This window comes from Salvelinus fontinalis, chromosome 10 (assembly GCF_029448725.1).
Source record: "Salvelinus fontinalis isolate EN_2023a chromosome 10, ASM2944872v1, whole genome shotgun sequence".
In the NCBI taxonomy this organism is placed as follows: Eukaryota; Metazoa; Chordata; class Actinopteri; order Salmoniformes; family Salmonidae; genus Salvelinus; species Salvelinus fontinalis.
This window is the reverse complement of record NC_074674.1, coordinates 36,474,377-36,762,734: the sequence shown is the minus strand read 5'-3', so window position 1 is coordinate 36,762,734 and position 288,358 is coordinate 36,474,377. Positions and strand designations below refer to the sequence as shown.

The 288,358-nt window shown below is 42.1% G+C and overlaps 1 protein-coding gene across 1 annotated transcript; it reads right to left on the bottom strand.

The window, feature by feature from the left end:
- Positions 1–125,178: 125,178 nt before the first annotated feature.
- On the bottom strand, positions 125,179–264,992 carry brinp1 (bone morphogenetic protein/retinoic acid inducible neural-specific 1). Its single transcript, XM_055936740.1, has 8 exons — positions 264,544–264,992; positions 222,329–222,596; positions 195,724–195,914; positions 192,664–192,833; positions 183,309–183,414; positions 139,694–139,930; positions 137,298–137,520; positions 125,179–129,686 (listed from the first exon to the last, which is right to left on the bottom strand). The coding sequence occupies exons 2-8, from the start codon at positions 222,544–222,546 to the stop codon at positions 128,546–128,548; spliced, it is 2,286 nt and encodes a 761-aa protein (XP_055792715.1). The 5' UTR covers positions 222,547–222,596; positions 264,544–264,992; the 3' UTR covers positions 125,179–128,545.
- Positions 264,993–288,358: the final 23,366 nt, after the last annotated feature.

Below are 288,358 nucleotides of genomic sequence, written 5' to 3'. Positions count from 1 at the left end.
ATATATGTCTGCTACTGAGCCCTGAATGGTAAGAACAGTTTCAGAATATGTTGTCCTTTGTATGATACCATGTGTATGTCTTTGCTATGCTGATGGCATGAGTATTATATTCCTGTTTGTGGATGTGTGAAACAATATAACATCCCTTTGTTAGAATAGAAAGCAGGTTTTTATCCTGACCTCTGGGGAAATGGTTGTTATTCATCCTGAAATACAAAAAATATATAGTTTCATTGCTAAAACCCTTTATTTCTTTATCTGATACACCACTAAATGCTTATCTCTGATTAAATCTCACCAGAACCTCAGTGGAATGTTGTTTCATCACGTCATGTCAAATAGTATTTTGTGGCTTTTCTATGAAGGTGTCTTTTATTTGGATTAGTAGTGAGTAAAACGACAGGTTGTGACACAGGAAGAAACGAACGTTATTCCCTGTGAGGTTTAAGAGATATTGTTCTATCTCTGCTATAAGACTCAGAGAGTGGATTATTAGTAGTGTTGCTAAGTAACAGAATGGAACTTTGTGGGAAGATACATTGTCTCATTTATTAAAAAGGAGTTAATTGAACACTTTCTTGTCTTTAAGGAAGTTATGGGGAGTCCCATTTCTCAAGCGGATGGTATCCACCTTGCTGTTCCATGTAATTCCCGTCGCCACAAAAGTTGAATTGATACACATTGGCATCTTGTAATGTCATACTATACACTTTAGTGTGTTAGTTTACTTTATCTACCATTACCTGACATTTCCTGGAAGTCATGTCAATGGCAGAGTTGAGAACAAGCTTTGACACTGTTACCCAGAGTGACACAACCGATGTTCTACACAACTACAGCATGGGGACAATCAGAGGACAGCAAGACAGGGAGTAGGGAACAGCAACACAGAACAATATAAGACCTAAAATAGCAACTACCAGGACTCATTATAAGATGCCGTATCAAATCGTTTACCCAGGAAACAAAGCTGAACGGCCTGCATCTGTTGTGACTGGCACTTGACAAGCTCTCAAAGAAAAAGTCTACTTGCTTGTCACAAATACCCACGCTCTACTGTGACAGAAAATGGTGGAGGTGGATAGAACATTGGGTCCACAGCTAACTGACAGCATCAAGGTCTTAGTGTGTAAGTAAGATGTGGAGCGAAGGAAAGCTGTCAAATGTAAGGATACAAACAACAAGGAGGAGTTTGAGCAACTTGTTGATGACATAACGGCTGTTTTGGAGAAGAGAAAACAAAAACTGGGACTTACTATCAAAAGTCACAAGAAAGACTACAAGCTGTCCCAATCTCTGACAAGGCTTTGATTCAAAATCAGGCTCCTCAGAAATAGCATCCTTACAGTATGTTTATTGCTACACTCCATTTGAAATGTTGTCACTCCTCAAATTACATTTTTTACGGTGTCAGAATACAGCATGCAGTTTTCATTTGTTTTTCAATGCAATCTTAATATGTACCAGCTTATACTTTTATTTTGCACATACATTAATAAGTAGTTAATGCCTTGTTCCCCTAAGCAAATGGCTGTTGATCCACAATAATGATTAAAAGACCTGGACTATACATTACAGTATTATAACTCCCAATAATTCGCTCCCATTGTATTAAGTGATGGTTAAAATGAGAACTAACATACTTTGCCTGCCAAAGTACATGTCAAAAACCATTGAAATGGAAAACAGTTTAGGGTAATACTTGATTTGCATTTGAAGTAACTGAGCGGTGCCAGTGAATGCAAGATTATACATTTTCAAAGGAAGGAATTATATAGCAGATTTAGTGCATTGTTCTGTGAAAAGCTACTCTGCACTGCAACCTAACATTTATTGGCAAAGAATGGTAAAGAATTTGAAGAGAGCAAGTCATATGGCGTGACGGTGCACTGATAAAAAGATCTGGGCGCCTTTCCACATGGGATTCAATAAACGAGTAGGGCTTCATTTAATATTTAGAGCATACTTTAATATATTGGCATCCGTATAACAACCCTAAAGAGCACTTGAATTGTGGTTTAGCCACAAAGTAATCGAGTTTGTCTACTAATTGAATGCATTTAAAGAAAAAATTGTGCCTCAGATAAGTCAATCTGTCACTCACACTTAAAACCAAATGATAGGCAAAAATTATTCTAGCTAAGAGAAAGATCCTAATATATGAACACCATAATTTATAATGATTGTTGAATAGCAATACACATTAATCATAATTGTAAGCAATACGAATAAGTTCAGGAAAGTACAGTAGCCTGCTAATGTTTTGGATCTTTAGTAGGAGGTGCAGAAACAATTAATCGACAATCAATGTGAGTGGCCAACAATATACTTGTTAGAAGTAATTGACTTCAGCTCAGAGACAACTTTTTTTATGTTCAGGAAATCAAGGAGCCTCTCCCCAATACAGGACACACGCCATATCCCAGTAGCACAGATGAACCGTCTTTCCCAAAGATGAATAGGCTTGTGATGTAGGGCAAGAGTTAACGCTCTTCTTTATACCTGGATTCCTGTCCTCATGATACAGGTGTAAGTCCCATACAATTTAACATTCATATAAATTTTCATTTTTGAGTTCATCCTTTGCATCTTCTCTGTATGTTCTCCAGCATCACAACTGAGATCAGACAATTGTTTTACTATTGTGCCAATGCAATCACTACTCTCCCTTAGTCATTGCCCAGTGACACATAATGATTCAAGTTATATTACTTTGTGTACACTTGGGAATTAGCTATCTTCACAAAAAAGCAGAGCTTCAAAATGTTCATTTATATCAACTTCTTCTTTTAAGTTTAGTTTGTTTCTTACGCTTCTCAAAACACTGTCAAGACAAGTGACATAACTTTTTATTGAGAGCTTAGTGTACACAGCTGTGGCCGACAAACAAATGTGTGCCCTGCTTGATGTAAAGAAAAAGAAAAAAGACGGTCTGAAATTTCCTCAATCCCCCAAATCTGTTTTTATTAAATCCCCATAGAATTTGTGACGTGTTGAATGCTCCCCTGGGGGAACGTCTGCTACTACCAGGGGAATGTGTTATTCCATCTCACTGTCTCACCGTGCAACCTTTCCAATATGAACCCTCTTGTTAGGATTAGGCCAAAAATACACTTCATGTGGGAAAATAGCAGCTTTCCTCTCTTGGTTTAACTGCATATGTGAAAGCCGTAATTGTGTCAACACTAAAGTGGGCAGACAGTTGGTGTGACATGTTTTTCTTCTTTCAGTGCTAGAACTTTCTCAGAAAGCTTCAGTAACTTTCATTTATGTCCCACAGTGGATGTAGGGTAAGGCAGTGTTTCTGTAACTCTGAAAAGAGACTGCAGCTTTTCTGCTACAGCTGACAACCAGGAACATACACTTCAAAGAGAGGCAATGTAACTGGAAAACAAAATGTCCACACACAGCATGGCTCTTTGGGAAAGATGCAATTATGTGTTACATTAGAAGCAGTGTATGCAGTGAACGAATATTGTAAAATCATGGTATTATTGTTCCTGTCATTGTGATAATACAAGAGTGTCTATAGTATTGTGCATATTGACATGGTGGACAACACTATTACTAGTATCTAAATCATCCATGACAGAAGTAATGAAAATCAATCCAGATTGATGAGAAGGCGAGAGGCTGCTGTGCTCACACACTGTCAGATATACAGAGCTCTTAACTCCCACTCATCCCTGGAGTCTCATAGATTCAAGAGCAATTAATGCCCTTAGGTTGCCATGGAGGATATGGAAGGGGGTGGGGAATTGGTGCAGTGTTCAGTGTCTGAAGTAAACACAAACGCTGGGCGATTATGACGAAAGGGATGGGGAAAGGACTGTTCATGGTGAACATGTGCCACAGATGTGTCCCAACGTGCAGGTGGCAAAAACATCTTAAGGTAATATAGAGTTGAGCTGTACACAAAATATGTTGCAGAACCAGGTAAAAAACAACTTGCCCACACCTTTTTGTGTGAGTTCCAAATATCTCTAACAATGCCCCAGCGTGAGTTTTCTAATGCGCGTGATGTCAGAATCCGCTCACAGTTGGCCTCAAGCAAAGGCACGCTGCCTGCTAATTATCTATAGACTACCAATTTATACGTTTTACATAATTTATTTTGCAACAGTTTTATATGAGGTTGCGTTCTGCCTCCACATTCATTCACATAGAAGTAGCCCATTTCACTGTGGTGGACAATTTACAATTGAGGCATTATATGCTACTGTAAGAAGAGGATTAGCTAGACGAGTTGGACAAACTTCTCTCTTCGATGAAAGCCCATGCACAACCCCAGTGTTTCCTCAGGTCAAGTATGCAGGCATTTGCGCATCTCCAGTCAGAACAGAACCTGCCCAAACTTTTCCCCACTGGCTCCTTTTCTGGCTGGTGCCCGCATTGCCTTCATTGTTGTTTCCTTAATAATAATTACTCTGTAAATTCCTATCAAAGTAAGTGCCTTATTGACTATGAGTTTCTGTATATCGTGTCATTTCTACAGTAGCAGACCGTATTTATGTATGGGGCATAATGTATTCTGTGTGTGTTCCTTTAAGCGCGGACACGTGAGGTACTGATTTCATAACCTTTATGGTGTTATACTCAATTGTTCTTATGTAGCTACATTTTTCAATTAATTCTGTAAAACAATGTCAAAGAAGTATTAGCTTGTGTTGTATCCTTTGAAGCTGCCCTGGCCTTATCATTACCATTGCATTGGCCTGTGTATTTGGCCTATTTAGCATAGCGCTGCCTGTCCCTGATCCCTTGTGGTGCTCTAGTAGAGCTCTTCAGTTATTAAGCTACTTCATTATAATATTGTTTTCTTGCTATATCCTGATATTTTATTCCAATGACTAATAATTCCACCTTATTGTGTACTTTCAGAAACCACACACACATACAGTAAAGAACATAACCTGCCAACGTCATAACTGGAACTGAACATATTTCTTTGCCGAAGATTGAGGACAGCTTTTGTATGCTAGCAACATACCATTTGGAGAGGGAGTAGGAGGGAGTGGAGAGGATGATGATGGAGTGGGGCGGTGGGTGAGATATTGTCAGTTCAATTGCATAACGGAACTGTATTTGATTTGTATGTAAACTGTATGTCCAATAATATTGCACAGTGAATGCGTTATTATACCCATAAAACCTAACGGTAAAACCCGGTAATGGTTTCAATCGTTTTTTCACCATTCATTTTTGCATCTAGGTTTTTAGAACAACTTCATATAAGGTCTGTGTTTCATGTAGGCTTACCTTGGTGTGATGTTTTGATAACTGTGTAATTCTCTCTTGGACAAGGTGAGTTTTATCAGTATTTCGCCTCAATTTACTCTCAACATTTTTAAATGCAAATTAGCAACAGAGAAGACCTCAGCAAGACTACAAATTCCCGCAGGAAGCTCCTGCATGTCATCTCAAGCTGACACTTTCAGCTAACTTTTATTTAGACTTCCAGCTTCTATTCTAATTGCATGACCAGAGACTTCAAAGACACCAAATGTATTTATTTGGAGTGGTACATGCTTTCATACAGTCTTGATTTATAGGATCCTTCCCATTACAGTATATGATCGATATGTCAAGTGATAACATGCCAAGTTATCAAATAAAAGCTGATTGAAAAACTGCTCTTGTCCTCGTGAAAGTTAGTTAAATAAATATTCTACATCTTACTGTTCTCTATCTAATCAATCTTTATTTATATAGCACATTTCTTACAAAAAATGCATTTCAAGGTGTTCAAAGTTATGCATTGAAAGGCATATGGCACTCCGAGACCTGCCAAGAGGAAGGATGTTATAGGTGACCAGGGGATTGTCTTTACCAAATGTGAATGCCCTGTGGAGCTCATAAATTCAGCCATGTGGCTGCATTGGCTATTTTTGCGGTTCACAATATCGGCTGAATGGATGTGAAATGCGAGTGGAGGAAGCCAGACGTGCCCAACCAGGTGCAGTCAGTGGAGGAAGAATTTCTATATCCAGGAGGAGGAAGAGTATTACAACCTCCCTGAAGACCATCCTCACTAGCACCAGCTCCAAGGTCAGCTCCACATCATTGGAAGGGAGCCCTGCTTCTTCGTTGTGTGGACCTCCAAAGCCTCCATCACCATCCCATCCAGCGTGACGACCTCTGGCAGACTCATATTGCTGGACTAGAGGAGTTTTTCAAGGACCACATGCTTCCAAATTTGGCACTGCAACAGTAAACATCTGAAAATGTCTTGTAAATAATTTTTTCACTTAAATCAGTTTTTGTTCTTACCTTGATATTTTATTCCAATCAGGGGGGGGGGGGGGGGGGGGCACTGGATCAGTGTTCTTAACGCGCCTCCTGTCAGTACCTATTTCAGTGAAGCCAATGGTCCAAAAATATTCCACATAGTTCACACACTAGGCTCCCAGAATTCAATCACAAAGGCTGGTCTGATTGCATATCCTCACAGTTTCATTCAATAGTATAACACAATTCACATTGCATTTTGTCATGGTCACAGTGGGAGTTGATATCTATGATGTTTAAATTATTTCTTGCACCATTCGTTGTGTGGAGCTTCCTTTTCTGGTAAATGCAGGGCTATTTTTCTCTCCCAATGGAAAATGGCAGCTGCCTGTGCATTTGCAATGATTAAAGTAGTTAGCAGATGTTTCAGTTTAGCATATTTTTCTGTTATACCAGGTCATTTACGAATGTAACAACAACGAATCATGTCACTCCTCCTCAAACTATCAATTAGCCAGGTGAATATGTAGATATACAATATCTGCACAGTATGTTTGTTAGCCAACTAGCGAAAAGGAAAGGGGGATACCTAGTCAGTTGTACAACTGAATACATTCAACTGAAATGTGTCTTCTGCATTTAACCCCAACCCCTGTGTTAAGTCCACCTGTGTTAAGTTCAATTGATTGGACATGAATTGGATAGGCACACACACCTGTCTATATAAGGTCCCACAGTTGACAGTGCATGTCAGAGCAAAAGTCAAGCCATGATGTCAAAGAAATTGGCCGTAGAGCATCGAGACAGGATTGTGTCGAGGCACAGGTCTGGGGAAGGGTACAAACAATTTTCTGCAGCATTTGAACTCTTTAGCCTGAATGCCAAGCATCAAGTCTGGAGGAAACCTGGCACCATCCCTACGGTAAAGCATGGTAGTGGCAGCATCATGCTGTGGGGATGTTTTTCAGCGGCAGGGACTGGGATACTAGTCAGGATCGAGGGAAAGATGAACGGAGCAAAGTACAGAGAGATGAAAACCTGCTCCAGAGCGCTCAGGACCTCAGACTGGTGCGAAGGTTCACCTTCCAACTGGACAACAACACTAAGCACACACCCTAGAGAATGCAGGAGTGGCTTCGGGAGAAGTCTCTGAATGTCCTTGAGTGGCCCAGCCAGAGGCCAGATTGAACCCGATCAAACATCTCTGGAGAGACCTGGAAATAGCTGTGCAGTGATTCTCCCCATCCAACCTGACAGAGCTTGAGAGGATCTGCAGAGAAGAATGGGAGAAACTCCCCTAATACAGGTGTGCCAAGCTTGTCGTGTCATACTAAAAAAGACACAAGACTGTAATCACCGCCAAAGGTGCTTAAACAAAGTGCTGAGTATTTTTGTGACTACCTGGACCTACCAATTGGTTTAAAAGTACTGAAACCAAACCATATGGATTTGAATGAAAATGATTTGAATAAACATGAAAAGGTGAATGTAAGAAGTACACATCATTTCAGGCTACATGTGACATTAAACAGCATATAAACACTCTAAATAGGTCAGGAGCCAGACAGGGAGTTTAAGGAACGAAAATGGAAGGAACGAAAATTAATTATTTAGGCTATATTATCTCAATTATTTCAAGTCTATAGTCTACAAAGAAATTCATTGTGAATAATTTGCGAGTGTGACACAACTAGCTGGTAAAGACATAAAGCACTACGCATTTAAACAACATTTTGTTGAATTAAATTATTATTGTTCTATAAATTGCTACTATAGGCTGTGACTTATTTCGATTTAAATACAAATTAAATGATAGATTACTCATTAATGCCTTTGAATTCATTTTTATAATACATTTTTAGAAACAAGATCTAATCTAATATTCTCTCCACCAGGGGTTCTTAAACTTTTTCAGCCTGGGACGCAAATGACAAATTCTGTGTTTTCCTGGGACCCAAGCTTAGGAAAATATGCAACTATACGTAAATATCGGTACATTTCATTGCCCTTATGCCTATAAAAAATATAGACCAAAACAAATAATGAAATATATTTGGTTTATTTTCCCCCATTAAAAACACTCTTACATACCTATCTAGGTTGGAATTGTTGCGGTTAAAATAGAATAAATAATTTAATTCTGAACTGGAATTAACGCCTCACAAGTCCTCAACTGGCAGCTTCATTAAATAGTACCCGCAAAACACCAGTCTCAACGTCAACAGTGAAGAGGCGACACCGGGATGCTGGCCTTCTAGGCAGAGTTCCTCTGTCATGTGTCTGTGTTCTTTTATTTTTATTGGCCAGTCTGAGATCCCGGAGTCGCCTATTCACTGTTGACTATGAGACTGGTGTTTTGAGGGTACTATTTAATGAATCTGCCAGTTGAGGACTTGTGAGGAGTCTGTTTCTCAAACTAGACACTCTAATGTACTTGTCCTCTTGCTCAGTTGTGCACCGGGGCCTCCCACTCCTCTTTCTATTCTGGACAGGCCAGTTTGCTCCATTCTGTGAAGGGAGTAGTAAACAGCGTTGGACGAGATCTTCAATTTCTTGACAATTTCCCGCATGGAATAGCCTTCATTTCTCAGAAAAATAATAGACTGACAAGTTTCAGAAGAAAGTTCTTTGTGTTTCTAGCCATTTTGAGCCTGTAATTGAACCCACAAATGCTGATGCTCCAGATACTCAACTAGTCTAAAGAGGGCCCGTTTTATTGCTTCTTTAGTCAAAACAAAAGTTTTCAGCTGTGCTAACATAATTGCAACAGTGTTTTCTAATGATCAATTATCCTTTTAAAATTATAAACTTGGATTAGCTAACAGAACGTGCCATTGGAACACAGGAGTGATGGTTGCTGATAGTGGTCCTCTGTACGCCTATGTAGATATTCCATAAAAAATCAGCCGTTACCAACTACAAATCATTTACAACATTAACAAAGTATTTCGGATCAATTTGATGTTATTTTACATGGACAAAAAATGTGCTTTATTTTCAAAAACAAGGAAATTTCAAGTGACCCCAAATTTTTGAACGGTAGTGTAAGTATTCAGACCCTTAACTCAGTAATTTGTTGAAGCACCTTTGCCAGTCATTACTGCTTCGAGACTTCTTGGGTGTCACGCTAAAATCTTGGCACACTTGTATTTTGGGAGTGTCTCCCATTCTTCTCTTTAGATTCTCTCAAGATCTGTCAGTTTGGGTGAGGAGCGTTGCTGCACAGCTATTTCCAGGTCTCTCCAGAGATGTTTGATCGGGTTCAAGACCGGGCTCTGGCTTGGCCACTCAAGGACATTCAGAGACTTGTCCCGAAGCCACTCCTGTGTTGTCTTGGCTGTGTGCTTAGGTTCATTGTCCAGTTGGAAGGTAAACCTTCACCCCAGTCTGAGGTCCTGAGCACTCTGGAGCAGATTTCCATCTCTCTGTACTTTGCTCTGTTCATCTTTGCCTCGATTCTGACTAGTCTTCTAGTCCCTGCCGCTGAAAAACATCCCCAGAGCATGATGCTGCCACCACTATGCTTCGACGTAGGGATGGTGCCAGGTTTCCTCCATACATGACGCTTGGCAATCAGGCCATAGAGTTCAATCTTGGTTTCATCAGACCAGAGAATCTTGTTTCTCATGGTCTGAGAGTCCTTTAGGTGCCTTTTGGCAAACTCCAAGTGGGCTGTCGTGACTTTTACTGAGGAGTGGCTTCCCTCTGGCCGCTCTACCATAAAGGTCTGATTGGTGGAGTGCTGCAGAGATAGTTGTACTTCTGGAAGGTTCTCCCATCTCCACAGAGGAACTCTGGAGCGCTGTCAGGTTGACCATCGGGTTCTTGGTCACCTCCCTGACCAAGGCCCTTCTCTCCCCAATTGCTCAGTTTAGCCGGGCGACCAGCTCTAGGAAGAGTCTTGGTGGTTCAAAACTTCTTCCATTTAATAATGATGGAAGCCACTGTGTTCTTGGGGACCTTCAATGTGGCAGACATTTTTTTTTGTACCCTTCCCCAGATCTCTACCTCGACACAATCCTGTCTTGGAGCTCTACGGACAATTCCTTCGACCTCATGACTTGGTTTTTACTCTGACATGCACTGTCAACTCTGGGAAGTTACATAGACAAGTGGGTTCCTTTCCAAATTATGTTCTATCTATTGAATTTACCACAGGTCGACTCCAATCAAGTTGTAGAAACATCAAGGATGATCAATGGAAACAGGATGCACCTGAGCTCAATTTCAAGTCACATAGCAAAGGTTCTGAATGCTTATGTAAATAAGATATTTCTGTTTATTTTTAATACATTTGATCAAATGTCTAAACCTGTTTTTGCTTTTTCATTATGGGGAATTTTGTGTATATTGTTAAGGACTTTCTTTTCATTTAATCAATTTTAGAATAAGGCTGCAATGTAACAAAATGTGGAAATAGTCAAGGCGTCTGAATACTTTTCGAAGGCACTGTATATACCCACCTCGTTCCTTTCTTTTAGCATGTGCACATATTAAGTACACCATCATGCTTTTGTGACACGTGTCTTTTTAGATTCCACAATGATTCTTTAGTTGTGGACACTACATCGCAACACTCCCTCTCTTACTATTCGTCCTCATCTTATTAAGTCACCTTGATTTAGCACCTTTGTGTTCTATCAGTATCTTTATGAAAATATTTAGTCAACTCCATCACAGTAGCTAAAGCAAGGGGCTAAGCAGCACACAAGTAGATTACCAATGGGCCGGGCATGCCCTGAGCTGGTGAAGTGAGCGCTACTGGAGCGAAATTGGAGAGGGAGGGAAACCTGACACTTCAGCCTTTGGTAATCTCGCTCCGCGCTCCAGTCAAATTGGGCACACTCTGCTCACATACTTTGTTTGAAATTAATTGGCTAGCTAGCTAACATTAGCTAGCAGGGATCTTCTTAGCTAGCCAGTTTGAGTTTAAACATGATCAATAGCAAGCTGGCTATTATTACATCCTATCAATTTTGAATTTTTATTTTGTATATATTTTTTTTAACCTTTATTTAGCTATGCAAGTCAGTTAAGAACAAATTCTTATTTACAATGACGGCCTACACCGGCCAAACCCGGACGACGCTGGGCCAATTGTGTGCCTCCCAATCACGGCCGGATGTGATGCAGACTGGATTCAAACCAGGGACTGCAGTGACTCCTCTTGCACTGAGATGCAGTGCATTAGACCGCTGCGCTACTCGGGAGCCGAATCCTCATTGTCAGGTGTAACGTTAGCTATGCAAATGACATTAAATAACATTACACATTCGGGAGAGGCTATGTATACTGAACCAAAATATAAACGCAAAATGCAATAATTTTAACGATTTTGCTGAGTTACAGTTCATATAAGGAAATCAGTCAATTGAAATAAATTCATTAGGCTCTAATCAATGGATTTCACATGACTGGGCTAGGGCCCAGCCATGGGTGGGCCTGGGAGGTAATAGGCCTACCCACTCGGGAGCCAGGACCAACCAATCAGAACTAGTTTTTCCCCACAAAATGTCTTTATTACAGACCGAAATACTTCTGTTTCATTAGCTGTCCGGGTGGATGTTCTCAGACGATCCCGCATGTGAAGAAGCTAGATGTGGAGGTCCTGGGGTGGCGTGGTTACACATGGTCTGCGGTTGAGGCCAGTTGGACGTTCTGCCAAATTCTCTAAAACATTGGAGGTGGCTTATGGTGGAGAAATGAAAATTCAATTCTCTGGCAACAGCTCTGGTGGACATTCCTGCAGTCAGCATGTCAATTGCACACTCCCTCAAAACTTGGCATTGTGTTGTGTGACAAAATTGCACATTTTAGAGTGGCCTCTTATTGTCCCCAGTACAAGGTGCACCTGTGTAATGATCATGCTGTTTAATCAGCTTCTCGATGTGACACATCCATCTATTCTGCCAACAATGCCTCATATGTCATGGACTATTGACTCAATTAGAACCAATTTTTGTACAACCTCTTATAAAGTTGGTTTTAAAGCATAAACTGGGAATTTATATTTTTGACATATATGATTGTCTGGTTCATATCGGCAAAGTATTTAAAATGCTGTCAGTTCCACTATGGATGGTGCATCAATACAGTTGCTGCAGAGGGAGGAAACGGCTCAGTGATTCCACCATGAGGCCAATGGTGACTTTGAAAAAGTTACAGAGTTTAATGGCTGTTATAGAAAACTAAGGATGGATCAACATTGTAGTTACTCCACAATACTAATCTAATTGACAGAGTGAAAAGGGAGACTGTACAGAATTAAAATATCCCAAAACATGCATCCTGTTAGCAACAAGGCACTAAAGTAATAGTGCAAAAAATGTGGAAAAGCAATTTGCTTTGTCCTGAATACAAAGTGTTAAGTTTTGGGCAGATCCAGTACTTACTACCACTCCATATTTTCAAGAATAGTGGTGGATGCATCATGTTATGGGTGTGCTTGTAATCATTAAGGACTGGGGAGTTGTTCAGGATAAACTAAACGGAATGTAGCTAAGCACAGGCAAAATTCTAGAGGAAAACCTGGTTCAGTCTGCCTTCCACCCTACACTGGAAGATTAGATCACTTTTCAGCAGGTCAATAATCAAAAACACAAGGCCAAATCTACACTGGAGTTGCTTACCAAGAAGACAATGAATGTTCCTGAGTGGCCAGTAACAGTTGACTTAAATCTGTTCGACAATCAGAACTGTGAGAAGAATACTGGGCAAATGTTGCACAATCCAGTTGTGGACAGCTCTAACAGACTTACCCAAAACGACTCAGGGTTGTAATTGCTGCCAATTCTAATATGTATTGACTCAGGAGGTTGAATATTTATCTCATCAGTGTTTTTTTTTTTCAATTTTATAGTATACATTTTTTAATTGAATATTTGCTGCAGATCATTGGCAGAAAATGAACATTAAATCCATTTGAATCCCACTTTGTATAAATGATTGGAGACAGGCACAGGAATACGTAATATGGGGCTTTAATACTCCACCCAAATTACACAATATGCCATGAAAGGCATGGAGACGAAGCCCAAAGCAAACATATATACGAAACACAGGGATGTGACCCAAATAAAAGAGTGAGGTTGAACCTCAAATACACCGGACGAGACCCGTTACAATGCACGGGACGAGACCAATAACAATTGCACGGGACGAGACCCGTAATAACAATTGCGCGGGACGAGACCCGTAATAACAATTGCGCGGGACGAGACCCGTAATAACAATTGCGCGGGACGAGACCCGTAATAACAATTGCGCGGGACGAGACCCGTAATAGCAATTCGCGGGACGAGACCCGTAATAACGATTGTGCGGGACGAGACCCGTAATAGCGATTGCGGGGGACGAGACCCGTAATAGCGATTGCGCGGGACGAGACCCGTAATAACAATTGCGCGGGACGAGACCATTGATAACAATTGCACGGGACGAGACCATTGATAACAATTGCACGGGAAGAGACCATTGAACGGGACGAGACCATTGATAACAATTACACGGGAAGAGACCATTGATAACAATTGCACGGGACGAGACCCGTAATAGCAATTGCGCGGGACGAGAGCCGTAATAACAATTGCACGGGACGAGACCATTGATAACAATTGCACGGAACAAGACCCGTAATAACAATTGCACGGGACGAGGCCCGTAATAACAATTGCACAAAACCACGCAAGCCGAAATAACAACACAGGTACTCACAGGACCAAATAGGAAACAGGTGTGCGTAATTAGACAAGATAGTCCGGGGTTGGTGGTAAGGAACCAGTTCAGTGACACCTAGAAGCCGGTGATGTAGAACTCCGAAACTAGTGAACGAAATGAGCAGCAGTACTGGAGGGATCCGTAACACAACAAAATGGGGAAAAAGTCAAGGGGTGTTAGTACTTTCTGAAGGCACTGCATGTCACCTAATCACTTATGGTAAGAATACTGTAAAGATTAAAATAAACAAGAAAACATAACATTCAATTCAAATAACATTTTATTTCTCACATTCGCCGAATACAACAGCCTTACCGTTAAATGCTTGCTTACAAGCCCTTAACCAACAATGCAGTTAAGAAAAATAAGAGTTAAGAAAATATTTATGAAATAAACTAACAATAATGAGGCTATATACAGGGGGTACCGGTACAGAGTCAATGTGCTGAGGTACAGGTTAGTCAAGGTAATTGAGGTAATATGTGCATGTAGGTAGGGGTGAAGTGACAATGCTTAGAAAATAAACAGTGAGTAGCAGAAGCATACAATAAGGGGTTTTCAATGTAAATAGTCTGAGTAGCCATTTGATTAACTGTTTAGCAATTGTATAGCTTGGGGGTAGAAGCTGTTAGAAGACTTTTGGACATAGACTTGGCACTCTGGTACCGCTTGCCATGTGGTAGCAGAGAGAACAGTCTATGACTAGGCTGGCTGGAGTCTTTGACAATTGTTAGGGCCTTCCTCTGACACCGCCTGCTATAGACGTCCTAGATGGCAGGAAGATTGTACTGGGCCATACTCATTATATACTGTAGTGCCTTGCGGTCGGATGCCGAGCAGTTGCCATACCAGGCGTTGATGCAACCAGTCAGTATGCCTTCGATGGTGCCGATGTAGAACCTTTTGAGGATCTGAGGACCCATGCCAAATAATTTCAGTCTCCTGGGGGGAATATTCGTTGTGTCCTCTTCACAACTGTCTTGGTGTGTTTGGACCATGATAGTTTGTTGGTGATGTGGACACCAAAGAAACTTGAAGCTCTCGACCTGCTCCACTACAGCATCTTCGATGTGGATGGGGGCGTGCTCGGCCTTCTTTTTCCTGTAGTCCACAAGCATCTCCTTTATCTCGATCACATTGAGGGAGAGGTTGTTATCCTGGCACCACACTGCCAGCTCTCTGACCTCCTCCCTATAGGCTGTCTCATCATTGTCGGTGATCAGGCCTACTACTGTTGTTTCATCTGCAAACTTAATGATGGTGTTGGAGTCATGCTTGGCCACGTCATGCTTGGCCACTATTTAACGGTCTTACTCACATCGGCTATGGAGAGCGTGATCACACAGTCGTCTGGAACAGCTGGTGCTCTCATGCATGCTTCAGTGTTGCTTGCCTCGAAGCGCGCATATAAGACTTTGAGCTCATCTGGTAGGCTAGTGTCACTGGGCAGCTCGCGGCTGGGGTTCCCTTTGTGGTCCGTAATAGTTTGCAAGCCCTGCCACATCAGGTCATCTACTGTATAGTTCAGCCACTGTTTCCCAATTGTTGACAAATGATGATTGTTAGAAAATGGCATTATTATGTTTTTAAGTCTGGGCTACTTAAAAGGCCTGTGAGAGTATTTGCCTATCTTGAAAAACAACAGCTTGGAAACAGCTTTCCTGTCTAGTGAGATTGGCTGGGTGGACTCTCCAGTCTAATCTTCAAACATCCATGCAGACATAGTTTTAATTAATGGCCTAAACACTTCAAAATCTATTGATGATTGTGCTTTATGATGGAAATGGCTCAGATATCCCACAAAATACAATGAATTTCCAACTGTGGTAGGAAAATAGCATTAAAAAGAAATGCTCGTACATAATATTGATAACTTATCTGGTCATCATATTCAATCATCTATGTAAGATAGGACACTGTGGGTTCAGACTAAGTTAAAGTTCAATGACATTCGGTCTTCATGTGTTACTTTGTACCTTGATGAGGTGAATCATTTGAATTTCTGACCCTAACAGTTAGACATTGTATTAATTGAAATTTTCATAGTTTAAATTCTATTACAGAGAATGGCATGTCCTTCTGGGAATGAAATAGGGCATCACAAAGCTCTGTTCTAAACTACTAAAGAAATCCATGGCTAATGCCAAGCTAGATGTCAAACAAATCATTGACTACTATTCCTTTCTATGTGGAAAAAAAGCACATTGAAATGCCTAAGTTTGTGTAAATCTGTACATGGCTAAAAAAACAGAAATACAGTGCCACCATGATAACTCCCGACTGACGTCTGAAGCCCTGTATGCAAGCACAAATTGTTACTGGGCAGAAAATAACCTAATTTGAAACCAATGATAACAGTTAGTCAAGTAGAATATGATCTTATTCAAACACATGACGTACAATAAAAATTTGTGAGTCATCTCCAATTATTCAGATCTGCGACCTATGGAGGCGCCAGTTACTTAGGTGGTGGTGGTAATTGTGAGACTCAGCACACATTTTACACTGACTCTAGACAAGGTAATTAAAAACAGAGGCAAGCAGTAGCTACACTCCTAGGGAGAGAACCAAGGAAGCAGTGGCAAAGAGATTGCTGCTGCAGCAACATGAACTTCACACTGACTACACAAGGCAAATACGTCTCTTTGGGATTAGCAGTGATTGGCTGGTCCTGATACTGTCTATCAGTCCTGCCTGTGTGTTGTGTCTTTAGTACTGGAGCTGCGGCCCTGCAACACACCGAGGCAGTTGACTTGCCTGTTCAGCACTGACCTCCTGTTTGTAGGCAAACAGCCCATAATAAATGCTCATTCCGTTTGAAATGTGAAAGATTGGCAGTTTTAAATCTGAGTACTTATTTTTTCCCTCTCGGCCCCTCCTCTCTATGCAATGCAATGCAATACAGTGACAGGTCTGAAAGACGGATTCTGTGGAGTGCTGTCCTTGCATTCTTATGCATTTGCCTTAGGGCAATAGTCTCTACGTTAGTGTACATCCCCTCTCTCTCTCTCTTCGCTGCCCATGAAAATGTTATTTTTGACAGATACTTAATAAGAATGCATATTAATGGGTGTTTCAGAGCTAGGCTTGTCCTGTTGTAGTTCTCTCCGTAAGGCCAACAAGTGATTCAGCTCTGGCTTCATCAAGTTAAAACTTCCATTTTGAACTGTACTATCTGTTCACTTAGAAATTATTAGGCTATATATTGCTCTCCTGCTCATTTTCTTGCATGCTATGCTCCATTTGTAATGCACACCATTCCATTTACTTTAAATCATGATCTTACAAACAGTAACTGTATTCAAGTGCGATGGATACATCCACATGTCTTACAGCATGATATTGAGTGGCAGTCCGTGTTTGCCTAGTTCTCTCAGGAAATTACAAAGCCAATCTAACAGCTTGGCACACAGCTCCCGTCTGTTCTATTCCATAATGAATACCACATAGAACTCTGCCGTAGTGTTTCTTTCTTCTGTTCATCTAATTGCTTTTTCCTAGCACAATCCCCTACTTAAAGATCACTACATTCTGTAACTTGTAACCCTCCCTTAATTAGAAATGTCATGACTCATGTAATACTGGCTGACAATCAAACATTGCAGTTTAATGACTGTATGCAAAATGTCATATTTTGCATACAGTATGTCGTCTGAATAATATGTAATATGATTTAACTCAAAAATCAGACTATAGGTGTGTGCTCAATGTGACAACTTGACAACTATGTGCGTCGGTGTGACTGGTTTGATGTAGAAAATTAAAGAAAATGGGATTGAATTTATAGATTTTAGAGCTGAACATAGTGCAATCGATGTCCAATATTTACTCAGTGCCTCAATGTTACTTACGTCACAGCCGTGTCAGAGGTGGGACTCTGGCTCCGGGGGTCAAATGTGAAAGGTCACGCAACAATTGATCAAGTCCTACTTTCACACACAATCACACTTGTGTACTCCGGAGACCCCATTGTGATCATTCCTCCTACTAGTTCTAATTCACCTTCCTGTCCAAGGCTAGTGGTCAGGGACCAAGACACTAGCAATGAAATACAACATCCTTTGAAGGAGCTGTAGGCTGTGGAGAGACACAGACATTAAATTATTTCGAAGAGAACAAAGTAGATGTCTGCTTGGGCAATGAATAGGCTCTGCTAGTTGCGCCTGAGAACCAAGTGACAGTTGTGACATTATTAAGTCTTCAATACGGGACCTTGCCATAATTATGGAGACAAGATGGCAGAGCTGTCAGTCACGAAGCAGAATTATGAAAGTGAATGTTGTGTGTGATGACAGGGGATGTCGTTGAGATTCTTGGATGGGGGGGGGGGGGGACAACTGCTAGACAGGTCTTATCAACAGAATTAAGAGAGAAACGCATAAACAAACAGCCTCAATTCCACTGCTTCCAGTACAAGCCAGTCGAGCTGGAAATACATCTATTTACATTATTTATATACTCAGTGTTATTCGGTCTCACAAATTCTGTTCTGATACAATATACAACAATTTGGTGCACTGTGTGGTGATCCACTACGGGTAATCCATGTGTTATTTCTCAGTCTGTTTGGTTGATTTCATTCCTCTTCAACTCAACAACATTTAGGATTACTGTTTGAACAGTGAGCTTCAATCATAATTGTGTCTATTTTTCTCAGGGAAACAACAACCAACAACCAAATAAAATACATTTGACAGTTAAAACAAACTATGGGTATTTCAAAAATTGAGAGAAGATGCCATAAATTGACCCAACCTCCACTCACTGACCTAAGAGTTTTTACCTTATAGCGCCTCTCAGCATGAAGCTTCTCTGAAACTTCACGATCCACATCTGGCCCTAAAGGAGAAAACAAAAAGTGCAACCTCATGCTTTCTCTCTGTGGGGAGAATTCTCCTGTGACTGCGTTGAGGGTTACAGTATGACCTAAACAGGCCAGTGCAGTAGACAAAAAGGGAGGGGGAAAATAATGCTTGTATGTAGATTAATGATGCTTTGCAGGCATGTTTTCCTTCCTATGCCTATAGGGAGAATAATGCATACTAAGTAAGTCATGTCTAATATGCTAAATCTGTTCAGGTGTACAGGGAGGGACTCTTTGCTTTGGCCGGGACACATGACAAATAGACTTACTAATGGGGCTAAAATGTGACTCTTGTTTACATAGGTGCAGAAATGTTTGTGTTGTCTTTCTATAGCCACTTTATTTTCTCTGCACATTAGACTGAAACCTTCATTCACATTCCTCCTTTTTTAGTAAGTAAATGATGCATTACAAAATGTGAGTCCTATCTAATGAAATGGTATGACCGTGCCCTGATTAGTAAAGTTGTCTGAAATTGTATGTGCAATCTTAAAATAGATTTGTTTCCCCGTGAGGAATTAGTTTTACAGAGAAACCAGGGTTAGGCACTGCATGGGAGTAAACACTTTGAAACTGAAGAGGTACTACCTCAACACCACTAAGAATGTTCATTTTCCTTTTAAAAACATGTTCTAATGAACATGACCCAGTTCTCTTATGAGAATCAACAAGTATTAAGTTGATGACACTAGCAATATTTGAAAATAGGCCAGAGTAGGGGAAAATTTAAATATGGTATGCCTATATTGGTAATTGTTGCATGAATTAAGCCATGATATTGTGGAATTTAAAAAATGTATTTACCAAACAAAGTGGTTCATGTCCAACATCTTAATTGCACCATGTGTGTCTTCTCCATTTTACTCACTGCAGGATATGTCCATGTGCGTGTGTGTTCGAGTTCATGATAATTAAATTATGTTACACATTACATCCTGAGGTCAGTAGATTGGGTACCGCTTTCCGTGTTATTGTAATGTTTTATCAGGGTCATCCCACTGTCCCAAGGGATGCAGAAAATGGTGGAGCAAAATTATTCCCGAAGGACAATATCCACACTATATTCAAATGTCACTTCAACTTCAGCACTCGATTAGAGCAGCTCATTTTATGCGATTTTAAAGGGCTTTTACAACGGGCTACCAATTATATTAGAAACATTATTTTGATAAATGTATTCATAGGCTACTATCCCTTACAAAAATGTACCATAGTACTATCATGGTTTTTTGGTCACTACCATGGCAGGAATATACCATTGGTACTGGAGCAAATAACATGGTATTTTCCTGCCATGGTAGTGACCAAATAAACATGATAGTACCATGGTAGTTTTTTCATTGTACTGTCATGGTTCTTTGGTCACTACCATGGCAGGAAAATACCTTGGTATTTGCACCAGTACTATGGTATTATCCTGCCATGGTAGTGACCCAAAAAATATAATATATTTTTTAATTGTACTAGCTTCCATGGTACACAAATATACCACGGTAAAATATCATGATTTTGTACTAGCAGCATGAAGTGAAACATGAAATCATGGTAGCTGTTTACAATGTGTTATTATGGTCTGTGTGAAGGGCTGTGGTGGTCATGAAATTTTGTCAGCTGGTGATTGTTGAGCAAATAACTGCAGGTCTCGCGGTAATTGACTGTTAATTAACATAAACACGTATATCATCTCCTGGCTTCTACACATAGCCTACAAGCCACTGATGCAGACCTTTTGGAACATCTACATTTTAAAAAGTCTAATAAATCCATATAATTTAGCCTACACTATCACAATAAATCCATGATTGATTTTTAGACAGGTCTAAAGAAACATGATATGAAGAAAATGTAGTCTATTTCAGAAGAACAGAATAGCATACTCAGAGTTGTCCTTATGTTAAGCCTGGCTATGCCATATGGCTGTGGGCTACTCATTTAGCAGAGAAGATTTGATTAGAATTCCGTGGCATTATTTTATATTATTTTATAGTATGAAGAATACATTTGAACAGCTGAATAAAATAGAAAGTATATTAGTTCCCACATGCAACTATTCTGTGTTGAGCATTTTTCAAAGAAATATGCTTAATTTAGAGTTATTTATGCAAATTCAGTTGTGATACAAATATTGGGCTATACAGAATGTTTTGATTTTTAATACATTCTAAGGCTGTGTGATGCAACTCTAAAGTTGCATGAAAGGCATGAGCTCTGATTCGTTTTTTGCACAGGCTGCACACACTTCATCAGCCTCTCATTCACAATTTGACAAGCACTTGAAAATGCCTCGAATTTCTTGGTGACATCCCTTTTGTGTGGCCGTAATTCCACCTAAAACAAATCCATGCCTTTTGCGACCAGTGACCATTGTGCACTTGGGCTGAACATAATAATTATAATTCCCTTCTCCTGGCTGCATGGCTGAAGCACTTCTCACTCAAATTGTTTTATTATTTTTTATTTAACCTTTATTTAACCTTTACTGCTCAGGCGTTCCGCCAGCGGAACTCCTCCCACATTCCACTGAAAAGGCAGAGCGCGAAATTCAAAAAATATTTTTGAGAAATATTTAACTTTCACACATTAACAAGTCCAATACAGCAAATGAAAGATACACATCTTGTGAATCCAGTCAACATGTCCGATTTTTTAAATGTTTTACAGCGAAAACAGCACGTATATTTATGTTAGCTCACCACCAAATACAAAGAAGGACAGACATTTTTCACAGCACAGGTAGCATGCACAAAGCCAACCTAACTAACCAAGAACCAACCAAACTAACCAAGAAACAACTTCATCAGATGACAGTCTTATAACATTTTATACAATAAATCTATGTTTTGTTCGAAAAATGTGCATATTTGAGGTATAAATCAGTTTTACATTGCAGCTACCATCACAGCTACCATCAGAAATAGCACTGAAGCAGCCAGAGTAATTATAGAGACCAACGTGGAATACCTAAATACTCATCATAAAACATTTCTGAAAAATGCATCGTGTACAGCAAATGAAAGACAAGCATCTTGTGAATCCAGCCAATATTTAAGATTTTTTAAGTGTTTTACAGCAAAAACACAATATAGAATTATATTAGCTTACTACAATAGCCTACCACACTACCGCATTCATTCATCAAGGCACGTTAGCGATAGCAATAGGCACGTTAGCGTTAGCGAATAAACCAGCTAAAGATATTAATTTTCACTAACCTTCATAAACCTTCCTCAGATGACAGTCCTATAACATCAGGTTATACATACACTTATGTTTTGTTCGAAAATGTGCATATTTAGAGCTGAAATCAGTGGTTATCCATTATGCTAACGTAGCTTATTTTTCCCAGAATGTGCGGATATTTCTATTAGACTCTCACCTATTCTGACCAAATAGCTATTCATAAACATTACAAAAAAATACATGTTGTATAGGAAATGATAGATAGACTAGTTCTTAATGCAATCGCAGTGTTGGAATTCTAAAAAATAACTTCATTACGACATAAGGCTTATGTTATAGCGAGAGAGTGGCCAAAACCTGGGCGCAAAACTACTAGTATACAGTTCGACAGATATATGAAATAGCATCACAAAATGGGTCCTACTTTTGGTGATCTTCCATCAGAATGTTGGACAAGGGGTCCTTTGTCCAGAACAGTCGTTGTTTGGATTTAGAACATCGTTTTTCCCTCTTGAATTAGGAAGCACACTGGCCAAGTGGCGCGAAGCTCTCCTTTCTGAACAAAGGCACACAACGTCCCAAATAAATTTAAAAAATATAATAAAACTATATTGAAAAAACATACTTTACGATAATATTGTGACATGTATCAAATAAAATCAAAGCCGGAGATAGTAGTCGCCTATAACGACGGCTTTTCAGAAGGCAATTCCAGGTCCATCTGCGCGCTTTGAAGAAAACAGGAAATGGATGACTCGTCGTGCCAAGAGGATATATTCCACCTCAGACCAAGATAAACACTTAATTTCTTCTATTAGACTCTCACCTATTCTGACCAAATAGCTATTCATAAACATTACAAAAAAATACATGTTGTATAGGAAATGATAGATAGACTAGTTCTTAATGCAATCGCAAAAATTGTCAATTGCAATCGCAAAAATTGCATTGACATCTAGGACGTATGACGTGCATGTATACTCATACGTATCATGCCCATTTATAGGCAGGCCCTTGAACAGAGCATAATTTTCAGACTTTCCACTTCCTGGTCAGAAAGTGTGCTGCCAAATGAGTTCTGTTTTACTCACAGACAAAATTCAAACGGTTTTAGAAACTAGAGAGTGTTTTCTATCCAATAGTAATAATAATATGCATATTGTACGAGCAAGAATAGAGTACGAGGCCGTTTAAATTGGGCACGATTATCCCCCAAAGTGTAAATAGCGCCCTCTATCCTCAACAGGTTCATTTGGGCATGCATTTCATCCAAAATCCCGAATGCTGCCCCCTACCCTAGAGAAGTTAAAATGTGCAATTTCTGAGACGAGTCAATAGCTCCATTCAGAAATTGCATGTTTGTCATTACTGCACAATATATGGCATAGTTCATGGATGTATCATTCTTAAATGAGTGCAGGCTATACACAGTGAAATTGGACCTATGTCACAATGAATTCAGTTGTGGACTGTAATGGGGATAGGGTTAGGGAGAGGATTGCATTTTAGAGCTAATCCGATGGTTATGAATAATATTCAACATGCACATAACAAAACATGCAGCCACATTATACACCTCTCAATATCAGTGACCATGAATGATAGATGGAAAATTGCAGAGTTTGCCCTAATTGCCTGTTCGTTACCCAAAAGGCATAGCTGCAGGTTATGGCTGAAGGCTGAAACTCAGAACATAAATATTTATTCATTTATTGACACTTAAAATTCTAACTAAATCATAAGTTTGGCAGACTGACTTCACAACATTTCCTCTGACAACTTATATCTATAAAGTATCCTGGCAAGTGAAATTTTCACAGAGGTTGTCCAATAAAGTTCAGTCCATAGAGAAGAGAAACCCATCTTAACAATGACCATATGTGAATACTTTAGGAGTCTAGCACAACTATTGGAAAGGTCAAGTAATGATGTCTGCTACTCCTCACCTTCTGAAAAGACTCTCTGAAAAATTTTCAAACTTGGTGAAAAGTTGGTGAAGAGTGTGTAATCCGTTACATGTAAGGGATTACAACAAACCGGTAACTGTAATCCGTTACGTTACTAGCAAGAATATTGTAATCAGATTACCAATACTTTTGAAAAACTTGATTACTTCGAAGATGACTTTTAAATTCAGAAAAGACGTTTGCTAAAAAAATGACACTTCTCTGTTTTCTCAATGACATTCAAATCAGCATTGAAAAAATGATAGTAGTGGTGTAGTCTACGGCGATATGGATATCACTTATTGTTGATATCTACATAGCGTATTGATGTGAATCACATTGCTGCTCTCTCATTTAGCTATTTGCGCATTACGGATTGTGGTTGTTGTGGATGGCGGTTCACAAATTTAAATGTGTATTTCAACCCAATAATCGTTGCATTGAAGAAGTTTAAACTGCCTATCAATCATTTTTTTTTAAACCAGTGGACAGCTGCATAGTGCAGATTCCAGCCTATGGAATAAAAGTGTGGCTTTTATTGCTCAATCTACTTCAAACTTTTGATAGACTTAAAAGGTGCAATCTTTAGTTGCTACATCCATTTTTGGATGTATAGATTATACACTGCTCAAAAAAATAAAGGGAACACTTAAACAACACAATGTAACTCCAAGTCAATCACACTTCTGTGAAATCAAACTGTCCACTTAGGAAGCAACACTGATTGACAATAAATTGCACATGCTGTTGTGCAAATGGAATAGACAAAAGGTGGAAATTATAGGCAATTAGCAAGACACCCCCAATAAAGGAGTGGTTCTGCAGGTGGTGACCATAGACCACTTCTCAGTTCCTATGCTTCCTGGCTGATGTTTTGGTCACTTTTGAATGCTGGCGGTGCTTTCACTCTAGTGGTAGCATGAGACAGAGTCTACAACCCACACAAGTGGCTCAGGTAGTGCAGCTCATCCAGGATGGCACATCAATGCGAGCTGTGGCAAGAAGGTTTGCTGTGCCTGTCAGCGTAGTGTCCAGAGCATGGAGGCGCTACCAGGAGACAGGCCAGTACTTCAGGAGACGTGGAGGAGACCGTAGGAGGGCAACAACCCAGCAGCAGGACCGCTACCTCCGCCTTTGTGCAAGGAGGAGCACTGCCAGAGCCCTGCAAAATGACCTCCAGCAGGCCACAAATGTGCATGTGTCTGCTCAAACGGTCAGAAACAGACTCCATGAGGGTGGTATGAGGGCCCGATGTCCACAGGTGGGGGTTGTGCTTACAGCCCAACACCGTGCAGAACGTTTTTGCATTTGCCAGAGAACACCAAGATTGGCAAATTCACCACTGGCGCCCTGTGCTCTTCACAGATGAAAGCAGGTTCACACTGAGCACATGTGACAGACGTGACAGAGTCTGGAGACGCCGTGGAGAACGTTCTGCTGCCTGCAACATCCTCCAGCTTGACCGGTTTAGCGGTGGGTCAGTCATGGTGTGGGGTGGCATTTCTTTGTGGGGCTGCACAGCCCTCCATGTGCTCGCCAGAGGTAGCCTGACTGCCATTAGGTACCGAGATGAGATCCTCAGACCCCTTGTGAGACCATATGCTGACACATGCACATTTGTGGCCTGCTGGAGGTCATTTTGCAGGTCTCTGGCAGTGCTCCTCCTTGCACAAAGGCGGATGTAGCGGTCCTGGTGCTGGGTTGTACTTGCCACAGCTCGCATTGATGTGCCATCCTGGATGAGCTGCACTACCTAAGCCACTTGTGTGGGTTGTAGACTAAGTCTCATGCTACCACTAGAGTGAAAGCACCGCCAGCATTCAAAAGTGACCAAAACATCAGCCAGGAAGCATAGGAACTGAGAAGTGGTCTGTGGTCACCACCTGCAGAACCACTCCTTTATTGGGGGTGTCTTGCTAATTGCCTATAATTTCCACCTTTTGTCCATTCCATTTGCACAACAGCATGTGAAATTTATTGTCAATCAGTGTTGCTTCCTAAGTGGACAGTTTGATTTCACAGAAGTGTGATTGACTTGGAGTTACATTGTGTTGTTTAAGTGTTTCCTTTATTTTTTTGAGCAGTGTATATACTGTACCAGTTAAGTTTGGACACACCTACTTATTCAGGAGTTTTTCTTTATTTTGACTTTTTTCTACATTGTAGAACAATAGTGAAGACATCAAAACTATGAACTAACACATAAAGAATAATGTAGTAACCAAAAAAGTGTTAAACAAATGTTAGATTCTTCAAAGTAGCCACTCTTTGCCTTGATGACAACTTTGCACACTCTTGGCAAAGCATGCCATTCCATGAGCGCAGCATTTATTTTTCAACTCGAATCAATGAGCCCAATCAGTCCTCCATGACAACAAAATCATAAACAACAGAGTGGGGATGGTTAATAAGTCCTTAGTTTTGGGGTCATGCTCAGGTAAAACTATTTGGCTAATCTATACTTCCATATTTCCAAGTTCTATTCTTGAAGATCAAGGGGTATAACATTTATTGGAATGACTGAAATTCTGATAGACTTTGGTTTTTAATGTTAACATATAATTTAATCATATTATTATATGTAGTAGAAAAGCGATGGGTTAGAAGAAGCCTACGTTGGCTATGGAGATTTATACTGGTTAGGTGATGTTTTCCCTTAAATTGCACGAACTGAGTTATTGAATGTTTTTGTTTTTTAATTGAAACAAGTTTATAGATTGTCTCCTAGAGAGATCAAGCACATATTGTTAATGTTACATTTAAACCTCAGAGCTAGGCCTTGCAGCAAGATTGTTGCCTGGTAACTGGTTGAAACACTGAAAAACACATCAATTTCCTAATTTCACATTTTTATATTCTAATTCCATCAATGCATCGATAAACCTTTTGAATTAGGGTATAACATGCCCCTTTGTTCATAATGAATCAGTTATTTCTCCATAACCACAGAAAGACTACACTGTCAAAGATTATATTTTTGAGCTCGTCGGGACAAATTAATGTGTTACAAGTGAATCTTCCGTGAAAAGAAAACAACCTACAATGAAAAATGTGACTAGACACAAACAGACGTTGACCTTTGTTGTAAACCCATCTGTCTCTCGTTCTGCCACATTGTCAACAGGCCAGGGAATGGATTGCCAGTCCCAGTGAAAATTCATTAGGAAGAGTCTATTACACAATGGCAAAGTTAATTGGAAAGGTAGCGCTGTTGACTTCCCTTCACCATGCTGTACCCATAACAGAGCCTGCCAAGAAACTGAGACTGAATTGACTGACACAACTTAATAAACTGAGGAATTGTTCACCTTTAATATTATAGAGCAGCTCCCTCCGTTATAAATAACTACACTGGGAGGGAAAAACAAGAACATATTGTCAGTACTGCCATAGTAAGTCAGAGAGGATAGAGTGGAGGAGAGTGGTACAGAACTGTTTACTTTGGCCTTACTGTCAATTCTGCCCTTTTGGTGTTTTGTGGTGTACTGGCAATATTGAGCAGAATCTGTGGTGATAGAACTGGTCACAAACAGGACAAACATGAAGCTCCACAATTAGAAAGGAACGAACACTGGGACACCCAGTTCAGTAACACTTTAGAAAATCAACCATGATTAAGGTTGTGTGGTGTAGTCTTTATGCAGCAGGCTAGATGATATTAGACTATTCTCAAAGCAAAGTTAAGATTTAAAACCAGTTTGGCACTACAGAATTTTAATCAACCAGCCCCTGAAGTCATCATCATCTTGTTTTGTACACAACGATGACAATCAAAATACAGATACAGTATGTTTTCATTGGACTCTGGAACCATAAGGTCAAATAAGGAGCATGAGGAACACAAAATGAATGCTGTATATCAAATATTATATACAGTATATATACAATAATGACGGAACATTGAATACATCTCCTTGTCACATTTCTTTTAGTCCACCTTTTTCAGAGATCGTTACTTTAGCGTTACTCAATTTCAAAAAACATACCTCTCAACACAAAAATGCGTGAAGATAGAAACCTCATACCCAGGACAGTGTGCAGACTGTGCATGGGGAGACTGCAACCTCTTTCCTCCTTGTTTGGAGAAATGGTTCAATAGTCAGTTCAATACTGTTTGGATTAGAGTGGATGTCAGCCATGGGTATTCTCAAAAACCGGTCACGCTTTGCTGAATCACTGGATTCGACAAACCTTACTGGAAGCATGCATCTCTGATACTGAATCCAGGGTACATCTCACGTTCCTGAATTCATTATGAGGAGAGAGGAAGAAAGACCAGCTTTCTGTCATTGTAGTTGTCAGAAATACAACTTGTTTTACTGTTGTGATGTGGAATGCTTTAAAATACATTACGCAAAACTTTATTTAGCATTCAATTACATTTACATTTGAGTCATTTAGCAGATCCTCTTATCCAGAGCAACTTACAGTTCGTGCATTCATCTTAAGATAGCTAGGTGGGACAACCACATATCACAGTCAGAGTAAGTACATTTTCCCTCAATAAAGTAGTTATCAGCAAAGCCTGCTCTAGTAAGAAAGAACACAAAAAGTGTGAGTGTATTTTTGTTCCAGGTGGAAAATGGATTTGAATGTTATAATGTTTGCTAGCTATTACTATGTACATACTTCTGTAAAATGTTTTGTATATTTTATGATTTTTTTGTAGATTTGTGTACAGATTGTAGCTTCACTTCACTATTTACGTTTTTGAACTGTGAACCCAAATGACCTTTGCTTGATTTAGTATGCAGTTGAATAATCCAGTGGAGTTGGAATAGGAGACAAACCCAATGAATGCCTTCACGTTGAACTTTAAATTTGACTCTCCAACAACCACTTTATAGGTAACCTATAACATCACAATCTAAACTAAAGCTGAACAACATTTAAATATTACATCAATTGATCATTGACAGGAGCATTTCAGGGAACCGGAAGGCAAACGTTGCCTTCCTCAACAAAGCAGGGCATCATGGGACAAAGAGAGAGAGAGAGAGAATATTAATGGACATGAGAGCAGGCTTTACAGCTTTTTAAATCCCTCAGCCTAATGGACTGTATTGACCACATGAATAAAACAGGATGTGTTTCTAATGTCCCTCTTTGCAGTGCATTAGGCCTCACAGGCCGAACCCACTGGGCACAGCATGTCATTTCAACGTGGAAATGTGAAGATTTTTGGTTGAGGCGTTGATCAATGAGATTTCAACCTTTATTCACCCACTCAAAAAGACAGCCATAAGTCTGTTGAATTCCCAATCTGTTATCACTATGCTTTTAACCATTTAAAAGCACACCAAGTTCAAATGGGAATACAATGTCAGATATTTCATATTTATGCAACAACTTAATACAGTATGTTATCACTGTGCTTCATCTAATATCGCAACCAAATGACCAGGGCCCAGTTTCCCAAAAGCATCTTAAGGCTATGTTCATTGTTAGAACCATCGTAGGAGCATTGTTATCTCTCCAAGCTGTTTCCCAAAACCATCGTTACTAAAGTTGCTCTTGAAAACACTCGTTATTTAACAACTGCCTCATACCACTCCTAGAACAGTGAAGTACGTTTTTTGCCCTTCCACGTCACTTTATACAGAAAAGATCTCTGCTAAACACAAAATCAAGATGTTTATCTGTCTTTCTGTGACCACCAATAACTTCCGAATGAATGTCACAAGTGACTAAAACTACAAAGTTGCCCATTTCATTGCTTAACAAGCGAAGGATATAAAGACACCTCAAATCAAAACCGGAAGGACTGTATTTAAAGATAAATACAGTAAAGACTACATAAAACTATATATTTGAATGATATTGAAATCAATTTCATGTTAATTAATTTGAGTTTTACTAATCTATTTGTACGATACTCTCTGTAATTTCTGGCTCAATATACACTGCTCAAAAAAATAAAGGGAACACTTAAACAACACAATGTAACTCCAAGTCAATCACACTTCTGTGAAATCAAACTGTCCACTTAGGAAGCAACACTGATTGACAATACATTTCACATGCTGTTGTGCAAATGGAATAGACAAAAGGTGGGAATTATAGGCAATTAGCAAGACACCCCCAATAAAGGAGTGGTTCTGCAGGTGGTGACCACAGACTACTTCTCAGTTCCTATGCTACCTGGCTGATGTTTTGGTCACTTTTGAATGCTGGCGGTGCTCTCACTCTAGTGGTAGCATGAGACGGAGTCTACAACCCACACAAGTGGCTCAGGTAGTGCAGTTCATCCAGGATGGCACATCAATGCGAGCTGTGGCAAAAAGGTTTGCTGTGTCTGTCAGCCTAGTGTCCAGAGCATGGAGGCGCTACCAGGAGACAGGCCAGTACATCAGGAGACGTGGAGGAGGCCGTAGGAGGGCAACAACCCAGCAGCAGGACCGCTACCTCCGCCTTTGTGCAAGGAAGAGCACTGCCAGAGCCCTGCAAAATGACCTCCAGCAGGACACTTTTGGGCCTGCTCATATTTTTTGGGGGTGTGTTAGAATAGCATTTATGTATTTGTATATAGTTATTTCCTTCAAAATGTATCACTGTACCAATTCGGCCACTTGGGTACATTTGGGTACATTTGTGTGGGACACCTGGGTGACTTCATGCTCAATAACATGTAGCTCGCTCATTTTTGAAGTTATCTGTCTAAAACTTTGCTCAGCTATTGTTGCCATCTTATGTTCTTTATTCAAATCATCCTATCTGTATGTTTGGCTGTTCTTGGTCATTTGAAAGATGATGCAGCAACAATAAAAATCAGAAAACGTATGTTTATTTCCTTGTATTTTCTTCTACCAGATCTATTGTATTTAATTCTCCTACTATCAATTGACATTTCCACAAAATTCAGAGTGTTTCCTTTCAAATTATACCAAGAATATGCATATCCTTGCTTCTGTGCCTGAGCTACAGGCAGTTAGATTAGGGTATGTCTTTAGGCGGGAGAATTGAGAAGAAGGAGGAGTACCCCAAAGATATTAAAAATAACCTGAGGATTAATTATAAAAAACATTTGACATGTTCCTAGACAATTACGGATACTTTTTGGAATTTGTGTCGAACGGAACAAGGCTTTGGATTTCTGAACATAACGCGCAACCCAAATTGTCACGGCAGCCTTCCCTCTCTTCACTAAAAGAGGGGGTGAAACAGGGATAGGACCAACACGCAGCGTAGCCAGTGCTCAACATGTTTAATTAAACAAAAAACTAGGAACACTTACAACGAAAAAAAAATAACAAAGTGTGGCAAACCGAAACAGTCCTATCTGGTGCAGAACATAAACACAGAGACAGGAAACAACCACCCACAATCCCCAACACAAAACAAGCCACCTATATATGATTCTCAATCAGGGACAACAATTGACAGCTGTCTCTGATTGAGAACCATATTAGGCTGGACACAGAAACAGACAAACTAGACACACAACATAGAATTCCCACCCAGCTCACGTCCTGACCAACACTAAACAAGCAAAACACATAAGAACTATGGTCAGGACGTGACACAAATTGTGTTTTTTTGTTATAAAAGTAATATTTATCGAACAAAAAGAACATTTGTGTAACTGGGAGTCTCGTGAGTGCAAACATCCGAAGGTTATCAAAGGTAAGTGATTAATTTTATTGCTTTTCTAACTTTCGTGACCAAGCTAATATAAGGCTAACTGTTCTAGCATTGATTGATACACTCACAAAAGTTTAGATTGCTTTCGTTGCAAAGCAAATTTTCTAAATCTGACACAATAGGTGGATTAACAACAAGCTAAGCTGTGTTTTGGTATATTTCACTTGTGAATGCATGATTATAAATATTTTTAGTAATATTTTGCGCCCTGCAATTCAGCGGTTGTTTAGGAACATTATCCCGTAAAAGGGATCCGAAACGCAGAGAAGTTAACAAACTATAGTTTGGCAAGTCGGTTAGGACATCTACTTTGTGCATGACAAGTAATTTTTCCAACAATTGTTTACAGACAGATTCTTTCACTTATAAAACACTGCATCACAATTACAGTGGGTCAGAAGTTTACATACACTAAGTTGACTGTGCCTTTAAACAGCTTGGAAAATTCCAGAAAATTATGTCATGGCTTTAGAAGCTTCTGATAGGCTAATTGACATCATTTCAGTCAATTGGAGGTGTACCTGTGGATGTATTGCAAGGCCTACCTTCAAACTCAGTTCCTCTTTGCTTGACATCATTGGAAAATCAAAATATATCAGCCAAGACCTCAGAAAAAAAAATGTGTAGACCTCCACATGTCTGGATCATCCTTGGGAGCAATTTCCATATGACTGAAGGTACCACGTTCATCTGTACAAACAATAGTATGCAAGTATAAACACCATGGGACCACGCAGCCGTCATACCGCTCAGGAAGGAGACGCATTCTGTCTCCTAGAGATGAACATACTTTGGTGCGAAAGCGCAAATCAATCACAGAACAACAGCAAAGGACCTTGTGTAGATGCTGGAGGAAACAGGTACACAAATATCTATATCCATAGTAAAACAAGTCCTATTTCGACATAGCCTGAAAGGCCGCTCAGCAAGGAAGAAGCCACTGCTCCAAAACCGCCATAAAAAAGACAGACTACGTTTTGCAACTGCACATGGGGACAAAGATCGTACTTTTTGGAGAAATGTCATATGGTCTGATGAAACAAAAATAGAACTGTTTGGCCATATTGACCATCATTATGTTTGGAGGAAAAAGGGGGACGCTTGCAAGCCGAAGAAAACCATCACAACCGTGAAGCACAGGGGTGGCAACATCATGTTGTGGGGGGTGCTTTGCTGCAGGAGGGACTGGTGCACTTCGCAAAATAGGTGGCATCATGAGCGAGGAAAATTAGGTGGATATATTGAAGCAACATCTCAAGACATCAGTCAGGAAGTTAAAGCTCGGTCGCAAATGGGTCTTCCAAATGGACAATGACCCCAAGCATAGTTCCAAAGTTGTGGCAAAATGGCTGTAGGACAACAAAGTAAGTCAAGGTATTGGAGTGGCCATCACAAAGCCCTGACCTCAATCCTATAGAAAATGTGTGGGCAGAACTGAAAAAGTGTGTGCGAGCAAGGAGGCCTACAAACCTGGATCAGTTACACCAGCTTTGTCAGGAGGAATGGGCCAAAATTCACCCAACTTATTGTGGGAAGTTTGTGGAAGGCTACCCGACACGTTTGGCTCAAGTTAAACAATTTAAAGGCAATGCTACCAAATACTAATTGAGTATATGTAAACTTCTGACCCACTGGGAATGTGATGAAAGAAATAAAAGCTGAAATAAATAATTCTTACTACTATTATTCTGACATTTCACATTTTTAAAATAAACTGGTGATCCTAACTGTTTTAAGACAGGGAATTTTTACTAGGATTAAATGCCAGGAATTGTGAAAAACTGAGTTTAAACGTATTTGGCTAAGGTGTATGTAAACTTCCGACTTCAACTGTATGTGTATGTGACCAATAACATTTGATTTGATTTCTGGAATTATCCTATCCTTGAGCATTGAATATCTACTGTGTGAACTCTGTCAGTGAGTTGCTGAGGTTTGAGGGGGAAACTGAAATGAAGAGCATTTGAACATTTCACAAAGGGAAGCATCTGGATGACATCAAAGACTTGTGTGAAGGTTTCACTGATGGAATCTGATCCCAAGTTTTTTCATTGCAATCCACACAACTATTCTTCATCAGTGTAACCAATAGTCCTAGACAGTTGAAGATAGACAACATTTTAAAGAGTTGAACACAATCCAAATCTGTTCACATCTGTTCTCATATCTGTCACATCAACATTTTGAAGGTATTGAATGGATGTGGAAAAAGCAACAGCAAAACGCAAAGCTGGTGAATCCTCATCATGTAGGGCAACATCCATGCACTTGTGAATATAAACTGTGATTGGAAGCTCCTCTGTATCAGCTTATGCTGCGCTTCGGTTTCTATGGCACTAGCTATCTCTCATTATCATGTGTTATGTTTTTTGCTACTGGGTCAATGTCAATCCACTCATAAATACAGATGTGACATATCATTTCTGAGAAGGAGACATCCCTCTTCTTGAAAACCACTTCAATCTTGAGACCCAATTCCAAGATGATGCAGGTTGCATCAGTATGCCATTCATTTATCTTTTGGAACAGATAATTATTATTTGTCCCCCAATTTCATCACCAAGTTGATTGTGTGCTGATTTTTGTGTATGTGTTTTTGAAAGTGTTTTTGAATGCAATGGATTAATGGAACAAACGACCCAACATTGACTAGAATTCCTGGAGAAATGCAATTTCTTTTAGAAAAGGTAGCGTGTTTTCATGGCATAGAAAGTCCAGGGATGAGGTTATGGTGAAAATAAAATAGCACCTTATAATTGAAAACTGTGCTGACAAAAGATTCACCAGAAAATAATGTCATTACCAATGAAGCCACTTAAATGAAATAGACATTTGGGAAAAAAACACAATTTGAAACATCCTTAAATACTCTGTCATTTTGATTAGCCTACTCCAATTAAATATTTGGCCTTTGCAGCACATTCTATGGTTATGAGTATGTCTTTTTTCTTGCTGCACCTTCAGCGCGTCGACAACTCACCAGTTTTGGAGGCATTCACAGGTACTCTCCTTAGTAGCCTTTGATGTTTCTGAGGCAAAGATCCAAGGGAGACAAATACAAACAAGAGTATACACCTTGCGGTGGCGTTGTCGCTACACACCGCACCACCGACTGGCTTTGACATTGTGTCGACCAAACAGCTAGTAGTCATTAGCATGCCATAAGCACTTTGATTGGCTCGGCGTATTCTGGTCTCTTAAGTCTAAGACAAGGTACAGGATAGCACACCATTATCGCACACCTTTACTGCACAAACCAATCGGTGACGGGTTCTTTCTGAGTGCTGCATTCCATGCCTTTTCACCCTTGATCGAGCATCACAGACTAAAGATTTATGGGTTTGCTAATTACATTTTGTAAACCTGGCAGAGCCTCCAGCAGGATTTTGTTTAACTGGAGCTGAATTCATTATTGTCTAGAGGTGGCGTTCGGGGCCTATAAACATCACCCCCTAATTAAAAAGAATAATGGAGACAGCATTATATCTAAGGCCATCAGCATCCTGCTTACCTGTCAGGAAAAGAAAAGTTCATGTCAAACGCTATTCAGCCCTATGACTAAGACATGTACATGTTTTACATTACAGTCATGTTGGACAGGATAAGAGCCGAAATTATCTACACACAAAAAACTGATGAAAAACAATTACAATTTAAAATAGCTTTAATTCAGAGGGTAGTTTGATTAACCTAACCCCATGCTGTACGTTAGAACAAATTGCTTTGCTGCAGTAGGATTGTCAGTTGGTTTACATAGCCACTGTGCAGTGGTGTAAAGCACTTAAGTAAAAAATACTTTAAAGTACCACTTAAGTCGTTTTTTGGGGTATCAAATTAAAATCAAATCAAATTGTATTTGTCATATGCGCCGAATAAAACAGGTGTAGGTAGACCTTACAGTGAAATGCTTACTTACAAGCCCTTAACCAACAATGCAGTTTTAAGAAAATACAAAAAAAGCAATAGATAAGAATAACAAATAATTAAAGAGCAGCAGTAAATAACAATAGCGGGGCTATATACAGGGGGTACCGGTACAGAGTTAATGTGCGGGTGTACCGGTGTCGAGGTAATTGAGGTAATATGTACATGGAGGTAGAGTTATTAAAGTGACTATGCATAGATAATAACAGAGAGAAGCAGCAGTGTAGAAGAGGGGGGGGGACAATGCAAATAGTTTGGGTAGCCATTTGATTAGATGTTCAGGAGTCTTATGGCTTGGGGGGTAGAAGCTGTTTAGAAACCTCTTGGACATTGATATGGCGCTCCGGTACCACTTGCCGTGCGGTAGCAGAGAGAACAATCTATGACTAGGGTGACTGGAGTTTAGGGCCTTCCTCTGACACTGCCTGGTATAGAGGTCCTGGATGGCAGAAAGCTTGGCCCCGGTGATGTACTGGGCCGTACGCACTACCCTCTGTAGTGACTTGCGGTCGGATGCTCTGTACTTTACTTTACTATTTATATTTTTGACTACTTTTACTTCACTACATTCCTTAAAAATATATTGTACTTTTTACTCCATACATTTTCCCTGACACCCAAAGGTACTCGTTACATTTTGAATGCTTAGCAGGACAGGAAAACAGTTCAATTCACGCACGTATCAACCGAACATCCCTGGTCATCCCTACTGCCTCTGATCTGGCAGACTCACTAAACTGACATGCTTTGTTTGTAAATTATGTCTGAGTGTTGAACGCCCCTGGCTTTCTGTAAACTAGAAAAACAAGAAAATGATGCCATCTGGTTTGCTTAATATAAGGAATTTGAAATTATTTATACTTTTACTTTTGATACTTAAGTATATTTTAAACCAAATACTTTTAGACTTTTACTGAAGTAGAATTTTACTGGGTGACTTTTACTTTAACTTGAGTAATTTTCTATTAAGGTATCTTGTCACGTTCCTGACCTATTTCTGTTAGTTTGTTGTATGTGTTAGTTGGTCAGGATGTGAGTTTGGGTGGGCATTCTATGTTTTCTGTTTCTATGTTGGTTTAAGGGTTGCCTGGTATGACTCTTAATTAGAGGCAGGTGTTTGGCGTTTTTCCTCTAATTGAGAGTCATATTTAGGTAGGTTGTTTCACAGTGTTCGTTGTGGGTGGTTGTCTCCTGTGTCATTGTATGTTACGCCACACGGGACTGTTTCTCGGTTTGTTTGTACGGTCGGCATTTTGTGTAGTCTATTTTCCCTGTTCGTGCGTTCTTCGTGTTTTATGTAAGTTCGTAGTCCAGGTCTGTCTACTCCGTTTGTTGTTTTGTTAGTTATAGTGAAGTTCATGTTTTTTCGTCTTGTCTTTAAATAAATTATGTGTTCACAACCCGCTGCGCCTTGGTTCCATCACTACTCCTCCTTTTCGGTTGAAGAGGAGGAGGACTACCGTTACAGAACCACCCACCAACAATCCAGAACCAAGCAGCGCAAGTTTGAGCAGCGGCCAAGAAATCAGGACTCATGGACTTGGGAAGAAGTATTGGAGGGAAAAGGACACTGGGCGCACATTGGGGAATATCGCCGCACTCGTGAGGAGATGGAGGCAGCGAGAGCCCAACAGCGGTGGTATGAGGAGGCAGCTAGGACACGTGGCTGGAAACCGGAGAATGAAGCTCGAGACCGGATTTATGAAGGTATGCGGCTAGCAAGGAAGCCCGATAAGAAACCCCAAAAATTTCTTGGGGGGGGGGGGGGGGGCAAGAGGTAGTGGGCCAAGGGCAGGTAGGAGACCTGCGCCCACTTCCCAGGCTAACCGTGGAGAGCGGGAGTACGGGCAGACACAGTGTTACGCAGTAGAGCGCACGGTGTCTCCTGTACGTGTGCATAGCCCAGTGCGGGTTATTCCACCTCCCCGCACTGGTAGGGCTAGATTGAGCCAATTACCATGAAGCCGGCTCTACATATCTGGCCACCAGTACGTCTCCTTGGGCCGGCTTACATGGCACCAGCCTTACGCATGGTGTCCCCGGTTCGCCTACATAGCCCGGTGCGGGTTATTTCAAATCCCTGCACTGGTCAGGCGACGGGGAGCATTCAGCCAGGTAAGGTTGGGCAGGCTCAGTGTTCAAGGGAGCCAATACGCCTGCACGGTCCGGTATATCCGGCGCCACCTTCCCGCCCCAGCCCAGTTCCACCAGTGCCTACACCACGCACCAGGCTTCCAGTGCGTTTCCATAGCCCTGTTCCTCCTCCACGCACTATCTCTATGGTGCGTGTCTCCAGTCCGGTGCGTCCAGTTCCGGCACCACGCACTAAGCCACCTGTGCATCTCCAGAGCCCTGTACACACTGTTCCTTCTCCCCGTACTCGTCCTGATGTGCGTGCACTCAGCCCGGTGCCACCAGTGCCGGTACCACGCACCAGGCATATAGTATGCTTTGAGAGTCCAGTGTGCCCTGTCCCTGCTCCCCGCACTAGGCTTGAAGTGCGTGTCTCCAGTCCGGTGCCTCCAGTTCCGGCACCACGCACCAGGCCTACAGTGCGTCTCAGCCGGCCAGAGTCTGCCGTCTGCCCAACGGCGCCTGAACTGTCCGTCTGCCAAGCGCCGCATGAACTGCCCGTCTGCCATGAGCCTACAGAGCCTTCCGCCAGACAGGAGCAGCCAAAGCCTTCCGCCAGACAGGATCAGTCTGAGCCATCCGTCTCCGCAGCGCCATCTGAGCCATCCGTCTCCGCAGCGCCATCTGAGCCATCCGTCTCCGCAGCGCCATCTGAGCCATCCGTCTCCTCAGCGCCATCTGAGCCATCCGTCTCCTCAGCGCCATCTGAGCCATCCGTCTCCCCAGCGCCATCTGAGCCGTCCGTCTGTCCCGAGCCGTTAGAGCCGTTAGTCAGTCAGGAGCCGCTAGAGCCATTCGTCAGTCAGGATCCGCCAGAGCCGCCAACCAGACAGGATCCGCCAGAGCCGCCAACCAGACAGGATCCGCCAGGGCCGCCAACCAGACAGGATCCGCCAGGGCCGCCAACCAGACAGGATCCGCCAGGGCCGCCAACCAGACAGGATCCGCCAGAGCCGTCAGCCAGCCATGAGCGTCCAGAGCCGTCAGCCAGCCATGAGCGTCCAGAGCCGTCAGCCAGCCATGAGCGTCCAGAGCCGTCAGCCAGCCATGAGGGTCCAGAGCCGTCAGCCAGCCATGAGCGTCCAGAGCGGTCAGCCAGCCATGAGCGTCCAGAGCCGTCAGCCAGCCATGAGCGTCCAGAGCCGTCAGCCAGCCATGAGGGTCCAGAGCCGTCAGCCAGCCATGAGGGTCCAGAGCCGTCAGCCAGCCATGAGCGTCCAGCGCCGTCAGTCAGCCATGAGCGTCCAGAGCTGCCTTTCAGTCCGGAGTTGCCCCTCTATCCTGAGCTATCCCTCTGTCCTGAGCTATCCCTCTGTCCTGAGCTATCCCTCTGTCCTGAGCTATCCCTCTGTCCTGAGCTATCCCTCTGTCCTGAGCTATCCCTCTGTCCTGAGCTATCCCTCTGTCCTGAGCTATCCCTCTATCCCGGTGCTGCCCCTTGTCTCGATGTTACCCAAAAGATTAAGGGGGTGTAATATGAGGGTGGTCATTTGTAGGGGGAGATGTAAGCTGGGATTGACTATGGTGGGGTGGGGACCTCGTCCTGAGCCTGAGCCACCACCGTGGTCAGATGCCCACCCAGACCCTCCCCTAAACTTTGTGCTGGTGCGCCCGGAGTTCGCACCTTAAGGGGGGGGTTATGTCCCGTTCCTGACCTATTTCTGTTAGTTTGTTGTATGTGTTAGTTGGTCAGGACGTGAGTTTGGGTGGGCATTCTATGTTTTCTGTTTCTATGTTGGTTTAAGGGTTGCCTGGTATGACTCTTAATTAGAGGCAGGTGTTTGGCGTTTTTCCTCTAATTGAGAGTCATATTTAGGTAGGTTGTTTCACAGTGTTCGTTGTGGGTGGTTGTCTCCTGTGTCATTGTATGTTACGCCACACGGGACTGTTTCTCGGTTTGTTTGTACGGTCGACATTTTGTGTAGTCTATTTTCCCTGTTCGTGCGTTCTTCGTGTTTTATGTAAGTTCGTTGTCCAGGTCTGTCTACTCCGTTTGTTGTTTTGTTAGTTATAGTGAAGTTCTTGTTTTTTCGTCTTGTCTTTAAATAAATTATGTGTTCACAACCCGCTGCGCCTTGGTTCCATCCCTACTCCTCCTTTTCGGTTGAAGAGGAGGAGGACTACCGTTACATATCTTTACTTTTACTCAAGTATGACAGCTGGGTACTTTTTCCACCACTGCCACTGTGCAGGTCAGTCATAAGCAATTGAAGATTTAATTGCCCTCAAAATAACTGTACCCCAAACACAATGATGTACAGTGCTTTCAGAATGTATTCACATCCATTGACGCTTTCCACATTTTGTTGTGTAACAGCCTGAATGTAATATTTATTAAATGTATATTTTATATCACTGGCCTACACACACTACCTCATGTCAAAGTGGAATTAGGTTTTTAGAAATGCTTACAAATTAATTAAAAAGAAAAGCTGAACTATCTTCAGTCAATAATTATTCAACCCCTTTGTTATAGCAAGCCTAAATAAGTTCATGAGTAAAAATGTGCATGGACTCACTCTGTATGCAAAAATAGTGTTAAAAGATTTTTGAATGACTACCTCATCTCTGTACCCCACACATACAGATAATTGTAAGGTCCTTCAGTCGAGCCATACATTTCAAACACAGATTCAACCACAAATACCAGGAAGGTTTTCTAATGCCTCGCAAAGAATGGCACCTATTGTAAAACATTGTAGTTACTCCACAATACTAACATAAATGACAGCGTGAAAAGAAGGAAGCTTGTACAAAATACAAATATTCCAAAACATGCATCCTGTTTGCAATAAGGCACTAAATTAAAAGTGCAAAACAATGTGACAAAGAAATTTACTTTTCATCCTGAATGCAAAGCGTTATATTTGGGGCAAATACAGCACAACACACCACTGAGTATCACTCTTCATATTTTCAAGCATGGTGGTGGCTGCATAATGTTATGGGTATGCTTGTCATTGGCAAAGACTAGGGAGTTTTTTATGATAAAAAGAAACAGAATAGAGCTAAGCACAGGCAAAGTCCTAGAGGAAAACGTGGTTCAGTCTGCTTTCCAACAGACACTGGGAGACAAATTCACCTTTCAGCAGGACAATAACCTAAAACACAATGCCAAATATACGCTGGCGTTGCTTACCAAGATGACATTGAATGTTCCTGAGTTCCCTAGTTAAAGTTTTGACTTATTGGCTTTAAAATCAATGGCAAGACTTGAAAATGGCTGTGTGGCAATGATTAACAACCAACTTGACAGAGTATGAAGAATTAAACAAATAATAATGTGCAAATATTGTACAATCCAGGTGTACAAAGCTCTTAGAGACTTACCCAGCCAGCGCACACTGGCTGTAAACACCCCCTCACGTGGCATCTCCACCTCAATATTACACCTCTACAAGACTTCTTCGCCTTTGTTCCCTGACAGTCTCTGCGTAGTTGTGTTGAAAGCCTTTGTTTTTCTTTGACACAAAATTGTGTATTTTGGGGTTTATTTTTCCGTAATGGAATTTGAATTACTGTACTTTTAATGATGATTTTCATAATGTAATGTAGTATTGACATCCCGTAAGAATGAAACCTACTGTAACAATTCCATAGCAACCATGTCAACTGACTTAATGCAGTGAAATGAATAAGGAATAATCTTGAAACAATTGTTTGCTTTTCATTAAATTTGCTGAAATTGTAAAACACAATAAATGTTATTGCAGGACAGTGACAGTGGAAATCATATTATTCATAGCTCTCAAGGGCAAATAAGAGTAAAGTTATTTCACTGAAAAGCAAAACAAATATAGTATCATTCCTCCAGAGACGAGAGGGGGAATGCAAAGCTCTGGTGGAAGTAGATCAAAGAATGAGCGGATAAAAGAGTCCTGGCATTTTAAAATGTGACTGGAGACGCCACAATCAATGGAGGGTGAGAAAATCAGTCAGTCGGTCTGGGAAATGCTCTCTCATCTCGACTCTGTCAGAGCTGAGATGATGCATAAATAATATGTGACTCACCACCTGGATTCGGTCTTATGTAGCAAAATTTGAAATTGTGTTTTTTACATTGGATAAAAGGAGAGACTCATAGCTACAACATGGTTTATCATACACTGCATTTTTGAGGAACAGTGGGAAAGTAATTCTCCTTTGAAAGTTGATAAACTTTCTCACTTTTGAGAAAATGGCCTTTGAATGTTTTGGTATTGTCACGATCGTTAGAAAAACTGGACCAAAGCGCAGCGTGATCTGGGTTCCACATATTTTATTTCTAGGTAAATACAATAAATCTCAAAACAAAACGTGGAGCTAACAATAGTGCTAACTGGCATCTATCCATAGATCCCACAAAGATCAAGATCCCACAAAGTACAAAGGGGGAGTGGCTGCCTAAATATGATCCCCAATCAGAGACAACGATGAACAGCTGCCTCTGTTTGTGAACCATGCCAGGCCAACATAGATGTATAAATCACCTAGATAACCCACCCTAGTCGCACCGACTTAACCAACATAGAGAATAAAAATCTCTCTATGGTCAGGGCTTGACAGGTATCTAGTGAAGAGCTCTTCTTTGTCTACACCCATTCAGTTTCGTTCACACCCTCTTAAGCTTTAGCCCCACCCATCTAGTCTTCACTTGCGGAGCATTCAGAGCGCACACTTGACGCTCTGCCAATGATTTGTTTACGGAAAACATGAGAACAGCCTAACCAGCTCATCTGGCAACAATTTCACTACGCTTTTTTGCAGATGTTTACTGACACCGGCCATATTCAACGGGTCTTGTACACTTTAACTTAAGACATGTACCTAGCTAGCTGCAGTTGAAGTCGGAAGTTTACATACACTGAGGTTGGTGTCATTAAAACTTGTTTTTTAACCACTCCACAAATTTCTTAACAAACTATAGTTTTGGCAAGTCGGTTAGGACATCTACTTTGTGCATGACACAAGTAAATTTTCCAACAATTGTTTACAGACAGATCATTTCACTTATAAAACACTGTATCACAATTCCAGTGGGTCAGAAGTTTACACACACTAAGTTGCCTGTGCCTATAAACAGCTTGGAAAATTCCAGAAAATTATGTCATGGCTTTAGAAGCTTTTGATAGGTTAATTGACATAATTTGAGTCAATTGAAGGTGTACCTGTGGATGTATTTCAAGGCCTACCTTCAAACTCAGTGCCTCTTTGCTTGACATCATGGGAAAATCAAAATATATCAGCCAAGACCTCCACAAGTCTGGATCATCCTTTGGAGCAATTTCCAAATGCCTGAAGGTACCACGTTCATCTGTACAAACAATAGTACGCAAGTATAAACACAATGGGACCACGTAGCTGTCATACGGCTCAGGAAGGAGACGCATTCTGTCTCCTAGAGATGAACGTGCGAAAAGTGCAGATCATTCCCAGAACAACAGCAAAGGACCTTGTGAAGATGCTGGAAAAAACAGGTACAAAAGTATCTATATCCACAGTAAAACGAGTCCTATATCGACATTGCTCCAAAACCGCCATAAAAAAGCCAGACTATGGTTTGCAACTGCACATGGGGACAAAGATCATACTATTTGGAGATATGTCCTCTCGTCTGATGAAACAAAAATAGAACTGTTTGGCCATATTGACCATCATTATGTTTGGAGGAAAACGGTGGAGGCTTGCAAGCCGAAGAACACCATCACAACCGTGAAGCACGGGGGTGGCATCATCATGTTGTGGGGATGCGTTGCTGCAGGAGGGACTGGTGCACTTCACAAAATAGATGGCATAATGAGGAAGGAAAATTAGGTGGATATATTGAAGCAACATCTCAAGACATCAGTCAGGAAGTTAAATTTTGGTCGCAAATGGGTCATCCAAATGGACAATGACCCCAAGCATACTTCCAAAGTTGTGGCAAAATGGCTTAAGGATAACAAAGTCAAGGTATTGGAGTGGCCATCACAAAGCCCTGACCTCAATACTAAAGAAAATGTGTGGGCAGAACTGAAAAAGCGTGTGCGAGCAAGGAGGCCTACAAACCTGACCCAGTTACACCAGCACTGCCAGGAGGAATGGGCCAAAATCACCCAACTTATTGTGGGAAGGTTACCCGAAAAGTTTGACCCAAGTTAAACAATTTAAAGGCAATGCTAACAAATACTAATTGAGTGTATATTAACTTCTGATCGACTTGGAATGTGATTAATGAAATAAAAGATGAAATACATTATTCTCGCTACTATTATTCTGACATTTTACATTCTTAAAATAAAGTGGTGTTCCTAACTGACGTAAGACAGGGAATTTTTACTAGGATTAAAAGTCAGGAATTGTGAAAAATGTAGATGTATTTGGCTAACGTGTATGTAAACTTCCGACTTTAACTGTAGGTAAACGATAAACCTAGCTAGGTAAACAACGTGTAAGATCGCACACGTCACGTAACATTAGCTAACAAGCCAGTCAGCTAATGTTAGCTAGTTAAACAGCAATGAATACAGCGCCAAATGCCGTTACTACCCTGCATGAATATGCAGGTAGCTAACCAACCAGGTTTAATGTTAGCTTGCTAACATTAGGCTCTAACTAGAAAAGCAAACGGCTCTGGGATACGAATAATAACGTAAGCTTGGGAGCCAGCTAGCTAACGTTAGCTAGCTAGCTAACAGTACACTTTAACTTGAAATTAAACCACTTTCTGTCAATTTGAAAAGGTGTAATAACTGAAAATGTAGCTAGCTAACGCTAGACTATCTTACCTGTATATATCATCATGCATGATAGACGCGTCTCCCTGTCATGAATGCCATTCCACGTTTGCCCTTAGTTAACTATCATACTCTAATTCCACAGATTTCAAAACTTGATCCTCTAGAAAGTGGAGAGCAACACATACATGTATATGCAGCTCCACTACACAATACATTCATAAAAATATCGCATTCGACAGGATTACCAACACAGACTGACCAGCTCAAATAGACAGAGGCCTTCTATATGGAAGACCAATCTGAACTCCTCTCTTGGCATGTGCAGCCCACTCATTATCTCAGCAAATCATGTCTAGTGGGAAGGTTGCTGTCGGTTTCTGTGGCTTAACTTCTCTGCGCTACGGATCCCTTTTACGGGATCATTTTCCTAAACAACCGCTGAATTGCAGGGCGCAAAATATTACTATTAAATATTTATAATCATGCAATCACACGTGAAATATACCAAAACACAGCTTAGCTTGTTGTTAATCCACCTATCGTGTCAGATTTTGAAAATATGCTTTACAGAGAAAGAAATCCGAGCTTTTGTGAGTGTATCAATCAATGCTAGATCAGCTAGCCCCAAATTAGCATGGTCATGAAAGTCAGAAAAGCAATAAAATTAATCGCTTACCTTTGATAATCTTCGGATGTTTGCACTCACGAGACTCCCAGTTACACAACAAATGTTCTTTTTGTTCGATAAATATTACTTTTATAACAAAAAAACGCCATTTGGGTTGCGCGTTATGTTCAGAAAACCAAAGCCTCGTTCCATTCGACGAAAAATCCAAAAAGTATCCGTAATGGTCGTAGAAACATGTCAAATGTTTTTTATAATCAATCCTCAGGTTGTTTTTAACCTGTTGGGGATGGGGGCGCTGTTTAGACTATTTATGCTAATTTGGCTAATTTTTGAAACGGCTTCCCACAAAATCCTTGATCGTACAATATGCATATTATTATTATTATTGGATAGAAAACAGTCTATAGTTTCTATAGGAGTTGAAATTTTGTCTCTAAGTGGAACAGAGCCCATTCTACAGCAATTTCCCTGACATGGATTCAGATTTCAGAAATGTTGGCCACTGTTCTGAAGTCAGTTAAAACGGCACTGATTTTGCTATGACTATACGGACACTTCTTACGTCTTCCCCTGGATGCCTTTACGTGATGACGATTCCAATGGGGTCGATTGCGCGTTCACAGGCACTACAAATGAAAAAACCCTGTAGCTAGCAAGTCTTTTCTTGCTGCGTAACGCGCGTGGAGGACACCGACCCTCTCCTGTTCCAAGCGTTAGTTTAGCCTGTTATATTTCTCCGGTCATCTTTTCACTCGTTATAGGAGTTAAAAACATCATAAGGTAGTTAATTTAAAGCGTTTTATAGCAATTTATATCCGTTTAGTGCGATTTTGGGACATTTATTTCTTTAACGCTGTGAATAGGTGGGCACGCTTTCAGTTCATCCCGAACGCAGTTGGCATTTTCACATGGCAAGAGGACAGCTTTCCACCAAAAGACGATTCCTCCCAAGAAAGGATCCTTTGCCCAAGATACTGATGGAAGAACAGCTCAAGGTAGGACATTTTTATTATGATAAATCGTGTTTCTGTCTAAACATTTTAGTGGCTTAGGACGCCATGTTTTTTGACGTAGCTTCGCTTGGCGCAAACTGTATTGAAAAGTAAGGATAAATTAAAAAATGTAATAACGCAATTGTATTAAGAATTAAATTGTCTATCAATCCCTGTCCACCCTATATTTTTTAGTCACGTTTATGAGTATTTATGTATAAGAGTAGATCACTGTCTAAGTGGCGCAAGGACTTTTTCTTTACCAGCTTGTCTACATTTCACATTGTCTAACCATGATTTTGGTGGCTAAATATAAACATTTTCGATCAAACTGTATATGCATGTTGTAATGTGATGTTACAGGAGTGTCATCGGAAGAATTCTGAGAAGGTTAGTGAAAAAATTTATATCTTTTGGCGATGTTGACTTTTATCGCTCACTTTGGCTAGAATCAATGCTGGGCTGCTAATTGCTATGTGCTAAGCTAATATAACGATTTATTGTGTTTTCGCTATAAGACACTTAGAAAATCTGAAATATTGTCTGTATTCATAGGATCTGTGTCTTTCGATTCGTGTATGCTGTGTATTTTTACGAAATGTTTGATGATTAGTAAGTAGGTAAACACGTTGCTCTAAGTAGTTTTTCTATTCCATTTGTGACGGTGGGTGCAATTGTAACCTATGCCATCTACCTGAAATATGCACTTTTTTCTAACAAAACCTATCCCATACCATAAATATGTTATCAGACTGTCATCTGATGAGTTTTTTTGTTGGTTAGGGGCTATAAATATCTTAGTTTAGTCGAATTGGTTATGGCTACTGGTGTTGGTGGACAAATAAAAGATGGTGGATTATGCTAATGTGTTTTTAGGTAATAGATGTACATCTTTACATATTGTGTCTTCCCTGTAAAACATTTTAAAAATCGGACAAGTTGACTGGATTTACAAGATATGTGTCTTTCATTAGCTGTATTGGACTTTAATGTGTGAAAGTTAAATATTTTAAAAAAATATTTTTTTTGAATTTCGCGGCACTGGTTTTTCAGTGGGGGGGGGGGGGGGGTGTGCCGCTAGCGCCACGCTGATCCTAGACAGGTTTAATAAACATAATCGATAATATTTCAACCGGACAGTAACCTATTCAATAAGAGAGAAAAAGAAAATGGAGAGCTACCCTCTCGCGCGCAGGAACTAATCAGAGGACACCTGACTACTTTTGAAAAATCTCGCTCATTTTTCAAAATAAAAGCCTGAAACTATGTCTAAAGCCTGGTCGCAGCCTGAGGAAGCCATTGGAAAAGGAATCTGGTTGATACCCCTTTAACCTGTCTAGGATCAGCGTGCCGCTAGCGGCACGCCCCCCCCCCCCCCCACTGAAAAACCAGTGCCGCGAAATTCAAAAAAAATATTTTTTTAAAATATTTAACTTTCACACATTAAAGTCCAATACAGCTAATGAAAGACACAGATCTTATGAATCCAGTCAACATTTCCGATTTTTAAAATGTTTTACAGGGAAGACACAATATGTAAAGATGTACATCTATTACCTAAAAACACATTAGCATATTCCACCATCTTTTATTTGTCCACCAACACCAGTAGCCATCACCAATTCGGCTAAACTAAGATATTTATAGCCTCTAACCAACAAAAAAACTCATTAGATGACAGTCTGATAACATATTTATGGTATGGGATAGGTTTTGTTAGAAAAAAGTGCATATTTCAGGTAGATGGCATAGTTTACAATTGCACCCACCATCACAAATGGACTAGAATAATTACAATGAGCAACGTGTTTACCTAACTACTAATCATCAAACATTTCGTAAAAATACACAGCATACACGAATCGAAAGACACAGATCCTGTGAATACAGACAATATTTCAGATTTTCTAAGTGTCTTACAGCGAAAACACAATAAATCGTTATATTAGCTTAGCACATAGCAATTAGCAGCCCAGCATTGATTCTAGCCAAAGTGAGCGATAAAAGTCAACATCGCCAAAAGATATTAATTTTTTCACTAACCTTCTCAGAATTCTTCCGATGACACTCCTGTAACATCACATTACAACATGCATATACAGTTTGATCGAAAATGTTTATATTTAGCCACCAAAATCATGGTTAGACAATGTGAAATGTAGACAAGCTGGTAAAGAAAACGTCCTTGCGCCACTTAGACAGTGATCTACTCTTATACATAAATACTCATAAACGTGACTAAAAAATATAGGGTGGACAGGGATTGATAGACAATTTAATTCTTAATACAATTGCGTTATTACATTTTTTAATTTATCCTTACTTTTCAATACAGTTTGCGCCAAGCGAAGCTACGTCAAAAAACATGGCGTCCTAAGCCACTAAAATGTTTCGACAGAAACACGATTTATCATAATAAAAATGTCCTACCTTGAGCTGTTCTTCCATCAGTATCTTGGGCAAAGGATCCTTTCTTGGGAGAAATCGTCTTTTGGTGGAAAGCTGTCCTCTTGCCATGTGGAAATGTCAACTACGTTCGGGATGAACTGAAAAGCGTGACCAACTTTTCACATCGTTGCAAAAATAAATGTCCCAAAATCGCACTAAACGGATATAAATTGCTATAAAACGCTTTAAATTAACTACTTTGTGATGTTTGTAACTCCTATAACGAGTGAAAAGATGACCGGAGAAATATAACAGGCTAAACTAACGCTTGGAACAGGAGAGGGTCGGTGTCTTCCACGCGCGTTACGCAGCAAGAAAAGACTTGCTAGCTAAAGGTTTTTTTCATTTGTAGGGCCTGTGAACGAGCAATCGAGCCCGTTGGAATCGTCATCACGTAAAGGCATCCAGGGGAAGACGTAAGAAGTGTCCGTATAGTCATAGCAACGACAGTGCCCGTTTAAATGACTTCAGAAAAGTGGCCAACGTTTCTCAAATCTGACTCCATGTCAGGGAAATTGCTGTAGAATGGGCTCTGTTCCACTTAGAGACAAAATTTCAACTCCTATAGAAACTATAGACTGTTTTCTATCCAATAATAATAATAATATGCATATTGTACGATCAAGGATTTTGTGGGAAGCCGTTTAAAAAATTAGCCACATTAGCATAAATAGTCTAAACAGCGCCCCCATCCCCAACAGGTTAAATGGAAGAAAGACGGGCCTGGAAACACAGATAAAAAAAGGAAAATCACTTCCGGGTTAGATTTTCTCAGGTTTTCGTCTGCAGAATCAGTTTTGTTATACTCACAGACAATATTTTGACAGTTTTGGAAACTTTGGAGTGTTTTCTATCCTAATTTGTAAATGATATGCATATTCTACGATCTGGACCTGAGAAATAGTCAGTTTACCTTGGGAATGTTATTTAAAAAAATAAAAAATCTGACCCCTAGCGTCAAGAGTTAACCAACAAAGCTCGTAATATTTTTTTTTATTTTAAGTTATTATTATTGAAAGTTCACATGTTCGAGAAGACATTTCTGCCAAAAAAACGGCACTCCTTTGAAGTCGTGACTTGCGACATATGCCTTGTTCCCTGAATCGGGTCACATATTGCAGTGAATGCAGTGGGTTGACTGTCTACGTATTACTTAGAGTACGGTATGTCTACTGGAAGCCTCTGTTTCGTTCTAAAAGGAGCTGAGCTATATGTGTATTGTTTTGTTTTCCAAAATGAAAACGACCCCAAGCTGTCAGATAAAAAATATTCTGATCACATCTAGAGAAATGTAAATTATTTATGTTTTTAATTACTCTTTCAAATGAATTTACATCTTTCTGCAATTGATAATTGTACCAGGAATGTGCTGTGCCGATTTTGCTGACGTGGTGAAAGTACAGTATGAGAAAGAACTGTATTGCTGTGAATTGAATATATTTAATTGGAAATTAATAAAGCACCAGGGCTGATTTAAAAGTCATCCATCTAATGCATGATCCCTTTTCCCTGTTGAGATCCTCTCTCTTGCATCATTACAAGCCTTTTGAATAAAGACATTTACTTTCCCTTCACCAATAATATGTGTTGAATTAGCAGAAAATGAGAAAAGTCAGCAGTACGGCACATTCGTCACATGTAATGTATTATGTATGCTAAATAGAGTAGCATAAAATGCCAAGAACCAGTCGGAAGGGCTGGTAACAGATATGTAATTAAAGACTAAAACCAGATAAAACGATCACGCGAATGGTCTTCCTCAATCTCTCTTGGTTTGAAAAGAGATGGTAAATTACTGTGGCTGTCTTTGCTTTTAATGTTGGCTTTGAAGATTATATTTTGGCTTTGCATTCCATGACTGAATCAGTATGAACCTTTCACAAGATGCATTAGCTGCAGATGTGCGTTGCTCTCCTTCAAAGAGAATGAGATTAACAGATAAGTGTGAGTGATTTTTTTCTTGGAACATCTGCACAGGTAGCTAGAAAATGTGTGGGTTGAGGATTGCAGTACATGCAGTTGTTACATTGAAATGTAGTAGTAACATTTCTGATAGAAGATGTTTTGGCATTTCAAATCTGCACCGTGAATGTGTCTCTAGTAAATAAGTACTGTAGCCATGCTAGTGCGTATCACTTTAAAGGATGCAGTAATAGTACACAGAAAACATATTTGAAAATTAACTACTGAAGTTGCCTATTTTCTGAAGTTCTTGAATGAACACTTGAAATGTCTGAGTCATCTATCAGAATTCTGAAAGGGAATCACAGTAGAAGAAACTTTAGCATTCCAACCTGCACCGGCAATTTTGTTTTGGTCCACCAGGGTCCAAGAAATAATTTGACATTTCTGAGCTTCACCTTTCTCCGTGCCTGACACCCCTTGCTTACCTTTCATTTCAAAGCCTCCTGAATCCAGTCCATTGAAATAGCTTTGGTATTTAGGGATGGATTATCTTGAGTGCAAGGAACTCACCTTACTGTTGGCTTGGGAGCCATGTTTAAACCTGCTCCGGGGCTTAGCCGCAAAGCTCCTTTTCCTCAATTAGATTGATTCTGAGGCCTTGCCTCTGCTGGGACACCATTTGTTTCAGATAGATTTCGGATGTACGAGGCAGTGGAGCAAGGTGCGATGGATGTGTGGTCATGCAGACACTCATCTCCCCCATCCCCGGTGGTATAGGTAGACATGGGGAGATGCCCGACCAGGAATTTCTACCCAGTAGAAATAGTCAGCGGTAGACAGGCCATCTGGCATTTCGGTCAAATGCCAGCTGGGCTGGTCCATGTTTAGCCCAGTGAGCCTGTCTAGCTTTGTGTTTTTGGCAAAATTATATATTTTTTGGCTAATAATGGTGGCCTCAAGAAAAAAATGGGCCAGTGTGTTAGACAAATTCCAGGGCCGATTTCTGGTTTCTGTCCGTCCCTGGAAGTAGAAACCAGATATGACACAATGCATCCTGACTGAAGGTTTAATTTTCTGGCACTGTTAGGCTGATTTATTCTGTGAGACTCCACAGTGTCCTCTGTGCTCGTTTCTGTGTGTGGAAGTCAGAGGATTTGTCTGCTGGATGTCAGTCAGTGTGATTACCAAGCGGGGGATTCATGTCAGCCTCCACAAAACCCGTAATTATGACAGAAAAAAAACTGTTTTCTGGGGTTATGTTGAGATTGGACATTGAGAATTAATGGATCAAGGTTGCTGAATGAGTGCTGCAAGATTCCTGGATGGGTGCTGCTAGTCTGCTACTGGAATGCAGCCATTTCAATATCAAATCATTTCTGGGTACAATGAAGTACTATAATAGATTTCCAATAAAATTGTCAAAACTAGAATTTTGCAAGGACTGTCTGGTAGTGGTCTAAGTTGGGAGGGGAAAACTAAAAACTAGCAATAATTGGCAGAAAGGTTTGCAACTCTTTTTGTTATTAGACTATTAACCAATTTACCGCATGTTGACGTCACCATGGAAAACTTAAACTCCCACCCATGCAAACCTGCTGATTAGAAAGTCCTGTGTAGAGAGTATTTTCAACCAGCAACTATCAGGAAATAACACTACTAAAAAAAATCTGAATTTTATAGTGTAAGTTTCATCAGCTGTTATACAATATTCATTTTGACTGCACTGGGCCTTTAAGCACACTTACGTTGGTTTAATGTAGACTGTTGTGGCTGTCATGGATAGATATAACTTAATTAATAATGATATCTCAATCTAAAACAATTATTAGATTAATGTTGACAGACTCTAGATTGGTAATTGTTGTAGTCACATGATGAATATACATCATAACCATTTGGTGTTCTTTCGCTGTTTCAGATTTAGCTCTGTGTCATTTCACATGCCCCTTTCCTCAGAGTTCTTTCAAGCTGCCCCTGTTCAGTGCCGGAACAAATGGGTGGCTGGATGAGCTCACAAAGCCTTGTACAACTTTGAGTGGATTACATTCTCTATCCATGACCCCATGACCCCTCCATATTGGCCCTCCTACTTCCTGTTTGAGACAGGTCCATCCAGAGAGCTCTCTCTGCTGAGGTAGGTTGTTTCTACTGCTGCCAAGGTAACAGATTGGGTTGTTCTTGGCTCTGTCCAATTGGACGAGAGCCCCCGACTTCACACCATCGTTGGACTTCTGGCTTCCTATTGCCTCTTCCGTACGTTCCCGGAACAAAGCGTTTCAAACCAAAGCTGATCTACCCAACAAATGTTTCTGTCTGGGTGCTTTGTTCAAAATGTATTATTTCAGCAATCCATTTTCTGCAGGTCTGCTTTCATTTTTCAACATTTTTCAAGAGTACCACTTGTGTATCTCTCTTTGTCTCTGTTTCTGCTGCCAGTTATACAATTCCTACTGTGATGGTGTTTGTGTCATCTTTTCTAATCAAGCATTAAGTCGTTTTAAAAGAACACAAACACACACAAACACACAGTTCTGATACAGAGCACTGCAATTACACTTTAGATCCTTCCCTAGCAGACAACACACAAAACCACCCAGCCCTGAATGAATCATTTTCCCTTGTGGTAAACTCCCAGACTGAGAGAAATGCACTCAAAGCCCTAGTTTCTGTCTGATAAAGGCCAAGCTGTATCCTACAGTAAGTGTTTGAGTGATGTGTGTCAGTATAGTATTAGGCACCTTTAGATAACAACAATTCCATGTCTGGGCTAGGTGAGTAATTATATGCCCTAATGGGGGAGAAATGGGATTATAGACAGAATCCATTAAAGGGTCAGCTATTAAATCTGGAGTTGGACCGGTAAATACAGAATAAAAGATTCCTAAATGTACAACATTTAATAAACATTACGCTTTGTTGGGGAATTTGAAATAGTTATAGGCATACTTATTTTATTACGCTGTAGTTGTGCTGAAATCAATGTATACTACATTTCAGTGATATTGCGTCAAGTCGCATTTGGCTGTAAGATATGATGAGAAGAAAAATGGATTAGTAGTGACTCCATGTACATTATTCTGTAATGATAATTACCTACAGTACCAATTATGCACAATAAGGACAGGTGAATTAACAGGAACAAAGCTACAAATTGTTGAATTATAGCCCATTACTTTCACAGGAACCTTATTAAATAAAACAACTAACAAGATGTTAGGGTAGCTAAAATTACATTTTTGAGAATAGTTTGCACTGTACAAAGCAACTAGTAGGAAGTATTGAGGAAATGACCTGTACAGGTTTGTGTTAGAGCTGCAAACCTAACCAAGGTGTTTGACTTCCCAGCACTTAAGGAAAATGGAAGAATCTTCCTGCCATGTTAAGTAATGTAAGAAAGTGGATTATTGTCCCTGCACTAGAGGAGAAAATCACATTTACTCCCATATCTGTTTATAGATCATGGCAGCTGCAGAGATAGGGGGAGATTAACATTGACATCAAAGTCAAACTGAGTAAGGTCAATTTAAAAAGCGAATGATGATAAGTTTGATGCCAAATAGTCAAACTAGGAGGACTAGAAACAATTACCTTTACACAGGCTTACTTTTCCCTTTTAAATGGAGTTGCTGCTCATGTGCCCTATTCAATCAAATCAATATAGTGTAGCCATTTTTATCTCAATATTAAATAATTAAGTACCCTATGTGATTATTGCAATTAAAATGGTCAAAGGGGAGATGTCTCAATAACTTATTTAGCTAGGACTGTCTGGGTGTGGTTTCAGTGAGGTGGGGAAAACAGAAAATGTGCTGTTATTGGTAGAGAAGTTTGGAATTCTACTAAGCATATTTGTAGGAGTTATAGTTTTCAAATCGAAATGTATCTAAATAAGGTAGTTCACAATATGTGACCGACCGGCTCGATTCTGTCTTCTGTAGCAAAATTTGAAATGGTGTTTTTTACATTGGATAAATGTAGAGACTCAGAGCTAGACAATTGTATGTCATAGACAAAGTTACAATGTGAAAGTAATTCTGCTTTGAAACTTGTAACCTCACTTTCGTGAAAATGACCTTTGAATGACATTTAAGTGCTCTTCTTTGACAATACCCATTCAGCATCATTTACAGCCTCTTAAGCTATAGCCCCACCCGTAAACTCATTGTTGTCTGTCAGAGCGCACACTGGACATTGACAAAGGAGTAGGGTTTATCCGAGCGATCTGTCCTAACAACAGCAGTCAAGCACCCAAGCTAACTGGCTAACGTTGGCTAGCTACTTCCAGACACAAATGAGAGAACACCATTTTACTCGCCCTAGCAGAGCTGGTTTGGCTGTTTTTATGTTATCCAGAGCATTGGTGACTGCAACTGTGCTGCTAGCAACAATTGAATAATGTTTTTTGCCAACGTTTACTGACAACAGCCATATTCAACGTGTGTTGAGCATTCGTAAATTTGTCAGTTATTCTGCGCTTTGGCACACTCAGACGAGAGTTCTCTGAAATCAGAGTAGATAGCCAGAGCGAATTTATCAGCTAGGTCTATGAACAGTTGTCGCATTGACATCACGAACATTCTATTGAAATGGTTACTTGCATAGTGGAGTATTTTGTTAAGACATGTAGCTAGCTAGCTAGCTAAACAATGAACCATAATCTAAACTCATGATGTTACTAATCTGCATGAATCTGCAGGTAGCTAACCAACCAGGTTCAATGTTAGCTAGCTAACATTAGGCTATTGCTAGCCAAGCAAATGGCGCCGAGATATGAATAATATTGCTACACAAATCATACACACAATGATAGCTAGCAAGTCATCCAGCTAACGTTAGCTAGCTAGCTAACAGTACACTTTAACTTGAAATGAAAACAACTTTCTGACTAAATTAGAAACGTGTAATATCTGAAAATGTAGCAAGCTAGAATATCTTACCCGTATACATGGAAGGATGCTTCTCCCTCTCTGTCATGGTTGCCCTTAGATTGAAGACGTAATCCAGAAATCTAATTCCACTGATTTCAAAACTCGATCTCTCGGCATGTCCAGCCCACTCATTATCTCAGCCAATCATGGCTACCCAGCTACCAATGAGGAATCGGCCCAGAAGTGGCCCTCTTCCGGAAGGCCGGAACAGATTGAATTGGCCCAGAATCGAGTGTCGGACTCGGCCCGGAATCAAAATGAATTTCTGCCCAGAATCGGCCCAAGTTCATCGACTTTGCCGGCATCTTACCTGAATCCCTCCAGAAGTGGACCAATGCAGATTGAAATAAATGTATAAAAATTACACGATTTAGTCATTTTAATTTTACTATTATACATTTTATACATACAAATTATACCCATCCACAAAAAAACATTTTGTGTCGGAGGAAACACCATATACCTGGTGACCGTGTCAGAGTGCATGCGCCTGGCCCACCACAGGAGTCAGTACAGCGCGATGGGACAAGGACATCCCTGCCGGGCCAAACCCTCCCCTAACTCGGGCGAAGCTGGGCCAATTGTGCGTCAGCTCATGGCTCTCCTGGTTGTAGCCGGCACGGGTCCTTAACCAGCATCTGTAGCAACGCAGTTTGCACTGCAATGCAGTGTCTAAGACCACTGAACTACTCGGGAGGCTCCCTCCACAAAGTTTTTAATGCTCATCAATTGCCTTGCACAAAGTATCAAAATACTGCACAGGACTCAAAGAATTTCATTCAAATTAAAACTGTATATTTTGATCACAGAAACATTGAGAAAATATGGAAAAATAAATAATGAAATGTTAATTACATAAAGCAGTCCGTGTAATCATCTGCCAGAGAGTAGCCTCTATCGGCCCAAGCTCCAAGTGATACATTTGGGCCAGGTAACTCACACCGGAATCGGCATGAGCCCCAGGTAATATATGCATTTGGGCAAGATAACTCTCACTGGAATCGGCATGAGCACAATCCCCGTACCCTAGCCATAAGTAATACTGCCGACGGCGGCTCACAATGACATCACCGGAGTCTGACTCTCAGCCGAGTGCCCCGACTCTGGCCCAGATCCACTGTGCTAACTGGGTAGCAGGCAGGTTACTGTCTCTTCTGTGGCTAAACCAACTAGGCTTGTCATTTAACTATTTTATTTGTATTTACAGATGGCATTCAAGTTTGCTATTAAGGCACATGAAAGTTCCAGAAGGCATTTCTGCCAAAAATGTTTAGGTTCAAATGGCTCTCCTGTGAAGTAGTGACGCGACATACGCCTACTTTCCTGAAAAGAGGCACATATGTGTCGCTTAGAAAAGGTCAACAGAGGGCGACAGAGTTTAACAAGTTTACTCATTTACCACCTGGTGATGTCACCAGGCAGGCCAAATCTCAATCCCACAAAACAAGCTGAAATTTCAGGCAGTCTTTTCCAGCAGCTCTAACACTAAAAGGCCATCATAATTTTCACAATTTCATAGTTTTATTTCAACCTCATAGTGTGGAAATACACTGAGTGTACAAAACATTAGCAAAACCTTCCTATTATTGAGTTGCACCCTCTTTTGCCTTCAGAAAAGCCTAATTCCGCCACATTCGCATTAACATCTGCTAACCATGTGTATGTGACCAATAAAATTTGAATTGATTTGATACACTTGTCGAAAGCGTTCCACAGGTATGCTGGCCCATGTTGACTACAATGTTTCCCACAGTTGTGTCAAGTCGGCTCAATTTGTCTCAAGGCTTAAGAATCCTTCTTTAACATGTCTCCTCCCCTTCATCTACACTGATTGAAGTGGATTTAACAGGTAACATCAATAAGAGATCATAGCTTTTATGTCATAGAAAGAGCAGGTGTTCCTAATTTTTTGTACACTGTGTATATATAAAACACACAAAATCAAGTTGACACTACACTGGGCCTTTAAGTGAACAATTGTCAAGGGTGCCAAACTGCCAATTTGTCAAAACTAAGGTCGAGGGGAACAAAAGCAAGGTCCTCTAACTGAGTTCACAGTAGTCATGCATCTGACTGCTGCCTATGCTTTTTACAACCCAGTCACTATTCTGACGCTGTTTCTTCAGTATAATTACCATCTACTGACATAGCTCAGTCCTTGTACTTTACTGTTGCTGGCTGAAATCAATCAGAGAGTCACTCAATATTACTCAGCAGAAGTGCATTCGACGTGTAATACACATTGACCATCAACAAGGGTTAATTACCACAAGAAATTACCTCTCATTTCTTCTCTCTCTCGTTCTCTCTCTGGTCAAAATATTCACTTGTAAAGTGATGAGGTCAAAATATGGAATAGGTTTAAATCATGTTTAAATCAGCTCTGTATGAATATGCTTTACGTCTTACAAAGACATATTCTTTACATCCCCCATTTTCACCATACCTGACTCACTTAACGACTTGAATGGGATAATCATTTGATGACGTCGGCAAGTGATAATCACATTAATTATTTGATGATCACTAATAAGAGGTTGCTTACTTTCACGTGTACACTCTATGCCATGCCACATAATATTATTGCTCAGCTTGGGAGGGAATAGCCAACTCTGTGCACTCCATATTCATATTATTTCCCTACGTTGACCCCAGGAAGAGTAGATGCTGTGTTAGAAACATCTAATGGGGATCATAATAAAATACTAAACACACCAAAATACACTCTCTGTCTTACTTCCAAATGCTCTCTGCCAGGTGCAATAAATCGATGCTCAAGAGAGTGGAATACAATTAGGATGACAAATAGGGTTGCTGTGCTCGGTGAGTACCAGACAAACAACTACCCTGCGAGTTAGGTCTCGCTGGATACGGAATCTGTTACCCACAAACATGACGTCACCAGAATCAATGGCATCAACAGAATTCAGCTGCTCCAACAGGACATAAATAAATGCAAGAACTGCTGATCAGAGGGGTATACTACAAAGCAGCATCAGTGAGTTAGCCAGCTAACTTTGATAAACAACCAGAAATAACTATTGATTTTCTGATTAATTAAGAAAGCTAAACTTAGATATGTGTTTTTAGTTGTTGTGTCAATTAGGCCATGCCCATTTCAAGCTCCTTCTAAAAAATACAAAGTTATTTTAGAAAATTAAGACAAGTTAACTGGCTAACTCATTGATGCTTCTTTGTAGTATAACCCTCTGGTTGAGCCTCTACTAGTCTTACAATGTGAACATGTGAACAGCAAGTGGATACATATATACATGTGAATGGATACATAAATAAATAAATGGAAGTCAAATTACAGTATGGGAGAAAACAACGTGATCAAGATGGCGAAACACAAGTATATGGACAAAGGAGGAGCAATTCAGAGGGTCGGACAGAAGACGTATGTGGCAGGGGCTCCTAACGATCAAGGATCTCAAAAAGATAGCCAGCCACATCGCGTTCACTAACGCCACCCTACCGAAGGAGCTAAACATGTTTTTCTCACGATTCGAGCACAATGACCCCGAGCTGCGGAGGAGAGTCCCTGGTAACAACGTGGGCTACACACCTACTGCCCTGACAGATTCATGGACGACGCAATCACCATTGCACTGCACACTGCCCTTACCCATCTGGACAAAAGGAATGCATAAGTGATGATTCTGTTCATCGACTACAGCTCAGCCTTTAATACCATAGTGCCCTATAAGCTCATAATAAAGTTAGTGTCCCTGGGTTTGAACTCCTTCCTATGCAACTGGCTCCTGGACTTCCTGATGGGCCACCCCCAGGTTGAAGGTAGGCAACATTATCTCCTAGGCACTGATTCTCAACATCGTGACCCCACAAGGGACTCAGTCCCCTCCTGTATTCACTGTTTACCCACGATTGCGTGGCCTCACACAGTTCCAGCTCCATCATCAAGCACTGCCAGAGCCCTGCAAAATGACCTCCAAATGTGCATGTGTCTGCTCAAGCGGTCAGAAACAGACTCCATGAGGGTGGTATGAGGGCCCGACGTCCACATGTGGGGGTTGTGCTTACAGCCCAACACCATGCAGGACGTTTGGCATTTTCCAGAGAACACCAAGATTGGCAAATTCGCCACTGGCGCCCTGTGCTCTTCACAGATGAAAGCAGGTTCACACTGAGCACATGAGCACATGTGACAGATGTGACAGAGTCTGGAGATGCCGTGGAGAACGTTCTGCTGCCTGCAACATCCTCCAGCATGACCGGTTTGGCGATGGGTCAGTCATGGTGTGGGGTGGCATTTCTTTGTGGGGCCGCACAGCCCTCCATGTGCTCGCCAGAGGTAGCCTGACTGCAATTAGGCACCGAGATGAGATCCTCAGACCCCTTGTGAGACCATATGCTGACACATGCACATTTGTGGCCTGCTGGAGGTCATTTTGCAGGGTTCTGGCAGTGCTCCTCCTTGCACAAAGGCGGAGGTAGCGGTCCTGCTGCTGGGTTGTTGCCCTCCGACGGCCTCCTCCACGTCTCCTGATGTACTTGCCTGTCTCCTGGTAGCGCCTCCATGCTCTGGACACTACGCTGACAGACACAGCAAACCTTCTTGCCACAGCTCGCATTGATGTGCCATCCTGGATGAGCTGCACTACCTGAGCCACTTGTGTGGGTTGTAGACTCCGTCTCATGCTACCACTAGAGTGAAAGCACCGCCAGCATTCAAAAGTGACCAAAACATCAGCCAGGAAGCATAGGAACTGAGAAGTGGTCTGTGGTCACCACCTGCAGAACCACTCCTTTATTGGGGGTGTCTTGCTAATTGCCTATAATTTCCACCTTTTGTCTATTCCATTTGCACAACAGCATGTGAATATTTTTGTCAATCAGTGTTGCTTCCTAAGTGGACAGTTTGATTTCACAGAAGTGTGATTGACTTGGAGTTACATTGTGTTGTTTAAGTGTTCCCTTTATTTGTTTGAGCAGTGTATTTGCAACATTTCTAAAAACCTGCTTTCACTTTGTCATTATGGGTTATTGTGTGTAGATTTTTTATATAATACATTTAACAATAAGTCTGCAATGTAACAAAATGTGGAAAAGTCAAGGGGTCTGAATACTTTCCAAGTGGACTGTATAATGCTATTTCTATTGATATTATTGCTGTTCTTTATTACCATTTTCATTGTTTTCTTTCACTTAGTCCTGCATGTTGGAGCTCAGAGCCTAAGATTTTCATTGTACCCTGCAATCATACATACAACCCTGTGCATGTGACTATTAAAACTCTGAGTGTTGCTCATTGTGTGTAGCAATGGCAAAATGTTGTTTCTGTCACTTTCCATCCTCTTTCTACATTTCTGGCAATGTTTGTTTGAATCTGCATTTGCAATGTAATCCCATCTATAGAGTGAAGAGGTGACTTTTGTATTAATAACTTCTTATGGCTGGGGGCAGTATTGAGTAGCTTGGATGAATAAGGTGCCCAGAGTAAACTGCCTGCTACTCAGGCGCAGAAGCTAACATATGCATATTATTAGTAGATTTGGATAGAAAACACTCTGAAGTTTCTAAAACTATTTGAATGATGTCTGTGAGTATAACAGAACTCATATGGCAGGCATAAACCTGAGAAGAAATTCAACCAGGAAGTGGGAAATCTGAGGTTTGTAGTTTTTCAAGTCATTGTCTATCGAATATACAGTGTCTATGGGGTCATGCTGCACTTCCTAAGGCTTCCACTAGATGTCAACAGTCTTCAGAACCTTGTTTCAGGCTTCTACTGTGAAGGATGAGGGAATGAGAGCTGTTTTAACCAGGTGTCTGGCAGAGTGTCATGAGCTCATTCAAGCGCGCCCCCCATGAGAGGTAGCTGCGTTCCCTCTCCTTTCTAAAGACAAAGGAATTCTCCGGTTGAAACTTTATTGAAGATTTATGTTAAAAATATCCTAAAGATTGATTCTATACATCGTTTGACATGTTTCTACGAACTGTAATTGAATTTCTTGACTTTTCGTCTGGACTAAGTGTGCCTACGGATTTTTTTAACTAAACGCTCGAACAGAAAGGAGGTATTTGGACATAAATTATGGACTTTATCGAACAAAACAAACATTTATTATGGAACTGAGATTCCTGGGAGTGCATTCTGATGAAGATCATCAAAGGTAAGTGAATATTTCTAATGCTATTTCTGACTTCTGTTGACTCCACAACATGGCGGGTACCTGTATGGCTTGTTTTTGTGTCTGAGCGCAGTACTCAGAATATTGCATGGTGTGCTTTTTCTGTAAAGTTTTTTTGAAATCTGACACAGCGGTTGCATTAAGGAGAAGTTTATCCTTTTCTCAATAGGGGGGCGCTATTTTCACTTTGTAAAAAATCGTTCCCACATTAAACTGCCTCGTACTCAATTCTTGCTCGTACAATATGCATATTATTATTACTATTGGATAGAAAACACTCTCTAGTTTCTAAAACCGTTTGAATTATATCTGTGAGTAAAACAGAACTCACTTTGCAGCAAACTTCCTGTTAGGAAGTGAAAAATCTGAAATCGAGGCTCTGTTCCAAGGCCTTCCTATTAATTTGCCTGAAATCTATGGATCTACATGCACTGCATACGCCTTCCACTAGATGTCACCAGGCAGTGAGAGGTGGAATGGGGTGTCTAGCTTGATCTGAGGCCGAACAAGAGCTTTTGGAATGACGTGACCAGAATTTTCATTGTCTTGTAAGGCGCGAGAAGGGACCCCAGATTGCGTTCTGAAAAGCTTTTGGTATAGACGTTAGATACCTCCGGCTCTGATTTTATTTGATATATGTGTTAAAAACATCATAAAGTAGTTATTTTAAAGCGAGTTATATCAGTTTATATCAGTTTATTGCGATTTTCGGCATTTTCTTTTCTTTGCGTTATGTGAAGTTGGGCACGTTGGCGCCACATGGCTAGCTTTGGTTGCTAATTCGACAGGAGAAGAGGACATTCTACAACCAAACAACAATTATTCTGGACAAAGGACAACTTGTACAACATTCTGATAGAAGCTCATCAAAAGTAGAAACCATTTATGATGTTATTTCGTATTTCTGTTGAAAATGTTTAGTCATATTTTCCGCCCTGATTTTGGGCGCTGTCTCGCTATAACGTAAGCTGTATGTCGTACTAAAGTTATTTTTTTTAAATCTAACACAGCGGTTGCATTAAGAACTAGTGTATCTTTCATTTGCTGTACAACATGTATTTTTTAGTAAAGTTTATGATGAGTTATTTGATTAGATTAGGTGACGCTCCAAGATTTCTCCGGACAATTTGTGCATTTTGACTACGTATTCACATTGTAAAATCACGATATGTACCACTAAATATGCACATTTTCGAACAAAACATATATGTATTGTGTAATATGATGTTATAGGACTGTCATCTGATGAAGTTTGTCAAGGTTAGTGAATAAATGTATATCTTTTGCTGTTTTTTTCGCTATCACTACCTTTGCGGTGAATGAATGCGGCTGTGTGGTTGGCTATTGTAGTAAGCTAATATAATGCTATATTGTGTTTTTGCTGTTTAACCTGTTGGGGATGGGGGCGCTGTTTAGACTATTTATGCTAATTTGGCTAATTTTTTAAACGGCTTCCCACAAAATCCTTGATCGTACAATATGCATATTATTATTATTATTGGATAGAAAACAGTCTATAGTTTCTATAGGAGTTGAAATTTTGTCTCTAAGTGGAACAGAGCCCATTCTACAGCAATTTCCCTGACATGGAGTCAGATTTGAGAAATGTTGGCCACTCTTCTGAAGTCAGTTAAAAGGGCACTGTCGTTGCTATGACTATACGGACACTTCTTACGTCTTCCCCTGGATGCCTTTACGTGATGACGATTCCAACGGGGTCGATTGCGCGTTCACAGGCCCTACAAATGAAAAAACCCTGAAGCTAGTCATTCTTTGGGAGCTGCGTCATGAGCCTAGAGGACACCGGCGCGCACCTGTTCCAAGCGTTAGTTTAGCCTGTTATATTTCTCCGGTCATCTTTTCACTCGTTATAGGAGTTAAAAACATCATAAGGTAGTTAATTTAAAGCGTTTTATAGCAATTTATATCCGTTTAGTGCGATTTTGGGACATTTATTTTTGCAACGATGTGAAAAGTTGGGCACGCTTTTCAGTTCATCCCGAACGCAGTTGACATTTCCACATGGCAAGAGGACAGCTTTCCACCAAAAGACGATTTCTCCCAAGAAAGGATCCTTTGCCCAAGATACTGATGGAAGAACAGCTCAAGGTAGGACATTTTTATTATGATAAATCGTGTTTCTGTCGAAACATTTTAGTGGCTTAGGACGCCATGTTTTTTGACGTAGCTTCGCTTGGCGCAAACTGTATTGAAAAGTAAGGATAAATTAAAAAATGTAATAACGCAATTGTATTAAGAATTAAATTGTCTATCAATCCCTGTCCACCCTATATTTTTTAGTCACGTTTATGAGTATTTATGTATAAGAGTAGATCACTGTCTAAGTGGCGCAAGGACTTTTTCTTTACCAGCTTGTCTACATTTCACATTGTCTAACCATGATTTTGGTGGCTAAATATAAACATTTTCGATCAAACTGTATATGCATGTTGTAATGTGATGTTACAGGAGTGTCATCGGAAGAATTCTGAGAAGGTTAGTGAAAAAATTAATATCTTTTGGCGATGTTGACTTTTATCGCTCACTTTGGCTAGAATCAATGCTGGGCTGCTAATTGCTATGTGCTAAGCTAATATAACGATTTATTGTGTTTTCGCTGTAAGACACTTAGAAAATCTGAAATATTGTCTGTATTCACAGGATCTGTGTCTTTCGATTCGTGTATGCTGTGTATTTTTACGAAATGTTTGATGATTAGTAGTTAGGTAAACACGTTGCTCATTGTAATTATTCTAGTCCATTTGTGATGGTGGGTGCAATTGTAAACTATGCCATCTACCTGAAATATGCACTTTTTTCTAACAAAACCTATCCCATACCATAAATATGTTATCAGACTGTCATCTAATGAGTTTTTTTGTTGGTTAGGGGCTATAAATATCTTAGTTTAGCCGAATTGGTGATGGCTACTGGTGTTGGTGGACAAATAAAAGATGGTGGATTATGCTAATGTGTTTTTAGGTAATAGATGTACATCTTTACATATTGTGTCTTCCCTGTAAAACATTTTAAAAATCGGAAATGTTGACTGGATTCACAAGATCTGTGTCTTTCATTAGCTGTATTGGACTTTAATGTGTGAAAGTTAAATATTTTAAAAAAATATTTTTTTTGAATTTCGCGGCACTGGTTTTTCAGTGGGGGGGGGGGGGGGGTGTGCCGCTAGCGCCACGCTGATCCTAGACAGGTTAAACACTTAAAAAATCTGAAATATTGGCTGGATTCACAAGATGTTTGTCTTTCATTTGCTGTACACCATGTATTTTTCATAAATGTTTTATGATGAGTATTTAGGTATTTCACGTTGCTCTCTGTAGTTATTCTAGCTGCTTTGGTGATATTTGTGATTGTAGCTGCAATGTAAAACTATGATTTATACCTGAAATATGCACATTTTTCAAACAAAACATATGCTATACCATAAACCTGTTATAACACTGTCATCTGATGAAGTTGTTTCTTGGTTAGTGACTAATTATATCTTTATTTGGTCGAATTTGTGATAGCTACCTATGCGGTAAAAAAATTGAGAAAATATGCGGTTGAGTCTTTTGCTATCGTGGTTAGCGAATAGAAATACATATTGTGTTTTCGCTGTAAAACATTTTAAAAATCGGAAATGATGGCTGGATTCACAAGATGTGTATCATTCATTTGGTGTCTTGGACTTGTGATTTCATGATATTTATATGCTAGTATTTTATTTATTTATTTTTATTTTACCGTTATTTTACCAGGTAAGTTGACTGAGAACACGTTCTCATTTGCAGCAACGACCTGGGGAATAGTTACAGGGGAGAGAAGGGGATGAATGAGCCAATTGTAAACTGGGGATTATTAGGTGACCATGATGGTTTGAGGGCCAGATTGGGAATTTAGCCAGGACACCGGGGTTAACACCCCTACTCTTACGATAAGTGCCATGGGATCTTTAATGACCTCAGAGAGTCAGGACACCCGTTTAACGTCCCATCCGAAAGACGGCACCCTACACAGGGCAGTGTCCCCAATCACTGCCCTGGGGCATTGGGATATTTTTTAGACCAGAGGAAAGAGTGCCTCCTACTGGCCCTCCAACACCACTTCCAGCAGCATCTGGTCTCCCATCCAGGGCCTGACCAGGACCAACCCTGCTTAGCTTCAGAAGCAAGCCAGTAGTGGTATGCTGCTGGCATTTACTTGTGGCGCTATGCTAGGCTATGCTAGTCAGCTTTTTTACTGATGAGGATGCTCCCGGATCCGGGATTGTGACCAAGTAGAAGTTATCTAAAGTTCCATGCATAACACTTCTATTTTCATCAACATTTATGATGAGTATTTCTGTAAATTGACGTGGCTCTCTGCAAAATCACCAGATGTTTTGGAGGCAAAACATTACTGAACATAACGCGCCAATGTAAACTAAGATTTTTGGATATAAATATGAACTTTATCGAACAAAACATACATGTATTGTGTAACATGAAGTCCTATGAGTGTCATCTGATGAAGATCATCAAAGGTTAGTGATTAATTTTATCTCTATTTCTGCTTTTTCTGACTCCACTCTTTGGCTGGAAAAATGGCAGTTTTTTTCTGTGACTAGGTACTGACCTTACATACTCAGATGGTGTGCTTTCGTCGTAAAACCTTTTTGAAATCGGACACTGTGGTGGGATTAACAACAAGTTTATCTTTAAAATGGTGTAAAATACTTGTATGTTCGAGGAATTTTAATTATGAGATTTCTGTTGTTTGAATTTGGCGCCCTGCACTTTCACTGGCTGTTGTCAAGTCGATCCCGTTAACGGGATCTCAGCCGATCTCAGCCGTAAGAAGTTTTAACCTGTTAGGGGTGCAGCCCGACACCGGTACACTTATGACAACATCCAGCTCAAAGTGCAGGGCGCCAAATTCAAAATATATTTTTTTTAAATATTTAACTTTCACACATTAACAAGTCCAAGACACCAGATGAAAGGTGCACATCTTGTGAATCAAGCCAACATGTCCGATTTTTTTAATGTTTTACAGGGAAGACACAATATGTAAATCTATTAGCTAATCACGTTAGCAAAAGACACCAATATTCTTACTCCATCAGTTTATGACTCCATCAGTAGCTATCACAAATTCGGCCAAATAAAGATAAAAATAGCCACCAATCAAGAAACAACCTCATCAGATGACAATCTGATAACATATTTATTGTATAGCATATGTTTTTTTCAAAAAAATGTGCATATTTCAGGTATAATTCATAGTTTACATTTCAGCTACAATCAGAAATTGCACCAAAAGCAGCCATAATATTTACAGACACCAACGTCAAATACCTAATTACTCATCATAAAACATTTCTGAAAAATACAGTGTACAGCAATTGAAAGACAGGCATCTTGTGATTCTAGACAATATTTCCGATTTATTAAACGTTTTACAGCGCAAACAAAATGTAGCGTGATATTAGCATAGCAGCAATAGCAAGAAAAACTTGGGCGCCCACGACCAGTCAACATGCACAACAGATATATGAAATAACATCATAAATTGGCTCTTACTTTTGCTGATCTTTCATCAGAATGTTGAACAAGGTGTCCTCTGTCCAGATGAGTCGTTGTTTGGATTCAGAATGGCAAATTTCCCTCTTCACTTAGCATTGGCACTTGCCAAGTGACACGGATTACTCCAAAGTCAACAAAGTTAGAAAACAGAACACGGCAAAACTCCCCAAAAAGTTTCAATAATCTGATTAAACTATATTGAAAAAACATACGTTACGATGATATGGTGACATGTATCAAATCAAATCTAAGACGGAGATGTTCGTCTTTCATAACCACAGCTAAACATAAGCAATATCCGTGTCCTCTTTCGCGCGCTCCAGAAACCGGATATGGACGGTCACGTCAAACAAAGATCTTTTATTCCACCTCAGACCAAGGTAGACACGAAATTTCTTCTCTCACCGCATCTAGACAACCAGGGGAAGGCGTAGGAAGTGTTATACTGGAACACTGTTGAGGTAGCAGGGTTTAGAAGCCCATTTGCTGCCCAGTTTCTTGCTGAGATCAATGGCAACTATAAAAGTAACTACAGTAGAACACACTACATTAGCAGTGTAAGCACAGTAGAATAGCCTAGGTAATTACTCTGTAACATTACTTTTAAGTACTTACAATGCCACTGTGATATAAAGTGTTGACCTAACAACCTGAGCCAAAAAATATATTTTCTACTGCCCACAAAATATATTTTTACAAGGTAAACATGGAAAAACAGGATGGTTAATGAATGGTTAATGGTTAATAGCTATATAGTTTAAGACCAAAAATCAACAATTAAAACAGGTAATTAATTAAGTTAATTCATGCTAAATGGCTTTGAGATCCTCCTACTCCTTTTCAAGTCATACATTCTTGCATTTCTCCCTCAATAAATACCCATCTTCATTTCAAAACACCATAAATTCACATTGACATGGTAAAGTGGCCCTGTAAGCCCCTGAGTCTGATCTTCATGCACAGATACGTGGATACGCCTTCATAAGATCAATAAGATGCCAAGTCATCAGTTTTTACTCCCCCGCATTGAACCATATGGTCAAATGGATGAACCTTGGCCCGGAGATGCCAAAAGGAAGTGTCCTGTCAGTTGCTTCCTCCTCACCACTGTTGTACATTGTCACTTCACTGCCCCATGCATGGTGTGGTGTTTTAAATAGAAAATGAATTAATCCACTCTACCTGCTGCTCATTTACTGTGTTAAATTAGAGTCATGATACAATATGTAAACTCAGAGTAGAGGATTAAACAATGGGTTGTGATGCTGAATTGGCTGTGGTCCAGGGATTGACCAGAAGTGAGACACAGTAACCCACAGAGGAATGGTATCTGTCTCTGCATGTCTGTTCAGTTCATGATTAAGAAAAACAAGATGGAAATGGCTTTTACCACAAAGAAGAGCAGATCTGATTTGGTCCATTGAAAGGCTCAATGGTTCACTGTCTCTGTCCATGGTGATGACACATGTTGCTGAGGTACAGCGCCCCTTCAAAAGTATTTGTACATTAAAATGTCAAACTATTTACCACATATAAAACTGCTTTGTAACTGTCCTGAAGGACAATTCATTTGACCATTAGGATCGAACTTTGCAATACACTTATGGATATTATATAATGTATAATGCTTAAGTACTAAAATGTAGTCCTGTTGAAGTGCATGAAGACATAGTTTGTACACATACAGTACCAGTCAACAGTTTGGACACACCTACACATTCAAGGGTTTTTCTTTTTCTATTTTCTACATTGTAGAATAATAGTGAAGACATTAAAACTAGGGGTGAAACGGTTCACAAAACTCACGGTTCGGTACGATAAGGTACAGCGGTGTCACGGTTTGGTAGGGTTTCGAGACATTGACAAAATAAATGCCTGAGAAATGAGAAATATGTAATTTGTATTTAGATGTTCCATTTATTATAATAGTTAACATGGGTAGCTTGAATTCCCGGGAGCATATGGAAACAAAGGGACAACAAAAAACAGCAGTGCCTGCCTTATAACATGAAATAAAATAGTCATTTAAAACAGAACTTCAACAAGAGTGTATAGTCTAGCAGCATATATCAAATTAAGTCACATAGCAGTGCTTTAAACAAAATAGGACCACTTGAGACTGGTTGCTTGAAAAAAAACAAAAAAAAACATTTTTATCAGATTTTCAAGTTTTTCTTGAAGAAGATTAGTCTATCCACATTATATGCAGTGAGCACAGATCGTCTTGCTGTGACAATGTCAGCCGCTGTGGAGAATACCCTCTAGATAGGGTCAGAGGTCCCAGGCACAGCCAGGTAGCGCCTCGCTAACATGGCAATATGAGGGTATATTAACTCTTTGGTCTTCCACCATGTAAGTGGATCAACATCCAGCATCCTGCATCCTGTATGAGGTCACCTCCTCTATGACCTTGACCTTTGACTTGGTTCCCTGCTCCTGGGTTGTGAACAACTCCCCAAAAGCTCAGCCATGGCAGGCTTATTTTCTGGAGGAGAACCCCTGTTGTCTGCCGTCTCTGGAGAAGGGTTGGCTCCTGTGGTATCTGTGGCTTCACTCTGCAGAATTCAATTAGATTCAAATTACTATCTCTGAAGTGGCTTTAAAAATATGATTTGTTTTTAGAAATATATATCAGACACTATGACAATTACAATTATTACTTTATAATTAATTGTTAAATCACTAATTAATAAAATAATATGTTTCACATTAACAAAATAAATACAATACCTGTTGTATATTGGTCACAGTTTCTGCTGTGAGTTCATTGTAAACGCTCAGACGAGCAGCATCCAGGTGTATCAGGGACTTGAACCAGGGGTCCAAAGCGGTGCTCTTGTGTAAGAAGTCTTGGACACCAGGGTCAGCATATCTAGGCTCCAGGTTAACTCTGATAGCAGTCTTGACATCCCTTACTGCAGGTTCATCTTCATCAGATGCCACCATTGATTTCAGGATCATTGTTTTCATAGGCAGGACCATGAAAACTGATGGAAAGTGATGTGCAAATCAGTGTTGTGACTGTTTTGAGAGGTTTGCACACATTGATAACTTCCTCTGCTAGTCTTATGTCATTTTCAGACAAAGTCACAATATCTTTGACGTTCTTCCTCACAGCTTGATCAGTCAGTGTAGAATACACCGCCACTTTCTGCTCAAGGTATCTCTCAACCATGTCATGGCTTGAATTCCATCTAGTAGGGACATCTTTGATTAGTTTGTGGTTTGGCAGCGCCAGCATCTCCTGTTGTGTCTTGAAAACATGTTCAGCAGTTGTGCTTTTATAAAAGAAGGATACCACCTTCCTGATCATTGCTAGGAGGTGAGAGATTGGATTCACTGACATAGCTTTTTGAGGTGCTAGATTAATAATGTGAGAAAAGCTTCCCATCTGTGGCCCCAATCCAGCTAGTACAACTGCAGTTACAGTATTTCTAGCATTATCCCTCTCCAACTTCCACACTTCCCTTAGCTCTACCCCCAAGTTTACACTGGTGTGACTACTCTTAAGAGCCATGTTTGAAGATCATGGCTTTTTAGCTCCCACTCTGCCGTAATGAAATGAGCCGTTACAGTAAGGTAGCTCTCTGTAGCTGTAGACGTCCAACTGTCTGTTGTTTGAGCAACAGACCGCGTTTCTGACAACTCGCTCTCAAGTTGTTCTTTTGTTTTTTTTGTTATAAGGCCGGTATTAATGTCTGGGCAAAATGTGTACGGGAAGGAATAGTGACGCGCGGCTCGACCACTTGTTTCTGAACCCCGCATTTTCTACCACGTAGAACGGTCTCATATCTGCCACTATGAATTTTGCTATCGCTGCGTTGATTTCTTTAGTCCTACCGGAGTCAGCCACATATTGTTGCCTGAAGGCTGTGGGGAGAAGTGGTTGCCGATTGGTTGCCGTTATATTTTTTTGCTTAGTCCCACCGATTGGCACTTTGGGGTGATGTCGGTGCAAATGAGTAGTCATGTTACTCGTATTGCCACTCGAATAGTCTATCGGCAATGAACAGAGCCTACATGTTGTTGAAGTTTTATCCACCACTCGTTGGCAACCCCGTTATAGTTTACAGGGAAACCGAAATGTTCCCAGGCGGCAGACCTGAATGATACTGGGGCGTCTTCTAGTTCTGCTTGCCATGTTGCTCCTTTGCATTTAGCCAATTGCTGCTACAACGGTCTTTCAGCTCTGTTCTCGCTGGAGTGAAATAACTAATGAGCGGAGCTGCATACAACTACGAGACTAAACAACTTATTTTTTTTTATACAACTTTATTACTATGTGGATGTTTTTCCCACGTTAATTTATACGCCATTGGTTTATGCAATAAGATTTTTTTTACAATTAAATATATTTTTATTTTTCCTAGCTATAATATAAGATGAATGTATTGTTCGGTTCACAGAGCGGACCGAACCGTGCACGTGGACCCTGTAACAGTTCAATATGAATACATGTACCGTTTCACCCCTAATCAAAACCATGAAATAACTCATATGGGATGATATAGTAACCAAAAAATTGCCAAAACAAAATATATTTAAGATATTAGATTTGTATAAGTAGCCACCCTTTGCCTTGATGACAGCTTTTCACACTGTTGGCATTCTCTTAACCAGCTTCACCTTGAATGCTTTTCCAACAGTCTTGAAGGAGTTCCCATATATATGCTGAGCACTTGTTGGCTGATTTTCCTTCACTCTGCGGTCCAACTCATCCCAAACCATCTCAATTGGCTGAGGTCGGGTGATTGTGGAGGCCAGGTCATCTGATGCAGCACTCCTTCACTCTCCTTTTGGGTAAAATGGCCCTTACACAGCCTGGAGGTGTGTTTGGTCATTGTCCCGTTGAAAACAAATGATAGTCCCACTAAGCGCAAGCCAAATGGGATGGCGTATCACTGCAGAGGTAGCCATGCTGGTTAAATGTGCCTTGAATTCAAAATAAATCACTGACAGTGTCACCAGCAAAGCATCCCCATACCATCACACCTCCTCCTCCATGCTCCACGATGGGAATCACACATGCGGAGATCATCCGTTCACCTACTCGGTTGGAACAAAATACTAAACTCTGGATCTTCCCTTCCCGTGGCTGTACTCATGAGAGCCAGTTGTATCATAGCGCGTGATGGTTTTTGCGACTGCACTTGAAGAAACTTGAAAAGTTATTGAAATGTTCCAGATTAACTGACCTTCATGTTTTAAAGTAATGATGTGCTGTCATTTCTCTTTGCTTATTTGAGCTGTTCTTGCCATAATATGGACTTGGTCTTTTACCAAATAGGGCTATCTTCTGTATACCACCCCTACCTTGTCCCAACACAACTGATTGGCTCAAACACATTAAGAAGGGAAGACATTCCATAAATGTACTTTTAGCAATGCACACCTGTTAATATATTTTGATTTGTTTAACACTTTTTTGGTTACTACATGATTCCATATGTGTCATTGCATAGTTTTAAAGTCTTTATTATTATTCCACAATGTAGAACATGGTAAAAAATAAAGAAAAAACCTGGAATGAGTAGATGTGTACAAACTTTTGACTGGTACTGTACTTGTAATGCTTATTACAGTAGTTATCTGGTTGGCTACAGAGCCTTTTTTTCATCTCCATTACACTATCATTTTGCACACGTGTGTTTTGTATGCCCTGCATGATACAAATTGTTTGTTTGGGTGGAACATTTACGAAGGACTTTGTCCTGTAATTTGTCCCGATCTTCACCAGGACATTAATTGGTTTATTTTACAGAAACACAGGATCCAGCCAAAGCCTCAGGCCTGTGGGTCATGAGTTGCATCTATAATGATCATTTACTACTCATGTACTTACAAGCTCTGCCCGCACAGAGGGCCAGTATTGGGTGCGTCAAAACAATTAACTTGCTTCATGTAGAATATCCATTATCAATGTTATTGATGTTCTCTGATTTCAATACACATATTGAAATGGTGTTTGTTTTGGGTCCAATTCTGTTAAGAAGGATCGGACACTTTTTTTCATTTTTTGCCAAAAATGACATACCCGCATCTAACTGCCTGTAGCTTTGAAAGGAAACACTTCGAAGTTTGTGGAAATGTGAAATGAATGTAGGAGAATATAACACATTAGATCTGGTAAAAGAAAATACAAATAAAAAACATGCATTTTTTGTATTTGTTTTGTACCATCATCTTTGAAATGCAAGTGAAAGCCATAATGTATTATTCCAGCCAGGTGCAATTTCGGCCACTAGATTTCAGCAGTGTATGTGCAAAATGTTAGACTGCTCCAATGAACAATTGCATTTCTGTTCAAAATGTTGTATCAAGACTGCCCAAATGTGCCTAATTCGTTTTTTTATAACTTTTCAAATTCATAATTGTGCACTCTCCTCAACCAATATCATGGTATTCTTTCTGTTATGCTGATGAAGGAGGACCCAAAAGCGACGTAATAGAAACAGAGTCTTTATTCCAGTCTTAGACAAAAACGATACTCCTGATATATCTAAGGTAAAAACAAAACAGGAAAACTGAAATCCTCTCATCAGTAGAGATGAACGACTGGAGACGCGACCACTAGACACCTGCTCACACGCAGCATCTGATGAAGGCAAAAACACGACAGGGCGGAACAAGGACACAGAACAGCAAACATCAAACAAGAATCCGACAAGGACTGAAGCGGAAAACAGAGGAAGAAATAGGAACTCTAATGAGGGCAAAAATAGGGGACAGGTGTGAAAGAGTAAATGAGGTCGTTAGGAGAATGAGAAACAGCTGGGAGCAGGAACGATAGAGAGAGAGCGGGAGAGGGAGAAAGGGAGGAGGAGAGAGAAGGATAGAAAGAGGGAAAGAACCTAATAAGACCAGCAGAGGGAAGCACAGGGACAAGACATGATGATCAAAAACATGACAGTACCCCCCCACTCACCGAGCGCCTCCTGGCGCACTCGAGGAGGAACCCTGGCGGCAACGAAGGAAATCATCAATCAACGAACGGTCCAGCACATCCCGAGATGGAACCCAACTCCTCTCCTCAGGACCGTAACCCTCCCAATCCACTAAATACTGGTGACCACGTCCCCGAGAACGCATGTCCATGATCTTCCGTACCTTGTAAATAGGTGCGCCCTCGACAAGGACGGGAGGGGGGGAGGGAAGACGAACGGGAGCGCGAAGAAAAGGCTTGACACAAGAGACATGGAAGACAGGGTGGACGCGACGAAGATGTCGCGGAAGAAGCAGTCGCACAGCGACAGGATTGACGACCTGAGAGACACGGAACGGACCAATGAACCGCGGAGTCAACTTGCGAGAAGCTGTCGTAAGGGGAAGGTTACGAGTGGAAAGCCACACTCTCTGACCGCGACAATACCTAGGACTCTTAATCCTACGTTTATTGGCGGCTCTCACAGTCTGCGCCCTGTAACGGCAAAGTGCAGACCTGACCCTCCTCCAAGTGCGCTCACAACGTTGGACAAAAGCCTGAGCGGAGGGAACGCTGGACTCGGCGAGCTGGGACGAGAACAGAGGAGGCTGGTAACCAAGACTACTCTGAAACGGAGATAGCCCGGTAGCAGACGAAGGAAGCGAGTTGTGAGCGTACTCAGCCCAGGGGAGCTGTTCTGCCCAAGACGCAGGGTTTCGAAACGAAAGGCTGCGTAAAATGCGACCAATCGACTGATTGGCCCTTTCTGCTTGACCGTTAGACTGGGGATGAAACCCGGAAGAGAGACTGACGGAAGCACCAATCAAACGACAGAACTCCCTCCAAAACTGTGACGTGAATTGCGGACCTCTGTCTGAAACGGCGTCTAACGGAAGGCCATGAATTCTGAACACATTCTCAATGATGATTTGTGCCGTCTCCTTAGCGGAAGGAAGCTTAGCGAGGGGAATGAAATGTGCCGCCTTAGAGAACCTATCGATAACTGTAAGAATCACAGTCTTCCCCGCAGACGAAGGCAGACCGGTAATAAAGTCTAAGGCGATGTGAGACCATGGTCGAGAAGGAATGGGAAGCGGTCTGAGACGACCGGCAGGAGGAGAGTTACCTGACTTAGTCTGCGCGCAGTCCGAACAAGCAGCCACGAAACGGCGCGTGTCCCGCTCCTGAGTAGGCCACCAAAACCGCTGGCGAATAGAAGCAAGCGTACCCCGAACGCCGGGGTGGCCAGCTAACTTGGCAGAATGAGCCCACTGAAGAACAGCCAGACGAGTAGAGACAGGAACAAACAGAAGGTTACTAGGACAAGCGCGCGGCGACGCAGTGTGAGTGAGTGCTTGCTTTACCTGTCTCTCAATTCCCCAGACAGTCAACCCGACAACACGCCCTTCAGGGAGAATCCCCTCGGGGTCGGTAGAAACCACAGAAGTACTAAAAAGACGGGATAAAGCATCAGGCTTGGTGTTCTTATTTCCCGGGCGATAGGAAATCACGAACTCGAAACGAGCGAAAAACAACGCCCAACGAGCTTGACGTGCATTAAGTCGTTTGGCAGAACGGATGTACTCAAGGTTCTTATGGTCAGTCCAAACGACAAAAGGAACAGTCGCCCCCTCCAACCACTGTCGCCATTCGCCTATGGCTAAGCGGATAGCGAGCAGTTCGCGGTTACCCACATCATAGTTGCGTTCCGATGGCGACAGGCGATGAGAAAAGTAAGCGCAAGGATGAACCTTATCGTCAGACTGGAAGCGCTGGGACAGAATGGCTCCCACGCCCACCTCTGAAGCGTCAACCTCGACAATGAATTGTTTAGTGACGTCAGGAGTAACAAGGATAGGGGCGGATGTAAAACGCTTCTTGAGGAGATCAAAAGCTCCCTGGGCGGAACCGGACCACTTAAAGCAAGTCTTGACAGAAGTCAGAGCTGTGAGAGGGGCAGCCACTTGACCGAAATTACGAATGAAACGCCGATAGAAATTAGCGAAACCGAGAAAGCGCTGCAACTCGACACGTGACTTAGGAACGGGCCAATCGCTGACAGCCTGGACCTTAGCGGGATCCATCTGAATGCCTTCAGCGGAAATAACAGAACCGAGAAAAGTGACAGAGGAGACATGAAAGGCGCACTTCTCAGCCTTCACGTAGAGACAATTCTCTAAAAGGCGCTGGAGTACACGTCGAACGTGCTGAACATGAATCTCGAGTGACGGTGAAAAAAATCAGGATATCGTCAAGGTAAACGAAAACAAAGATGTTCAGCATGTCTCTCAGTACATCATTAACTAATGCCTGAAAGACAGCTGGAGCATTAGAGAGACCGAACGGCAGAACCCGGTATTCAAAATGCCCTAACGGAGTGTTAAACGCCGTTTTCCACTCGTCCCCCTCTCTGATGCGTACGAGATGGTAAGCGTTACGAAGGTCCAACTTAGTAAAGAACCTGGCTCCCTGCAGCATCTCGAAGGCTGACGACATAAGGGGAAGCGGATAACGATTCTTAACCGTTATGTCATTCAGCCCTCGATAATCCACGCAGGGGCGCAGAGTACCGTCCTTCTTCTTAACAAAGAAAAACCCCGCTCCGGCGGGAGAGGAAGAAGGCACCACAGTACCGGCGTCGAGAGAAACAGACAGATAATCCTCGAGAGCCTTACGTTCGGGAGCCGACAGAGAGAATAGTCTACCCCGAGGGGGAGTGGTCCCCGGAAGGAGATCAATACAACAATCATACGACCGGTGAGGAGGAAGAGAGCTGGCTCTGGACCGACTGAAGACCGTGCGTAGATCATGATATTCCTCCGGCACTCCTGTCAAATCACCAGGTTCCTCCTGAGTAGAGGGGACAGAAGAAACAGGAGGTATAGCAGACATTAAACACTTCACATGACAAGAAACATTCCAGGATAGGATAGAATTACTAGACCAATTAATAGAAGGATTATGACATACTAGCCAGGGATGACCCAAAACAACAGGTGTAAAAGGTGAACGAAAAATCAAAAAGGAAATGGTCTCACTGTGGTTACCAGATACTGTGAGGGTTAAAGGTAGTGTCTCACATCTGATACTGGGGAGAGAACTACCATCTAAGGCGAACATGGGCGTGGGCCTCCCTAACTGTCTGAGAGGAATGTCATGTTTCCGAGCCCATGCTTCGTCCATAAAACAACCCTCAGCCCCAGAGTCTATCAAGGCACTGCAGGAAGCAGCCGAACCGGTCCAGCGTAGATGGACCGACAAGGTAGTACAGGATCTTGATGGAGAGACCTGAGTAGTAGCGCTCACCAGTAGCCCTCCGCTTACTGATGAGCTCTGGCTTTTACTGGACATGACATGACAAAATGTCCAGCAGAACCGCAATAGAGACAAAGGCGGTTGGTGATTCTCCGTTCCCTCTCCTTAGTCGAGATGCGAATACCTCCCAGCTGCATGGGCTCAGTCTCTGAGCTGATGGGAGAAGATGGTTGAGATGCGGAGAGGGGGAACACCGTTAACGCGAGCTCTCTTCCACGAGCTCGGTGACGAAGATCTACCCGTCGTTCTATGCGGATGGCGAGTGCAATCAAAGAGTCCACGCTGGAAGGAACCTCCCGGGAGAGAATCTCATCCTTAACCTCAGCGTGAAGTCCCTCCAGAAACCGAGCGAGCAACGCCGGCTCGTTCCAGTCACTGGATGCAGCAAGAGTGCGAAACTCTATAGAGTAATCCGTTATGGATCGATCACCTTGACATAGGGAAGCCAGGACCCTGGAAGCCTCCTTCCCAAAAACAGAACGATCAAAAACGCGTATCATCTCCTCCTTAAAGTTCTGATAAACGTTAGAACACTCAGCCCTTGCCTCCCAGATAGCTGTGCCCCACTCCCGAGCCCGACCAGTCAGGAGCGATATGACGTAAGCGATCCGAGCTCTCTCTCCTGAGTATGTGTTGGGCTGGAGAGAGAACACAATATCACACTGGGTGAGAAAGGAGCGACACTCAGTGGGCTGCCCAGAGTAACAAGGTGGGTTATTAACCCTAGGTTCCGGAGACTTGGAAGACCAGGAAGTAGCTGGTGGCACGAGACGAAGACTCTGAAACTGTCCTGAGAGATCGGAGACATGAGCGGCCAGGGTCTCAACGGCATGACGAGCAGCAGACAATTCCTGCTCGTGTCTACCAAGCATTTCTCCCTGGATCTCGATGGCAGTCTTGCGAGAATCCGTAGTCGCTGGGTCCATTCTTGGTCGGATTCTTCTGTTATGCTGATGAAGGAGGACCCAAAAGCGACGTAATAGAAACAGAGTCTTTATTCCAGTCTTAGACAAAAACGATACTCCTGATATATCTAAGGTAAAAACAAAACAGGAAAACTGAAATCCTCTCATCAGTAGAGATGAACGACTGGAGACGCGACCACTAGACACCTGCTCACACGCAGCATCTGATGAAGGCAAAAACACGACAGGGCGGAACAAGGACACAGAACAGCAAACATCAAACAAGAATCCGACAAGGACTGAAGCGGAAAACAGAGGAAGAAATAGGAACTCTAATGAGGGCAAAAATAGGGGACAGGTGTGAAAGAGTAAATGAGGTCGTTAGGAGAATGAGAAACAGCTGGGAGCAGGAACGATAGAGAGAGAGCGGGAGAGGGAGAAAGGGAGGAGGAGAGAGAAGGATAGAAAGAGGGAAAGAACCTAATAAGACCAGCAGAGGGAAGCACAGGGACAAGACATGATGATCAAAAACATGACACTTTCACTGTAATAGCTACTGAAAATTGGACAGTGCAGTTAGATTAACAAGAATTTAAGCTTTCTGCCAATATCAGACATGTCTATGTCCTGGGAAATGTTCTTGTTACTTACAACCTCATGCTAATCGTATTAGCCTACGTTAGCTCAACCATCCCGAGGGGGACCCACTGATCCTGTAGAGGTTTTTAAGGTGAGTTCAAACTTATTTTTGCTTTGAGGTAGGTGGTGGTACGGGCAGTGTTGATAAAATTATTATTTATTAAGTATTCCTTTCTAAAAGTTTTGAAGCAACATATTTGGAAGAAAAGCTGATCGGGGGGGCGTTTGATGCCTGAGTACCTGCATTTCTAAACTCCAGCAGCTATTTACATAAATAATGTTTGCATAAATCATTTTATACTCGATAATACTGATTTGCTCATACCCTGCAGTTTTTTCCATGCCTTGATTTTCCATTTGTAGCTTTTGGGGATGGCAATCCATTGACTGAAGCTTACTATGTTATAAAATGGAGGAACCGTTGTATGGATTAATAATTATCACATATCCTTACAAACAATAGGGCTGATATTCGTTTGCACTGTTGTGCGTTTAGAAATGAGGTTGTCCATATAAGATATACTGAACAAAAATATAAACACAACATGTAAAGTGTCAATCTCATGTTTCATGAGCTGAAATAAAAGATACCAGACATTTTCCATACGCACAAAAATAATTTCTCTCAAACACTGTGCACAAATTTGTTTACATCCATGTTAGTCAACATTTCTCTTTTGCCAAGATGATCCATCCACCTAAAAGGTGTGGCATATCAAGAAGTTGATTAAACAGCATGATCATTACACAGGTGCACCTTGTGCTGGGGACACTAAATGGACACTCTAAAATGTGCAGTTTTGTCACAAAACACAATGCCACATGTCTCAAGTTTTGAGGTAGCGTGCAATTGGCATGCTGACTGCAGAAATGTCCACAAGAGCTGTTGCAGGATCATTTTATGTTAATTTCTCTACCATAAGTCACCATCATTTTAGAGAATTTCGAAGTATGTCCAACTGGCCTCACAGCCGCAGACCTTGTGTAACCACGCCAGCCTAGGACCTCCACATCCGGCTTCTTCACCTGTGGGATTGTCTGAGACCAGCCACCTGGACAGCTGATGAAACAGAAGAGTACTTCTGTCTGTAATAAAAACCTATGTTGGGAAAAACTCATTGTGATTGACTGGGCCTTGCTCCCCAGTAGATGGCCAGTCTCCCAAGTGGGTGGGCCTATGCCCTTCCAGGCCGAGCCATGGCTGCACCCCCTGCCCTGTTATCTTAAATCCATAGTTTAGGGCCTAGTGAATTTATTTAAATTTACTGATTTCCTTATATGAACTGTAAATCAGTAAAATCTTTGAAAATGTTGCATGTTGCATTCATATTTCGTTCAGTATAAATATTTGCCACAATGCCTTAAGCAATGGGAACTTCATTATCATCTCTGGCACTTCTGCCACACTTCTATTTCAGTTGCATTTGCCCCATGCTGCATATGTGTCACGTTCCTGACCTGTTTTCTGTTGTTTGGTATGTGTTTAATTGGTCAGGGCGTGAGTTTGGGTGGGTAGTCTATGTTATGTGTTTTCTATGTTGGGTTAATGGGTTGCCTGGTATGGCTCTCAATTAGAGGCAGGTGTTTGGCGTTTCCTCTGATTGAGAGCCATATTAAGGTAGGTTGTTTCACATTGTTTGTTGTGGGTGGTTGTCTCCTGTGTCTGTGTCTATGTTGCGCCACACGGGACTGTTTCGGTTTGTTTGTCCGTTCGTTCGTTTTGTGTAGTCAGTTTTCCTGTTTGTGCGTTCTTCGTGTATATGTAAGTTCGTTAGTTCAGGTCTGTCTACGTGCGTTTGTTATTTTGTAATTATCAAGTGTATTTCGTGTCAGTGTTCGTCTTGTCAAATAAATCATTATGTATTCATCACCCGCTGCGCCTTGGTCCACTCTCTCACCGAAAGACGACCATTACAATATGACTGAACTCTTCCTCACGGGTAGCATTAGAATGCATAGAGCAGTGTCTCAATAAACTGGGATATTGTCCTTGCTACACTCCAAGAAAAAAGTGTTCCAAAAGGGTTCTGCAGCTGTCCCCATAGGAGAACCCTTTTTGGTTCCAGGTAGAACTCTATTAGGTTCCATGTAGATTCCACCCTCTCTGGAGGGGTGGAATCTACAAAAGGGGTTCTTCAAAGGGTTATCCTACGAGGACAGCCAAATAACCCTTTTTGGTTCTAGATAGGACCTTTTTTTCTAAGGGTATCCCATGAGCTTTGTTCAAAGAGATGGTCTAGTTGGACTGCACTGGCCAGTAAGGTTACTGACCACGGGTGTTGAACAAATGTATACCTCACAGCGCACAGATCAGCTATTTAGCTCACCATAGAGGCTGGGCTTGATATACTGTATGTACCTCGCTGTGCATTGGGCAGCAGTCTGATAGGGTATGTGATTCAACTGTAGATGGTTATGTTACTTTCAGTTAAAAGTTATCTGGTGCAGAGTAAGATATATTATTTTATCCATTTATTATTTATCAAAACCTTTCATAGTTTTCTAGCTACAGTGGTCATTAAGACATGCATTTCCAAATATGTTCTCGCGTTCGCTGAGACGGCATTAACGTTCAATGCTGCATATATCGGACTCAAAAGGATATTAACTTTAAAAGACCCATTTGCTACTAGGTGCAATTGGAGTGAATCCGATCGCCCCTTTTTGGCTAGGCACCTTTTAAAGGCAATGTTCCCGCATTCGTGGAGACCACATTCACAGTAAATGCTGCATATGTCGGCTTAATCGGAGAATACCTTAAAATAAATACCAATCACGCTATAAGGCGGATCTAATGAAGATCGGAATGAATCACAACCTGTCTTTCATTACCTTGAAAAACAAAACAAATGTTTTAACCATTTAATAGAAAAGTACCACTGGAGAGCTATTTCTTTCATTTTCAGTTGCCGATGTCCATCTTTCCAATCTAAAACCAAAACGGTAAATAAAAGTAATTCCTAATGTGGTCAGGACGGTGAACTGTGGTTCTGATCCATTTTGTGAAGTCAGACAGAATATGTTCTTCTCAACAATTTATATTGTGCAGGACAGGTTGTATTCTATGTGCAGACAGCGTGGCAGTGGAGGAATATTTGGCAGCAGATATGATCACTTTGGAAAACCGGGTGTAGTTTTTTAGCAGAGGAACCGTTTAATCACATTTTTCATATGATGTGGCGACTATTGGAAAGCAGGGGGAAAAGTGCCTCAAAGAACAAAGGCATGATGCATGCTTGGCTGTGTGATGCCTGCAGATAGGAACTATCTTCCAGATATCTTTTATTGCTATTATTTTCCTTGTGTCCTTGGGTTATTCATGAATTGGTATTTGTTTTCTTTAAGGACATTTTTCCCTGTTGCTCTGGACACAAGAATAAGCAAATTATAGCAACAGCCAATAAGCTTACATTGCAAGGCTTTCCAGAATGACTACTAATGTGATGTTGCTAACACTTTACTTGAACCATCTGTTATAATGCTACATAACACTGTTACAATGTTATAACTGATGCCATGACAGCTAGTGTCAGCTTATGGCAACTGGCTTAACACTTTTAATGGTATGAACTGTCAGCTGTGCATACCACTAGACAAACTAGGCATGATTGTGTAATGTAAGGTGCTAGCTTAAAACATTGAAGACCACTACAACTGTGAAGTGCTTTTATAACCAAAATAAGTTGGTTCTTCAGACTATATTTGGAAATAATCAAGTAAATGGTGTTTTACTACTTGACATGACTGACATGACACCACTGTAGCAATACAGCATAGCCTTCTATAATATGTGCTAGTGTCAGGACTCCCCAGCTATTTCCCTCCAAAGCCCCATTCATAGCTGCTGTCCGAGCACTCTCCATGACACTGATGGTCCTTTAAAAGGCATGCAGAGGAGAATTCCCTTCGCTGTCTGACAATGTAGAACAGCAAAGGAAGGCAGCACAGGCACCCCACCCCCCTCCCGAAGCCTCACTATCCCTCCCTCTTTCTGGATCCACCAACACCACGCCAGCACTGTGTGGCCTGAGAGTGTATTCAGCTCCCCAAATTCAGAGGACTTGGACTGCCTGGTTGCAGTAAGATTCCCCCTCAGGATACGTAGTGGGAGGTTAGGCCGGTTTTGTTTTCTTCTTTGCTCTTTTGAGGCCTCTCTGCTTGCCAATTCTTTCGATGGAGAGAACTTGCCAAGGAGCATAAAACGACAGGCCACAAAACCCCCATTCACCACCAGGTGGCTGGTTTAAATCAGTGGAATTATTTCACCCCATCGTTTGGCTCTTTCAAGGACTGTAAGGCTTGTTATATATGCTTCATTGTTTTGCCCCAGGTGCAGACTAAAAAGGTTGTTTCAAAGACACATTTTTTGCGTACTTCATTTGAGCCATTTTATGTACAGTATAACAGTCATACATTGAATCAAAATTATTCACAATTGCTTAGATGAACAGTAAACAAGCCACGGACAATGCACCAAGTTGTGACTCGATTTCTCACAGTGCATTAATCATGAAGTCAAATGTTACATAGAGATTCCAATGCTTTCTAGAGGGCACTCTACTGTACAATTGTGTCACATCTTTCAACACATTCACGGCTTCTGTTTTATGAACATACTGAACTTGCCTTAATATTTAAACACCATAGTACTGAGCACAGGGCTTTTTGGAGGCACAAACAAGGCAACAAATTTGCCACCTTGCGGTTTGTCAGGCTGATATAGTGGCCTTAATTGGTGCTGGGCCTTCTGGGTCCAGGCTTAGTCAAACGTGGAGAGCTCGACCCTGAATGGCTTCCCGCAAGGTCGGGCTGCCCTCCCCGCCATGTTCACCCAAAAGACCCATACATCACCAGCGACAGACTGGAAATTAATGCGACCGAGATCCAGAGCGCACCAATGTCGTGATCACGTCTCGCTCCCTGGCCAGACTCTTCACAAATGTGCAGTTAAGAGTAAGGCCTCAACTGTGGCAGGGTCTGTCATGTAAATCATCTCAAAATATATTTATTTCGTTGAGTTTCCCCACGTCTTTTGCAGGAAATTGTTTTTTTTAATTTACATATTTTTTAAGGCAAGATTTTCTATAAAAGATGGTGATGAATTACTTATCTCTAATAGCAATCATGACAGTAACTATATCCCTCAAATCTGACTCCTGTCTCCTTCAATTACTAATAAGTTCATTTAACTTTTCCAAAAGAGCAGTGAGGGGTGCTTTGACACCGCTTTGAAGAAACAATTTTGCTGTTACATTATTATCCATCATATAGTAGCTAATTATGATGTTTGCCCTTGACTGTGACCTCCTACTGCGAGTGAGGGCTCACCAGCTTCTAATTCCTTGCTTGAATGAGAGGGATCATTGGATTTAAGCACGCCATCAAGTTCACAACTTTAGTTTTTGAAATATGGCAATAACTACTGTATACAGATATTCATTAATACATTACACCAAACATTCTGCTTTAATTGAGTGCTAAAGCAGTTTGACCTCACATTTTTTGGGACACTCCTCTGCTATTGGGCCTATTGGGAAGCACCATTCTGTATGCAAAGGTTACATCAGGAGCTCACTGAAGAATAGTGAATAAGTTCACAGGTAAGACTGTGTTTACCAAACAGAGCTGCACCATACAACAGGCATTATGTGTAATCCTATATTGTGTGCATAATCAATAATAAGTACTCCAGGGTCCCTAAATGAATTTAGGGGTGTGACTAGTCATTAAATGCTTGTATGCATTATACATTGATGATGTCGTACACATCCTTCATGAAAACAACCCGTCTTATCTCCAGCCTTGAGAGTAGAGCAACTCCACTGATCAGAGAGATACATAACAACAACAAGTGCATCATCAGATTAATGTAATTTAGGGTAGGGAGGAGTGCAAATGAGGAAATACAGTGGTAGAACGCAGTAGACCGAAAGCGATGGATATGTTAACGATACACAACTGAACCCTACTTCGCCACTGCCCATGATTCTCCATTTGTACATGTCTGGCGTTCAGCTCCGACACAGAGCGGGAATAGAGCAGGCTGCACTCCAACATGCAGTAACCTTGATGACACCCTTCATTACTTTGTACAGTCTGATGTCCTGACAGAGGCATTCGGCACCAGATGGAGGGGAGGGACACGGCACACCTCCCATCTCACTCCCACCTTTGTCCTTTAGAGCGGCCAGTAAAATTGGGCTGGGGGGCTGTATGGGGGAGAAATAGGAAGAGAAAGGGGGAGGAGTGGGGCAGTTTGGACCTGGAGTATATCCCAGCGGCTCTGCAGAGCTGTCCTTGTTGAAGGTGCTTTGACAGCAGGTGTCCTCGGCCCTGCACTGACCATGCAATGCCACCAACCTGCGCTTTACGGCATGAGTTAATGGGCCTTCAGCCCGGCCCCTGCCATGCCTCTGTAACCCCCCCAGGATGAGAACACCAGCAGCCATCATCATCGAGTGAGAATGCCAGAGCAGAGTGGAAAGGTTCCCTGACCTGGAAGAGATAGGCCAGGTGATGTGCGGGGACTCAGTACTCAACCCTACCTGATTTCAGGAGTGATATCTGGAGTTCAACACAAAAGGGATTCTGACTTCTGTATATACACTGAGTGTACAAAACATTAAGAACACCTGCTCTTGCAATGACATAGACTGACCAGGTGGATTCAGGTGAAAGCTATGATCCCTTATTGAAGTCACTTGTTAAATCCACTTCAATCAGTGTAGATTTAGGGGACACAGGTTAAAGAAGGATCCTTAAACCTTGACACAATTGAGACAAAATATTTAGTGCTATTGAACGGCTATGTCTAGAACTGCAGTGCTGCTGGCTTGTTTATGCTCAACAGTTTCCCGTGTGTATCAAGAATGGTCCACCACCCAAAGGACATCCAGCCAACTTGACACAACTGTGGGAAGGATTGGAGTCAACATAGGCCAGCATCCCTGTGGAATGCTTTCGACACCTTGTGGGGAGGGGGGGGGGGGGGGGTGCAACTCAGTATTATGAAGGCGTTCTTAATGTTTTGTACACTGTGTATTTTTCCTTCAAGCTGAGCAATCTCAGTTCTCATCCCTTGAATATATCTTTACTCACAGAACACATCCAAAATGACCTATTTTTATTATTATTATTACATTTTAGTCATTTAGCAGATGCTGTTATCCAGATTAATTTACAGTTAGTGCATTCATCTTAAGATAGCTAGGTGGGACAACCACAAAGCTGTCATCAAAGCAGTGGTGGCCACCTTGAGGAATCTCAAATATAAAATATATTTTTATTTGTTTAACACTTTTTTGGTTACTATATGATTCCATGTGTGTTATTTCATAGTTTTGATGTCTTCACTATTATTCTACAATGTGTTTGTCCAAAAGTTTTACTTGTACTGTATATATATATATATGTGGTAATTAATATGGAGTTGGTCCCCCATTTGCTGCTATAACAGCATCGACTCTTCTGGGAAGGCTTTCTACTAGATGTTGGAACATTGCTGTGGGGACATTCAGCCACGAGCATTAGTGAGTTCGGGCACTGATATTGGGCGATTAGGCCTGGCTTGCAGTCGGCGTTACAGTTCATCCAAAAGGTGTTCGATGGGGTTGAGGTGAGGGCTCTGTTCAGGCCAGTCAAGTTCTTCCCCACTGATCTCGACAAACCTTTTCTGTACGGACCTCGCTTTGCGCACGAGAAACAGAAAAAGGCCTTCCCCAAACTGTTGCCAATAGGGAGGAGGTCAGAGAACTGGCAGTGTGGTGCCAGGACAATAACCTCTCCCTCAATGTGAGCAAGACAAAGGAGCTGATCGTGGACTATAGGAAAAGGCAGGCCGAACAGGCCCTCATTAACATTGATGGGGCTGTAGTGGAGCGGGTCGAGAGTTTCAAGTTCCTTGGTGTCCACATCGCCAAAGAACTGTCATGGTCCAAACATACCAAGACAGTTGTGAAGAGGGCACGACAAAACCTTTCCCCCCTCAGGAGACTGAAAAGATTTGGCATGGGTCCTCAGATCCTCAAAAGGTTCTACAGCTCCACCATCGAGAGCATCCTGACTGGTTGCATCACCGCCTGGCATTACAACAGCTCGGCATCTGACCGTAAGGCGGTACAGAGGGTAGTACGAACGGCCCAGTACACCACTGGGGCCAAGCTTCCTACCATCCAGGACCTATACAATAGGCTTGGGGGTAGAAGCTGTTGAGTAGCCTTTTGGTCCTAGAGTTGGCACTCCGGTACCGCTTGCCATGCGGTAGCAGAAGAAACAGTCTATAACTTTTGTGACTGGAGTCTCTGACAATTTTATGGGATAAGACTGCTGAACAATTAATAACATCGCCACCGGACAATTTACCTTGGCACCCCCCCCCCTTTTGTACACTGCTGCTACTCGCTGTTTATTATCTATGCATAGTCACTTCACCCCCACCTACATGTACAAATTACCTCAACTAACCTGTACCCCTGCACACTGACTCGGTACCGGTGCCCCCTGTATATAGCCCCGTTAATGCTATTCTTATTGTGTTACTTTTTATTATTACTTTTTATGTTAGTCTACTTGGTAAATATTTTCTTAACTCTTCTTGAACTGCACTGTTGGTTAAGGGCTTGTAAGTAAGCATTTCACGGTAAAGTCTACACGTATTTGGCGCATTTGACAAATAAAGTTTGATTTGAATTGCAGCCTTGAGTCTTGTTGGGTATGACGCTACAAGCTTGGCACACCTGTATTTGGGGAGTTTCTACCATTCTTCTCTGCAGATCCTCTCAAGCTCTGTCAGGTAGGGTGGGGAGCATTGCTGCACAGCTATTTTCAGGTTTCTCCATAGATTTGATCGTGTTCAAGTCTGGGCTCTGGCTGGGCCACTAAAGGACAATCTGTCCCAATGCCACTCCTGTGTTGTCTTGGCTCTGTGCTTATGGTTGTTGACCTGTTAGAAGGTGAACCTTCCCCCCAGAACCTCTGGAGCAGGTTTCATCAAGGATCTCTCTGTAATAGGACAAACTGACTTGTTGGAAAGGTGACATCCTATAATGGTGCCACATTGAAAATCCCTGAGCTTTTCAGTAAGGCCATTCTGCTGCCAATGTTTGTCTATGGAGATTGCATGACTGTGTGCTTGATTTTATACACCTGTCAGCTACAAAGGTGGCTGAAGTAGCCACACCAAATAAGTCCCCAAACAATACTTTAAATTGCCCAAACAGCACCAGAACATAAAGATGAAATGTATATAGAACTTTGTTCTGGCAATACGATGCATTACAACTAAAAGCAGATTTACCCATCTCAGTGGAGACCGTTGGAACCTCAAGAGTTAACCAACCATGTGAACGTGTTAGGCAACTCAGGTGTCTATACTTCAACAGCAAAGTTAGATATAATGGAAGTTAATGAGATAGGGCCTTGTAAACAAAAAGGGAGTAATGTAAGACATCTATAGGTCTTAGGCGAAGTCCAGCCAACTTTGTGATACAGGATGCAGTGTTAAATATCACAACAGTCATCTGTAACAAAACGAAGGGCACTAAGGTAGACAGCATCCAAAGGTTTAAGAGCAGAACAGATAAGAACAGACTGAATAATCTGCTTCCTACTGTTATGAGAAGGGCACAATCTGTTTCTGTAAAAAAAACTTCAAATGTTAGCTTCTTAACTAGCTCATCTATGTTTTTTAAAATGTAAAATAGATATCAATCCAATGCCTAAGTATTTATATGCGGGAACACCGTTGATTGGAGAACCATCTATTGAGTGAACATTTAGTTAATACAAACATTCTTATGAGAGTTTAAAGACATGTATTTAATGTTGCCTGTATTATGCACAAGTTTTAAATCAGCAAGGGATTCCTGCATAGCTATCAAATCCGACTGTAGTTTTGACCAGTGGCGACCAGAAAATTCAAGCCCCTTGGGTGCTGCCATAGAGTTACATTAGAGGTACCCATCCAAGAAGGGATAAAAGTCAAATCACGTTATATCTACAGTAGCTTTGAATGGACTGATCATGTCAACATCATACTTTCAAAATCTTAGCTAGCGAGCTAGCTGTCACCATCATGAATCAAATCGACAATCTACTGGCAAATCCTTTTCAATCCTTGTCATATGAAGAGAAATTATGAAGAGAAGTTCTAGATTAAACCTTTCGGTGCTCATCGGCCATTGGACATAAACATTACACAAGTTGTAAATTGCAAATTCAACAATGAGTGGTTTGGAACGTAGAAGTGGCTAACTGCAATCACTAGTCTGCTTTTCAGTGGAGAGGATGTGTGGACCAAGTCTGGGTTTAAGGGTCTATTTTCCAAGCTTAAAATGATTAACATTCAATATTGGCCATGCTGTCAATCCAGGATGACTTCTGACACTTTCAAAACAACTGGAAACTCAGGAACTGGGAAATCTCCGATTTCAGTGAGTTCAATACAACTGGTAACTCGGAATAAATCGAGCTCCTACTGGGAAAATATGTTTTGAACAGTCATCCAACTCGGAATTCCAAGTCGGGAACTCGGACCTCTTTCTAGAGCTCCGACTTGAAGATCACTAAGGTCATGATTGAACCTTGTTTTTTCCAGTTCTCATGAAAACACCATAAATCCAGAGAATGACAGACTTTGATGACAAAGTTTGCTGACAGAATCTGCCCATAAAGGACCGCCGTGCCACCTTCCTGTTAAAGTGAGCACAGCATAACAAGGTGAGTTAAAAAATGTATTGTATGCTGCTGCATAAATGTTGTAATATGCCAGGGAGATATGTATATTGTAGCTAAGAAGGTAATATGTGTATGTTGTGTAGGAAGCTGTTAGTAGCCCGTCTGCCTCACCCTAATAATTTCATCCCTTTTCCCCTCATAATTTAGCCTACTGTTCTGACTTGGTGGTGCACATGTAGCCTATAGCCTGTTTTAGAAAAGAACCTCATCAAATTTGTAAGAGCTTTCATTGTCTGCTTATATGCCCCTTGTATTTATTCTTCAGTTCTGACTTGGTGTACAGGGAGAATACTGTAAGAACAGCCCATGTTCTGAATTCTGTCGTTGAAAATTATTTTGACTACATCCGTCCTAGCTCACTCATTAATGTCTTAAATCAAAATTACGGATTGCTTCTTATCCGCTCGACGTCCCCTTATGCTATAGTTCGTACATCTCAATTGTCAGTAGAAACCACATTTGTTTAAGCAAATCAGCCATATCAGCTATGTTTTTTAAAGGCAGTAAATGAGGCTGAATTAATGGTTTTGCTGCCACACAAGGCTCTGCTGATAGCCAGGTGCAACAGTAGTAAGGTGTTGGGACTGACGTTGAGACTTTGCTGTTGGGACAGCTTTATGTAGGCCCTAACAGTTTGTGGGCACTGTTTGTCACCATTAAAGTCCAATTAATGTATTGTTTAGTGTTGTGGCTTTGCTGGCATGCATCAAAAACATTTTGAGAATTTGCCCCACCAATATTTACATGCAGACTAGGATCCAATTGGTCGGCCCCTGTGGATTTCTTGTTGTCTATTGCTAGCAAAGCATCCAGGACTTACTTTTCTGTAAATAGCCTAAAATAAAAAATGTTAACTATTATTTCTCTGATCATTCAGCAAGTTTCCCCTATCAGCATCCAGCCCAATATCATTGTGAATAGGCTTAGAAGCTATTTCATAGAGATAGCCCGCTGAAATAAAATGGTGATTAAATGCATCAATGATGGATTCCTTTTTCATAATTAGTGGCGGTGCGTGGGTAAAGCCAAGCCAGGAAAAAACCCATACAACCAATGTTGTGATAATTGTGTTGTTTGAAACCAGTAGTTCAAACACTATTCGTTCAAACGCACTGCAGAGAAAACCGGAAGAAGAATTATCACTGAATTATCACAGTGAATTATTGTAATGTTTGTTTATGTGTCAAATAATCCCATAAGGGATGGAAATTTGACACAAACATTTAATTTAATTCATTGATTTCATTAATTGATTAATGTAGACTACAGGATAGCCAATGCCATCATACTCTCAAACATGTTGGCAACACAGTATATGACTCTCTCACACACTAGTACACACTTTTTGTTTTAGTTGTCCTAGACTAGGCTACCTGGCTAAAATTCTTGTTAGACTAACTCCCTCGCATGGGCAACAATGAACCAGCTAAGTTAGCTAGCTCGTTAACGTGAGCCCACACTACATCTAGGCTACATATTGAACTTTAATCAACTCAGGCCAGTCACAATGTATGAATTTGGTTAGATCAGAATCAGCGTTATAATCATTGGCCTGCACGGAGAATTAAGTAAAAACCACAAGTCCAAGTTCATTCATGGCTTACGGAAGGGCCGATTTTAGCTAGCTAGCAGGACAACAACACAAGAAGACAAGGTTTTTCAGACAATGACGTTTTGGTTTTGATGTGATTGGTGTGAAGCCATATCTAAACTGGCCTCCTCTGAGGGGTGGGTTTGCTACGCTAGGACCACCCACAGTTGAGCTCACCTCAATGCTGATCGGCTAATTCTTGTATAATTATTTTATAAAGGGAGCCCAAACGCTCGCTGGCATCAATCAATGAAAATGCTACGGCAGCAACATGTCCATCTCTTTTTGGCCAGACAGCATTAGATTCATGGCTACACATACTGAGACAGAGGGACGCTGTTTCCCTCGCTCTGATGATTTCTCTGGTGAGATAGATTCAGCCACTTGCAGTTTGAACAGGAATTATGAAAACACAGAGAGACGAAAGACAAATTGAGTCAATTTAGCATATTCACAGTTAATGATTGTGAGTGGATCAGCGTGGGTTCTAATTATTCATTAGCATATCATATATGAATCTGATTTAACTGAAAATAAGATGTCTTAGAGATGTGAGGATATGATGCCTACACAGTAACGGCGAGGTGATCAAACGTGGCGTTACTATCAGGGCCCTTTAAACACATTGGCAGTTAGTGCAGCTAAGGCTGCCGGCCTCTTTGTCTTCCTGGCAGGCTTTGATGAAAGCCTCTTGGGTGATTGACTCTTACTTATGGAAGTGAACACAGCTAGAGAAAGAGAGCTAGAGAGAGAGAGAGGAGAGAGAGAGAGAGAGAGAGAGGAGAGAGAGATAATTGAAGGGGGTATAGGGAATTATGACTTTCTCACCTTCAGGGGAAGTAGGAAAATCACCCATAGCTATTTAGAATCCCCACATTACTTACTTGCTAGGAATTGAGCTCTTGTGATACAAGTCGTTGTGAGAAATGCTACACATTGATTGCCTGATCCACAGTTAGAGGTGTGACTAAAATTAAATGGTCTGGGATTTCAAAAGATCTGTGGCTAGCAACCATTTCTTAGCAGGATTCATGGTTATGCTCCAGGCGCATGGACAGACAATTAATTGAACAATTTATTAATGTTTATGCTAAATGTTTATCTAATCTGAAGTCAAACGCATTTGTTTCTTATCAAAGAAGTCTCCACAAAGGCCAGCGATGGTAATCTTATACTGTTTATGAATTTTGACCCAAGTCCATTATGATTCAGGAAGACAGCATGACGCTAGTCTTAGGCACTCATAAACTACAGTCGCCATGTGTCACGATCGTTGTAATATGAATCGGAGCAAAATGCAGCGTGGTATGGTTCCATCCTCTTTATTTGGATGTGAAACACACAGAAAACAATAAAGCGCAAAATGAAACGTGAAGCAAATTTAGTGCTCGCAGGCAACTGGACATAGACAAGAACCCTCAAAGCACAATGGGGAAATGGCTGCCTAAATATGATCGCCAATCAGAGACAACGATAAACACCATACCAGGCCAACATAGATATATAATAACCTAGATAACCCACCCTCGTCACACCCCGACCTAACCAACATAGAGAATAAAAAGCTCTCTATGGTCAGGGCGTGACAGGGCGTGAAACACTCTTTAATGGCAAATTGCAACTCGCCAGTGACACACAATAATTCGCTTTACTTTGCTAGGTCAGTACATTGTAAGGTCATATAATATTGTTCATGATAAACTGTCATGACAGAGACTATATATTGAAAATGATTAATCATATATTTTTTTTTGATTTCATTGGGACCAAATAGTCTAAATGCAGTGTTTATTCAACTGGCAGCCGGTTTCCGACAAGAAAATTATATATTTTTCTCGCTGCAGTGCTGATTGGTCCAATCTCCAAACCTCCCAGCAGAAACAAAGAATGGCAGCTGACAGAAATGGAAATAAAAACACTGGTCCATCCAATGTGAAAAATATAACAGAAAACCAGCTGTTTTTGTATCATGGTCTAATTAGCTGCCCTACAATTAAACAATTAGTTTTGGCGGCATATCGCCTTCAGTCACATATTAAACAAGGCCAAAGGTAAACCCATTGATTAGTGTCACGTGAACTCTGCACTGCAACAATAAGGTGGGCCTAGTGTCCCATCATTTAATTAATTGCATGAGCCTTTTGGGAACCGTTTAATAATTTCTGAAAATGTTCCTGAGCCATGAGGGTTAATTGGACGTTCAGCTCTCGAGAAATACCCATGAACACCCAGGAGAAGCACGTCCCTAAAAACAGTTCTGGGTCTGTCTCAGTGAAAATAGCACAGTGACCCTCCCTTGGAGAGCACCTGGTATCCTGCTGTCCCTGTTCTCCTGACAGACCTTACCCACGCTACGTTGTGCAGACAGATGGAGAGGGTCTTGTTGGGTTGGGGGCAGCTCCCCCTGTGTCCACTCAGAGCCCTAATCCACAGATGACCTTTGACTGGCTGGCTCCCCTGGAGAACGTGTGTGTGGGGGGGTATGAATAATGCTCTTAGATGGAGAAGGTGTGGCACGCTCACTGTATTTTGGTAGCTGTGCTGGTATTGGTAGGTTCTATGTAGTGTATGTGTGTTTGTGTGTGTTTCTGCATCTCCCTGACAGAGACAGATGGAGTGGGAGCCACCATATTTACCAGAGGAAGCAGTTTATAGAATTCTGTCAAAGGGGAATAGGCAGAGTTACTGAAATTCAGGCCTCAAGTCACAGCCATCAATCTCTGCAGTGCCAGCCTGGATCAGACAACAGGGAGAGATAGTTTGTTAGTGTTCACAGAAAATCAGATATGAATGTTACGCCTCAATGGCAGACTATTTTTGGGGTCTCTTAGAATGGCAAGGACATGCTGTTTGCTCACTTTAATCCATGTATCTCTGCAAGCACGAAAGCTTAGTTTGTGGTCATCAATATGTAAACACTTTGTTCTGTTCGGTCAATCCTACCACAGGAATTGTAACAGCAAGTCTTTATTAATGGGCAGTCGCTATAAACTGTTGGCTTATAGTGGGGATTAGTAGTCTGTGGTTCATACATGGTCGTTCACTTTAATCTTATTTTCTAGCTGTACTGACAATTAAACTACTTTGTCAGTGTTAACTGTGCATACATACTGTACATTTTAGGAAAACGTTTAAATGGTAATTTTGTCATTTATAAAGGGATGCTTCGGGATTTTTGCAATGATGTCCTTTATCTAATTCCCCAGAGTCACATTAACTTTTGGATACCATTTTTATGTTTCAGTGTCCAGTATGAAGGATGTTAGAGGTAGTTGTGCGACCAATGCTAACTATCTTTAGTGCAATGACTGGAAGTCTATAGGTATCTACTACAATGCTAGTTAGCAACTTCCTTCAAACTGCATGCAGAGACAAGAAAATGGTATCCACGAGTTCATCCGACTCTTGGGAAGTAGATGGCCTCATTGCCCAAATCCCGAAGTATCCCTTTCAAATTGAACTCTGTGAAAATCATCAATCAATCAATCAAGTTTATTTTATATAGCCCTTCGTACATCAGCTAATATCTCGAAGTGCTGTACAGAAACCCAGCCTAAAACCCCAAACAGCTAGTAATGCAGGTGTAGAAGCACGGTGGCTAGGAAAAACTCCCTAGAAAGGCCAAAACCTAGGAAGAAACCTAGAGAGGAACCAGGCTATGAGGGGTGGCCGGGTGGAGATTATAACAGAACTATGCCAAGATGTTCAAAAATGTTCATAAGTGACAAGCATGGTCAAATAATAATCATGAATAATTTTCAGTTGGCTTTTCATAGCCGATCATTAAGAGTTGAAAAACAACAGGTCTGGGACAGGTGGCGGTTCCATAACCGCAGGCAGAACAGTTGAAACTGGAATAGCAGCAAGGCCAGGCGGACTGGGGACAGCAAGGAGTCACCACGCCCGGTAGTCCCGACGTATGGTCCTAGGGCTCAGGTCCTCCGAGAGAAAGAAAGAGAAAAGGAGAAAATTAGAGAGAGCCAAGATTTTCAAAATGTTCATAAATGACAAGCATGGTCAAATAATAATCAGGAATAAATCTCAGTTGGCTTTTCATAGCCGATCATTAAGAGTTGAAAACAGCAGGTCTGGGACAGGTAGGGGTTCCGTAACTGCAGGCAGAACAGTTGAAACTGGAATAGCAGCAAGGCCAGGCGGACTGGGGACAGCAAGGAGTCATCATGCCCGGTAGTCCTGACGTATGGTCCTAGGGCTCAGGTTCTCAGAGAGAGAGAAAGAAAGAGAGAACGAGAGAATTAGAGAGAGCATACTTAAATTCACACAGGACACTGGATAAGACAGGAGAAGTACTCCAGGTATAACCAACTGACCCTAGCCCCCCGACACAAACTACTGCAGCATAAATACTGGAGGCTGAGACAGGAGCGGTCAGGAGACACTGTGGCCTCATCCGAAGAAACCCCCGGACAGGGCCAAACAGGAAGGATATAACCCCACCCACTTTGCCAAAGCACAGCCCCCGCACCACTAGAGGGATATCTTCAACCACCAACTTAATAATGGCAATCAAAATCATGGCATTAGATGTAAAGAAAGTTATGCACACAACTCTGAAAAGGCAGAACCATCATCAACTAAGAATAGGGAGGTTATTTTAATTAATAGAGCTAACATTTAATGATCTAATTTGACATTTTTATTGATATGCAAGTGATTCACATACTTATTCTATGCTAGGTAATGAAGTTGGGACTTGTTCAGTCAAGCCCTGTATATTTATAAGTCAATAAACAAACTAAACAAAATCATAAGCATTTCGCTGCACACGCTATAACATCTGCTAAACTGTGTACGCGACCATAAACTTTTACTAGATTTTTTATTTGAAAACATTAACAGAATAGGGTTTTTTATTTTGTGTCCATTCTTATGTTCATGAGAAAAATATATGATCTTTTTATAGCATGTGTTTCATCTCATCAGAATAACAATGTGAACTGAGGATTCCCCCGTCTTGGAATGGGTTTTACAGAGAGTGTGTAGCCCTCTGGAAAACAGGATTTGTTCCATGTAATCCCCTTTATATTCTCAAGATTTGTTTGTCTTGTCACAAACCATCATCCTCAATGGAATGATTCCCTCAATCTACAGCTTAGAACAATACACAGATCTGCTCATAACTGACAATTTTGTTCCTCTCTATCAATAAGGCTTTCTATCCAGCCATGTCTTTGACACAAGGTTTGGTTAGAGCTCTCATTGTTGAGAGTTGTGTGTATTTGGCGCATTACTTCCATTCATCAGAATATTTTTCTTCAGCTAGGCTTTTTGAACTGTTATAAAACTGACAAGGAAGGCTAGGTTCTCTAACCTGCCTCTCCTCCTCTCCCTCTCTCGCTCTTTCTCTGTACTCTCTCAAGTATTACTTGATCACATTGGCCTCATCTCTACAGCAGAAGAATTGCATTTCACAGTGGACATTTGGTAACCCTCCTCCTCCAAATAAATATATAAATACATGAATGAAGACAGCTGCACATAGTGAAGTCGAACGAGCAGCAGCATAATTATTCCTGGCCGCTGTGATTTATGTAGCTTCCTTGCCGAGGTGAAGAGACATTTTTAAAGGGGACTTGCTGATGGTGAATTCACAGGTGTTGATGAATACATTTGGCTGATGGGAAGCCTGTTAATTCACCCCAGGGGATGTGTTAAAGCTACATTTGGGAAATGGGGAGTCGGTTATAGTTGGATGGCGAGGATAAAGTTCCCCTCACGCTCTTTGAAGGAGGTGTTCTGTACATCTAGTTCACATTGTGACTTCCTGCATGGCTTTCAACAACTTGGGTGGCTCAGGCTCCTATTAGAAAACTATTTGATCAAGGTAGAGGAATTGGTCACACCACTTGTTCTAGTGTTCTATAAAGCCTCTGGACAATGTAATGTCACCTGTAAATAGCCCTTATGTAAATGAATGTTACTTAATAATGAAACACTCATCCTCATCTGTTGCATCAATGCTGCCTAGTCAGTTTCTCAGTCAGCTGATGAGAGCAGACTGGACGGTAGACAGCTGTATGGGTCAATACATAATCAGTAACCATGAACCTCTGACACAGAAGAAAATTGAGAATTCCTTGCAGCTGCTCCTTCCCTCTATTTGTGATTGCATTTAGCTGTGTTCTGACTCCTGTGAAAATATCTCATCTTAACCTGTGACAGTGTTATCTGGTGACTGCAAGCACCTTCAATTTCTCAGTCAGACTCACACATAAACATGCATTGATTGTCAATGCAGTCACAGTCACAGTTATGATTGTGTTCAGTAAGTAATTTCTCAAATGTGTTCTTTCTGTTTAGTCACTATCATACAAGTGTGTCTTCTCGCACCAAAACACCTCTATTGCCACTTGATTATCACACTTAATTTCCCTCATACTATGTCTTAAAAGAGCTATTGTGGATACCGCAATGTGGGTTAGATTCAACTGAGCTAAAGAGAGAAATAGTAATGGTGTCTTTTTGTAGGCATTAACTCCACCATGGTTCTTTGGACAAAGCCTATGATGAAAATGGAAAAAGCCTTTTTGGATAAACGCTGAAAATAAGGCCTGTGGTAAACACAGGCTTAGGAGATCTTATACGTCTTGTTCTATGAGATAGTCTTCATCAGCTAACATCACCTTTTTTTGAAGAATTTATATAATAAAAAACATAAAGGCTTTATGATTCACAAAGGTCATGTTAACTGCCTGCTATTATCTCATAGAACAAAACGTATAACATCTCCTAAGCCTTTGTTACCCTCAGACCTTATGTTCAGTGTTCATTTCCGGGTTTTAGGACTACAAGCTGGCGAGCTCTATAGTCTCTCAGGAATAGGCCCGTGATGCAGTGGGAAGAGCCACTATGAGAAAGAGTGATTTGGGAGGGTGGTAGGTACCTTTCCAGAGTGATCTCTTTAGTGGTTTCAGAATAATCCTATTAGACTAGGTCAGTGCGATGCGCTCCAATTACCTGCTGTCACAGCAGCGCCTTCCAGCTTTTTAGATGTCATAGGTGATTTGGGATAGGACAAAGAGAGTGCATGAAGTACACAAAGAAGGAGATCGCAAGGATGTTTCTCGCTCAAAACTATCTCCAGATGACGCCGTTTGTTATAATATTATGATGAAATGTGCACAAACCTATCTTCAATTCATGTCACTGTATACTTAACATTTCTAAAGCATATCACAAATGCATAGATTAGAACTACAGTAATTACTGTAGTTAATCTCTGAGCCAACATTCAACTCATGGAACAGACCCTTTGACAAAGAACTTTGGCTCTGCATGTATTCAGGACACCGAATTTACATGACAACACTTGCACTTGTAACTTCTGATGCTATGGAACAGAATTAGTGGCATTAACCTGTCTAGGATCAGCGTGCCGCTAGCGGCACTCCCCCCCCCCCCCCCACTGAAAAACCAGTGCCGCGAAATTCAAAAAAAATATTTTTTTAAAATATTTAACTTTCACACATTAAAGTCCAATACAGCTAATGAAAGACACAGATCTTATGAATCCAGTCAACATTTCCGATTTTTAAAATGTTTTACAGGGAAGACACAATATGTAAAGATGTACATCTATTACCTAAAAACACATTAGCATATTCCACCATCTTTTATTTGTCCACCAACACCAGTAGCCATCACCAATTCGGCTAAACTAAGATATTTATAGCCTCTAACCAACAAAAAAACTCATTAGATGACAGTCTGATAACATATTTATGGTATGGGATAGGTTTTGTTAGAAAAAAGTGCATATTTCAGGTAGATGGCATAGTTTACAATTGCACCCACCATCACAAATGGACTAGAATAATTACAATGAGCAACGTGTTTACCTAACTACTAATCATCAAACATTTCGTAAAAATACACAGCATACACGAATCGAAAGACACAGATCCTGTGAATACAGACAATATTTCAGATTTTCTAAGTGTCTTACAGCGAAAACACAATAAATCGTTATATTAGCTTAGCACATAGCAATTAGCAGCCCAGCATTGATTCTAGCCAAAGTGAGCGATAAAAGTCAACATCGCCAAAAGATATTAATTTTTTCACTAACCTTCTCAGAATTCTTCCGATGACACTCCTGTAACATCACATTACAACATGCATATACAGTTTGATCGAAAATGTTTATATTTAGCCACCAAAATCATGGTTAGACAATGTGAAATGTAGACAAGCTGGTAAAGAAAACGTCCTTGCGCCACTTAGACAGTGATCTACTCTTATACATAAATACTCATAAACGTGACTAAAAAATATAGGGTGGACAGGGATTGATAGACAATTTAATTCTTAATACAATTGCGTTATTACATTTTTTAATTTATCCTTACTTTTCAATACAGTTTGCGCCAAGCGAAGCTACGTCAAAAAACATGGCGTCCTAAGCCACTAAAATGTTTCGACAGAAACACGATTTATCATAATAAAAATGTCCTACCTTGAGCTGTTCTTCCATCAGTATCTTGGGCAAAGGATCCTTTCTTGGGAGAAATCGTCTTTTGGTGGAAAGCTGTCCTCTTGCCATGTGGAAATGTCAACTACGTTCGGGATGAACTGAAAAGCGTGACCAACTTTTCACATCGTTGCAAAAATAAATGTCCCAAAATCGCACTAAACGGATATAAATTGCTATAAAACGCTTTAAATTAACTACTTTGTGATGTTTGTAACTCCTATAACGAGTGAAAAGATGACCGGAGAAATATAACAGGCTAAACTAACGCTTGGAACAGGAGAGGGTCGGTGTCTTCCACGCGCGTTACGCAGCAAGAAAAGACTTGCTAGCTAAAGGTTTTTTTCATTTGTAGGGCCTGTGAACGAGCAATCGAGCCCGTTGGAATCGTCATCACGTAAAGGCATCCAGGGGAAGACGTAAGAAGTGTCCGTATAGTCATAGCAACGACAGTGCCCGTTTAAATGACTTCAGAAAAGTGGCCAACGTTTCTCAAATCTGACTCCATGTCAGGGAAATTGCTGTAGAATGGGCTCTGTTCCACTTAGAGACAAAATTTCAACTCCTATAGAAACTATAGACTGTTTTCTATCCAATAATAATAATAATATGCATATTGTACGATCAAGGATTTTGTGGGAAGCCGTTTAAAAAATTAGCCACATTAGCATAAATAGTCTAAACAGCGCCCCCATCCCCAACAGGTTAAGCTAATTGAAGCTATTTCCCCAAAGCAGTCAGGAGTCAAAATGTCATTTAATCAGCCGTTCCTTGATCCTGTGAAATTGGCATCAAAACATTACCGCTACAGTGACCAATGAACCACAAATGCCTCCCATTGTGTTCCATGCTAGTACGATTGATGTATGGTTTACATATAGGCTAAACAAGAACAAAACAATGCATAGGGCAGGAATTATTGTGTCCTTTTTCAGTTAAAAAACATAATTTTGTCTATACATTTGAGCAGTGGTGTAAAGTACTTAACTTCTTGCGACTACAGGGGGTGCTGTTTTCTCATTAGCATAATTGCATTACAGATTAAATGGCTTCCTACTAAATTCTTGCTCGTACAATATGCATATTATTACTATTATTGGATAGAAAACACTCTAGTTTCTATAGGCGTTGGAATTTTGTCTCTGAGTGGAACAGAACTCATTCTACAGCAATTTCCCTGACATGGAGTCAGATTTCACACATTTTGGCCCCTGATCTGGAGTCAGTTTAAAGGCCACTGTGAACGCTATCAGGATACGGACACTGCTTACGTCTTCCCCTGGATGCCTTTACGTGATGACGATTTGAATGGTATCAATTGCGCAATCACAGCCCCTATAAAACAAAAACACTTGTAGGTAGGAACTCTTTTCCAGATGCGTCGGGCGCGCGGTGGACACGGACCTGCTCTTTTTCCTAGCATTAGTGTAGCCAGTTATATTTCTCCGGTCATGTTTCTACTCGCTATAGGAGTTAAAAACATCATAAGGTAGTTAATTTAAACCGTTTTATAGCAATTTATATCCGTTTAGTGCGATTTTGGGATATTTATTTCTGAGACACTGTGAATCTCTGGGCACGGTTCCAGTTCATGCCGAACGCAATGGGCATTTCTACATGGCAAGAGGACAGCTTTCGACCAAAAGACGATTAGACCCAAGAAAGGATTCTTTGCCCAAGATTCTGATGGAAGAACAGCTCAAAGTAGGAACAATTTATTATGATAAATCGTGTTTCTGTCGAGAAATGTTAATCGCTTATGACGCCATTTTGTTTGACGTAGCTTCGCTTGGCGCAAACTGTATTGAAAAGTAAGGATAATTTAAAAAATGTAAATCAGCGATTGTATTAAGAATTAAATTGTCTATCAATCGCTGTCCACCCTATATTTTTTAGTCACGTTTATGAGTATTTATGTATACGACTAGATCACTGTCTAATATGGCGCACGACATTGTCTGACCAGCTGGGCAACTTTTGTCATTGTCTAACCATGATTTTGGTGGCTAAATATGCACATTTTCGAACAAACTGTATATGTATGTTGTAATGTGATGTTACAGGAGTGTCATCTGAAGAATTCTGAGAAGGTTAGTGAAAAAATAATATATTTTGGCGATGTTTACGTTATCGCTCTCTTTGGCTAGAATCAATGCTCTGGTAACGTTTGCATATGTGGTATGCTAATATAACGATTTATTGTGTTTTCGCTGTAAGACACTTAGAAAATCTGAAATGTTGTCTGTATTCACAGGATCTGTGTCTTTCGATTAGTGTATGCTGTGTATTTTTACGAAATGTTTGATGATTAGTAATTAGGTAAACACGTTGCTCTATGTATTTATTCTAGTCCATTTGTGACGGTGGGTGCAATTGTAAACTATGATATCTACCTGAAATATGCACATTTTTCTAACAAAACCTATCCTATACCATAAATATGTTATCAGACTGTCATCTGATGAGTTTTTCCTTGGTTAGTGGCTATCAATATCTTAGTTTAGCCGAATTGGTGATAGCACCTGATGGAGTAAGAAACTGATGGAGTTAGAAAAGTGGTGTCTTTTGCTAACGTGATTAGCTAATAGATTTACATATTTTGTCTTCCCTGTAAAACATTTTAAAAATCTGAAATGGTGGCTTTATTCACAAGATCTGTATCTTTCATTAGGTGTCTTGGACTTGTGATTTAATGATATTTAGATGCTACTATTTAATTGTGACGCTATGCTAGGCTATGCTACTCAGTGTGGGGGGGGGGGAGTGGGGGGTGATCCCGGACCCGGGGTAGATACTCGTGAAAGGTTAAGTAAAAATACTTTAAAGTACTACTTAAAACCTCTTATGGCTGAGATAGGCTAAGATCCCGTTAACCTGTTTGGGCTGCAAGCTGAATATTGAAAAAACTGGAAAATGTGTGCACATTTTCAAACGGCCTCCTAAGAAACTTTTTATTTTCCAATATGCATATATTTACTACTGTTGGATAGATAACAGTCTATAGTTTCTAAAAAGGTTTGAATTGTTTCTCTAAGTCGAACAGAAATATTTTTACAGCCATTTTCCCAGCCGAATTGAGATTTCCAAAATGCGATGTGTCTCTTTAAGACCTTCTCTATAAAAGGCCCTTTGACTTGGGACCATAGGAACACGTCACACGCATTCGTCAGGCTGTAATGCGGAAGTGAGAATTGAAAGGAGTCGAATATCTCGTCCATGGACTGAATAACACACCTTCTTGTGAGACCTGCGCAGTTAAAAAAAAATTCCGGGCGCGAAGCATAATTTGGTCTCGGCTTCTGGAACAAGGTAGATAACGGTGAATATGATGTCTGACTACGATATTATTTGATACATGTCACAAAATCATCCTAAAGTATGTTTTTTCAATATACTTTAATTATATTATTGCAATTTATTCTGGACTTTAGATGTGATACGACGGAAGAATTTTTTTAAGAAACGCTGTGTAGCCCCGCAATGCTATTGTGCTTGCTAACCAAAGAGGGAAATAATTCGTTCTGGAACCCAACTAAAGACTCTACTGGACATTGGACCCCGTTACAACATTCTGATGGAATATCAACAAAGATAAGACCCAATTTGGGATGCTTTTTCATATATCTGTTGAGCTGTGCTGTGCTAAGTGGGCTAACTGTGCTAGGCTAGCGCTTGACCAATGCTAGTGCTGACTTATGCTAGCTTATGTTGTTAGCTAATATAACGATATATTGTGTTTTCGCTGTAAAACACTTCAAAAATCGGAAATGTTGGCTTTATTCACACGATATCTGTCTTTCATTAGCTATCCACCATATGTTTTTCTGAAATGTTTTATGAGGTGTAATTAGTAGCCGACGTTGGTGTATGTATTTTCTCTGGCTACTCCCGTCTGGATTCAGACTCTAGCTATGTGTTAGCATTTTTGGGTAGCATCAATGTAAAACTGATTTATAGCTAAAATATGCACTTTTTATGAACAAAACATAGATTTATTGTGTAACATGTTATATGACTGTCATCTGAGGTAGTTTTTTCTGGGCTCTTTAGGTTGGTTTTAGTTTATTTCGGTTGGCTTGTGCATGCTACTTGAATCATAATTCATACTTCATAATCATATCCATACGTGTCTGTCCACTTTTGTATTTGGTGGTGAGCTAACATAAATATATGTGGTGTTTTCTCTGTAAAACATTTAAAAAATCGGACATGTTGGCTGGATTGACAATATGTTTATCTTTCAAATGCTGTATTGGACTTGTTTACATTTACATTTAACATTTAAGTCATTTAGCAGACGCTCTTATCCAGAGCGACTTACAAATTGGTGCATTCACCTAATGACATCCAGTGGAACAGCCACTTTACAATAGTGCATCTACATCTTTTAAGGGGGGGGGGGGGGCAGAAGGATTGCTTTATCCTATCCTAGGTATTCCTTGAAGAGGTGGGGTTTCAGGTGTCTCCGGAAGGTGGTGATTGACTCCGCTGTCCTGGCGTCGTGAGGGAGTTTGTTCCACCATTGGGGTGCCAGAGCAGCGAACAGTTTTGATTGGGCTGAGCGGGAACTGTACTTCCTCAGTGGTAGGGAGGCGAGCAGGCCAGAGGTGGATGAACGCAGTGCCCTTGTTTGGGTGTAGGGCCTGATCAGAGCCTGAAGGTACTGAGGTGCCGTTCCCCTCACAGCTCCGTAGGCAAGCACCATGGTCTTGTAGCGGATGCGAGCTTCAACTGGAAGCCAGTGGAGAGAGCGGAGGAGCGGGGTGACGTGAGAGAACTTGGGAAGGTTGAACACCAGACGGGCTGCGGCGTTCTGGATGAGTTGTAGGGGTTTGATGGCACAGGCAGGGAGCCCAGCCAACAGCGAGTTGCAGTAATCCAGACGGGAGATGACAAGTGCCTGGATTAGGACCTGCGCCGCTTCCTGTGTGAGGCAGGGTCGTACTCTGCGGATGTTGTAGAGCATGAACCTACAGGAACGGGCCACCGCCTTGATGTTAGTTGAGAACGACAGGGTGTTGTCCAGGATCACGCCAAGGTTCTTAGCGCTCTGGGAGGAGGACACAATGGAGTTGTCAACCGTGATGGCGAGATCATGGAACGGGCAGTCCTTCCCCGGGAGGAAGAGCAGCTCCGTCTTGCCGAGGTTCAGCTTGAGGTGGTGATCCGTCATCCACACTGATATGTCTGCCAGACATGCAGAGATGCGATTCGCCACCTGGTCATCAGAAGGGGGAAAGGAGAAGATTAGTTGTGTGTCGTCTGCATAGCAATGATAGGAGAGACCATGTGAGGTTATGACAGAGCCAAGTGACTTGGTGTATAGCGAGAATAGGAGAGGGCCTAGAACAGAGCCCTGGGGGACACCAGTGGTGAGAGCGCGTGGTGAGGAGACAGATTCTCGCCACGCCACCTGGTAGGAGCGACCTGTCAGGTAGGACGCAATCCAAGCGTGGGCCGCGCCGGAGATGCCCAACTCGGAGAGGGTGGAGAGGAGGATCTGATGGTTCACAGTATCGAAGGCAGCCGATAGGTCTAGAAGGATGAGAGCAGAGGAAAGAGAGTTAGCTTTAGCAGTGCGGAGCGCCTCCGTGATACAGAGAAGAGCAGTCTCAGTTGAGTGACTAGTCTTGAAACCTGACTGATTTGGATCAAGAAGGTCATTCTGAGAGAGATAGCAGGAGAGCTGGCCAAGGACGGCACGTTCAAGAGTTTTGGAGAGAAAAGAAAGAAGGGATACTGGTCTGTAGTTGTTGACATCGGAGGGATCGAGTGTAGGTTTTTTCAGAAGGGGTGCAACTCTCGCTCTCTTGAAGACGGAAGGGACGTAGCCAGCGGTCAGGGATGAGTTGATGAGCGAGGTGAGGTAAGGGAGAAGGTCTCCGGAAATGGTCTGGAGAAGAGAGGAGGGGATAGGGTCAAGCGGGCAGGTTGTTGGGCGGCCGGCCGTCACAAGACGCGAGATTTCATCTGGAGAGAGGGGAGAGAAAGAGGTCAAAGCACAGGGTAGGGCAGTGTGAGCAGAACCAGCGGTGTCGTTTGACTTAGCAAACGAGGATCGGATGTCGTCGACCTTCTTTTCAAAATGGTTGACGAAGTCGTCTGCAGAGAGGGAGGAGGGGGGGGGGAGGGGGAGGAGGATTCAGGAGGGAGGAGAAGGTGGCAAAGAGCTTCCTAGGGTTAGAGGCAGATGCTTGGAATTTAGAGTGGTAGAAAGTGGCTTTAGCAGCAGAGACAGAAGAGGAAAATGTAGAGAGGAGGGAGTGAAAGGATGCCAGGTCCGCAGGGAGGCGAGTTTTCCTCCATTTCCGCTCGGCTGCCCGGAGCCCTGTTCTGTGAGCTCGCAATGAGTCGTCGAGCCACGGAGCGGGAGGGGAGGACCGAGCCGGCCTGGAGGATAGGGGACATAGAGAGTCAAAGGATGCAGAAAGGGAGGAGAGGAGGGTTGAGGAGGCAGAATCAGGAGATAGGTTGGAGAAGGTTTGGGCAGAGGGAAGAGATGATAGGATGGAAGAGGAGAGAGTAGCGGGGGAGAGAGAGCGAAGGTTGGGACGGCGCGATACCATCCGAGTAGGGGCAGTGTGGGAAGTGTTGGACGAGAGCGAGAGGGAAAAGGATACAAGGTAGTGGTCGGAGACTTGGAGGGGAGTTGCAATGAGGTTAGTGGAAGAACAGCATCTAGTAAAGATGAGGTCAAGCGTATTGCCTGCCTTGTGAGTAGGGGGGGAAGGTGAGAGGGTGAGGTCAAAAGAGGAGAGGAGTGGAAAGAAGGAGGCAGAGAGGAATGAGTCAAAGGTAGACATGGGGAGGTTAAAGTCACCCAGAACTGTGAGAGGTGAGCCGTCCTCAGGAAAGGAGCTTATCAAGGCATCAAGCTCATTGATGAACTCTCCAAGGGAACCTGGAGGGCGATAAATGATAAGGATGTTAAGCTTGAAAGGGCTGGTAACTGTGACAGCATGGAATTCAAAGGAGGCGATAGACAGATGGGTAAGGGGAGAAAGAGAGAATGACCACTTGGGAGAGATGAGGATCCCGGTGCCACCACCCCGCTGACCAGAAGCTCTCGGGGTGTGCGAGAACACGTGGGCAGACGAAGAGAGAGCAGTAGGAGTAGCAGTGTTATCTGTGGTGAGCCATGTTTCCGTCAGTGCCAAGAAGTCGAGGGACTGGAGGGAGGCATAGGCTGAGATGAGCTCTGCCTTGTTGGCCGCGGATCGGCAGTTCCAGAGGCTACCGGAGACCTGGAACTCCACGTGGGTCGTGCGGGCTGGGACCACCAGGTTAGGGTGGGCGCGGCCACGCGGTGTGAGGCGTTTGTATGGTCTGTGCAGAGAGGAGAGAACAGGGATAGACAGACACATATTTGGCAGGCTACAGAAGAGGCTACGCTAAAGCAAAGGAGATTAGAATGACAAGTGGGCTACACGTCTCGAATGTTCAGAAAGTTAAGCTTACGTAGCAAAAAATCAATAAAATTACAAATCTTATTGACTAAAATGATATAGTACTGCTGGCTGGTGAAGTAGCCTGGCTAGCAGTAGCTGCGTTGTTGAAAGTGAAGCTGGCTAGGTGACCTCGACAGTTTCTCTAAATTTCTCTAAACTACACAATTATCATGGATACAAGGACAGCAAAGACAACTAGCTAACACTACGCTAATCAAGTCGTTCCGTTGTAATGTAAGTTTCTACAGTGCTGCTATTCGGTAGAAGTTGGCTAGCTAGCAGTGTTAGCTAGCAGTGTTGGCTAGGTAGGAGGACAGCAGCGCGGCAGGCGAAACTAGCTGGCTAGCTAACCGATAATTACTCAAAGTTACACAATTATCTTAGATACAAAGCTAGCAAAGAAAACTATGTAGCTAGCTAACACTACACAAAACAAGTCGTTCCGTTGTATTGTAATCGTTTCTACAATGCTCTTCGGTGGCAAGCTGGCTAGCTAGCAGTGATGGCTACGTTGCGTTAATTTCGAACGAAAATAGCTCGCTAGCGAACCTCAATAACGACGCAATTATGTTTGATAAAAGACGGCTATGTAGCTAGCTAAGATCAAACAAATCAAACCGTTGTACTGTAATGAAAATGAAAATCAGACCGTTGTACTATAATGAAATGTAATGAAAAGTTATACTACTATTCGGTAGACGGTGGACGTTTGCTAGCTGCTGGGCAGATAGCAGTGGACAACGAGACGACGAAATACGATAATTACGCAGTTATCTTTGATACACAGACGGCTATGTAGCTAGTTAAGAAGAAATTGCTAAGGTTGGACAAATTAAATCGTTGTACTATAATGAAATGTAATGAAAAGTTATAAAAGTTATACTACCTGCAGAGCGAATGCAAATGCGACCGCTCGCCCCAAACCGGATGTCGGAGACACATTGTTAATGTGTAAAAGTTAAATATTTTTAAAAAATAGATTTTGAATTTCGCGCCCTGCAGCTGTTGTCATTTTCGTCCGATTTCGGGCTTGCAGCCCAAACAGGTTTTAACGGGATCGATTTGACAACAGCCAGTGAAAATGCAGGGCACCAATTTCAAACAACAGAAATCTCATAATTAAAATTCCTCGAACATACAAGTATTTCACACCATTTTAAAGATAAACTTGTTGTTAATCCCACCACAGGGTCCGATTTCAACAAGGCTTTACGATGAAAGCACACAAAACGATTATGTTTGGTCAGTACCTAGTCACAGAAAAACACAGCCATTTTTCCAGCCAAAGAGAGGAGTCAGAAAAAGCAGAAATAGAGATAAAATGAATCACTAACCTTTGATGATCTTCATCAGATGACACTCATAGGACTTCATGTTACACAATACATGTATGTTTTGTTCGATAAAGTTCATATTTATATCCAAAAATCTCAGTTTACATTGACGCGTTACGTTCAGTAGTTCCAAAACATCCGGTGATTTTGCAGAGCCATATCAATTTACAGAAATACTCACAATAAACATTGATAAAAGATACAACTGTTATGCATGGCATTTTAGATCCACTTCTTCTTAATGCAACCGCTGTGTCAGATTTTAAAAAAACTTTACGGGAAAAGCACACCATGCAATAATCTGAGTACAGCGCTCAGACAACAAACCAAGCCATACAGATATCCACAATGTGGTGGAGTCAACAAAGTCAGAAATAGCATTATAAATATTCACTTACCTTTGATGATCTTCATCGGAATGGAATCCCAGTTCCACAATAAATGTTTGATTTGTTAGATAAAGTCCATCATTTATGTCCAAATACCTCCTTTTTGTTAGCGCATTTAGTACACAATCCAAACTCACGACGCGCAGGCAAGTCCAGGCGAAAGTTCAGACGAAAAGTCATATTACAGTTCGTAGAAACATGTCAAATGAAGTATAGAATCAATCTTTAGGATGTTTTTATCATAAATAAATAACAATATCTTCAATAATGTTTCAACCGGAGAATTCATTTGTCTGTAGAAATGCAATGGAACAGAGCTAACTCTCGCGTGAACATGCGCGACCATTCAGCTCTCATTCCCCCCTCCTTCACAGTAGAAGCAAGGAAGGAGGTTCTAAAGACTGTTGACATCTAGTGGAAGCCTTAGGAAGTGCAATATGACCCCGTAGACACTGTATATTGGATAGGCAAACCTACAAACCTCAGATTTCCCACTTCCTGGTTGGATTTCTTCCCAGGTTTTTGCCTGCCATATGAGTTCTGTTATACTCAGACATCATTCAAACATTTTTAGAAACTTCAGAGTGTTATATATCCAAATCTACTAATAATATGTATACATTAGCAACTGGGCCTGAGTAGCAGGCAGTTTACTATGGGCACCTTATTCATCCAAGCTACTCAGTACTGCCGCGAGCCATAATACGTTTTTAAGTAGTTTTTTGGGGAATCTATACTTTACTATTTATATTTTTGACAACTTTTCCTAAAGAAAATGTGACATTTTCCTGACACACAAAAGCACTTGTTACATTTTGAAAGGAACATGGTCCAATTTACACACCTCTGGTCATCCCTACTGCCTCTGATTTGGCGGACTCACTAAACACAATTGCATCGTTTGTAAATTATGTCTGAGTGTTGGAGTGTGCCTTTGACAATCCATCAACAAAAAACTATTTTAAAATGGTGTCGTCTGGTTTGCTTAATATAAGGTATTTGAAATGGTTTATTAAGTACATGTTAGCAATCCCATTTACTTTTGATACTTAAGTACTGTATATTTAAAACCAAATACTTTATATTTTACTGGCGACTTTCACTTTTACTTGAGTCATTTTCTATTAAGGTATCTTTACTTTTACTAAAGTATGACAATTGAGTGCTTTTTCCACCACTGCATTTGAGACAAGATGAACATGACATTGTTAGGGTGTCACAGTGACCCTATAATTTGACGTAACCTCATTGCCCAAACATCTCTATGTCGATCACTTGTTTGAGTTGGCAAGGCGACTGGTAATATGGCAGAATATAGTGTAGTTATTCACTCCGCAAGGCAATCAAACAAGCTAATCGTCAATATAGAGAAAGTGGAGTCGCAATTCAACGGCTCAGACATGAGACGTATGTGGCAGGGACTACAGACAATCCCGGACTACAAAAGGAAAACCAGCCACGTTGCCGAGACCAACGTCTTGCTTCCGGACAGGCTAAACACATTCTTTGCACGTTTTGAGGATAACGCAGTGCCACTGACGCGGCCGGCTACCAAGGACTGTGGGCTCTCCTTCTCCATGAGCGAGAGTAAAACATTTAAATGTGTTAACCCTCACAAGGCTGCCGGTCCAGACGGCATCCCTATCTGCGTCCTCAGAGCATGCGCAGACCAGCTGGCTGGTGTGTTTACGGACATATTCAATCAATCCCTATCCCAGTCTGCTGTCCCCACATGCGTCGAGATGGCAACCATTGTTCCTGTACCCAAGAAGGCAAAGGTAACTGAACCTAATGACTATCACCCCGTAGCACTCACCTCTGTCATCATGAAGTGCTTTGAGAGACTAGTCAAGGATCATATCACCTCTACCTTACCAGCCACCCTAGACCCACTTCAATTTGCTTACCGCCCCTATAGATCCACAGACGATTCAATCGCCATCACTCTGCACACTGCCCTATCCCATCTGGACAAGAGGAATACCAACAGTGGCTTGCGAAAGTATTCACCCACCTTTGCATTTTTCCTATTTTGATGCCTTACAACCTGGAATTAAAATTGATTTTTGGGGGGTTTGTATCATTTCATTTACACAACATGCCTACCACTTTGAAGATGCAACATCTTTTTTTATTGTGAAAAAAACAAGAAATAAAATGTAAAAAACTGAAAACTTGAGCACGCATAACTATTCGCCCTCCCATAGTCAATACTTTGTAGAGCCACCTTTTGCAGCAATTACAGTTGAAAGTCTCTTGGGGTATGTCTCTATAAGCTTAGCACATATAGCCACTGGGATTATTGCCCATTCTTCAAGGCAAAACTGCTCCAGCTCCTTCAAGTTGGATGGGTTCCGCTGTTGTACAGCAATCTTTAAGTCATACCACAGATTCTCAATTGGATTGAGGTCTGGGCTTTGACTAGGCCATTCCAAGAGATGTAAATGTTTCCCCTTAAACCATTTGAATGTTGCTTTAGCAGTATGTTCAGGGTCATTGTCCTGCTGGAAGGTGAACCTCCGTCCCAGTCTCAAGTCTCTGGGAGACTGAAACAGGTTTCCATCAAGAATTTTCCTGTATTTAGCGCCATCCATCATTCCTTCAATTCTGACAAGTTTCCCAGTCCCTGCCAATGAAAAACATAATGGTGTTCTCGGGGTGATGAGAGGTGTTGGGTTTGCGCCAGACATAGTGCTTTCCTTGATGGCCAAAAAGCTCAATTTCAGTCTCATCTGACTGGAGTACATTCTTCCATATGTCTGGGAGTCTCACACATGCCTTTTGGTGAACACCATACGTGTTTGCTTCTTTTTTTCTTTAATTTTAAGCAATGGATTTTTTCTGGCTACTCTTCCATAAAACCCAGCTCTGTGGAGTGTACGGTTTAAAGTGGTCCTATGGACAGATACTACAATCTCCACTGTGGAGCTTTGCAGCTCCTTCAGGGTTGTCTTTGGTCTCTTTGTTGCCTCTGATTAAGTCCCTCCTTGCCTTGTCCATGAGTTTTGGTGGGCGGCCCTCTCTTGGCAGGTTTGTTGTGGTGCCATATTCTTTCCATTTTTTAATAATGAATGTAATGGTGCTCCGTGGGATGTTCAAAGTTTCAGGTATTTTTTTATAACCCAACCCTGATCTGTACTTCTCCACAACTTTTCCCTGACCTGTTTGGTGAGCTCCTTGGTCTTCATGGTGCAGCTTGCTTGGTGGTGCGCCTTGCTTAGTGGTGTTGCAGACTCTGGGGCCTTTCAGAACAGGTGAATATATACTGAGATCATGTGACACTTAAATAAAGTCAGTCTGGAGGCAATCTAACTAATTATGTGATTTCTGAAGGTAATTGGTTGCACCAGATCTTAATTATGGGGCTTCATAGCAAAGGGGTTTACATATGCGCGCACCACTTCTCTGATTTTATTTTTTATTTTTTATTTTAAAGTTATTTCTTTCATTTCACTTCACCAATTTGGACTATTTTGTGTATGTCCATAACGTGAAATCCAAATAAAAATGTATTTAAATTACAGGTTGTAATGCACTGTGTGTAAGTGTCAGACTTCCGCCGAAGTCGGCCCTTCTCCTTGTACGGGTGGTGTTCGGCGGTCGACGTCACCGGCTTTCTAGTCACCACCGATCCATTTTTCAGTTTCGTTTTGTTTTGTCTGTATTACACACACCTGGTTTCAAATCCCCTATCATGTTCCCTATTTAACCCTCTGGCATTCATTTCTGTTCTGTCCGTGATTGTTTGTTTCGTTAGTGGTTGTTGTTAGTGCTTGTGTGTTTATTATATTCCCTTTGAGGAATTTTTGTTTATATTTTGAGTAAACGCCGTTATTTTGCTCAACACCTGTGTCCTGCGCTTGACTCCGCTACATCTCTGCACACAACCCTGACAGAATCACGGACCTGTTCAAATGGAGTCAGCAGGTGCAGCCAGCCTTTCTCTCCCAGTAGAGGAGCAAGTCCAACAGCACGCGACCATGTTACACAGTCTAGGGACAGCCATGGATCGCGTGCTGCAAACAATGGACAGATGGGAGAGAGGAGGTCTCCCGGTTAATCATACCCCATCACCTCCGCCCGCACCTCAACCTACACCGATGTCCACCCCTCCATCGTCAGGACCCAGTGGGATTCGGCTCTCGCTCCCAGGAGCGTATGACGGAACAGCAGCCGGGTGCCAGGGGTTCCTACTACAGCTGTAGCTCTACCTGGCGGCTGTTCATCCATCCCCTTCGGGACGCGAGAGGGTGGGCGCCCTCATCTCCTGCCTGACTGGTAAAGCCCTGGAGTGGGCCAACGCCATCTGGGGAAGGGAAGGCCTAACTCTGGATGACTATGAGGATTTCTCTCGACGCTTCCGGGCTGTCTTTGATCATCCACCTGAAGGGAGAGCGGCGGGAGAGTGATTGTTCCATCTGAGACAGGGGATGAGGAGCGCTCAAGAATTCGCACTGGACTTCCGAACTCTGGCAGCTGGTGCGGGATGGAATGAGCGGGCCCTGATCGATCACTACAGGTGTAGTTTACGAGAGGACGTTCGTAGGGAGCTAGCCTGCAGGGACACCACTCTCAACCTGGACCAGCTGGTGGATTTATCTATCCGACTGGATAACCTGTTGGCCTCCCGCGGACGTCTAGATTACCCAGCACATTGGATCCTACACCTATGGAGTTAGGAGGGGCTGCTAGGAGGGAGACCGGAGGGGGGAGCATTCCCTGCACCAACTGTGGCCGCAGAGGGCACACTGTTGGTCGGTGCTGGGGTGTTTCTCCTGGAAGTCGAGGTACCAGGTGGAGCACTGGTGGGTCATCCCAGGTGAGTAGGCACACAACTCACCCAGAGTCCTCTGTTGCACACATGTGGTAACCATAGAATTTCCTGAGTTTTCCCCGCATCCCCAGCATAAGGTGCTAGTAGATTCAGGCGCAGCTGGGAACTTTATTGACCGCTCTTTGGCACATAGATTAGGGATCCCTATTGTTCCTGTTGATGTTCCCTTCCCTGTACATGCCTTAGATAGTCGTCCTTTGGGGTCGGGGCTGATTGGGGAGGTCACAGCGCCCATCGCTATGAGAATGCGGGGGGATCATGAGGAGAGAATTAGTCTCTTCTTGATCGACTCTCCTGCGTTTCCTGTTGTGTTGGGTCTTCCCTGGTTGGCCTCTCATGATCCGATTAATTTGTGGCAACAGAGGGCTCTCAAGGGATGGTCCTGTCAGTGTTCAGGGAGGTGTGTAGGTGTTTCCTTAGGTGCCACTACGGTGGAAAGTCCAAACCAGGTTTCCACCATGCACATTCCACCATGCACATTCCCCCAGAATATGCCGATTTGGCACTCGCCTTCTGTAAAAAGAAGGCGACTCAATTACCACCCCATCGACCGGGGGATTGTGCGATAGATCTCTTGGTAGACGCTGCACTTCCCAGGAGTCACGTGTATCCTCTGTCACAGGAGGAGACGGTGGCTATGGAGACATATGTCACCGAATCTCTGGGACAGGGATACATTCGGCCTTCCATCTCACCTGTCTCCTCGAGTTTCTTTTTTGTGATGAAGAAGGAGGGAGGGTTGCGCCCGTGTATTGATTATCGAGGTTTAAATAAGATCACAGTAAAATACAGTTACCCGCTACCACTCATAGCCAGTATGACCGAGTCATTACACGGGGCGCGCTTCTTCACAAAATTGGACCTCAGGAGCGCTTACAACCTGGTGCGTATCAAGGGGGGAGATGAGTGGAAGACAGCATTTAGCACCACTTCTGGGCATTATGAGTACCTCGTCATGCCGTACGGGTTAATGAATGCTCCATCAGTCTTCCAATCCTTTGTAGATGAGATTTTCAGGAACCTGCACGGGCAGGGTGTAGTGGTGTATATCCATGACATTCTAATATACTCCGCTACACGCTTGTGTCCCTAGTGCGCAGGGTGCTTGGTCGACTGTTGGAGCATGACCTGTACATCAAGGCTGAGAAATGTCTGTTCTTCCAACAGTCCATCTCCTTCCTAGGGTACAGCTTTTCAACGTCAGGGGTAGAGATGGGGAATGACCGCATTTCAGCCGTGCGTAATTGGCCGACTCCAACCACGGTAAAGGAGGTGCAGCGGTTTTTAGGGTTTGCCAACTACTACCGGAGATTTATCAGGAGTTTTGGTCAGGTAGCGGCTCCCATTACCTCACTGCTGAAGGGGGGACCTGTGCGACTGCAGTGGACAGCTGGGGCGGACAGGGCTTTTGGTCACCTGAAGGCTCTGTTTACCTCGGCTCCCGTGCTGGCTCATCCTGATCCTTCCTTAGCATTCATAGTTGAGGTGGACGCGTCCGAGGCAGGGATAGGGGCTGTGCTGTCTCAGCGCTCGGGTACGCAACTAAAGCTCCGCCCCTGAGCATTATTTTCGAAGAAGCTCAGCCCGGCGGAGCGAAACTATGATGTGGGGGACCGGGAGTTGCTGGCTGTTGTCATGGCTCTGAAAGCATGGAGACATTGGCTTGAGGGGGCTAGACACCCTTTTCTCATTTGGACTGACCACCGCAATCTGGAGTATATCCTGGCGGCGAGGAGACTGAACCCTCGCCAGGCAAGGTGGGCCATGTTTTTCACCCGTTTTGATTTCACCCTTTCCTACAAACCAGGTTCCCAGAACGTTAAGGCAGACGCACTGTCCCGGCTGTATGATACAGAGGAGCGGTCCACAGATCCCACTCCCATAATTCCAGCCTCTCGCCTGGTGGCACCGGTGGTGTGGGAGGTGGACGCGGACATCGAACGGGCGTCACGTGCAGAGCCCACTCCACTTGACTGTCCAGCTGGGCGTCTGTACGTTCCGTTCGATGTCCGCGATCGTTTGATCTGTTGGGCTCACACGTCACCCTCCTCTGGTCATCCTGGTATCGGTCAGACGGTGCGCTGCCTTACTGGGAAGTACTGGTGGCCCACTTTAGCTAAGGACGTGAGGGTTTATGTTTCCTCCTGTTTGGTATGCGCACAGTGCAAGGCACCTAGACATCTGCCCAGAGGGAAATTACAACCCCTTCCCGTTCCACAGCGACCGTGGTCACACCTATCGGTGGATTTCGTGACGGATCTTCCCCCGTTGCGGGGTAACACCACGATTCTGGTTGTGTGGATCGGTTTTCTAAGTCCTGCCGTCTCCTTCCTTTGCCCGGTCTCCCTACGGCTCTACAAACTGCGGAGGCCCTGTTCACCCACGTATTCCGGCACTACGGGGTGCTGAGGATATAGTTTCTGATCGGGGTCCCCAATTTATGTCTAGAGTCTGGAGGGCGTTTATGGAACGCCTGGGGATCTCGGTAAGCCTTACCTCAGGTTTCCACTCCGAGAGCAACGGGCAGGTGGAAAGAGTCAACCAGGATGTGGGTAGGTTTCTGAGGTCCTATTGCCAGGACCGGCCGGGGGAGTTGGCGGTTTACATCCCCTGGGCGGAGATGGCCCAAAACTCCCTCCGCCACTCCTCTACCAACCTATCCCCTTTTCAGTGTGTGCTGGGTTATCAGCCGGTCCTGGCACCATGGCATCAGAGCCAGATTGAGGCTCCTGCGGTGGATGAATGGTTTCGGCACTCAGAGGAGACATGGAACGCTGCCCATGTGCGGCTACAACGGGCCATCAGGAGGCAAAAGGCGAGTGCCGACCGCCACCGCAGTGAGGCCCCGGTGTATGCACCGGGGGATCGGGTCTGGCTCTCGACCCGAAACCTACCCCTTCACCTGCCCTGCCGGAAGCTGGGTCCACGGTTTGTGGGGCCATTTAAAGTCCTGAGGAGACTGAACGAGGTTTGTTATAGGTTACAACTCCCCCCTGATTATCGTATTAACCCCTCGTTCCATGTGTCTCTCCTCAGGCCGGTGGTGGCTGGTCCGCTCCAGCAGTCTGAGGTGCGGGAGGTTCCTCCGCCCCCTCTTGGCATCGAGGGGGTCCCGGCGTATATCGTAAGAGCCATCATGGACTCAAGGCGTCGGGCGAGGGGCCTTCAGTACCTCGTGGAGTGGGAGGGGTACGGCCCGGAGGAGAGATGCTGGGTACCGGTGGAGGACATTCTAGATCCGTCAATGTTACAAGAGTTTCACCGTCTCCACCCGGATCGCCCTGCACCTCGCCCTCAGGGTCGTCCCCGAGGCCGGTGTCGTCGCTCTGCTGGAGCCGCGCGTCAAGGGGGGGGGGTACTGTCACGACTTCCGCCGAAGTCGGCCCTTCTCCTTGTTCGGGTGGTGTTCGGCGGTCGACGTCACCGGCTTTCTAGTCACCACCGATCCATTTTTCAGTTTTGTTTTGTCTGTATTACACACACCTGGTTTCAAATTCCCTATCATGTTCCCTATTTAACCCTCTGGCATTCATTTCTGTTCTGTCCGTGATTGTTTGTTTCGTTAGTGGTTGTTGTTAGTGCTTGTGTGTTTATTTTATTCCCTTTGAGGAATTTTTGCTTATATTTTGAGTAAACGCCGTTATTTTGCTCAACACCTGTGTCCTGCGCTTGACTCCGCTACATCTCTGCACACAACCCTGACAGTAAGAATGCTTTTCAGCATTCAACACCATAGTACCCTCCAAGCTCGAGGCCCTGGGTCTGAACCCCGCCCTGTGCAAGTGGGTCCTGGACTTCCTGACGGGCCGCCCTCAGGTTGTGAAAGTAGGAAACATCACCTCCACTCCACTGATCCTCAACACTGGGGCCCCACAAGAGTGCGTGCTCAGCCCCCTCCTGTACTCCCTGTTCACCCATGACTGCATGGCCAAGCATGCCTCCAACTCAATCATCAAGTTTGCAGACGACACAACAGTAGTAGGCTTGATTACCAACGATGACGAGACAGCCTACAGGGAGGAGGTGAGGGCTCTGGGAGTGTGGTTCCTGAAAAACAACCTCTCACTCAATGGCAACAAAACAAAGGAGATGATTGCGGACTTAAGGAAACAGCAGAGGGTCCATCCCATCTACTTCAACGGGACTGCAGTGGACAAGGTGGAAATCTTCAAGTTCCTTGGCATATAAATCACTGACAAACTGAAATGGACCACCCATACAGACAGTGTGGTGAAGAAGGCGCAATAGAGCCTCTTCAATCTCAGGAGGCTAAAGTTATTTGGCTTGTCACCTAAAACCCTCACAAAATTTTACAGATGCACAATTGATAGCATCCTGTCGGGCTGTATCACCACCTAGTACGGCAACTGCAACGCCCGCAACCGCATGGCTCTCCAGAGGGTGGTGTGGTCTGCCCAACGCATTACCGGAGGCAAACTACCCGCCCTCCAGGACACCTACAGCGCCCGATGTCACAGAAAGGCCCAAATTATCATCAAGGACAGCAACCACCCGAGCCACTGCCTGTTCATCCCGCTTACATCCAGAAGGCGTGGTCAGTACAGGTGCATCAAAGCTGGGACCGAGAGACTGATAAACAGCTTTTATCTCAAGGCCATCAGATTGTTAAAAAGCCATTACTAGCACTGCTGCCTATAGGCATATACTAGGAATCACTGGCAACTTTAAGGAATGGAACACTAGTCACTATATTAATAATGTTTACATATCTGGCATTACTCATGTTATATGTATATACTGTAATCTATACTATTCTACGGTATCTCATTCACCTAATAATGCTTACATATCTTGCATTACTCATCTCATATGTATATACTATTTTCTATACTATTCTACGGTATCTTAGTCCGTTCCACTCTGACATCGCTCATCCATATGTATATAGTCTTAATTCATTCCGACTTATATTTGTGTGTATTGGGTATATGCTGTGTAATTTGTTAGATATTACTTGTTAGATATTACTACACTGTCAGAGCTAGAAGCACAAGCATTTCGCTACACCCGCAATAACATCTGCTAATCACGTGTATGTGACCAATAACATTTGATTTGATTTGAGTAATTCTTCCACAGGGTGCATTCAATTAACAAGGTGTACTTGCCAAGAACGGTTTGTTTTTTCGTCTTGCTTTACTAAGATAAACAGAAAGTTATGTTTCTCTTTTCTTTCCGAATGAACAAAAACTAACTAGTGCATGAAATATGAACCTTGCTTAATGGAAGCAGTTTAGGTGAGCAAATATAGGGCTTTATAGGAATCTGGTCCATTTTGCTCATCATGACATTAGGTTTTGGTCAAAATGACCCAACCACATCTGACATTAACAAAAAAAATAACAAGAAAATAATGGATGCCCCATTAGCGGGCCAATTATGTCTCAACAGATCGCACTATCTCCACTTAACTTTTTTAGTTATTTCCATTTTCCTCCTCAATTATTTTGAGAACCACATTTCAGCAACAACAAAAAACTTGGCAGATTTGTGTAAGAGTATAAGTGCAAGACATTTTTGTGGATTTTGGTGATGTGATTGAGTTTGTTAGCTAGAGAAGGCGAAACAATGAGATGGAGAAAAAGCATGTGTATCTCAGATGGAGTCCAACACATACAGCTCATTATGTGTCATGTACCCTACACAAAAATAACCTAAAAGGTTTATCCGGCTGTTCCCATAGCAAAACCCTTTTAAGAACCCTTTGTGGTTCCAGGTAGAAACATTTCCACTGAGGGTTCTATATGGAACCCAAAATGGTTCTACTTGGAACCAAAAAGGGTGCTTCCATGTGGACAGCTGATGAACCCTTTTGAAAACCCTTTTTCTGTTAGTATACTATGTATTACATCAGTGCAATCGCATGACTTTGACAGCAGAGCAATGTTTGAAATGCATTGGAGGAACATGGTAGAAATAAAACAATACTGCTGTTTCTGAAAAACTGTCACAGTGTAAAGTCAAATGAGTACACCGCTTGATGATCCTCTGCCAAGGAACACCTGTTTTATGTTGTAAATGTGTCTGAAACTTTTGGCCAGGTTTCTCTTGTAAAATAGATGTTTAATCTCAATGAATCTAGCCTGCTAAATTAAATAATAAAATAAAGATACATGTCTTTAATTTCCTACATAATATAATAACTGTTTAGCAAGCACTGAAACTTCACTTAATACCCCTGTATTGGCATAATAAAAAATGATATAATATGCAATATATATTGTACATGAAATGCATGTTGCAAAAGAGAACTGGATATAGGGTTTGATAATGAAGACACATAATAGGAGGTAGTCTCCACACACCTATCAGTGGCCAGCAGTGTTGGTGCTCTGATCCTGAGCATGTTCTAGTCGGGCTGGTTGATCACTCAAAAACAACACCACAATACTGTTTTTAAGAAATGGGTCTAACTGGAGAACATTTTATGTTGACATAGATGTACAATATGTCTTTGTTTTTCTTATGTTAATTGCTGTAGAGAAAACCTAATCGTTCTCTCCGGTTACAGTGATAACTCTATTTGTCATGATTGAGGATGCCTAATGGTGGCATAAATTCCAGTCTCTATTGTTTTCCGTAGCCTCTTGGATATTCTCACACAATTTCCTAGCAAAGACACGGTTATTTATGAAGAGGTATGTCCTTTAGTGATTGCTGTGTCTTGTGTCTTATTTTTATCAACTGCCTCAGCTCCTCATAAGTTGTATAAATCAATAACGAGAGGCACGTTGAATATGATTCGGTTTTTCTTCAGGAGCTATGAAGGGCAGAGGATAGGGTGATTAATATCCTAAACATATGATTAAAAGGTTCACTACTTGCCCAAGTGTTTGAGTAGGTATGTGGTTGAATGAGATAAAATGAGTACATTCTAAAGTGCACTCAGGAGTGTTTGGTCTCCATATTAGGACAGCCTCAGAGTCAGATAGCTAGCAATCAGAAGTTATCTTTGATGAACTTTCCCAGCTAACAAGTCTGACTGAACTAGTTAGGCATTTGAAAGCGTGAGATGCAATAAAGGGACAATGGAAGGAAATTACAGCTACAACACATTTGATAAACAGCTTTTGTTGGTTTGTTTGTTTGTTGTATGTATAGACGATATAAGCGTAAATATCAACAAGACCAGACGTGTGCAATTGCTTGAGTTACTTCCAGTCTACCTTTGTTGAAATAAAACAATGTTTGTTGTGGAAAATTGAGTACACTTCTCATATTTGATATGTAGATAAATATTCATTTATAACAGGTTCAGCTGAGCATGGAAAGAAGACATGTTTGTCAGGAGAGCCCTTGATGGTGTGATTCAAAGAAAATAATCTATCTGCACTCAGCAAGGGGAAACATAGAATCATTCAACAGAACTCAATGGATGTGTTGTAACAATTAAAGGATATGAAATGTTTTTTTGAAATCCAAAGGCATGCTCTCTAGATGTTTATACATCCATGGAAACAGTTAGCCCACATGTTTCTATTATTCTGTATTTTTTTTGCTGAAAGAAAAACATGCTGCAAAGAAAAGGCACTTAGTTTATTGTCACTTTATTGTATCTGCATATTCTTTCAAACAGCTTTCTGCTGAAAGCTCAGAGCATATTTCAGCTCAAACCTCTGTGTTTTTTATATTTCGCAGATGTCTACGAGATTCTGGAATAGCAACAGCCTCAAGGTGTTCATGGCTACATCTTAACTGTCTGGAGAGCTACCTGCCAGCTTGGTTTTAAATCCTTGCAAGGTGAGAGTGTACTCTAACAAGTGTGTTTATTCCTCTCAGCTGTTTGTCTGCCTGGATGAAACACAAAGCTAGCAGTAGCTTCACCTGTTCGCCACAAATGGTAATTTCCATTCATATGCCTGGAACGTATTGTATTCCACCTGATCCGTTTAACTATGGCTTTTTACCCGTCTTTGTCTCGTTCCTCTTGTTTCTTTGTTTCTGTCTGTGTTTGCATTAGCTTTGTCTCATCAGCTCTGGGATTTGAGAAGTTATAGAGTTTGTTTCATTCTCTGCCTCTAAAAAGGAAAACATTTGTAGCGCTGCGTTGGAGAAAGCAATTGTGAGCCGGGTGCAAAGCAGAGGGACTGGTGTGAAATGGAGGGTGTAAGCCATGGGAATGGGGATGTGTTTTCACATTAACTCAGTTCTGGGAATGAGGTCCGTTACAGGTAGGGGGTATGAATTCATGCTGAGGTAAGAATAAGGGTGATAGAATGGTTATATTATAAAGCCCTAAAATACTTCCACATCATGTTATGATGAACTTATGCACTTATCGCACTATGTTGGTATGGAAATTGACAAAATATCTACATCTATATTCAGATTCTGTTGACAGGTATTTAGAATATATATTTGTAAGGATAATAATATCTTAGAGTATTTGGTAAGGGTTTAATTTCTATAATAAGCCAGACAGAATAAGAGTGAAGCCAGCACTTCATTATTTTAACCGAGCCTGACTTATTACTGAGGATGGAATCCTCCCTATCCATCGCTTCCGCCATCTTAGCCATTCACTCACGATACATTAAACCCAAACCAGTGTGATTTATTAGAATGCTGTAATTTTGTTAATTACTGCACCCCCTCCCCTGTACCTTGGCAGGGTGGGTCTGGCGTGGGCTGTGTGGTGAGAGCGCTGATACATAAAGACCCGCTTGCCTCATTAACGAATATGAGCTACTGCATTAATCAGCGCTTGGTGTGTAGCACAGTCCTGCGATTACGTCCGTTATGAGGCTGCGCACAGCTTATTAACCACGCAGAGAAGATACAGCAATTGTGTAGGAGGGGTACGGTGGAGTGGAGATTTGACCATGAATTTGGCCATTTGTGTAGTAATGAGAATGCAATGCAAAAGCTGTTCTGTCAGCTGTTTCTCATTTAAGCAGACTGTACCTGCCAATATCCATAGCTGTACAACTCATACCTGTACGCCTCTCTCGTCTTGTCATGGCCTTGCAAGCTTGTCAAATTGGTTGAGAGAGAATTAATGATGAAGAAATGCTTTCTTTGAACAGTAACAATAAACACAATGTGTTCGTAAAATGGTGGATGAAACCGGCAGGGTTTCTCGCCTTGCGTAAACGGAGAGCAGAGGTACGCAGGATTGGTATGATAAGTGCCCACTGACAAACAATAAAAGGGTTTTTATCTAGAATCACTCACATCTACAGACACATGAAACTGATTGACTAGAGACAGTTTGGATCGACTGCAATCAGGGGATGTCACATCAGGTACAATTGCACCATTGTGAATTTATATTTGAATCCTTTGTTCACCAAGCTTTTATTGCAATTGAGTTTAATTGTGTAAATGCTTCACCGCTCTTCCAAAATGATTTCCCTCTATTATTATCTTAAACTGTGAAGATGCATTAGAGCTGGTCTCAGTGAAACTCTAATGCAGAAGCCTCACAGGCAAAACAATCTCAGCTTTGTAAGGAAATGGGCCCTTAAGAACTTCACAAAATGACTTATGGCCATTCAAATACAACATTATGCCTTGAAAAGATGATGTTCTTTTTCTCATTTGAGCTCTTATGCATTCTTAAGTCTTACTCTTATATGCCAGGTCCATTTTAGTGCAGATTTGGAGGAAATGATGATAATCTTGGCATGACAGAAATAAAGCTTGTGACAGACACATTGTTCACAGTGAGTGCCCATGCAGCGTCAACTCCTCTGGTACTTTGCGAAAGTGGGACAAGTTGTCACCAGGGCATCACATTCATCGAATGATCCAGTGTTCTGCTACAGCTGTCAGCCTGTGGTGTGAGCGTGCCATGTTAGTCATCAGGGAAAGCATATTGACAGACATATAAAAGACGGAGGATGTGACCATTCTGTTCTGCTCTGGAGCTGGTGTAAGCACCCATTTTGGCCATGGGGGGGCTGCAAAGATATATGAACTGCAAGGCCTGTTTTTTAGTTTCCCACAGTCCCCTGCAATTGATACAAGAGTGAGGTATGTGTGGTCTGTACTCATAAGCTGATTTTAATAAATTATGTACTGTACTGTATGTGCAACCCAAGTTACAAATACTGACTGCTACCTACAGTGAGGTGAGTGACTAAAGAGCTGAAGGTAAACCAACCATTAGGTGAGGCACTCCACAACACGGTGGTAAGCATTATTTCACTGCACAGTAAGATTGGGCACAGAGTGCGAATTATACCATGACATTTGGGGTCTCTACTTTTGGGTCTACACTCTTGTAGCCTGAATTAATTAATGCGTCTTGCTGACAAAATTAGCTTTTTTTGTAGAGAAGTTGGGACACCTGAAAAGGGGCTGATATACGGGACTGTCTAGGGATGACAAGTGCAGCCACATGGGGGTGTTTGCTTAATTTGGAATACGTTTTTATTTGAATATTTACCACTGTAGCAGTACAAATTGTATTTTAAATAAATAGGAGAATAGTTAAATTAGAATTATTTAGAGACCCCCCCAAAGTTTGACTTTGTTGCATTTAGGGGGACTCATGCCTCATTCAGGGGATCTGAGACGTGCCGGGGCCCCGTACTTCACACTCTGGTTGGGCGGTATCTATATTTCCATACTTTCATACCGTACCTGTGCCATTCCAGGATTGACAGGATTGACATGATGGTTTTTTTTGTAAAAAAAAGGGCAAAACTTCAGTTACTAGAATGCTAACAAAATGCTCACAAGTACTATGGAATTCCCATAGTGGATGTTAGGTAAATGCTAATGAGCACATGTGGACAGACAACCCAGCTCATAAAGTGAAGTATTTAAAAACACAGTTTGCAGCACGTACAAAACAGATATTAGACAACGGGGATCTTAATCCAGGAGTGGATTGTCTCTGGCGTTACCAAGAAGCATTGTAAATAAGATTTTTTTCTTAACTGACTTTCCTAGTTAAATATACTGTAGGTAAAAAAATATATAAAACCATGTAAGCTAACTTTGATAATGTTAACAAGTTAAAAAACCCAGCTGGAGAGAATTTCTTAGATAAACTTAATAGTTATATGGAATATAGCTGGCAACATTAGTAGTTTCATACAATTGTAACTTGATCACCAAACTTAAGTTGCACTGCAGGAGTAACTCTCCTCACGAAGCTCCCGCTTTGCTCATTGTGACTGGCTCAAACAGCTGTTTTGGGAAACTAGTTCCGGTAAGCTTCATAATGATAAATAATCGAACAGATGAAATAATGAACGCGATATGCTTTATCTTTTGCCTAGAGCACAAGTTGACTGCAGGTGGTTATAAAAAAATTATACATATTTAAATGTATAAAAAAACAATAGTATTGACGGTATTGGGAAATCATACCGAGGGTATATTGAAACATCCCGGGATACATATACGGTATACCACTCAACCGTACTGTACAGCATATCTCACTGGAACATATTTGAGCAATTATCCACCAATCCCATCAAAAATTAAACCTTCAATCAAATGCTAAATTACAGTTACATCACAACAACTAGTCCTTGTTATCAGCACTGCCCACAAGGGTTGAATGAGGTACTCTGTAGGTGTTGTCTGTGAGAATCTTAATAGAAAGTTTTTTATATATATATATACATAAATAAATAAATGCTATTCCACATAAATATAGCCTTTTAATGAGAAATTGATTATTATATGAAACATTCATTTGAAATAAGCTGATATAATGATTTCAACATAACAGCAAAAATTACATAGGCAAGGTATTAGGAGTTGTATATTCAATCAAATGTATCCATGGGTATATGCGACATTGCAGGGATGTTATGCTGATAAAGCAAATGTGTGCTTGTTTCATGTATGCCGTGGTCAAAACGAACTCATATTTCATATGGTACACACTACCGTTCAAAAGTTTGGGGTCACTTAAAAATGCCCTTTTTTTAAAAAGAAAAACACCTTTTATGTACATTAAAATAACGTAAAATTGATAAGAAATACAGTATATACATTGTTAATGTTGTAAAGGACTATTGTAGCTGGAAAGAGCTGATTTTTTATGGAATATCTACATAGGCGTACAGAGGCCCATTATCAGCAACCATCCCTGTGTTCCAATGGCACGTTGTGTTAGCTAATCCAAGTTTATCATTTTAAAAGACTAATTGATCATTATAAAACCCGTTTGCAATTATGTTAGCACAGCTGAAAACTGTTGTTCTGATTAAAGAAGCAATAAAACTGGCCTTCTTTAGACTCGTTGAGTATCTGGAGCATCAGCATTTGCGGGTTTGATTACTGGCTCAAAGTGGCCAGAAACAAAGAACTTTCTTCTGAAACTCATCAGTGTATTCTTGTTCTGAGAAATTAAGGCTATTCCATGCGAGAAATTGCCAAGAAACTGAAGTTCTCGTACAATGCTGTGTACTACTCCCTTTACAGAACAGAGCAAACTGGCTGTAACCAGAATAGAAAGAAGTGGGGGGCCCCGGTGCACAACTGAGAAAGAGGAGTAGTACATTAGAGTGTCTAGTTTGAGAAACAGATGCCTCATAAGTCCTCAACTGGCAGCTTCATTAAATAGTACCGGCAAAACACCAGTCTCAACATCAACAGTGAAGAGGCGACTCCGAGATGCTGGCCTTCTAGGCAGAGTTCCTCTGTCCAGTGTCTGTGTTCTTTTGCCCATGTTAATCTTTTCTTTTCATTGGCCAGTCTGAGATATGGCTTTTTCTTTGCAACTCTGCCTAGAAGATATTCTATTGAAAATCAGCTGTTTTCAGCTACAATTGTCATTTACAACATTAACAATGTCTACACTGTATTTCTGATCAATTTGATGTTATTTTAATGGACAAAAAATATATTTTTCTTTCAAAAACAAGGACATTTCTAAGTGACCCCAAACTTTTGAACGGTAGTGTACTTTGATTAAAACCGTCAGAAATTGCCATCCCTCTCTAATATTCATAATGAAGTAATTAACTTAAAAATGGAGTGTATTTGAAATTTGTGCAATAGCACATCAACGGTATTGTGGGTATTCTCATTAATAATGGCCTCTTTTGTTCTCTTGGAATAACTATGATTTAAGTAGTCTTTGATGTTATAACTATACCAACACTAAGTTGCTATTTACAGGTATAATGTACATAGGAGAGATAGTGTCAGGAAATTGAGACTTCAATCTCTTGATGATGGGTCATTTAACCACATGCACAAACCAGCAGGGCTTTAGCTAGAAAACATGTATCTCAGGCTGATAGATGAGGGACAGATCTGCATTGATGTGGTCTGATTTGCTGAATTCTTTTGAATGTCTATCTTGTGTGGTAATGGGTTTTTACTGTATACAGTAACTAAACTAAGAGCAATTTCCCTCCTCTAAATATGTTAAAGGGATAGGTAACAGGCACTTAATAATACTACTACTACTAATAATAATAACAATAATAACGTAGGTAGTGTTCCTTGACAGTTCTGAGATAGTATGATGTTTGATACTATGTTTATTTATGTAGCTATATATAGCTATAAACGTATGTCATGTCAGTGCGTTCAATAAAGTATGACTAGAAAGATTAAACAACCTTGTGTCAGAGGGTTCAATCTGATTTGCATGGTCATTCAAAGTTAAGATCCAACGTGGCATAAAAAAAAGTACATAAAATAGAAAGTAGATTTACAGATTAAAATGAACAGAAGTATTTGAAGCTTTTATATAACTGTTTCCCATGTGGGTTCACTCTAGTTAGTAGAAATAGAAACCCAATGGCTTTACAATGTCATCCCATAATCCCACAGAATACACTCTCTCTGTCCACTGTGTTATCCTCCATTTGAAATGAATTTGGGGGAAACAACAACGACAACATAAAATACATGAATGGGACATTTTTCATGTTTTAGAAAATGGATCACGGGGCTTTCCATGTCTTATGTGTACCTCGGGGAAATGTATGGCTTTCATGGTGTCTGTTGCAGATGTACGCGAATGATCGATGCTCAAATTTGCTCTTGGTGCCGAAAAGCTTGACACATCAGCAGTCACAAGGTGTACGTTTTGCAAAGCTGTACGAAATAGCATTGATTGTTCATCTTCAGACCACGATATTGCACTCAGGCACCAGAAGAAACCCCCTCATGAGAAATGCCTGTAGAATTTAAAGCACGGGAGGTAGCGCCCAAAGATAAGTTTCAGCTTAGACTTGATTCACTCACTCTCAAATGACACATTCAATTAACGAACAGCAATAAGCATCAAGCTAAATAAAGGTATACACATATATAAACAGCTGGTTTCTGTTATTTGACATGAAATGACTATCCGCTGCCCCGGTCGTGTGCCTTTACTTTAAGTACAGCAACAAAGTGCCTTAAACCTTACTTCACAAAGAGAGGGATGCAGACTTGTCATGAGTATTTAATGTTATAAAGAGACTATATAGCTAATGCTTAAAGTATTTGCTTGCTGGGCTATTTACCCATAAAATGTATGAATGCCTTCATACTGTATTAACCTGTCATTTTACATGTTTGTAATATTTTGCTTGTTGATAAAGCATATTAACTGAAATAAAAGGATGATATCTGGTCTGCCCTTATGCAACTTTATTATATCTTTAAAAATGTTTTACTCAGTAAATAATGGCAGTTTCAGATATAACCTTTGTTCCCTCAGACTAAAATAAAGGCCTCTTTGTCACCAGGAGATGGATTTAATTGTTTTTCTTATTTTTTTCTCTTTATGCTCTTTTAGGAAATGACAGACATGCTGGGACAAATATGGTACAGTCTTTAAAGTGGTTTTCATTTATCTTCTTCTTTATCCAACTAAAAGGCTTCATCACTGCCTTTTTGAGTTTCATTTTAACAATTACAATTACAAAGTTTTAATAATACATCAAAAGGCAGAACAAAAAGGTCCAAAAAGGAAAAAAATAAAAAGGAAATAAAAAGGAATATCCCCAAACAGTTATATTTGTAGCGTCTGTTTGCTCTTTTTTTTTATGTTTGTTTACTGTATCTCAGCAGAGTTTGGTAGTCAGGTGATCTGATTGTTTCAGTATCTCTGTGTTGTACATGTCCAAGGCGTGGTTGACCCGGATCATCTCGCTGTTGTTCAGCTTGAGCCTGTGCTTCAGCATACAGGAAAACAGGTCCAGCTGGGGTTTCCCGGGTGCCACTGGAGGGGCCAGGCGGTTAATCCTCTCCCTAATGTCCAGCAGCAAGAGCATGACAGAGGAGGAGGAGTAAAACTGGGTCCCCTGGGTGTACGACTGGTTCACCTGCTGCACGGCACTGCGGAGCAGGTCGGCGTTGAAGCGCAGGCTGTAACCAAACACCTGGATGTCGGAGATCTTGATGTAGATCTGGCGCTTGTTGGGGTCGGACAGGTCCACGGGACCCTGGCCCGTGTCATTGCGTAACCCAGTGGGCATCTTGGCACGGCTTCTTAGGTAGATGTGCACCGTCTCAAAGAAGGTCTTCCACCGGTTGCCCAGCAGCAGCGTCCAATTGAAGCACTGAGAGTTCCCCAGCCTCGTCTTCTCCCAGCGCGGGTAGCCGTGCTCACCGAAGGGCATGCTCCAGCCCTCTGAGTGGCTGCCGCTGAACGGGTTCACGTAAACAAAGAACATGGGGTCGATGCTGCTGTTGCGCATCTGGCAGATCTTCATGGAGAGCCCAATGATCATGTGGAGGTAGTCCATCCGGTTCTTGTTGCTCTTCAGGGTCAGGGACATGCGCTTGCGCCACCGTGGGTCAAAGAAGGTCTCCAGGCGGATCTCGTTGCTAATGAAGGTGGTGTGGATGTAGAGGCGCGAGTCCATCTTCTGGAGCAAGTACTTGAGCTCCAGGTCTTGGAAGTCCAGGTCGGTCTCGAAGCTGATGAACTGCTCGCTGCGTTCTGAGTCCACATTCTGGGGCTCACAGCGGCCTCGGTACAGCTTGTACCCCTTGTTGCAGGAGCCGCACTGAGAGATGTTGGCCAGGCTGCACATGGCACAGCTGTTGTTGCCCCCAATGATACATGGGATGGGTCGCTGGCATAGAGTGATACCCGTGTGGCACACGCACATCCTCTGGCTCTCCAGGAAGGTCCCCCAGAAACCGTTCTCATTGCAGTAGAGGAAGGACTGGACCCTGTTCAGCCACTGCATCACAGACCTGGAGAATGGAAAGAAAGAAAGTGTCAGAGCCAGAGTGATCGAGGGGGAATAGAACAAATTGGGGAGCGGAGACACAGGGATAAAATGCACCATTAATAAGGACCGTTTAGCAAGCACAAATTCAGTGTTAAACTGAGGATTAACCTCCACTGCCACTGCCACAGCCTGCTACTGTTTGTTACGGTCTAGTCTGTGGAGGGGATAATGTATTCCTCAAAGGCAGAATTCCTTTATTTCCCCCGTGGGATGGCAGCATCATTTCCTATGCAAATTGTGTCTCTTATTCCACCTCAGGCATCCCTTTCTGTCATCTTGGTAGTACTGAAACTTTCTACTGTGAGATGAGGGTGTTTTTCTAGGAGAGACTGGAGAGGATGAGCTCAAGGTTAGCCTGACATGCTAATGAACTAGCATGGTAACGGTGATGGGTGACCTAGTGCTTGACAGGCCAGAGAGCCCCAAGCCATCCCAAAATGAGCCATGGGTAGGGCCAGGGAAGGGGACAGAGGAGACACTCTACAGACCCAAATTACTTTTGCTCCTATGGGATATGAAATAAACTCAGCAAAAAAACCTCTCATTGTCAACTGCGTTTATTTTCAGCAAACTTAACATGTGTAAATATTTGTATGAACATAACAAGATTCAACAACTGAGACATAAACTGAACAAGTTCCACAGACGTGATTAACAGAAATTGAATAATGTGTCCCTGAACAAAGGGGGGTCTAAACCAAAAGTAACAGTCATTATCTGGTGTGGCCACTAGCTGCATTAAGTACTGCAGTGCATCTCCTCCTCATGGACTGCACCAGATTTGCCAGGTCTTGCTGTGAGATGTTACCCCACTCTTCCACCAAGGCACTTGCAAGTTCCTGGACATTTCTGGGAGGAATGGCCCTAGCCCTCAGCCGATCCAACAGGTCCCAGACGTGCTCAATGGGATTGAGATCCGGGCTCTTTACTGGCCATGGCTTAACACTAACATTCCTGTCTTGCAGGAAATCATGCACAGAACGAGCAGTATGGCTGGTGGCATTGTTATGCTGGAGGGTCATATCAGGATGTGCCTGCAGGAAGGTACCACATGAGGTTGAGATTGCCTGCAATGACAACAAGCTCAGTCTGATGAACAACACTCATTCTTTCGACGATAAACGCGAATTCGACCATCACCCCGGTGAGACAAAACCACGACTCGTCGGTGAAGAGCACTTTTTGCCAGTCCTGTCTGGTCCAGCGACGGTTGTCGTGATGTCTGGTGAGGACCTGCCTTACAACAGGCCTACAAGCCTTTCTAAGCCTATTGCGGACAGTCTGTGTAATGATGGTGCGATTGTGCGTTCTGGGTGTGATGTTTGGATGTACCGATCCTGTGCAGATGTTGTTACACGTGCTCTGCCACTGCGAGGATGATCAGCTGTCCGTCCTGTCTCCCTGTAGCTCTGTCTTAGGCGTCTCTCAGTATGGACATTGCAATTTATTGCCCTGGCCACATCTGCAGTCCTCATGCCTCCTTGCAGCATGCCTAAGGCACATTCACGCAGATGAGCAGGGACCCTGGGCATCTTTCTTTAGGTGTTTTTCAGAGTCAGCAGAAAGGCCTCTTTAGTGTCCTAACTTTTAACTGTGATCTTAATTGCCTATCGTCTGTAAGCTGTTAGTGTCTTAACGACCGTTCCATGGGTGCATGTTCATTAATTGTTTATGGTTCATTGAACAATCATGGGAAACAGTGTTTAAACCCTTTACAATGAAGATCTGTGAAGTTATTTGGATTTTTAATAATTATCTTTGAAAGACAGGGTCCTGAAAAAGGGACGTTTCTTTTTTTTGCTGAGTTTCGGTTGAAGGATATGTAACTGGTACTTTGAGGATTATTTTAAAATGATAATTAGACAGCTTCCCAAAAGTGATTTGATAAAGTTTAACTTTGAGTTAATACTGATTTTGAACAAATAGAGTTGTGAGAAATATATTTTAATCCATTTAACATTTCGTCTTTACTTAGCAATTCTTACATAAACCTGACTCCATAATTTTTTGAAGACTGGTTGAACTGACATAAAGCAATGTACTTTCAAGGCAATCTTGGATATGTCCTTGGATCAGTCCTACCCTGATAAAAGTTCCTTTATCTCCTTAACTGAGGAGAGGAGTATCAAAAGATAAGAGTAACATTGTGAAATAACAAAGACACGGCTGAATGCATGTCCCAGAACACTGACTCTAAGATGCACTTTGAGAAAGTAAGGCTTTTGTTCACGGCCACATATTCACCCCCACTATTATCTCTACAGGACATAAAGACAAAGCCAATGGCTATTCTGTTGGAATGAAAAATACGTTCCAGTGCTCATGTAAGAGCATCTTGAATCTTGAGAAGAACCTTGAATATAATATTTCACAGAACAAGAAAAACGGAGGAGATTGATGAAAGGGTAACAATTTACTTGACACCCAGCGTCATAACATCTGACATAACTTGTTATAATATGGTCATAACACTGTCATGGCACATATATTTAGACCTGTTCTGACATATGTTGTGTTATTTTATGGCTGGTTATGACACCTACATAAGAGTGTCAAAACCCATAAAACTTACCACACAAGGCATAACATTCCATTACACCATAGCCTACCTGTCACGTTCCTGACCTGTTTTCTGTTGTTTTGTATGTGTTTAGTTGGTCAGGACGTGAGCTGGGTGGGAATTCTATGTTGTGTGTCTGTTTCTATGTCAGCCTAGTGTGGGTTCTCAATCAGAGACAGATGGTAGTCGTTGTCTCTGATTGAGACTCATATATAGGAGGCTTGTTTTGTGTTGGGATTTTGTGGGTGTTTGTTACCTGTCTCTGTGTTTGTGTTCTGCACCAGATAGGTCTGTATCGGTTTTGCACGTTTCTTATTTTGTATGTTGTTTGTAGTGTTTCACTTGTGTTTGTATTAAAACATGTTTAACACTAGCCGCGCTGCATTTTGGTCCTCTCCTTCACCCCTGGAAGAAAGCCTTTACACTACGTGTCAACAGTATGTTTATGTTATATAATGTTTTTGGAAACTGACCATATAAAATGATTATTGTAATTGCGCACACATTGATGTCAGACATGCACCTACCCTAATGATCTGTTGCTGATGACTGGGATGAATGCAGGAGCAGATTTCAGGAGCAGGACAAGACACCCTCTTTTTGACTGATGACTGATATAAGGGCACGTACGTGACAGGACTATCTGGCTTGTATGATGATGATGGTCATAATGCTTCATGACAGTGTCGTAAAGTGTATTTTCTACAAGTTATTTAAAATATGATGGAAAAAAACATGACTGTAAAGAATTCATTATAACAACAACAAAGGATTTAGAAAACAAACTTTCAAACGAAAGGAAACTTCTTGGCAGGGCAAAATATTATTTCAATAAATGTGGGTTTTGACACTTATGTAGGTGTAATAATCAGCACTAAAATAATGCAATATATGTCACAACCGGTGTAAAGCACCATGACTAAACAACGAAAGTTGAATGACAAAATGTATGAACAGGTTTTTAATGCAGTCGGTTTGTCTCCAAAAGTTCAAAGAACACAAGGGCAATAGTAAAGGGCTTACATGTGTTACACATATATATACTGTATATTACAGGAGAATGTCAATTTGGGAAATGCATACGTTCCCCGTAACAAATTTGAAACAGGAAAGGAGCGAGCATATATTGACACAACACACAAGGTATGAGATCTTTAAAATAGTCCTCCGTTTTTTGTGCACTCAGGTACTTATTGGACTTGTGAGAAATGTTTGCGGATGTTTACGCCACAAAGATTAAACCATTCCTATTAGTTTTATTATCTCTTCATTTACGTACGAGAGGCAGGCATAATCATATTATTCCATATATATTCCCCCTTGAATTTATCTGCAATAACTACAGTTTTATGTGATCTGAAACACTGGAATAAAACATGTTCCATCATATAACTGCTTCCCTCAATATGCAGTTTGAGAGCATCATGCTGGTAGTTTTATTTTTCCTTATTTTTTCCCTCCAATTCAAGTGGCTGGGTTGAGTTTGCCACAGGGAATGAGATGGAAACAAGTGGGAATGAATGCTGTTTGTTTTCACGAATCACAGCACAATCTCTGTGTTTGTAATAGGGCATCAGACAGCTCTGGTGCTCAGCGCATGTGACATACATTATCACAAGACCTCTTCTGTTTGGGGGAACGAGGGAAAAATAAAAAGAGAGATAGAATGAGAGAAATACAGAGAGAGATATTTGTTGACACTGATGATCGAATGTGATAGTTGATCTATTAGTGCATTATGTTGGATGACAAAAATACCCTGTGATTTCATTATTGATAGAAGTTCTTATGAAAGGGAGTTATGTACCAGACATATCTTGACAACCATAACCCTGTCAACGTCTCTAGCAATTACTGCTAAATAATATATAGAGTACAGTCAAATCTGTTAACATGCTAAAGTCTGCCCATGAATAATTACTTTGATACATAAACATGGATGCCGATTACTTGGCTGGGAGTTATGCTATTTTATATCCGTCACCATTAATCACTCTCTGTTTGAGAAGAGCTTCTAGCTATAATCCCCTGGCACGTCTGCTATAGCTCTGCACAGGCACATTCCATATGTTTCCCTGCATAGAGAGCTCACATCTGTGATAGGTGAGTGGGTGTAAGACAAGGTGAGGCAGGTGGAGCTAAGCCTATATTTACCTTGCAACACATCGGATGATTTTCTAATGCAAGTTTGTTCAACCCCAGTTTATCAGCTACAGGCTGATGACAAATGAGGGCAATTAGAGCTAGCCAACAGTGAGGGACAGAGGCCTTTCATATGTAGAGACGGCCACCACACATTGATTACTGTTTTAATTACAGTCGTTTTTTTGATTGAATACCACAGGTTTCTTAGAGATATGCCGCACGCATGCATTCATGAAATGGCAACCAGGCTTAAATAATAATAATAATAAGCACCATACTTTCCTTTATTTACCTCAAGCTAAATCCAATGAAAATATGACTTATGCACACAGCTCATGGTTGTATACAGTGGTGGAAAAAGTACTCAATTGTCATACTTGAGTAAAAGTAGAGATAGATTAATAGAAAATGACTCAAGTAAAAGTGAAATTCACCCGGTAAAATACCACTTGAGCAAACGTCTAAAAGTATTTGGTTTTAAATATACGTAAGTATCAAAAGTAAAAGTTTAAATTGACGGATAGCCAGGGGCACACTCCAACACTCAGACATAATTTACAAACAAAGCATTTGCGTTTAGTGAGTCCTCCAGATCAGAGGCAGTAGGGATGACCAGGTATGTCCTCTTGATAAGTATATGAATTGGACCATTTTCCTGTCCTGCTAAGCATTCAAAATGTAACGACTACCTTTGGGTGTCAGGATAAATGTACGGAGTAAAAGGTGCATTATTTTCTTTAGGAATGTAGTGAAGTAAAAGTAAGTTGTCAAAAAAAGTAAATAGTAAGGTAAAGTACAGATACGCCAAAAAAAGACTTAAGTAGTACTTTAAAGTATTTTTACTTAAGTACTTTACACCACTGCGTGTATAGTCATCTGGTTATGCATAAAGACATTACTCTTTCTTGTCCACATGACCAGGAAAAACATAGAACCCAGAGTTTTTCCCAGTAAAAACACACGGCCATAAAAATCTGCTGGCCCTAGTTATGCAGTACATCCAGGAGCACAGCATGCTTAAAAGAAACCAACGCTGAGGCTCTCCTCTGAACTACTTGGAATATTCCACTCATTACACCTGTGAAAACACCATAAATGTTTAAAAGGGTACGGTCCAGCCATGCCTGTAGATTGCCTGTGGATTGTGTAACAGTGATTATCACTATAGAAGTAAGTGTGTAATTAGACTACGGGGAGCAGCCTGAGGTCAAGCCACCACCATCAAAGTCCACCCTGGGTTTCCTCCTGCAGGTCTGAAGCTAAGCAGCCTTCCACAGTAGGGTCAAACTGTGGAGGAACCCCCTCCAGCCCTGGAGAGACTGGGTTGGTATTGTTCCTGCAGGTGCCAAGGCTCTCCACTGCCAGAATCCAATTGGGACCGAAGGAGGCTTGCTTTCTATAATTATAGGCGTGTGTCCCGTCGGTGGGAAGTAGATCAGTAGTAAGGATTTCTGGGTTGTCACAGGCAGTCTTCTCTCTCTCCAACTCGGCCCTTCAGGGCAAAGGCCATGCCACCAGAGAGGCTAGGGCCTCAGCTCAACTCTGAGCAGCAGGACAACAAGGTCTACTGCTACTAGTACTACTGTACTATATGTAATGGTGGTCGTGTGGATATGTGTGCTTTTTAAAAAGAGTAAAATTTCACTATATTGCACACAGATACACATGAAATTCGGAAGGAGATATCACTTAAACTCATCCTAACAGCTGTGGGAGTACATAACAAACCCACCTGATAATGTATGCTAACATATAAACACTAATTGTTAAACCTGTGCCTTGAACTGAGCCCCACAGCAAGGGACTCCACATTCGTCATATCAGCCCTGTGTACTGTATGTCTCCAGAGGAAACATTACAAACACTCGTATGTTTACTAGTTTACGCTGCATTGGTGGTATCAAAGAGTAACACTGATGTGGGTACTGGTCTGAAAGGAGGATGCCTATTGGCACAGTGCATCTCTCACTGACATGGATGCATGAACACACACACACACACACTCAATCACTCACACATAAACACACACACATATAGAAACAAATAAACACAGTTTCTCTTCACAGTGCCGTCAGGCGTCCTTGATGTGTGCTCTGCCGAGCACGGATTGCGCACTGCACCGCTTTGATAACACTTCTGAACAAACCCTTTGCCAAAGCTTGCATCCTAGCGTGGGTGTGTTCCTTCTACCTTCGTGACAGTTGACAGCTGTGCGTTCCTTAACCACATAACTGAATATTTTGAGGATTTTCGCTGTTTATATTTGTATATTGACATTCCACGCAGATGTAACATTATTTGTTTCAGCTGGTATTTAGTGTGTTATTTTTCTCCATGTTGTCTGGTATATTATGGGGTGGAATGACTCCATTTTAGAATGCATTTCAGACTGGATTAGCATTAACACAGTGCCATTTGTGCAGCAAAGCGTGCTATCTGCAGTCACAGTGGGTGATGGCACATTGTGCACTGACCCGGCCAGAGAGCTCCCGCGGTTAGATTATTTTTCATCCTGCATTGTGAAATACTAGGTAAGACTAGGGTTCATTGGGCGTTTCCATGATTTCATGGACAGAACTATAAGAGCCAGAAAATTCTAAGTAAAAATGCATTATGTACTGTATCATAAAGTTTTCGCATACAGTAACAGGCATTACTGAAACGAAATACAGAAAGTCCCCTACCTAACAGAGTTCTCTCACAGATTAATTTTGTCACCTTGGTTGCAGTTTATCCACCTTTCTAGGTTACCTTTCGTGATACCGTGGTCCACAGCGTTGGCACCAACATTCTGCATCATCAAAACAACACATGACAATACAATGCAGCAGGGTTACATAATGCATTTTTACTGCTTCTTAGACCCACCTCTCCCTAGGCATCTGGTGGTTGGGGTTGTGGTGGCAGCGGATGCTGAGGCCAAAGAGCTTGCGGGCGGTGCGCTGGATCTTGAGCCTCTGGCTCTCCAGGGAGCTCTGGAGCAGGCGGTAGCGGGCCTGCAGGTCCCAGTCACTGCCCCACAGGAGGTGGACACTGCTGACCGGCAGGAAGTGGGTGGAGGGCAGCCTCTTCAGGAACGACTTAAACTCATCTGGAGGAGGGAGAGGAAAGGAGGGTGATTAAGAGATCTTGTGGGGCCTGTCTGTTGTCAGAGCAACCTTGGATGAGCCTCCTTCCTGTGCTTTCTGTTCTCAGGTATTGTTTTCCTGAACAACAAAGCTTGCGTGCATCATGATGCATTACATGCCTTGAATCAAGCCAACAAAATACCATTGGCATTTATGATAATAGCACATCTGATCAAACAAATACTATCGTTAAAGGTAGACTGGTTGAATCAACATCGTTTCACATCATTCCAAGCCAAAAAGTATATGTGATGACATTGAATCAATGTTGAATTCCATCTCTTTTTCACCCAACTTTTAACCTAAATCCAATGACATGGTGACATTTTTTGTTGATTTCACATTGAATTCACGTTAATTGACAACAACCAAATCAAAACTAAACATTGAACTGATGTCTGTGCCCAATGGGTCGCGCTTCAACACTCTTAGTTGTTGCAGAAATGTACTCTCTGCATCTGAGTCAAATCGCTGAGTCTACCTTTAAATAGGAATACACCGTTTTATTATTTTAAAAATGTCTATCTGATACTGTATGCACTTCATCTTAGAAATCTCTTCAGCAGCCAATGACCTTGAGTGACTCAAACTCAGTTTGTGTCCTCTATAATATATATGTATGGCTGTCAGGGTTTATTTGTCTCCTTTTATTACTTGTTAATAATACATAAGTATGAGCCCCGTCAGGTGGATACTGAGCGACTCCCTTTGGGAGTATCCTGGACCATCCTCTGTACTTTACTATTCTGACTTGATCAGTAGGGGATGGGACAGGGGATGTGACTGAGTATGTGTGTGAATATGTGTGTGGCCAGACATAACCGCCCGCTATATGGGTCATTCGCTAGGCATGTGGAATATGGTGGCTTGTTGATGGGGTTTCACCAACTGAAACGATGCAGATTGCGTTTTAATTGTAACGGTTTTATAATGATGCCATCCATTTTGAAGAATTGCTTGCTGCTCGAGACACATGTTCAACACACAAAGGCTCACAGACATACACACATGTGTATACAAGCTCATGTACACACACGAGCGCACGTACACACGCACAAATGTACACACACGTGTACACACACACACACACACACACACACACACACACACACACACACACACACACACACACACACACACACACACACACACACACACACACACACACACACACACACACATCTTACAAGGTCGCATGTTCTATGTTGCAAACTGTTTAATACAGTGGGTTCATCTCACATTAATGCCGCATTGAAAATCTACAGAAGTTATTGTTTCACCCTTGGGTTCATGCATGGTTCTGTACTGATTGCATGGTGGGTGGCTTCCCTATGTGACTGAGTGACAATTGCTCCTCACACACATTTAGCCTGTGGCATGCTTAGTGAAACCTGGCTGAGGGTGGTAGAGAGAATTGACTGTTACAATTAACTGCTAGTGCCTTCTTCTAAAACAGAAGGCGTTAAAATGGGCTGCTGAATTATTCATACCACACTTTATTGCAAATTGGCTCCAAGAAGTTAACATGCACGCGTTATGTGGTGTATTCTATGGAAGGTGACTCACGTAAAATGACGACACCTGAATAAAAAACAGCTGAATTTAGAGCTGACTGTCAGTGGATATACCATTATATCACTGTTTGCTGTGGATATTGGATGCTGTAAAGACCTGCATCTGGTGTTCTGTTTGAGGACAGATCAGTGGAAGTAGCCCTGGCTTCAGACCGGTCATTAGTGCCTAGCTGAGGTCCATATGCAAATGGTCCTATAGTCATAATTGGCCTCTACGCAAACCAAAGAGGGAAGACAAGAGAGGAGCTAAGTCATGGGCTATCCTTATTATTTCTTATCCTCTTTCTTGTTATATTAGTTAATTTAACCTGTATCTAAGGCAAATATCTTAGTTTATTCCTTACTTTAGGAATATAGTTGATGGAAGGGGCTACAATAACAATAAATTGCTGTAAAATAACAATAAATTACTAAATACATTACTCAACAGTAACATCACTTACCACAACCTTAGTGTTTGTGGACGAAGACACATGGCTGAACAAAACTATAGTAGACTGTACAGTAATCTAACAAGACTTTCAGTAAACTAGAATTTGCCATCATATCCTTCCCTGCTTACCTGAGTTCTCAAAGTCCTTGTAAGAGGTGGCCCAGGACTCCGCCTGCCCAAGCAGGGTGTTCTCCATGATCTGAATGTCGGTGATAGGACAGTTGCATTGTGGGTACTCGTCAGCACACATGCAGATACACTGGCTGTTCCGGCAGACGTACTCCCCCTCCCCATTACACATGATGTAGCTCAGAGCCGACTGAACAAACTTCTCCTGGAGGTACTCTGGAAAGATGACCTGGAGACCTGGAACACAAAGGGAAATCATTTCTATGACACTGTTTTGAAAGGGGAGGTTGGTAAAAAATTGTATTTGAACTGAATGTTTGACCAGCAGAGATGTGTCAGTGAAGATATCAGTAAAGATATGTTTTGAGGATACAGTACCAGTCAAAAGTTTGGACACACCTACTCATTCAATTGTTTTTCTTTATTTTTACAATTTCCTACATTGTATAATAATAGTGAAGACATCAAAACTATTAAATAACACATATGGAATCATGTAGTAACCAAAAAAGTGTTAACCATAATATGTTATATTTGAGATTCTTCAAAGTAGCCACCCTTTGTCTTGATGACAGCTTTGCACACTCTTGGCATTCTCTCAAACTGCTTCATGAGGTAGTCACCTGCAATGCATTTAAATTAGCAGGTGTGCCTTGATAAAAGTTAATTTGTGGAATTTCTTTCCTTCCTAATGCATTTATTTATTTATTTAACCTATATTTAACCAGGAAAAGCCCATTGAGACCCAGAGTCTCTTTTTCAAGGCAGACCTGGTCAAGAAGGCAGCAACAATCAATACATTACAGAATGAAAACATACAACAATACAACAGCATGATCCAGCCTAAAAAAAGCATTTACACTCCTCTGTAACAGAGTCTCCCATCAATATTTGAAATTCATTCAGTGGCACTAACATATCTAGATGAAGCATGGATTGTAGATTATTCCATGCGTCTGGTGCACAAGAAGAGAAGGCAGTCTTGCCTAATACTGTGAATGTCCTGGGGACTTTAAGTAGCAACCACCTAGCAGACCGGGTATGGTAACTGCTGGTGCTGAAGGAGACCAGACTACAGAGTTAAAGAGGGAGTTTACCCAAAAGGGCTTTGTAGATGAACACATACAAATGTATCTTTCTGCGCATATAACGTGAGGCCCAACCTACCATTTGGTACAATGTGCAATGGTGGGTGAGTGGCTTGGCATTTGCAATAAAGCGCAAGGATCCATGATAAAGAGTACAGTCTCTGTAAGACAGAGAAGGCTGCATGATAAACAGAGTCCAGTCTCTGTAAGATGGAGGAGACTGCATGCATATACAACAAGTCACCATAATCAATTACAGAGAGAAAAGTGGCCTGAACAAGCGTCTTTCTAGCCATAGGACAATCAGTTGTGTTGTGACAAGGTAGGGGTGGTATACAGAAGATAGCCCTATTTGGTAAAATACCAAGACCATATTATGGCAAGAACAGCTCAAATAAGCAAAGAGAAATGACAGCACATCATTACTTTAAAACATGAAGGTCAGTTCATCTGGAACATTTCAAGAACTTTTCAAGTTTCTTCAAGTGCAGTCGCAAAAACCATCACGCGCTATGATACAACTGGCTCTCATGAGTACAGCCACGGGAAAGGAAGACCCAGAGTTATCTCTGCTTCAGAGGATAAGTTCATTAGTGTTACCAGCTTCAGAAATTGCAGCCCAAATAAATGCTTCACAGAGTTCAAGTAACAGACACATCTCAACATCAACTGTTTAGAGGAGACTGTGTGAATCAGGCCTTCATGGTTGAATTGCTGCAAAGAAATCACTACTAAAGGACACCAGTAAGAAGAAGAGATTTGCCTGGGCCAAGAAACACGAGCAATGGACATTAGACCGGTGGAAATCTGTCTTTTGGTCTGATGAGTTCAAATTTGAGATTTTTGGTTCCAACCGCCGTGTCTTGTGAGACGCAAAGTAGAACGGAGGATCTCCACATGTGTGGTTCCCACCGTGAAGCATGGAGGAGGAGGTGTGGTGGTGCTTTGCTGGTGACACTGTAAGGGATTTATTTCGAATTCAAGGCACACTTAACCAGCATGGCTACCACAGCATTATGCAGCGATACGCCATCCAATCTGGTTTGCACTTAGTGGGACTATCATTTGTTTTTCAACAGGACAATGTCCCAAAATACACCTCCAGGCTGTGTAAGGGCTATTTGACCAAGGAGAGTGATGGAGTGCTGCATCAGATGACCTGGCCTCCACAATCACCTGACCTCAACCCAATTGAGATGGTTTGGGATGATTTGGACCGCAGAGTGAAGGAAAAGCAGCCAACATATGTGGGAACTCCTTCAAGACTGTTGGAAAAGCATTCCTATGAGGTGATGTAGTGGCACTACATCACCTCATAGGAGATGGACGTACATTAATACTCTTTTGCATGTCTATACCTTCAAACCAATACAGTATACCTCAAATTATAACAATAAGGAAAGCCCCCGATGGGGTTTGCAGGTTGCACTTTTGACAGATTCTGATCATGAACGTCATTGATGAGTTTTGAACAGCGTTTATAGTTGGTTTAAAAGTTTGCCCATGTTTGACTTTGAGCTGTCTTTCTCCAGAGGTCAACTCATGATGTGACAAAATGGAACAGTGATTGATGGCTGCTGTCTTGTTGTGTCTTGTTTTATTTAACACAGCAGTAATTTATTCCCTGTGTGTGCGTGTGTGTGTGCGTGCGTGCGTGCGTGCGTGCGTGCGTGCGTGCGTGCGTATGCATACGTTTCGGCAACATGCTGCTAATAGATAATTGCCTCTTATGTTAGTAGTGACGTAGCGTTAGTAACCTGGAAGTTGGTTGGCCTGAAAGCACTTCTTCACACTTAAAACTGACAAGGTATTTATACTTTTCAGTTTCCAGCACGTCCATATCTCACCCAAGGGATCTAATAGAAGAGAAGCTCTGACAGCTAAGTCAAAACCCTTTCTCTTCATTGCTGGAAATAAATCCATGGCAATACAAGCCATTGGATTGGAAAAAATGAAATAGATTTTGCTTCCTCATATGAAACCACATCTTGGCAAGGCAATTTAATCTTAATAGCTTTGATGTTAGTGCAAACAGTGCCTCTGCAAATATGCAACTGAGACCATAACGTAATGTGTTATTGTGCTGTTGAGTGATTGTACTAATTATGTTCCCATACTTGCTTTTTACCCAAACGTGAAAACCCGGCTTCAAAATCACAAAATTAAATGCAAATAGATGTTGTGCAGTGCAGCCATCTACTTTTACCCATTTTTGTATCTAACGATATCTTGCCAGAAAATAAACAGCAGGAGAATCAATATGATTATGCCGTTCATTAAATCCACAAGAAAAGCTAAACTGAAAACTGGTGGGTGGCTTCAAAGTAAATGAAGGTCTTAAGATCCAAAGTGATATGAGCCTAATACATGAAGCTATATCCCAAAGTGTACTTATCAAAGTTCATCTTTTGCAACCAAAGATTGTGAAGAATTAAACCTAGATGTGGGTGGGTTTCCTTATAATACTAACTAATCCTTTTCCTTTCATGTTACCTGACTAATAACTGAAACCATGTGCATCTCTAAGTTAGGTTACTACAGTTCAATTACTACCTATGTGCAACCTAGCTCTATGAGAGTAGTGCAGATGCATGAAAGAAAGATAGATAGTGTACATGCACACTGTTGAACACTCCCATAGTTTTACTGAGCGCAATGTTTCGACCCGAAGTCTGTCAGTAGTAGGCATACACAGATTTCTAGCGGTTAATAGCATTGGGCCAGTAACCCAAAGGTCCTTGGTTTGAATCCCCGAGCCAGCAAGGTGGAAAAATGTGCCGTTCTGCCATTGAGCAAGACAGTTCACCCTCAACAACAACTGCTCCCCAGGCGCCGATGACATGAATGTCGTTTAAGGCAGCCCCCCGCACCTCTCTGATTCAGAGGGTTTGGGTTAAATATGGAAGACACATTTTAGTTTAATGCATTCAGTTGTGCAACTGACAACAGTAGGTTGTCCACCTTTCCCTTTCCCCTCTGCTCTATGTCTCAGTATGCTCACCACATTTACTTCCACTGTGTAACCTTGCTTTGTATTCCCTCTGTGACAGAATACTCCATTCACTATTCTGTCTGTCCACCTCATCAGTCCCAGTGCCCATCAGGGGTAGATGAGAAAGGGAGAGAGGGAGGGAGGGATGAATGGATCATATCTAACCACAAAGAGTTGGATTGCGAAGGGCTTTTTCTCCATCAGGCCTGTCTGCGGCCCCCGGAGCCAATATTCATTTAGCTTGATGTATTCCTGGGCCTGAAACTTTAATGTGATTTGTGGGGGAATCCAGATGGCAAGTTCACGGATCGACGCCACTCGCTGACAGAGGCAGTGCCAGCGGCCGAGTGCACAATAACAGTGGGTGCCTCAGCTCCCTTATACACCCTGCAAGCACCAGGGCCTCTTATTCTCCTGTAGATATTACAGCATTACTGGCCAGACTGCAGGACTCACAGACACTGGCCGTGTCCGAGTACCCATACTAGCGTACTAAATAGTTTGCGAAGAAAGAATGTTTTATAGTATGTGACATTTAGAAAATAGTACTTCGAATGTGTCATCAAACTCCCGGCATTCATTCATTTTGGTACAATGTGTCAATGTATCAGTTTATCAGTTTTTGTCAAACACTTGAGTCTGAAAAGTTGAGTAAATTATACTAGATCAAACTCCAAAATGAGTATGCAGTTTAAGTATGTAGTTCGCTAGTATGGGTATTTGGACACGGCCATTGTCACTGCTCAGCACAATTACATTACTCTCTGGCCGTGTCAGAATACCCATACTTGCGTTCCAAATAGTAGGCTTTCTGGGTATACACTGAGTATACCAAACATTAGAAACACCACCATTTTCTCCTCCCCTTCATCTACACTGATTGAAGTGGATTTAAAATCAATAAGCGATCATAGCTTTCACCTGGATTCACCCGGTCAGTTTATGTCATGGAAAGAGCAGGTTTCCTTATTGTTTTGTATACTCAGTGTATATGAAGTGTATGTACGGTATATACTGTATATATCAGTGGCGGTCGGTGACGTTTAAGATTAGGGAGAACCTTTTTTTTGATGAGCATGGCCATATTTTTATTACAGAATATTGGATGACTGTCTGTTATCCATATTCCCATTCACCAAGGTCAATGTAACATTGATAGGTCTAGGCTACTACATGATACTCAAATTTGCCCTATACCCATCATGAGGGATGCTACAACCTAGCCTACAAATGAAAGTTTATAACATAGGTGCACAGGTCGAGAGACAAATTGGATTAATCAAGGTGACAGACAGTGACACATTCAGTACCGCCTTGCACACTCTTGCCAGCATCTAGCTGATCTAGGGTGCATATATTAGTACAAAACAGTTGCAACAAGTTACATTGTGTAACTAAAGCAAAAGTTTTTATTGGACAAATTCAGATAGGTCCATCCCGTTTCGTTCCCTTTGCTTCCATTTAAGAAATATTTTGCAACAGAACTGGCGAAATGATTACACACACCCCTGATCACCCGCACACAGAGTTCACTTTCCTAGTAGCCATACAGACAATATCATCACATCTTCATGCTCTCCTTCTCTCACATTTTGCCTTCGCTTGTGGACTTCATTGACCAGGCCAACAAAACTCTCCAAGCAAAACATTCATAACATAACCACTACACACAGCCTACATTGTTGTCACCCTATTAGCTAACGTCATAGTCAACATAGCTACTAGAACTAACGCATTAGTAAACCTACAATCCAATCCATGTGTACAATCAGACAGTAGTACACAGCGAGCAGTTTAGCAGTAACCTGGCAGGCCCTGGTGGTAACACACATAAAACCGAAAGCTTACCTTGAATTGGAAGTGTTGGATAGCCATAGCCTGCTAGCTAACATAAATATAATGAATCTCTGTTTGAGTCAGGTTGTTGAGTAGGATAAATTAGCTGCATTAACAAGCATAAGTGAAACTGAAAAAAATATACAATGAAATATCTCCTTCTCTCTCGCTCTACTGCTTCACCTTCATTTTTGAATAAATTAATTTGTTCAAAACTATTCAGCTATTGTCTTTCTCTCTCTTTGAGTCAACCACTCAGCACATTTTATGCACTGCAGTGCTAGCTATCTGTAGATTATGCTTTCAACACAGGGATGTAACCTAAAACAAAAGAGATAGGTAAAACCTCTAATAAATACACGGGACGAGACCCGCAATACACTACTCGGTGCGAGACCCGTAATAACAAATGCACAACAATACACAGGACGAGACCCGTAATAACAATTGCACAATACACGCAGCACGAAAGGCGAAATAACAAAGCACAGGTACTCACAAGACCAACGGACATGGGAACAATGGGGTGGCAAGTAGCCTATTGGTTAGAGCATTGGGCCAGTAACCAAAAGGTTGCTGGATCGAATCCCCGAGCTGAAAAGGTAAACATCTGTCATTCTGTTCCCTGGTAGGCTGTCATTGTAAATAAGAATTTGTTCTTAACTGACTTGCCTAGTTAAATAATAATAACTGACAAGACAATTGTTAACAGCGGTCACATATATACAATTACTAATGAGGGGAATTGGAATCAGGTGTGTGTAATGAGACAGTTCATTGATGCCTAGAGTCCGGTGACGTAGACCTCCGGACCTGGTGCACGGAAGGGCAGCAGTACTTTGGGAATCTGTGACAGTAAATATATGGAAGGGGGTGAAAAGCATGAGCCTCCGAGGTTTTGTATTGAAGTCAATGTACCCCGAGGAGGACGGAAACTAGTTGTCCTCTGGCTACACCATGGTGCTAACTTACAGAGTGCTGTTGAGGCTACTGTAGACCTTCATTGCAAAACAGTATGTTTTAATTAATTATTTGGTGACGTCAATATATTTAGTATAGTTCCATCAAAAAAGGATACCTTTTTTAATGTTTCAACTCGTATGGTCCTCCCCTTACTCCTCTGAGGAGCCTCTACTGGTATTTATGAAAAAATCTTAAGTTGTATAATATGTGACATTTTGAAAATGTAGTATGTAGAACAAACTCTGCAAAAATGTACGAATAGTGGGGAACAAGCTTGATTGCACATTCGATGATGCCTTCTCAGTATGGATGACGACTAATCTGTAAATCAAAACAAGACGTTGAACTGACATCTGCGCTCAGTGTGTACTTTTTCTCTGTCTCTCAGACTCCTCTCTAGCACACTGCTCTCTCTCAGTCCCGTACCCATTTCTCTCTCTCTCTCTCAATTCAATTACAATGTCAAAGTACACATATAGCAACAGTGGTTTAACCAACAGCCATAAGGCATCAATAATGATAGTTATAGTACTAGTGGAAATGGTATTACCATTAACAGCAACTACAACAATATTAATGATAATAATACATTAAAGCAATAGTAGTAGGCCAGTCTCAACATGACAAAAGCCACATGGTATGGTAAGACACCCAGAACAAAACGGCGAAATATTATTGACATTACATTGTAATGTACACTGCCCGTCCCTCAGGTTGTGGAAATTTTGGCTTTTCACCTAATAAATATTAATTTTTTTCTTAATAATTTATAGTTTCAAATTAGTTGTATTGAATGATCATTTTGGGAAAGAAAGATTATCTTAGGTCTATGTATTTTTCACAATATAATAAGAAATGCAGCTCTGTCTCTACCTCTTCCCGGGGGCAGAGTGAGCACAACCTGTCCTCTCTGGGCAGCCAGGTTTGCCTGTGACAACCAGTCTCTATGGCCAGGCTGTGCTCACTGAGTCTGTACCTAGTCAGTGTTCATCGGTTTTCTACCTGTCACAGTGGTCAGATAGTCTGCCACCGTGTACTGTCTGTTTAGAGCCAAATAGCATTGAAGTTGACGTAGATTTCTTGTGGTGTCTTCCGACAGGTGATATTTTTTTTGTTGCTTTATCATAATTTGGCTGGGCCAGATTCTCTGAGTGCTGTCCTGAGGGGTTGGTTTGGATTAATGAACTGAGCCTCAAAACCAGCTGGTTGAAGGGACTCTGTCACGTTCGTCGTAAGGAGGAGACCAAGGCGCAGCGTGATATGAATACATACACTTTAATTAAACGAAGAAACACTAAACAAAATGAACGTGAAGCTATAAACAACGAGTGCTGAAACAGGCAACTACACATTGACAATAACCCACCAAACCAAAATGGAAAATGCCAACCTAAATAGGATCCCCAATCAGAGACAACGATAAACAGCTGTCTCTGATTGGGAACCAATTCAGGCCATCATAGATCTACATTTACCTAGACAATACCAAAACCCCATAGATATACAAAAACCCCTAGACATGACAAAAACACACATACCACCCTCGTCACACCCTGACCTAACCAAAATAATAAAGAAAACAAAGATAACTAAGGTCAGGGCGTGACAGTATCCCCCCCCCCCCCCCAAAGGTGCGGACTCCCGGACGCAAACCTAAACCTATATGGGAGGGTATGGGTGGAAATGTAACCTTGGTTGAGGCTCTGGTTCTGGACGCCGCCCCCCTTCTTAACACTGAGTCCGCTCTTGTAGCACAGACCCGTGGATCATCGTCGGAGGCTCTGAACTGCGGATCCTCGCCATAGGCCCCGGGCTGGGGACCCTCGCTGCGTGGATCATTGTCAGATGTTCTGGACTGGGGACCGTCGCTGGAGACCCCAGGCTGGAGACCGTCGCTGGAGGCTCCGGACTGGGGATCGTCGCTGGAGGCTCCGGACTGGGGATCGTCGCTGGAGGCTCCGGATTGGGGATCGTCGCTGGAGGCTCCAGATTGGGGATCGTCGCTGGAGGCTCCGGACTGGGGATCGTCGCTGGAGGCTCCGGACTGGGGATCGTCGCTGGAGGCTCCGGACTGGGGATCGTCGCTGGAGGCTCCGGACTGGGGATCGTCGCTGGAGGCTCCGGACTGTGGATCGTCGCTGGAGGCTCCGGACTGTGGATCGTCGCTGGAGGCTCCGGACTGTGGATCGTCGCTGGAGGCTCCGGACTGTGGATCGTCGCTGGAGGCTCCGGACTGGGGATCGTCGCTGGAGGCTCTGGACTGTGGCCCGTCTCTGGAGGTTCCGGACTGTGACCAGCCGTAGGAGGTTCCGGACTGTGACCAGCTGTTGGAGGTTCCGGACGGTGGCCCGTAATTGGAGGTTCCGGACGGTGGCCCGTCGTTGGAGGTTCCAGTCTGTGGCCCGTCATTGGAGGTTCCGGTCTGTGAACTGTCGCCGGACACTCTGGACTGGGTACTGTCGCCGGAAGCTCTGGACTGGGTACTGTCGCCGGAAGCTCTGGACTGGGTACTGTCGCCGGAAGCTCTGGACTGGGTACTGTCGCCGGACGCTCTGGACTGGGTACTGTCGCCGGAAGCTCTGGACTGGGTACTGTCGCCGGAAGCTCTGGACTGGGTACTGTCGCCGGACGCTCTGGACTGGGTACTGTCGCCGGATGCTCTAGGCTGGGTACTGTCGCCGGACGCTCTGGACTGCCGAGGCGCACTGTAGGCCTGGTGCCGGAACTGGTGGTACCGGGCTGAGGACACGCACCTCAGGGTGAGTGCGAGGAGCAGGAACAGGGCATACTGGACCCTGGAGGCGCACTGGAGGCCTGGTGCGTTGTGCCGGAACTGGTGGTACCGGGCTGGGGACACGCACGTCAGGGCGAGTGCGGGGAGGAGGAACAGGACGTACTGGACTCTGGAGGCGCACTGGAAGCCTGGTGCGTGGTGTTGGCACTGGTGGTACTGGGCTGGTGACACCCACCTCAGGGCGAGTGCGGGAAGCAGGCACAGGACGTACTGGACTGTGGAGGTGTACTGGAGGTCTGGAGTGTAGACCTGACACAAGTGTAGACCTGACCCTCATTCCTGGCTGGATGCCCATTCTAGCCCGACCAATGCGAGGAACTGGAATAGAGTGCACCGGGCTAGAATAGCGCACTGGAGACACCGTGCGCTCCACCGCATAACACGGTGCCTGACCAGTAACACGCTCCCCACGGTAAGCACGGGAAGTTGGCTCAGGTCTCCTACCTGACTCAGCCAATCTCCTCGTGTTCCCCCCCCAAAAAACATTATTGGGTCTGCCTCTCGGGCTTCCGTGCAAGCCGTGTACCCTCATATCGTTGCCGTCCCTCTATTCTCCGGTACTTCTCCTTGTAGTATCGCCGTTCTGCTTTCGCTGCCTCTATCTCCTCTTTAGAAAGTCGATACTCCCTCAACTGTGTCCAGGGTCCTGCTCCATCCAGTATTTCCTCCCAAGTCCATTTCCCCATGGGGGCGCTGTTTAGACTATTTATGCTAATGTGGCTAATTTTTTAAACGGCTTCCCACAAAATCCTTGATCGTACAATATGCATATTATTATTATTATTGGATAGAAAACAGTCTATAGTTTCTATAGGAGTTGAAATTTTGTCTCTAAGTGGAACAGAGCCCATTCTACAGCAATTTCCCTGACATGGAGTCAGATTTGAGAAACGTTGGCCACTTTTCTGAAGTCATTTAAACGGGCACTGTCGTTGCTATGACTATACGGACACTTCTTACGTCTTCCCCTGGATGCCTTTACGTGATGACGATTCCAACGGGCTCGATTGCTCGTTCACAGGCACTACAAATGAAAAAAACCTTTAGCTAGCAAGTCTTTTCTTGCTGCGTAACGCGCGTGGAAGACACCGACCCTCTCCTGTTCCAAGCATTAGTTTAGCCTGTTATATTTCTCCGGTCATCTTTTCACTCGTTATAGGAGTTACAAACATCACAAAGTAGTTAATTTAAAGCGTTTTATAGCAATTTATATCCGTTTAGTGCGATTTTGGGACATTTATTTTTGCAACGATGTGAAAAGTTGGGAACGCTTTTCAGTTCATCCCGAACGTAGTTGACATTTCCACATGGCAAGAGGACAGCTTTCCACCAAAAGACGATTTCTCCCAAGAAAGGATCCTTTGCCCAAGATACTGATGGAAGAACAGCTCAAGGTAGGACATTTTTATTATGATAAATCGTGTTTCTGTCGAAACATTTTAGTGGCTTAGGACGCCATGTTTTTTGACGTAGCTTCGCTTGGCGCAAACTGTATTGAAAAGTAAGGATAAATTAAAAAATGTAATAACGCAATTGTATTAAGAATTAAATTGTCTATCAATCCCTGTCCACCCTATATTTTTTAGTCACGTTTATGAGTATTTATGTATAAGAGTAGATCACTGTCTAAGTGGCGCAAGGACAAATTCTGACCAGCTGAGTTACATTTCACATTGTCTAACCATGATTTTGGTGGCTAAATATAAACATTTTCGATCAAACTGTATATGCATGTTGTAATGTGATGTTACAGGAGTGTCATCGGAAGAATTCTGAGAAGGTTAGTGAAAAAATTAATATCTTTTGGCGATGTTGACTTTTATCGCTCACTTTGGCTAGAATCAATGCTGGGCTGCTAATTGCTATGTGCTAAGCTAATATAACGATTTATTGTGTTTTCGCTGTAAGACACTTAGAAAATCTGAAATATTGTCTGTATTCACAGGATCTGTGTCTTTCGATTCGTGTATGCTGTGTATTTTTACGAAATGTTTGATGATTAGTAGTTAGGTAAACACGTTGCTCATTGTAATTATTCTAGTCCATTTGTGATGGTGGGTGCAATTGTAAACTATGCCATATACCTGAAATATGCACTTTTTTCTAACAAAACCTATCCCATACCATAAATATGTTATCAGACTGTCATCTAATGAGTTTTTTTGTTGGTTAGGGGCTATAAATATCTTAGTTTAGCCGAATTGGTGATGGCTACTGGTGTTGGTGGACAAATAAAAGATGGTGGAATATGCTAATGTGTTTTTAGGTAATAGATGTACATCTTTACATATTGTGTCTTCCCTGTAAAACATTTTAAAAATCGGAAATGTTGACTGGATTCATAAGATCTGTGTCTTTCATTAGCTGTATTGGACTTTAATGTGTGAAAGTTAAATATTTTAAAAAAATATTTTTTTTGAATTTCGCGGCACTGGTTTTTCAGTGGGGGGGGGGGGGGTGTGCCGCTAGCGCCACGCTGATCCTAGACAGGTTAAGCGCTGTTCCCCCCTTCTCACGCTGCTTGGTCCTTGTTTGGTGGGTTATTCTGTCACGTTCGTCGTAAGGAGGAGACCAAGGCGCAGCGTGATATGAATACATACTCTTTAATTAAACGAAGAAACACTAAACAAAATAACAAAACGAACGTGAAGCTATAAACAACGAGTGCTGAAACAGGCAACTACACATAGACAATAACCCACCAAACCAAAATGGAAAATGGCAACCAAAATAGGATCCCCAATCAGAGACAATGATAAACAGCTGTCTCTGATTGGGAACCAATTCAGGCCACCATAGACCTACATTTACCTAGACAATACCAAAACCCCATTGATATACAAAAACCCTAGACAAGACAAAACACACATACCACCCTCGTCACACTCTGACCTAATCAAAATAATAAAGAAAACAAAGATAACTAAGGTCAGGGCGTGACAGACTCTTCTCTTTTTAATCTCTTGACATTGTAGGGCTATGTGACAATGTTTCGGGGTCGCTTGTTTTTAGATGGTTGTCAAATTTGATGACTCTTGTTTCAATTCGAATAAGGAAAGGGTATTGGCCCAATTCTGCTCTATTCTGCTCAGGATGTAGTGTTCATCAAGGAAATGTAGTGGTCTGCTATTTATGATACTGCAGAGAATTTAACTTTGCTGTTAACGCAAATTTCTCTGTAATTATTTGGATCAAATTTGTCTCAGTTTATATAGATTGGTTTGATCAATCCTTTGTTCCAAATATCGGGGGGAAATACCTTCAGTGAAGATAATGTTGAAGAGTTTGAGTATAGCCCATTTGAATTTGTGGTCTGTATTTGATCATTTCATTTAAAATACCATCAGCACCACAGGACTTTTTGGGTTGTCGACTTGATAGTTTTTCCAACAATTATTGTTCTGTAGTTATGTAATTAATCTCTCTCTCCTCCTCTTCAGTCATAACTACCCCATCTGATGGTTTCTTCTACTTCAAAATGAAAAGGGAGCAAAATCAGTGTAATGACTTTAGTTGATTCAATACTTTTTTCCACTTAATTTCAATTAAATGACATTGAACCAATATGGAATAGACGTTGAATTGACGTTTGTGCCCATTTGGGGAATATCAAAATATCTTGCAGTGGAGACATGTTTAGCTCATACCAAACCCATTTGTCTATGTCCTCAGGAAAAATGTTTTTAGGGATCCCGAGTGGCACAGCGGTCTAAGACACTGCGTCTCAGTGCTAGAGGCGTCACCACAAACTCTGGTTCGATTCCAGGCTGTATCACAACCGACAGTGATTGGTAGTCCCATAGGGCGGTGCACAATTGACCCAGTGTTGTCTGGGTTTGGTCGTGGTAGGCCGTCAATGTAAATAAGAATTTGTTCTTAACTGACTTGCCTGGTTAAAAAAAGGTTAAATAAAAGAAGAGGAATCCTGTTTAGGTAAAACAACTTATTTTATGATTTAAAGGGTGCCACTCTGAAACATTTAGTCTGATTCCAGTATATGTTTATAGGTAAATGAGTGCCGTATAATTTTTCCACAGCACTACAAACCATCCGATGCCGGAGAGGCAGCACATCAGGGAGTTTAACAGTGGATCCCTAAAGAGTCGCCAATAAAATGGAGGCAAATATCAGAATTCCTTTGCCACCATTTGATAACCTCCAACTTCATGCTCTGTCAGTGCACATAATTCACAGCAACCCCTCTGCCTCACTCTGCCACTAATAAATAGAACCTTGAACGCCAGCTAATCTGATTGCATACATCATAGGCTAAAGTATTTCCTTCACGTATAACATGCATACACTGTGGCAGGACTCAGCTTTCATGAATGCTAAAAAGCGACCCATGAATGCAGAAAAGTGTCCTGTGCCCATGACACTTGCTGTCTCGTTCCAGCTCTTTCTCCCAGAGTTCTATTTTGGTATGCTGATGGATGAGCTAGTGTGGGCGACGGCCGAGCGTTCACGGCTCCTTGGCAACGCACACCACTCCTAGTGATGCCACACTTCGCCTCATAAGCTACAGTTTCATCAAAGATTAATTGACCATTGTGTGGCAGCAAATTCGCAAAATAATCATTACCTAATCCATTGGTGCAATAAAGTGCATTACTTTGAATGGGGCATTAAATAACACTGGCTCCTGTTAGTACCGCATAAAACATGAAGACCTCTAAACTGAAAATCTGCCTCTTTTTCCTCATCACAGGCTTGCCCCATGTCCTTCGTAATCAAAGGTGCCGCAAGGTGGTGCTAAGACCGTAACTGTTACTCCTCTGCTTTGTGTGCCCGCTTAGTTCAGATCAATCTAGGATTCTACAGTACAGCTAATGTAACTAGTCATTTACATTTTTTAATACAGCTTTTCACGTTCTGTCTGTAGACATCCTCATCTTTTAGAAAGCAGCTTTTTACGGTTCTGGCTATGCCTTACTTAGCATTTAAATGGCTAAAGCGTTTCTATGTCTGTTCTGGGCAGATTATCCACAGTGTTGTCTGTGCGGTACAAGCTAGGAGCTCTCTTGTGTTGTAAAACAGGACTGCTGGTGCAGCAGATTATTTAGCTGGAGAGTGACAACCTCATTTAAGAATGAATAAATAGGAATAATGTTTTGCATCTTGCCCTTGATATCTTCCAAACACTTAAATTAAATCACTGGTTTCATTTTGAGAAAATCATCAAAATGCATGATGCATTACCTACCTAATCTCTCAAGTAGACTACTGGATTTTATTTCATTTTTATGAATACCGGAATACATTATGCAAACACCTAGACTAGTGGAACAATAGAGCACTGCCAGAGTTTATCTGGAGAAAAGCATTCATACTAATGTATTTACCTAGAATGCACTCCCCAATAATGCTTGGGTTTCATATAGTAGAAGGATTGTGGTGGCCCAGTCCCATATTTACTGAAGCAACAACGGGTAGATACCAATGATTTATATATACACTAGATCAGGGGATTTTAGATAACTAATGTTACTGCCCCCGCTACAACCAAAAACATACTTAAATAAAAAATTCTAATTCTGTCCTTGAAATTTTATTGAAATAATGTAGAAATCCAATCATTCTTATGGAGACCTGCTGCTACTGAAGAGTGCCAAAATGGCTGACTTTGTGGCTTCAAAGCCTTTCAATGGCCAATGCATAGCAGGAGCAATCCACGGTTTACATACATCGTTGGTTGATACAGAGAAATCGAATAATTTATCTCTTTTCTCAAAGAATAATGAGAGAGGCTGTCGTAATCACTGTAAAAGCCTGGCATTCAGGCCAACGACCACCTGCTCAGAAGGGGCAAGGCAGAAATTGTACTTTGCAACAATTGTAGGATTCAATCAGGCGGGGGAGCACAATATTAGCTGTCCATGGTGCTGAAATTTTGCCAATGGTGCTGAACACTGGACACAGAGACACATGGTGAGTCAGGGCAATACTAAACCCATGATTACTTTTTTCTTCTTCTGTACCAAAACAACACCATGACTACAGTGGGGACAATAATGTTATTGATTTATTAACAGTAGTACTTTTATGAGTTTTTGTAATAGTAGCGCCTGCAGACGGTGTCAAAAACATAGTGCTTGTTGTACTGGTGGTATCAAATGATTGTCCCTACACAATCTGCAACTATGTGATAGAAATGTCTCCGAGGACTAGTCATCAACTGTGCAAAGATATGTTTTCAAACAGTGGAATTGGAAATGTGTTTGTTTGTTGGTGTGCTGCAGTGTGTGTGCTGCAGTGTGAGAGTGGACAAGCTGCTCAGTCACATGCACCAGTAGAATTGAACGCATGCAGCCATGTGTTCCTGTGCACAGCAGCGCAAGCAGGAGCTCGGCTGGTGGGATCTTCAGCTAATATCACACACACTTTCCGGATTAAAAGCCACAAATCACATATTCGACAAGCATCCTTAAAGGCACCAAGCCAGAGAGGTGTGACACTGATGCGTGCAAGCTCCAACATTTCCATCTCGGCTGTAGACAGATACAACTACTCTGAAAGTGTCACTAATTCAAATTTCAACATCACATAGAAAAAGTGAGGCTGAATGAGCTAGACTTTGATCATAATATTTATATTAACGCCCTGCTTCTTTCGTTCGGGTAATTGATGCACTTATTGTAATTATGTTGCCAAAACCAACATATCTATTAAAATCCGAACATTAATACATAGCAGGGTTTCAAAGCTCAAATCAATACATAATCTATAGCTATTTTGAGGTTGCTAGTGCTGCAGAGAGACATAAATATCAAACCTTTTTAGAGGCACTTAAAATTCCATTGACGACAGTGGCCGTAAAAAGTTGAAGCTAGGTAATATTGACCTGTCAAAAATGAGCACCCTTAAATCAGAAAAACAAAATCCCAATCGATGGGAGACAAGAAAGTGAGTCCATGGCTGGGAGGTGAAAGGAGGCAGCTAGCATGGCAGCCCAACTGATCCATGGGTGCTGCTGCATGCTGACACAGAGGGGCCTAAAGCTGCCGGAGAGGAAAGAAATAACTGATTTATGGTCCTGCCAGCCCAAGTGGAAACTCACTCTGGATTGACCACCTCCAATTGAGAGTTGACCCTGAGGTCAGTGTGGAGAGATTTCATCAGGTAGCCGGGCACGGCGGTGTAGAGAGGTGAAATAAAGAGTGCAGCTATCCATCTTCAAAATGATCCGGTATTATTGGTTATCTAGAGCCAAGCAAGTATACTTTTATAAAGATAATAATTCCTCAGTTCAAGATGCAGCTGCAATACCAAGAGGCAGCTCAATACGCCACATTAATAGCTAACATCAGTAGACTGTACGGCATGCTCTCCAAATTGCATTAGGATTTTATCATTTGCATGATTTGTCTTATGATCTTGTGTGTGTGTGTGTGTGTGTGTGTGTGTGTGTGTGTGTGTGTGTGTGTGTGTGTGTGTGTGTGTGTGTGTGTGTGTGTGTGTGTGTGTGTGTGTGTGTGTGTGTGTGTGTGTGTGTGTGTGTGTGTGTGTGTGTGTGTGTGTGTGTGTGTGTGTGTGTGAGTGAGTTCGGGTGTGTGAAAAGAGATAGATAAAAGAGATATAGGAGAAGAAAAAAGAGAAAGAGGGGCAGAGAGATAAAAGAGAAAGGCTACAGGAGAGAATGTCTGTATTCTTCTATCTGCATAATATAATATGTTTCCATGGCAACGTCAATTTCCTTGCTAATGTACTTAAGCGTCCTAATTAATCTGACAACTCTGTCATCAAACACGTTTACACTTTTGGTATGTTTGTTTGTTTGTTTCCTAAATCTTTACAACTGCTTTAAAAAAGACACGAATCAAGCAGCACAGCGATGACCATCTAATCCATCACTACAGATGAATTACCTACAGGCCTGCTTCATTTATTTTCACTTCACCACTTTGAAATCTGTTGGCTCAGGCTATTCTAACATATTCATAAATCTTCCAAGATGGGCTCCATGGCTCCTGGAAGGAGAAAGCAAGAGGGAAAGAAAGATAATTACTTTGCTTTTGTTTTGCAGCTAATTTATGACGGCCATATCGGGGGTGATTGTGGCCTGGGAGATGGTTCAGGGAGTAGGTGGGAGGTAGGAACCCACTGAAGTCCTCGACCGCCCTGCCTACGCCATTCTTCATGGGAGATGCAGGCCGAATCCATGAATAAGTGACAAAAGACTTGACCGTTTAACTACAACTTGTTAATTCCCACCATCACTTAATTCTCACTGTCCTTGATGGAGTGGCATTATTTATAGTTGCCTACGGAGATACAAAGTACTATGTCTGAGAACAAACCAATATCCCAGGGTTAGTCAGGTCGGTGTGTTAAAGAGAAGATAAAAATTAATTAATGAGGATTTAAAGGATAGTGTGTTTACTCACTAATTATAGAAAATCTTTACAAGAATAAAGCAGAGTGCTACGGAAGTGGCAGACCAGAATGGATAAAAAGTATACTGTATTTAATCAGTTAGATTTGACAAAATCCAAAGGGAAAGCAGAGGAAGTGTTTATTCCAAAAATGAAAAAAGCTTTGGTATAAAGATTTGAGGTTGGATTGAGGTAAGGATGATGAGGCATGATACCATTGAGTTGTCCTTATACCATTTTTTCCATGTATTCAAGTATGCATGAATATGCGCTATAAACATTATAGGCCACACTTCTCAATGAACTAGGCCTTTGCATGGTCCAGCAAAGCTTGAAGTAAGTCACGCAAGAGGTCTAATGCAAAAATGTGTTCCTGTGTCATCTCAAATTCTGAGGGTTGTCAGAAAGGCGGGGAAAAAAGAACGCATCACTCAGTTTGCCCCATTACTTTGAGCAATTCCGCTTGTGGGGAGAGAAAAGAGTCTGGTTGCTTTGATAGGTAGCTCCCTTGATGTCAGATTCCGTCGCAGCATTTGAATCTAAATCTAAGTGAAACAGAGGAAATATCCAAGCATTGGGAGCTGATTGTTATAGCACCTGTCTATGTTATCTGTGGTTGCCAGCCACCGGCTCACAAGAAGCAGGGCCAGAAAAGCATCTTCCTTTGAACATGTTGTTATTTAGGCGTTCTAGTCAAATGTCAAAGGAGAAAATGCGCCCATGACTAAGCTCACTGTTCTTCTCAAATTGGTTGCAAAACTTGCTGCATTGAGTATCATGGCTGGTTTAAACAATTTCAGGCGTATTCCTCTGAAGCTCTTTCCATAATGTATCTCTGTTGTTCTGATCCAAAGGGGAAGTAAAAAGACTGTTAGTTATCCAGGGTGCACTTGGTATAAGTTCCCAATGTGATTCAATCTAAACAGAGGTAATGGAGAATGGTTAGTTCTTTCTGTGTTGATTTTGTATACATTCAGGTAGATATAGTGCCAAGACTAGAGTGTGCGAAGTAGAAAAATGAAAGTGATTCACAAGTGTAATTAAAAGGAAGGAAATGTAGTGGATTTGCCATTACTGCAGCTTGTCCTCACCAATGTGACTATGAATAGTAATAGAGAGAGGCTGCATCCCTAGTCCTAATTTGTTCAAATGCATTGAATGGTGAGGTTTGAAAAAAGGCCAAAGACTCATGTGTAACTGAATGGTATTGAACAATGGTTGTCACGACTTCACACTCGGTAAACTGAAGATACTGCTAGAAATTAAGTTAGTTTGATACACTGGGATTACAGTTCACTTTTTTCATCTCTTAAGGCTGTGCATGTCAGGTGAACATGACTCAAGACTCTGGTTGTTTACCTAACAAAAATGTTATTGAAGCTTATTCAAGGTTTATAAAAAATATACTCACTAAAAACTAAGTATTGTATCAATAATTATGATTCATAATCTGCAAATGTCAAAGAAGCACTTGAAAGCTCTCAAAAGTAATGGAATCCATCCACTTTTGATTCACAGTAGTGGCAAACCACCAGTACCATTAACTATGTTCCAAGAGCTGGCATCCCCTAGCAACAGACACAACTGCCACTGATAGCAGAGTGATAGAGAAAGAACGATAGAAAAATAGTGAAAGAGAATGAAAGATATAGCTGGTGAAAGAGACAAAAACTGAGTAAGAGAGTGAAAGAAAGTGAGTTATAGAGAACAAAAGTGTAAGAGAAAAAAAATAAATAGAGGAAAAATAAAAATAAAAATTGAAAGAGATATAGATATAGATAGAAAAAAAGAAAAGAAAAACACAGGCCCACTCAGCACGGCTCATCTCCTCCCTCCTGACCTCCATCTCTGGGACACGCTGTGCCTGGACAATGATCCATTCTCTGGCCCTAACTCTCAGTTAACCCCCCACCGTGTGCAGGGACTTGGCTCCTGCAGGGCCTTCCCAAAGACACAATATTGAGATTCAGCAGCAGGCCTCTCCCCACATCTCCGCTGTGGAGGTAATGATCTCTTCTACCCCAGTATGCCCTCTGGTTCTGACCTTGGAGAGGATGCTGAGCTCCAGCCTGCTGAGCCCAAGTCAGAGCAAGGGCCCTGGGATAGCAACAGTGCTTATGTCTCACCCAGCAAGGCCTGACTGACAGTTGATGGGTCTTCATCTGAAATCTCTTCACACGAACAGTGTAAACAGCCAACTAGTGTACAATACTGAGTATGGGACTTTGGCCAGCTGTTTTGTCTGAGCACTGGGCCTGATTAGGAAAAACTCCATGCACTATAGGCTATACATCCTGGTGAATTGACCTGGGCAGGATAAACTGTTTATTCAACATTCTATTCAAAATATGGAGCTATATATTCCAATATCAAGATATCATTAACTGACATGACCATAGAAAAGCAGGACATCTTACATACTGTTTTGAACCTTTAAAAGCTCCTTTAGTTAGCACTATAGTGATATCATACTGTTGCCAGATGTGATCTCTTCACATTTTAAATGTCACCACTTTTGTTCTTTCTATAATTGTCTAAAAGGTCAAGGGAAATTTGAGAAGGAGACACATGGAAAGTGTTAATTAAACGTACCCAGAACAAAGACCGTCTGATATACAGTGCATTCGGAAAGTATTGCATTTTTGAGTGACCATTGGGTGACCATTGGGTTCTTGGTCACCTCCCTGACCAGGGCCCTTCCCGTCCGATTGCTCAGTTTGGCCGGGTGGGCAGCTCTAGGAAGAGTCTTGGTGTTTCCAAACTTCTTCCATTTAAGAATAATGGAGTCCACTGTGGTCTTGGGGACCTTCAACGCTGCAGACATGCTTTGGTACCCTTCCCCAGATCTGTGCCTCAATCCTGTCTCAGAGCTCTACGGATAATTCCTTCGACCTCATGGCTTGTGTTTTGCTCTGACATGCACTGTCAAATGTGGGACCTCATATAGAGAGGTGTGTGCCTTTCCAAATCAAGACCAATCAATTGAATTTACCACAGGTAGACTCCAATCAAGTTGTCGAAACATCGCGAAGGATGATCAAGTGAAACAAGATGCACCTGAGCTCTATTTCGAGTCTCATAGCAAAAAGTCTGAATACTTTCCTAAAACATTTTTTTTTTAAACAGTTTTCACATTTTGGGTATTCTGTGAAAATTGATGAGGAAAAAAATATTTTATACATTTTAGAATAAGACTGTAACGTACCAAATGTGGAAAAAGTCAAGGGGTCTGAATACTTTCAGAATGCACTGTATGTCAAATCAAAATAAAATAAAATGTTGTTGTTCGCATACACATATTTAGCAGATGTTATTGCAGGTGTAGCTAAATGATTGTGTTCCTAGCTCCAACAGTGCAGTAATACCTGCTCTGCAGAACTATATTTTTCTGAGTGTCCCTGGATGTAAATAACGTAATATAAATGAGTGTCCTTGTAATTCTTCATCCCTCCCTTTAATTATGTATTTTAGTAATCATATAATTGTTGTTCTATTTTTTCCACCCTACAGCTTTCATAAATTATATTGCCTGCAGTATAATCTGTAGAACAGAGATAATCATTTGAAGTCCATTTTGTTAATGGCAAACAACAATTCCTTCAACTCCCTCAAAGTGACCTTTCGTAATCCACTTGTAAATAAAGTGAACGTTGTCTGGCTGGAATGATGCTACAGGACAGAGGTGGCCCTTTCTGTGAGATTGAAACCATCATCTCACCATCTCTATCATTTCACCACTGGTGTTATGCAATCTATGCACTCCAAAACACACTTAAAGTGTAACTGACAGCATTTTAGAAAGTGATGCACCTATATGACATTTTTGGCCGATACCGATATCCGATATATTCCTTGCCAAAAACGATACCGATAACCGATATTAAAAAATGTTGTGGCCTTTTAAGCTTTCTAGTACAGTTAAATAGTTAGCACACACACACACATGGATGCAGCGGTATAAGGCACTGCATCTCAGTGCAAGAGGCGTCACTACAGTCCCTGGTTCGAATCCAGGCTGTATCACATCGGCCGTGATTGGGAGTCCCATAGGGCAGCGCACAGTTGGCCCAGCGTCGTCGGGGTTTGGCCGGGGTAGGCCGTCATTGTAAATAAGAATTTGTTCTTAACTGACTTGCCTAGTTTAAAAGAAGTTACACACACACACACATCACACTGAGCAAAAAGTAATTTTTTTGGCATTTACATTTGTCCCCATTACCAGTAAAACATCATCAAAAACGATTTATTTTACTTGCTGTGCTGTTACGTTGTTCGTTTATTCAGTCGTTTCATTCTCAACCAAGATTTCTATGGAACACCGTTTGGGTCTTTGCATGTCAAAAAAGACACATGTCAAATAACACTATTTGACGTGTCAAATAAGCTTGTTGACCAATCAAGTCCTGAATATGACTACACGTCACATAATAATCTAATGCGTTCATACATTTTTTATGTAGTTAATACACATTGATTACACTATCCCTCCTATTTCAATTGTCACAACGATTCATCTATGTATGCTATGATGCTGGTAAAATTGTCTCAAACACCAACAGTGCTGGTCATAAAAAAGATGGCTAGTTCATGGATGCAAGCAATGTTCTTCCCCAAAAACATAGCAAAACAACAATCTGTTTCAGTAGCTATAGTTAGCTAGCTAACTATATAGCTAGGTGTCATCATCTAAAATAACCCTAGACAGTTCTTATTTGATTAATGGTGGTCGGACCCATCTACAGTTGAAGTCGTAAGTTTAGGTTAGGTTTTACACCTAGGTTGGAGTCATTAAAACTCGTTTTTCAACCACTCCACAAATTTCTTGTTAACAAACTATAGTTTTGGCAAGTCGGTTAGGACATCTACGTTGTGCATGACACAAGTAATTTTTCCAACAATTGCTTACAGACAGATGATTTCCCTTATAATTCAATGTATCACAATTCCAGTGGGTCAGACGTGTACACACACTAAGTTGACTGTGCCTTTAAACAGCTTGGAAAAATCCAGAAAATTATGTCATGGCTTTAGAAGCTTCTGATAGGCTAATTGACATCATTTGAGTCAATTGGAGGTGTACCTGTGGATGTATTTCAAGGCCTACCGTCAAACTCAGTGTGTCATTACTTGACATCATGGGAAAATCTAAAGAAATCAGCCAAGACCTCAGAAAAAAAATTGTAGACCTCCACAAGTCTGGTTCATCCTTGAGAGCAATTTCCAAACGCCTGAAAGTACCACGTTCGTCTGTACAAACAATAGTAAGCAAGTATAAACACCATGGGACCACATCCGTCATACGGCTCAGGAAGGAGACGTGTTCTGTCTCCTAAAGATGAACGTACTTTGGTGTGAAAAGTGCAACTCAATCCCAGAACAACAGCAAAAGACCGTGTAAAGAGGCTGAAGGAACAGGTACAAAAGTATCTACATCCACAGTACAGCGAGTCCTATATCGACATAAACTAAAAGGCCGCTCAGCAAGGAAGAAGCCACTACTCCAAAACTGCCATAGAAAAGCCAGACTACGGTTTGCAACTGCACATGTGGACAAAGATCATATTTTGGAGAAATTTCCTCTGGTCTGATAAAACAAAAATAGAACGGTTTGGCCATAATGACCATCATTATATTTGGAGGGAAAAGAGGGAGGCTTGCAAGCCGAAGAACACCATCCCAACCGTGAAGCACGGGAGTAGCAGCATCATGTTGTGGGAGTGTTTAGCTGCAGGAGGGACAGGTGCACTTCACAAAATAGATGGCATCATGAGGAACAAAAATTAGATGGATATATTGAAGCAACATCTCAAGACATCAGTCAGGAAGTTACATTTTGGTCGCAAATGGGTCTTCCAAATGGACAATGACCCCAAGCATTCTTCCAAAGTTGTGGCAAAATGGCTGTAGGACAACAAAGTAAGTCAAGGTATTGGAATGGCCATCACAAAGCCCTGACCTCAATCCTATAGAAAATGTGTGGGCAGAACTGAAAAAGCGTGTGCGAGCAAGGAGGCCTACAAACCTGACTCAGTTACACCAGCTCTGTCAGGAGGAATGGGCCAAAATTCACCCAACTTATTGTGTGTGGGAAGCTTGTGGAAGGCTACCCGAAACGTTTGACCAAGTTAAACAATTTAAAGGCAATGCTACCAAATACTAATTGAGTGTATGTAAACTTCTGACCCACTGGGAATGTGATGAAAGAAATAGAAGCTGAAATAAATCATTCTCCCTACTATTATTCTGACATTTCATATTCTTAAAAAAAAGTGGTGATCCTAACTGACATAAGACAGGGAATTTGTAATTGTATTACATTTCTGGAATTGTGAAAAACTGAGTTTAAATGTATTTGGCTAAGGTGTATGTAAATTTCCGAATTCAACTGTATAGCCACAATAAGGATTAGCCACAATAGTGGACTTTGCGATTAGCCTTCAAAATAAAAGTATGTCATTGACAGTGATGCACATAGTAGAATTATGCCATAATTGAATAGATCATGCTAAACGAGGTTGAAATGTTATTATATAAAATCAACAAAAACAATAATTTGTTAATTTCACAAATCTGCTGAAATCGCACTGGATGCATTATGCTTTAGAATTGCATTGGGGCATACTTATTTCACTGTACAGCCTTACCTATGGATTGTGGATCAATGACATGGGGTATCAGTCTACTCAAAGACACCCAGACAACAGTAGCATGGCAGCTCTTATTGCGATACTCTGAAACAACTATGAATTGAGCCACATTTATTGTCAACCAATGTGTATCAAACACTATTCCCGAGGAAAAACAATACTACGTGGATGTTTTGTTAGTCTGATAACTCCAAGGAGGATGTTGGGAAACGAGTAGACTTACCCCATTTCATTGATCCCCAATCCTTAGGTAAAGCTGTACAGTGCAATATGAATGTAAATACACACAATAGGCTGTCTGGGGAGGTGATTTCACACAGTCACAGTCCCGGGATAAGAGCTACAATGCTAATATTTGCTTAAACTCTAAACAGTTGTGTTCTGTGGCTGTCACAGAGTAGACTGATACCCCATTTCATTTCTTCACATTCCAACCTTGTTTAACAGGATCTAGTCGAAATATGGCATGATTTCACTAATTGTAACCTTCTGCATCGCTTCAAATAGGTACATTTATTTTGAAAGCTAACCACAAATTCCACTATTGTGCCTATTCCTTATTGTGGTTAGCTTCACAACACATAAACCGGTCAGGTCGAGCCTCACTAGCCAGATGAAGCTAGCTGGCTGCCAATAACGTTAGCTTTGGGCAACAGGGTTAAGTAGCTGGCTAGCTATTTATTGTCATGAACTTAAGTTAATTTTCAATAGGCGAACATTAAGTGGCAACCTAGCAAATACTCACAAGGATTCCTAAATCATTGCTAAGAATAATAAAAATGCCTGCAGGTTCTACTGGTCATTGTTGTCAGGCTGGTTGTATTGGTGCTAGCTAGGTACCAAGCTAAAGCTAGCTACCCCAGAAGTTGCGGTCAAACAAATAATGCTTTATTACCAACGCGGTATTGTTCGTGGCCGGTGTTTGCTTTTTTGCAGACTTTTTTGTACAGCTTTGACAGTGCTACTGATAGTAGTGGTGGCACTTGGGTTGCATGTGCAAATTCAGAACACACAACATTCTATAATAGAAGTGTGTTATTTGACGTGTCAAATTAAAAGCTTATTTAACTCGTCAAATAGTCTTATTTTCAAATAGGGTTATTTGATGCAGTGGTGGGCCGTCAGGGCCAGCAAGGCCTTCTCTGCTGGTCTAAACATCATCAGAATGTCTTTTTTTTTTAAATATATGTTCCCACAAATATGTATTAATAACTTCTTGTCAATAGGGGGTGCTGTTAGCACTTTGTAATAATGACGTTCCCAAATTAAACTGCCTCGTACTCAATTCTTGCTCGTACAATATGCATATTATTATTACTATTGGATAGAAAACACTCTCTAGTTTCTAAAACCTTTTGAATTATATCTGTGAGTGAAAGAGAACTGGACTTACAGCAATTTTCCTATGTGGATGTGAGAATTCCAAATTTTGCAAGCTGCTCTGAGATCTGTTTATAAATCTGCCTGTCTTCTATTGGTTGAGATGCACTGCATACGCCTTCCCCTGGATGTTAGCGAATAGGGAGACTTGAAATGGAGTCTCTCCGTAGATCTGAAAGGTTATAAATCGCTTGGCAAGGACGTGTCTGTTCTTTTCCCTCTTCGCTCTGACGCACTGAGGACCTTGGCATATTGTATTAGAACCTTCGGTTATAGCTCTTAGAAATTTCCGGCTGTGTTTTTATTCGATATAGGCTTTAAAGACATCGTAATGTTGTTATTTTAAACCGAATTATATCAGTTTATGTCAGTATATTGCGATTTTCGGGTATTTATTGTCGTGGCGTTCTAGGGAGTTGGGTATCGCTCTCTCAAATGCTAATGTTTACTGCTAATTGCAACGTTGAGGAGGACGTTCTACAACCTAGCAACGATTCTTTTGGACAAAAGACACCTTTCCCAAGATTCTGATGGGAGTTCATCAAAAAGTAAGAACTATTTATGCTGATAATTCGTTGTTCTGTTGAAAAATGTCAAATGCATAAGCCGCCATTAATTGCAGTGCACCCTCGCTTTAACGCACGCTGTATGTTGAAGTAACGTTAATTTTAAAAATGTAACACAGCGATTGCATTAAGAACTAATTTGTCTTTCATTTGCTGTCCAACCTGTATTTTTTAGTCAAGTTTTGGATTAGTTACTGATTAGAATAGGTGCCTCTCCAAAGATTTCTCCCAACATTTTCTGGGCAGCTTTGCTACTTTTCTCATTGTATAACCACGATTTGTGCCGCTAAATATGCACATTTTCGAACAAACTCTATATGCATTGTGTAATATGATGTTATAGGACTGTCATCTGAAGAATTCTGAGAAGGTTAGTGAAAAAATTTATATATTTTGGTGGTTTATACGTTATCGCTATTTTTGGCTTGAATCAATGCTGTTGTGATGTTTGCTATTGTGGTAACCTAATATAACGCTATATTGCGTTTTCGCTGTAAAACACTTAGAAAATCTGAAATATTGTCTGGATTCACAAGATCTGTGTCTTTCATTTGCTGTATGCTGTGTATTTTTAAGAAATGTTTTATGATGAGTAATTAGGTAATACACGATGGTCTCTGTAGTTATTCTAGTTGCTTTGGTGAGAGTTGTGATGGTGGCTGCAATGGTAAACACCATTCCAATTCTCACTATTTGCTGACATCCAGGGACATCCGTATGCAGTGCCACTCGACCAATAGACGACTTGCAAATTAATAAACTGACCTCAGAACAGCCTGACTGATTTCAGATTTTTCACTTCCTCATCGGAAAATTGCTCCAACTTGAGTTCTGTTTTATTCACAGATATAATTCAAACGGTTTTAGAAACTAGAGTGTTTTCTATCCAATAGTAATAATAATATGCATATTGTACGAGCAAGAATTGAGTACGAGGCAGTTTAATTTGGGAACAACATTTTTACAAAGTGAAAACAGCACCCCCTATTGAGAAAAGGTTTTAAGAGCTTGACTGCTGTTGTTAGGTTAGAACGCTCGGATCAACCCTACTCCTCGGCCAGAGTGTCCAGTGTGCGTTCTGAACGCTCCGAGAGCGAAACGCTCTGAATTCACGAACGAACAATTTGACCACGCTCTTTGTTTACGAACGCCCAGAGCACACTCTGGCACTCCAGATTAAATGTACAAACACGCCTGTAGTATAAACCAGACTTTAGTCTTGAAATATTTGATTGTTTAGTACATGGTCTCACACGTGAATCCTTAAGAGATGGGTGGGGCTAAAGCTTAAGAGGGTGTGAACAATGCTGAATGGTTATAGACAAAGAAGAGCTCTCCACTAGGTATACCAAAACATTCAAAGGCCCTTTTTTCAAAAGTGAGGTTACAAGTGAGTAGCCAGCTGACCAGGTGAATCAAAGCTGAATTACTTTCCCATTGTTCCTCTACTATAGTGTATGATATATTATTTTCTAGCGTTGAGTCTCTGCTTTTATCCAATCTAGAAAACACAATTTCACATTTTTCTACATAAGACCCAATCGAGCTGGTTAGTCACATAAACAACAACAAGATCAACAAATAATGCTAGCCAGAGCAAGATGAGCTAAAACGTAATGAATCTAATAAAATAAAAGTGTGCCAAATACAACAGGTGTAGACCTTACAGTGAAATGCTTACTTACAAGCCCTTAACCAACAATGCAGTTTTAAGAAAAATAAGTGTTAACCTGTTGAGGACAGAGGGCGCTGTTTTCACTTTGGGGGAAAATCGTGCCAGATTTAAACGGCCTCGTACTCAATTCTTGCTCTTACAATATGCATATTATTATTACTATTGGATATAAAACACTCTCTAGTTTCTAAAACCGTTTGAATTATATCTGTGAGTAAAACAGAACTAATTTTTCAGCAAACTTCCTGACAGGAAGTGGAAAATCTGAAATCGATGCTCTGTTCTAGGGCCTGCCTATAAATGTCCTTGATATTTATTAGTATACATGCACTTCGTCTTCCACTAGATGTCGACAGGCAGTGAGAGAAGAAATTGAGTGTATAACTTGATCTGGGGTCGAATAAAAGCTCTTTGTATGACGTGTCACCAGTTTCCTGTTTCCTGTTTTCTGGAGCGTGCGCGAAGGGACCTGGTATTGCCTTCTGAAAGGCTGTCGTTATAGACGACTAATATCTCCGGCTTTGATTATATTTGATAAATGTGACAATATCATCGTAAAGTATGTTTTTTCAATATAGTTTTATTAGATTATTGAAATTTATTCGGGACGTTAGGCATGTTGCGTTGTGTGCCTTTGTTCAGGAAGGAGAGCTTCGCGCTACTTTTCTAGCTTTCCATGCTAATTGACTGGAGAAGAGGACATTCTAAAACCAAACAACGATTGTTCTGGACAAAGGGCCCCTTGTACAACATTCTGATGGAAGATCATCAAAAGTAGGACCCATTTTATGATGCTATTTCATATATCTGTCGAACATGTTGTACTAGTAGTTTGCGCCCAGATTTTGGGCACGCTCTCGCTATAACTAAGCTGGATGTCGTAATGAAGTTATTCTTAGAATTCTAACACGGCGATTGCATTAAGAACTAGTGTATCTATCATTTCCTATACAACATGTCTTTTCTAGTAACGTTTATGAATAGTTATTTGGTCAGAATAGTTGAGTGTCATAAAAATATCCGCACATTCTGGGAAAAAGATGCTACGTTAGCACAATGGATAACCACTGATTTCAGCTATAATATGCACATTTTCGAACAAAACATAAGTGTGTGTATAACCTGATGTTATAGGACTGTCATCTGATGAAGGTTTATGAAGGTTAGTGAAAATTAATATCTTTTGCTGGTTTATTCCCTATCGCTAACGTGCCTATTGCTATCGCTAACGTGCCTTGATGAATGAATGCGGTAGTGTGGTAGGCTATTGTAGTAAGCTAATATAATGCTATATTGTGTTTTCGCTGTAAAACACTTAAAAAATTGGAAATATTGGCTGGATTCACAAGATGTTTGTCTTTAATTTGCTGTACACCATCGATTTTACAGAAATGTTTTATGATGAGTATTTAGGTATTTGACATTGGTGTCTGTAATTACTCTGGCTGCTTCAGTGCTATTTCTGATGGTAGCTGTGATGGTAGCTGCAATGTAAAACTGATTTATACCTCAAATATGCACATTTTTCGAACAAAACATAGATTTATTGTATAACATGTTATAAGACTGTCATCTGATGAAGTTGTTTCTTGGTTAGTTTGGTTGGTTCTTGGTTAGTTAGGTTGGCTTTGTGCATGCTACCTGTGCTGTGAAAAATGTCTGTCCTTTTTTGTATTTGGTGGTGAGCTAACATAAATATATGTGGTGTTTTTGCTTTAAAACATTTTAAAAATCAGACATGTTGACTGGATTCACAAGATGTGTATCGTTCATTCGCTGTATTGGACTTGTTAATGTGTGAAAGTTAAATATTTCTCAAAAATATTTTTTTAATTTCGCGCTCTGCCTTATCAGTGGAATGTGGGAGGAGTTCCGCTAGTGGAACCCCGGTGCCAGACAGGTTAATTAAGTAAAAAACGTATAAGAAAAAATACAAATAAAAGTAAGAAATAATTAAAGAGCAGCAGTAAAATAACAGTAGCGAGGCTATATACAGTCGTGGACAAAAGTTTTGAGAATGACACAAATATTAATTTCCACAAAGTTTGCTGCTTCAGTGTCTTTAGATATTTTTGTCAGATGTTACTATGGAATACTGAAGTATAATTCCAAGCATTTCATAAGTGGCAAAGGCTTTTATTGACAATTACATGAAGTTGATGCAAAGAGTCAATATTTGCAGTGTTGACCCTCTTTTTCAAGACCTCTGCAATCCGCCCTGGCAGGCTGTCAATTAACTTCTGGGCCACATCCTGACTGATGGCAGCCCATTCATGCATAATCAATGCTTGGAGTTTGTCAGAATTTGTGGGTTTTTGTTTGTCCACCCGCCTCTTGAGGATTGACCACAAATTTTCAATGGGATTTAGTTCTGGGGAGTTTCCTGGCCATGGACCCAAAATATCGATGTTTTGTTCCCCGAGCCACTTAGTTATCACTTTTGCCTTATGGCAAGGTGCTCCATCATGCTGGAAAAGGCATTGTTCATCACCAAACTGTTCCTGGATGGTTGGGAGAAGTTGCTCTCGGAGGATGTATTGGTACCATTCTTTATTCATGGCTGTGTTTTTAGGCAAAATTGTGAGTGAGCCCACTCCCTTGGCTGAGAAGCAATCCCACACATGAATGGTCTCAGGATGCTTTACTGTTGGCATGACATAGGACTGATGGTAGTGCTCACATTGTCTTCTCTGGACAAGCTTTTTTCCGGGTGCCCCAAACAATCGGAAAGGGGATTCATCAGAGAAAATAGCTTAACCCAAGTCCTCAGCAGTCCAATCCCTGTACCTTTTGCAGAATATCAGTCTGTCCCTGATGTTTTTCCTGGAGAGAAGTGGCTTCTTTGCTGCCCTTCTTGACACCAGGCCATCCTCCAAAAGTCTTTGCCTCACTGTGCGTGCAGATGCACTCACACTGCCTGCTGCCATTGCTGAGCAAGCTCTGTACTGGTGGGTCCCCGATCCCGCAGCTGAATCAACTTTAGGAGATGGTCCTGGCGCTTGCTGGACTTTCTTGGGCGCCCTGAAGCCTTCTTCACAACAATTGAACCGCTCTCCTTGAAGTTCTTGATGATCCGATAAATGGTTGATTTAGGTGCAATCTTACTGGCAGCAATATCCTTGCCTGTGAAGCCCTTTTTGTGCAAAGCAATGATGACAGCACGTGTTTCCTTGCAGGTAACATGGTTGACAGAGGAAGAACAATGATTCCAAGCACCACCCTCCTTTTGAAGCTTCCAGGCTGTTATTCGAACTCAATCATTATGACAGAGTGATCTCCAGCCTTGTCCTCGTCAACACTCACACCAGTGTTAACGAGAGAATCACTGACATGTCAGCTGGTCCTTTTGTGGCAGGGCTGAAATGCAGTGGAAATGTTTTTTGGGGATTCAGTTCATTTGCATGGCAAAGAGGGACTTTGCAATTAATTGCAATTCATCTGATCACGCTTCATAACATTCTGAAGTATATGCAAATTGCCATCATACAAACTGAGGCAGCAGACTTTGTGAAAATTAATATTTGTGTCATTCTCAAAACTTTTGGCCACGACCGGTTAGTCAAGATAATTGAGGTAATATGTACATGTAGGTAGAGTTAAAGGGACTATGCATAGATAATAAACAGAGAGTAGCAGCAGCATAACAGAGGGGGGTAGCCATTTGATTAGCTGTTCAGGAGTCTTATGGCTTGGGGGTAGAAGCTGTTAAGAAGCCTTTTGGACCTAGACTTGGCGCTCCGTTACCACTTGCCATGCAGGAGCAGAGAGAACAGTCTATGACTAGGGTGGCTGGAGTTTTTGAAAATTTTTAGGGCCTTCCTCTGACACTGCCTGGTATAGAGGTCCTGGATGGCAGGAAGCTTGGCCCCAGTGATGTACTGGGCCGTGAAGGAACATTAAATAAACCCTTTCAAACTTTTTCAGCAAGTTGGCTGTCAAAATTGTAGTGATAAATGATGGGGAATAGCCTGCTCATCCTTCTGCAGCTTGCCTGCCAATGCATGCCTTGTCCCAACCAAGCACACAAGCTAACCGGCTAAAGTTGACTAGCTTGCTAGTGCATTACTTGCAGACACAAATGAGAAAACACCTCACTGACCATTTTTCTCAACCTAGCAGAGCTCTTTAGGCTGTTTACATGTTAAATAGAGTGTTCGTGACTAACTGGTACTTTCTTTGCCTACGTTTACTGACACCGGTTTACTGATACCGGTCAGCGGTGTTGCACATTTGTAAATTCATCAGTCATTCAGCATAGCTAGCTAGCTAGCAAAGCGATTCACATGTCTTACTAGCTAACCAAATGGCAAGTGCATCTATAGCTGTGTAGTCACTGAAAAATTATATGAGGGGAAAAAGTCAGTCACTCACCCACTCCTACAATGGCATCACGTCCTCCTAGCAGCTACCTAGCTAAAGTTAGGCTCTGTGTTTTTAGCTTGCTACATAAATAGATACGCAAGCATATTAGCCATATTTTTACTTACTTGTGATCATTGCCCTTGCTAGTTTGATTAACATTATTGACCTTCCCAGCCTTAGTTACATTTGTCCGTTTCTGTCCAAAACATTGAATCACTGAAACTGAAACAGTGCATCCCAAATGGAGGCAGCAAACAATGCACCAGGCCAGCAGTGATTTACAACCTGATATAAATATTTATTGGTCTGCCAAGAAATGGATTGGTGAATTATATGAATCATGCATTGAACTGCAACCATCTATTCTGCCAGCAATGCCTTAGTGTATGTCATGGAATGTTGAGTCAAATATAACCTATTTTTAAACCCTCTTATGAAGTTGGTTTTGTAGCATAAACTGGATTTTTTTTTTTACTGATTTATATGATTGTCTGTTTGTTTTATATCTGCAAAGTAGCTAAAACGCTGTCAGTTCCCACACAAATACACACCACCACACCAACACACATCACCACCACCACGAAATGATTGCTGCAAAGTGCAAATGTCATCTGATCACTCCTTATATGCTGAGAGTAGTAAACTCTTCTAAGAGCAGGCTGTCAGTGTATTCTTTTGTTTTCTGCATGTGGGCCATGACATACACAGAGGGCATAACACCTCGCGGCTTCAGTTCAATATTTTATGATCAATCGAGGATGTGTGGAGAGGCACTACACCAGCAAAGAGAGAAGACAAATGACTCTATAGTGCAGTTTATAGGACCTGAGGGTCAATTGGCACAAATAACCAGCATTGGTTTAAAGGTTGGAGGTGATGTCAAGCCATCTACTGTAGCATAGATATCCAAAGCTTCTGCTTTTGGCATACAGTAGCTTCAATGTTCACACATAAGTGTCATACTAACAGGAATATAAGAGCAACATTTTCACATGGAAATACTGATCTGTCACAGCCGTTTATACCACTAGCTGGTATTAAATGATTATGAAATCATAATACTCTCTGATGAGACACTAAAGAGTAAAGAGGTGTCACCAGCTCAGGAATGACATTGAAGTGTCATCAATTTTGAAGAGTTTGTGATAGTTGGCATTATTAATACCACTCTGATGACAAAATCTTTCTAATTAACTCTAAATCTGAGATTATAATTGCTCTTAGAGGATATGTTTCAGTTGTAGTACACTTTAAAACCACCTACTTTAGGTTAATGTGAAAAAATTGCTTTCAAAACACCCCTTCATGAAATAGCAGCATTTGAAAAACTCATCTCTTTCTCACCGAATCGTATCAACATGCAAGATAAAAGGCTGTTCATCTGGCTGTCACATATCAGTTGGATGACAAAACGTTAGTCTCCAAAGCAACAGAGGCCATACAGCAGTTGCATGGGAATGAAGCCCTTTTAAACCCTATAGATTCAGTTTGAAAGCATTTATGACAGACAGAGTAACACTGGTCCTATTATTGCTCATACGATTTCTTTTTGGCACAAAACTGAAAAACACTGTAACTGCAAAACCAAATGGCACACCTAGACTCCAATGCATTACATTTTGGAGAATGGTCTTTTTTAATCTCCCCCCAGTGGTCCAAATGTGGAATGCATACCCTTGCCAATATATATATATATTTAAATTTAACTAGGCAAGTCAGTTAAAACCTGTTGAGGACAGAGGGCGCTGTTTTCACTTTGGGGGAAAATCGTGCCCAATTTAAACGGCCTCGTACTCAATTCTTGCTCGTACAATATGCATATTATTATTACTATTGGATAGAAAACACTCTCTAGTTTCTAAAACCGTTTGAATTATATCTGTGAGTAAAACAGAACTCCTTTTGCAGCAAACTTCCTGACAGGAAGTGGAAAATCTGAAATCGATGCACTCTTCTAGGGGCTGCCTATTAAAGTCCTTGATATTTATTAGTTTAGATGCACTTCATACGTCTTCCACTAGATGTCGACAAGCAGTGAGAGAGTGTGTAACTACACATTAAGTGTGTAACTTGATCTGGACTCGAATCAGAGCTCTTGGCATGACTTGTCACCAGTTTCCTGTTTTCTGGAGAGCGCGAGCAGGGACCTGGATTTGCCTTCTGATAAGCTGACGTTATGGACGACTAATATCTCCGGCTTTGATTTTATTTGATACATGTGACAATATCATCGTAAAGTATGTTTTTTCAATATAGTTTAATCAGATTATTGAAATCTTTTCGGGAGTTTTGCCGTGTTCCGTTCTCTTCCGTTTGTTGACGATGGAGAGATTCGTGTCACTTGTCAAGTGTGCTTGCTTTATCGATAGGGAAAAAGGCCGTTCTAAAACCAAACAATGATTGTTCCCGACAAAGGACCCCTTGTACAACATTCTGATGGAAGATCAGCAAAAGTAGGACCCATTCTATGATGTTATTTCTTATATCTGTCGTACATGTGAACTAGTCGTTTGCGCCCAGCTTTTGGGTACTCTCTCGCTATACCTAAGCTGGATTTCGTAATGAAGTTATTTTTAGAATTCTAACACGGCAATTGCATTAAGAACTAGTGTATCTATCATTTCCTATACAACATGTATTTTTTAGTTATGTTCATGAAGAGCTATTTGGTCAGAATATGTGTGTCAGAAAAATTGTCAGAAAAATATCCGGACGTTGTGGGAAAAAGATGCTACGTTAGCACAACGTTAGCACAATGTATAACCACTGATTTCAGCTCTAAATATGCACATTTTCGAACAAAACGTAAGTGTATGTATAACCTGATGTTATAGGACTGTCATCTGATGAAGCTTATCAAGGTTAGTCAAAATTATATATCTTGCTGGTTTATTCGCTATCGCTAACGTGCCTATTGCTATCGCTAACGTGCCTTGATGAATGAATGTGGTAGTGTGGTAGGCTATTGTAGTAAGCTGATATAATGCTATCTTGTGTTTTCGCTGTAAAACACTTAAAAAATCGGAAATATTGGCTGGATTCACAAGATGTTTGTCTTTAATGTGCTGTACACCATCGATTTTTCAGAAATGTTTTATGATGAGTATTTAGGTATTTAACGTTGGTGTCTGTAATTATTCTGGCTGCTTTCGGTGCAATTTCTGATTGTAGCTGCAATGTAAACTATGATTTATACCTGAAATATGCACATTTTTCGAACAAAACATAGATTTATTGAATAACATGTTATAAGACTGTCATATGATGAAGTTGTTTGTTGGTTAGTTTGGTTGGTTATTGGTTTGTTAGGTTGGCTTTGTGCATGCTACCTGTGCTGTGAAAAATGTCTGTCCTTTTTTGTCTTTGGTGGTGAGCTAACATAAATATATGTGGTGTTTTCGCTGTAAAACATTTTAAAAATCGGATATGTTGACTGGATACACAAGATGTGTATCTTTCATTTGCTGTATTGGACTTGTTAATGTGTGAAAGTTAAATATTTCTAAAAAATATCTTTTGATTTTCGCGCTCTGCCTTTTCAGTGGAATGTGGGAGGAGTTCCGCTGGCGGAACGCCAGAGCCAGACAGGTTAAATGCTTTTAGGACACAATGTATTGTTAATTTTGCTTTGCATCTACTATGTTACTTAATGACGACTAGGGAGTGGAGGTGACTGACAAGCAACCCTTTTAGGGTTGGGGGAATTAGATATGAAGTTGGGGGTGGAGGCCCACTTCTTTTTTGTTTTCTTTTCCTGTACATGATGAATGTATTATTACTTTAACTGTAATATGATCAATACTTTGTAGTTATGTACCTTTTTTAAAATGTTTAATTTTCTTCTTCTGAATGGCAGCTCACAGGTACAACAATAAGATGTGTGAAATAATGAATGGAACATAAGATATTAACAGAATACGAAATTATATGAATTTAAATATTGTATCTTTAACTCATCCAATGAAAAAAATGACTAAACAAATTAATTAATTGTCTGAATCCAAAGAGCAGTTAATGATTCCTTTGGTGAGAGATTTAGTGCTGTAGTCGAAAATATCAGTTTTTTGATAATGAAGGTAAACTGCATAAATTAAAAAGTGATAGCTTGTCTCAGAAACTTGACCACTTTTACGGTGGCTTTCATCACTGTCCCAATGGGAGCTGTGGTACATCTAAGATACAGTTGCAGGTGATTCTTCATGGAAGAAGAGTTGGAGATGACAATGAAGGATTCCTTCAAAAGCAACTCACTAATTACAACGTTTGTCTACTTTTCTATCTTTGCAAGCTTATAGTTGCCACTCAAAGATTATATTTGCGTGTCAATTAATGTTTCAAATGTAATCTCGAATACAGTATGTGATCTAAGTATACTCAGACTAAAAATATACTTCTGTAAATAAGTTAAAGTTAATAAAATAAACATAACAAAATCTTCCCTATTGATTGAGAGGTCCAGGATGAAGTGTGTGGGTAAATTCAAATATTCTGATTGCTCAGGCTGTTGGGTTTGATTCCTTCATGGGCCAAACACACCATGAATAAAAGTGTCTGGTAAACTGTATGACAATATTATTAGCATAAGGACAGAAGATCCATGACAAAATGAATGGGAGAAAATCCCCCAGAGGGGAATTATGGAGCAAATCTCTGGTTCATTCCACAAAATACATTCATATTCAATCCGCAAGACAGCGCAAATCAGTTGAAAGTCCCTATGAGGCTTTTTCTATGTATGAACATAATTTCATTATGTGAATGGACTGGGGGCTAAAGTGGAATATTGACCCCGGCCTTAACCCTGCAGCCATTGTAGCATTGGGTCGGATACTCATGATTCCCCACAGTGGACCCGCAAAACAAAAATTGGCTGATGAGTGGAATTAAAATATTATTTCAACCCACGGACAGGCTCGTTGTTCAGAACAATTATATTGGGGGTTATAAATGTTTTAAATAAAGATAAAATATTTTTTACAAACCTAGGAGCTTGTTGTGTTGAATTGCGATGCGAATTCCATTATGTTAGCTGTGAGGCAGACATAGCCTAGGCCAAGGCTACCAGCCATGCAGTGAGAGAGCGCAGGGAACTGTCCATTATTTGTCTGGTGCTGAAACATTCCTACTTTGTCCATGTGACGCAAAAATGGTAACAAGCAAAATGCAACACGAGAAATAAAAATAAATGTTATGTGAAATCACCAGTTTGGAACTATTTTGGAGTCATTGTGGACAACAACCTTGTAGATGGATACACAGCTTGCAAAAGTGCAAGTATATACACTGCTCAAAAAAATAAAGGGAACACTAAAATAAAACATCCTAGATCTGAATGAATGAAATATTCTTATTAAATACTTTTTTCTTTACATAGTTGAATGTGCTGATAACAAAATCACACAAAAATGATCAATGGAAATCAAATTTATCAACCCATGGAGGTCTGGATTTGGAGTCACACTCAAAATTAAAGTGGAAAACCACACTACAGGCTGATCCAACTTTGATGTAATGTCCTTAAAACAAGTCAAAATGAGGCTCAGTAGTGTGTGTGGCCTCCACGTGCCTGTATGACCTCCCTACAACGCCTGGTCATGCTCCTGATGAGGTGGAGGATGGTCTCCTGAGGGATCTCCTCCCAGACCTGGACTAAAGCATCCGCCAACTCCTGGACAGTCTGTGGTGCAACGTGGCGTTGGTGGATGGAGCGAGACATGATGTCCCAGATGTGCTTAATTGGATTCAGGTCTGGGGAACGGGCGGGCCAGTCCATAGCATCAATGCCTTCCTCTTGCAGGAACTGCTGACACACTCCAGCCACATGAGGTCTAGCATTGTCTTGCATTAGGAGGAACCCAGGGCCAACCGCACCAGCATATGGTCTCACAAGGGGTCTGAGGATCTCATCTCGGTACCTAATGGCAGTCAGGCTACCTCTGGCGAGCACATGGAGGGCTGTGCGGCCCCCCAAAGAAATGCCACCCCACACCATGACTGACCCACTGCCAAACCGGTCATGCTGGAGGATGTTGCAGGCAGCAGAACGTTCTCCATGGCGTCTCCAGACTCTGTCACGTCTGTCACATGTGCTCAGTGTGAACCTGCTTTCATCTGTGAAGAGCACAGGGCGCCAGTGGCGAATTTGCCAATCTTGGTGTTCTCTGGCAAATGCCAAAAGTCCTGCACGGTGTTGGGCTGTAAGCACAACCCCCACCTGTGGACGTCGGGCCCTCATACCACCCTCATGGAGTCTGTTTCTGACCATTTGAGCAGACACATGCACATTTGTGGCCTGCTGGAGGTCATTTTGCAGGGCTCTGGCAGTGCTCCTCCTGCTCTTCCTTGCACAAAGGCGGAGGTAGCGATCCTGCTGCTGGGTTGTTGCCCTCCTACGGCCTCCTCCACGTCTCCTGATGTGCTGGCCTGTCTCCTGGTAGCGCCTCCATGCTCTGGACACTACGCTGACAGACACAGCAAACCTTCTTGCCACAGCTCGCATTAATGTGCCATCCTGGATGAGCTGCACTACCTGAGCCACTTGTGTGGGTTGTAGACTCCGTCTCATGCTTCCACTAGAGTGAAAGCACTGCCAGCATTCAAAAGTGACCAAAACATCAGCCAGGAAGCATAGGAACTGAGAAGTGGTCTGTGGTCACCACCTGCAGAACCACTCCTTTATTGGGTGTGTCTTGCCAGTTGCCTATAATTTCCACCTGTTGTCTATTCCATTTGCACAACAGCATGTGCAATTTATTGTCAATCAGTGTTGCTTCCTAAGTGGACAGTTTGATTTCACAGAAGTGTGATTGACTTGGAGTTACATTGTGTTGTTTAAGTGTTCCCTTTATTTTTTTGAGCAGTGTATTTGTTACGATAATTCATTTAATTATTACATTAATTCAGGCTTTCGTTCATTTAGATCAGGGGTGTCAAAGTCAAATGGACGGAGGGCCAAATAAAAAATTTAGCTACAAGCCGAGGGCCGGACTGTTCGAATGTTCATTGAAAAATTTTTAAATGACGCATATAGTCTAGTGAACCTAATTGAACCTACTGAAAACCTAACAAATATATTCCAATATGATCAGATAAATAAAGCAATATTTTCTTATGGCTCTGTCAGTAATCTTTAATTTTCAACAGACACAAAAGACAAATTTCCTTTATATAAAAATCCCCATAACATGAACATTAAATGAAAGAAACCGGTATTCAAGGCACCATCAGTAGCCTATATTTTCTATTTTAGCAAAAGTGGGCTAAATTTACTTCAAAGAAAAAAACAATAGCAATTTTCTATCATCCACTCAACTGAAATATTTTTAAAATATAATTGGATTGAAATACAATAAAATAAAGTGCAAAAATCTATTAATCAAAAACAACACTTTGTTTAAGGAGAAGTAACATGCAGTGAAAACAAATATTAAACTTTAACTTTTAAACTTGAACTGAGTAAAAACTCTAAATATGTGATTGCACAGTAATGTTCACTTGTTTGAGGTTGAGGGTGATACTTGGTGGTGTCCCATCTTTTCCACAAGTTCATCAATGTTCGGGGTAAGGCTCTGAGCTGAGGAAATCCTCAGAATTGAGTGGAGGTGTTCAGCAGTAAGTCGACTTCTGTGTGATGTTTTGTTCAGGTTCATCAAAGAAAACAGTTGTTCACACAGGTATGTGCTGCCAAACATAGACAACGTTTGAGCAGCCTGGATGCGCAGCTGGGGCATTGTGTCGGGGAGGAAACGGGCGAACTCCGCAGCACCCACTGCCGCATATTTTGCCCTCAGTGCATCATTGCATTGGAGGTCAATCAACTCCATTTGGAGGTTTGGTGGTGAGCTTTCCACGTCAACAGCAAATGGGTTACCGAGCAGTTCCAACCTGCTTTTTTGTGCTTCAAAGTCAGCAAATCGGCGTCGAAAGTCAGCGGCAAGCATACCTATTTTATCAGCCAACTGTGCGCTCGGGAACGCACTGGTAGAGAGCTTCTCTTTCATGGTCTGGCAGCTGGGAAAGTGGCTCAAATTTTCTTTCCGCATCTGCGTCTCCCACAGAGTCAGTTTGGTTTTAAATGCCTTCACTGTACTGTACATATCAGAGATGACATGATCCCGACCCTGCAGCTGCAAGTTCATTGCATTCAGATGACTCGTAATGTCACACAGAAAAGCCATTTCACACAGAAACATTTCGTCTCGGAGTTGTGTTGTGTCTTTCCCTTTGCTGTCCAAGAACAGACAAATCTCCTCATGAAGCTCGAAACATCTTTGAAGCACCTTTCCCTGGCTTAGCCATCGCACCTCTGTGTGATAAGGCAAATCACCATGCTCCGTTTCTAACTCCGTCAGAAATGCCTTGAACTGGCGGTGATTCAAACCTTTGGCTCTGATAAAGTTAACTGTGCGCGTGATGATGCTCATTACATGCTCCATTTTCAAGGCTTTACCGCACAACGCTTCCTGGTGTATGATACAATGATAAGCTGTCAGCTCACCTGTCGCGTTTTCCTCTTGCATCTTTTCCCGTATCTTCGCCACCAGTCCGCTCCTGTGTCCACAGATCGCAGGTGCTCCGTCGGTTGTCAAACCCACGAGTTTTTCCCAAGGCAGCTCCATCTCATTTACACATCTTGACACCTCTTCATACAAATCATGCCCCGTAGTTGTGCCATGCATAGGACGTAAAGCCAAAAACTCCTCTGTCACGCTTAGGCTGGAGTCCACTCCGCGGATGAAAATTGACAACTGGGCAATGTCAGAAATGTCGGTGCTCTCATCCACAGCCAAGGAATATGCAATGAAATCTTTTCCCTTTTTCACAAGCTGCTCTTTTAGATTGATGGACAACTGGTCTACTCTCTCGGCAATGGTGTTTCTGCTCAGACTCACATTTAAAAAGAGTTGCCTTTTTTCTGGGCAAACTTCGTCACAAACTTTAATCATGCAGTTTTTGATGAAATCCCCCTCCGTAAATGGCCGGGCTGATTTAGCGATCTCTTCTGCCAAAATAAAACTGGCCTTGACAGCAGCCTGGCCTTGTGATTTGGCTTTTTTGAACAGAGCCTGTCGAGATTTGAGGCCTCGTTTTAATTCCTCTGCCTTTTGTAGCCTTTGTTCCATGTCCATATTCTTGTTTTTGTCCGCGTGTTTCGTTTCATAATGTCGTCTCAGATTATACTCTTTCAGTACCGCCACACTTTCTCCACACAGAAGACACACAGGTTTTCCAGCTACCTCCGTGAACATATACTCCGACTCCCACCTTGTTTGAAACCCCCGGTGTCCACCTTCCGTTTTGCCATTTTTGATGGGTATCTGAAAGTTAATTTTACTGTGATGCTGACGACTGCTGTGCCAATAAATATTGAAATGAAGCAGCCTACTGCTCGGTACGTCACCGTTGCATTGTGGGAAATGTAGTATTGGTGCGTGTAAAAGATCTGCGGTCTGCGGGCCGGTTCTAATAATAAATCAAGATCATCCCAGGGGCCGTAAAAAACCTTCTCGCGGGCCGGATGTGGCCCGCGGGCCTTGACTCTGACATATGTGATTTAGATCATACACAAGTCATTTAATGTTTAAACCTGTGCGGCTGGTAAAAGTTTGAGTAGCCAATAGCTAACTAAATAAATGTAAGCTATTTTTGCAGCCTATAGCCTATTAGATTCCGGGAATTGTTTATTTAACTTTCAATTAAACAATTGTATTATCTAAACAATATTGAATGTTGCAACGATGACCGGTCACTATTGCTGAGGCGCGGGAAACCTGTCAGTCCAGCTGAGACGCGGGAGAATGGCGACCTAGAGCGCAGGAGAGCGCATACGTGACAGTACCCCCTCCCCGGCGCGTTCAGCTCCGCCAACCAAAGGGATGATCCCGGGGATCAGGAGCGGACCGGTCACCCTTGCTGATGCGCGGGAACCTGTCACCGGCTGGGGCGCAGGAACCTTACAGACCGGCTGAGGCAGGGGAGCCTGGCGATCCGGCCGAGGCATGAGAGCCCGACGAGCAAGTGGAGGCAGGGGAGCCTGGCGATCCGGTGAAGGCATGAAAGTGAGGCATGAGGCATGAGAGCCTGTAGCGGCTCCCGGATCCGATGTCATTCCCACCAAAAAAATAAATTAAAAAAAACACTCCCTGATGCTTCCCTTAGGTGAGGCGTCATTCTGTAACGATATGCGCTGAAGCAAGTTCAGGGAGTGAGTGTTTTAATAAATAAACACAACATAATACAAAAATAAGAAACACAAACAACGCACATAACTGACACAGGAACAGAAACAATGACGCCTGGGGAAGGAACCAAAGGGAGTGACATATAAAGGGAAGGTAATCAGGGAAGTGACGGAGTCAAGGTGAGTCTGATGACTCGCAGGTGCGCGTAACGATGGTGACAGGTGTGCTCCATAACGAGCAGCCTGGTGACCTAGAGGCCGGAGAGGGATCACACGTGACAAATGTAAAGGTATTGTTTTGTTATGTTGGCTATAAGCTTCCATTAGGTAAGAAGAAGGCTAATTAGAAGGTTCTTCTTCAAAGCGATTGGAGTCAATGTGCCGCATCGTATTGTGAAAATAATAAGATAGGCCTGACGTTCTTAAAACATGGCATGGTTTCCTTTTAACCAAATGTTGAATAGACATGCAGACAAATGAATTAATGAATCAGTGATAGCCTAATAAGCTACTACTTTGGAGTCATAAAAACAATTAAATAAATAGATTTTATTTAGCGGGTCACGGATCGGCTCTCAGAAGAATTCTATGCAGGCGGGTCAGGTTGTGGAGGAAAATCTGTCCTGATGTTGGATATCGGATGGGGCTATTAATTGATGTGGCCAGTGGGGGGCGGGTGCTGCAGAAAAAAATAATGACCCCTGCAGGTCTCTAATCCCATGGTGGAAGAACGGTCAGGGACATGAGCGGGGACGTTTACCTTGAAGATGGAGCTTGCTCTCCGGGCTCTGCAGGAGGACAGAGCTCACTGAGTCTAGATTATCATAGCTGCTGCATCCCAGTGGGCCAGTACGAGTCTCTGTCACCTGCAAGAGAATCAGGACAAAGATGAGAGGAACAATAGGGGACAGAGACACCTGCAGTGTGTGTGTGTATGTCTGTTGGAGTGAGGGAGGATAGGGGGTGATCATAGAGAGAGTTATTTTCATGAGAATTTGACTAGACTCACAAGCTGAAATCCTGAGTTGAGATTTAGGACTCAATTCAATCCATAGCGCCAGAGATCTATGCTGTAGCGCAATTGAAATGTGAAGTTAATTTCCAATTGAGCCGACATGCAGTATTTTGCAAACACGGGAACATTGTCTTATCATTTATAACACACTGTATTGCAGGTCTTCAGCACTACAGATTTAATCGAGCCCTTACACATGTCACATACACTACATAGGTGCAGTGAAACATGTTGTTTTACAGGGTCAGCCATAGTACCATAGTGCAAATTAGGGTTAAGTGCCTTGCTCAAGGGTACATCGAGAGAGTTTTCACCTTGTCATCTTTCACCTTCGAACCAGCGACCTTTCAGTTACTGGCCAAACGCCCTAACCGCTAGGCTACCTGACGCAACATGTAACTCATAAAGCAATCATTGGTATCATGAGAGGGTTGGATTGAATGTTTTATTCTTGGCCTTGTGTCAGGCATGGTTATATTTCCACGTAAATAAGTGGTGTGCGGCATTTCCTTTACTAAGAAGGGGACACTCATCAACTAACAATATCTGTTATACTTGGTTAGAAACATGGCACATACTGTATTTCTATTTAAAATGGATCCCCATTAGTTTCTGCCAAGATAGCAGATACTCTTCCTGGGTCCCAGCAAAATGAAGGCAGTGATTAATACGGCTGGCTGTGATTAATTTAGCTACAGATAAGCCATTCATATTTCAAATGGGACTGTGTGAGTAGTTCATAAATATCTGAATTCCATGTGTGTGTCACGCTGGCACATACATGTTCTGCATTGCTCAGCTAAGTGAACCGTATTTGGGCCAAAGCACAGAAGACAGCGTATGAGGTCTTTCTAAACAGCACTTCTATAGGTACCTCCTGATTTCTGTCTGCAACGTGTAGCACCACCGGCTCCTAAGACCTATTTTCTTTTAAGGACCTTTAAAGATTTTATTTCCTTTTAAAAGAGACGAGACGCTAATGGACTTTTTTCTTCAATCGGTGCCTGCGTCCCACTATCTGCTAGAGAATATCACTTCCCTTATAAAAGTCACAGACGTCGCCTCTCTTCCTGCCCAAGCTTCAATCTATGGGATAATTAGGGTAGTCAAATGTGAGGGTGCTTTTAGGTCTTACTACACGTCTAACTTTAGACTTATTTAAAGACATTGCTCTTGAAAAGAAGGGTGACTTTCTTCCTTTTTATCCCCTTTTCTTCTCGTAACGAGTTGGCCGGCAGTGCTCAATAGTACTTTCACATGATTCCAAGAAGCCAGATGCGATGCTACTCAGCAATGGAGATTAAGAGAAAAAACTCTTGGCATTAACCTCAATGGAAAATCACTCAGTCTCTGGCTCAGTTAGAGAACTCTTAGCTTAAATGAGGGGGGTTGCGTTGGCAGCTTGCATGAAGTCCAATCTCGTGAATAGGGGTTATCGAAGACACGGGAAGGGTCCATTGTCAAATACTTAATAGTGAACAAACATGATATACAGCTACATTGATACAGAGCGCAGATACAGTGATGGGTAAATCAGATCCTCAATTCACCCAGTAAAATGTGTTTGTGTCCTTTAAGGCCCTATTTCTCCCATCCTGCTTGGAACATGCTGGTTGAATCAACATTATTTCCACGTCATTTCAATAAAATGACGTTGAATCAACGTGGAATAGATGTTGAATTGATGTCTGTTCCCAGTGGACATTTTCCCATCTTTCATTGTGATTCGGGGCCAGATGGCAGGTTGACAAGCAGGAAATTAGACAGATGTATATCTTACCCTTGACGTCACTCTGTTGTGGGATAAAACAGAGTGATAGGCTCCCAATAAGCTTCGCAATAACATTGCTTAACATTAAAGTGTATGTCCCTTCCTGCCAAATATGTTATGTTTTGAGCACAATAGACAACATAATTTGGATCTGTTTATTATTTAAGAGTATCTAAAGTTAGGTATGCTTGCAGCAGCCATACCACTGCAACTGTCCACCACTGCAAACTCCAAAATGTCAGAAAGCTACAGTAGAGTTACTGACGGAGAAGTCACAACAAGAACTTTTCGAATTTCTCAGCAGCCCTGCATAAAGTTTCAAAGTAGATTGATTACTGTGCTTTCCTGGCCTATCAAACCCTGGCATCTTGATGGGTGCTGACAGGGTGGTTTTCTCCCGTTGCTTATCACATAATAAATGACTTCCTATAAAGGTCGTATTGCATGATGCATGGTAACCTAGCAGAGTGAATAACTGTTCTTTATATAACCTCTGGGCAACCCCATTGTTGGCAAAACATGCACATGCATGCACGCGCATGCATACACACACTCACAATGTCACACATCCTGTACACGTGCACACACGACTGTGTGCACTGTGAATGCAGAAAATACATCAGACATTTTCCCTCGATCAATATAAGATTACTGTCCTTGGTAAACCACCACTGATTCTCACTCTCTCACTCACTCTCACACTCACTCTCACACTCACTCTCACACTCACACACTCCATTTATTGGTTTGCCAGATTATAAAAATTGCATACAACGTAATAAAAATACAAGGAGCAATCAAAGAGCTGAAACAGGCCAAGGGGGATTTAGAGGATTTGGATTATTAAGCGGAACACAACTCAGAATCCCAGTGGGCCCATACTGTTTCATAGTCCTATCTTTAAACCATGGCTCTAGAACACGCTCTCTTTCATCTACAAAAGTCCGTATACCTACACTCCCTACATATCTAGAACCTTAAAGGGTTTGGCTTTCCCTATAGGAGAACCCTTTGAAGAACCATTTTTGGTTCTAGTTAGAACCCTTTTGCGTTCCATGTAAAAGTAGAACCCTTTCTTCAGAGGGTTCTACATGAAACTCAACAGGGTTCTACTTGGAACCAAAAAGGGTTATCTTATGTGGACAGCCGAAGAACCCTTTTGGAACCCTTTTTTCTAAGATTGTGGAATCATAAGCACATTTGGATTATAATGAGAGGAACAATGTTATCATCCTGTGTTTGTTTGTCAATTTTAGGATTTGTTTGAATTGCAAACTCAATCTTTGTCCAGAGCAGGAGAATTGGTTTGTTTTAGAGTGAAAACATACTATAGTACATTGCATCCTATCCATCTCTTCTCATTTAGATGGATCCCACTAACGGTTATAGCATATTTCCTGTCAATTATGTGCACAATGGATTGCTAAGAGCATGTCACGCTGGAAGCCTCAGGAGCATTGGCATTTCAATATGTTATGTAACGGGGATGAGTGGCAACGTTATGTCTAATACCCATTTTGTTTAACAATATCACCATGTATTTTTAATTAACACCTATTCAATTATTCACATTATATGCCATTTTCATGGTGTCTGTGATTCATAAGGACTCAAGTGAACTTCATGCACTGTTGCAGTCATTATTCAAAATGTATAATTGTAGATTTTTCCCTCCAGCACCGACTGACAGAAAAACTATGGCTGCAATAAGACTGGCTTCAGGAGGCGTTGTTGCAAGCTTGCTGAAGTTCAGGAAATTGCTTGCCCATGCAGCTCAGATGAAGCACAATCAACCAATCAATCCTTCTTCGCCCCTCGCTCTTTCTTTCAGAGAAATATGTAATTAACTACTAACTTACATGCATGTATCCCACCAGGTCAGAAGGTGCTTGTAATTTCAAGAAGAAGCAACTTACCTCATTCACCAACAATGAGCCCACATGGCAGTCATTTTGTGCTGCACATCTACACTTTATTACGGCAGTGTAGAGGTGAGGAGTTTTACTACTGACAACGTTTGTGGTATAGCTACAGTTAGTGAATCAAGGCACAGTTATTAGCATCACTGCTTATCAAAGGCTTCAAGACATCGCCTAGCCCTGTCCTCTAGCTATTTCAGAAATATTTGCTGTCACACAACTCTGGTGACAGCGGGCAGGATTAAAAATCATGTTAGCCTGAGAGAAGGAGGGAGAGAGGGAACGAAGGAATAGATTGGGACTTGAGGGAGGGATACATCCAGTATGATGGAGTGTCATCATCAAGGGAATGCTGTCACTGCAGAGCTTTTCTTAATGTGCCTATCACCTGCCACTCACCTAATGACTTTCTATTTCTAGAAACAGGGAAATGAAGGGAGAAGCTCCCCAGTAACTCTTCATGGCTGGACACATCTCAGAGCAAGTTTGCTTTTGGAATGTAATGTGATTCCATGGAATTTAATAATTACACTGTATCACATGGCCTACCCGCAAAACTCATGATATATCAGTTGGTAAAATTGGTAGTGCTAAAACTGAGTACCAACATATAAAATACAAATGCATTCATTAGGCCACAACCCTCCCCAAACAAGTAATCAAAGCTGAGTTAAATGCACACCCCAAAAAATCTGGGTCACCCCAAAAAACATTTAATATATATAATATCTACTCAAGAGGACTGTGGACCACAGAGGTGGCAATCAGAAAGGAGAAACAGGATTCTGGCCTGTCCCATAGATCCGGCATGGATGCCTGAAAAACAACTGCTGCATCATCAGCAAATCTGCATATTGAATCCTAGTGTAAATCAAGCCAGCAGAGTGACTCTTCAGGGAGGTGACCTTGTGGGAACACTGGCCAGCGTCACACAGCAGAAACCATATTCCGACCACCCCTGCATAATCATTCAGGGTCTTTGTCACAGATAAACAGCCTGCTCATAACATTACATTTTTTCCTCCATCTTTCATTAAAACACCCTACAGGGCATCTTATTTTGCTTCTTAAATGATTCCCCCCTCCAGGAGTGCTATCTTGCAGCCAGCTATTGGATCCTGCTACACAGAAGCACACGTCTTACTTTTTATTTCTAACGGGAGGGTGATTGTGCCATGCACAGTTTGACGCATGTTCTTCATTCTGTTGTGCTGTTCTTTATTTCGCTTAGTGGGCTACTGTACATGTCTGATTTAGGCTATGCTACAGTTTTAGACAGTATGTTGTGTCCCAATTACTTGTTTGTTTGCCCTGCTGAGGCATGGCTGGATGGAAAGACAAACGAATAGGTTGCCAGACTAGTAAACACAATGAAAGATAGTTGGCTCTGAAAGAATGAAGGGGTAATGGACGGGTTGTCACATAAGTTGACGCTGGAGAGACGAAGCAGGTACAGGGAGTAAAACATTTATTAAATAAAGGACATGGAACGAGACACGAACAGCGTCAGCAAACTAATACTAAAGACAAAAACAATACAATGCAGCAGCGGGGAACAGAGCTGGGGAACTGACAAATATAGGGGAGGAAATAAACAGGTGATAAGTGAGTCCAGGTGAGTCCAATAACGCTGATGCGCGTGACGAGGGAAGGCAGGTGTTGCGTGATGGATGGCAGGAGTGTGTGATGCAGGGCAACCTGGCGCCCTCAAGTGGCCAGGGGGAGGGAAGAGCGGGAGCAGATGTGTCGACGGGTTGATCAGCAGACGGGTTGATCAATAGAAATATGGATGGATAGATATTGCTGTGTATACACTGAGTGTACAAAACATGTTCTTTCCATGACAGACTGACCAGGTGAATCCAGGTGAAAGCTATTATCCATTAATGATGTCACTTGTTACATCCACTTCAATCAGTGTAGATGAAGGGGAGGAGACAGGTTAAAGAGAGACAATTGAGACAATTGAGACATGGATTGTGTAGGTGTGCCATTCAGAGGTTGAATGGGCAACACAAAATATTTAAGTACCTCTGAACGGAGTATGGTAGTAGATGCCAAGCGCACCGGTTTGTGTCAAGAACTGCAACGCTGCTGGGTTTTTCACGCTCAACCGTTTTCCCGTGTGTATAAAGAATGGACCACCACCCAAAGGACATCCAGCCAACTTGACACAACTGTGGGAAGCATTGGATTCAACATGGGACAGCATCCCTGTGGAACGCTTTCAACACCTAATATAGTCCATGCTCCGGCAAATTGGGCTGTTCTGAGGGCAAAAGAGGGTGCAACTCAATATTAGGAAGGCATTCCTAATGTTTTGTTCACTCAGTGTATATAATTGCAAGAGCAGTAGAAAAAAAATGTATGCTCTTGGCAACTTTAGTTGTCATCTCTTCAATGTGTAGGAAGTGAAGAACAGTTCTATATTCTAGGAGACAAATTAAGTACTGTGGGAATCCTCCTATATGATCTCATTACTCAGTAACCACAGGTCAGCCTGCCTAGTGTAAGCCATGTGTGTGTGTGTGTTCTCTTTCCCTTTCCCATTGAACTCCATAAAAGCTGATGTGCCAGGTAGATCGTTAAAGATTGACGTCGAAATTGGAAGTCTATCCATGCCCTGAGGATGACGGGAAATGCCTTCAAAACCAGCCGCTAGGGGCAATAGTGAGTGCTATTACCATCAAGTAAACTTGGGTTTTGCTAAGGCATTGTGGACGGGGTTGGCGAATGGGCATAACCCAATGACTCTGGATCAGAAGGTTGCGTGTGAGATCCCAGTTGTGGATACTGGTTTTAAATGTTTTGTTTTAACCCTATCCCTAGCCTTAACCCTTACCTTAACCATTCAGAATGAGTGCCTGAACTTAACACTTAACTTAAATACGTCACGTTTGGAGAACGTGGATGAACATCTAATTCTGCAGTGACTCTGAGACCTTGTTGGATGTGCAACATTGATGAGCTCCCTTTTCTCTTCAGAGCCACTGAATAAAGAGAAAGATGTCTCAGCATATATTGTACACATGCACATTTCAATGCACACACATGGCACTCTAAGACTTCACAGCCCCAACAAACAATCTGCCAGTTACAGAGACACTTTGGCCCAAAAACCTTGTTTGTTTGGAGTTCTGCTATTAAGCCACCCATGGGCTGTGAATGTTTTGAAGCCAAAGGGAATGGAGGTGATGGTTGAGGCTTTCAGGCTACAAACATTCCTTGGTTTGGGCAGATAAATTCCTGTGTGGGGTCTTAGAAAAATAACAAGTCCCTGGCTTGCCCTGGGTGTCACCGGTGCATTGGGGAGATGTCTTCGTTTTGATTAACGTTTGCAAGTTTCTGGAACCTCTTAAGCAGTGCTAAGGCTCGGGGAGATGGGGGGGACGGGCCAGGGATGAGGAGTTGATAAATATAGCCCAGCTTGGCAGATCAGTGGATGCTCTCAGGCCATCCCCACTAATGCACACACACTAATGCCTGTACACTACTGTTCATTTTTCTGCTACAGCCTCAACTATTGAAGTGTCCCCCAGCAAGAGGTATCAGGGGAGAGAGAGTGTACAGACTAAAAAAGATTAAGGCTTACTCTAGACATATGACTAACAATGTGTATGTCTGGTGCATGCATGCGTGCATGTGTGTGTGTGCCTGCATGTGTGTTTGAGAGTGTGATAACATGAGGATATGGAAAATTGTGAAAGGGAAATGAAATACTCAAACTAGCAATCTCCAGAGCTTAAAACGCACATTTCACTAAGTAAACCCAGTACTTAACTCAAACTCTACACAGTAAATGTGCTTACTCGCCAGACAGGAAACAGTCTTAGTTTTCATCTCTATTGATGTCTTTGTGCCTGTGTTTTCTCCATAGACCGCAGCGTCTCACTGTGAAGTTTGACTCCCAGCCATATTAAATCAATATTGGAAGTGCAGGGCCTTGTTCTGTGTCTATAGATCCAGGCTGTGCGTCAGACTCAGCTTCCTCTCCACGTACAGATCGTTGTCTGTCTGCTACGTGACTGTAGGACCAGCGGCTGACTTTACTTCTGCCATCACCTTTTATTTATAGTGCGATAGATTGGCCCAGCCACAACAGATTTTGGATGATAGTACTTCTGACAAAGCATAAACCTTTCAATAGTATGTGTATCAGCTTTCATTTGTGTGGGCAGTGGCCTCAAATAATATTATTTTTGCTTTCAATTTTTCCCTCTTTTCCAGTCAAAACAGAAAAAAACTATCCCTATTTCCTATTGGGAATCAATGCAAATGGATTTTCTGTTATACTGTTTTCCTCCCCCTAAATTCTGTCTAATTTTGTCTTTCTTGTTATATGGTATTTTGTTCCCTTCAAGTGTCTTTGTTTTGCTTATTTGAAATATATATGGAGTGTTTCTTCCTTATCTAATGCCTGAAGGATCAATTGTTCATTCCACTTAAATTGAAGATGGGATCAACATATTTTATTGGATGAAATGAATGTGATAAACCTGTTTTTGTTGATTTGATAACCCTTCTGCCTCACTAAATAAACTCTATTTGTCCTCAGTTGAAACATATGATGAGATATTGTATATGATTAATGTAATTGTAGTGTAAGACAGATTTAATTATTTGTCATTTACTCAGTGTAAAACAATTCTTGTCATTGAGTAGGCACATTCTTTGATGTCGCATGATTGAGGATACACACACGAGGATACACACACACACACACACACACACACACACACACACACACACACACACACACACACACACACACACACACACACACACACACACACACACACACACACACACACACACACACACACACACACACACACACACTTCATAATACTCAGAGATCTCCCACATACACAGTCCAACTATTCAACACCGGTATGACTCAGAGATAGTGCAGGTTTGTCAGTCAAGAAGATAGTCAGGACAGGTCTTCTCTGGCTCCACACAGTTTGGCTGGTTACAGTGGCTATACTGTTGAGAATGCGCTGTGTGTGCTTCTTCCCTCCTCGACTCTTCGCCCAGCCCTGACTCAGCAGCCATTGTCAATTCTGTTTAATTGTGTCATGCTTGACTTCCTGCTACCCAGCACCCCGTCTGCCAGAACCTCTTCATCCACCTGTCACTTGGGACTTCAAAAAGACGGCAAGACACTCTCCAGGGTGGCTAGGATGGGGCTGGAGGTGTGTGTGATAGGCATGTGTTTGTGTACCAGAACAACATCATGTTTGTCGAAATGCGGTTTATATCACAAAAGCTTAGTTAAAGATCACTTGTGGGATTACCAAACAGTGCTCAGACATTACCCTACTTCTCAAACTCATTCCTTTGATGTCCAACTACTGTGACACATTTGAACATATTTATATAATGTATTTTTGTGTGTAAAGATGCATACCTTGATGGCATTGGTAGAGATCTGGATCTCATGGAGTTTCCTCATGGTGCCATCTCGGTCAATGAAGTAGGAGGAGGCCAGCTGGTGCAGGGCCTCCACATTCTGAGTGGCGTTGACCACCTTTCTGTCCAGCTTGTTCTTGGCCATGTACATGGTCAATGCCTCCTCACCTACGGGAAGACAGGAAGTGGAACTTGTTTTATGATACAGTACAATAAAATACCATTGTTGACTTACTATTTTGCCTGGTAGCAGTATTCATTCATGTACACACTTTGTTGTCCATCTGTGGCTAGTAGCCATGGGGCTGCTGAACAGTGGGACAAAGGACAGATGCAGGCCCAATACACATCGGACAGTAGGCCGCAGAGACTTTGAATAAGTGAACATGTAAACTTTTCAGTTTCCCGTACTGCATGTGCTATATCGTGTTGTGTTTGTGTATTTGTATGCTGAAGTCACAGAATGATTTTCCATGTAAATGGACAATAAAGTACATCATATCGTTAGGCAACAAATATTACTGAAGTTTCCAAGCCATCTCTATAGCTTCATTGCAATCATAATGTCTGGAGTGACTATAACTGCCATTTATACATCAAAATGTCACCAGAAACTGTTTATTATCCCCTAATAACTCCATATTATGTGTTTATAAAGGTTGAATATGTTAAGGGCGTAAGTGAGTGGATTGCTTTCACATCGAGGGAATGACCTTTAGAAGTAAACATCCTGATACCGCAGGGGAAGAAGTGAACACTCCAGCAGAAAGCCCTGAACCTTCACACAGCAACAAACAATGACTCTGTGATCTACTGTAAGTGTACGCAAGCCAACGCCTGTTTGTTGACACTTCGTAAAGGTTGAACAGCTCATTTTCCCTCCGCCGCCCTCTCCTTGCCGTTCAAAGAGCATACAAGCCAAGTTGTCTGGAACTCATTCAAGAACATGTCACATATGTTCACGACCCCCCGCATCGTGATTGGTTATTTGGCCTTTGGCGATGCATTGGGATTGGTCACTTAGCTTGTGGTGGCTGTGACCGGGGGGGCGACAGTCATCCCCAATGTCTCATGTCTGGTTGAAACAGAAGTACCGTGGCATGGAAGGAGGATGGCCGCACTCTCTCCCTACTCTCCCTGCTCTTCCCCGGGGGAAGGAAGGTTACGCACACACCCTTGACCTACTGCACAAGGATAATGATACAACATTAACCCTCTATCGCTATAGCTTTGCCCCTCTCTGGCTTATGTGGAAGTAGGTCTACTGTACATAAATATGTGACTTTACTGCTTTTGCCCCAGTAAAGTCAGGCCCAGCCGGCTTAGCTATATTTTATCTTTGTGGGTGATCTTTTCATAAAAAATACATTGTCTTACATTTTACTGGGGCAGCTCTTTGGCTCTGTGCCTCGATAATGACTAAATTGATTCATACCTATAGCTGAGCCTTCAGCGTTCTAAGCTCTGTCTCAGTCTATGGTCAATGATGTCATTCCTATTTTTATGGATATACATTATTGCCATACAGGGCCCTGATTTTATTGGCTACTGTAATGAAATAATACAAGATGATGGATATATAAAAGCAATATATGAGGGGAAGGTATTGATTTGACTGTATATCATTAACACCGTCTGCTGTCTGGTGCTAGGAGTGCCTACTGGTGCTTAAAAGCAATGGAATTGTTAGACATAGGTAATCTATTGTGGAGTTAATGGTACCTGTGTGGGTTACAGGATATATTACATTATACTATTATACTGCACAATGGCAACATGTGCAGTGTTCAATAGTGTCTGCAGACCTGCAAACACACATGCACATACTACATGCACACACACACACTCACACCAACACACATTCTCAATGGGGCCGGCCATCAGACAGACCTATTTTTCCAATTAAACAGGGACTCCTTTTAGCTCATAAAGTGAGTCTGACGAAGAGAACATCGTCTTTTCTGTACTCCTTTATCACCTTAGATGTAATAGCTGTGGGCCTGCAGGCCAGCTTTCAGTACACTCCTGGTTTCTGGGTTTATCGGCTCACATAATGGTGTTTCTTTAATGTGCAACCCAGAGATTAAGATGAGTGACTTCTAGGCCATAACTCTCTGAAATGCCTTCAAGGTTAAACATGATATGGTGAAACTTAGTTAGTTGGGAGAGAGAGGGGGAAGAAAGACCGAGAATTGAAGAAAGAGACGCAAACAAGAAAGAGTAAGAGAGAGAAGAGAGAGAGAGAGAAGAAAGGGGAAGAGAGAGAATGAAAACAGTGAAAAGAGAGAGAAATAAAGATAACCTGCAACATTGCAATCAGTTCTTTGTGTCAAGATTCCTTATATCATTACCTTTAATAACGTCTGCATTTGTGGTAGTAGTGAATCATCCTCCTTGGAGTTGGTTTTATTTTGAACTTATTTATATTTTACCCAAGCATCATATTTCCCCACAATATTACATTTCTGAATTCCATAATGAGTGTGTTAGGAAAAATCACCTTGCAGGCTTGTGTATATGATATTGCAACTTTAAATGTCTACCTATGAAATCCCCCACTTTCACTTTAACTGAATTATTGAAGCTGACTGTTTGACATTCAAGTGAAATCCTAGATTTAAACAGACAAGATATGTTTCTAAAGCAGGGCCTTGCCTGTAAAATGCATGAGCTCCATTCAGCGACAGGTTGATATAAAATGTTGAATCAGATAAAACCACCTCAAATGTTATCTTAACAGGACAGAACCATGAGAAGAACCTGTGCAGGTTTTAGAGGGGGTTACCATTCTATCATTACCAGCCATGCATAAGCTCATTTGACTGTCAAAACGACCTATTTACCAATTGATATCCCATCTATTTCCCATTATTTTCCCATCAAGAAGGTGGCATGGACAATGGACATTACGTTGTATGTATATAACAGCACTTTGCCCAAATAAGGTAATGGGGGGAAAAACTGACAAACCAACCACAATAAGGAGTAGCCCGGGAGCCATTTTTGTGGCCCACCACCGTTGTCTTAGTAAAGTAGAAGTAGATATATGCTTTCTCACCTCCCAAGGTGGCGGATATCAGGATGTGGGTTCCATACTTCTTGATGATGGTGTCGATGAACTGTTGAGTGGAGGGTCGTCGCCCTAGCAACCGGACACTGCGCTGGAAGTCTGGCATGAGCGGCACAGGGTTCCGGATCAGGTCCCTCCTCTCAATGGCTGTGTTCCTCACCTTCCAACGCGCAAACTCCCTACAAGAAAAACAGAACAGGTAAATGCTTATGTCTTAATATATTCATTGATAGCATTATGACAACCATTTATGCAACAGCAACATCAAAATGTCAGGTCATTTTACAATTGGCACCTGCTATAGCAAGCATCTTTGCAGTTGACGTGATGTCACAAATGCCATACTCGTCTAAAGTCCAAAACGGCATTGGATTATTTAGTTAATGTTCACAATAGCTAGTGGCAATGTTATCACAAGAGCATAAGTAAATTGTGATCACATCCTTATTGAAAGGAAACTGCTGTATTGCCATCACTAAGTAAGAGAAAAAACATAGAAGCACTTGGTACTCGGTAATGACATTGAATTAGCTGATTTAGCTCTGCCTCAAGCAGAAAACTGCCAGTGAACATGATCTCCCGCCATCGAGACACCATGTTATCTAATCAAGGCAAATGCCAAGCATGGCTGTGGGCTATCGCCTATTCTCTGTAGGTCCTGATTGTGTTTTCTAAGTAATAAATGATCATCATCAAACCCAACCCAGATCTGGGTCCTGCAATCAGGCAAAAAGCCTGGATCTGTAATCGAATCCCATTCATAGACCTAGATTCTCATAGACATATGAATTGCACTCAAATGTCTATTATAGATATCCCATACAAAACAAATCAAGGACCTCAGCCACCCAAGTCACGACCTATTCACCCCACTACCATCTGTGGAGACAGAACAGGTGCAGCAAATCTGGGACCGAGAGACTGATAAACAGCTTCTATCTCCAGGCCATCAGACTGTTAAACAGTCCCCACTAGCCGGCCTCCACCCAGTACCCTTCCCAGAACCTTAGTCACTGTTAATAGCCGGCTACCACCCTTTACGCTACCCTGTGCCTTAGAGACTGCTGCCCTATATACATAGAGTCATGGAACACTGTTCACTTTAATAATGTTTACATACTTTTTTTACCCACTGCATATGTGGTTGGCGCCCCCCTCGGGTTTGTGCCATGGGGGAGATCTTTGTGGGCTATACTCGGCCTTGTCTCAGGGTAATAAGTTGGTGGTTGAAGATATCCCTCTAGTGTTGTGGGGGCTGTGCTTTGGCAAAGTGGGTGGGGTTATATCCTGCCTGGTTGGCCAAGTCCGGGGGTATAGTCGGACGGGGCCACAGTGTCTCCCGACCCTCCTGTCTCAGGTTCCAGTAATTATGCTGCAATAGTTTGTGTCAGGGGGCTAGGGTCAGTCTGTTATATCTAGAGTATTTCTCCTGTCTTAATTTAAGTATACCTCGCACACTCACACTCACTCACTCACTCACTCACTCACTCACTCACCTGGTCGTGCTCCTGTTTCAACTGTTCTGCCTGTGGCTATGGAACCCTGACCTGTTCACCGGATGTGCTACCTTGTCCCGGACCTGCTGTTTTCGACTCTCTCTCTCTACCACACCTGCTGTCTCTAACTCTGAATGATCGGCTATGAACAGGTGCTGACCTGTTGCAACCTCTACAACCACTGTGATTATTATTACTTGACCCTGCTGGTCATCTTTGAACATCTTGGCCATGTACTGTTAAAATCTCCACCCGGCACAGCCAGAAAAGGACTGGCCATCCCTCAGAGCCTGGTTTCTCTCTAGGTTTCTTCCTAGGTTCATGCCTTTCTAGGGAGTTTTTACTAGCCACCGTGCTTCTACATCTGCATTGCTTGCTGTTTGGATTTTAGGCTGGGTTTCTGTACAGCACTTTGTGACATCAGCTGATGTAAGATGGGCTTTATAAATAATTTTGATTGATTGATTGATTGATTGATACTGTATTCTAGTCATGGCTCATCCCATATAACTACTGATGTACTGTACACACCTTTTCTATTATACTGTCCATACTGTATTTACACACCATTAAAATTTGTTGGGGATTACGTGTGTATTGCTTATTATTGCTATGTATTACTGCACTGTTGGAGCTAGGAACACAAGCATTTCGCTACACCTGCGATTACATTTTCAAATCTGTGTATGATCTTGATTTGGAATCAATTCTGACCTATTGTGTAAATGGTATGGTCTAGTATCTGTAATAGGACTGCTGGTATACTAATATCATTACCCTGGGTTATGGCTAGGGCAACTACTAAAGACTTAGCTATGTGATCCAACAAATAAGAAAAGCCTTCTACATCTATTACATTGCACAGTAGTCCAGGTGTTACTCAGTATTATCTCCCTGCTACTCATTTTAACAATGGCGTAGCTATTACATAATCAGCCTTTTCCATATGTGTTTGACGCAGTATGATGTGCCGTGACTGGCCCTGCCTAGGTCAGGGGTGTCTGATATATAAATAGCCCCCCAGCTATAAAGCTTAGATTTTTTATTCTTTGTCTGAAATCATCCTGCTGGTGGAGCAGTTGTCCTTTTAATTTCCCCTGAGACAGCTTACACTTTGCATGTTTAGCAACACAGGCCCGCAAAACAATTGTTACACGTTGAATGGGGGGAGGGGGACGGTGCTGTAATAAAAATGTCACTTGGCAGCTGGAAGCGGTAGGCTAGGTATCCACGTACAATTAAGTCTACCTGCATGAGGCCGGCTCACATACTGCGTGCTGGGTACCTGAACAATTTGGATTCTGACACCTTGGTAGTCAGACAGATTTGTAAATCTCATTCAACAGGGTCCTCCTGCAACGTAAGAGGATTTTATGAGAGACCACATTTGTTTGGGATAGACACCACTGGCCGTTAATTCAATTTTGAAGCAGTTTCCCCCCCCCCCCATCTACCCTATCATACTCATGCACACCCACACACACCTGCACGAAAGCACCCACACCTGCACAATAGCACACACACACACACACATACACACACACACACACACACACACACACACACACACACACACACACACACACACACAGCCCTTGATGGAGGTGTTGTGGCTCCATGACAGGTGAATCTCGCTCTCTCAGCCTTTTGAAAAGCATCTAAGCGCTTTCTAATTACCGCTCTTCAAGGGGATGGGAACACATGTATACAAATTGCATTGTGTCTGGTTTTGCATCAACAAATCTGAAGGTAAAGTAGGGCAGATAATGAGGCATATTAAGTCTCCACATGAAATCACTCATGAGATAGGTAGCGTGGTTGTGTGTCTGTGTGTGTGTGTCCATTATATGCGTGGGTGTGTAATTGTATACTGTGTGTGTATATGTGAGCTTCTGTATATGAAAGTGTGTGTGTGCATGTGTGCCTCTTTGTGTGTGTGTGTGTGTGTGTGTGTGTGTGTGTGTGTGTGTGTGTGTGTGTGTGTGTGTGTGTGTGTGTGTGTGTGTGTGTGTGTGTGTGTGTGTGTGTGTGTGTGTGTGTGTGTGTGTGTGTGTGTGTGTGTGGTGTGTGTGTCTGTCAATGGGCAATTGTCTAAGCACGAGTGAGGGAGAGATGGAGATAAAGAGAGAGAGAGAGAAAGAGAGAAAGACAAATAGGAAGGGCAAAATGAAGAAAGCTACATTCTGGTCCAATTTGTGCTTATCTCTCCACTGTGTTTGGCTCACGATCCAGCAGCAGCCCTATTCAGTTTTCTCATTTGCTGCAACCCCGTCCTTTGGATCAATGTCAATGAGGAAGTCAAAGTGTTGAAACGACCGCAGTGAAAGGACCCCGTGGTTTAGCGTTGGACTTTATCCTCTATTGTCTCTCGACACTGAGATAGAAATAAAACCGCTGAAGGCTAAGTGCAGGTTAACACAGGGCCCAGGGAAAATAGCACTACACATTAGTCAAACAAATCAAGTCTGACTCAATTACCTAGTCTATCATTCATTAACTCATTTGCTGAAATAGTTGGCATGTGTGCAAAGAAACGTAAAGCAGGATATAAAACGACTCATTCTCTTATCCAGGCAATAGTTGTGTTTACACAGGCAGCTCAATTGTTATATTTTGCCCAATTAGTCAAAAGAAAAACATTTGTGGCAAAAGATCAGAATTGGGCTGCTTGTGTAAACGCAGGAATATTGTTCCAGGCATAATGTGTCAATACCATGTCTTCAACAGACAATTCAAATTCCATTGTACATGCTGATTGCATATATGCAAACAGTAATTCTGCTGTCCTATAACGACCTCTAAAGCATGCTTTACACCACCAAGATGTATTTTCCTCTCCTAGACTCCCCTACCCTCATCATGATTGAGCTTTGAATAGGTCCTTGGGCCCAAATTGAAGGAAGGCAGGCGCTGCTAGGGTACACAATAGTAGGCCTTTGTAGATAGAAAGTGCTCTTTGGTAAAAGGGCTAAATTGGTCATCAAAAAGAAAGGAGGACCAATGCACTCTTCATAAAGAGCTCCTTGGCCCTCTTTTCTTTTGATGATCTATTACTTACTTCCAATTCTCAGAGAGTCGATCAGCTGGGTTCAATCTCCCTGTGCATAGCTCGGGGTAACACCTTTCATTGGCCGTGTTCACCATGCTATTACCATCAGACTTTTTTTCTTTCTCTGCACTTCAGTATTTGGATTGTGTCCAAAGTCACATGCATGCATAGTACATATGCCTACTTTTACAGGTGATTGAGAGATTGGCTAGCAGTCATGATAGTGTGATGATTTGACCTGTTGATGTGCACTTGAGCAAGGCACTTAACCCTAATTGTGCCTGTAAGTCGCTCTGGATAAGAGCATCTGCTAATTGACTATAATGTATCAAAGGGGACATGTAAATGAGTGGTCTCTGTCAACGTTTCTGGTAAGATAACAGGTAATAAAAGGGTTTTAAAGGGTTAATAAAATGGTATTCATATGCAGACAAAAACAGCAGGTGGTGTGAGTACAAAGGCTATGAAGAATAATGTTTTTCTTATCATGACTCTAAACAGACTCTCAAAATAACAGATTTGCAATGGATCTGTTACTAAAAGTAGATTTGCCTCTGATTAGTTGGTTATGTTATTACATCAGTTATAGATTATAGAGGAATTGTAGACTGCTATCTATCAGTAACAGGTCCTGCATTTACCAATTTATACCCAACATGAGTAGAAAATAATATGGCAGTATCATATTTTTCTTCTTTGTATTCCCATAATTCATCCGCCATTTTGTTCATATCAGATATCCAGTAGATGATATGTGACTGCCTTCCACTGGCTTTTCTTCAGAAGAAAACAAAAATATCACAATTCTTCAATGTCAAAAAGATAAGCAATTTTCTAGAGCACAATGGTCGGTGGTGTGTGCCGGTGCATGCTGATTCAGTCGGGCTCCTCTTCAGAGAGCGAGCACTTACTGTGTGTGTGTGTTTGTTTTGGACACACACGCATCCAAATGGAATGATAAATCAGACCTGCACCAAATGCGATAATAACCATGCCAAGAGAACTGAGAGAGATGATCAGATTTACCAAAATCTCATCTCTCTCTCTCCCTCTCTCTCTCTCTGCTATGTATCAATTTGTTTTAAGTACATCCCTCTCTTCGTGGCTCGGGACGATTAGCAAAGAAAAATATGTGTTGGCCATATGTATTTGGGTCCATATGCCCAGATTAAGCAGGCCAACAGATGGAACTGGCTACATGATTCACTGCTTAATCCCTCAACTCAAAGCCCAGTTGAATGATCCCTCAAAGAAACTTATGAGATAAATAGCAGTGCCACTGCAATCTGAGGCATGGGGGAGACGGTGTGATTATCATTTCCATCAGGCATTAGAGTGTGTGTGTGTGTGTGTGTGTGTGTGTGTGTGTGTGTGTGTGTGTGTGTGTGTGTGTGTGTGTGTGTGTGTGTGTGTGTGTGTGTGTGTGTGTGTGTGTGTGTGTGTGTGTGTGTGTGTGTGTGAAGATGATGTCCTCGTAATAGTCTAAATCAATTCAGATAACACTTTAATGGCTTACTAATGCATCATGACACAAGTTGCAGATATATTGATGCACCTCTGTAAATGCCTCATCTAATCTTACTATCTTCTTGTTGTTTTTATGCTTCAACTAAAATGTTTTATGGCTAGCAGGGAGAAAGATTCCAAGACCTTCCAAACATCATTTTTTCCTGCTGCCAACTGATCTTTTGAAGCATTTACCCATTTCACATCCCCCTGGTCTGTGCTCATGAGAAATGACACTACATTTCAAAAAACATTACAGAATGCTGCTTTCTTTAATCAAATATGAAACCACAACAAAAATAAAATGCCAGTATTTTATTTTCCTTTCTTCACAATGCAAATGAAAGATTATTCATATGTTTTCCACCAGGAAAACTTTCGAAAGGCATTTCAACTTATTGTGTTTGATGCCAGGAAGAACATTGGGGAAGAGCTATCCATCTTCCACTAATTCCCCTGCAACCTCGTTTGGAGGGAACATTTCATTCCCGCCCAATTATTTATCGAGTCCTCTCTCTGCAGTTTTGTTCTGTTTACTCGTCTTCCCAGAGCTGAGACAAGACATTAGAGCAATCAAAAGTGTCTGGCTCCCCCTGATTTCTATGAGTGGTGAATGGGGACATATCTCACCAGGGAATGCAACAACTAATGACTGTACTGGTGGCTTTGGTCATGTCTGCTTCTATTTCAGATGTGAACATCTTGCAGGCCTGAAGAAAAAGAACATCCACAGTGCACGGTCCATAATTAAGCATAATCTGTCGCACATTGAGCTACCACTCTCAATCTGCCTCTTATTATGCAGCGAGCAGGAGATGAATATGAACATGTGTAATTGGGAGGGAGGGAGAAGAATGCTCAGAGACAAATGTGGCCAATCAAGGCACTATCTTCTCTGTCAAAGTCGACGCCCCGAGGATTGAGAGACAATCAGGCTTTGAAAAGCTAGACTTAGCTGCCGTCTAACACTAATTTGAAGGAGAACATTACATCCTACACTAACCCACATAACGCTCAATGAAATATATTCATATTATATATTTTCTAATCAAGTAAGCATATATAGCTCTTGATGTCATGGTAGACATTACCTTTACGATGATATACACCAGTCTTAAAAAGCTACCACAGATTTGACAGACAGCTTTAACCTTTTTCCATGGGATCAGGAGAAACTCACCATCTAAGGAACCTTTAGTCGCTGTCCTAGATGCATCTAATCGCTTTCTATAGAGCGATAAAGTGCACACTCCACCAGGCAGTGGCTCTGAAAGTAATCCCACACCCAGATTCAATTCCCCATTAGAAATGGGTGACATGAAAAGAGGGTGTTCAGATAATCCATTGCGGCTGAATGGGCTCTGAACCACACTGTTCTCTGACAGCTCTATGTGTCCGAGAAAGACAGCTACAAATACCATTTTCATAATGCTGTGAAAACCAATATGTGTCCTTGTTCAGCTTTCCAGTAGAGATACAGGATCCTACACTACTGTAGGCCTATCTTTTTGGCTCTGGTGGTGTTACAGAAGCCTTCATGTTCCGATGAGGCTTGCTTACACGGATGTCTCTTTAGGCAAAGCTGGCATGCTGCTTGGGATAGATTGTGATCCAGTAATTATAATTCCCAGAAGAATGATGTGGTAAAATGCATCTCCACACTGTATTGACATATTCCTTCCATTCCTCACAAGCTGGGCTCTCTCTTAGATCAAACATCTCTCTTAGATCAAACATCTCTCTTAGATCAAACATCTCTCTTAGATCAAACAGACAATGCTAAGTGATTTGAACATTTACCATATCTTATTTTTAGTTAGTGTACGTGGCAGCCTTTTCACAAGTGTCCATTCCATATATTACTTCACCCTCCAAGGGATAGGGTGGTTCATTTTAGAACACTCTCATTATTCTGTCTGTACAACCAATCCACATCTGTTGAAGGAAATTCTATTTAAATTAGATTAATATTCATACAAAATCCTATTCCTACCATAGTGGACCAATCATGACTCAGGTATTATCAGGCTGATATGACACAGTAGATAGCACCCTTCTGCGAGCCATACATACAAGAGAAGTAATACCTAACTGAAATCAATTATCCCCACATGTTGAGATCTGGGTTGTTAGGCATTACCCAAGTGTTGAAGTCCCTTGGTGGGTAGTTCATCTCTAAGCTATTATCCCACTGTTCCATAGTGAGGACCCCCAGTGATTTAGATTTTTATATCTCAAACCTTAAAGCTTCTCCTGTGCGGCGGTGGTGTGCTTTATACCGATGGCCAGAGGGGGAAAAAGCACTACAATCAGGGCTTTCATTGTCATCAGACAACTAAAGCAGTAGCCATAAATCAAACAGCCACAGATATACAATTGAATTCCTGGATAATGTTGAACCGCCGAGGCCTTTAAACATATTATGGAATAAATCTTAATCCAATTGCCTTTTTTACTACAGAGGGCCATGTGGAAATCGATGAGGTTTTTATTTTGGCTTTCAACAGTGCTGCTTTGCTGCTTTCTATTCAGTACTGGTGTGGGCTGGATCTCTAAACACAGCAGGTGACATCAAGGCCAGAAATGATAAAGTGAAATCCGTGCCTATTTTAATGTACTGTGTGAATCAGCTGCCACAGGCAATAATGGAGTTCAGACAGCACAGAGGGGCATTTATAAACATCGGTGGGATTGTTCCGAGCCGGAGTTCATAACAATAGATGTGCGTGGTGGTGATGAATCTGATAGTTTCCCTGTTGATGTTCCCATACGTCCTTCACGGGGAATGATGAGAGAGGCTGTGTTGGAGAGATATATTCTATATATACTCATTTTGTTGTTGTGACAAATAGACAAGCGCTGACTAATCAGACTGACTCAGTGCTAATGTTCCCAGGTGTCTGTAAGACATATCTTGACATGAACTAGAGAGGATTGACAGTTGTGAATATTTACCTCCAAGTAATGGTGTGCTGGTCTTTTATACCTGTGCAAAGTGAAAAGTCTCACCAATCAACAATACCTTGCACAAATCATGGACAATCTCTACAGAAAAGCAACTTCAAACCCTGACGTACTGTATTAACTGAAAACATAAAATGCAGGGTTTTCATAAAATAATGTCCCAACAACTTTGGAGAATAATGCTGCATGATGAAATTGATCAAATGTGTTTCATTTACATACACATGGACACTTTTTAAATGTAATTTCTGTATTTTAGACCTGAGAGGACATCACGTGTTGGTTGCTATGGAGACCACCAGGCCTTTCTTAACCTGGGACACCAAGAACTATGGGGGTTTTGGTGGGGGTTTTGGTTTTGGGGAATGTTGAATTTCTCCTTCCAGCGCAGTATGAGCTCTCTGGCACTACTCAATTTCACTTAATAGCTTTGATCCCAAAAAAGTGTATTTCTCCTTTAACCTGTAGAACTACCGGTCAAAATATCACGATGACGAGAGAGGGAGAATTAGAGATGGGGCTAAGCATGGGCCGAACCCAGAAAGCCTCAACCATCCTCATTGTAATTCAGAACACAAAAATTGCCAAATTAATTTGAAGCTTCCCATAAAAGTATTTCAGATGGTAAAGCACTGATATTCACACTATATATTCACATTAATTATAGTTGCAGTGTGTGTTTGAGCCGTATCTACTGTGTAATTGTTATGATCTTAAAACTTTTGAAAGTGTTGACTCGGAAACGATCAGAGGTTGAAAAGCATTTTGGTGAGTGTGATTTTGTATTTATTAATTTTTTAGTTCACCTTTATTTAACCAGGTAGGCTAGTTGAGATTAAGTTCTCATTTACAACTGCAACCTGGCCAAGAATAAAGCAAAGCAGTTCGACACATACAACAACACAGAGTTACACATGAAATAAACAAACATACAGTCAATAATACAGTACAAAAAGTCTATAAACAGTGTGTGCAAATGAGGTAAGATAAGGGAGTTAAGGCAATAAATAGGCCATGTTGGCGAAGTAATTACAATATACCAAATAAACACTGGAGTGATTGATGTGCAGAAGATGAATGTGCAAGTAGAGATACTGGGGTGCAAAGGAGCAAGATCAATAAATAAATACAGTATGGGGATGAGGTAGTTGGATGGGCTATATTACAGATGGGCTATGTACAGGTGCAGTGATCTGCGAGCTGCTCTGACAGCTGGTGCTTAAAGCTAGTGAGGGAGATATGAGTCTCCAGCTTCCGTGATTTTTGCAGTTTGTTCCAGTCATTGACAGCAGAGAACTGGAAGGAAAGGTCGGCCAAAGGAGGAATTGGCTTTGGGGCTGACCAGTGAGACATACCTGCTGGAGGGTGTGCTACGGGTGGGTGCTGCTATGGTGACCAGTGAGCTGAGATAAGGTGGGGCTTTACCTAGCAGAGACTTGTAGATGACCTGGAGCCAGTGGGTTTGGCAACGAGTATGAAGCGAGGGCCAGCCAATGAGAGCATACAGGTCGCAATGGTGGGTAGTGTATGGGGCTTTGGTGACAAAACGGATGGCACTGTGATAGACTGCTTCCAATTTGTTGAGTAGAGTGTTGGAGGCTATTTTGTAAATGACATCGCTGAAGTCGAGGATTGGTAGGATGGTCAGTTTTACGAGGGTATGTTTGGCAGCATGAGTGAAGGATGCTTTGTTGTGAAATAGGAAGCCGATGTGAGTCTGGAAGGAGAGTTTACAGTCTAACCAGACACCCAGGTATTTGTAGTTTTCCACAAATTCTAAGTCAGAACCGTCCAGAGTAGTGATGCTGGATGGGTGGGCAGGTCCGGGCACACTATATATTCAGAGGTTCCTGCAGAGGTTCCTGCACACTATATATTCAGAGGTTCCTGCAAAGCCACATTTTTTAAACACAAAAAAACAGTATTCACTTGACTCCATGTTAACCCCACAGAACAAAGTTATACAAGCAGAAACTGCATTTAAACCATTAACTTGTATTTGCTGAATAACAGTAATGTTTTAGCTAGTTGCTTTTGTTTGAATTTACACTAACGAAATACAAAGCAGTTGAATCATGGTAGAGCAGCATATGCCACATAACCTAGAAGCCACTTGGAAAGAACCATGAATTTAGTCTGTCCAAAATATCTACGTATCCCCTCACATAAAATGTATTTGCAACATTTCACAAAGGTTGAAGAGCATGCATTTAGTTTTACTTGCATTTAAGAGCAGTTGGAGGCAACGGAAGGAGAATTGTATGGCATTGAAGCTAATCTGGATGTTAGTTAACACAGTGTCCAAAGAAGGGCCAGAAGTATACAGAATGGTGTCGTCTGCGTAGAGGTGGATCAGAGTATCACCAACAGCAAGAGCGACATCATTGATGAAGAGAGTCGGCCCGAGAATTGAACCATGTGGCACCCCCATAGAGACTGCCAGAGGTCCAGACAACAGGCCCTCCAATTTGACACACTGAACTCTATCAGAGAAGTAGTTGGTGAACCAGGCGAGGTAGACAGTTGAGAAACCAAGGCTGCTTAGTCTGCCGATAAGAATGTGGTGATTGACAGAGTCGAAAACCTTGGCCAGGTCGATGAATACGGCTGCACAGTAATGTATCCTATTGATGGTGGTTATGACATTGTTTAGGACCTTGAGCGTGGCTGAGGTGCACCCATGACCAGCTCTGAAACCAGATTGCATAGCGGAGAAAGTACGGTGGGATTCGAAATGGTCGGTAATCTGTGTGTTAACTTGGTTTTCGAAGACCTTAGGAAGGCAGGGTAGGATAGATATAGGTCTGTAGCAGTTTGAGTCTAGAGAGTCTCCCCCTTTGAAGAGGGGGATGATCGGGGCAGCTTTGCAATCTTTGGGAATCTCAGACAATACGAAAGAGAGGTTGAATAGGCTAGTAATAGGGGTTGCAACAATTTCGGCAGATAGGTTTAGAAAGAGAGGGTCCAGATTGTCTAGCCCGGCTGATTTGTATGGGTCCAGATTTTGCAGCTCTTTCAGAACATCAGCTATCTGGATTTGGGTGAAGGAGAAATGGGGGAGGCTTGGGCGAGTTGCTGTGGGGGGTGCCGGGCAGTTGACCGGGGTAGGGTTAGCCAGGTGGAAAGCATGGCCAGCCGTAGAAAAATGATTATTGAAATTCTCAATTATAGTGAATTTATCGGTGGTGACAGTGTTTCCTAGCCTCAGTGCAGTGGACAGCTGGGAGGAGGTGCTCTTATTCTCCATGGACTTTACAGTTTGAGTTTGTGCTACAGGATGCAAATTTCTGTTTGAAAAAGCTAGCCTTAGCTTTCCTAACTGCCTGTGTATATTGGTTCCTAACTTCCCTGAAAAGTTGCATATCACAGGGGCTATTCGATGCTAATGCAATACACCACAGGATGTTTTTGTGCTGGTCAAGGGCAGTCAGGTCTGGAGTGAACCAAGGGCTATATCTGTTCCTGGTTCTACATTTTTTGAATGGAGCATGCTTATTTGAGATGGTGAGGAAGCCACTTTTAAAGAATAACCAGGCTTCCTGTACTGACGGGATGAGGTCAATATCATTCAAGGATTCCCCGGCCAGGTCGATTAGAAAGGCCTGCTCGCTGAAGTGTTTTAGGGAGTGTTTGACAGTGATGAGGGTGGTCGTTTGACAACAGACCCATTACGGATACAGGCAATGAGGCAGTGATCGCTGAGATCTTGGTTGAAAACAGTAGAGGTGTATTTGGCAGGCAGGTTGGTTAGGATAATATCTATGAGGGTGCCCGTGTTTACGGATTTGGGGTTGTACCTGGTAGGTTCATTGATAATTTGTGGGATTGAGGGCATCAAGCTTAGATTGTTGGATGGCCGGGGTGTTAAGCATGTCCCAGTTTAGGTCACCTAGCAGCACGAGCTCTGAAGATAGATGGGGGGCAATCAATTCACATATGGTGTCCAGGGCACAGCTGGGGGCAGAGGGTGGGATATAACAAGTGGCAACGGTGAGAGACTTGTTTCTGGAAAGGTGTATTTTTAAAAGTAGAAGCTTGAATTGTTTCGGTGCAGACCTGAATAGTAAGACAGAACTCTGCAGGCTATCTCTGCAGTAGATTGCAACTCCGCCCCCTTTGGCAGTTCTATTTTGGCTGAAAATCTGAGGGTTTTTGGTGGTCTTCCTAAGCCAGGATTCAGACACGGCTAAGACATCCAGGTTGGCAGAGTGTGCTAAAGCAGTGAATAAAACAAACTTAGGGAGGAGGCTTCTAATGTTAACATGCATGAAACCAAGGCTTTTACAGTTACATAAGTCAACAAATGAGAGCACCTGGGGAATAGGAGTGGAGCTAGGCACTGCAGGTCCTGGATTAACCTCTACATCACCAGAGGAACAGAGGAGAAGTAGGATAAGGGTACGGCTAAGGCTATAAGAACTGGTAGCCTAGTACGTTCGGAACAGAGAGTAAAAGGAGCAGGTTTCTGGGCGCGATAGAATAGATTCAAGGCATAATGTACAGACAATGGTATGGTAGTGTGTGAGTACATTGGAGGTAAACCTAGGCATTGAGTGGTGATGTGATCGCATATGTAGGAGGTGGAACTAAATGGTTGGTTAAGGCATATTGAGCAGGGCTAGAGGCTCTAGAGTGAAAATAAACAATAATCACTAACCAGAACAGTAATGGACAAGTTATACTGACATTAGGGAGAGGCATGCATAGCCGAGTGATCATAAGGGTCCAGTGAATGGTTGGGATGGCTGGGGACACATCGATTCAGACAGCTAGCAGGCCGGGGATAGCAAGCTAGCAGAAGGGCCTTAAAGGGACGTCGCGATGGAGGAAAGTATGTTTTAGCCTCCTCATGCGGTTCCGTCAATAGACCAGTCGTGATGGATTAGTAGGGTTCCGTGTAGCAGAGGGGTCCAGTCCAATTGGCAAATGGATCTATTCAGCTAACAGTCCAATATGCTCTAGACAGCTAGCGGGCCGCGGCTAGCAGGCTAGCAGATGGGCATTCAGGGGACGTCGCGACGGAGGGGCCAGTTGGAAAAAAACCCTCGGGCAGATTACGTCGGTAGTCCAGTCATGATGGATAAGCAGGGCTTCGTAGTAAAAGAGGTCCAGGCTGATTGTCAAAATAGGAATAGTGGCACGAGAAATTGGCCGATGGACCTATTAGCTAACAGTCCGATATGCTCTAGACAGCTAGCGGGCCGCGGCTAGCAGATCGGAATTCAGGGGACGTCGCGACGTAGGAGCCAGTTGAGTAACCCCCTCAAGAATCGTCGGGGTTCCGTACCCCATACCGGCAGTAAAAGGGGTCCAGGCCAGTTGGCAAAATAGGTATTGTAGCCCAGGAGTGGTGGATGGACCTCTTCATCTAGCCGGGAGATGGGCCTAGCATGGGCTAGCTCCAGGATAATTGGTGCTTGCTTCGGGACAGAGACGTTAGCCAGGAGTAGTCGGATTCGGATTGCAGCTAGCTATCTGCGATAATCCAGGTGAGAAGGTTGAAATGATCCAGTTGAGAAGGTTAAGAGCTTGTGGTAGGATTCCGGGGATATGGAGAGAAAATATGTCCGGTATGCTCTGGTTTGAATCGCGTTGCACAAACTAGAGCTCTCCGAGCTAAAGGTAGCTGATGACCGCTAGCAGTGGTTAGCTGACTACTAGCTAGTAACTAGTTAGCTGGCTAGCTTCTGTTGGGGGATTCCGATTCAGAGGTAAAGAAAAATACTTTAGAAAAAAGCAGATCCACACCACATTGGGTGAGGCGGGTTGCAGGAGAGTGTTTTGAAGTTGATGTTTAGAAAAATAGAAAAAAGATATGCGAAGAAAAATATATAAAATTATATATACATGGGACACGACAAGACAAAGGACAAAGATGTAAGGTTGCAAAAAACAGAAGCTAAAAGTATGTATCGCTACAGCAACAAATAATTACTATCCCGGATGGGCTGACAAATATTTTTTTTTTTAATTTACATTTGGAATGGTTGATAGCAGGGTTATAGCATCACAATCCCTGCATTCCACTGGTAATGCCTGTTAACAGTTCAATTAGATTTAACAAGATTCATCCACTGTCCCACAGCCCAGCCAGTCATTCATAAACTTAATCTCCCCCAGAAAAAAAAACATCTAGACATTTTTTCCACGTGCTACTAGGCTAGCATTTGGCTTGGTACAGCAGGGCTGGGTACAGCAGGGCTGGGTTTGGTACAGCAGGGCTAAGCCTTGCTGTGTGCCTATCCGACCTGTGCAACATGTATAAGTAATTTTTTGCGATCCCAACACTGCCATGCATATGAACGTGACGAGACTGACAGCTTATCTGTTCCTGGCAAATATCAGGATCATTATAACGGATATATCCAAAGAAAAGGCAATAGAAACACATGTAAAACAAACATAGTTTGCAGTCATTTCAGTTGCTTGATGTGATCATGTGTTAGCTTTTGTTGGCTAGCTAGCTAGCAAAGGAGAAGGAACGTTAATGTTATCCTTAACCTAGCGATCTTCCCGATCTTATTGACTCGACAATCAGCTGGTTGTTGCCTATTTATACATGATTTAGTAAATCATTATTTATTGAAGTTATTGTCTTTTGTCACTTTTGACCCTCTAGCTAGCCAGCTACATGCCAATTATTTGACATGGAAGTCATTTGTTAATACAGTAGCAACGTGGAGTTGAATGAACGACTGGGTCAAAACATTTGAATACAATAAACGACCAGCTGTCAAGTCCTGACCATAGAAAGCCTGTATTTTCTATGGTAGAGTAGGTCAGGGCGTGACTATGGGTGTTTAGTCTAGTTTATTATTTCTATGTGGGGTTCTAGGTTTATTTTTCTATGTTGGTGTTTGTGTATGATTCCCAATTAGAGGCAGCTGGTAATCGTTGTCTTTAATTGGGGATCAAACTTAAGTTGCATTTTTTCCACCTGTGGGTTATGGGATATTGTTTATGTTTAGTTGCCTGTTCGCACTGAATTGTCGTCACAGTTCGTTTATTCTTTATTTGTTTTTGTATTGACTTAAGTTTCACTTTCATTAAAATATGTGGAACTCAACATATGCTGCGCCTTGGTCCTACCCCCATTATTACGAACATCGTGACACCAGCCTGTTTGGTTAGCAACTTCAGAACCTCAGAACTAATATGTAGATTTTGCCCAGACTGTATTGTCTGGTGACGGGATGAAATACAAATGTTTTAGTCATTAAAATAATGTTTTTAGTGAAAACATGCTGGCAACAGTTTTATAAAAGCAATAAGGCATGAGAACCCGGTAATTATTGTGCGATAGCTCCCTCCTAAGGGCTGTTTCCCGGCCCTTGGTTTCGCATTGGGCCTAAAAACAGCCCTTAGTTGGGAGTTATCACAGGATAATCCCAGGGTTCTCATGCCTTATTGCTTAAACACGCTGCTATGATTATATTTCAATAGATTGAATTTGATGGCTAGGCTAATTGAACACATTGAGGTTGTTGTGCTATGAACCCTGAAATGGATCTAATCACGACAATCTCTTAATTCCCTTTAATCTAGCGGTTTACAGGACATGATGCTGGAATCAGACCTGCAGGTGACTGGCCTGGCCACTTGTCTGGATCTAATCAACAATGTAATAGAATAACTACTGCTGATTAACACATCTGAGAGAGAGATCTTGCAGCTAAACTAATTTAGGCTCACATAATATACTGCAAATTAGAGGAGATAGAGAAAATAATGAGGATAACATTTTTAGTTGTATTACACTCAACTGTACTCAAGTGTTTTAAGTGACATCATTGGTCAAGAAGAGTGGAAACTGATAAAAGCGGAAAAGGCATCAGCAGCATCTGATCTTGCATTTAAATATACTCAGACAGGTATGGGAATAATGACTGAAAAATATGCTGTGAATAAGATGTTGGTGCCGTCTAAAGCAACTGCATTAGGCCTGCAATTTCATCTGTTCATCAAACATCTGCCAATAGAAACGTGTAGCTTCATAGCTCACTTTTCTGTTGATTGATAAAACACTAGCTCTGTGTTGCATTCGATGCAAATCTAATTCATAACAACAACACTTTCAGACTACTCATAAGAATGAGAGGTGTCAAGGTCAAGACAAACATTTAGTAAAATTAAACAAATGTTACTGCCAATGCTCCAGCTGCCGCTTATTGTATCTCATCCATCTGCTGCTGTTCTGAATTCTCTAAGCAATAACTTCCACTGATGCCCTAAATAGAATAGGAATACGAATTTGCCTCTGTTTACACAGCCAGCAAAATTCTGATCTTTTACCAACAATTGTTATTTTGACCAATCAGATAAAAACTTTTGACAATAATTGGGAAATGCAGCCATTGAAATCCATTGAAATCTATCAGCCATTGAAATCTATCAGATCTGCAAAGCATATATTTGGAAATACTGTATATTTACAAATATGCTATGTAATCTATAGTAGACATCCACTGGAACTCTAGGCATCTACCAGGCCTATATTTTTACATAATGTATGCATGTATGCTATGGTATCTATAGTATGCATTTCACATCTTTAGAAGCAGAAATATCTATATGATAGCTACAGTATGCATTAAACAGCTATGCTATCACCACAACACAATTAAAATCCATAGCATCTAATGGTACGCATTTAAAATCCATGGTGCAGTATATCTTCAGAACCATCTAAATCTATGATATCTGATATTACAATTAGGTCTGTATTCAATAACTAGCTAACACATGTGGAATCTATAGCATCTAATGGTACACATTCAAATTCCATGGTGCAGGATCTACGGCACTCATCCTTTCCTATCGTCTTCCTCCCCGGGGTGAAGCGATGTGGGCAAGTCTCGGGGGACTCTGGCAGCCAGGCAAGCAGCGTCCCACACAGTGAATTAGTCAGTACTTAACCCCGACACTTCCTCTAGCTCCGTTCCTCCGTATAATTACCATCTCTCCCTGCCAGTAATTAACTAATCCCACAGTGGGGCTGATTATCCAAGGTTTGAGGAGGGAAGAGACAAGAAAACTCCCTCCCCAGATCAGCCCTCTTGATTCCCTAACTTACAGCTGAGCCTCTCTGACTTGACTGACTGGCTGACTCAGTTTCGGGGTGTGATTATAATTGGGGGGGCTGTTGCTGTTCCGAGGGGAAATGTTGTATTTTTATATTTTTTTTGCGGCACAATAAAAATGTCTCACAAACATTGTGGTGATGGCAATTATACAGTAGAGAGATGGTAAACCTTGCTCCCGGAGGATAAATATTTGGCGTCATGGATATAAAATCAGTCGTAGAGGGTAAGTGACCACAGACGAGTGCAGGGTTGGGAAGTTCCTGCAAGTGCTGAAAGGAGGGCTGGAGAGGAGGGGGCATTGGAGGGAGTATCGTGTCGTAAAGGAGTCCCTGATTATTTATCAACTTGACTCTGACCTCTCTGTCAGCTTGTTTCTGTCTGTCCCCCCCCCCCCCCCCCCCCCCCATGACGCAGATTTACTGGTTTCCTCTGCCCCGGTCTCTGACTTGCCTAGTTAGATAAAGGTAAAATTTTAATTAAAAAAAAATCTAAAATGATCTCGCTCTCCTTCACCTGCACATAGACCCACTCCTGCCATCTTCCTTGTTCTCGCTCCCTAATGCCTTCTCTATTTCCCTCTCCCTCACTTTTTATTTCTCTCTCTCTCTCACCCCCTCTCTCTGCAGAATGTGGACAACTGCGGCTGCCCCCTGAATTAAACATTCCCCTCGCCTTGCCTCAGATCTGCCGACTGCATCTAAATGATCCACCCCTGCTCTATCTAATTACTGATGGATCATCCAGACTCATTCAACTTAGCCTGAGTGGGACAAAAGATTTGTCTTCTACCGGCACTTAAAACAAAGGGCCCAACAACACTCTCCAGACAGACTATTCACAATTAAACCTGTGAATGAGTTTGGCTCCTTTCAATGCCTCTCTTTTTGTCCTTATCAGATCAATAGGCATACTTTGTTATTTGGGCTAATAGCACATTGCATTAGGGTGGTGCACAACACTGTATGCATTACCAATGAAAGGACAAAATAAAGCATCAAAGGGATGGAGGGATGATAGCGACAGTAAAGGTGAACAACAAAAAATGTGAGTTGAAGAAAAGGTGTAGATTAAGTAAAGACTAGAGTGATATCTGTTTGATGAACAGTTTAAAGCCTAGGTTAACAAGGACATACTGTTTGCACATGGGAAGCCGAAGATCAGTGGTGAATGTATAACAATAATTTAAGGCTAATCAAGTCGGTCTAATTAAACTGATGAAGAAATGTTCATTTATAGAAGTGCATAATCTCCATGCATTAGACAAATCGCATTATAACTGGTTGGCAAATAAATGAGCATGTCTTGTATCTCAAACCTTCCCACCAAACATGGTCGATGTGCTGTGCTTGGTGTGAGTGTGAGGATATTGGTAGATGTGTGCTTCAATACTACTAATGTAAACTGTCCGTGATTATATCCGGTTCAATTCAGCCAATTAAAATTGTCAACGAACTTGGACATGATCCAACACTTGTTCATGAAAGCGCACTTAACAGAAGTCCAATGGCACGTTCTGATAATCAAAGCAACTAGATCACATGCATTAGACTGACTGGTCATATAGCTCACAGTGTAGAATGTCTAGCTCTTTGTGGTAGTTGCAGATTATGGCAAGGGTTTATATCTCGCATGAGTTTTTTCCCCCTTTGAAATGTAGAATTACATTTATTGTGTTAGTGTTAAGAAGTGAAGTGCAGCCAACAGCTTGAAAATTAAGATAATGGTTTGCCAGGACCGCTAGGTAGTAGACTGGCGACGTCGAACGTGAGAAGTGGGAGTAGACGTGACAGTAGATGATTATAAAAATGCATATAAAACGTTGTAGGCCTACATTCAGGGTTACACGTCCATCAAGAGCTAAGTCTTTCTTCAGCCTTGCAGACAAACACACTGCTATGGCGTAATAGCGATATTGCATAGACTATATTACATGGACGTGTACACCTGAATGTAGGCCTACAATGTTTTATATGCATTTTTTATAATCATCTACTGTCACGTCTACTCCCACTCCTCCCCTCCGACGTTCGATGTCGCCGGTCTACTAACTAGCGGTCCTGGCAAACCATCTTCACGCACACCTGGCAACCACCATTACACACACCTGCATCTCATCATCAGCCACACCTGGAATTCATTACTCCCTAAATACTTACTCATCATATAGCACTCCTTTGTTACTAGTCATCGGTTAGTTTTGTTCATGTTTCCATGTCAGACACTTCTCTTGGTTTGTAGAGTTCCATGTTCGTTGTTATTAAACTCACCAACTGCACCTGCTTCCTGACTCCCTGCGTCTATGTTACATCTACTTCGTCACATAGGGATTATTTGACTCGAGGACCAACAGTGGAGTGTATTTTCCTCAAATAAAATGTTGCTGGGGGAATTGGCTGATGCACATTTTTTGAGACGGAGGTCCAAGTTAAAATGTTTCTAATGTTTGCAAGTATGGTACCGTTGTGTTTATGTATAGCAGCATTATACAAACTAAGTGAACGGCAAGTGTGTGACATGTGGATACTTGCACTGCACTGTTGAGCTTGCAAGAAGCATTTCACTGTAACGTTTACACCTGCTGTATCTTGTGCAACTTTGAGATAGACCTGTGCCCTTAATGTGAAAGGCAACTGAACAAATAGGACATGGTCAAATTTATATGATGGATTGAGATCTAAAGGTTTACTGATGCCATCAGAACCAATCATAAAATGTGTTAATCTAAATACTGTAAGAGGATACAGATCCTAATGTGGTTGGTGACACACAAATATGACGATCCAGACAAGAAATTCACCTAGTCTAAACACATTTAACGATGTCATCAAATGGAATAAAGTGGATTAAGAGGAGTTAGTGAAATAGAGGGGGAAACCAAATCAGGAGTTAACTATGTTCATTCGCAACTTACGCTGACTATTATACAGTGTGTGTGAGAAAGAGAGAGAGATTGAGGATCTCTCTTTCTCCAGATGAAATATCCATGCAAAGATGAAGCTTGTGCTGAAAAGTGCTGAACACCAATTGCCAAAGTTGTTGAGTTAGGTGCTCCGGAGGCCTTCTGACAAAATGGCATTTGTTGAGAAATAGGTCCAAGTCTGTCATTTTTAAAATACAGCCCCACATCTCTTGAACTTGACGGCAGTTTAGGTGACGCCGTCAGCGCTGTATAAGCTAGGAATCAATCTGTGCCAGAAAACAATCTGTGCAAGGTGCTTTTTTTCTGTAATCACATTGATGACTACCACAAATCACAAGTTAGCGTTTCAGCAATGGGAAAATTGCGAAACTAAATTAGACAAAATAAGGCCACTTCTGATAGAGCTGCTGGAGTGGACATCTGAGTGATGCCTCGGGGTAATCTTTCTGTAGATCGTTGTGGAGGCTAATCGATTCAAACCCTGGATAGATTTTCAGTTGGTAATGAATCTTGGCCCAATGACAGTGTGAGGCAAGACTCCCCTTCGCACACCACAAACACCACATCCAAGATCAATCAATAAGCACCATCATGACATTTTCATAAACATTTTCATTTTTAATAACAACCTCCATCTCCCTCCTTTGATTACAGTAATGCTGATTCCCAGCCTTTAAAATGCATTAACGGACAGAGATTTGCATTTATATTGGATTTCTCTGCCACACAAGGACTTGAGATAGAGCCTGCGAACAATGACCACAGTCTAACATCGTCTAAAAACACAGTCAACCCCATCATAGAGTACATACACCACAGAGAGAGGAAGTCAAGGCCAGGCAAAAGCAGACCATTCTACCACTCACTCAAGCACGGATTGATCCCCAGTCAATAACGATTCAATCTACAAAACTGCTACAAAAATCTACAAAAATTCAATCTACAGCAACATGCTACAACAGCGAAAGTGCCTTTATGGCATATTATGTATTTGGTACAGGTGGAGGCATACACACTCATTATATCCAACATACAGTGCCTTGCAAAAGTATTCATTCCCCTTTGCATTTTTCCTATTTTGTTACAACCAGTCATTTAAATAGATTTTTATTTGGATTTCATGTAATGGACATACACAAAATAGTCAAAATTGGTGAAGTGAAATTAAATAAATAAGTTGTTTCAAAAAATTCTAAAACATTTGAAACGGAAATGTGGTGCGCGCATATGTATTCACCCCTTAGCTATTAAGCCCCTAAATAAGATCTGGTGCAACCAATTACCTTCAGTAGGCACATAATTAGTTAAATAAAGTCCACCTGTGTGCAATCTAAGTGTCACATGATCTGTCACATGATCTCAGTATATATATTCACCTGTTCTGAAAGGCCCCAGAGTCTGCAACACCATTAAGCAAGTGGCACCACCAAGCAAGCGGCACCATGAAGACCAAGGAGCTCTTCAAACAGGTCAGGGACAAAGTTATGGAGAAGTACAGATCAGGGTTGGGTTATAAAAAAATATCTGAAACTTTGAACATCCCAAGGAGCATCATTAAATCTATTATTCAAAAATTGAAAGAATATGGCACCACAGCAAACCTGCCAAGAGTGGGCCACCCACCAAAACACATGGAGGGCATTAATCTGAGAGGCAACAAAGAGACCAAAGACAACGCTGAAGGAGCTGCAAAGCTCCAAAGTGGAGATTGGAGTATCTGTCCATAGGACCACTTTGAGCCGTACACTCCACAGAGCTGGGCTTTACAGAAGAGTGGGCAGAAAAAAAGCCATTGCTTAAAGAAAGAAATAAGCAAACACATTTGGTGTTTGCCAAAAGGAATGTGGCAGACTCCCCAAACATATGGAAGAAGGTACTCTGGTCAGATAAGACTAAAATTTAGCTTTTTGGCATCAAGGAAAACACTATGTCTGGCGCAAACCCAACACCTCTCATCACCCCGAGAACCTCATCCCCACAGTGAAGCATGGTGGTGGCAGCATCATGCTGTGAGGATGTTTTTCATTGGCAGGGACTGGGAAACTGGTCAGAATTTAACGAATGATGGATGGCGCAAAATACAGGGAAATTCTTGAGGGAAACCTGTTTCAGTCTTCCAGAGATTTGAGACTGGGACGCAGGTTCACCTTCCAGCAGGACAATGACCCTAAGCATACTGCTAAAGCAACACTCGAGTGGTTTAAGGGGAAACATTTAAATGTCTTGGAATGGCCTAGTCAAAGTTGAGACCTCAATCCAATTGGGAATATGTGGTATGACTTAAAGATTGCTGTACACCAGCGGAACCCATCCAACTTGAAGGAGCTGAAGCAGTTTTGCCTTGGAGAATGGGCAAAAATCCCAGTGGTTAGATGTGCCAAGCTTATAGAGACATACCCCAAGATACTTGCAGCTGTAATTGCTGCGAAAGGTGGCTCTACAAAGTATTGACTTTGGGGGGTGAATAGTTATGCATGCTCAAATTTTCTGTTTTTTTGTCTTATTTCTTGTTTATTTCACAACAAACATATTTTGCATCTTCAAAGTGGTAGGTATGTTGTGTAAATCAAATGATACTCACGCCCTCAAAATCTATTTTAATTATCTGGTGTTAAGGCAACAAAATAGGAAAAATGCCACGGGGGTGAATACTTTCGCAAGCCACTGTATAATATGCATAGAAGGGAGAAAAAGGGCACTTTCGTCGCAGCCGATTCCTTAACTAATGCATTCCAATTACTCTTAGGGAAGGAAGACACACCTCCGGGGGTGGGGTAAGTGTAGCAACATAGTGTTTCTTTGCTCCAAGTGATGGTGACCTTTCCGTTGTGCCAAACAAGCACAAGTGCGTCCTAAATGTGTGTGTTTGTCGTGCAGAATGAGGCACGTTGCAGAGGTCATTAAAAACGAGAGAGATTTGTTTGTTGCTGATCAGGTTGGCATTGTCCAACGGTCCGCCTTGGGATAATCTCTCTTGATAAGGGAGGCAGAGAGGGATGCTTTGTCTCCCTGTAAGTCTGATTCAACCACTTTCTAACCAGTAAATCGCAAAGACAGCGGAAGCCCTGGGGAAATTTACAAAGCTATTCACTTCTCATTGCCAGTTAGCATCTGCTGCCGATTCTTTATTTATTTCTCAACTTACTTACTTGGGAGACAAAAAGGGAGACAAAAAGAGGTGGAAAAGGAGTCATATGTGACATTGTAACTGTCTCTGTAGCTAAGGTTTTTGGGAACCTGAGGGTGAGAGCATAGGAGAACGAAGACAGCTTTATCATTTTTACCTTTTTACCAAGTGTGATTGGAATAATCTATGACCATGGGAGCGTTTATGCCAATTTCACAGCTGGATACTTTCATAGATAATTGGATAGTTTTCACAACACATTGTACATTTTTGCAAAAGCTAATTTCATATTACCTCCACTAGTTTGGGTGAGATGTGCAAACAGGGTGAATAATAATAATTTTTGTATTGGCAGTAGACTGGCAGTATATGTTTATGTACTATATCATCCTGTGCATGTACATAAAAGGCTCAGACAAGTAATTACCACAATAATTCACTGTAAACGTATTCGTTGTATAGGAAAACACATCGAGTTTGATGGTGGATCTGGAGGGCATGGCTGCCCTTTGTTAAATACAGCCCACTCTTCATCAAAATGAAGGATATGTATAACACAAAACAACTAAACCGAATGTAGATTTTCCTTTGAATCCATCCAGTTGACAGATGACTCAGAACGGTTTGTCTGACAGTGGCCCAGATGTGTAACAGATGTGATTGCAGATTTCTACTTTTCATTTTTAATGAGAAGTGTAATGGATTTCACTCCGTATAGATGCAAGATTTAATTGTCTTGTCACAAGCAAGGCAATACCTTGCACTGACAGCTGAATTCGATGTCTCCTACTGTTTGATAGGTAACCAAGACGTGAGGAGGTAGTCGAGCTAGCCTGCTTCTGCAACCTTTGTGTTGTCGTGCCAGAGACTCTGTTCCCCAGGCAAATACATAATGCCTGAGCCTCCTCTTCTGATTCTTTCATTAATCGAACAAGCATCATAAGCCACACACACGACAGCAGCATGGGGCCATGGATGGCTGTGGGGAAACGTGTTAGTCTGAGATTCCTGCCTCTGTATACCATCCAGGCTGTCAAGCTACATATTATGTAAATGCTCTGTTTACATGTGACAATATAAAGACAGCAAACCCAGTGGGGACCAGAGGCTACTGGGGCGATCTATGAAATGAGGAGAGAGACCCTGTTTAACCGTACCGCTAAATGAATGTAACATGTTGATGAGTCTCTCTTTCTCTCTCTTGTCTTGGTCTCCCTATCACTCTCGCTCTCTCTCCCCTTTCTCTCTCTTGTCTTGGTCTCCCTATCACTCTCGCTCTCTCTCCCCTTTCTCTCTCTAGGATTTTGGACTGCAGAGCAGGAAAAACTAAGCACACACCTCTAAAGGGGAAGCTCCCAGGTACAGTATGTACTTGCTGTACCTTGTCAGTCAATTGTAAGGAGATTTGCAATGCAAAGACAGCAGGAAATAGAAGGATGATATTTGAAATCCAACACCGACAGATCATGTATTTCACAACACGTAATGTAGCAGGGAGGAAAGAATACTACATGAACGCTGATGCCTGTCAAGAGAATGCCAACCATATCCCATTACAAAATGCTAGCTAGAATCCTTGACAACTATGCCATACTTCTAGAATAGGAAGTAAAGTTGTGTGTGCTTGTGTGTCTGACATATGTCAATATCATGTTGCCGATTTATTCTCTCAAGACAAAAACACAACCAGAGATGGAAAACAAGAATTAAAAACGACAATGATTGCATACTACATTGACCTCCCTTCCTCAAGCCAGGCTTAACATTTAACTTGTGCCGTTTGGGTCTTCATTGTCAAACACACACAGTAGCCCTGTATAGATCGTTCCCACATGTCTAAACATTTGCATAATCATAATAATAATGCCAGCACTTAACTAAAATATACAGCGCCAGTATCAATGCAGTGCTTAGATGTTTTATTTCATCCAGACTGCCAAGCCATGCAGCGTTTGTCTATCGTTTTAATATAGCCGCTTTATACACACAGCTATTCAGTAGAGTCTGAGAGGCCAATCAGAGAGAGGATGGCTGTGACTCCATCTCTGTCACATTGCAGCTGTCTATCCTCTTAACATCACTATTTAATTGGGGAATGATTAGCTGAGCCACAATGTGTGAGGCAAATAACTACAATGGCTGGTGGTTGCATAACGTATTTATAACACCCCCTGCCTCTAAGCAGACACACAGCCTAACAGACAGCACAGCCACTCCATAACGTAACACACACAGCACAGCCACTTTCTTGTGTGTGTGTGGTACAATAACTCTGTAAAAAGGGTGCACTTTCACACAAAACTTGTACACAGTACACCTTTGCGCGGTCTCTTCCAAAGAGACTCAAAATAGAGACTCAAAATAGAAAAAAAACATTTAGCCAGAGAGTGTCTTTAAAACCTCTGCAACATCAGCACCACCCAAATGCACAAATTAAAGTGAACTCACCTATAAATTTTATATCTGGTTGTAAATCCTTGGCGGAATCTTTCCACAAAGGAGAGGTAACTCCGAGAGTGGTGGAAAGGTCCGCGGTCGGAGATGAGCCAATCAAACTGCTTAGTGACATGTTGATCGGCAGCGGACAGGTCCTGGCGGGAAGACTGAACTGTTATATGGTCCCATATAAACAGGAAGCAGATGACCTCAATAAACCTCCAGTTCATGCTTTTCTTTCAGCCGCTCTCTGTTCATTCTCGCTCCATTATGTGGAGACCTGTGGAAAGACAGAGAGAAAGAGGGGGAAGAGAGGGAGGGGGAGAAATATATTTACATGACGAGTCTATTTCAAAAATACTGGGGCGTCAGCGAAACAGACTTAATAGAATTAGGCTAATCGGCATTGACGGAAAACGAACAAGACAGTGTCACCGAAAGACTGTTTTCGATGTGATATGATTTGTGGATTTATTTATGTTGTTCTTTTTCCCCCCAAATCTCAAGCCCCTCGTATCCTCCTCCCAGTCAGGGTCCAGATTGCAGCTTTCCATACTAACGAGGAATGTTGCCCTTTCTGCAGATGAAAATGAATTACATCCCTGGATGTGTGGCCTTCTCTTTCTCCAGACTAATTGGTGCCATGATAAGTTCAGACAAGGTTAAGAGGCTGCTTTATGATAAGTTGTGACATGGAGCTGGTTTACGTGGGGAAGCATCGTCTGATGTTCCCTCAGGAAATAAATTGCTAGGCAAAATGTTGCCAATCGACGGGCGATATGATGGATCGTTTGAACACTTCAGTGGTGCTGTATTCAATATGGCGTGATTGGTGTGATATCCTTAAATGAGCATTCACTTGAGATACATTGGTTATCTGAAGATATATTGGTTAAGTGAACATGGGAATTGGTGGTCCAAAGTGTATTGACATGGCAATGCAGATTTGAAGGCGATCCTCTGTCCAATCAATAATGTAAAGCCAATGTATCAGAGGAATTGGACACATTGGCAATACATGGATGAGTACAGCATGCAAGGTTCTCCAAAAGCAAACCTCAGCGAAGTTAACAATGATTTATAATGATATTGATTGGCAAGTGACCTCGAGAGTCTGTTAGACAGATCTCAGGTCAGACTGGACGAGTCTTGTTTTCAGATCACATACTATGATGACCATGCAGCACTAATTATATCTACCCAGTCTTATACACATGACATACAAATGAACAGACAGGGCGCAAATAAGTGTACATGCATCCAAAAGGGATAGCCATAATTTTACACAATGTACAACCACCCAGAAGATAATAATACGTGTGTGTCTAATTCCCATGTGACAATGTGTCTGTGAGCTTTCGCCGGGTTGGGACATTTCCCTCTATTACTCCCGACACAAACAGACTGATTGTTTGGTACAAACATGTCTAACCAAACTCCTAATCCCATTCAACATCATGCTTTATATTGTAGTGAACGGAGGGAGCGGGAAGTGACATGTGCAATGTTGATCGGCGAAATCTCCAGTGTGAAAGGCAAATAACCTACGCATCGCGCCAATACGGTTAATCCACTTGATGGGAATTGTAACTTGGCTCGGTACATTGCACCCTCTGAAAGATGCACGTCCCCGTGCTTCTACTAGCCTCAGCCCACTCACACATCCGGGGCAGTGAGTTCAGATGGCCTCACAGCTGGTATCCCTCTTCTGACACCGATACAGAGAACATAGGAAGTGGGTAGCAAACCTGGGACTCAGGCGTGAAAGGCAATAACCCTTCGCGCCAATCGGGTTAAACCACTTAGCGGAAATTGTAACGTGGCTCATATAGCAAGGATCGCTACAATATTATATAAGAGCACAAATGCCTGAGTTTGGTTATCATATAATTGATAAATGTTCTGGATTGTATTTATTTTGGTTGGTGTAGCAATCTTGGCTACTCACCACCGCTCTACTCACCACCGCTCTACTCACCACCGCTCTACTCACCACCGCTCTACTCACCACCGCTCTACTCACCACCGCTCTACTCACCACCGCTCTACTCACCACCGCTCTATTCACCACCGCTCTACTCACCACCGCTCTACTCACCACCGCTCTACTCACCACCGCTCTATTCACCACCGCTCTATTCACCACCGCTCTATTCACCACCGCTCTACTCACCACCGCTCTACTCACCACCGCTCTACTCAACACCGTTCTACTCACCACCGCTCTACTCACCAGTGCTCTACTCACCACCGCTCTACTCACCACCGCTCTACTCACCACCGCTCTACTCACCACCGCTCTACTCATCACCGCTCAACTCACCACCGCTCTATTCACCAACGCCCTATTCACCACCGCCCTATTCACCACCGCTCTATTCACCACTGCTCTACTCACCACCGCTCTATTCACCACCGCTCTATTCATCACCGCTCTATTCACCACCGCTCTACTCACCACCGCTCTATTCACCACCGCTCTATTCACCACCGCTCTACTCACCACCGCTCTACTCACCACCGCTCTATTCACCACCGCCCTATTCACCACCGCTCTACTCACCACCGCTCTACTCACCACCGCTCTATTCACCACCGCTCTACTCACCACCGCTCTACTCACCACCGCTCTATTCACCACCGCTCTACTCACCACCGCTCTACTCACCACCGCTCTATTCACCACCGCTCTACTCACCGCCGCTCTATTCACCACGCCTCTACTCACCACCGCTCTATTCACCACCGCTCTATTCACCACCGCTCTACTCACCACCGCTCTACTCACCACCGCTCTACTCACCACCGCTCTACTCTATTCACCACCGCTCTATTCACCACCGCTCTACTCACCACCGCTCTATTCACCACCGCTCTATTCACCACGCCTCTACTCACCACGCCTCTATTCACCACCGCTCTATTCACCACCGCTCTACTCACCACCGCTCTACTCACCACCGCTCTACTCACCACCGCTCTACTCACCACCGCTCTATTCACCACCGCTCTACTCACCACCGCTCTATTCACCACCGCTCTACTCACCACCGCTCTACTCACCACCGCTCTGCTCACCACCATCTTGAACTGGCTTCCTAGGTAAGCGTCCGCCTGGTCATGTTCATAATTTTAGCCACAGATTGCAAATTGTTTTCTTCCATTCCGGGGGTGTTTTTAAAGTTGATTGTGAATGCTAATGTTTATGCTCATTATGCCATTGGTTTCATTAGCTTAAGTGTTGGCCAATGTCTTGTTAATTGTGCAATAGTATTGCCATTTAAGTCTATAATCACTATTATTAGGAATGCATCTGTTTTAAAGGTGTGAATGGTTTAAATTAGGATTCCTGTGCTCCTCATTCCTGAAGAGATTATTGTACAGGTAACATGCTCTGCCATATACCAAGATGTATAAGTCAATGGACGTTTTGCCGGTTCTTGAGTAGAGGGAATTTTGCTATTTTGGCAAAGTTTGTTTATTTTTGTAAACTATATCAACTCTGAATCCATTCTTCTGCATCACTGCCTGCACTGTAAAATAAATAAAATCTACTTTTGCACCTGAACCCAGTTGTCAGAATCTTAATAACATCCCAGAAGTCAATGGTACCCTACTGTCACATTGCATGGACCACAGGATATTACAAGATATTACACTCATCAATTACTGCATAATGACCATACTGTGAATAATTCCAGACAGAATTGAAACCATTTCTGACAGAGTATTAAAATGATACATTTAGTCATTGTACGATGTCACCATACATTATTATCCAACTTGCCAGTGGAGTCATGTCTTTAGTTACTGATAAGAAAACCATTTCCATCTGTAATTATGTTTAAGAACTTTGGCCCCTGGCTGTAGAACATCAAGCTATCAAATTAGTGCCACTATATGCAGAAATTCTTCCCTTTTCATGCTTTATTAGACAATAACAAGTCATAAAAGAGCAGCCACAATTTAATGGGTCTAATCTTTTACTGTAAAAGGGGGGAATAAGAGTTTGATTACAAAAGCTATTGTACAGTAATGGCAGCCATATATATATGTACTGGCAGGGTTCTTTACACTATACCATCAAATAGATGACTATATCTGCCAATGCATTAATCTGTGATGATTCAGTAGGATTTGTGGATCAGTTCGGTCTCTGACACATCCAAATCTCAGTGTAGTCTATCTGCATCCATATATCCTACTGTAGGCTATATACCCTAACCCATGACTACCAGAGTACCCACGGTCACATAGTTTACTGTATAATATGTTACCCATTGTGATGTTGCATACAATAGCGTGCGGTTCATGAAAATAGAACCTTAACAACAATGACTGCAGACAATGCAGGTTTTCTGCTATGGTTGCAGAACTGAGACTGGAAAGAAACAGGGTGGCATTGACTTAGGTTGCTTTGCCACTAACCAGAAATGCTGTGGCAATGACAAATCCATGGCAGGGTAATTTAATGAAGCCTGCTTTAATTTAATTAGTTTAAACTAATTTCAAGTTGGCTGTCAGAACATAACAATGCATCATCTAATTGAGAGGGGAGATGGAGAGAAGGGGATTCATAAATGATATTGCTCCGAGTTTGGGAAACAGAATGCATCATGTCTACCTGTGTGTGTGCGATGTGTCGTGTGTGTGTGTCTGTGCGTGTGTGTGTCAGTGGAGGCTCCTTAGAGGAGGAAGGGGAGGACCCTCCTACTGAGTGAATTACATACAAATAAAAATATTGACACATTACAAAAGTCTAGTTCACCAGGGAACTCATTCAGCTGAGCAGGGCCAGCCAATCACAGGCTCTACCTGCTGGCCGTAACAGACCACATTTTTTAGATAAAACTATACTACAATATATTCACGTCACCAAATACCTGATTAAAACACACTGTTTTGAAATGAAATTCTGTAGCCTCAACAGTACCCTCTAGAGCAGCAGCATAGTGTAGCCGGAGGACAGCTGTTTTTCATCCTCCTTTGGGTACATTGACTTCAATACAAAACCTAAGTGGCTCATGTTTCTCACCCCCTTCTATAGACTTACACAGTAATTATGATGACTCCCGGAGGACGTCCTCAAACCTGTCAGAGCTTTTGCAGTATGAACTGACATGTTGTCCATCCAATCAAAGGGTCAGAGAATTAATATAGTACTGAAAGTGTAAGCTACAGCTAGCTAGCACTGCAGTGCATGAAGTTGGGTGAGTAGTTGACGTAAAGAGAGAGAAAGACAACAGTTGAACAGTTTTTAACAAATTAATTCATAAAACAGTTAAGGAGAAGCAGCAGAGAGAGAGAGAGATACTTTGTTGTCTTTGTTCTTGTTAGTTTATGTTTCACTTACTTAGCTAGCTAATGTTGCTAATTTAGCTTACTTAACAAGCTGACTCTAACAAAGAGGAATGCTAAATATGTTAGCTAGCTGGCTAAGGCTATCCTATTAATGTATTGTCATCGGGACCTGCCAGTCTAACTGCTAAACAGCTTGCTTTACACTGTGCTGTGTAGAGCTGTATTGGATTGGATTGTGGGTTTTCTAACATGTTAGTTCTAGTTTATTGGCTATAACGTCAATATGGTGAAAACTATGTAGGCTATGTAGCGATTAGCGGTTATGGTTTGAAGGTTTGGCTTGGATAGGTTTTTGCACCTGGTCACAGACAGCTGTTGTGTTGTGCAATGAAGTCCACAAGGGAAGGGAAAAGGTGAGAGGAGGAGAGCGCGTAGACGCAATAAGGAATTATATAAAGAGCAAAATTATGATGTTGTATGTGGCTGCTATGAAAGTGAACTGCGTGTGCGGGTGATCAAGGGTGTATTCATTCCACCGATTCTGTTGCAAAACATTTCATAAACTTATGTAGACATGTTTTGACGTTGGTGCAGTGGATGGGACCAGTGTGGCAATACTGTGCCTGTCATCGTCACTGACCTTTATTGCCACACTGGTCCCATCCACTGCACCAACGACATTGGGGAAGTTAGCCACCTCAATACATTTTTGAGTGGTGCTTACTTGTTCAGCTTCAGTTGATGGGAACTTGATAAATCTTCGCACATGACGACTCAGTGCGTCACACACTGCACTAACCACCCGACTCACAGAGGACTGACTAACTCTGTGCCTGCAAGCAAGGCTTGAAAGGATCCCAATGCTAGGAATCTCAGGGCTATCATGATTTGTAGGATGATTGGAAGACGGCATGCTCTCATGGTCTTTTTAAGTTTTAATTTAGAAGGTCAGCCAAGTACATGATAGAGTGTTGTGTTATTCGATATTGCCTGAGTAGAACATGGTCAGGGACATTTAGAGGATCCATCCAATTTCTGAGGGGCCTCTGTGGGTTCTCCCTCTCTCTCTTCCTCTCTCTAGCAGCTAACCAAAGAACTTCCATCATTCAAATTATCATAGCAATCTTTGAATCACTAAATGTGATTTGTTTCAGGAAACTAGGCTTACAGTATCAAATAAACGTAGATTTTACCATGTGTAGCACAACACGATCTGCATCAAAGTCAAATGAGGATATAACGTTAGGCCAACGAGACAGTGTCTAAGTTCTAACATTTCTGGTAGAATGCCCTGCTTTTATTTCATAACACTCATAACCGTAAGCTATTTTCTGTAATTAGCTCACCATTAACTTGTAAATAACGATCTTGTGAGTTTATTTTCCTCTAATAATGAATACAACTTAGCTTAGTTAAGACGTTGTCAGCTATATGATATGGTCATTATTTGAACTAGCTAACAAGCTAGAAACGAACCAAAACATTGTTTAAAAAGTTGCTTTTAGTTGTTTGGTTAGCTAGATTGACATATACTAAATTCATTTTTAAACGGGTGGGTTTATTGATGTTAAAATACACCAGTTATGCTATTTTAGACGACCAGGTTGTCGTTTCTGTGTTTATACTTTTTTTGTAATGACAACAACAAGCTTGATGTCGGACGACAATAGAATGTGCATGATGTCACTGCGACAACTGTCTACCAACATGTCGATTGACATAGTATAAACCAGCCTTTAGTCGTGAAATCTTTGGTTGTTTAGTTCACTACCTTACTCACTTTGTTTAGCACATGTGAATATTTAAAGAAATGGGTGGGGCTAAGGCTTAAGAGGGTGTTGACGATGCTGAATGGGTGTAGATAATGAAGAGCTCTCCAGTAGGTGTAGCAAAAATTATTCAAGGGACATTTTCTCAAAAGTTTATCAACTTTTAAAGCAAAATAACTTTCCCATTGTTCCTCAACCATAGTGTATGATATACCATTTTCTAGTTCTGAGTCTCTACTTTTATCCAATGTAAAAAAAAAACACAATTTCAAATGTTGCTACATACAGTATTAGATCGAGTCAGTTGGTCACAAATATGATTATTGGTGTTTTAGAATATTGCCATTATATGTTTGACTATTGTTCTCTTAATGAAGTTTTCGAATCAATACATTTAGCTTTATCTTCTTTTGATATGACCATTTCAACAATCATTGTTATATTCATTATTTAGTCAAATATGTAATCAAAAGCTTTTCAAATTAAGGTTTACATTGATTTGAAGAAACTTAAGTAAACATGGCACTTATTAAGACATTTTTTAATAATTCTTAAGAAGGTTTTGTGAATCCGGGTTCAGTTCACCAGGGAACTGATTCAGCTGACCAGGGCCAGCCAATCACAGGCTCTACTTGCTGGCTGTAACAGGCCCCCATTCCTTCTTGTGCTTTAGCTGTTTCCCGGAGGGCAGGTTGAGAAGGTCTCTGTAAACTCCTGTCCTCCACTACAACTCATAGCTGGACCTTTCCTGAACAGACAAGCCTTCCCTGGACTTACCCAACCATGTGGTAGTGTGTCACTGAACATGTAAGTGAACTTTGTTAGAGTTCATGTGTGTATTTGATCTGTATACATGTTATAGGCTGCTATTGCTTTGTTAGTATATACTTATACACTGAGTGTTCAAAACATTAGGAACACCTGCTCTTTCCATGACATAGACTGACCGAGTGAATCAAGGTGAAAGCTATGATCCCTTATAGATGTCACTTGTTAAATCCACTTCAATCCGTGTAGATGAAGAGGAGGAGACAGGTTAAAGGATCCAACACTTTTTTCCCCATTTTCCCCTAAAATGACATACCCAAATCTAACTGCCTGTAGCTCAGGACCTGAAGCAAGGATATGCATATTCTTGATACCATTTGAAAGGAAACACTTTGACATTTGTGTAAATGTGAAATTAATGTAGGAGTTATTAATGTAATGTTATTCCAGCCCAAGCACAATGTAGATTTTGGCGACTAGATGGCAGCAGTGTATGTGCAAGTTTTAGAATGATCCAATGAACCATTGCATTTCTGTTAAAAGTTTGTATCAAGACTGCCCAAATGTACCTAATTGGTTTATTAATAAATGTTCAAGTTCATAACTGTGCACTCTCCTCAAACCACAGCATGGTATAATTTCACTGTAATAGCTACTGTAAATTGGACAGTGCAGTTAGTTTAAGAAGAATTTAAGCTTTCTGCCAATATCAGATATGTCTATTTTTTTGCGGAAATTTACTTGTTACTTACATCCTCATGCCAATCGCATTAGCCTACGTTAGTTCACCCGGGAGACCCACCGATCCTGTAGAGGATAATTAGGCCTTGAGACAATTGAGACATGGATTGTGTATGTGTGCCATTCAGAGGGTGAATGGGCAAGACAAAGTATTTAAGTGCCTTTGAATCGGGTATGGTAGTAGGTGCCAGGCACACTAGTGAGTGTGTCATGAATTGCAATGCTGCTCAACCGTTTCCCGTATGTATCAAGAATGATCCACCACCCAAAGGACATACAGCCAACTTGACACAAATGTGGAAACCATTGGATTCAACATGGGCCAGCATCCCTGTGGAACAATTGACACCTTGTAGAGTCCATGCTCAGACGAATTGAGGCTGTTCTGAGGACAAAAGGGGTAGCAAGTCAATATTAGGAAAATGTTCGTAATGCTTTATACACTCAGTGTATATGCTTCCTTAAGATGTGTACATGTGACCCGATTCAGGAAACTAGGCGTATGTCGGAAGTCACGACTTCACAGGAGAGCCATTTGAAGGTAAAAAATATATTTTTTATCAAAATGTTTTTTTGTTTGTTGCAGAAACGCCTTCTCGAACATGTGAACTTTAATGTGCCATAATAACAAACTTGTATGCCATCTGTAAATACGGATAAAATTGTTCAATTACGAGCCTTGTTGGTTAAGACAAATAAAAAGTTGTCAACCTTCCCACTAGCTGAGATAATGAGTGGGCAGGACATGCCGAGAGAGGAGAGAGGATATGTCTGCCATATTGAAAGCGTCTGTCTATTTGAGCTCGTCAGTCTGTGTTGGTAATCCTGTCGAACGCAGCTTTTATGAAAATGTATTGTGTAGTGGAGCTGTATAAGTGTTACTCTCCATTTTCTGGAGGATCAAGTTTTGAAATCCGTGGAATTAGAGTATGATAGCTAAAGAGATTGAGAAAACACCTGTCTCCAGATTACATCTTCAAACTAATGGCAACCGTGATATTGCATTCCTGATAGAGAGACGCGTCCATGATGCATGTTGATGTATACAGGTAAGATTATCTAATGTTAACTAACAACATTTTCAGATATTATTTTGACAGAAAGTGGTTTCATTTCAAGCTAAAGTGTACTGTTAGCTAGCTAACGTTAGTTGGCTGCCTCCCTAGCTGACGTCATTATTTGTTTCCCAAAGCCGTTTCCTTTTCTAGTTGGCATTGTTGACACTTTGTTCATTGCTGTTAAACTAGCTAACATTAGCTGGCTGGCTCGATAGATAACATTACGTGACGTGTGTGATCTTAAATGTTGTTTACCTAGCTAGGTTCATTGTTTACCTAGATAGCTAGCTATATGTCTTATATGTGTGTACAACACCCGTTGAAAAAGGCCGGTGTCAGTAAACGCCTGCAAAAAAGCGGAATTACATTTTTGAAAACCTTGATGTGACCCTGGACAACATTCTGTCATTCTCTGCAAACATCAAAGTAGTGGATTACTCCTGCAGGTTCATGCTCTACAACATCTGTAGAGTACGACCATACCTCACACAGGAAGTGGCGCAGGTCCTAATCCAGGCACTCTCATCCACTACAAGACCATGGTACTTGCCTACAGAGCAGCAAGAGGAACTGCCCCTCCCTACCTTCAGGCTATAATCAAACCCTACACTTCCGCTCAGCTCAGTCCAAGCTCTTCTTTGTCCTGGCACCCCAATGGTGGAACCAGCTTCCCCCTGAAGCTAGGACAGCAGAGTCCCTCCCCATCTTCCAAAAACATCTGAAACTCTACCTCTTCAAATAATATTTTAAATAATCCCACAGCACACCCCCTTAAACCCCCTTCTCACCCACAGAAAAATACTAACACTTGCACCTTTAAAACAATTTTTTTACTTTCTTTTTCTTACTAAATCTAGCTTTGCTGATAGCTACTTTATTGACGAAAAATGTACTTACTATGACTGTGATATGTGGTTGTCCCACCAAGCTAGCTTCAAATGAATGCACTAACTTTAAGTCAATCTGGATAAGAGCATCTGCTAAACGACAAAAAAGCCATGGTAAAATGTACGTCCTCTAACTGCGGCACTGGGACAGTTGCACCTATAATGGAAACCGGCGCCTCTATTGGAGACCACCACATGGTGACGCTCTTTTTCAGTAATAGAAGAAAGGCCATGCACACAAAAAAATCGAATTTGCCTCCCTAATCTTAAATGGCACCAATAGCCACTGGTGTGTGTGTGTGTGTGTGTGTGTGTGTGTGTGTGTGTGTGTGTGTGTGTGTGTGTGTGTGTTGAGTATTCACATGTGTGAGGTTGGACCAGAATGTGAGAGCCTGCTTGCATGCATATGTGTCACCGTAATACTAACATATGGCCACTTACCAAGTGAATGTTGTATTATGAAAAAGGTTAATGGAAAACAAACTAAAGGTTATTCTAAAGTGTTGTCTCCTAAATGGATGAGAATGTGGTTGGGAAACTGGGTTATGTGGCTTTGTATCAGATATTGTGTTTTGTAATTATGCCATTAACATTGGTATCTTTAACTTCTAAACTTCTTCTGATAGAACATAATAAATATACAGTACCAGTCAAAAGTTTGGACACACCTACTCATTCAAGGGTTTTTCTTTATTTGTACTATTTTCTACATTGTAGAATAATAGTGAAGACATCAAAACTATGAAATAACACATATGGAATCATGTAGTAACCAGGGGCGCCGTATGGGGGGGGCCGTAAAAAACCAGGGACCCTAAAAAATTATTAGAACATTAGGAAAAAACATTTCAACATTCAATTATTAACCTATCATCATTAATATAATATTTTATTTACAATATATTAATAAAACTAATGGTAAACAGAGGAAAGTGCGGTTTGAATGAATGCTTACGAGCCTGCTGCTGCCTACCACCTGTAAAGGTAGTCATTGTTGTTCTCCTCCTCAAACGAGGAGGAGCATGGATAGGACCAAGATGCGGATTGAGGGAAATAAGCCATCTTTTAATGACAACAGCAAACAAGACACTACAAAAACTACAAAACAACAAACGTGACTAACCTTCAACCGTCCTGTGAGGACACAGGAACAAACACCCACAAAACCCCAGTGAAACCCTGGCTGCCTTAGTATGACTCTCAATTAGAGACAAACGATACACACCTGTCTCTAATTGAGAATCATACCAGGCCGAACACAAAACCCAACCTAGAAATACAAAACATAGACTACCCACCCAACACTCACGCCCTGACCAATAAAGACATACAAAACAAGAGAAAACAGGTCAGGAACGTGACAGAACCCCCCCCTTAAGGTGCGAACTCCGGGCGCACCAGCACAAAGTCTAGGAGAGGGTCTGGGTGGGCGTCTGTCCACGGTGGTGGCTCAGGCTGAGGGCGAGGTCCCCACCCCACCATAATCAATCCCCGCTTCTTTATCCCCCTCCCAATGACCACCCTCCCACTAACACCACCTAAATGAAGGGGCAGCACCGGGATAAGGGGCAGCACCGGGATAAGGGGCGGCACCGGGATAAGGGGCGGCACCGGGATAAGGGGCGGCAGGTCCTGGCTGAGGGACTCCGGCAGGTCCTGGCTGAGGGACTCCGGCAGGTCCTGGCTGAGGGACTCCGGCAGGTCCTGGCTGAGGGACTCCGGCAGGTCCTGGCTGAGGGACTCCGGCAGGTCCTGGCTGAGGGACTCCGGCAGGTCCTGGCTGAGGGACTCCGGCAGGTCCTGGCTGAGGGACTCCGGCAGGTCCTGGCTGAGGGACTCCGGCAGGTCCTGGCTGAGGGACTCCGGCAGGTCCTGGCTGAGGGACTCCGGCAGGTCCTGGCTGAGGGACTCCGGCAGGTCCTGGCTGAGGGACTCCGGCAGGTCCTGGCTGAGGGACTCCGGCAGGTCCGGGCGTAGGGACTCCGGCAGGTCCGGGCGTAGGGACTCCGGCAGGTCCGGGCGTAGGGACTCCGGCAGGTCCGGGCGTAGGGACTCCGGCAGGTCCGGGCGTAGGGACTCCGGCAGGTCCGGGCGTAGGGACTCCGGCAGGTCCGGGCGGAGGGACTCCGGCAGGTCCGGGCTGAGGGACTCCGGCAGGTCCGGGCTGAGGGACTCCGGCAGGTCCGGGCTGAGGGACTCCGGCAGGTCCGGGCTGAGGGACTCCGGCAGGTCCGGGCTGAGGGACTCCGGCCGGTCCGGGCTGAGGGACTCCGGCCGGTCCGGGCTGAGGGACTCCGGCCGGTCCGGGCTGAGGGACTCCGGCCGGTCCGGGCTGAGGGACTCCGGCAGGTCCGGGCTGAGGGACTCCGGCAGGTCCGGGCTGAGGGACTCCGGCAGGTCCGGGCTGAGGGACTCCGGCAGGTCCGGGCTGAGGGACTCCGGCAGGTCCGGGCGGAGGGACTCCGGCAGGTCCTGGCTGGACGGCTCTGGCAGGTCCTGGCTGGACGGCTCTGGCAGGTCATGGCAGGACGGCTCTGGCAGGTCATGGCAGGACGGCTCTGGCAGGTCATGGCAGGACGGCTCTGGCAGGTCATGGCAGGACGGCTCTGGCAGGTCATGGCAGGACGGCTCTGGCTGGTCATGGCAGGACGGCTCTGGCTGGTCATGGCAGGACGGCTCTGGCTGGTCATGGCAGGACGGCTCTGGCTGGTCATGGCAGGACGGCTCTGGCTGGTCATGGCAGGACGGCTCTGGCTGGTCATGGCTGGACGGCTCTGGCTGGTCATGGCAGGACGGCTCTGGCGCTGGGCAGACGGCAGACTCTGGCCGGCTGAGACGCACTATAGGCCTGGTGCGTGGTACCGGAACTGGAGGTACCGGGCTGAGGGCACGCACCTCAGGGCGAGTGCGGGGAACAGGAACTGGGCACACTGGACTCTCGTGGCGCACTCTAGGCCTGGTGCGTGGTACCGGAACTGGAGGTACCGGGCTGGAGACACGCACCATAGGGAGAGTGCGTGGAAGAGGAACAGGGCTCTGGAGATGCACTGGAAGCCTGGTGCGTGGTGTAGGCACTGGTGGTACTGAGCTGGGGTGGGAAGGTGGCGCCGGATATACCGGACCGTAACGGAGGACACGTGCTCTTGAGCACCGAGCCTCCCCAACCTTACCAGGTTGAATGGTCCCCGTAGCCCTGCCAGTGCGGCGAGGTGGAATAGCCCGCACTGGCCTATGCAGGCGAACCGGGGACACCACCTGTAAGGCTGGTGCCATGTACGCCGGCCCGAGGAGACGTACTGGAGACCAGATACGTTGGGCCGGCTTCATGGCACTCGGCTCGATGCCCAACCTAGCCCTCCCAGTGCGGCAAGGTGGAATAGCCCGCACTGGGCTAAGCACGCGTACTGGGGACACCGTGCGCTTTACCGCATAACACGGTGTCTGACCAGTACGACGCCCTCTTACTCCACGGCAAGCCCGGGGAGTTGGCTCAGGTATCCAACCCGGCTTTGCCACACTCCCCTTTAGCCCCCCCCCCCCAAGAAATTTTTGGGTGAGCCTCTCGGGCTTCCAGCCTCTCATACGTGCTGCCTCCTCAATCCACCGCTCCTGTGCTGTGGCTGCCTTCTCCTCCTCCCGAGAGCGGCGATTCTCTCCAACCCTTCCCCAGGGTCCCTTTCCGTCCATGATCTCCCAAGACCATTCCTCCTGTGTCCAGTGCTTTAGTTCCTTTTCTCTCTCCTCAATCCGCTTGGTCCTGTTATGGTGGGTGTTTCTGTAAAGGTAGTCATTGTTGTTCTCCTCCTCAAACGAGGAGGAGCATGGATAGGACCAAGATGCGGATTGAGGGAAATAAGCCATCTTTTAATGACAACAGCAAACAAGACACTACAAAAACTACAAAACAACAAACGTAACTAACCTTCAACCGTCCTGTGAGGACACAGGAACAAACACCCACAAAACCCCAGTGAAACCCTGGCTGCCTTAGTATGACTCTCAATTAGAGACAAACGATACACACCTGTCTCTAATTGAGAATCATACCAGGCCGAACACAAAACCCAACCTAGAAATACAAAACATAGACTACCCACCCAACACTCACGCCCTGACCAATAAAGACATACAAAACAAGAGAAAACAGGTCAGGAACGTGACACCACCGCTCAGACTGCTCTATCAAATATCTAATTCATAGACGTAATTATAATATAATAAACACACATAAATATGAGCCTCAGGTCATTAATATGGTCAAATCCGGAAACATTTAGAAAACTAAATATTTATTATTTCAGTGAAATACAGAACCGTTCTGTATTTTATCGAATGGGTGGCAGCCCTATGTCTAAATATTGCTGTTACATTGCACAACCTTCAATGTTATGTCATAATTATGTAAAATTCTGGCAAATTAATTACGGTCTTTGTTAGGAAGAAATGGTCTTCAAACAGTTTGCAATGAGCCAGGCGGCCCAAACTGCTATATATACCCTGACTCTGCTTACACTGAACGCAAGAGAAGTGACACAATTTCAGGCACCGCATTGATTATATGCAACGCAGGACAAGCTAGTTAAACTAGTAATATCACCAACCATGTGTAGTTAACTAGTGATTATGTTAAGATTGATTGATTGTTTTTTATAAGATAAGTTTAATGCAAGCTAGCAACTGGCTCCAACTGGCTCCATGGCTCCTTGCTGCCTGCACTCACATAACAGTTGGTCAGCCTGCCACGCAGTTTCCTCGTGGATTGCAATATAATCTGAGTCCAAAAATGCAGATTACCGATTGTTATGAAAACTTGAAATTGGCCCTAATTAATCGGTCGACCTCTACTTCAAAGACTTGAACAGTGACTTTGCTAGCAAGAAGGCTCAGCGCTGGGCTCTTGTTGAGTAAGGCTTAGCAAAGGCCAGTGATCACTATTAAATGGCATGGCTATGGATATTGGATCAAGACACACATGATGCCCACAGGCTGAGAACAAGACTGAGAACAAGATATATCTCAAAGTAATGGCTGGATTGCCATAAAATGTGTTGTGCACAATCAAGACCCCCAAGTGGAAGAAACCCATTGATTTGGTGACCACTTGACCTTTCCTGTAGCGCACCATCAGGCCTTTTCATTTCCATTTCGTTTTCCATTTCCACTTTTACAGCTGCTTATTTTCTAGTTGTTATATATACTTAGTTGGTATGTATAATTATACCCGATTTTATTATTTAGTTTGTTAAATCATCCTATAGACGATAATGTTAATTTATTTTAATTTAAGACGTTAATGTATATTTAAGTTATATTTATTTTAAGAGAATTTTCATTTCAAGAATTGTACCATTAACATTACATTTAGACTGTAAAAGATGGCCTTTAGCACATTTCTTATAGAGGGTATCTGTCTCGCATCAAATAGGGAATTCCACTGTATGCAGAATTTAGCATGCATGTCTGCACAGTGTTATATTTTCACAGCTCACTGTCAGCAAATTTTGCACACTAAATATTGGACTACGAGAGTTGCAAGCCTGCAAAGGTAGAATTATTTAAAGCTTTGAATGGGTCAATTGTGTCTGGAGGTGTGTGGTTACAGCAGTTGCCCAGGGTTTGTGTGGCCTGTGGTGGTGGGGCCCAATGTGATATCTTTTCATGGGGCACAAAATCCCTGGCAGCGCAAAAAAAGTGTTAAACAAATCAAAATATATTTTATATTTTAGCCACCCTTTGCCTTGATGACAACTTTGCATACTCTTGGTATTCTCTCAACCAGCTCATGAGGAATGCTTTTCCAACAGTCTTGAAGGAGTTCCCACATATGTTGAGCACTTGTTGGCTGCTTTTCCTTCACTCTGCGGTCCGGCGGTCGAATAGCGTCCCGGAGTAGAGAGAGTCTCCTTCCAGGGAGCTCGGGGGGCACTGTATGTGTCAAGAAGTGAAATGGGGGATAAACATTGTACTGGGGCTGGAAATTAGATCAGTAAATTCAGACATGGCAATGCGTCGAGGGCAGAGAGTGGGTAGGTGACTGTGGATGCCAGGTCATCTGATGCAGCACCATCACTCTCCTTCTTGATCAAATAGCCCTTACACAGCCTGGAGGTGTGTTTTGGTTCATTGTCCTGTTGAAAAACAAATGATAGTCCCACTCAGCGCAAACCAGATTGGATGTCGTATCGCTGCAGAATGCTGTGATAGCCATGCTGGTTAAGTGTGCCTTGAATTCGAAATAAATCACGACAGTGTCACCGACAAAGCACCATATCACCTCCTCCTCCATGCTTCACAGTGGGAACCACACATGCAGAGATCATCCTTTCACCTACTCTGCATCTTACAAAGACACAGAGGTTGGAACCAAAAATCTCACATTGGTACTCATCAGACCAAAGGACAGATTTCCACCGGTCTAATGTCCATTGCTCATTTTCCTTGGCCCAAGCAAGTCTCTTCGTCTTATTGGTGTCCTTTCATAGTGATTTCTTTGCAGCAATTCCACCATGAAGGCCTGATTCACGTAGTCTCCTCTGAACAGTTGATGTTGAGATGTGTCTGTTGGACTCTGTGAAGCATTTCTTTGGGCTGCAATCTGAGTTGAAGTTAACTCTACTGAACTTGTACTCTGCAGCAGAGGTAACTCTGGGTCTTCCATTCCTGTGGCGGTCCTCATGAGAGCCAGTTTCATCATATCGCTAAATGATTTTATAGGGCTATCTTCTGTTAACAACCCCTGCTTTGTCACAACACAACTGATTGTCTCAAACACATTAAGAAGGAAACAACCTGTTAAGTGGGTGGCACCGGTTAAGTGGGTGGCAGGTGGCCTAGTGGTTAGAGCATTGGGTCAGTAACCGCAAGGTTGCTGGATGGAATCCCCGAGCTGACAATGTGAAAATCTGTCTTTCTGCCCCTGAACAAGGCAGTTAACCCACTGTTCCCCAGTAGGCTGTCATTGTAAAAAAGAATTTGTTCTTAACTGACTTGCCTAGTTAAAAATATAAAAAAATGCATTCCAAGTGATCAACCTCATGAATCTGTATGAGAGAATGCCAAGGGTGTGCATAGCTGTCATCAAGGCAAAGGGTGTTTACTATGAAGAATCCAAAATATATTTTAATTTGTTTTTTTGGTTACTACATGATTCCCTATGTGTTATTTCATAGCTTTGATGTCTTCACTATTATTTTACAATGTAGAAAATAGTACAAGTTAAGAAAAACCTTTGAATGAGTAGGTGTGTCCAAACTTTTGACTGGTGCTTCATATTATACTATACTGCATATAACCCTGGAAAAAAGGGCAACTACGCACACATCATTTCAATTCTCTTAATTAAAGTCTTTAAGAAAACACTGTGTCCACCAAGTTGAGTATTTCCCTCTTTCCCTCTCTGTCAGACAGACAGAAGTGAGACAGCAGGACAGATGAAGGCAACAGGATTTGAACAGGCCCTGTATGTGTCAGCCAGATCACCCCCGTTTGCTTCTGCCTACTGAGATCAATGGCAGCACAGACGCCCTGGCAGAACAGCCAGAGACCCTGGCACAGCCATCACCACACAGACCCCCCTGCAGCTACAAAAATAATCTCTCTCTCTCAAGATGCTGACCCTAGCCACCCCTAGCGACAGACGTCCTCCTTACCCAGGCAGAATTATTCAGACAAACTTGTCCATTCCAGACAAACATGCATGTTACTACTATTTTACACTGAATGAGAGCGGTGCAGGTCTGATTGCTGGCCCAGAGGTATTAAGACAGCATTCAGACCAGCAGCATTCTCTTTCTCTCTGAGTGCACTCCACTCTAACTGCCATGCTAGTATCCAAACATACAGTCTACTCAACAGCCTCTGAAATTGCTCAGATCTGGGTTGTCTGACAGGCAGGAGTTGTGTGGATAATTCCTTCCGATACCAGTTTGTTTCCCCCATTATCGCGGCCCGGAACAGCCTCATACCAACTGGTGTATATAAAATCACTGTCTCGCTTAGCTGTACACTAACATCTACATCCAAATGGACTAGAGAGGATAGGAAAGAGTAGCAGACAAACTTCAGTCCGCACTGCAATTTTTAAATATTTTTAGGGGGTGAGATATCATCATACCGTATTTACAAAACCGAGGGGAGGATTTGCACCATAATGATCTATTTTTACAGATTAGACCTCTTGTAATTTGAGAATAAAGAGTGACAGTGCAGTAGCCTGATTTCAGGCTAGCTACTGTAGGCAGTTTTACTCGCATACAGGCAACTTCCTGGTGGACACCTCCCAGAGGCAAATCAACATCAGATGCATTATCCCTCCCTACCCGTCTCTGTCTCTTCATCTGCGATTTGGTTGCCTCCCGTTGCGTAAGGCGAACCACACTATTTGCAAATCTCCCTAGATTTTCACACAATAACCTTGAATATGTATATGAATATGTATTTTGAAAGTGTTGTGTACCAAGGCAGAGCGAGGGAATGAGAGAGAGAAAGAGATAGAGGAAGAGATCAATTGAGTCCCTGAATAACCAGGGTAAAGAGAGGAGGAAGTCTGCCTCAGCAAATAACAGAGAAACAACAAGGGAGCGTTGTTTGTGCGAGCCCCCTTTAAACGGTCCTATTCACACAGCAACTCCCCACATCCACCCACCCCTCCTGGCTCATTGAGGAACTCATTCTCCATGTGGATCTCGTAGCCTCCCACCGCCCATCAATCGATGCCTTCCTCCCCTGTGTGTAGGGCCTGAGCCACCTCTTTGTTCCACATAGTTCTCAAAAACAGGATGCTTGTACCCGCATTTGTATTCTGGGTCCCAATGAGGAAGGGAGAACAGAGGAGAAGGAAGCCTGTTGCTTTGTGGCCGCTTATCTAACAGGCATGGGGCAGACTAGACTAGCCTCTAGGGGGGGCCCAAGTATATTCAATCCATCCAGTGCTTTATCCAGACATAGTTCTTGATGCTAAGCTCTCTGTTGCAAGACCTATTTTGGACAGGCACAGATGTGGTTGTCTCTGCACTGCTGTCAGGGGTCCTGTTGTAGAATGCATTAGGTCCCAGTGGTAGGAGGTAATACAAGCAGTGATGTCAGTTCAACGTGGCAGGTTTGGCTCATCTGCGAATCTGTAACCATATGTATTAAAGCATTCAGGGAGGGATAGTGGGATGGAATGGAGTAATGGTGGAGAGTGACGGACGGGAGAAAAAGAGGGGGAGAGTTTTGCCACACAGGGAGCCTTCAGAATTATGAGAATTATTATAATCCAGCCTGCAGCGATGTCTGGACAGGCGTGGTAATGGACTGCCATTTGGGAAGTAACAGAGGAATGCGGGCGGCTGGGCTAAGTTCATTTGTACTGGATTTCTCCCTCCCTTGCTTCTCTCCTTTTGTTGCTTTACTTAGGATTGCAGTGGCACTCTGACCTTCAGAAGACATAGCTCAGCAGGCCCTCCACTCGATAATTAAATGCCTGGGTCGCTCCCCAACCAATCAGCTCGGCCCAGGATCATTGGCCGATTTTTAAAACAAACTAATTCTCTAATGGTCTGAATTATTGCTCCAATTTACCTGGCTCTGAATTATTGTATTCCGATCTATTCTGTAAGGGGACGGATCAATGGGAGCCGAAGAGAGGGCAGCATGCAAAAAGGGCGGTGAGTGAGTAGCATTTCGCCCATCATGCGGGGCGGGCGGCCGCCGTGGAGCGGTGAGAATCATCTAGGAGCCGCCAGTGGAATAGTGATAACGTCAGACAGGTTTTATGCAGTTTTTATGCAGAGGGACCAGCTCTGTCGTAAAGCCAGGTAATTAACAAGGTCTGAAGCGTGCGGAAGGAAGACCAACAGCTTGGCTGGTCAAGGTGTTGCAGTATATGATGCAGATAAATTAGGCGCAGCGGATACCCTAACTTGGAATAAAAATGTACAAAAGATCATTCACTGTTAATCGTCGTCTGTCTCTGCGGAAGCTATTCTGGAAAATACAATTCTGGAAAATACAATCTATCCAACTTAACGATTCCATTTTCTCCGCATGGCAGAATTTGCTTAATCAATTATTCCACAGTTTGATGGGCTGTCACACCTGTGTGGATTTCAATGTGAGGAAAAGATGGAAAAAGAAAACAAAGATACAAAAATAAGCCAAATCAAGCAAGGGTGCCATATACCAAACATTCATGTCCTGCCTCTAATTGTCAGCAAAACACACCACTGCAGCAAGCTACAGTATTTCCAATTTCACATTAGCTGCTGTTTGTCCCTGACTGCAGTGAACACCTGACTGATTTTTGAGAACAAATTCTCATTCTGCGAGAAGCCCCATGATGTGAGCTGTCGCAAAAAAACAAGTAGTACATGCATAGCAAAAGCATTCTGTTTTCTCGGTCAGCGCTAAAGACTTTTACCACATCCCTGAAAAGCTAGCACTGCAGTCTATGGGATTTCGTATCTGTCAATACACCTTCCACCACGTGTGTGTGTTATAGATGAAGATTAATCATTTGTCAAACTGTAAATTGGCTTTCAAACGCTCTAGCTAATTTGCTCTGTGGTCCACTGAAGATAAACCCCTTTCGCAGCTTTCCCCGTACATCCCCACTTGTTTTCCTCACACCTTCCATTTAAAAGCAAAAAAATGTAATAGGTTTATCATGCAGCTAGCCTGTCTTAATGTTCCAATGAAATGATGTCAGGTGAAATGCGGAAGCACTGAAGCCCTACCGTCCTTCTCTGAGCAGGTCACATTCCAAGTACCTCTATAGGACCCCCGACATGAATCAGACCCTGAGCAGGAGAGGAGGTAAATGACATTGCTACCCACTGCAGTTCTTCTGTGCTCACACATGTAAATGTCAAGTGATGTTATCCTGACTGGCCCTTTCTACCAGCTCAACTGAAAAAGAGTGTAACAATGGGAGTGCCAGATATGGGAAAGAACATGAGTATGTGTCTCTGAGGAAGTGTGTTGGAAGTGCGTATGTCTGTATGTGTGTCTGTGTGTCTGTGTGTCTGTGTGTGTGTGTGTGTGTGTGTGTGTGTGTGTGTGTGTGTGTGTGTGTGTGTGTGTGTGTGTGTGTGTGTGTGTGTGTGTGTGTGTGTGTGTGTGTGTGTGTGTGTGTGTGTGTGTGTGTGTGTGTGTGTGTGTGTGTGTGTGTGTGTTTGAGTGTGTCTGAGTGTGTATATGTCTTTCAAAGTGTGTGAAGTATTTTTGGGTGTTCATGTAAACCATTGCTTGGTTTAAAAACAATAAGTGCTTGTACATCAACAAAACAAGCTCAAAAAGCAAGACTGAGACGCAGCGCTGTTGTTAATTCTCTAATTATCTGTGGAATTAAATGGCGGAGTACGCCTCCTGCTACCCCCTGCTGTGACAGATCCATCATAATTGTGTGTATCTGTACAACAACACTTAAATCCTCCCATCGGTGCTGGGTTTGGGCTGGAGGGGGTGACGCAATGTTGTTGTCAGGCAGCTGTGCTACGTATCGCGAGGCTCAAATTGAACCACAGGGACAGCTTTTTGTCTCAGAGAAATATGTGTGGAAAGATGTGGAAAGATGGATGACTCGCCTCGCTCTATTTCAAAATCTGAGGCAGGAGTGCCCCCCCTAAAAAAAACATTGCTGTTCCCTCATCCCTGTTGCACACTGAAACCGTTTACACGGTGATGCTCAAAGAGTCGCGAGACAGCCATCGACCGTCCTACCTCAGCAAATCCTAATAGCATCACAATCTAACCCCCCCAAAAATGTTGTTACCAGCACTTCCTCATTCACGCCACGGCTAACGCTAACCTTTCACTGAAACGTTTTCAAAGGAGGGCATGTTTGTAGTCAGCTCTTGTTTTCCTGTCTCCCTGACAGGAATATGGAACAGCTGCTTCCCTCTCAGGGGACCAGACCCCTGGAACTAAGCGAGCGAGGTTCAGTCCCCGCTGCAGTGCGTTATTTTTGTCTGGGCCCACGATCCGCTCTCCCCCTCCGCCACCCACCCACCCACCCACCCACCCACCCACCCACCCACCCACTCTCTGCCCTCGACGCAATGCCATGCCTGAATTTACTGACCTAATTTCCAGCCCCAGTACAATGTTTATCCCCCATTTCACTTCTTGACACATACAGTGCCTCCCGAGCTCCCTGGAAGGAGACTCTCTCTACTCCGGGAAGCTATTCGACCGCCGTCTTGCTCTGAGGAGAGGAGGTATAGGGGTTTTAAAGGGGACGGTCAACGGTTCCATTGTTCTTAATTCAACATCATAAATTGGTGAAACGGAGGGAAAGCAGAAGGAGTGTAGCAAAGAGGACGCAACCCATAAATCAGAAGGAATCTGCAGACACCTAGCAGATGGTAGAGAAAAAGCCTTACGCTCCCATCTCAATTCCTCCTTCATGAAGCCTTGCGAAGCTAAAAAGCTCAGCAGCACCCAGAGCCTGCTATGCATCAGGGCTAGCAGATGTAGGAATATCAATATTGCAAAGTTGTTTTGTTCAGTTCCAAAGGCTGAGTTCTCGTTTCACTTCTAACCCCCCTCCGCTGAATGATCCATTTTGAGTGAGGTCCTACATCATTTATAGTTTCAATTCTTGTATTTGAATGAATGTGTATGTCATAGGGAATTGAGCATGTTTGAAGGTGTATATCATGTCAGAGACCAAACACATAAACAGAGAGACATACTGTACCTAAAAACACACACAAACACCAGTTTGAAACTGCAGTACATCTCTGTTTCTCCTTCTGCAGTTGAAATGAAGTGGTCTCTCAAAGTGTAGCAGCACTGCTCTGTTCACTAGCCAGTGTACTGTTTTAATGAGGGTCCTCACAGTCTCAGCTGTTTACTTTCTTCCTGCCTCCTGTAGAATTGGACGCCTCTGCCTGATAGACCTGGATGCATTTCAGTGCAGTTATTACCCTAGTGTCAAGGGCTCCCTTGGTAATGATAATCATACCTGACTCGAATGGGGATTAAAATAATTATGATTTGGGACGGAAACTATCGAGACAGTTTGGCACTGTCTCACAACAGATGCAAACAGGAGCTGCCAATGAATTAAAACTGAAAAAATTATTGTTATGAGATCTCTCTGTTCTGATGATGTCGAGGCCTTCAATGATAGTCGTAAACACAAGCGCCATGGCGGCTGTAAATAGCCTCGGCAAACAAATGGAGGTCACGGCTTTGCCTCGCTGTTTTCCGATGATTATTAAACGCTGTGTTTTTGCACTGAGGTGGGGCGTGGGGAGAGGTTCAACTTTGTGTGTTTGATGGAATTCATGGGAGTTGTGCCACTGCCACCTAAGGCGTTTTAGAGGGCGTTAAGCGATAGAAAGTAGTTGGAAAGTGGTTTGAATGTGTTCAGCCACGGAAGCAGAGCAAATAGGTAGCACTTTGCTTAATCAAAGGCAATAACTTAATCAAAGGCAATAGCTTAGTGAGGAGAGGTAGTGAAAGGGTACTATGTGTGCACATACAAAAACACTTTAAACACACACTCAAACACACTGCATATGTAGAGGTATCCACGCCAGACGTTTAAGGGCTGATATGACTGAAAGGATTGTGCATTTTTAGAAAGGGAAAGCTTTTCTCTTCGTCCCTCCCTAGTTCATGGAGGTTATCATTGGTGAAAACATGCCCATGATATTGGTTTCTACCACCCAAATTCTACCATCCCCTATTTTAAATGGAGTGCTCTTGACTTCCTGCCTTTGAAATATTTGCTCTGCTGCTCATCTTTCCCCTGAGTTGTCCTCTTTATATAGCTCCCAAGCCATACCCACAGGGCTAATGTGTTAATTTACCATGCAACAACAATATTGCTTACTCCAATATGTATACTGAACAAAAATAGACACGCAACACCCAACAATTTCAAAGATTTTACTGAGTTACTGTTCATATAAGGAAATCAGTCAATTGAAATAAATTCATTAGGCCCTAATCTATGGATTTGACATGACTGGGAATACAGATATGCATCGTTGGTCACAGAGACCTTAAAATAAGGTACTGGCGTGGATCAGAAAACCAGTCAGTATCTGCTGTGACACATCTCCTTCGCATAGAGTTGATCAGGCTATTGATTGTGGCCTGTAGAATGTTGTCCCACTCCTCTTCAATGGCTGTGCAAAGTTGCTGGATATTGGCAGGAACTGTAACACGCTGTCGTACACATCGATCAAGAGCTGGTGATTATGCAACCAATGGAAGAACTGGGACATTTTCAGCTTCCAGAAATTGTGTACAGATTTTTGCAACATGGGTCCGTGCATTATCATGCTGAAACATGGTGATGGCGGCAGATGAACGGCACGACAATGGGCCTCAGGATCTCGTCACAGTATCTCTGTGCATTCAAATTGCCATCAATAAAATGCAATTGTGTTCGTTGTCCATAGCTTATGCCTGCCCGTACCATAACCCCACCTCCGCCATGAGGCACTATATTCACAACATCAGCAAACTGCTTGCTCACACAACGCCATACACATGGTCTGCGGTTGTGAGACCGGTTGGACATACTGCCAAATACTCTAAATTGACGCCAGAAGCGACTTATGGTAGAGAAATGAACATTAAATTCTCTGTCAAAAGCATGCCATTTGCGCGCCCCCTCAAAACTTGAGATATCTGTGGCATTGTGTTGTGTGACAAAACAGCACATTTTTGAGTGGCCTTTTATTGTCCCCAGCACAAGGTGCACCTGTGTAATGATCATGCTATTTAATCAGCTTCTTGATATGCAACACCTGTCAGGTGGATGGATTATCTTGGCAAAAGAGAAATGGGATGTAAACAAATTTGTGCACAACATTTGAGAGAAATACGCTTTTTGTGCGTATGGAACATTTCTTGGGATCTTTTTATTTCAGCTCATGAAACATGGGACCAACAATTTACAGGTTGCATTTATATTTTTGTAAGTAAACATATCGTAATGCTGCCTGTGTGTAATAAATCCCTACACAGTGAGACTCACTTCATCCATCACCACAAGTGCTGGGCGAATCTATGTTCCATGTCATCCGAAAGGAGATGTCGTCTATTCTAAATAATTAAAGGACCAGATTTTCCAAACTTGCTAGGTGCCATAACAGAACTGGGTGATGTCACAAGCCTTCTGTGAATATAGGTTCTTCCATAACCAGAGCCAGTGTTAGTTTCTGTCTATTGAAATGGGATGCAGTCTGTATTCGTGCAGATCACCCCTCCTCTCCCCTGTAACTATTCCCCAGGTCGTTGCTGCAAATGAGAACGTGTTCTCAGTCAACTTACCTGGTAAAATAACGGTAAAAATAAAATAAAAAAATAAAATAAAAATAAAATATCCCTAGGGAGCAGCGGTTATGAAAATGATGCATCGAATCAAACAAAAAAGACGACTACTCCAAAAATCTAAATAACAAGTCAATGTCGGTGGTCAATGAAATAGAATATCACAACAGACACATGTTTTATGTGTTCCGTTGTAAAGCTATCAAAACATAACTTCCATTACAAATTTTTATGCTCACTATAGGGACTTCTACACGCCATGGCCTCTGCTCTGCCCTCCATTGTTGTTGTGCTGACTTTGCGTAAAGCCTGGAGAGGATACTGTACCTGCTTCAGCTAGCTTCACGTACAAAGGCCTCTTCATCATTACAACGAACAGCATTACCTCCATCAGCAGGACAACACAGCACTCTGTGGGGATATATGGATGGAGAGCAGGGCCAGGTGTGTGTGTGTGTGTGTGTGTGTGTGTGTGTGTGTGTGTGTGTGTGTGTGTGTGTGTGTGTGTGTGTGTGTGTGTGTGTGTGTGTGTGTGTGTGTGTGTGTGTGTGTGTGTGTGTGTGTGTGTACATGTCTGACAGGGTATTTGACAAGAGTAGATGGATGCCTGCCTATTTGAGCTTGTGTTTGTCCTTACGTGCCCCTTGTCTCTGAGGATCAACTTAGCGTCTCTCTCTGCCTGTCAAACACAGCAGCAGCGCATACTGTACATGTAAGTGGTATGGGTGACTGAGCATTAACATCAAGGGTTCAATACACAGCACTCTGTGTGCAGTCAGTGTCCTGCAAAATGTGGTGCAGCACTGCGTAACACAACTACACCACCAGTTAGCCGTATTATGAGGCACTACACTATATGAAGTAAATCAGCACCAAGCTGACTGACTGAATCACATGAGATATTGTGTGTCTGCAACACTCTGTGTCTTCAGTCAGCACCCTGTCAACAGTCTGACAACATCAAACATGACTCATTTCCATCTCAGTGCCTGGGACCCTTGTTGGTTCTGCAGGGTTTTCATGAGGAAATGCATCAAGTTGCACTGAGGTTTTGACGAACGTCTCGAATTAATGATTGAAGGAATTAGTCATCACGCCATACGCAAACGACTGCATCGCATTTATATTTCAAATGCACGGAGGTTTTGACGAACGTCTCGAATTAATGATTGAAGGGATTTGTCTGTTGTGCAAAGTAAGCCTAAATAGAAGCCAAATCTGAGAAGCAACCGATAACACTGATTTGTATAATGCATAGGCATAGTTTTGGTGGCTGGTGATTTCATGTGTTTTTAAATTAGGGAACACGCAAATGGAGAAAACTGTTGATGGAGTTAGGTTGCCCAAGTCTATGTCATTCAATCATCCTCCAGTTGGGTGGGTACACAACATATTACGAATCACAGTTGGTCTGCTCAATCAACATTTTCCCAATTTCTCCTATGGCTCAAAATGGGTGCAACTGATTCATCTATTGAAGTGAAAAGGCATCGACCGAAATGGGCTTAATTCTAACTTCAGACATGGACATATTCACACAAATCTGCACGTCCATCAATGCAGTACAGTTAAAAGCACTGAAGTTAGAATTCGGCCTTGAGTCAATACCGAGCAAACAAAGATAGTGGGATTGAGGATTTGGAGAGTATGGAAAATGTATCTGCTGTAGACTGCTATAATGACGCATATCACTGACAATGAGGTTGTTTCACTTAAGTCTATATACTCAGTTGGCTGTTGGAAGCAGCACTTTCCCAGCTTATAAAGAAAGATGACTGAGTAGCATTGGCTTAAGACAGCGTTTCCCAAACCCGGTCCTTGGGATCCTTCCAAGGGGTGCACCTTTTGTTTTTTGCTCTAACACTACACAGCTAATTCAAATGATTAAAGCTGGATGATTAGTTGATTATTTTAATCAGCTGTGTAGTGTATAGGGCAAAAAACAAAAAGGTGCCTCCTTGGGGTTCCAAGGACCGAGTTTGGGAAACGCTGGCTTAGGATCAAACAAGACCTTGAAAATTACCAAGTGTGCATCTCTATCATGATCTAATAGTATCCTAAAAACTATTAATCAAATGCAATATCATGGGCGTCAGCCATTGCTGATACTGTCATTACTAAGGTAGCCACATCACCAGAAGCACTCACCCTTAAAAAGAGGGTCTATTTTCTGAACTCTAGAAGCGGTCTCATTCTAAGAAAGGGAAATTACATCACACTCCTAGAGCAGGACTTCCCTCTATTTTATATGTGGGGGAAAAAATAGTACGGATGTATTCCCTGAGTTCAAATGTCGAAGTCATTGCCTCGGAAAAGTCTTCAGAGTTTTAAAACAGTTTCCACAGTCTCCTCAACACCTCAACCTCCATCTCCCCTCACTCCCCATCCTCCCCCTCACCATCACCCCAAGCTCCCCAACGAGGACCATGTTAGAAGCCCCCTGCAATTTGCCCTATCTCTAATAGGTACTTTCTACCCGTTAGTGATCACGAGGTGACAGGACATAGAATTGGAAACTCGTTTCCACTCACAGAGAGAGGGGAGACGGAGGAAATACTCTCTATAATTACCGCTAAATCAAGCAGACTCCTCTTGTTTTTCCTCCTCCTCCCTCTACACCTGGCCGCACGTTATTGTGAGGGACCGAGCAGGCGATGTCGAAAACCCGCTGCACCAAGCAATTTTCCCCCTATAGCTGATATTGCAGTTTTGTTGGGTAGATTCAGGACTGCCTGAATGACTTGGTGGCTTTTTTTTAAAGTCTTGCTCTCTGTACAAGGCGCTAAAAAGGCAGCTTAACTCTGAGCTGAACAATGGCACCAGATCAAGAGCTTATGCATGCAGTCAGTGATGATGATGATGATGACGGTGGGGTGATGAGGAAGAGGATGAAAAATAAGTAGAAGATTATGATGATAACAACAATGATGATGTGACGCTAGCAAATAACTGTATCTAGTCTCAAACCATTGCAGAGATTCCTACCCACTGGGCACAGTCGTCAATTCAACGTCTATTCCCCGTTGGTTCAACATAATTTCATTGAAATTAAGTGGAAACAATGTATGTGCCCAGTGTTTAAGGTTGTTTCTTAGAAAATTTCATCTATCTCATAGCCATCCGTCTTTGAGCCAAAGACATCCTTACAAAATGACATGATCTATTTTCACGCACTTCAAATCAAATGTTGTTGGTCACATACACATGGTTAGCAGATGTTAATGCGAGTGTAGCAAAATGCTTGTGCTTCTAGTGCCGACAGTGCAGTAATATCTAACAAATTCACAACAACTACCTTGTACACACAAATGTAAAGGGATGTAATAAGAATATGTACATGTGAATATATGGATGAGCAATGGCCGTGCGGCATAGACAAGATGCAATAGATGGTATGAAACACAGTATATACATATGAGATGAGTAATGTAGGATATGTAAACATTATTAAATCCATTTCAAATCAAATCAAAGTTTATTTGTCACGTGTGCCGAATACAACAGGTGTACAACCTTACAGTGAATACAACCTTACAGTGAAATGCTTACTTACAAGCCCTAACCAAAAGTATTAAAGTGACCAGTGATTTGGGTCTGTATGTTGGCAGCAGCCTCTCTATGTTAGTGATGGCTGTTTAACAGACTGATGGCCTTGAGATAAAAGCTGTTTTTCAGTCTCTCGGTCTCAGCTTTGATGCACCTGTACTGACCTTGCCTTCTGGATGATAGCGGGGTGAACAGGCAGTGGCTCGGGTGTTTGTTGTCCTTGATGATCTTTTTGGCCTTCCTGTGACATCGGGTGGTGTAGGTGTCCTGGAGGGCAGGTAGTTTGCCCCCGGTGATGCGTTGTGCAGACCGCACTACTCTCTAGAGAGCCTTGCAGTTGAGGGCGGTGCAGTTGCGGTGATACAGCCCGACAGGATGCTCTTGATTGTGTATCTGTAAAAGTTTGTGAGAGTTTTAGGTGACACGCCACATTTTTCAGCCTCCTGAGGTTGAAGAGGCGCTGTTGTGCCTTTACTACGCTGTCTGTGTGGGTGGACCATTTCAGTTTGTCTGTGATGTGTACACCGAGGAACTTAAAACTTTCCACCTTCTCCACTACTGTCCCTTCGATGTGGATAGGGGGGTGCTCCCTCTGCTGTTTCCTGAAGTCCACGATCATCTCCTTTGTTTTGTTGACGTTGAGTGAGAGGTAAGCTGCCTCATTGTTGTTGGTGATCAAGCCCACTACTGTTGTGTCGTCTCCAAACTTGATGATTAAGTTGGAGGCATGCATGGCCATGCAGTCATGGGTGAACAGGGAGTACAGGAGGGGGCTGAGCACGTACCCTTGTGGGGCCCCAGTGTTGAGGATCAGCGAATTGGAAAGGTTGTTTCCTACCTTCACCACCTGGGGGCAGCCCGTCAGAAAGTCCAGGACCCAATTGCACAGGGCGGGGTTGAGACCCAGGGCCTTAAGCTTAATGATGAGCTTTGAGGGTACTATGGTGTTGAATGCTGAGCTGTAGTCAATGAACAGCATTCTTACATAGATATTGCTCTTGTCCAGATGGGATGGGGCAGTGTGCTTTGTGATGGTGATTGTATCGTCTGTGGACCTGTTGGGGCGGTATGCAAACTGAAGTGGGTCTATGGTGGCAGGTAAGGTGGAGGTGATATGATCCTTGACTATTCTCTCAAAGCACTTCATGATGACAGAAGTGAGTGCCAAGGGGCGATAGTCATTTAGTTCAGTTATCTTTGCCTTCTTTGGTACAGGAACAATGGTGACCATCTTGATGCATGTGGGGACAGCAGACTGGGATAGGGAGTGATTGAATATGACCGTAAACACACCAGCCAGCTGGTCTGCTGGGTGAGCAGGCAAAGTCAGGACATTCAGAATTGTTGGGAAAGCCACGTCAGAGATGCTCCCACGTGGCAAATCTGAATCAACATCTTGAGTCAGAGTAGCCTAAGTACCTCTATTTCTACATAGTGCACCAATTACATCTAAGCAGACCACCGTCCTCAATTCACAACTAAGTTCGTGGTGAGAATATATGAGAAGATGGTCCTGAGGATAGTTTCAAGGAGACCACTGATAGAGCACCAAATAGTGCAGGATGAGTAAATCTCATTAAAGAGAGAACATTTATCTCTGAACCCTATCTTTATTTGATCTCAAGGAAAAAACAAATGGCCTTGCTGTTTTTTGGGGGGATTTTCTATCAAAAAACATGGAGGAAAACGTGGGTTTAGACAGCAACATATCAAACGGGGGATTAGCTTCAAGACAACGCTAATTCTCTAATTCGCCAGAGATAGAAGACAACCGACCGAGGCATGGCGAGAAAGAGAGATGCACATGTGGAATTTCTTAGTGAGCTTTTAATTTTCCAGGCAGCCTTGGCAGCCAGCCCCCTCACTGTACTGAACTGACTGGGGACTGACTGGTACCAGCGGTGAGGAGGAGTTGCCAACTGGCAGGATCCCTTCCCCCCCACCAGGTTGCCATTGTTTATTAATAATCCCAGCAGCCTCAGCAGGCTACAGTAAGGATGCCCAATAGCACCCGTAGGGGAGTTTCTTCTCTTCCCTCTCTTCTTTCTAACCTGTCATCAGGTGAACCGGAGAATAGAGTCCAACCCAACACGTAGGAAACCAAGGTACTAAGCGTCTGCTGTCTGCAGAGGCCTCTGGGTTTTTTCTCAAGATTCAGGGGTCCTAATTTTGTCCAAATGGTGGAGGCTTTGTTATTTATGGGGGTGTAGTGTGGCTCAAAGGACATTCAGTAGGGTGTCCACCCACTCTGCTCAGAGTGGGTGAAAACGCGCTTTGGCAATGACATTGCACTTCCTTATGTTATAAAATACATTTTACCAAGACAAATATGATTCTTCATGTTCTGAATCTTTCAGCGGGGTCTTTCTCAAACATATCATTATCATTCTATCCACAAACTGGTATTCCATAACTTAATACATCCAATAATAAGCACCAAACTCTTGTTGACAGAGCAGTGCAGCTTTCTCGCTGAAACTTTTGAGGATTTTACATTTTGTGGTCGTTGTCTTCCAAGTTGTTTCCCGCGTGCCGCAAATAGCAAAATTACCATGACATGAGCTGAATTAAATGTAAAAGGCTTTGAAAAGAAATAGCTCAGTGCTCCGTTGACATTTCACGGAGATATGGTTGTTTTTGTGAGAAGTCTTTGAAAAAGAACAGGAACGTCGCATTAATATTTGACAAAAAAGATGATGAGTTCAATGGTAAGCCTATCAGATAGCCTTAATTCTCTCACAGCATCCAGCCTAGCTGGCGTGTTTCTATTTTCCTGATTTTTGACCACTTCTTTTCTCTGGCCTCCATTGATTTAGTCGCCCTAATTTTGACCATCCTACAAGGGTAAGAACTCTAATATGTTTTGAACAGATTATGACATATTATGATAGAGACATGAGGTTTGGACCTTCGGCATTCTTAGAGGATTATCTACACAATTAACCTGTTTTTTATTTTACCATTGGTCATAATATGCATTTTTGATTGGCCACCCAACACCCAGGAAAAGCTGTAGTTAGACTGTAAGGATTCCATATCACTTTTATTGGTGCCAATCATGATGAATGGCATATATGGCAAGATTTATGATGATAATAATGTTTTATATTAATGAGAAAATGTATACCTGCATGAATAGGGCCACCCATCAACATACCAAGATACACTGTCAACTATACATGGTCTCAGGAATGGCAATGTGTTTGTGATTGTGAAGCCATAAAGCCTTCATTCCTGACTGATAGCTTTGACAGTGGTGGCATAAAAACCAACATGTTGCTTCATATGCATAGCATCTTAATTTGAGCGTGTTTGCTACTGCAGGAAAATAATCCTGCAGCAACAGGACATTTTAATTATTGTGTGGATTATAATGAATTGACATTTTTATAGGGGTTGATACAAGGAAAAATCAAGTCTGAAAGTTCAAAGTGGAAATTAAACTTCAAAAGTCTTTTTCAACTGCAAATACACATAATTGAAAAATGTCCTGCATTGCAGGAATGTTCTCCTTTGACAGGGTGATCAAATTAAGATACTACAACTGTAGAATCAGGTCATCAGCAAAATTACATATGCTATAATTATCCAAATTGTCTCTGTCCGTCAGTGATTCATTCAAATGCATATCAAGAACAACCCTCATTGCACTGTAGTTCTAGATTTGGCCAAAGTAATATTTGGATCTTGACAGTGAAACATTTAGCAATAAAATAGTAATACATACATTCTTTCAAACATGTATGCTGTTGTCTAAATACAGAAAATGTAGGCTGTAAGATAAAAAAATGTCCTACAAAACAAATACAAATGTGAGAAGACCAGAAACAATAAACAATGTAGACCCGAGGCAGTAAGATTTACTTTTCATTATTATCTTTTAATTGCATTCTCTCTCCTGAGGCTAATACCGTTTAGATTCAATAAAGGCTGCATTATTATGGCATGATGAAAATGCCTTTCAAAAAGACCAGCCTCTCTCCTATTCAAATTTAATCTAATCCATTAGAAGCTAAAAGATAACTATCAAATTATACAAGACAAGAGTAAAAAAAAAAGATCCCAAACAAAATCTTGCACACAGCAAATTGGCCAGTGTTACCTACCCACTCGGCACACTCTGGTTGTTTCCATGCCCTTCAATGAAATTACGTTGAACCATCATGGAATAGACATTGAATTGACATCTGTTCCCAGTGGATAGTGCAGACTTTTCAGTGCAACATTTCTAGTGTTGATTCAAGTGTTAAATTAACTCTGTAAGTGTTAAATGAACACTCACTGGTGTTAATAACCAGCGTTATCATTATTACCACACCCATCATTATCATATTTCCTAGCATGCTCTATTAAGGGTTAAAAAAACAAAACTTTTTTTTAAATATCTTGGTTTGCACGTACATTGATTGATTAATTAATCTTATGCTACTCAAATTGTCTAAAGTAATCCTATCTGGACTTACTGCATCTGTTAATGAAATGTCTGTTCCAGTTTAGATGGTTTAGGCACTCTCATAACGTAGTCTTCCCAACCTGGCAGGCAGTCATTCTGAATGTTGAGCCCTATAAAATCTGCGATGCAGAGAATGTAGATGGAATCATGGAATCCAGACATTAAAACAGAATTCAACAAAATTCAATAATGTATTGAACTTTGTAGGAAATCAACTAAAGGTATTGAACCTTTTAGAATATTAATTCATTTGCACAAGATTATCATCAGACATGAACAAAATGCTTCAGTGATTCGTACTTTCTGAAGAGGCAATGCAGGAATGCCCCTGTCTGTGTGCGCGTTTGTCTACCACTTTGTGTAGCCGATGATGCTAATAATGATAACTGTTTTCTGGTAGATGGAAAAGCTTTCCCAAAAACCTTTTCAATTAAATGTTCACAACAACGTAGCCTATGCCTATCTGGCAGAATGATCATGATTATTTTCATCAATCCAGTGGTGATTCGTTTAGCAAACTCTAAAATCACGTGTGCTACAGAAACACCGCTAACCAAACAAGTTATTTTGCTGCAGTACACTGAATGAACGGTATCAACACCCCCCAAAAAATATATTCTTAGATTTTTCCCAGACCTCAACAGTGGTCTCCTGGTGTGGTTTAAGCATTGTTTTGGACTTAAAATATTGAATTGTGTGGTTTTTCTATAAAAATAAAACAATTAAAATATCTGGAAAAACTAAACAGAGAAAAAATATATATTTAAATTAATGATAAAATAATCACTTGGTGAATGCTGCAGGATTGAAAATTAATGAATTCAATAACTATCTCTCTGTCACTAACAAATACAGTCATGGGTGGTAACTCTACAATTCACTTGAAAGGCAAGGCACTCTGGGAAATATGCAAATAAGGCTTTAAACTAAACTGTGTGTTAATTTAACACTGAAAATGTGAACCCATATAGACACTGGATAATATGCTGTGCACTAAAATCAAGATGATTCAAGCCAAGGTCACGTTCACAAGTTTGTACAGACTACTATGTCTTTCAACAGAAACGTATCTGGTCAATCAATGTTCCTCAGGCTATGTTCTTTGCTCTCCTTAAATGAATGCACATTTTCCTTGGTCCTGCCTTTGGGTAAAGTTTGGGATTACATTTGTGAATCAACCTCACTTATTTTATACTGACCAAACATTAGACTTTCTTGAAGTAAACATGATTGTGTTGTTGTTGTTGTTTTGGGCCTGGTCTGATTGATGGCTAGGCTGTCATAATTATACGGTTGAAGTTTATTTAATGTTTTCATCTGTAGATATTCTGCCAGTGAATATTGTATGGGTCTTGATTTCCGGTGAATCATTACACGCTCTTTTTTGTGTATGATATTAGAAATAGTCAAATAAATCAACATTTTACACATTGTTATACACCTACATTCACTTACAGGTTAGAAATAATATTGGTATTTCACAACCACACATATGTGCGGGGATAGATAATGTCAGTTAATCTTCAGCTTCACCACCAGTGTATAACCTGTTTGGGCTGCAGGGGCACTATTGAGTAGCCAGATAAAAGGTGCCCATTTCAAACGGCCTCGTACTCAATTCTTGCTCGTACAATATGCATATTATTATTACTATTGGATAGACACCACTCTCTAGTTTCTAAAACCGTTTGAATAATATCTGTGAGTGAAACAGAACTCATTCTGCAGCAAACTTCCTGACAGGAAGTGGAAAGTCTGAAATTGAGGCTCTGTTCCAGGGGCTGCCTATTAAAGCCCTTGTTATTTATTAGTTTAGATGCACTTCATACGTCTTCCACTAGATGTCGACAAGGAGTGAGAGAAGAAATGGACTGTGTAACTTGATCTGGACTTGAATTACAGCTCATGGAATGACGTGTCCTCCATTTCCTGTTTTCAGGAAGGCGCGAAGAGAGACATGGATTTGCCTTCTGTTTAGCTGTCGTTATAGGCGACTACTATCTCCGGCTTTGATTTTATTTGATACATGTGACCATATCATCGTAAAGTATGTTTTTTCAATATAGTTTAATCAGATTATTGAAAAATTTTCGGGAGTTTTGCCGTGTTCCGTTCTCTGACTTTGTTGACGATGGAGCGATTCGTGCCACTTGGCTAGTGCGCTTGCTAAATCGAGAGGGAAAGTGGCCGTTCTAAATCCAAACAACGACTGTTCTGGACAAAGGACCCCTTGTCCAACGTTCTGATGAAAGATCAGCAAAAGTAAGAAACATTTTATGATGCTATTTCATATATCTGTCGTTCATGTGAGCTAGTCGTCGGCGCCCAACGTTTGGGTACTCAGCTATACCGAAGCTGGATGTTGTAATGTTCCTGACCTGTTTTCTGTTGTTTTTGTATGTGTTTTTGGTCAGGGCGTGTGTTTTGGGTGGGCAGTCTATGTTTTCTGTTTCTATGTTGGTTTTGGGTTGCCTGGTATGGCTCTTAATTAGAGGCAGGTGTTTTGCGTTTTCCTCTAATTGAGAGTCATATTTAGGTAGGGTGTTCTCACTGTTTGTTTGTGGGTGATTGTCTCCTGTGTCGTCGATGTATGTACCATACGGGACTGTTTGGCTGTTCGTTCGTTTTGATGTAGTCTGTTTCCTGTCCGTGAGTTTTACGTTTAGTTAGTTAAGTTCATGTTCAGGTTTCATCTACGTCGTTTTCTTGTTTTGTAATTTTGTAAGTGTTTTGTTTTCGTGTGCCGTCGTGTCAAATAAAGAGATGGCATATTTCCCTAATGCTGCGTATTGGTCCACTGATCCTTCTCTCCTCTCCTCGTCCGAGGATGAGGAGAACGACAGCCCTTACAGATGTCGTAATTAAGTAATTTTTTTGAATTCTAACACTGCGATTTCATTAAGAACTAATGGATCTATCATTTCCTATACAACATGTATTTTTTAGTGATGTTTATGAATAGCTATTTGGTCAGAATATGTGTGTCATAAAAAGTGTCAGAAAAATATCGTTGCTGTTTAGACGTTGTGGAAAAAGTAGCTAAGATAGCAACATGTATAACCACTGATTTCAGCTCTAAATATGCACATTTTCGAACAAAACATAAGTGTATGTATAACCTGATGTTATAGGACTGTCATCTGATGAAGAATATCAAGGTTAGTCAAAAATTATATATCTTTTGTTTTGTTTTATGATGAGTAATTAGGTATTTGACGTTGGTGTCTGTAATTATTCTGGCTGCTTTCGGTGCAATTTCTGATTGTAGCTGCAATGTAAACTATGATTTATACCTGAAATATGCAAATTTTTTGAACAAAACATAGATTTATTGAATAACATGTTATAAGACTGTCATCTGATGAAGTTGTTTGTTGGTTAGTTTGGTAGGTTCTTGGTTAGTTAGGTTGGCTTTGTGCATGCTACCTGTGCTGTGAAAAATGTCTGTCCTTTTTTGTATTTGATGGTGAGCTAACATAAATATACGTGCTGTTTTCACTGTAAAAGATTTTAAAAATCGGACATGTTGGCTGGATTCACAAGATGTGTACCTTTCATTTGCTGTATTGGACTTGTTAATGTGTGAAAGTTAAATATTTAAAAAATATATATATTTTGAATTTCGCGCCCTGCACTTGAAGTGGCTGTTGTCATAAGTGTACCGGCGTCGGGCTGCAGCCATAAGAAGATAACATAGCATTAGGGTTCACCCGCTGATGAAGGTGCATATACTGTACAGTCTACAGGGCCTTCAGAAAGTATTAATGTGTCTTGACTTATTACACTTTTTATTGTGTTACAGCCTGAATTCAAAATGGATTAAAAAAATAATAATTCATCCATCTACACACAATACCCCATAATGACAAAGTGAAAACATGTTTTAAGAAATGTTAGCAAATTTATTGAATACAGAAATATCTCATCAAACCCATTACAATCACCTTTGGCAGCAATTACATCTGTAAGACTTTCTGGGTAGGTCTCTAAGAGCTTTGCATACCTGGATTGTACAATAGTTGCCCATTGTTCTTTTCAATTCTTCAAGCTCTGTCAAATTGTTAATTGATCATTGCTAGACAACCATTTAAGTCTTGCCATAGATTTTTAAGCAGATTTAAGTCAAAACTGTAACTCGGCCACTCAGGAACATTCAGTCTTTTTGGAAGGCAGCTCCAGTGTAGATTTGGCCTCGTGTTTTCCTGCTGAAAGGAGAATTCATCTCCCAGTGTCTGGTGGAAAGCAGACTGAACCAGGTTTTCGCCTGTGCTTAGCTCCATTACGTTCCTTTGTTATCCTGAAAAACTCCCCAGTCCTTAATGATTACAAGCATACCCATAACATGATGCAGCTGCAACTATGCTTCAAAATTTGGAACGTGGTACTCAGTAATGTTTTGGATTGGATTTGCCCCAAATATAACATTTTGTATTCAGGACAAAAAGTTTATTGATTTTGCAGTATTTCTTTAGTTCCTTGTGCAAACAGGATGCATTTCTTTTTTTAAATTCTGTACAGGCTTCCTTCTTTTCACTCTGTCAATTATGTTAGGATTGTTGTTGATCCATCCTCAGTTTTCTTCTATCACCTCCATTAAACTCTGTAACTGTTTTAAAGTTACTATTGTCCTCATGGTGAAATCCCTGAGTTGTTTCCTTTCTCTCTGGCAACTGAGTTAGGAAGAACGCCTGCTTCTTTGTAGTGACTGGGTGCATTGATACACCATCCAAAGTGTAATTAATAACTTCACCATGCTCAAAGGTATATTCAGCGTGTGCTTTTCTTCATTTTTACCCATCTGCCAATATGTGCTATTCTTTGCGAGACATTGGAAAACCTCACTGGTCTTTGTGGTTGAATCTGTGTTTGAAATTCACTGCTCTACTGAGGGACCTTACAGATAATTGTGTGTGTGAGGTACAGAGATGAGGTAGTCATAAAAAAATCAAGTCCATGCAACTTATTATGGGACTTGTAATTAAGAATTTTTTTACCCCTGAACTTATTTAGGCTTGCCTTAACAAAGGGGTTGAATACATATTGACTCAATGCATTTCAGCTTTACATTTGAATAATTTGTAAAAAATTTGAAAAACATATTTCCACTTTAACATTATCGGGTATTGTATGTCGGCCAGTGACCAACAATCTCAATTTAATCTATTTTAAATTCAGGCTGTAACAACAAAATGTGGAAAAAGTCAAGGGATGTGAATACCTCCTGAAGGTACGTATTTGACTGATAAATAATTGATTGAGGTGTCTATATTAATTTTGCAGGCATAAAAAAATGTCTGCCTTGATTGACTCGCTGAGAGGTTTTTGAGGCTTCAGCTGTAGGGCACTATCCCTGCTGTGCACGGTAAGCCATGCATGCTCATCCCATTAGCTCACTACTGTACTGGAAAGTACATAGAGTAAGTAGGAAATACATATATGTATATGAGTGCATGGTGAGATACAGTATGCACATCTCACAGTTGCACTCTGGGCAAGTGCATATAGGAACATTTTATATAGGAGTACATAACATATAGGTACAAGTCGCAGATCTGTTTGTCTTTAGTTACTAGTCAAGCAAGCCCACAGTAGCATCACGTCAACTAACACATCCAGCAACTTCATTTCTGCTTAGGTCTTGAGGTAGCCCCAGAGGAGAAGTACAGGCCAGAGGACAACTGCAGGTCAAATGATTACCACTGCAATTTGGAATGAAGTTCACCGTCCGTTGTGTGTTGTTCTGACACATGGCTTGATTTGACCACTGTTGTTTTTCCTCCCATCAAAACAGGTTATTTATTCCCTCTGGAAGGAATCCTTTCCGGCCACTCCAGCTGCAACCAGCACACACTGCTAGTCCGGCCAATAGTGGAGACGCCTGATGCCTCTTGGCAATGTGAGACAGTTAGCTCTTCTAGCTCCAGCACTGAGAGGGCTTGTATTTGATATTCTTGTCCATACATCAGGAGAATGGGCCACTGCCTACCACCCAGTTTATCTATTTAGGGAGAATGTGCTACTATGCCCCCTAATCCGTGTGTGTGTGTGTGTGTGTGTGTGTGTGTGTGTGTGTGTGAGTGTGGAGTCTCTAGTGTGTAGTCCTTTATTTGCCTTTGTGAATCATGGCAACATGAGGTTGCAATCAATCCATCATTGGAGTGCACAGCAGGAGTCACAAAACATTATGCTGCAGCATGTACTCCCAGGCTTTGAAGGCTTCGTCAACACAGTGTCACCAAGCATGGGACACAGCTGTAGCCTCAAGCTACTGCAGGCATTTTCTTTTTGGCATATGTGATTGTGAGCCGTTTCTCTTTGAAAATGATTATATGTTGCCATCATATATGAAATATAAAGGCCATCTGATTGAATTTGCCATTTTAAATATTTAAAAAAGACTTTGTTTTGTGATTGTAGCCATTTTTTCATGCATGTTAATCGCAGAATAATGTGATATAACATATTGGCATACTGTCAATATGTATGTGTTAATGCCTTGCTTGACAAAATAGTTATTGGAAAGTGTTCATTGCACTTAAAATGCAGAGTAGAAATGGAATGTCATTCAGAGTGGACTTGAAGAGAGCTATATCGATTGACAACTTTCAACTTGGTGTTGATCACAAAACAGGCCACATGGCAGCATGGATATGATGTCAATATTGATATTAAAAATGACAGTAAATCTGTTCTTGCTGCTGCTGTGGCCTACTTTTATCTTGGTCAATGAACATGTTGAAATGACCACTCTACAGTATATGTCGTTATTATGATTTGATTCATATGAAGATGTCAAGAGAAAATGTATCTTAGTTCAATCCTTGCTGTGCCATGTCTGTTTGAAATGACATTTGTCTGTTGTGTAATTAACATGGGTTCGGGAGAGGAAGACCGTGAGTACATGATTGATCTGAAGGATGAAGAACACTATTTGCACATATCTAAAGGCACAAAGTAAAGAAGAAGAAGTCCCAGACGTTAGTTTTAAAACCCAGTCATTAGTTCTAAAAAACGAATTGCCCACTAAAAGTGGAGTTGCATTTCTAATCGTGTATTCATCAGCACCAGTCAATTATCCTGCCTGTAGATGATAATATGACACATGGGCCAAAAGAGCGCGAGCTCCCCCAGCAGTTAGTCGACAGTAGCGCACTCACACAACTTCACTTGAAGGGAGGGAGAGGCAACTTTGGCTCGATGGTGCAACCTCATAAACATACATATATTTTCTGATCATAATATTTCTGCTCTGTTGAATCAATTTGAATAAGCCATTAACATCAGCATCTTTGAATTATTGATCAAGCTGCTCTCCAACATACAGGTTTGTGTTGAAAAGGTAGACTAATGAGGCAACAGTCCTGATATTGTGTAATTTGCTATATTTATACACACATACACACACGCATACACTTGCACGATGGACTCTGTCTAAACTGTGTTTGAAAGTATTCATGGATAAGATCAAATAAGTGACACACCAATTACTGCATATTAACAACTGAGAGACTAACATCAAACATTAATGCATTTCACCATTGCATTACAGTCCATACAGCAGGTGAAACGGGTAGCCTTCATTCCACACTTCGCTAGAAACAAACTAACGATGCTTGAAATGTGAGCAATTGAAATGCGGCATAAGACTTGAATTTCAGAAGCATAGGTATTTAAGTCGTATGTTGTAAAACGAACTGATAGGGACGCACATTGCACAATCAACTGTAGTAATGTTGATATAATCCCACATGGGAATGGGAATCGACGTTTGAGCTGAACCCCGTTTTTTCTAGAACAAAATACACAAGCATATTATGATGCTGTGCCTGGAACTTCAATGTGCCCTTGTCTGATTCAGACGGTCCATTCATTGAGGCGAGGGTCAGTGTGAAAGAAACTATGCGTGGACTGAAAACTGATTTTTATTGCTTTCTCCCCCTCACTATTACGCTCTTTCATTATTTCGTCCTCTGCAGCCTCGCAGTACATACATGCCGTCTCCAGTCATATGCGAAGAGAATTCAGCCTATCGCCTACTGCACTGAACCACCAACTCACTTTGCATTTAAATGTAAATTATTAGGATCTAGCGTTGTTCATGTCCACAGTAATGGACATTTAGTGAATGTTACTTGAGATAAATAACAACAACATAGGTTGGACACATGGAAACACAAAACTCACATTGGCTACATATAAGACAACACGCTGCCTGATTTGACAATGATAAAGCAAAAAAACGCATCCGTCCAGAAAAAAACACTGTAGTCTGTCATGTTGACCATGCAAAATCGCCATAACTGTCAATAAGCTATATAACCAGCTATATAACCATAAGCAGTATAACCTCTAGCTACTCTAATAACTGGTATAGTGTGTATATAAAACAGTACAATTTAACGCAAATTAAGCTACACTTATGCAGGCTTACCTAAAACTGATTCTCCCCTGTGCTCGGAATATGTGGTCCAAGGTGCTTTAGTTTTCTGTACGAAAACTTTTGCTGGAGCATATGTATCCAGTGTGCATGCTGGTAGCTCAATCTTAGATGTTGAATTGTGAATGAGTTGGCGGTCCTTCTCATGCTCAAGAGAGAGAAATCCTTCGGTTCGGCAAGTTGGTAAGCATGAGTACACAGAGAAACAGAGTGACCAAGTCGACCCGTGGGGAAACGGGAGTTCGATAGATAAGAAGAAATATCCCGATGTGTTCTAGGGAGGTTCGGGCGAGCTCGGATCCGTGAAAGTCGTTCGCAGGTGAAGAGGTGGTAGTGAGGATGCCGAGGAAGGTAGGTAGAGACTGATCGAGTGCAGTGCAAAAGGAAGCGAAACTAGGGGGAGGTACTGAGAATACAGCGTTGTATTGTAGACGACGGCAATACCAGACGGCAGGGGGTGGGACTGAACCACACGAGACGAACCGGAGAGAAGGAGGGGGGAAATAAGGGTGGGGAGGAACGATATACCGTGTCGTGACTTTATTTGTTGATTAACAACGATTATAAAGGTTCAACTTTGAAATCCCCTAAAGAAGACAGCATGACAAACGGTAAAGCAACCCCAAATCGGACTACTGGGGAAAGTGTAGAGTCTAGGTTTGAATAAAATGATGAAGCTCTGACAACAGCAGGGTCCGGGACGAAATCAAATATTGACTCCTAAAGAATGCATTACCACCGCTCCTTACCACCGCGCTTTTACATTGTGTGACTGTTTTTTGTGTGACTGTTTCAATGAAAACCTAGTCATATGAAACAGGAACAAAACCCAACGACGCATCTCTCTCTCTCTCTCTCTCTCTCTCTCTCTCTCTCTCTCTCTCTCTCTCTCTCTCTCTCTCTCTCTCTCTCTCTCTCTCTCTCTCTCTCTCTCTCTCTCTCTCTCTCTCTCTCTCTCTCTCTCTCTCTCTCTCTCTCTCTCTCTCTCACTCACTCACTCACTCACTCACTCACTCACTCACTCACTCACTCACTCACTCACTCACTCACTCACTCACTCACTCACTCACTCACTCACTCACTCACTCACTCACTCACTCACTCACACACACACACACACACAAACACTAATGGATTAGGGAGCACACACTTGCCAGATGACGAATAATGGTTGTACACCGTACCCAGTGTGAATTAATAACTAGTGACTTTGTGTTTGCACCAGCAAGAGAAAATATGTGGAGACGCTGTCCAGTGTCCTGAAAGTACTACAGTACAGAGGGCTATGCATGTTGGCTGTCCATGGCCCTGAAAATGTTCTTGTTATAGAGGCCTATGCATTGCAGTTGGCTTTCCAAACACTTCTGCATTTCGCTGTCTACACCTATGCATTTACAATGCCATTTTTTTATAGAACTAGGCAAGTCAGTTAAGAACAGATTCTTATTTTACAATGATGGCATACTCCGGCCAAACCCTCCCCTAACCTGAACGACGCTGGCCCAATTGTGCGCTGGCCGATCACAGCTGGTTGTGACACAGCCCAGGATAAAACCAGGGTCTGTAATGACGCCTCTAGCACTGAGATGCAGTGCCTTATGCCACTGCGCCACTCAGGAGTTTAGTTTTGACAAGTGCATGCTTCATATCATTCACAGGTGGATGACTCCACTTAGTGGCTTTTGCGGGTTTAAAATCACTTGTCATGGAAATATTGCCATTGGACTAGAAGCTCATATTTTCCTTTTGATATTAGGTTTTATCAACTAGAGCATCCCTTGATCAGTGTTACATGTACCTCTAACATGGCATATAGACCGCCCCTCTACTGTGTCTTTGATTTGGTACATGAGCTCCATACATGAGTATCTACTGAAGTGTACTTATGGTGTCGTACATTGTACATGCATACACACACACACGCATGCACGCCCACACACACACACACACTCTCTCTCTCGCTCTATCTCTCTCATACAAACTGTTAAGCGGGGTGGAGCAGGTGAAACCAAGTGCAGACTCAGATGAGGAAATAGGGATAAGGTAATTATGGTATTTATTGAAAAGCGGGGGGAGATGGGGTGCAGACTAGGGGGAGCTCGAGCAGGTAGCAAGGAACCAGGAACTGAAGCTGGAGCAAGGGGAGTAGGGGCAGGGTAAGCAGGTACGGAGCGGAATCCAAGGAAGCAGTAGAGCAGTGGTCCAGGGCAGGGAAGCAGGACTGACGAGATGAGGGACTGGAGACAGGGACCAGAGTCAGAGCGGACGGAACTGTAGCGAAGAGAAAAGCAGCATCAGGCTAGGGAAAAACAGGCACAACTGGATAACAAGATCTATGCAGGAACAAACAGCTTGAACTGCAGACTGACTGAGCAGCGGCTACAAACTGGCAGCGTGGAAGTGGCAGGGCTGAGTACTTGTAGAGGTCTTGATTATGGAGCATGTTGCAGCTGGTGGGGATCTGCTCTGACTCCAGCACACCTGTCTCCCGTCACACAATCAGATGCACACATACAGAGAGAGAGGGAGAGAGAGCACTGGGGGAGTAGCGGCAGGTTGAGGAGACACAGGATGAGAAGTAGAGGGCGTGGCAGGAGCAGATGTAACACACACACACTTTCACACACATACATGTACACACATATTTGCATTCTCTACACTCAAAACAACATTTGCTCTATCATTGCCTATGACATATTTGTTTCAGTACCATTGTAGTACCATTTTTTATGCACTTTTGAGTGTATTATCGACATAATTTCAATTCTCCAAACTCCAGGCCCATATCACCTAAATAGTTCTAACTTTAGCCAGGCTTATATGATCTCATGCTATTAGAAGTGAGGAGCTGACTTGTCCTGCCTGGAAGGCTGCTGGGGTGTTTGCTAGACTGACAACCTACTAATGGAAGTTCTCTGGGGGTAGCAGGGAGATAATTCTCCATCTCCCATGTTATTCCACACTGGGCATGGGCCTGTCATACAGCCTCAGCTCTCTGGCTGAGCTGTGAGAGAGAAGACAGATGTCCAAATACCCAGCAGCTCCATCCGTCATTATATTTGCATGAGGATTTTCTCCATGTAGAAAGCATAAGAATGGAGCCAGATGAGAGAGAGCGAGAGCATGAGAGTGAGAGAGAGAGAGAGTGAGAGAGTGAGAGAGAGAGAGAGAGAGTGAGAGAGAGAGAGAGAGAGAGAGTAAGAGAGAGAGAGAGAATGAGGTGTTACCACCCTGGCCTTCTCCTGACTCTAATGAGAAACAATCTAATCTGCTAAAGGTTACCTGGGCAGTCAGTAGTCAGCCCAGCACCACATACTACACCATCCTCCTTCTCCTCTTATAGACCACCTCATCAAACCTCAATTCAAATCTCACATGGCCATTCCTCTGACAGCAAATGCCTGTTTAATTGTTCCACACTTAGGCACAGGATGGTGCAATCCACTGGTACCTGAGTAAATGTGTTGGTGCTGACAAAATAATTTACTATAATTAGGTTTAAAGTTAGATGATTAAAAAAGGCGGATTAAAGGTGAATGAAAAAAAAGATTATGAGAATGATACTATTATATGCTTGTCCAGGCCTGATGTGACCTGGATGATTTTTAAGTGACATATTTTCCTAATGCCTCCCCAGTTCAGTCTCCTAATGGACAAGCTCTTCACAGTCCCCTAATGGACACGCTCTTCACAGTTCCCTAATGGACAAGCTCTTCACAGTTCCCTAATGGACAAGCTCTTCACAGTTCCCTAATGGACAAGCTCTTCACAGTTCCCTAATGGACAAGCTCTTCACAGTTCCCTAATGGACAAGCGCTTCACAGTCCCCTAATGGACAAGCTCTTCACAGTCCCCTAATGTACAAGCTCTTCACAGTCTCCTAATGGACAAGCTCTTCACAGTCCCCTAATGGACAAGCTCTTCACAGTCCCCTAATGGACAAGCTCTTCACAGTCCCCTAATGGACACGCTCTTCACAGTTCCCTAATGGACAAGCTCTTCACAGTTCCCTAATGGACAAGCGCTTCACAGTCCCCTAATGGACAAGCTCTTCACAGTCCCCTAATGTACAAGCTCTTCACAGTCTCCTAATGGACAAGCTCTTCACAGTCCCCTAATGGACAAGCTCTTCACAGTCCCCTAATGGACAAGCTCTTCACAGTTCCCTAATGGACAAGCTCTTCACAGTCCCCTAATGGACAAGCTCTTCACAGTCCCCTAATGGACAAGCTTTTCACAGTTCCCTAATGGACAAGCTCTTCACAGTTCCCTAATGGACAAGCGCTTCACAGTCCCCTAATGGACAAGCTCTTCACAGTCCCCTAATGTACAAGCTCTTCACAGTCTCCTAATGGACAAGCTCTTCACAGTCCCCTAATGGACAAGCTCTTCACAGTCCCCTAATGGACAAGCTCTTCACAGTCCCCTAATGGACACGCTCTTCACAGTTCCCTAATGGACAAGCTCTTCACAGTTCCCTAATGGACAAGCGCTTCACAGTCCCCTAATGGACAAGCTCTTCACAGTCCCCTAATGTACAAGCTCTTCACAGTCTCCTAATGGACAAGCTCTTCACAGTCCCCTAATGGACAAGCTCTTCACAGTCCCCTAATGGACAAGCTCTTCACAGTTCCCTAATGGACAAGCTCTTCACAGTCCCCTAATGGACAAGCTCTTCACAGTCCCCTAATGGACAAGCTTTTCACAGTTCCCTAATGGACAAGCTCTTCACAGTCCCCTAATGGACAAGCTCTTCACAGTCCCCTAATGGACAAGCTCTTCACACTTCCCTAATGGACAAGCTCTTCACGGTTCCCTAATGGACAAGCTCTTCACAGTCCCCTAATGGACAAGCCCTTCACAGGGAAATTTGAGTAATATACTCTGATCTTGGCTTGACTGAAGTGAGCTGTTTCACTCAGGACCTGATATTAATATACAAGTCAACAAACTGCAATAATTATGTCAGCGCTAATGGCAGGTTTTATAGGAGAAACCGTAAAACGGGAGCGGAAAATAAATAAATAATTTCACACTCTCCGAGGTTAACATGATTCCAATGGGGTGACCTGAATGTGTTTAACGAGGTGCAAGGCCTCTCATATTGTCATTGGGGTGTCATTGGTTTGCTGCGCTGACAAAGGACTTGGGTAATACCACCATACAGGGTCCGTATTCATAGGGCTTCTCAGAGCGTGCTGATCTAAGATCAGGTCCTTCCCCTCCATGTACCCAATCAGGTAACTAATGAGCCTCAATGTGCATCATCACGTTTTGTCTCCAACAGGAACATTGCTGGAGCTGAACAGGTACATACTAGACATTTCAATAACATCAGTAAGCAGAAGGCAATCTAACAGCAGCACTCACTCTCTCTTTCTCTTCCCTCACTGCTCTCGGCAAACTATGTCATTTGAAAGAGAATGCAGGGTTTGTTTGTTTCTCTCTTGTCGAGTGGAACAGAAGAGCATATGCAAGTACAATGGGAAAGGAAAACAAAGACAAGCCTTGATAGGCTGTTGTTCTGTGTAAATCATTAAGCAGTGATTAAGATGTGGCTGAGGGATTTTTGACGAGCCTCTCTTTGGGATGCTGGGATGTTGCATGGAGCCGCTCGCCTATGTAGCATCCCACAGTAGTGTAGCCGCTAGTGCAGTAACTTGACAGTTACTCCCACTGCAGTGGTTGACAGTCTCTTTACCTCTCTCCTTGTGCTATGTATCTCTCAATCACTTCTGTCTCTCACCTCCTCAGTGTATTTCTTTCTCTCTCTCTTCTTGCATTCACTCACTCACTCACTCACTCACTCACTCACTCACTCACTCACTCACTCACTCACTCACTCACTCTCATCTAAACGCTCCAGGTTGTCCTTGCTCATTCTTGTGTGGCTCAGTGGCTGGCTCTACAAAGGGGCCTGATTTGTTATTTTTCAAAGCAGATTACATTTGTTGGCATTTTGCTTGATATTTCATTTCTGTGCCCTGCTCCCCATCCGTTGGCTGTGGTGCAGCAGAGCGTCTTTGTTCATGTGCTTCATGGGCTGTCCCTGGTGAAATCATCAGGTTTCGCTAATTAACTATTTGCACGGACATGATATTGTAATCACCTCCTGGTCATTGCGGCTGTGTACATTACCAGAGCATCCCCCATAAGAGCTGTCCATTGTGCTGAAACTGGCTTCCCCTATAAGAGCTGTTCATGGTTCTGAAATCGGTTTCCCCTATAAGAGCTGTCCATGGTTCTGAAACCGTTTGCCCTTATAAGAGCTGTCCATGGTTCTGAAACTGTTTCCCCCACAAGAGCTGTCCATGGTTCTGAAACCGTTCCCCCCCATAGGAGCTGTCCATGGTTCTGAAACCGTTTGCCCTATAAGAGCTGTCCATTATTCTGAAACCGTTTGCCCTATAAGAGCTGTCCATGGTTCTGAAACCGGTTTCCCCCTATAAGAGCTGTCTATGGTTCTGAAACTGTTTTCACTATAAGAGCTGTCTATGGTTCTGAAACTGTTTCCACTATAAGAGTTGTCTATGGTTCTGAAACTGGTTTCCCCTATAAGAGCTGTCCATGGTTCTGAAACTGGTTTCCCCTATATGAGCTGTCTATGGTTCTGAAACTGGTTTCCCCTATAAGAGCTGTCCATGGTTCTGAAACGGGTTTCTCCTATAGGAGCTGCCCATGGTTCTGAAACTGTTCCCCCTATAAGAGCTGTCCATGGTTCTGAAACTGGTCCCTTACCAGAGCTGTCCATGGTTCTGAAACCGATTTCCCCTATTAGAGCTGTCCATGGTTCTGAAACCGATTTCCCCTATAAGAGCTGTCCATGGGGCTGAAACGAGTTTCCCCTATAAGAGCTGTCCATGGTGCTGAAACTGTCTTTCCCTATAAGAGCTGTTCATGGTGCTGAAACTAGCTTCCCGCATTAGAGCTGTCCATGGTGCTGAAACTAGCTTCCTATGTTAGAGCTGTCCATGGTGCGAAAGCTGAACCACACTATGATAGACATGGGCCTCCTCCAATATTGAACGACAGTTAAACCGAGCAACTAACTGTGACAGTACAGTAACGAGAACAGTTGATCTTACAACATTTTGCAGAACGGAGAGGGATCTAATTTTTTGTTTTGATAAGGATGCACTGTATACAGGCTGTTGAACAATGTGGGTGTTTATATGCTTTAGGTGTGAATACATTTTAGTTATGGATGACATCACTGTTTGGCTATTTTTGGCACTGTGTATCAAACCGATGTTCGATTTTCAACTTGTGATTATTGACGCTAAAAGCATGTTTCCCAAGATCATACATTATACTGTACACATAATAAAAATATTGAGATGTGAAATTGCACCTCTGAATCGAAATCCAAAGAAAACAGCACCAGTTTTGAAGACCTTGTCGGTCATCCACATCTTTGTCATGTGTTTGCAGTCTAATCTGAGACACTAATAAATTACTTAGCAACGCTAAATGAATCCCCAGAAATGTACTGGAACATTTTCATAATATTTACTAACTAATTGTTTTTACCAAGGTAAAAGTTACCAGGGTAAGAGTGTGTGATCATAATCTGAAGTAGTATGGTGAAGTCTGGGAAACTGTGGCTTCACATGCTAGCTTGCTGCATGTCTGAAAAGTGAAATCTCATTGTGACAGTTCCCTCTGTAGTTCCTCTACACACAATAACAAGTGGTAGTGTAAATGCGAACGTGAACGTCTCTTTTCTCTGGAAACGCTAAGGATGCAACAGGCACAAAAAGATGACATAAACTATACGGGACCTGTTAGAGTTGCATGCGCAGCTGGTGTCGAATGCTAGTGGAATGTCATTCACATTCCCATGAGGAAGAATATTCCTGCTACAGTAGAGAATGTTCCCACAGACCAAGTTAGAGCACTGACTACAAGAGCTTTGTCATGTATGAGATTGTGATGCCTGTAATGTAAAATGTACTGTATGTGTATATATACACTGAAGTCCATGACATATTGTTTTTCTAATGTACCTTTATTATGTTCTAAATAACATTAGTATCACGTTCTGACCTTAGTTCCTTTTTTATGTCCTTGTGTTAGGTTGGTCAGGGCGTGAGTTGGGGTGGGTAGTCTATGTTCTTTTTTCTATGTTATTATATTTCTGTGTTTGGCCTGGTATGGTTCTCAATCAGAGGCAGCTGTCGATCGTTGTCTCTGATTGAGAATCATACTCAGGTAGCCTGTTTTCCCCATTTTGGTTGTGGGTGTTTATTTTCTGTGTAGTGTCTGTTCACCTTGCAGAACTGTTTCGTTTCTCCTCGTTGTTATTTTGTGTAGTGTTCAGTTTTCAATTAAATTATGACAAACACTTACCACGCTGCATTTTGGTCCTCTTCTCCTTCACCAGACGAGAATCGTTACAATTAGGTCTGTCTTCACAGGTGATGAGGTCATAGGAGTGAATAAGACCTATAATATATCTCTGGACATTTGGAGAAGGAATTTTTTATTTAACTAGGCAAGTCAGTTAAGAACAAATTTTTATTTTCAATGACGGCCTAGGAACAGTGGGTTACCTGCCTTGTTCAGGGGCAGAACGACAGATTTTTACCTTGTCAGCTTGGGGATTCAATCTTGCAACGCTCTAAGTCCAACGCTCTAACCACTAGGCTACCTGCCGCCCCAATAAAACACACCACAATGCATCTGGGTATTATTTATTTTCCAGCAGTGTTATGGACTGAAATGTTCCTTCATTGCATTACTATGATTAGATGGTCGTTACAGTATGGGGGGCCAGGTTGGGAATGGCCCATTCTGGGGGATAAATTGCTGGCTATGAGGTACGGTTACAGACCAAAGAGCCAACTGCAACATTTCTTCAACTCCGATTGGTGCTTTTTCTCTCTCTCAGCTCGGCCGGGCCCATCTCGTGGACTCAGCATTCCTACCCAACGTCACACCATCTGACCCCCCTCACCCACCCCTCTCCCCTTGACAGTGAGGGTCTGTAATAGAGATGGGGGAGATAGGGACCAGAGGGTCTTAAATGTGAGTGATGGCCGTATGACAGCTTAATCTCATAAACAACCAGCAGCAGGCCTGAATGTTATTGGTGAAGGGCTGTCCAGACGTGTGCAGCCAAATCACTCGATCACACGGACCAATCTTCCCCCTGCTCTAATGTGATTAGTGTGGATCTCCTCTGCCTGCTCCAGCCTTTTGTTGTTGCTAAGTGTAATTAGATGAAATGAGCATCAGTTGCGCACTGGTCAGGGATCTGTGGTGTGGAAGTCTCTGTCATTGAGAGAGTGGCTGCAAATGGGATCAGTCAGGTCCCCTTGAGCTGTGTGAAGCTAGAACACACACACACACACACTGTATAAACACATTCACAGACGCACACTCACACACATGCACACATAATGCTTTCACAGATGAAAGTGCTCTAAGCTCTATCTCACACTCACAGAGAGAATGAATGAAGGTGCATTTCATGTGTAATTGCTCTCGTAAATCTTGATTAAGACACACGTACGAGAGACTGCATGAGTGCGATCACACTGTCACGGTGATTTATTCCAGATATGTAACACAGTCTACTTTTAGGAATCCGTAATACATGCATCAGAGAATAAAGAACCCATCACTTTCCACAAGAAAGAGCATCCACCTGGGACACTTAATGTTGGTGTAAAGTTTTTCTTAGCATCTGAAGATGTGTAGCCACACAGGAAATGGCATAGCTGTTTGACCCCACCATATTTCCTCCCAACCAATACAACAGTGTGTCTCATTCCATGGACAACTGTAAAATATGCACTGTGTGATTCATAAGGTCACAGTCTGTTTTGATATCCATATTGAAACTGTGATGGGAGAACACTTTTTTGGGGGTGGGTTACACATCAGAACAACAGAGAATAAACACTCAGTTTGTTATTGTCAGCAGATCTGTCCTTTTGGAAAATGCAATGCAATACTGTGATGATAAACCTGAACGCAGATTTAACATGCATTAAAAAAATGTCATAGCTTTAATGCAAAGTAAACAATAAACCAGAATGGACTTCTTCCAGTTGGCAGTGCACTGACTGTGTGAATTTGATGCAACACGACTGCTTCATAAATATTTTGCCCAACAAAGTAAACTGCAGTTTCTCTCTTCCCCCAAAGTCGGGAAAACCACATCAATCAATGTCTTTGATTGTCAAACACACTGTAAAAGCTGAGGAGTTATTAGAAGGCACAGTGTACATTAGAAACATTTAACTTTTCAGAGGAAGTGTTTTAAGTGTGTAAAAGCACATCAGCAAACAGTGACCTTGACCAAGGGAGAACACACTGATTGGACTCTAGAATCCATTTTGTCAGAGAGATGTAGGACCTTCGTCCTCAGTGAATTTCATAAAAATACAAAAATATTGAAACATTTAAAAAGTTAGCATTTTTTATAAAGCTATGTCAAGTATATTCACGTCACCAACTAATTGATTAAAAAACACAGTTTTGCAATGAAGGTCTACAGTAGCCGCAGCAACACCCTGTAGGTTAGCACCATTGTGTAGCCGGAGGAAAGCTAGCTTCTGTCCTCCTCTGGGTACATTGACTTCAATACAAAACCTAGGACATCTACATTGTGCATGCTACAAGTCATTTTCCCAACAATTGTTTACAGACAAATTATTTAACTTATTATTCACCGTATCACAATTCCAGAGGGTCAGAAGTTAACTTACACTAAGTTGACTGTGCCTTTAAACAGCTTGGAAAATTCCAGAAAATTATGTCATGGCTTTAGAAGCTTCTGGTAGGCTAATTGACATAATTTCAGTCAATTGGAGGTGTACCTGTGAATGTATTTCAATGTCTACCTTGCCTCTTTGCTTGACATCATGGGAAAATCAAAGGAAATCAGCCAAGACCTCAGAAAAAAATTGTAGACCTCCACAAGTCTGGTCCATCCTTGGAAGCAATTTCCAAATGCCTGAAGGTACCACGTTCATCTGTACAAACAATAGTACGCAAGTATAAACACCACAGGACCACGCAGTCGTCATACCGCTCAGGAAGGAGACGCATTCTGACTCCTAGAGATGAACGTACTTTGTTGCGAAAAGTGCAAGTCCATCCCAGAACAACAGCAAAAGACCTTGTGAAGATGCTGGAGGAAACAGGTGCAAAAGTATCTATATCCACAGTAAAACGAGTCCTATATCAACATAACCTGAAAGGCCACTAAGCAAGAATGAAACCACTGCTCCAAAACCGCCATAAAAAAAACAGACTACGGTTTGCAACTGCACATGGGGACAAAGATCGTACTTTTTGGAGAAATGTCCTCTGGTCTAATGAAACAAAAATAGAACTGTTGTGCCATAATGACCATCGTTATGTTTGGAGGAAAAAGGGGGAGGCTTGCAAGCCGAATTAACACCATCCCAACCGTGAAGCACGGCATCATCATGGTGTGGGGGTGCTTTGCTGCAGGAGTGACAGGTGCACTTCACAAAATAGATGGCGTCATGAGGGAAGAAAATTTAGATGGATATATTGAAGAAACATCAAAACACATCAGTCAGGAAGTTAAAGCTTGGTCGTAAATGGTTCTTCTAAATGGATAATGACCCCAAGCATACTTCCAAAGTTGTGGCAAAATGGCTTAAGGACAACAAAGTCAAGGTATTGGAGTAGCTATCTCAAAGCCCTGACCTCAATCCCATAGAAAATATGTGGGCAGAACTGAAAAAGTGTGTGCGAGCAAGGAAAGGAGGCCTACAAACCTGACTCAGTTACACCTGCTCTGTCAGGAGGAATGGGCCAAAATTCACCCAACTTATTGTGGGAAGCTTGTGGAAGGCTACCCAAAATGTTTGGCCCAAGTTTAAATTGTTTAAGGCAATGCTACCAAATACTAATTGAGTGTATGTACACTTCTGACCCATTGGGAATGTGATGAAAGAAATAAAAGCTGAAATAAATCACTCTCTCTACTATTATTCCGACATTTCACATTCTTAAAATAAAGTGGTGATCCTAACTGACCTAAAACAGGGACTTGTTTACTAGGATTAAATGTCAGGAATTGTGAAAAACTGAGTTTAAATGTATTTGGCTAAGGTGTATGTAATCTTCCGACTTCAACTGTAATTTACAGACATCAATATCAACATAACCCAAAATATGCCTTGACTCCCAGCATTGGTTCTTCCACAATTGACATCCTCCCTTGAGCCATGCCCACACTGGGAACAGCCAACAGTGGCAGTACTGGCAGATGTAAATGTTCTTGTTTTTGATGAGCAGGAAGCCGTCCCGCTGTGTATGATGATATAATATTGCTGGGTCTATCTTTAACACTAAACCCAACTTCCAAAAGTATAGCCTACATTATCTTCTATGATTCACATTTGGGTATAGAGAATCGAACTACTCATGGGGATGTCTCTTGGGATCAAATATGACTAATTCCAGATTCATTTATCAGTGGATAACATTGGACCAGCTGTTAAATCAAGTGGTCATTTGATTGTTAAAACTGTCCAGCAACACACAGCTTGCCAGCTGCATGGTAAAATGTGTCTTCTCACTCACTCTAAAATAGCCTCCAGCGATGTTTCGGGGTAAACCGAAAACACAAGCTGAACTTAATGACCTGCCACTGGCATTAAACAAAGCCTGTGTGTCCATGTATGCTGATGATTCAACCATATATGTGTCAGCAAACACAGGTAATGAAGTCACATAAACTCTTAACAAGGAGTTGCAGTCGGTTTTGAAATGGGTGGTCAGTAATAAACTGGTCCTGAACATCTCTAAAACTAAGAGAACTGTAGTTGGTACAAATCATTCCCTAAGCTCTAGACCTCAGCTGAATCTGGTAATGAATGGTGTGGCTGTTGAGAAGACTAAATTATTTGGTGTTACCTTAGATTGTAAACCTTAGATGGTCAAAACATATATATTCAATGGTTGTAAAAATGGGGAGAGGTCTGTCCATAATAAAGAAATGCTCTGCTTTTTTGACACAACACTCCAAAAAGCAAGTCCTTCAGGCTCTAGTTTTGTCTTATTTTGATCACATGAATGGACAAAAGTTAAGTGCTGCAAAGAAAGACCTAGTTAACCTGTTTGGGCTGCAGGGGCAGTATTGAGTAGCCGGATAAAAGGTGCCCATTTCAAACGGCCTCGTACTCAATTCTTGCTCGTACAATATGCATATTATTATTACTATTGGATATAAAACACTCTCTAGTTTCTAAAACCGTTTGAATTATATCTGTGAGTAAAACAGAACTCATTTTGCAGCAAACTTCCTGACAGGAAGTGGAAAATTTGAAATCGATGCTCTGTTCTAGGGCCTGCCTATAAAGGTCCTTGATATTTATTAGAATACATGCACTTCATACATCTTCCACTAGATGTCGACAGGCAGTGAGAGAAGAAATGGAGTGTATAACTTGATCTGAGGTCGAATAAATGCTCTTTGTATGACGTGTCACCAGTTTCCTGTTTTCTGGAGAGTGCGTGAAGGGACCTGGTTTTGCCTTCTGTACAGCTGTCGTTATAGACGACTAATATCTCCGGCTTTGATTTTATTTGATACATGTGACAATATCATCGTAAAGTATTTTTTTCAATATAGTTTTATTAGATTATTGAATTTTTTTCGGAACGTTAGGCGTGTTGCGTTGTCTGCATTTGTTCACGAAGGAGAGCTTAGCGCCACTTTTCTAGCTTTCCGTGCTAATTGACTGGAGAAGAGGACATTCTAAATCCAAACAACGATTGTTCCCGACAAAGGACCCCTTGTACAACATTCTGATGAAAGATCATCAAAAGTAGGACCCATTTTATGATGTTATTTCATATATCTGTCGAACATGTTGTACTGTAGTTTGCGGCCAGGTTTTGGGCACACTCTCGCCATAACGTAAACTGCATATCGTAATGAAGTCATTTTTAGAATTCTAACATGGCGATTGCATTAAGAACTAGTGTATCTATCATTTCCTATACAACATGTATTTTTTTTAGTTATGTTTATGAATAGTTATTTGGTCAGAATATGTGAGTGTCAGAAAAATATCCGTACGTTGTGGGAAAAATATGCTACGTTAGCACAATGTATAACCACTGATTTCAGCTCTAAATATGCACATTTTCGAACAAAACATAAGTGTATGTATAACCTGATGTTATAGGACTGTCATCTGATGAAGCTTATCAAGGTTAGTCAAAAATTATATATCTTTTGCTGGTTTGTTACGATCGCTAACTTTTGCTGCTGGGGAATGGCTTGTGTTTCTGGCTATTGTGGTAAGCTAATATAATTCTATATTGTGTTTTCGCTGTAAAACACTTAAGAAATCGGAAATAATATACAGCGAAAACACAATATAGCATTATATTAGCTTACTACAATAGCCTACCACACTACCGCATTCATTCATCAAGGCACGTTAGCGATAGCAATAGGCACGTTAGCGATAGCGAATAAACCAGCAAAAGATATATAATTTTTGACTAACCTTGATAAGCTTCATCAGATGACAGTCCTATAACATCAGGTTATACATACACTTATGTTTTGTTCGAAAATTTGCATATTTAGAGCTGAAATCAGTGGTTATACATTGTGCTAACGTAGCATTTCCCACAACGTCCGGATATTTTTCGGACACTTTTTCTGACACACATATTCTGACCAAATAACTATTCATAAACATAACAAAAAAATACATGTTGTATAGGAAATGATAGATACACTAGTTCTTAATGCAATCGCTGTGTTAGAATTATAAAAATAACTTCATTACGATATGCAGTTTACGTTATGGCGAGAGCGTGCCCAAAACCTGGCAGCAAACTACTAGTTCACATGTACGACAGATATATGAAATAACATCATAAAATGGGTCCTACTTTTGCTGATCTTTCATCAGAACGTTGTACAAGGGGTCCATTGTCGGGGACAATCGTTGTTTGGATTTAGAATGTCCTCTTCTCCAGTCAATTAGCACGGAAAGCTAGCAAAGTGGAGCAAAGCTCTCCTTCCTGAACATACGCAGACAAAGCAACACGCCTAACATCCCGAAAAAATTTCAATAATCTAATAATACTATATTGAAAAAACATACTTTACGATGATATTGTCACATGTATCAAATAAAATCAAAGCCGGAGATATTAGTCGTCTATAACGACAGCTGTACAGAAGGCAAAACCAGGTCTCTTCACGCGCTCTCCAGAAAACAGGAAACTGGTGACACGTCATACAAAGAGCTTTTATTCGACCCCAGATCAAGTTATACACTCCATTTCTTCTCTCACTGCCTGTCGACATCTAGTGGAAGACGTATGAAGTGCATGTATACTGATATATATCAAGGACATTTATAGGCAGGCCCTAGAACAGAGCATCGATTTCAGATTTTCCACTTCCTGTCAGGAAGTTTGCTACAAAATTAGTTCTGTTTTACTCACAGATATAATTCAAACGGTTTTAGAAACTAGAGAGTGTTTTCTATCCAATAGTAATAATAATATGCATATTGTACGAGCAAGAATTGAGTACGAGGCCGCTTGAAATGGGCACCTTTTATCCGGCTACTCAATACTGCCCCTGCAGCCCAAACAGGTTAAAGTTCTGTTTTATGTAATATTTCAACATTTTTGTTAACCGGAAGAGTAGCTGCTGCTTTCGCAACAGCTTATGGGGATCCTAATAAAATACCAAAATGATCTCCTTGTAAGAAAGTTGTCACGTTCTGACCTTAGTTCCTTTTTTATGTCTTTGTTAGGTTGGTCAGGGCGTGAGTTGGGGTGGGTAGTCTATGTTCTTTTTTCTATGTTATTGTATTTCTGTGTTTGGCCTGGAATGGTTCTCAATCAGAGGCAGCTGTCAAACATTGTCTCTGATTGAGAATCATACTTAGGTAGCCTGTTTTCCCCATTTTGGTGGTGGGTGTTTATTTTCTGTGTAGTGTCTGTTCACCTTGCATAACTGTTTCGTTTTCTCATCGTTGTTATTTTGTGTAGTGTTCAGTTTTAAATTAAAATATGACAAACACTTACCACGCTGCATTTTGGTCCTCTTCTCCTTCACCAGACGAGAAACGTTACAGAAACACCCACCAACAAAGGACCAAGCAGTGTGGGAACATGGACTCCTGGACATGGAAGGAAACTTTGGACTGCAAGGGACCCTGGGCACAGCCGGGGGAGTATCGCCGTCCGAAAGAGGAGCTGGAGGCAGCTAGAGCGGCGCGGCGCCACTACGAGGAATTGGCGCGAGGTAACGGGCACGAAAGGCAGCACCAGAATTTTTTTTGGGGGGGGGGGGGGGCACACGGGTGGATTGGCGGACTCAGGTAGGAGACCTGAGCCAACTCTCCGTGCTTACTGTGGCGAGAAAGTGACTGGGCAGGCACTGTGTTATGCGGAGAAGCGCAAGGTGTCCCCAGTGCGCACGCATAGCCCAGTGTGCTACATCGCAGCTCCTCGAATCGGCCGGGCTAGAGTGGGAATCGAGCCAGGAGGGATGATGCCGGCTCAGCGCATCTGGTCTCCAGTGCGTCTCCTCGGCCCGGGGTATACTGCACCAGCCCTACGCACAGTGTCTCCAGTTCGCCAACACAACCCAGTGCGGCCTGTTCCAACTCCCCGCACTTGCCGGGCTACAGGGGGGATCCAGCCAGGACGAGTGGTGCTTGCTCTGCGCTCGAGACCGCCAGTGCGCCTCCACGGTCCAGTGCATCCGGTGCCTCGGCCAAGGACAAGGCCTCCTGCATGTCTCCCCAGCCTGGTGAGTTCTGTGCCTGTGCTAAGCACTAACCCTCCTGCATGTCTCCCCAGCCTGGTGAGTCCTGTGCCTTCTCCCAGAGCCAGGCCTGTGTGTCTCTCCATTCCAGTGATAATCCATGGCACGAAGCCTCCAGTGATGATCCATGGCAAGAAGCCTCCAGTGATAATCCATGGCACGAAGCCTCCAGTGATGATCCATGGCACGAAGCCTCCAGTGATGATCCATGGCACGAAGCCTCCAGTGGTGATCCATAGCAAGAAGCCTCCAGGGATAATCCATGGCAAGAAGCCTCCAGTGATGATCCATGGCAAGAAGCCTCCAGTGATAATCCATGGCACGAAGCCTCCAGTGATGATCCATGGCACGAAGCCTCCATTTGTTGATCCATGGCACGAAGCCTCCAGTGATGATCCATGGCACGAAGTCTCCTGTGAGGATCCATGGCACGAAGCCTCCTGTGAGGATCCATGCCACGAAGCCTCCTGTGAGGATCCATGCCACGAAGCCTCCGGTGAGGATCCATGGCACGAGGCCTCCAGTGATAATCCATGGCAAGAAGCCTCCAGTGATAATCCATGGCAAGAAGCCTCCAGTGATAATCCATGGCAAGAAGCCTCCAGTGATAATCCATGGCACGAAGCCTCCAGTGATGATACATGGCACGAAGCCTCCAGTGGTGATCCATGGCACGAAGCCTCCAGTGGTGATCCATGGCACGAAGCCTCCAATGAGGATCCATGCCACGAAGCCTCCGGTCAGGATCCATGGCACGAGGCCTCCAACGAGGGACGTCAGTCCGGAGCCTCCAGCAACGCCTTCTAGTCCGGAGCCTCCAGCGACACCCTCTAGTCCGGAGCATCCAGCGACGCCCTCTAGTCCGGAGCCTCAAGCAACGCCCTCTAGTCCGGAGCCTCCAGCGACGCCCTCTAGTCCGGAGCCTCCAGCGTCACCCTCCGGTCCGGAGCAGCCAAAGTCTCCCTCCTGTCCGGAGCAGAGAGAGCCACCCGTCTGTCCTGAGCTGCCAGAGCCGCCCGTCTGTCAGGAGCTGCCAGAGCCGCCCGTCTGTCAGGAGCTGCCAGAGCCGCCCGTCTGTCAGTAGCTGCCAGAGCCGCCCTTCAGTCAGTCAGGAGCTGCCAGAGCCGCCCGTCAGTTAGGAGCTGCCAGAGCCGCCCTTCACTACGGTGCTGCCGGAGTCTCCCGCCTGTCCGGCGCTGCCGGAGTCTCCCATCTATTCGGGGCCCGCTGCAAGGGTCCCCAGTCCGAGGTAGGCGGCGAGGGTCGCCGCTCCAAAGGCGCCACTTAAGTGGGCAAAGACTATGGTGGAGTGGGGTCCATGTCCCGCGCCAGAGCAGCCACCGCGGACAGACGCCCACCCAGACCCTCCCCTATAGGTTCAGGTTTTGCGGCCGGAGTCCGCACCTTTGGGGGGGGGGGGGGGGGGGGGGTACTGTCACGTTCTGACCTTAGTTCGTTTTTTATGTCTTTGTGTTAGGTTGGTCAGGGCGTGAGTTGGGGTTGGTAGTCTATGTTCTTTTTTCTATGTTATTGTATTTCTGTGTTTGGCCTGGTATGGTTCTCAGTCAGAGGCAGCTGTCGATCATTGTCTCTGATTGAGAATCATACTTAGGTAGCCTGTTTTCCCCATTTTGGTGGTGGGTGTTAAATTTCTGTGTAGTGTCTGTTCACCTTGCATAACTGTTTCGTTTTCTCATCGTTGTTATTTTGTGTAGTGTTCAGTTTTAAATTAAAATATGACGAACACTTACCACGCTGCATTTTGGTCCTCTTCTCCTTCACCAGACCAGAATCGTTACAAAAGTACACAAATTATAACTCCTCAGACACTGATATGTTACATGAATTCCTCAACAAACAGCTGTGCCCGATTAGCATATTTATGATCTCCATGTTATTATTGTTTGGTCAGCCCCCCATGTGGATAACCTGATTTAAATCTATTTTCATGCTGGGGAAAGCAGAGGAGCACTAAGCTGCTAATAACATTGGCTGCACTTTGGAATTTGATGACACTTGGTTAAGCAACCAACTTGTCAAAACAGATAGGCTTCCTCTTAATCTCCTATTTTCACCCTCCAAAGACAGAAATTGTAATAGGTAAAATTCTTAAAAATCCACACAAATAGGCTTTTTCCTTCCAAATCCAATTCAGGATTTTCCAATTTCCACTTTTAAGTAAACACCTGTTTCCAGTGAAATCCCCAGGGGTATTGCACACCATTTACAACACTAACAAGCCCAAAATTACACTGGCGACTAGGAACCGCTTTGCAAGATTGAATCAACGGAATTGCTCAACCATTTTCCTCAACCATTTTGCAAGGTAACAACCAAGGACACTGTGGCTATCTGGCATACTGTAGCTGTGTTCGGTGGTGGCACTGTATACAAATCTGATCTGTACAGACTAGTCCTGTACCAAGGGTACTAAGGCTATCCTGTGTCCTTGACCCAAGGACCTCCCTTTAGGGCGGCAGATAGCGTAGCGGTTAGAGAATCAAGCCAGTTACCGGAGGGTTGCCAGTTTGAATCCTGGGTCTGACAGACAACATCTGGGGGGGAAGTGAGCTGCTAACCACAAGGTTGCTGGTATCAAATCCTAGATGCCATTCCCTGCTTGAGCAAGGTACTTAACTCCCCTTAAAAACAGTTCCCTAGATGCCCACTGTCATGATATAGTGAGTTTGGTTGTGCTGCCCAATATTGCAGTGCAAGCAGGGAGTATATATTGTACAGTGCCTTCAGAAAGTATTCACACACCTTTACTTTTTCCACATTTTGTTGTGTTACAGCCTGAATTTAAAATGGTTTAAACTGAGATGTGTCACTGGCCTACATGCAATATCCCAAAATGTCAAAGTGGAATTATGTTTCTAGACATTTTTACAAATTTATACAAATATGAAAAGCTGAAATGTCTTGAGTCAATAATATTCAACCCCTTCGCTATGGAAAGAATTTAAGAAACAAATGAAATACGCTTATATGTGTATTAAAGTAGAGAAAGGTTTTTAACTACAAAGTTGTTGGATGCATTTGCTGTTTGTTTTAGTTGTGTTTCAGATTATTCTGTGCCCAATATAAATGAATGGTAAATAATGTATTGTGTCATTTTGGAATCACTTTTATTGTAAATAAGAATAGAATATTCACTTCTACATTAATGTGGATGCTACCATGATTTTGCATAATCCTGAATAATGATGAGTGAGAAAGTTACAGAGGCATAAACAGATATCATACCCCCTAAAAAATACTAACCTCCCCTGTTATTGTAATGGTGAGAGGTTAGCATGTCTTGGGGGTATGATATTTATGCCTCTGTACACCCTCAGATTAAAGCTGACAGTCTGCACTTTAAACTCATAGTCATTGTAATTTCTCAAATCCAAAGTGCTGGAGTACAGAGCCAAAACAAGAGAAATTGTGTCATTGTCCCAATACATTTGGAGCTCACTGTATATCGCTGTATATTAACAACCTAATGTATTTATGGGCAGTCAATTATTCTAACTTATTTTAAAACAATTCTCAGAACAGTCTAATATAATGGGCAGTTGGTTCGTCAATAAACTTTGTGAAGGAAAATAAGTTCCCTCTGCAGTCCATTTGAATATTAAGAACAGATGCTGAGATGGTTCTCCTCTGGTATTGAGATACTATTTGTGAGGTGTTGCATAAGCCATTATGTAATCAAATGATTTGTTTGTTTATAGTTTAAAAAAATATATAATTCAATGACTAAGCCTTACAAATAGAGCAGAGCTCTCTGTATTGTTCTACCTACAATGATGTTCTGCCTGCTGTATTAATTTGTGTAACTGCTCAATTAAAACCGCTGAACCCTCTGTCCTCTGTGTTATATTAGGATCCAGCCCAAACAGACGCCTCTGTTTGGAGAGTTGAAAAAATAAAAAGGCAGAACGGGCAAATAGTCTTCAACTCAGAGAATTGGGAATCCACAATAAACTCATTGGGCAAATACAGCTCTAGTGGAACTCTGAATTAGTTAGCTGGGAACAGACGTCTTAGTTAGCTAGGAACCGACGTGTTAAAACCTCTTTGGGCTGCAGGGGCAGTATTGAATAGCCTGGATAAAAGGTGCCCATTTCAAACAGCCTCGTACTGAATTCTTGCTCGTGCAATATGCATATTATTATTACTATTGGATAGAAAACACTCTCTAGTTTCTAAAACCGTTTGAATTATATCTGTGAGTAAAACATAACTCATTTTGCAGCAAACTTCCTGACAGGAAGTGGAAAATCTGAAATCGATGCTCTGTTCTAGGGCCTGCCTATAAATGTCCTTGATATTTATTAGTATACATGCACTGCATACGTCTTCCACTAGATGTCGACAGGCAGTGAGAGAAGAAATTGAGTGTATAACTTGATCTGGGGTCGAATAAAAGCTCTTGGCATGACGTGTCACCAGTTTCCTGTTTTCTGGAGAGCGCGAGAAGGGACCTGGTATTGCCTTCTGAAAAGCTGTCGTTATAGACGACTAATATCTCCGGCTTTGATTTTATTTGATACATGTGACAATATAATCGTAAAGTATTTTTTTTCAATATAGTTTTATTAGATTATTGAATTTTTTTCGGGACGTTAGGCTTCGCGCCACTTTGCTAGCTTTCCGTGCTAATTGACTGGAGAAGAGGACATTCTAAATCCAAACAACGATTGTTCTGGACAGAGGACCCCTTGTACAACATTCTGATGAAAGATCGTCAAAAGTAGGACCCATTTGATGATGCTATTTCATATATCTGTCGAACATGTGAACTAGTAGTTTGCTGCCAGGTTTTGGGCACGCTCTCGCCATAACGTAAACTGCATATCGTAATGAAGTCATTTTTAGAATTCTAACACGGCGATTGCATTAAGAACTAGTGTATCTATCATTTCCTATACAACATGTATTTTTTAGTAATGTTTATGAATAGTTATTTGGTCAGAATATGTGAGTGTCAGAAAAATATCCGTACGTTGTGGGAAAAATATGCTACGTTAGCACAATGTATAACCACTGATTTCAGCTCTAAATATGCACATTTTTGAACAAAACATAAGTGTATGTATGACCTGATGAAGCTTATCAAGGTTAGTCAAAAATTATATATCTTTTGCTGGTTTGTTACGATCGCTAACTTTTGCTGCTGGTAAATGGCTTGTGTTTCTGGCTATTGTCGTAAGCTAATATAATGCTATATTGTGTTTTCGCTGTAAAACACTTAAGAAATCGGAAATATTGGCTGGAATCACAAGATGCCTGTCTTTCATTTGCTGTACACCATGTATTTTTCAGAAATGTTTTATGATGAGTATTTAGGTATTTGACGTTGGTGTCTGTAATTACTCTGGCTGCTTCGGTGCTATTTCTGACGGTAGCTGTGATGGTAGCTGCAATGTAAAACTGATTTATACCTCAAATATGCACATTTTTCGAACTAAACATAGATTTATCGAATTACATGTTATAAGACTGTAATCTGATGAAGTTGTTTCTTGGTTAGTTTGGTTGGTTCTTGGTTAGTTAGGTTGGTTTTGTGCATGCTACCTGTGCTGTGAAAAATGTCTGTCCATTTTTGTATTTGGTGGTGAGCTAACATAAATATACGTGGTGTTTTTGCTGTAAAACATTTAAAAAATCGGACATGTTGGCTGGATTCACAAGATGTTTATCTTTCAAATGATGTATTGGACTTGTTAATGTGTGAAAGTTAAATATTTCTAAAAAATATATTTTGAATTTCGCGCCCTGCACTTGAAGTGGCTGTTGTCATATTGTGCCCGGCTTCGGGCTTGCAGCCCAAAGAAGTTAATTAGGACCAGATGTGTTAGTTAGCTAGGAATAGACGTGTTAGTTAGGAACATAAATGTTAGCTAGGAACAGACGTGTTAGCTAAGAACCAACGTGTTAATTAGGAACAGACGTGTTAGTTAGGAACAGATGTGTTAGCTAGGAACAGACATGTTAGTTAGCTAGGAACAGATGTCTTAGCTAGCTAGGAACAGAGGTGTTAGTTAGCAACGAACATACGTGTGTCTACAAGAGTGCTGAGTTTGTCGAAACGTGAGTAGACACAGAGAGAGAAATCCCTGCTTCTTTATCTTGTGTTCTTTCTTACACGCTCTGCAGAGGGTCGGAAAAATGTGTGTTGATGGAGGAGGGAGTTTTGGTATTCCAAGCAGGAAGCCTTCCAGCCAAGGCTCAGAGCTCAGCAGCCAGTCAATGCACAGTGATGCATTTCCAGAAAAACATCTGTTATAGTGATACATCTCACTGTGACCCCAACCGGTGAACAACAGCGCAACCCCTGCACCCCACCTCCCCTTCCTCCGTCGCTCATTCCTTCACCCAATCACAGTCAAGCCCACGGCCAGTAGAGACTTCATAATGGCCAATATTAGAGGCATCACTCTCAGAGCCAGAGACAAGGGGATTTACCAGGTCAGACGTCTGTTTTAAGTAACATATTGACTCTGTGAGGCAGAACTACAGTACAGAACCCACAGCCAATAATAAGATGAGTCACCTTGGTGGGGCTGTGCTGCTAAAGTGAACAGCAGGCACCATGTTTGGTTGCTGCGTCTCTGCATCAAATAATTTGTATTTGTATTTATTATAGATCTCCATTAGCTGCTGCCTGGGCAGCGGCTTCTCTTCCTGGGGTCCAGCAAAATTAAAGCCGTTAATACAATTAAAAACATTACATTACGTTGTGTGCCCTCAAGCCACTACTCTCCTATCACATGGACTATATACACAAAAGTACATGTGCACCCCTTCAAATTAGTGTATTCGGCTATTTCAGCCACTCCCGATGCTGACAGGTGCATAAAATTATTCACACATGCAATTCCAGTGAAGGGAAATCTTAACACTACAGTGTACAATGACATTCTAGACAATTCTGAGCTTCCAACTTTGTGACAACAGTTTGGGGAAGGCCCTTTCCTGTTTCAGTATGACAATGCCCCTGTGCACAAAGCGAGGTCCATA

Coding starts and splice junctions, on each gene's coding strand:
- brinp1 (XM_055936740.1), bottom strand. CDS start 222,546: ATGAACTGGAGGTTTATTGAGGTCATCTGCTTCCTGTTTATATGGGAC. Junction 139,931..183,308: donor GAGCAAGCTCCATCTTCAAG/GTAAACGTCCCC, acceptor TTTGTGTTCCAG/GTCTCCAGGTCATCTTTCCA. Junction 129,687..137,297: donor CACCAGATGCCTAGGGAGAG/GTGGGTCTAAGA, acceptor TCCATTCTCCAG/GTCTGTGATGCAGTGGCTGA.